The following is a 288,358-nucleotide window of genomic DNA, read 5'->3' on the forward strand; positions in this document are numbered from 1 at the left end:
GCCCACAGGGCATTCATCTTGTGCCATCAAGTAATCGTTTTGTTTGAAAAGGTAATTGAAAAAGTATTATTAGAATTTCATCAACCGCCCAGAACTCAGCTGACAATGATCCCATAAAAGCCAATCGTACCATATATCTGTCATTTAGTCGGAGCCGATTCTTGATTTTGGCGCCAGATCTAGAAAACAACCTTTCGCCTGTTATTGATGTCAACATCAGGTTCAGGGATCTTATGCGCAATCGGTTACAATTCATCCCCTCAGTAGCTGCTGCTAGTTCTGTCTCTATTAGCATTTGTACAAAAGTAAATCGTAGAAGGAGCAATTCAAATGTTTAAAAATCGATGTGTACTGAAAAACAAATCTACTAAAAGATCAAAAAGATCGAAAGCAAAAAAATCGATTTTCTCGAGCATAAAAGATCGATCCAAAAAATCGGAAATCGGAATGGAAAAGATCGATCTTCTAAGAATCGATCCGAGATCGCCCAATCCTAGTACAAATACAACGCCAGAGATTATGGGAATTGGCTTATTTTTTTTTTTATTTTTTTTTATAGAGACTTTGCCTAATGTGGCATTCGCCTCTGTATATTGATTAAATTTTGTGAGTTTACAGTAATTCATATATGATTGCACAGTTTGATGTCTTTTAAAAATTTCAGTACTTTTTTTTCATTCTGTTGTTGTTACTCAAGATATCCCTTATATTGTTTGGTAGTCCGTTTCGTCTCCTTTCAATAGCGTATTTACAGCAATCGTGTAGTATATGGTTCACAGTGATTGGTTTGCTACAGATGTCACACATCGCGGGAGGTTTCCTCTCGAACAGATACTTTTTGTTGAACCAAGTATGTCCCAGACGCAATCTGGTCAGGACTATTTGCTCTCGCCTAGTTTTTCTGTCTTTCCATCTCGTTATGGTACCTTTAATGAGTTTTTGACCTCTCGTATCTGCGTTGTTCCAGATAGATTGATGTTTTTGCCACAAAATCCTTCTACACCAGCTAACTACATCTCGTGCGAGAACCGAGGGACAAATCAACTCCGCATTTCGTCCTTCGCGAGCCATGTCATCCGCCTTTTCGTTCCCGTCGATTCCCTGGTGACCAGGAGCCCAGCATAGAAATTGACTTAAATTGGGATTTGTTTGCAATTGAATTCGTAAATAGTTTCATTCATTCACTAGTTCAATCAATAATTTAATCAATACCCACAAAAGATAGCTCTGCGCAGCGGTGATATCATACCCAATGAGGAACATCCGAGGTGGGATTATTGCTAATTGAAGAAATACAATTGATTACTAAGTCAACGGAAGTCCTACGTCAACCTTGCGGCTATATCATAGGTATAACCCATCCATAGTTTTTTTGTCAGAAATCGACATTTTATTATGGTTTTGGATACCAATAAAAATAGTTTTCTAGATTTTTCATTCGGAACTTGCTGCGAAATATTGATTTGTACGATAATATACTCTACGCAAAATATAAGCTAATTCTAACTGAATTTATTAGTGTCACACACGTTTAAACCCTGATTTTCGGTGTCCTTCGTTTTTCAAAAAATAAATGAAATTCGAATGAGCTAATATTTTGCATAGGGTATATTATCGAACAAATCAACATTTCGCAGCAAATTCCGAATGAAAAATCGAGATAACTATTTATATTGGCACGCAAAACCATAATATTCGTTTCGTATTCCGAAAAAAACGATGTCCCAGAGTATCGAGTCATAAAAATTTTCTCTCTCGGTAAACGTAATATAATTATGATTTGCACTTATTTATAAAACGGTTTTATCTAAGTTGAAACATTTGTATGTTTGTGACTTTGTAACATGTTTGTCTGTAGCGATGACCCACATTAATAGAAATTTAACCCCCTTCCTATTGACTGATTGATCTGAAATTTAGAACACATCTTTATCTCTGGTGTCATTATGAAACTGCGTATTCCATGATCCTGGAAATCCAAGATGGCGGCCGCTACAAAATAGCGGATTACCTATTTTCTCAGAACCCCATCAATATGTATATCAAATGAAAAGGATTGACTAGTAGAACACAGTTAAATGCAAATCCAAAATGGCCGCCACCACAAAAAGGTGCCATATACATTTTTTCCAAAAACCTCATCAATATGGGTACCAAAAGAAAGTTCTCGATTAGTAGAACATAGTAAATCATGAAAAATTCAATTCCAAGATGGCCGCAGTCCCCAAACAACTAATTACTTTTTAAATGGTTTCATTCAGCTTGACCTGTTTCTATGTATGTTTGAATGTTTGTAAGGTTGTCCCACATTAATAGTTGCCTGTTGACTGATTGATCTGAAATTTGGAAGACAGCTTTAATTCTACTGTCATTATAAAACTGCGTATCCCATGATCTTGAAAAATTCAATTTGGTCGTCGCTAAAAAATGGCTGAATGACTTGACTTGAAGAACACGATAAATTCAAAAAGGTCGCCGCCACTAAATGGTCGACTATGTATTTTTTTGCAATCCCCGCAATATCGGTATCAAATGAAATGATTTGACTAATAGAATACAGTACGAGGTATGGCTATTAACACATTAAGGACCGCACGTTTTGGGGCAAACTTGAACGCTTCATTTTTTCGGCTTCCACGAATGGGATCGTTTCCTTCGATGTGGATGAGACGAAAGCGAGTCATCGGTAGGCCTTGTTGGATTCTTGGCAAACCAAGGATTTAACCTTCAAGTGTAGAAAACACGGGTTATTTCGTGATCCATCCGTAACGGATGGAATGCGAAACACGAGAAATCTCGTGAGCGGTCCGCAATATGTTAAATAACGAGACTGTTTACGAAAATGGGGTTATATTCTACATCTTTCCATACGTTTTTTCCATTGTTCGAAGCAGTGCTGGAACTCTTCTTTTGTGATGGCGTTCAAAAGCCGCGTCGATTTTTCCTTCGCCTCCTCTACGGCCTGAAATCAGGTACCTTTCAACACGGATTTGATCTTGCTTCTGCGAGCAGTGCGTTATGGGCAGGTGCGTTGTTGTTCGTTTTTTCGTCACATATGATTTCCGACGCCGCGCACTACAAACCACGTTCCATTCAAACCACTGCTGCTCGCAAACTACTATAGTGACAAAAACGTGTTTTCGTACGTTTATAGCAGACACTTCAAGCTACCGAACGCACTATTCGTTTTTTTCCCCCACCCCTCTAGGGAACCCTCCAGACGCGCAGTCTCATTATTTAATAGCCATACCTCGTACATCATGAAAATATTCCGAAGAACAATAGGTAAGAAATAATCAATGGATTACCATTATCCACAGTTAGTTGTTTCATCATATATCCCATAATTTTAGTTAAGTCTCATCATTTCCCTAGATTAATGAAGAAACGGATGTGATAACTACTAAGTGCTACTTGTCTAATTATTTCCTAGCTTTTAGTACATTATACCGTTTAACTAAAAAGTTTTTTTGACGTGGGACTACGTCTAACCGGAATATATGGAGGGTAAAATGAAAACCTAAACACAGAACATGCAGAAAAAAATGAAAGATTTCGAATGCTTGTAGCTCGAACATTTCGTACTGGATAGGAGAGATGTTTGCATCACTTGATAGGGAATATTTCTACGCATCTATCGTAACTAACAAAATGTTGTTTTTCATTAGATACACAATTGAATAACTGTAAAATATTAGGCGTTATCTAAACGCCCTAACTGCATCGTTTTGATTGGCCCGATTTACGGTTTCCCTAACACAGCCATCAAAACCAAGCAGCCTTGGGGAAATCGGCATTGCAAATACATGAAAGTAGGGGGACTTTTGTTCTCATCGAAAAATGTTCCCTAACACAGACTTTAAAACCAAGCAGCGAAATCGGCATTGCAAACACACGAAAGAGCCTAGAGGCGAGTGAACTGAAAAGTTTAAACCCTCTTAAAGCCAAAAAGAAGAAAAAGAACACACGAAAGTAGGGGGAGCTTTTGTTCCCACCGAAATGTGTTCCCTAATAGAGATTTCTAAACCAAGGTGCCTGGAGAAATCGGTATTTCAAATTCATGCAAGTCGGGGGTATTTTTGTTCCGACTGGAATGTGTTTCCCTAACACAGACTTCAAATCCATGAAGCGTGGGGAAATCGGCGTTGCGAATTCATACAAATCGGGGGTATTTTTGTTCCGACTGGAATGTGTTTCCCTAACACAGACTTCAAAACCGAGGTTTCTGGGGAAATTGGCTCTGCAAATAAATGCAAACTGCGAGTACTTTTGTCCTCGCTTGCCTTTGTGCAGTGTGGAATATGTCTGTCCTAACATGATCTTCTAAACTTAGGAAGCTGGGAAAATCGTGCAGCCACTGAAGCGAATGAACTTCCCAGTTTCAAGCAAATTCGAGATTCGAGAAGTATGTACACTTTTGGGATGTAAACTTCAGAGGGAAATGTAAAATAAAATAATCGTTTGATAATTTTTTTTTTGTCTTTATTGGAAAGATTTTCAGTCTTAGGCTGGTTCATCAAACGTTTGATAATTCTTCCGTACATATATTTTGTTCTAGTCATCATACCAAACGTAAAAGGTCCGTCATTAAAGTTACTTGTAACGAAGAACACAATAAATGAATTGACTTTACACGGCATTTGTTCATTTTTTTCACTCACAGAGCAAATATATTGAACTCAATTGAATTTGGAAACTGTTTCATTCAATCAAGAATTTAATCAATACAAACGAATGATTGCTAAGCTAAGGTAGTTCCACGTGAACCTTGCGGTTATATCATAGATATAACCCACTCATTTTTTTACTTATTTTATTTTCTAGTTTTTAGTAAATTATTTGTATCATTAATATAATTCTCTACATTAAAACCATTAAAAAAAAATTTTTTTTGAATTTTTATTTCTTACCTAACTTTTTTCGGAATATTTCGATGATAAACTGTATTCTATCAGTCAAATCATTTCATTTGATACCAATATTGAGGAAAAAAAAATACAAAAATACATACACCGTGACCATTTTGTGGCGGTGACCTTTTCGAATTTATGTTGTTCATAATGTAGTGTATTTTCCAAGTCAAACCATTCAGCCAGAGATTACAATTAGAGGGATGTTCCAACTTTCAGATCAATCAGTCAATAGGAACGAGGTCAATTTTCTATCAATGTGGGACAATTTTACAAACACTCAAACATACGTACAAAAAGGGCAAGCTGAATGAAACCATTTAAAAGTAATTGTTTAATTGAGAATTGCGGTCATCTTGGATTAGATTTTTCATGATCTACTGTGTTCTACTAGTCAAGTCCTTTCATTTGATACCCATATTGGTGGGGTTGTGAAAAAAATATATATGGCGCCATCTTGTGGTGGCGACCATTTTGGATTTGCATTTTTCATAAATAACTGTATTCTACTAGGCAAGCCCTTTCATTTGATACCCATATTAATAGGGTTCTGATAACACGCAACTTACTCAGCTTGAACAAGGCAGATTTGAGTACATTACCCGGTCTATTGACCGGACACTATCCGAGCAGGTATCACCTTAAAAATATCGGAAAACTGGCAGATGATAACTGTCGTTTCTGCAATTCCGAAGCTGAGACTTCGGAACATTTACTGTGTCAATGCAGTACACTAATTCAGCGAAGACTGCGAATTCTTGGAAAGGGCATTCTTATGCCTAACGAGATTTGGTCTGCTGAACCAAAACAGGTAAGGAACTTCATAAAGGAAGTCATACCTTCGTGGGGGGATATGCAAAGTACTGGTGCGACTATCACTCACTTATTCCCTGAGTGATGGAACGAACTGACACTGCATACATAGCAAGCTGCAGTGCACTACAATAGATCAAACTAATGGTCGCAGTGGTACAATGCTCCTACAGAAGAAGAATGGAGTTCTGAGAAAATATGTAATCCGCCATTATGTAGTGGCCACCATCTTGGATTTGCATTTTTCATAAATAACTGTATTCTACTAGTCAAGCCCTTCCATTTGATACCCATATGAGCTATTCAATATGGAATTATTATACAAATTATTCAAATTTTCCGAAAATCATATATAAAATACTCCGGATAATCGAGTCCGACCTGTATTTGCAACCGGTCATAGTAGATACGCCTACTATGACCACTGCTTTGAAATGAACTGTGCTTCCGGATCCTAACTGCCTTTGCTCTTCTCAGTCAAATTAAATCTAATGATATGGAAAAAAGCCATCAACCTTCTGTTGATTTAACAGTTCTTCCCAATTTTAGCTGGTTGTGTGTAATCCAAGAAGTTAAGACATCGGGCATTATCATTGAAATCAACTCGATAAGAATTTTCATCGTTGGGCGTGGTACACGAATTCTTCTTATTCTTAAATGGCACTAACGTTTCCAGAGGAACTTCGCCGTCTCAACGTATTGTTACTGGCGCTATTTTTTAGTAGTACTCAGTTGAGATTTCTATGCCAAATAACACGCCTTGAATGTATTCTGAGTGGCAAGCTCTAGAATACGCGTGAGTCCGAGTCCGAGAAAATTTGTCTAACGAAAAATTTCCCCGACAAGAACGCGAGTCGAACCCTGAACCCCTGGCATGTTAGGTGTGACGCTAACCGCTCGGCCACGGGAGCACAATTGAACTTTGAACTTGTTGGTGATCCTGAATAGAACGATGGCGCCTTAATTTTACGTCCGTGTTCGGGAACACATTCCGATCACCACAAAAGCGAGCATTTATCCATTGGAGAATTTGAAAATTTTGAAGATCTAAAAACATTTTAGTAAAGTTGCATCCAAGTGAGTGACATATGATAATATAACACGGTCTTGAAGCTTTTGTGATAATTTTGACAAATGCGGAAACTGTGAATATTCTCTTCTGCTTAAATTTAGGTTTGTAAGTTTTGTCAGAAAGGCCGATATTATTGATATTGGGCCCTATCATAGAAATCGAATCGAGGATTCGATACAATCACTATCACTGTCACACCGAGTAAAATCTGGAATTATAGAAATCGAGGAAAACAGCTCGATTCGTTACTCTGCTCGAATGTCAGTGGCAGTAATGAAATATTTTGAAATGAGTTTGAAATGTTTCACAAAGCACTATAGAAAGGATGCCAGATCTTTTTTTGAGACATCGGCTATGAAAATTATAAATATCTATATTTCCAAAAGTGTTAATATGGTTGTGTTTTGGAGAAAACTGATATTCCCTTTACGAATAAAGCTTAATGGGTGTAATGCATGCATGGATGTGTAATAAAAACGACTTCATGGAACAATTTGCTGTACAAAAAATATAATTATTAGAAAATGAACTTTTTCATGTATTTTCACAACTGCAATCGATGGAATTCCGTAAGGAGTCACGCATGAATTCCACTTTTTTTAGCAAAACAATTTTTTTTTCATGTAATTTTCTTTTAGATTTCTCGTTGTAGCGGCGCCAATAGCTTTATTGTATTGAACCACCACCTGTGGCCCTAAATTCTCGCTTGTTGTGTGCTAGTGTTTTCTTTACCTTTCACCTCATGTCAATCCAAATCTGTAATTTAAAAAAAAAATCATTATTGTTTTGCAAGACATTTCAGCTTTAGCAAATGGTATAGAAAGTTTGGTATAGTATAGCAATAAAAAAGAAAATTACTGACAAAAGTAACACGTACTAATGTACGCTAGCAGGAATAAGCAATTTTTAGGTAGGGAATACGGTTGATAGTAATTCAAAGAATATGATAAAATTTACTTATGAAGTTATATGTATCGTAGAAGAAATACTTACTTTCTGCCATTCTGAACCAAGATTGGTGGTCTCAGTGTATCAATCTCCTCACTGAATTCCTCCCACTTTTCCTTAACAGGGATTCTATTTGAACTGCCTTCAAAAAAAAAAAAAAATCGAGCAATGTTTACATTCGCTTTCATTGGTTCAACGAGTCGTGCTGGTGGGGATTTGTCTGTCCACTCATTTTCAGCCACTGAAATATGCGGTGGAAGTAAATTCTGCATTGTAATTTACAACGTGATTAATATAAATAATGATGGATTGAACACTTACCTTGTATATTGTGTTGAAAATTGCATATATTTAAGCGTTTCTGAAATGTTTCCCAAGGGAAAGTATCAGGGACGCAAACCAAAACAAAATAATTCTCTGAAGATACACTGAGAGAAATAATTAGTAAATATAACGAATTTTTTGGTAAATACTACCAATCTATAGTCATTTTCGACCGTACTAATAAACACATATGTCAAGCAGAACCATGATTTGGAAGCCCAATATCGGCTACATTTTCTCGCCGAAAATGCACGTATCAGAATTATATCCTTATTATACCTCCGTATTGCCTTATGGGAACAATGAAAATGGTTAATACGCGCTTTTCTCACCAGTTTTCAGATATGACAATATCCAAGCTTACTAATGTTATCGAGTAAAATATACTAATCTCTGGTAGGGATGCGGGTTTGTTGACAATATATACAAAAAATTTGTACATTCTACTAATTTTGCATTACCAAATGTATTTGGTAGTTTTCGACCGAGGATTTTTCTAAGTGTATGCAAAAAGCGAACCAAACAACTCGAAAATTTCTGACACTTGCATCGATAGCCATCACTCGCTCGGTGCTATCGAATTGCTCGATTTGTATAATAGTAAAAAAGAGCTAACGAGCAAAATTCTTATCGCCTCGATTTCTATAATAGGGCCCATTGTTTCAATCAAGTTGAAATCGTCACCCTGTTGCAGTTGAAACACAAATTCAAAAAAGCTAAAAATCCTGCAGGAGATTCCAGCGTGTAGAAGTAACCGAGTCAAGATTTTTTCGTTTTTCTCATATAGCTGAGCAAATAATCGAGTGTTCGAGTGTACAGATCCTGTACGGTACAGATTACAGATTTTCGTCAAAAAGTACAGATTGGTACAGATTTTTCCGCGTGTGAAATTTCTCTCTTTTTTTGGTCAGTATTATTACTTGAAATCACTCATTACATTCACCTGAGAATAAATTTCATTACTTGAAAATAAATTCATAGTAAAAATTGCGCCCCGATGGCGTTAATACGTAAGTATTTGTAGTAAGTAAATGTAGACATAAAGTTAGTAAGCAAATATAAAATTTTGTAGTAAATAAATGAGTATTTTTTCATGCTTCATGATTTTCCTCTACGATGAAAATTTTCGTTGGTACAGATTTTTTGAAGAAAAAGTACAGATGAGAAAGATTTCTTCCCCTTCTGATACAGATAAAAATGTGGCAACACTGCTCATAACATATAGTAAAGACTGATGCGATCTAGGGCTCAGATTTTTTGGTACAAAATGTTGTCTGTGAAACACGCAGTGAATGGCCAGTACCTTACGTAGTATATATACCAGGTGAAACAATCATATGAAATGCACTTTCAGCCATATTGGAATTGCTGTCGGTATTGTTTACAAACAGTTGCCGGCAGCTCTCTACAAACTGCCACGACGCTTATTCGAACGATGCTTACTATGTTCTGCTTTCGCGAATTTATGTGAAAAAGAAGGGATGATTTTGTAGAATTTCATTCTCATCCAGTTCATCCACTACTCTCGCATGTGAAAATGCAATAATGGCGTATCCTAGCAATAACAAAACAAACAACCCCCGCTCCACAAACCGTAATCCCCTTCTTATTGAAGTGATGATGTTGCTTCACCTGTTATACATTTATACAAGCGCCTTGGTTGTAACCTGGAGTTTGCTGTAAAACCATGATGGTAAACTACTCGTACACTCAAACACATTATCTGTTCACTCAAACACGAACCTGTTCACGTTTTTTTACTTGCCGAATTTTTCATCTTGTACTTTTTGTACTTTTTTATTTTCATCTCGTCACGTTTTCGTCACGATGAGTGCATCGTCTTGTTGAGTTTTTAAAATGTACAGCAATAATATTTTCTACTAAGTTATTAGACATTCTAAGGGTTACCACATATACAGAATATTCTGTATTTTACAGATTTTTCGCCAAATTTCAGATACAGAATCTGTATACACAGAATTACAGATTTTCTGCAAAGATACAGAATTTGAAGATATTTTTTTTCAAATTAAAATCAAAATGTTCAATTAATTACAGTTATTTTTTTTCTGTCTACCTTCTTACTAATAAACATTGTTAATTTTTACCATTGATTCATGAAGCTATGTACCTTGATTTATAAAAATGCTAAACCATATGAAATGTCATCTCACTTCTCCATTCCTGCTAAGGATGTTTTTGGGGCACTTTTTGATAATAATTTGATAATCCACATTCATCAGCGTGTGTTGAGTGACTATTCTTGCTTCACAATGCCAACAAAACAAAGTTCTGAAATCGGTTGGCTTTCATAATGATGGACTCTATTTTGAAGGCAAAGAACTATGCATCGGCTCAAGGAGGAGCCTTTTTTATGATTTTTGTTGTTGTATTGATACGACTTAAGCAAACCATAAATAAGAACAATAAATTCAAATTGAAAATAAACCATTTCCATTTTTTCCGTTAGTTTTATGATACAGATTTATTCAGAAAATTTTAGAGGATCAAATGTGGCAACCCTGGTCATTCTCATAACAGGGTTGTTCACGTAACACAACTTATGGAGCACCTTGAAAATTTCAAATAAGAACTTGTGTTATAGGGGTCGAAATTCAGACCCCGTCGAACTCCAAAATCAATTTTCGTTTCTGTCGACCCCTGGAAAACCGAAATCGACCCCAGGGGGTCGATATCGTCCACTTTGAGAAACCCTGGTTTAGAAGCTGACGGGAACCTAAAAGTAAAATAGTTGAGGGCCTGTTGGTTTCTACTGCTGAGAAGCACGCTATCAGTTCTTCATTTTTTTCATCATTTAACGGACATTCGTGATGAGTTCAGACCTTGGTTGAATAAACTTATTCCTCTCGCGATCGATCCATATTACCCGCTCTACGCTTCATATATTACAAACCTGTCCATATTACCCCCTGGTATATGTCCATATTACCCGCATCGAAGAAAATGTTGTACTTTTCGGTCTGGTCCAATTTCAGAAAAAAAACAGGAAGTGGGTTATATCTGCGGTATAACCGCAAGGGTGACGTAGGACTATCGTTGATTTAATGACCATTTGTTTCAGATGCATTTGAATAAATTCTGAATGAATGAATACATAAATATTTGGGGGACTTCGAAAACGTTGGAAGCACAATATTCAACAAAAGAAGCAATCACACAAAAGTTGTATAATAGATAATACACTAGCTGACCCGGCAAACGTTGTTCTGCCATATAATGTATTATTTCTAGAGAATATTTTGGTTGGTAAAAATATCGAATATACTTCAAGAGAGTTTATATGATATCGTTCAGATCTGTCAAATTGATCTGAATGATGATTTTGATGAATTTTCCCTTTTTATTTTAAATATCCTTATATATAAAGATATGCATAGTCAATTTTTTCGAATTTTTTCAATCATCTCAAATATTTTCCAAAGTACTCTATCAGTCTAATTTAGGTGAAGACAAACTCATAAAATAAATGGACGACGTAGATCTGATCAGCCGTTCTCCCGTGATGATGAGTTATACGTACGTGGGGAAAACTCTCTTTTATATATAAAGATTGCCTGTATTGTGATATAATTTGTATTCCATTTCCAATAGACAAAATATCTGTTGCATCGAATTTTTGCGTTCGCTCATCCTTTCTCATAACACCCATTTCTCGTTTGAGAAATTGTTGAGTGAACATCGTTTGCCAGTGCACGTAGAGCGGGGATTCCTTCTTAAGGTTCATTGCACCTCTAATAAATTGCGAAAGACCTGGTCTTACGTTGATCGCACTTGATTGAAAAATCACAAAACCAAATTTATTTGGTCGCAGTGTTTTATGGATGGAAAACTTTAAAATAAACTCTTTCGCTTGAATGTATTTTTCGATTCCAAGGGGAACTAGCAGATTATTTTTCACCAACGATTACATCTTTCCGGAATCTTCTCGATGTTGAACAGCAACCAAATGAAAAGAATTCCGCGCGTGTATGTGTGTGTGTGTGTGTGTGGCGGTTGCTCCGATGCCTCAAGCGGAACCGTTTGTCGATGCTGATACTCTCTTGGTTGCCTTTTCAGTGGCATCACTCTCCTCCGGATGGATTCCCTTCTGGCCTAAGATGCACAAACAGGCTCTTGGTGACACCGTTCATCAGCGCTTTCATGATGAACGAAGTTAGCTTCACCACAACAGCGACAACATGCTCCAAACGCTGTTCAATTATAACTGAGTGGTTTTCCGAGCGGCGCTCGCTTATATACCGATTGGTGATTTCAATAGCCTGTTTTGAAAGCAATTTTGAGGCTATTGAAAAAGGGTTTTGGGTCAAAAAGTAACAAATATATAACGCATAGACATTTTATTTTTCGAATGAAGTGTTTATCATACCATTTCGTTCAGTCGTTTAAGAGCTATTAACGCTCAAAATCTCGGTCTCCGGCGTAACGCTTTCGTTTTCGAAACTTTTAAATCCCGGTATAGAAAAGAAAGACGTAGTCCTACGTCAAAACATGAAAAAATTCTTTTTCGTAAAAACAGTACATTGAATTGCAAGAAACTGCATCAAAGTTTTGGGAAACATGAGTTTCCAAAGGTATAATTGAAGTTCTCCTTAACGTGTCCATTTTACCCCCACCTCCCCTATATGTTTACTTCTTCTTATGATCGGAGGTTGTGATGAGACGACGCAACATCAAGATTGTACGATGTGCTGAGTAGAACTTGCTGTTCAAATGTTTCCAACGATTTATTGATCTCTTTCGCAAAATAGGGTCGAGTGTGATAATACTACAAAATTACTCAATAGTATCATTGTGTCCATTTCGCTGTGCCTATGGCTCTCAAGATTTTCTCTAAGAACCCATTAACGTAACGGGTAACGGGCTTACAGCCTATAATCCAATAATAATAATAATAATAAATAATAACCCATTCTTCGGGCTCTGTTCTGTATTTCCAGTCGAGCAGCTCGACTCAAGTCCAATAACCGCCAATCGAGTCTGGAATCGCTCATTGCAGAAGACGACTATCATTGAAATGTCTAACCATGCAATGTCTTCACCATGGCTCTATGGCCTATAAGAATCCTCATCAACTTCAGTGGGTTGGTTTTTGCTTTATCCGACTGATATTGAATCATAGAGACTTTAAACTCTGGGAGTTCATTCGTCTCTAGCCTTGAAAAGGGCCAATGTGGACAATGCCAATCCAAACTTCTTCCCCAACAACCTTGGCAAAGTAACTTCATTGTCGTGTTGAGCATCCGACGTTAACCGGAACTGGTTTATAGTTCCTCGTACCCCGTAGAAACGCTACCCCGTAGAAACGCGCCGTTCTTTGTAAGATGACGCCAGTAGTGTTTTATTTTATCCGAAAGGTCGCATAAAAAAGGCCAACATGAGGTTATGCATTTGTAAATCATTCACCATCATTACGATTGAGAGCTTTCATCGCATTCTTCTGTATTCACTTTTGACGTAGGATTACGTCTTTCGGGAACATATTGGGGTACGAATTGATAATCGAAAATCGAGCACATCGTGAAAATTGTCCAATTTCAAACACTTATTGCTCAGTCATTTCATGATGGATTGATGAAATTTTTGCGTAAATCGATTTCGGCAGTCCATAACAATTTTTTATATTGAAGAAAATAATATATGTCATGAAACTAACTATCGAACAATTGAAAAATCTCAACCCCTATCTTAACGGCAATACCCACTTCTGATTGGTCAAAATTGACGACATATGCGGCGGTTCCCTAATAGAGACATCAAAGCCATGCTGCCTGGGGGAAATCGACATTGCAAATATATGAAAGTAGGGAGAACTTTTGTTGCTACCGAAATGTATTCCCTAACAGAGACATCAAAACCAAGCTGCCTGGGGGGAATCGACATTGCAAATACATGGAAGTAGGGGGAAGTTTTGAAGTCTCACCAAGACCCTGTTTGATGGCAGCTGCCGATGAGGCTTTTGTGGATGTGGAAGAAGATGAGGTAGATGAGGAGGAGGAGAACGAGGAAGATGTGAGGGAAGACATGTGTTGCAGTCGTTGGGTCGAAGACGTCTTGGCCATTCGAGATGTGGTGGAGCTTGATGCTGACGATAGTTTGGAGCTTTTGCTGCTGCTTAGAAGCTGGAATGAGAGGATTGAAATGAAGGATTTAATTATCAGATTCAAAATTGAGAAAGGAATAAGATGAACGAAACAGATTTGGCATTGTTGCTTTTGTCTGGAACTCATGAATACTATTAAGACAAAAATACTAAATAAGCACAAATGAATTCTTTTATAGATCACTTATTCTACGTTCAAATCCAGCTCAAAGCCAAGACACAGTGTTATCCTGTATAGTGTGGTCAAATACTTATATTCAACTGTTCTTCGTCCATCTGAACGCTCTTCGGTTGCTTTTCTTCAAAAAAAAACTTCAAACAGTTTCATCGCTTGGTGTCAAAAAAAAACATGTTAACCCATAATAGGCCATGCGTTCAAAAATTCGAACAGCAAAATTGATAGTTTTTCATGGCTTTCGAAAACAACCATATAGTAAAATTTCTGCATCAAATGGTAGCTTAAAGGGCGAACACGAAATTATTGCGACACATTCAACAGGGCATAACTTTTTACCATTGGGTAAAAATCAACCAAATTTTGCACACTTTCTCATTGATGTATATTGTCTACATGCTGTCAAACTCGAAGTCGTGTTTTTCGATTCAATGAAAATGGAGATGAACCAACGCGAGTCGAGAGAACAAATTCTTTCCGAACACCTGGAATTTCCTGACCTGTCGCACCGGCAGTTGGGAAAAATGTTGAACATTCACCATTCAACCGTCTCCAGAGTGTTGAAGCGGTTCCAGGAGCGGTTGACGTTGGACCACGGCAAAGGAGCTGGAAGAAAACCGGGACCGGAGAATTAAAAGACGGAGGGAAAGGTGAAGCGGATGATTAAAGCAAATCCCAACGTCTCAAGCCGTGATTTGGCTAAAATGATCGGCATGTCGCAGAGCTACGTCCAGAATGCAAAGAAGAGAGCTGGACTACATACAGACAAGGTACAGAACTTCCTAAACAGCGATGAGTGACAACAATCGACGGCTTAAACTCGGGCACGGAAGCTCTACGAGAAGATGCTGACAAAATATGGCTGCTGTGTGATGGACGACGAAACGTATACAAAAGCCGATTTAAAGCAAATTCCGGGATTGGAGTTTTTCACCGGCAAGAGCAAGTTCGATGTGGACGACAAATTTAAGAAGAAGAAAATGTCGAAGTTCGCCTCCAAATATCTCGTTTGGCAGGCCATCTGCTCTTGCGGAGTGAGCCTTTCGTGACAAAGGGCACAGTCAATGGCGAGATCTACAAATCTGATTGCCTCGAGAAGCGCCTTTTGCCGTTCTTGCAGCAGCACGACGAATTTTTTTCCGCTATTTTGGCCAGATTTGGCATCATGCCATTATTCTAAAAGTGTCCTGGAGTGGTATAAGGCCAATTCTGTCCATTTTGTTCCAAAGGACATGAACCCGCCAAACTGTCCGGAGGAGCTGTACTGGGCAATAATGAAGCGGGAACTTCGGGAGAGCAAGAAGATAGTCAAAGACGAGAAGGACATGTTAAGAAAATGGAAAAAAACTGAGAAACTGGTACCGGATGACACTGTAAAGACTTTGATGGAGGGCATCAAGCGAAAATGCGTTCAATTTTACACTCAAGGCTCCATCGATTAACTTTTCTTTTGATTTTTGAAGTAAATATATGTATAAAACTACCCTAAAATTTTGGGTTGATTCTAAACATTATAAGAAAATTGGCATGACATTTTCGGTGTCGCAATAATTTCGTGTTCGCCCTTTAGTCTATTAGCTACCACTTACTATCAATTACATTCAATTTTGTGTAAATTTATTGGATAATAAATTCGGTTGAAAGCAAGTATGTGCGGAATGTACATAACCTAACATGACATTACAAAAAACAGAACCTAATAAAATGACCTATTCCAGTGTGACGTGACAACGGTTTGACTCACTAAAAACAGGTTTTTTCTCGTTTTCATGTATAAATCATACGATTCCCAAATGATAAACGATTTTATAGTGAAATTGAGAGAATTTCCTACAAGAATCTTCAGTTGGAGAATATTTTGCAGTTGAATTCGCTTGTTGCCAACCCAATAGTTTTGTGACGTGACAACACCTGTCTTTTTGCGGGTTCCGACTTTTGAACATTAATGAGGTATTTTCAGTTCCGTTCCAAAACATACAAATAAACTTTGTTCTATGATTTGTCAATGAAGGATGAACGTAGATTCCTGTATACCCAGTTTTTCGAAAAACTCGTAAGAACATGCATTTTGACGGCATGCATTTTGTGACGTGACAACGCGCTCTGTGCGAATAAACAGTCTCCACGAAGCGTTGTCACGTCACACAATCTATAAGTTGTATTTAATAATAATTTCACCGTATTGGAGCAAGCTATATACTATTTCTCATGTTTTTATTACTCTGAATACCTCTTACATTCCTCTGAGATCTCCCCTTCCCCTTCCAAAGGTCCATCCTATAGGGGAATGTGGTCCTAACGTGACCGGTGATCCTGAACCTACCCCTCTTTGTATCTCGGTACGTCCTATAGAATTTTCAATAGTATCAAATGAAAGGTGTTATAACGCTGACAATTTGATAGCGTGGTGACTTTTTTCTGGCTCTCTTCATTTTAGCGTTTTAGCGCCATTTTGCGTTTTCATTGCTTCAAAAACAGAGAAGAAATATTTCTGACCTGTATGCAAAATGAGTTCAATGTTCTTTTACCGAGACGTGTTCCCTAACAGAGACATCAAATCCAAGTTGACCAGGGGAAATCGACACTGCAAATTTATGCAAGTCGGGGGCATTTTTATATTGCAAGAAAGATGAGTGATACGATCAATTTTAGCAAATAAAATTTAAATTTGGAACGTTAATGTTGGTTGCTTCGTGAAATTTTAAATCAATGACCGATCGTGTATTGTGAAAAATTTAGCACAAGTGTAAATTTTCATAAATAAAAACCAATGTGTGTTCCCGCTCGAGAACAGGTCGTTTGGTTTAAAGTTTCTGTTTTCTGTTTCATTGTATTCATTTTCACCCAAGGAAAGTTTATAGAAAATTACCTTTTCCAATTCAATTATGTTTTCTTTATATTAAAGTAACATGTTTTTACTGAAGAGAAAAAATTATAATTGTGTTCGGTATTAGTAATAATGTTAGATTACGTTGGTGAGTTTTTTTTCTTTATTTCATCCATACATAACATAGGAGACTTCTCGTCTTGGATCACAGAGGGCGGTTTTCACCATATCTCGTTCCACTTTGGTATCTTTTATCTGATACGCACTATCCAACGACTGTCCTTCTGTCATCATCACTGGTGGAGTGAACAAACAATATTCAACAACCAAACAGAACGGCCCTTTACAGGGTTTACAGAGTTTTACGATGTAACTCTTCAAACATATCCAAAATCAACAGATCGCCTAACGGAATCCTACGTCAACTATGCGGTCGTGTCTCGGACACAACACTCCTGTGACTTTTTTATGAGTAATTCAGTCAAATGCAACAGGAACAAGCGAACCTCGACAAGTTATTCCGTATCGTTTGAGAGCTTTGGAAATATCACATACGAATAGAAACGGTGGTATGTTGGATGGCATTTGTCTGCATGCGAACGACTGCTCCAAAGGAAAATGATTACGGGATACATTATGACAATCCAAACCGAAACAAAATTTGGACGTTACTGCAGCTATCCATCCAACAACAACGGCCAAGCCACATATTCACGGTGTGAGGCTGATGTTGCGTAACTGGTGGGACCAACTTAACGTGGTATTGAGACAACTGTAGAGATCAGGTGAAACCATTCCAAGAGCTCACTATTGAACAAAACTAATGCGCTTGAGTCGAGTATTGAAGGAAAAACCGTCGCATTTCACGATTTTCGCTAATTTAGCTGCACTACACCACTCGACCACATGTAGATCAAGGTATTGGTTGAGCAACATTTCTGTATTCACGAAGAGTCCGAAAATTTGAAATCATGGTTCTTCAGGTGATGAATCCGTATGCTGCCAGACAGATCGGAATAGGTTGGCGGATTTGAATTTGCACATCTGATAGTACTACGAGTAGTAAGAAAATGCACATTTATCATCTCCTGTTTTCATTTGTTACCGTAATTTCCATCACTATTACACGTTTGCGTTGATTATTATTAATATTATTTCCCTACACAATCCAGCTTGAAACAATTAGCATAGCTGCAGGCAACTATAGTGCGGCAAATGAGGAAGTTCTGGCGAACAAATAGCTGCAAAAAGGTATGTAAACGATAAACAAATAACGCTATCGAAGTTGGAGGATTTCATGTGTGTCTAATTCGCTAATTCGACTACTGGCAACGGCGATAGTATTTAGTAATTAAATCACTAGCACCAACTGATTAAATTCTAAACGATAATGCAGGTCATTTATCGATTTGTATATATGAAAAACCCAATAACAATGCAATTAATGTTAATCAAAGCGTGTGAAAGCGTGGTAATATTTTAACCACCACCCTCATGAAGACAACATTGCAGAGCGCATTTAATTTCGGTTTTGTGATAAAGTTACGAATTGGCACTCGTGTACATATGACAACAATTGAAAATATTAATTCGCTGTAATACCAGATAACTGCATTTAGAATTAGACTTTAGTGGTGCGAGAATAAAGTTTGGAGAAGCAGAAAAAACAAAACATTGCAACCATCAAACAATAATTACCCTTAAGATTTAACGATAACGAATTGTAAGTATAGTAGAGTTTGAAAAAACAAAAAAAAAGAAACACCTTCAGCGGTTACCAAATTTAACACCTAACAAAATTAATATTTTTGTGGATTGCTCTATCCTATAGATTAACTGTTCATGATCTAACAATCAGTTGCGGAAAATTTGAACAAATCAGCATATTTGCATAACTTGCCAAGAAGATCTAGTGATTATTAACCAAAATTTGTAGCAGAAAAGGAGACTATGTAAACAGAAACTAGTTTTATCGTACGGTATGAATATAGCTTTTGAATGTGATAACCTGAACAGAAAGGTAAAAGTAGTAACAAGCTATCTTGAATACTAATCAAAAGCGCACTACCCTAACTCTAAACCCAAATCTGGTGTGAATACTGTAACCCTGGAATTCTGTAAACGTCGGTTGTTTTCTCCCTATTACTGTCGTTTACACAACGGAAAGTTCCAATGCACGTCTCAAGCTTCCTTTTTTTATTCTTTGGTTTCGATTCGCCCACTTAGGGGCAAGACCACACAGACCGCGACAGGATTTTGATGATAATAGTTGTTAATAGGTGACGAAAGTGAAATCCTCTGAACGCACGGTTTCAAACACAGCCAAAAAGCAATTGGAAACGAATTATTTCACAGCTTATACACACATTATACACAGATTGCGAGGAAGATTCAAACAAAAAATTAAAAAAAAAATTGAAACAGGTACCAATACCTAAGCAAGCACAACACAAAACTAGAATCCGCGAAATCGAAAACAAACCTGATAGAAAAAAAAACACAGTGAGGCACAGTTTGACGGAGTCACAAGTAAACCAAAAGGGAAACGTTTCACAGTGATATACAGCGTTAGAATTTTTCCCCATTTTGACTACGACCTTAGATGTGGTAGTCGGGATAGACCCATAATAATAACCCCCGAGTACTGTAGATAGCACCACCATGATAAGCCTTTGATGAAAATTTTAAATGTGTTACAAGAAACAAACAAAAAAAAAACAGTTATCAGAAATCAAGAGGAGAGACAAATTAACAATGTTTGGAACTTGGAAATTGAACCTATGTAAATTGGGGTATATATTATATATGTGAAAAAACCAGATCATTATATAACATTTCAAGAGAAAAGTGGTAGGAATAACATTTTGAGCGTACAGACAGAATGTATCATTTGGTGGGTGCTGGCTAGAAGGGATGAATATGTCACTAAAGCACCTTTAACACCTTCCGGTGCGAGTCTAACTCGTGATGCAGCTTTTGATCCACCCATGAAAATGTTGGTCATTTCTTAAACAAAATTATGTAATATTAACAATTAGCAACTAAATTCTCATTTCAAGGTATCAAAAATAAGTGAAAAAAAATGTTTTAAGTTAAACGGTTTAATTGTGATTAAACATAACAATGTACTAAAAGCCAGAAAATAATTAGGCAAGTAGCAGTTAGCAGTTATCACTCCTCTCCTTCATTAGTCTAGGGCATTGATAAGACTAAAATAAAATCGTGGGACATATGATGAAGTAGCTGATTGTGGATAATGGAAACCCAATGTGCCCCACGATTTTATTTTAGTCTTATCAATGCCCTAGACTAATGAAGTAGAGGAGTGATAACTGCTAAATGCTACTTGCCTAATTATTTTCTTGCTTTTAGTACATTATTATGTTTAATCACAATTAAACCGTTTAATTTAAAAAGTTTTTTTCACTTATTTCATTTTCTAGTTTTTAGTACATAATCTGTTTCATTAGAATATTTCTCTACATTAAAACTATTGTACTGTATTCTATCAGTCAAAAAATTTCATTTGATACCGATACTGAGTGGATTGCAGAAAATACATAGTGTGTTCTCCAAGTCAAGTTCGTTCGTTTGATACACATATCTCAATCAGCCTTTTTTTGAGATGATATGGAATCTGCTATTTTGTAGCGGCGGCCAAATTGGATTTTTCAAGATAAGCAGTTTTAAAATGACAGCAGAGATAAAGGTATTTTATAAATTCGGTCAGTTCCTATTGATCAAATTTCTATTAATGTGGGACAACCCTACAGACATACAAACATACATACTAACAGTTCAAGCTGAATAAAACCGTTTAATAAAGTAATTTGCTATTTTGTGATTGCGGTCATCTTGGATTTGGATTTCTCATGATCTACTGTGATCTACTATTCAAGCCCTTTCATTTGATACCCATATTAACGGGGTTTTGACATAATATGTAGTCCGCCATTTTGTAGTGGCAGCCATCTTGGATTTACATTTATCATAAATAACCGTATTCTACTAGTCAAGCCCTTTCATTTGATACCCATATTAATGAAGTTTTGAGAAAATATGTAGTCCGCTATTTTGTAGTGGCAGCCATCTTGGATTTGCATTTTTCTTAAATAACCGTATTCTACTAGTCAAGCCCTTTCATTTGATACCCATATTGATGGGATTTTGGAAAACCCATATTGATGAAGTTTTGAGAAAATATGTGATCCGCTATTTTGTAGCGGCCGCCATCTTGGATTTTCAAGATTATGAAATACACAGTTTTGAAATGACTACAGATATGAAGGTGTGTTCCAAATTTCAGATCAATCGGTCAACAGGAAGGGGGTCAAATTTCTATTAATGTGGGTCATCGCTACAGGCAAACATGTTACAAACATACAAACATACAAACATACAAACATACAAACATACAAACATACAAACATACAAACATACAAACATACAAACATACAAACATACAAACATACAAACATACAAACATACAAACATACAAACATACAAACATACAAACATACAAACATACAAACATACAAACATACAAACATACAAACATACAAACATACAAACATACAAACATACAAACATACAAACATACAAACATACAAACATACAAACATACAAACATACAAACATACAAACATACAAACATACAAACATACAAACATACAAACATACAAACATACAAACATACAAACATACAAACATACAAACATACAAACATACAAACATACAAACATACAAACAGATTACTGGGCAAGCTAAATAAAACCGTTTAAAAAACGGATACAAAAAAGGGAAATACGTATGGAAAACTATGTAATAGGAGTACCGGTAAGTTTCTTGGTTTTTTTTTTCAAAAATTAATGCTTTTTTCGGCAAAAATGGTTACAAATTTAAAATTCAAAGTATTGCCCATCACTAGTTATAACTTTTTCCCATTTTTCAGGCAATTCACGGATCCCTTTGCGGAAATAATCGGTCGGTTTGTCGGCAAACCACGAATCGATCCAATTTTTGACTTCATCAAAATTGGAGAAGTGCTGGTTAACCAGGCCATGTTGCATCGATCGAAAAAGGAAGTAATCGGACGGAGCAATGTCTGGAGAATACGGCGGGTAGAATAGGACCCCCCATCTAAGCCTTTCCAAGTATGTTTTGACCGGTTTCGCGACATGCAGCCGAGCATTGTTTTAATTCATACGGGACCCAATGTCCTATCTTTTGTATTATTCCCATTGCTTTTAAACGATCAGATATGGTTTGCTGAGCTACCCCAAGTGTATCTGCAAGTTCTTGTTGCGTTTGTAACGGATCTTGATCGAATGAAGCCTTCAATTCTTCATCTTCAAACTCCGAAAACTCCAGTCCGGAACGTTCTTCGGCTTCCAAGTTAAAATTACCACTTTTAAGCCGTGCAAACCACGTCTGACACGTTTGCTCAGTTGGAGCATGGTCACCATAAATTTCCACCAAAGTGCGACGACTTTCCGCAGCTTTTTTCTTCATATTGAAGTAATGAAGTAACACTCCCCGCAAAAACACTCTCGTTGGTACGAAATTCGACATATTCGTAGTGGAAAAAAAACTATGTTGTTTACGTTTCAACTTTTTGACATATACTGAAAAAGACGCGCAATGACAGTAGCTTTCCAACGAATGTTTGGAAATTTGATTCACTGGATTGATAATTAATTTACGCTATAAAACCGATGAAACTTACCGGTACACCTAATATAATACACACATCTCCTGTTGAGATGTCATTAATTTATATTCAGATTGTGATGTCTCGAATATTAAAATCTCATTCTCGGTAACCATCAAATGATATTAACTCTCGCCGAACATGCATATATACATAAACATTGTAGGTTCATTGTTGTATGAGATGAAAACACAACAGTTCGAGCAACTACAAAACAAAACAAAACAAACGATCGGAAACGTATAATCAGCAAATAATATTCTCTGTAAATGTCGCAATTGGTAGCATCGCACGGGAGAAAAAAAAATCTCATACCCAAGCAGTCAGTTTGGATTTCGTAAAGTGATTGTAACAAATAAAGGAACAATTGTTGTAATAAAGAGAAGATAAACAGAAACCGAATTCAGGAACAAGAGAAGAATGATTTAGAACCTATTGGCAAACAAGTAATGGATACTGCAAACAAACAAAAAATGACTTTTGTAAATATTTGTACATTTGTAGTGATTGTGAGAAAAATGACAAGCAAGAATTAAACGTCATTGTATAAATTGTACGCACAGGGTAGTACTGATTATTGTGAAATTCTCGTTGTTTCGGGGCAGTGGGAACGACTACCGTTTGGTCTCAATTTCCGAACACTTAAGCTAAGTTAGTTGGGCCATTACGAGCACCACGAGCTCGTAAACAGTGTCTCATTACTCAAAATGGTACTCTTGCGGGAAATTAATGTGGTTTTTGGATACAATAGAGTCTTTTCATTCATTTGTTCGCCATAAAATTGATTTACAAGTAGGGGAGAGGGGGGCACCTTCGGACACTTTTTTTTCCTTGATTTTTAATATTTTCTGTAAAAATAAAAAAAAATCCTGAATTCACCCTGGTTGTCATTTGGACATCAATGTATCATATGAGCGTGTTAAAGGTGTGCGTTGATGCGATTACGAATAGTCTATTCGAATCTTTGAAAATTACCTTTTTGTCCAAATGTGCCCCATGTGTGAGACAGTTTCGGACAACGAAAAAAAAATTTTTTTGTTTATCAGCAATTATTTACGTTTCCTCTTATTTCCAGCATATTCTGCATTTTTCTGTTTATCAGTATTTGACTGAAAGGAAACTGCTTGCTATGAGAGTCAGTAATAATTCGTGATTTTGCTTTCTTCCGTTTTCGAGTGGTGGTTTTCCGCGGTGAAGTTTTTGAAAAGGTTCAACATTTTCCGGGAACAAAGTTACCAAAGTAAAATCTATCTGTGCTGTAGACGCAATGTTTTGCAGCATTGTTGTATTACCCGATGAGTCAGTTGCTACCTCCGCTCCAGTAGGTGAAATCATTTGAGCAATAAAAATCCTTGTGGATAGCAACCTGTCATTCTGAATCCAGCTAGGATATTACTCAGATTGAAAGAAGCATTATAAGCCGATACAACTATACCTGAAAGGTCGTGTATAGAAATAGTTTTTCGAGGATGGTTGAGTAGCCAATCGATCTGGGAAACTGAGAGCTTTTGCTTGAAAGGGCCCATAACTGAAACATCCAGCGGTTGTAAGCGAATTGTGACATAAGGTGGAAAAGATACATGAATTGTGCAATTTTCTCGGCAATATTTAATTGTTTCCAAAGTGCAATGACTTTTTGATTGATTTTTGATTTTTTTAAATTGATTCGTTTACGTTGATTTTTGCTACCTTTTTGAAATGTTCCAGAACATTGAGAAATAGTTTTCCCGTTATGCAACCGTTAGTTGGGAAATTAGCAAAGACAATGGACCCAGTTGGACCACCTGTGAGCTAGAATCATGGAAACGTTCTATTCGAAACTAGTTCGACAGCTCTTTCCATCTCATCTTCGTTGATGCGGGTTTTAACGGTTTTCTTTTCGTAGTTTCGAACCATCATTAGGTCTGAGAATCAGACGAAATTGATGTTTGTTAGTAAGCAACAATCAGACACAAATTTTATGAAGTATTAAAAAGTGTCCGAATGTGCCCCACCACCATCCGAAGACTAATCATAATTTTATCCAATAAACAGACCTTTATTTCCCCGTTGTATGCACGTTTTTTCATTTCATATTAGTTACTAACTGAGGTGGTGTACTTAAATTTCTAAATCGTTCACAAAGGAATTAGGGAAATGCTTACAACTTCCAGCTCAAAAGTTTCGAAACGTGTATGAAAAAGGGCACTGTGTTGTTTTCGTAAGTAATAAACGATCAGGAGAAGTCAAACCATATGACAGTTGTTGGTGGAAGGGCTGTTAACTTACTTATATTTTTAATTTGGTTGAAAATTGTACCACTTAATTTTTACAAGCGTTGTCCGAAACTACCCCCCTTTCCCCTACACATTCATGGTGAAAAACCAAAAATACGTTTGATTACATTTGTCTCATTATTATCCCATTTTCAGCTAATCCCAGATCATCTACGCTCATATTCTATTCCGCCGATATTTTCGGCGGAATATGGGGGCATAGTTAGATCTGATAAAATGTTCTTTACTGACGGTTCATTCATAAACGGGTCAACTGGCTTCGGCATCTTCAATGAAAATTCCAGTGCCTCTTTCAAACTCAAAGATCCTTGTTCCGTGTATGTCGCTGAACTGGGTGCGATATATTACGCATTAGGGATCATTGGAACATTGCCCATCGACCACTATTTTATTTTTTCAGACAGTCTCAGTTCAATAGAGGCAATCCGCTCAATGAAAGTTGATAAACGCTCATCTTATTTCCTAACAAGAATAAGACAACTATTGAGTGTTTTGGTCGAAAAATTATTCAAGATTACCTTAGCATGGGTTCCCTCTCATTGCTCGATTCCGGGGAATGAGAAAGCGGACTCGCTAGCTAAGGTGGGCGCTTTAGAAGGCACACTTTTTGAAAGGCAAATTGCCTATAATGAATTTTTTCACATTCCTCGTCAGGACACACTCGTTAGTTGGCAGCGCATTTGGAGTGAAGATGAGTTCGGTCGTTGGTTACACACGATTATCCCTAAGGTCTCGACGAGTGCATGGTTCAAGGGATTGAATGTAGGTCGTGATTTCATTCGCGTGATATCTCGGCTTATGTCCAATCACTACAACCTAAACGCGCATCTCTATCGCATTGGGCTCGCAGCAAACAATCTTTGTGATTGTGGCGATGGCTACCACGACATCGAGCATGTTGTCTGGTCGTGTATCCGGTTCCATACTGCTCGCTCTCAGCTCTCTAGAGCACTGAGAGCAAAAGGCAGACAATCGGATATCCCCGTCCGGGATATCTTAGGTAGCCGTGATCCTGATCTTCTGCTTCATCTATACCTGTTCCTCAGAAACGCCGATGTCAACGTTTAATGATGTTTCATTCGTTGTGTCCCCGTTTCATATCCCTCCTATCCGATCGAGAAACTTTTACTTAGTCGCGGCAATACATACACACACTCTTTACAGATACACGGGCCGAAGGTTGTGCAGTCCACTGATGATTCAACAAGAGCCAAAGGTTGTACCGCTCATGACAACTCATCACGAGCTGATGATTGCGCCGGCTAGTGATCATTCTATCCTGGATTCCTCGAGTCGAGAAAGACGCACCACGCTAGATATGGGGTACAGACTAGGGGGGCGTTGCTGATTAATGGTCAGCTGCATCCCAATAGGAAGTATCCCGTGTCGGGCACACGTACAGAGCATTGGAGACAGCAACATCCCAATTACGAAAACACTTGTAATACTAACCTCGAGCCAACCACGAGTAATCGGTTACATATTACTAACATAGATAATAAGAAAAATTGTCAAAGTATTGGACTCCCGGCCCCGTGAGGCTAACGCCATATGAGCCTTGATAAAAATATATATTTTGGAAAAAAAAAAATATTTGTCTCAAATTCCAAACAGCAAAAATGCAACTTAAAAAAACATAACTGTTGAGCTACTAGACCGATTTAGAGGATCTAAATATCGAATTAAAGCCAACTAGTTATTCTTCTTCGGAAGAATATACTCGCAAAAAATGGATTTTGTGCTTCGAAACTTGATTCAAACCCCGAATTGGCTAACGCAAACATTCTACCGCTGGTTTTGACAATCGCTTTTTTGCAAATGCTTAGCATTATAAGTTATATGCAGTATCGATACCTGTAAACGATGATAAAATGAAGCCTACATCACAAAGAATGCCAGGGTTTTTATTATCCAACTAGCTGACCCGGCAAACTTCGTCCCGCCCAAAATTTGATTTTTGTTATCAATACCATCAAACATTCACGTATTTTACTAAGCGCAAGTTCATGGGTCCAATCGCAGAACTGTTCATTGATTGATCTTCTAATCAACCCTGTTGAATTTACCTTTTACTATAAAATGCCTAGTACATCTACCAAAACTCGTCATTATAATATCAGATTATTTTCAGACACAATTCTCGCTCAAGATTTTTCAACCACTTGCAAATAACATGTTTCTCCGTTACATGGAATAAATGTTTTGATACAGAAAATATGATAGAATAAAGACAACCCTAAATCGGACAATTCCTTCCTCGAGTTTTGCTCCTATCAACACATTCGGCAATCCATTTTTATTGGTATAGATGAAAAAAGAAGATAAAGATATTTCGTTCGCGCAAGCATCAAATGGACTAACAACGCTTGGTCGCTATGTAATTGTAGAACATATGGGAATTTAATTTTCCGAATTTTCCGTTTTTTAATCAGAGTTTTCCGAAAATTTTCAATTGTCATGTTTGATTGGAATATTTTTTATGCGTAAAATTTTAACCCTCTCCATTCCAGAGGAGAGAGGGTGTCATACCATCATAGAAACATTTCTCATACCCAAAAACCCTCACAACCCAAACCAAATCACAAATATTGTATAGGATATTCAATAAGAAATTTTGGCGGTTTAATTTAACCCCTATGTGGTTTAACATAGGATCTATAGTGAAAAACTTACTTTTTCGTTTATTTCACGCCATCCTCAAAAGCTTCGAGATAAAAATTTGAAAAAATACTGAATGTGCATCTAACTGCGGTGTATCAAGAAAAATAATCAAAAAAAAAATTCATCAAAAATTTTAGTACCATAAAAAATACTGAAATTTTGAAAAATTGTTTTTTGGGATTTAGAGATTTAGTACTACTCTAATTCATATTTAAATGTGTTTATACGGCTTTTCTAGATATGTGTGATTTTTTTCAGTGTTGCGCGGTACAAAAAACATTTTTTTTTAATATTTCTTAAGGGTCTGGCTGGGTACGGGAGTAAAAAGTGTCCCCGAACCAAATCACTAGCTGTATGGAAAATATTGTATAGGGTACTAAATAAAACACTTTGGCAGTAGTACCATATATTTTAGTCCTTATATGGTACACCATAGGATCTATGGTGAAAAATGCCCCTTTTTTTACGCCGTTCTCAATAGCTTTGAGACAAAAATAAGAAAAAAATACTGATAGTATATCTTACTAAGGTGTATCGATAAATATTTCAAACAATTTTTTCATTAAAAATTCTAATAATGAAAAAAATTTAAATACGCATCACAAAAAAAATTATATATTTTCTGGCATTTCGAAATTTTGAAAAAAAATATAACTTTGAGACCCAGGGTATTTTTCTTTCTACATGTGGCGTAATTTTTCCTGAATTTTTAAGAGCATTGCGAGACACTAAAATAATTTTCTTCATCGTCTGCATTATTATTTTATTTTCTTGAAATCAATTATTTCATTGTATTCGTGGTTTTCAATTGTAAGATAAAATAAAAAAAATTAAAATAATTCGGATTTTTTCAAGTGTTCTTCTCATTAATCCGAATGATCTTTCTACAAGCACTTTATTTTTTTCTCACAGAGCTCTATCGTACTGCTGACTCCTATGAATTTGGTAAACCATCTAAATCCAATGTAAAGATAATCCCATATATTTTAAGATACGAGAAAAACATCCTTGTACAGCGCAATGTTCTAAATATACAAAATTTAGACTAATGAAAAACTAAATTTAAAAAATATTTGAGCAGTAATGGGTCTCTAAATTCAAAATTAATTGAAAATGCCCAAAAGCCAAAAAAAAAATTTTTTTTCGCGCAATCCTCTTAAAAATTTAAGAAAAAAATACGCTACATGTGGAAAAAACAACACATACGAACGCATTTAAATAAAAATTAGAGTAAAATTGGATCTCATAGTTTTTTTTTCAAAATTTCGAAATGCCTTAAAATATATTTTTTTGTATCACAATAAACCCTCTAAAAATTCTGAAAAAAATCACATATACCTAAAATAGATGTACGAAGAAATTTGAACACATATTGAAGTACTGAATCTCAAAATAAAAAAAAAATCAAATTTAATTTGAAATTAAAATTAAAATTAATTTATATTTTTTTAGTACTTGATTTTTTGATGAAAAAAAATGTTTGAAAATATTGATCGATACACCTCAGTACGATGTACTTTCAGTATTCTTTTCCATATTTTTGTCGCAAAGCTATTGAGAATGGCGTAAAAAAAACGAGAAGATGCATTTTTCACCATAGATCCTATGGTGTACCATATAAGGACTCAAATATATGGCACTACTGCCAAAATGTTATATTTAATACAATATTTTCATTTGTATGACAGCCCATCCTCAGAGAGGAGGGAGAAGTGTCTAACCACCATAGAAACACACCCTAAAACCTCCACATGCCAAATGTGGTTCCATTTGATTGTTTTGTGAAATTTGTGTTTCATTTGTATGGGAGAACACACAATCACCCCCCCCCCCCCCCCCTTCTAAGGAGGCGGGAGGAGTGTCGAGCCACCATAGAAACGTTTATCGATCCCTTAAATCTCTATATGTTAAGTTTAATTCCATTTGTTTGATTAGTTCTCGAGTTGTCCAGTAGTGTCAAACCACCATAAAAACATTTATTGCACCCTAAAACCTCCATATGCCAAATTTAGGTCCATTTGCTTGTTAAGTTCGCGAGTAATGCAGCAATTTGTGTTTCATTTGTATGGAAACCTCCCCTAAGAGAGGAGGGAGGAGTATCTAACCACCAAAGAAATATTTATTGCCCCCTAAAACCTCCACATGCCAAATCTGGTTTCGTTTGTTTGATTAATTACCGAGTCATGCAGAAATTTGTGTTTCATTTGCGGGAAAATATCGATGTTTTGTGAAAAATAAAAAATGCCGTTTTTGTTTGTGATACTTGTCTCTTGTTACATGAAAATGGTTTCGGAAATAATCACTTTGATGACTCCGTCAGTAAAATTTTGAGTAATATCAATGAGCTGAAAGTTTGAGTTGACTTGGCCAACAACTTTGAGCTCAAAGTCAAAGAGGCAGTACGGACGGAAATTGGTAATCTATTGAAAAACAATATTGATATAAACGCAGATGCAGAGGAAACACCTCAGCGGTACAATCTGCGTTCAAATTCGAAAAAGCGCCGACGTGACGAGCCAGCAAATCAAAATGAAAATACAACTCCATTGAGTTTTACTGCGGTTTTGAAAGATGCTAGGAAAACAACAAATGAGAGTGAAGCTGATAAAAAAAACTAGTACAAAAAACAAAATTTTGACCAGGGAAAAATTTTTAATCATTAAGCCGAAAACAACGCAAGAGTCAGATGTTACAAGACAATTTTTGAAAGAAAATTTTAATCCCAAGGGATTAAATATAAATGGCCTGCGAAACGGAAAAAAAATGGCGCTGTTGTTGTCTCTGCTATGGATAGAAACTCAATAGAGTTATTGAAGGATAATTTTGAATAAAAATAATAGGAAGTTGTGGCCAAGATACGACCGCATTGTTGACGTAGAACTACGCTGTTAGTTTATATAAGTCGCTTGTTTATACCTTCGGATATTATTCTATAATGCTGTGAAATTTTCGAAACAACTGCTTAGTAGAATAATCTTTGAAATGGTTTTTCATTGTAGAATCAGTTGACGATAATTGATTGATGATTCATTCTTGCCCTCGCAAAACAATACATTAGCTGATCGTATGTCGCAATTTATTTCATGTCAATGCATTGAAAATTTACCTCGAACGTTATTCCGGTGGCCTTTTTCGCAATTTTTTTTTTTTTTATTTTTTATCTGTATTATAGTGACTTTCAACTCATTTGGCTGGTTCGTCACTTTTACTTCCATTTTTGGAAGAATGTCGGGAGTGAGAATTGACCTTTAGCGTGAGAGGCATGGATGTTATCACTACGCCAGATCGGCTCCACTTTTTCGCAATTGACATAGACTGAGCTACAGTCGATTATATACATGTTACACCAGCACCATTATTTCACATCTCATAACTACATCAATATATCTTTGGCACCGAATGGAAACAACAACAATGACAACACTTGCAAGTATCAAATATCATGCTACATGTTATTCAGTATTGCCTCAAAGCAATCGCACCTCTAGGCATCGTGCGTACAACGTAAACCAAGCGCCAAACAAGCGTTCGCCATAGTATGCATACAGAACCATACATTGGTGGCTTGAAACTACTAGGAATACAAATACTTCTCATCATTTTGCGCTATTCTCAAAAGAAACGCTTCTGTTAATATTACTGGCCTCAAAAAAAGTTGCATTACTTTCTCATGCTTGAGAAAAGCGCAGCTGTCACCCTTAGTGGAGGAATTTTTGCTACTGGTAAGCGAAACCTAATCACATACAAAGCTCCAGAACGACATTTACTTTCTTGTTGACTAAACAAGCGAAATAAACTCTTTTTGTTAATATCAACAACCTCGAAAACAGTAGCAATGCTTCATTATGATCAATATTAGCGCAAATGCAATCCTAGTTGAAGGCAGTTTTGCGACTGGCACGCGAACCTAAATAACTTATAACATTCCAGTAAGACATTCAAGATGCTTGGTATTCCCCAAATATTTTTTTGGAGCATAACCTTAACGCCTGCTTCGCCAAAACGTCAGTTTAATGCATTGATGCATTCTCAAAGGCACCATAGAAGCCGTTTACATTTTCGACCGACGCGCCGAAATCGCTTATTTTGCTGTTGTTCGATGCGGTGTCACACTCGCGAAGGCTCGGTTCAGTGCGAGCGCTTTTCACTACACCAACATCGCGTGCATCATTAGATGACGCTTGCTCGAAATTTCATTGCCCCTGGCAATGCGTTCGTTTTTTGCAGGGCTAGAGCCTGCCTCCCTCTCCTTCTTGCTCATCACACACTACGCGAAACGTCCAATTTATGACGCGTGAAGAAAAACACACGATACGAATAACGAATAACGAACAGAAAAAGCAAACGACGATATCCAAGTTGGATTACCACTGGTGGGGTCCAATCTTAGATCGAAGCGCAGCGAACCCAAGTGAACTGGATTGCTCAACAGTCCGATGCCGAATGAAAGTTTGCCTCAGTGAGATCCACTGTTTATACTCAAGGCAAATATTCCCCTTCATTCTTCTACTTTTCCTTTGTTCACGGCGACTATTTCTCCTTCGTTGGTCGTCGATGAGTTGCTCGTTATTGACAGCTCTGTTCGGGAAAGCACACAAATGGACAGAACAAATGTATGGGAAAATGGAAACGCCTAAAGTTTTCATGAATTTTAACCATTTACACACCAGGGGATTCTAATGTATAGCATATTAAACAAATCTTAGGGAATTTGCGATTCGTTTAGTATGTAAATCGCTAAAATCCGTTCGCGGCAAAAATAGTTATTAACGTTAACTTTATTTCATAAAAACGTGACCTGTTTTCTAATTTGGCACCCTTAATGAAAGACGTAGTTCTACGTCAAAAAAGTTGGGTCAGAACTACGAGGTTAAAATACCAGACTGAAACCGACCATTAAAATAATCGGGTTTAGCGAGGAATCAAATGAAAATTATTTCAAAATAACGTTGATGAATTAAAACCCTTTGTTGCATAAAAATAAGCATTTTCAAGTGAGAAAAATTTACAGTAACAACGCTATGAAATACAATAAATACAGTGCAATTATAGAAGTCGATGGCGAAACATATAATAAAATCAGTATTATGCGGTTTCGAAAAATGTCGGGTAGTTGATGGGTTGATGGTTTTTAGATGTTTCAAGTGCTGCGAATATGGCCATAAAATTGTCGATTGCAAATCAGAGCTTAGAGTATGCCCAAAATGCGGTAAAAATAATCAATCCAAAGATTGTAAATCCGAAGGAATTCAATGTTCCAATTGCACCAAAATTAAAAATGAGCGAAGATTAGACATAGATACAAAGCATTTTGCTTGGAGTACTAACTGTCCTATGTTCTTTCGTAACTACGAAAGGAAAAAGGGGCAGGTGGATTTCTCCATCTAGCCATCCAAGAAAGGAGCATATCGAAGATATAATATACTTTACCTGAATGTGGCAGGATTACGCACACATTTCGACGAAATTGAAATTTTGGTATCCAACAAAAAACCGAAAATACTAATATTGGTTGAAACACACTTGACGGTGTCAACCGATCTAAATGAATTCAATGTAACTGGGTATTCAATGGTAAATTGCTTGTCCAGGTCTGTACATACAGTGCGAGAAATTCCTATAAGCGCACATGTATATTTTGGCTGTAAGATTAACTAGATATATATTAGGCTGTCAAAAAAGTCCTGCGGTATTTCCGCGAGGTGTCGTTGTAAGCGCGTAGTTCTAGTTGTATTCATTGTATCGAGTCATACTATAGCTTGTTGGAAAGGTATTTTTGCGCGCTATAATATAGTCCTTGACAGTGTTTTGTTTGGTTAAGTCGTTCGTGAGTTATAGTGTCGCTAATATGGAGCAAAATAAAGAGAAAATCCGACATATTTTACAGTACTACTATGACAAAGGCATCAAATGCATCTCAAGGCAAAAATGCATCTCAAGCTGCCAATAAAATTTGTGCAGTTTATGGACCCGATACGATGGTTTCAATGTTTTCGTTTCTGGTGTAGAGGTCGTCGAAGATGTGCCACGCTCCAGAAGGCCTGTCGTCGAAAATTGCGACAAAATCGCTGAATTAGCCGAGAAAGACCGGCATAGTAGCAGCCGTAGCATCGGCCAAGAGCTGGGGATGAGTCATCAAACCGTTATTAACCATTTGAAGAAGCTTGGATCACAAAGAAGCTCGATGTATGGGTGCCACACATGTTGACGCAAAAAAACATCAAGCGGCTCAGACGGTGGCCAAGCCCTCATTAACGGCCAGGAAGGTTCTGCTGTGTGTTTGGTGGGATTGTCAAGGAATAATCTATTATGAGCTGCTTCCCTATGGCCAAACGCTCAATTCGGACCTGTACTGCCAACAACTGGACCGCTTGAAGGTAGCACTCATGAAGAAGAGGCCATCTTTGATAAACAGAGACCGCATTGTCTTCCATCAGGACAACGCCAGGCCACACACTTCTTTGGTGACGCGCCAGAAGCTCCGGGAGCTCGGATGGGAGGTTCTTTTGCATCCGCCGTATAGTCCGGACCTTGCACCAAGTGACTACCACCTGTTTTTGTCCATGGCGAACGAGCTAGGTAGTCAGAAGTTAGCCACAAAAGAGGCCTGTGAAAATTGGCTATCCGAGTTTTTTTTGCCAATAAGGAAGCGAGCTTCTATAACAGGGGTATTATGAAGTTGGCATCTCGTTGGGAACAAGTCATCGAACAAAACGGCGCATATTTGACTTAAAACAGATGATTGTAACTAATTTTATGAACAAATGAAAATTCAAAAAAAATACCGCAGGACTTTTTTGACTTTTTTGAATATAGGCTATTTCCAAAATATTTTCATGGGATTTAAATGACCTTCGAACATCAAGTTTATCTTGCCAAGAAAAGTCCCAATCCTATTCTCAACAGTTATTCAGAATGAGAAAAACGTGTTTTCAAGGTAGAAATTCTTATAAGCGCACATCAGACTTTATTCTCAAAGAACGATTTATACATGAAAATGACAGCATTCAATATTTGGTTGGTTTACCATTTTTCAGAATAGTTTCATAGACACGGTTTGGCATTGACTCAATCAGACTATCCAACATTTCATGTGGAATTTTATTCCACTCGTCCCTTACACATCTCTCCAACTCACGAACTGTTGCAAATTGCCGTCCACATCTGTAGACTCGCCTTGCCAGGATTCCCCAGAGATTCTCGATGGGATTGAGATCCGGGCTACGAGCTGGTCAGTCCATAACCTGAATGTTTCTTTCGGAAAACCATGACAATGATTTCTTGCTTACGTGAATGGCAGCAGGATAGGAAGATGAAGTTGTCGTCCATAATGTCTTCTGTAAATGGCACCAAAACAATGTCCAGTAGCTCTACTTAGTTGTCGGAGTTCATCCTTGTCGAAATAGTGGCGATAGGAGTCTTCCCTTTTCTTGAAAACGCAGCCCACACCATGAGACTTCTACCACCAAAAATCCTGCTCAACTTCACTTCGGGATTTTTTCGTAGATCATGCCAATAATACGCGCAGCAGTCGGGACCATCAAGATTGAACTTTTTCTCGTCGAAAAAGATCACTTCATCCCACTCTGCCTTCCAATCCATGTGCTGTTTAGCGAGATCCAATCTTGCATTAATGTGCCTTGGGGTGAGGTTTGGTTTCTTTGCCTTATTCGTGTAAACCAGATGTCCAGATCCTCGCAAATCCTCGTCGTTTGGATATGGGAAGGTCCAGTTCTTGCTTTTTTTCCGAAGCATTAAATTTTCCAGTCTCCCCAAGCTGAATGATGCGATTCCGGTCGCGGTTTGAAATTTTGCAGTTACCTTTATTCTTCCTTCTGATGCCATATTTTGGGCCCTTCTTGAAAAAATTCCGGACCACTGTTTCTCCTCTATCGATCCTCTTTGCTATCTCCCGGTTGCTTAAACCAAAATCCTTCAATTCGGTTATTAATCTCCGCTCAGTTTCGTCCAAGAACTTTCCTTTCCTTTTTTTTGCTTCAAATTCAATTGCGCTACTTCACTGCTTAGCTGATTGTGGTTAACTCGTTCTCACGTAACCTTACCAGGATGTGTTGAAAAATGGCCAAGATGTTTACATATTGGTGGGAAAATATTTAAAATGCCAGTTGCGCTTATGAGAATTTCGCACCATAATTTTAAAAATGTTTTAGTAAAAAAATATGTTGCACCAATGAAAGTTAGTACACATTTAGTCATTAGGAAATCACCACGTAAAAAAGGAATGGTTTTATCTACTATATATCTAGAATTTTCAGAAAACCCAGGTGCGCTTATAAGATTTTCCCTCACTGTACTGGAGGTGTATCTATGTACATTTCGAACCTTATAAAATTTAAAGAAATCTATAATGATACATACGGAAACAATTGGTCAGAGGATGCAAAATGGCTGGGATATACGCTGGCATATACCATTCGCTTAGTAGTAGCGATAACGACTTTTTAGAATTTCTGGAAGATTTGTGGCTGCAACGCATACAAATTCATGAACAAAAAAGAATAACCATTACTGATGATTTTAATATTGATTGGGCCGAACGTAGGAAATCTCATGAATTGAAGTCAATCACCCAAGCCGCTGGATTCAGACAGAGAATTAATGATCACACCAGAATAACAAGAACAACTTCGACGACTATTGATTTATATCAATGACATCGAACAGGTCTTAAATGACAGCGACATAAATTTGTTCGCTGACGACACAGCGATATTTGTTGTGGCAGATACATTGCAAGACTGTTACAGAAAAATGAATCTTGAACTACAAAACTTAGATGACTGGATAAAATGGAAAAAAATCAATATATATGAGGGGCTTAGAATGCAAGGGGTGTAAGTGACTTGATCGATCTCTTTATCAACTTTTTCATTAGTTAATAACTCAACTGCAAAATCGTTCCAATATTCAAGATTGTCAAATACAGCTGGGAATGAATTTGCAGCTAAGTTATGACCAAAAGATAGAGTCGATGTAGAGAAATCGATCAAATCATATACACCCCATTTCATTCTAAGCCCCTCATATATAAATTAAATATAAGTAAAATACATACAATACATGGTAGTATCGACACGCAGTCTTGATAGTGGCAGCTCAAGTATAAGTATAGATGGGCAACCTGTGGAGAGCGTATCATACATTTTGATTATTGTGCATCTGTGCTATTTCTTGCAAATAAGAGACAGATGCAAAGAATGCAAATGTTGCAAAACAAGGCTATGCGCCTGATATTGAGATGTGATCGACGAACTCCACGGAGATTCATGCTAGAATGCCTACAATGGATGTCAGTCAGTCAGCGTATTAAATATTGCACGCTCACGTTTATATACAAAATGACGAATAATATGTCGCCGAATTACCTACGAAATACTAGAATGTATGGAAGAGGCATGCATCGATATAAACAAGACAAGCAAGTGATCTCAGAATCATGAACTTCCGAATGTCGTGTACCCAAAACTTATTTTTTTTTATTAGGGATAACGACTGTAAATACCTTACCCAACGAGGCAAAGACAGCAACAAGCCTTCGAATGTTCCGTAGTATTTGTAAAGAGTTTTTGAAGCATGATTTAGATTTTTGACCTGGTGTATAATCAATGTTAGTATGTAAGATGACGAAGCTATGACGGATTAATTTTTTTTGTTTAACATTAGACTATGATGATGGTGGTATTTTATTTGTTTGAATTCTTGTAATTTTATTTTTTTAACAGATGATTGACGAGATCTTTCTGTGTGACAGATCTCATTGCAGATTCAGATTGAAGCGATTATACCCCAGTTTGAATGAAGGGCCTGAAGTATCGGCTGGAACTAGGCTTAGGTTTACTCAGCTGTCTGGTCTCGAAAACGATTAACCGTGATCGTTACGTAACAAAATTCTATTTTTATTCCTGAATAAATTCACGCGCCCTTAGCTTCGATTCTGAGACCAACGAGGTGAGGTGTGTTTCCTGAGCCAAGATGATAAAGTACGTGGTGTAATGGGCAGTAAGCAGGCACCGCTTAATGCATCTCGAATATTGCGTTTATCTACCGAATCATGATTTTGACATGGCTAGAAAACATAAGCTTATTCCGTCTGTTATCGCAGGATGCAAAATAAAGCTAGGGCACCTCGATCATGCTTAAGTTGTTCTATGCAGTGTTCCAATATACGTTGCACTTTGTTCAGGAAGGCACTGTTCTTCGAACGCATTTCCTCATGGGATCGATTTTCAAAATATGTGCGAGCCGCCTGAATTTGAGGTTATTCGCTACCGAAGAATAATCAAGCCAGTAACCATAATTAACGTGGATGGAGGACCAGATGAGAACCCTCATTTTAAAAAGGTCATAGATATTTTCGATCTATTATTTTAATCAATTGTATTTTAATGCAATATTAGTTGCTACAAATTCTCCAGCACGCAGTGCATTCAACTGAGTTGGATTGTCTCTCTTTTCCGGCAAGTTAAATACTTCCTCGTGATCATGAGGGATCCCACTTGGAAAAAAAACTCGAAACAAGGGACCCGGAATTGGAAATAAAACATTTTTAATATGCAGGGGAATCGTTAGTTGATTTGTGGAATAACCTAGCGATCGATGGACATCCCGTCAAAGCAGAATATAGGGGAAGGGTGGTAAAGACGGATACCTTAAGTAAACGTTGATTTTTTCGTGAACTTCACAAAAAATAAAATTTGTCTTTAAGGCAGAAATTTTGCAAAATGAATGTGTCCGAATTAAAAAAAAAAAAAAGATTGAGTCGGGAAAGACGGACACCTGGGGTGGGGAAGATGACCGCTCTCTGAAAATTCAAGTTTATGTACTTGATAAGTTTTGGTGGTCTTCAAATAGGCCTTAAAAATGATCGAACAAAAAGGCTAGACTGAAATCACCTAAAAGGCTTGCAATTTGTATCATTTTTCCATGTCCAAAATAGCTTCCGGCATTCGGAATGGAAAATTAGGATTACGTTTTAAAAACCGCTCTGCTGATGCGTCCATGATATCTGGTTGCACTTGCAAACGTAGTTAGTGGGCATCTGTTAAACAAAGAAGGAGGAAATAATCAATTTGTTTCAAAAACGAAATGTTCGTCTTTAGTCGGTGGAGTGTCCGTCTTACCCGACTTGATTAGTATTTTGTTTTCATAAATATTTCTGGAGTAAAAAGGATAAAACTTCACCGCTGATTCGATCAATTGGAAGAGAAGTGATGGTAAAACACTCATGTAGCGAACAATACCCCAAAAAAATACTCGATAACAATGAGAACCTTATCTTCTGCAGACGAAAATTTACATCGAGCTGCTCTCTGTAGATTATTTCTTGTTTTTATTAATAAATTTAACAGAGAGCCAGCTAAGTGTACACAGTTAGTGTCACAAGTATTGATACACTGTATTGTAAGATTGTATATCATTGAAATTCAAAATAAAAATGTAATTTATTAATAATACAGGGGTGTCCGTCTTTCCCGACTTTCCTCTACTAAGTCCGCAAACTCCCAAATCGACGAAGGGGAATTAGTACAATATCAAGTCGAGTTGTTTGCTCGTCACGTAAAAATATCCCAAGACCTTTTGCAGGTAGTGAAATGTAACGGCAGGAACTGCCGCATTGAACGAAGGAGTAGTTATTTTCGTGTAAATCAACATCAATTTCTACCAGTTCATGGTCTTCTCAGCTAAACGCCAGATGGTTTGAAAGCACCAATCCCAACAGATATGAGCATTAATTTTCCATCTCGGTTTGCTCGAAATTCTATGAACTTGTCGAAAGTTCTTCCGAAGTCACTGCTCGCATATAAAGAACTTTCGTCTAAATATTTGATTCCGACCTGGGCAGATGTCTGATTTTTTTACGTTAATATTCTCATTACTTAAAAAAACCAAAAAAATTCAAACTACTTTGACTTTGTGTACAGATTAGCGTGACGTAACATGAGGGGGAGGGGGGTTCATCTTGCGTTACATTTTGTTACATAGGGGGTGGGAGGGGGTCTAAAAACCTCAATTTTAGCGTTACGTAATTTGTGCACGACGCCTTAGTAGATCGTTCTCGGGAATCTAGTGAAGCGGAAAATTCCTTGTAAATTCATGGCTAATGCTGATATAGGCATTGGGTTCGATTCCCGATCGGTCAAGTGTCTTCCCGGATTGGAAATTCTCTTGACATGCCATGGAATATTTAGTGTTCAGATAATGCCCTTACTTGTTCTTTTGATAAACAATCTATGCCAGTGGAACGACCGGACCGTTTTTTTGTTTTTAACTTGCTTACTGGTTGATTTGATATTACAAAGAAACTCCTCCATATAATTATCCACAAGATAACTCGTCTAGCTCAAACCTATGTAGGGGAAAGAGGTGGGACCATCATCATTTATTTTATAATTTGTATGGCAGACCCCCCCCCCCCCCTTAGAGATGGGGGAGGAGTATCTAACCACCATAGAATCATTTGGTTTCATTTGCTTGATTAACTCTCGAGTAATGCAGAAATTTGTGTTTCATTTGTATGACAGCCACCCTTAGAGAGGGGGGAGGGGTCTCGAACTATCATAAGAACTTTCCCCGACCCCAAAAACTACTACATACCAATTTTCATGTCGATCGGTTCAATAGTTTCCGAGTCCATAAGAATCAGACAGACAGACAGAAATCCATTTTTATATATACATATAGAAGAAGATATGCATAGCCAGTTTTTTCGAATTTTTCTAATCATCTCAAATATTCTCCAAAGTACTCTATCATTCTAATTTGGGTGAAGACAAATTCACAAAATATATTTTGACGACGTAGATCTGATTAGCCGTTCACCCGTGATGATGAGTTATACGTACGTGGGAAAACTCTCTTTTAAGTATAAATGCTCTGTATGTTCATGAATGAAAATTTATCTAAAAAAATCAAGGATATTGATTGATAAGAGTTTGCAAAAAATAGAGTAGTACTGATCAATTATTTAGTAACCGATAATTATTTTTATTTTAGAGAATAATTTATCATTGGATATTTATTAGTATGGCCTATGATTTTCCTTTAATTAATCCTCCTATACTCGAGCATACGGTCACGCAGAGCGAGGATCAATAATTTTGTTCTGAGGAGGCTGAATTGAATAACTTTTAAAACTGAATGAAGTTGAAGAAAAAATATTTTCTGGATTTTCTCCATTTAATCATATCTTTTTTTTAACTTAAAACAAATACTGATAAAGGCCTAAAAATACACAATAGCAAAGTTACAGAGACGCGTAGAGTCTGTGACACCGTGCGCGAGTACACGAATTACGATTTTGCGCGCGAATACAGGAGGGTCAAAACTTTGTTTTATGGTATGATACTCCATTAATTTTTTAATGACTATTTGATACAGTCAACGTTGGTAGACCGCAGCCTAACATTTGAACAATTAGTCACTCGTAGTGCCCAAAAGTTTCTTTCATGGTCTGACGAGAGTAAGTTTGAGCTACTCGGATAAAACCGCCGCTAAAGGGTATGGAGAAAATCTGGATTATATTATTTGTTCCCTGAAATGTCCCACAGTCACAGTTACGACACGCTGCCACCCGAGGATAATTACGACCACGCAGAAAGACTTAAATATCTCTTCGGACACCTTCAACAGACGACTCACTCGTAGATGATAAATGTTTTGTTGTTTTTATTTTGTTTCACCATTGTATTTGATTTAAATAGTAGTGACGTTTAGTTTTAAGAAAATCATTAAGATCAAGTGTGAGTCAGATAGTTCAATGTAAATGAAATGAAATGTCTCTTTCTTATTGTGTCCACGTTATCGGCAAAGCAGATAAACTGGCTAGACTTGTTGAAAATCGTACCTCGCATATTGAAGCCCGCTTTCCGCAAAACACCTTCCGGTGCCACGTTGAAGAGTAAACAGGAGAGTTCATCGTCTGTGAGCATCAAACGATTCCGACAGGAATTAACTGTTAAACACATGCGAAAATCATTATTTCGAACATTTGAGCATTGTTTGGAACAATTGTACCGAAAAAATACAAAACAAAAGTTTTCTTTGGGCATGTGTCTTCAGAAAACACTGGTATGAAGTGACCTATCTAATAGCGAATTCGTTTTTAAAACCGAGTTAGTGCCAAACTGACTCTGTAATAAAAAAACGTTTCCAGTTTCACGAATGCGGTGGTTTGTTGGTGTGCCGGATATAGTCGGAATTGTTTATATTTGCGACGACAAATGTACAGTGTCGACGTCTGGTGGCGATATAAGTACTTGGGAGGTAAACTATTCTTTATCAGATCAGAAGGGCCAAGTGCATTGTAAAAATATAAAAGTTTGAATGAAAATTTTTACTTCATATTATTTGATTACCTAACACATGTAGTCCTGACACTCACCTAACCATTTGTCGATGCATTTCCTGTTTGTTCCACAAATAATTACTATTATTATATAAAATCATCATTAGACACAGTTTTCGTTCAATATGTTTCTGCGATATCGATAAAAAAACCTCTTATTTCATCACATAAAATAAATATTCGATACGTTAAAGTAAATTTTCATTCATAATTTTGATTTTGATAGCATGTTTATTCAATCTGAATATCCATCCTTATTTTCGCCTCCCAATGAAAGCACACGGAGCTTAATGCCGTCTACACGAATATACTCTTCAAAATCAGAATCCGAATTGGATTACGATTCCAATAACACAAAAGCAGCAGGTTTTCCATTTTCATAGTCTTTATTTTTGAATTTCCAAAACAATACTCGGAACTTGACAGTTCAGTATAGTTGTATTGGTGAACCCGAGTGCCAACCCGTGAAACTTCTCAGTGCGAAACTAGCAGCTTTCGGGGCGAACCTAGTGCGACACTAGGTTGAAACTGACTGAATAAAAAAACGTTTTGACAGCAGTTAATGTGGCACTGGGGTTGAAACTGAACAAAAACGAATTTGCTATAAATGAACCGATCTGGATGCACCTTGTGTATGTATAACCAATCGCAACCCAAATGAAAACCTCATTTATCACATTTATCACCCAGTAGGTCAATAAAGCGAATTAGCACAGTTTACAATCAAGAAACATATGTTTTACGAGCGCGGCCGGTCGGTGAATCGCAAAACATCAAAGTAGAAGCCATTTTACAGTAGCTTGCATATTGTTAGCTATCACAAGGAGAATCCAGCAACGGAATACCCCAAGTACACGTACTGCACCCTCTCTAACCGCGTAGTTAATTGGAGTTTCGAAGTTTACTACTGCCTTCAATCGCTGACAGCCGCTGGCATTTGCTGCTCGCATTTGCATTTAAATTGAAATCCACTTCATCAATTAAAACTGTTGAATTATGGCATCGAGTAAATAAACACTTGACACCTCGAAAAGCGACACGCCGAAGCCGAAGGAGGAGAGGGGACCTCAAAAAGTAGGGCAATTATCGAATTGAATATTTGAAGCCGAGTCGAGTAATTGTTTTGAAGTAAACCATCGGTTTACAGCAATTAAACCCAACAATTTCCCCGGTGTGGACACAAAACAAACAAAAAAACGTAAACAAAACGCACCAATTCATTGGGAGCGCATTTTCCAATTGACGGCGCCATCCGGTTGTATTTATGGCACAAGAAAAAGAAGCGCGAGTGAAAACTTCCGCTCCGTGTTTTTATAATAACATAAATAGTAAACAAAGACCGGTGTTTATTGGTCACAGTTCCTCGTTGATGTTGATCGATTTTGCGTTGCTGCCACATAAGAAAGTTTCCGGTAGAATTAAATACCCACCAAAAAAAAAACATGCGCTCGTATTTAGGTCAGGTTTTTGTTTTGAGTATACTTTGGGTGTAGGAAGTGAGTTTACAACAATTGCGAACCGTCGTTTAACATAAGAAAAAGTTCACGTATTCTGTTGTGACTACACACTACATACAATTGCTTGAAGAAAACCAAACCCAAGAAAAAACCGCCCTTGATTCTGCAGACCTTCCAATTAACTGATCAATCGGAATCACCTTAGGGTGTGATCTAAAATAACCTCGAAGTAATAATGAAGGGTAACCACAACCCATTAAAACCGCTACGACCGGATAAAGCACGTGACTAGACGAAGAATTGCTTGCGCTGAAAAACTTGATCGGCGTTAAGAAAAAAAAAAATAAACGAATTAGAATCGTGTGCCTCCCAGCTCGACGTGGAATAATTATATTACTTATTATGCTATTAGGAGAAGAGAACAAGAATGAGAAGAAAATAGACCAAAAACCATCGAACTACAACAGCAGTGGCATTCATCTGACACTTTGGTGCATGATCCGGAGCAGTCGAGGAGTAGGCAGATCGTTTCAAATGCAAGAACAGCACTGAGAGAAAATATCACAACATCTCCATAAATTCTCGAGGAGATCCCCCTCTGCTTAGTAATCAACGGCGTTAGTCGGAGCTAAACTTTGATTGTGTACTTAACCGCGTAATAAAATTAATTACTTAACTCGGTGTGCTTCGGATTGTAAATCAGAGATTGTGGTCTCAAATCCGAATAACGGCAGTGCGCCCAAGATGGCGCCCTATTTGACTTTAATGTTTGATGTGACATTTAGGCATGTGCACTAGTATACGCGTAACTTCGAAGTTACCGTTCGAACTTACGGGTGAGTCATAAGTAGTAAATGAAAACACGTTTGGTAAAAATGTTTGTTTTAATTTCAACTCTTTGTTGCATTTTCTCAAGTCCATACAATGTGCGCCTGAGGTGAAAAATCATTAGACAGATAGTGACCCTTTATCTTCAATCTTCCTCAAGATTCCCGGAACCCTCGCCATCATGGTCTGGACTAGGATTGGGCAATCTTTATGAAATGATCGATCTTGACGAATCGATTTTCTGAACGGCGTTGGGATCGATCCACTGATTAAATCGGAACCAGAGTATCGATCTATAAAAACCCAAAAGCATTTTTCCAATTTTTACTTATTATATATGAGTGTCGCCTTTTCTTTAAACAAGGAATAATTTTGATTTGTTTCTCAGCATATGAAGGCAACAAAAAAATATAAGGCAAGAAAAACAAATTTCTTGTCATTCACTTGTACCGTCATGGAATCATTTAAATTAACAAATTAATTGAAAATGTATTATTATTAATCAGCATTAATTCGACCAATGGTATCTGTCCATAGCTCGGCTGACTTTTAGCTGGATTTGATATTACCATCCAGTTCAGTGATCGCATGACCCAAGGGTTGCAGTACATCGAGCCCCTTAGCAAGCGATTCTAATGTTGACATCGTGTTTATGAAGTGGCTTTTGCTAAGATTAAAATCGATGTGCTATGTGAAAAACAAATTTACAAAAAGTTTCTCCAAGATCGAAAAAATCGAAAGAAAAAAAACGATCTTCTAAAGATCGCCTAATCCTAGTCTGGACATCTGATGATACGGAATTCGAGTTGTTGAGCTGTGGTTGCTTCCCAAACATTTTCGTACATCGACTGGGACAGTATGGTCCAATAAGACTCGACTGGCAGCGCCTTGGGTACGATTAGGAGATTGTGTTATGGACGGTCAACCAATCCAGAGTGGCCTTTGCGTAATGGCACGAAGCTAGGTCCGGCCAGAACTCAATATCTACATCCTTCTGGAACACTCTGTTCCGCGATCTTCATCGTAAACAAACAAAAATACACCTAACTCAAACAACGCCCACAAAGAGGAGAAAAAAACCGTACACAGCTGTTTGTCTCTCTCTAGCGACTGTGGCGTGACATGACATGAATTCAATCCCGCTATTTATGACCAACTCGTTAGCTTTCGCACTTTCGGACTTTTTTTTTTTTTATCTTCGCTTATTTTTCGTCGGCCTATTTCCGCCACTTTAGTGCCAATCACCGACATCAGGGAGGCGACTCCACCTGTTCCTACCTATCAGACTCAACAACTCATGAGCCGGGCCAACTTCTTTTACTTCCGCTCCGAAGGAAGACGTAACCAGAGATTTTTCGCCTCAGAAAATCCCAACGACGCCAGCTGGGATTGAACCCAGGCCGATCGGATTGTGAGGCTGTTACGCTAACCATACAACCACTGGCGCCGTCGCACTTTCGGACTTGATCGATACTTCTTGCTTTGGGGTTCGTTTTGGCTTTTTCTGCGTCTTATAGATTCGCAGATTCAAACATTCTTTTGATCGATGAACGTTTGTTTCCGATGTGTCAACCTTTTTGGTCACATTCGGTACTAAAGGGTGTGTCACATCAAATTGCATCACGGAAAAAACGCTGTAGAAATTTAATTTTTAGGAATTATATCTTCAGCTTTCGCTCATAATCAGATAAGAGTGTATAGATCACGTTGGCCATGCTTCAAATTTGGAAAAATGTCGTCGAAAGAAAAAGAGCGTCGTGAATTAATCCTGTGCACTCATTTCGAGAATCCGGAGTTGTCACATCGGGACATCGGTAAGATGCTGGGAATCGTCCAATCCACGGTAAACGATACTTCGAGAACCTAACCATCGACCGGAAGGTGAAGAACGGCAAAAATGGATGCTCCGTCAGTGAAAAAGATCACAAGCGCGTAGTTAAACAGTTTAGACGTGATCCGAGAAGTTCGGTCCGGGATGTCGCCAATAAGCTGAATTTGTCAAGTTCATTCGTCCAGCGGACCAAGCAGCGGGAGGGCCTGCGTACATACAAGGTTCAGAAGGCTCCTAACCGCGACGAAAGGCAAAACATGGAGGGGAAGACGCGAGCCCGGAAGCTGTACACCGAAATGCTGACGAAGCCGCATTGCCTGGTAATGGACGACGAAACCTACGTCAAAGCGGACTTTCGTCAGCTGCCGGGCCTGTTGTTCTTCTCCGCAGAGGACAAATTTAGCGTTCCGGAGGAGATTCGCAAGCAGAAACTATCCAAGTTTGCCAAAAAGTACATGGTGTGGCAAGCGATCTGCTCTTGCGGAAAGCGGAGCGCCCCCTTCGTGATAACCGGCACGGTAAACGGGCAGGTTTACCTTAAGGAGTGCCTACAGAAGCGCTTACTACCACTATTGAATCAGCACGAGGGCCCGACCATCTTCTGGCCGGATCTCGCTTCGTGCCACTAATCATAGGACGTGTTGGAGTGGTACGAAGCCAACGGGGTCACCTTCGTGCCAAAGGAAATGAACCCGCCCAACGCGCCGGAGCTTCGCCCAATAGAGAAATATTGGGCGATTATGAAGCAGGCCCTCCGGAAGAACCCAAAAGTTGTCAAATCGGAGGCGAACTTCAAGAGAAAATGGATTTCTGTTCAAAAAAAACTACAACCTGACGTTGTACAGAACCTTATGGACGGGGTAAAGAGGAAGGTGCGAGCATACGGGCTTGGGCTCGAAGTATGAATAAAAAGAAAATGCCAAAAGTTGTTTAATAGTTTTTTTACTTTCTAAAATTTTCAAAAGGATCGGTCTACTGGGCGAATTTCTACAGCGTTTTTTCCGTGATGCAATTTGATGTGACACACCCTTTATTATTTACAACCTTTCAGGGATTCAGCTGACGCGATATAAACAAAGTGTTGTTTACGTTGGCAGATGAAAGTCGATTGTTGTTGTCTACACAAAGAGTTTTCAACAAAATCAAAATGAGTTGAAAGAAAATCAGAATGCAAGTCCGAAATATTGTTGTTCAGGAACATTCGCAGCAGATTTCAAAATCATTCAGGGAAACCTATCGTTGGCAACCTGCTACCAGAACTGTGCGCCACAGATTAGCTGAGCATGGACTCAAGAGCAGATTCACAAAAAACGTCCGTTTATCAACAAGAAAAATTAACTGAAACGATTGGAATTTTTCCGGAAACATGTTAACAAACCCAAAGACTTTTGGAAAAAAAAAGTACTTTGCTTTTCAATCAGGAGCGGCGTGAAAGAGTGTGGCGGAAGGATGATGAAGGGTTGCAGGAACGTCATTTGAAGGCTACAGTCAAGCACGAAGGAGGCAATGTAATGGTGTGGGGATGCTTTTCCTGTGCTGGGCTTGGATTTCTTGAGGAAAAACTGGCCTAAGAAACAGATTCGTTTTTCAACAGGACAACGACCCGATGCACACTGCTAAGGAGACTAAAGCCTATTTCCGTTCACGCAAGTTAAAACTTCTTCAATGGCCACCACAAAGTCCTGATCTCAACCCGATTGAGAACCAGTGGACCATTCTCGACATAAAAGTGGTGAAAGATGGTGTCTCTAATAGGGACAATTATTTCACCACTCTCCAGAAGGCGTGGAACGAAATCGACCCTCAGCACCTTCATAGCTTAATCGATAGTTGCCCAAATGTCTTCAACAGGTCATTGAAGCTTTAAGAGGCCACACTAAAGATTGATGATTTTATTTTCATTTTTTTGCTTTTATTGTAAGATTTGTTATTTCTCGAAATCGAGCTTTTATACATGTTTTCTATTTTTATTTTGCGTGTCATTGAAATAAAATGTTTGGTTTAAGTTTTATGAATTGAAGCCAGCTAAATATAATGAAATTGCAATGTAAAATGTTATCATAAATGCTATAATAAGGGCTCATGAAATCGCTATTTTTACTTAACAAATTTGTTTTTTTTCAAACAAAATTGAGAAGATCGTTATCCCATGTTGCTTTTAATACAATGAAAACAACACTTTGTTTATATCGCTTCAATATCGATTGCTAACAATACCGCACAGCACTGACTGTCATAACATGAAAAAACAAGAGGTTACTCAAAGATTTTGAGTGACTTTAATATTTGATATTTTTGGGGGTGAGCTTTTTATTTGTCAACGCATGTTTGCACACATTACAGAAGTCAGGTAAGACAGTAAACGAAATCTAACAAAAATGACAAAACTTGTTAATTACTTGAAAGCGTAATAGTTAACAAAGAATTCTATAAATGACGGTCGTAGTTTTTGATAAAATAGTCCAGAAATTGAAAACATCTAAACATCCAGGGTGGGCTTTTTTATGCCTATCACTCAATGAGGTACATATCGAGGTGAAGCAGTAGGCGAAGTATAGAGTAATGCGGGGCAAAGGTGCGCACCTAACAATTGTCGTCCAATAGCTCTTGAAATAAAAGCAAATAAAATTCCGTTTGCTTACCAAATTGTAACTATATATATTACCTTCGATACGTAAAGGGTGTGTCACATCAAATTGCATCACGGAAAAAACGCTGTAGAAATTCGCCCAGTAGACCGATCCTTTTGAAAATTTTAGACAGTAAAATAAAAACTATTAAACAACTTTTGGCATTTTCTTTTTATTCATACTTCGAGCCCAAGCCCGTATGCTCGCACCTTCCTCTTTACCCCGTCCATAAGGTTCTGTAAAACGTCAGGTTGTAGTTTTTTTTTTTAACAGAAATCCATTTTCTCTTGAAGTCCGCCTCCGATTTGACAACTTTTGGGTTCTTCCGGAGGGCCTGCTTCATAATCGCCCAATATTTCTCTATTGGGCGAAGCTCCGGCGCGTTGGGCGGGTTCATTTCCTTTAGCACGAAGGTGACCCCGTTGGCTTCGTACCACTCCAACACGTCCTTTGAATAGTGGCACGAAGCGAGATCCGGCCAGAAGATGATCGGGCCCTCGTGCTGCTTCAATAGTGGTAGTAAGCGATTATGTAGGCACTCCTTAAGGTAAACCTGCCCGTTTACCGTGCCGGTCATCACGAAGGGGGCGCTCCGCTTTCCGCAAGAGCAGATCGCTTGCCACACCATGTACTTTTTGGCAAACTTGGATAGTTTCTGCTTGCGAATCTCCTCCGGAACGCTGAATTTGTCCTCTGCGGAGAAGAACAACAGGCCCGGCAGTTGACGAAAGTCCGCTTTGATGTAGGTTTCGTCGTCCATTACCAGGCAATGCGGCTTCGCCAGCATTTCGGTGTACAGCTTCCGGGCTCGCGTCTTCCCCACCATGTTTTGCCTTTCGTCGCGGTTAGGAGCCTTATGAACCTTGTATGTACGCAGGCCCTCCCGCTGCTTGGTCCGCTGGACGAATGAACTTGACAAATTCAGATTATTGGTGACATCCCGGACCGAACTTCTCGGATCACGTCTAAACTGCTTAACTACGCGTTTGTGATCTTTTTCACTGACGGAGCATCCATTTTTGCCGTTCTTCACCTTCCGGTCGATGGTTAGGTTCCCGAAGTATCGTTTTAGTACTCTGCTGACCGTGGATTGGACGATTCCCAGCATCTTACCGATGTTCCAATGTGACAACTCCGGGTTCTCGAAATGAGTGCACAGGATTAATTCACGACGCTCTTTTTCGTTCGACGACATTTTTCCAAATTTACGAAAAATTGACAGTGAAGCATGGCGAACGTGATCTATACACTCTTATCTGATTATAAGCGAAAGCTGAAGATATAATTCCTAAAAATTAAATTTCTACAGCGTTTTTTCCGTGGTGCAATTTGATGTGACACACCCTTTAGTACAAGCATTTCTCGAGTTGTGTTTTCAATTGGAAAAATACCTATTTTAATACAAAAAGACAAATGCGCTCCTTTGCCCCATAGTGGGGGCAATAGTGCGCACCGTACGGGGCAAAGGTACGCACTTATTGAATTGAGCTTGTGAGATAACTTATACCGAAAATAAATGGTTTATCATCAGTAGCATCATTACTAAAGAGTGTAGGCACCGTCCAGTAGGCAGTAGGGGGGTGTTCTATGGTTTTTATTGGTGGAGAAGAGTGGGTGTTGTGGTCGAACATACCAAGTGAAAATTTTCGAGAGGGAGGAGACTGACAATATTAGATATCCGAAAATGTCCAACATTTGAAACAGAATTTGTTTTTATTAACAAACTAGCTGACCCGGCGAACTTCATCCCACCCATAATTGATATATTGATATAAATCATTTCAAACACTCAAGTTCCCACAGAAATTATTTTTATGTACGTAATCTATGCTCGCGGTATATGATTTCTTTTTTGACATATAAACCTGATGCAGAATAAGACGCATCAATCCTGATACTGACTGTTTAAATCCGTTGCTCCGTTCTTGAGTTAAATCGTGATGAACGGACACCAAATTATTTTTATTTATATAGATCAAGTTTATAAATACATAGTTAACTTCACTTGATTTTTTTGAAACTCATTGTTGAAAAATAATAATATTTATTTGAAGTTCATTGTGAAAACATAAACATAAACGAAACATAACCGTTATTGAATTCAATGCATGGTGAAAGTAAAAACATTTTTCATTTGAAATTCACTTCGAATTATTTTTAAGCAATTGTTTATTTTTATTCCTCATCTTGGATTTCGGTTCTGAGGATTCCGATGCTGCCTTGGAGCACTGTTGATTCGTTGCGCTGTTGTGGGGTTCGAAGAGACAGGCGGTGGTTCCACATGAAGCTAGAAGCCCAATCTCTTCCTGCTAGTTTTTCAACTTTGTTGAATTCGTGCTGGAGGTTGTTGGCTCCCGAAAAATCGAACGCCATGCGTCGTAAATCTTTGAGAGTCATACCATAGAAAACTTTGTCCAGTGGCCTGCAGATCCTCAGACAGCTCACTCCCAAATACCTATCTGAACCGCACTAGGTGCTCGCTGACACATTCCAGCAGAAGTAGAAATGTCAATAAAAGAAGATTCAAATCATAAATAACTTTCTGATATGAGCCTCTTCCTAAGAGCTGATTAAGAAATTTGAGCATTTGAGCATTCCTGGAGTGCATTTCTTCAAATAAGTTTTCTTCTTGTGGGGCCCGTTAAAAATTTTGTTGAAAACATTTTATAATTTTTTTTCAGAGCAAAACGCTAGTGCGAGCTTTTACCCCACAACCACTGCGCACCTTTGCCCCTCAAGCATTTTTTGAACTAATCGAATTTTTAAAAAAAGCTCTTGAACTTTTTCACAAAAACGAATACGCACTATTATCTACTATAGAATGAAGGTTTCCTTGACAATGTAGTTTCGAACTTTCCAGTTTTCTTTGGTAAGTAATTCGTCATCTCCAAAACTGAAAAAATTAGATCAAAGCATCACAAAACTCTTTTTACCTCATAACTTTTTGCCACTTTCATGAAAAGTATTTTTTTTATATGTGTGAGCTGCTGGTGTAATAATGTACCAAACGGCATCACTGTTGTCGAAATTTTATGCTCATTTGCTTCAAAATGGCCAATGCGCACCTTTGCCCCGCATTACTCTACTTGTATTTGCATGCAAAATTTCGTGTCGTAATTATTTGCGTTTTCTGTGTTTTCTGACAATGTTCAAAATACTCACGTTTTCATGATGATTCGAGCCCAATATGGCATGAAATCTTGCAACGGTTTGTTTTCTAACAGATGCCAATTGTATTGTTACTTATTTCCATTATTTCCATTATACAGTCGTATTCTTAGTCTTGAAATGCTGCTTAACCCTCCTGTACTCGCGTGCAAAATCATAACACGTATACTCGCGCACGGTGTCACGGATCGAAAATTGAACTTCTCTGTAATGTTGACATTGTGTATATTTCAGACTTTATTGGCATTTATTTCAACGAGAGGATATGATTGAATGAAAAAACTCCAAAAAATATGTATTCTTCGTCTTTGTTAAGTTTTAATAGTCATCTAATGCAGCCTCCTCAAAATAGAGTTATTTTTGATACTCCAACACAAATAACGAATTTCGAATTTTTCACTGTTATTAATTAAAAGTAAGCAACTGAATATGATTCATGGCAGTATAAAGAGCTATAAAATAACATAAAAACGTATCAATCGATTGGGGTTTCATTAGAGTAAGAATCAGAACATAGCATAACTGAATGCTCGAAGCAAACATATTTTTTCACATTTTATGCAGTTGTTGCGTGTTTATCGGGTTTTTTTTATCGAAGAGAAGAATGTATAACAACCTTCTAGATAATTACCAGACGATAAAGGTTGTGGAAGTTTGCATATTTCTAATATTCTTTGTCTTTATATTACTAAGAATTAATGCCTTTTCTTAGATGAGGCATAACAAGTTTATAGTTTACTGTTTACAATTCTTTCACAAGTGTGTATATGTATGACCATTATATTTAGCGAATAACTATACGAAAGTCAAACATATGTTTTGCTTTTGAACGTATGAATCTAACGACGAATATATCGACGAATAGTTAATGTATGGATCCGTTCAATCCAGTTACAAAAGGGAATGAAATCAAATAAAAGTAGTCCTGTAATGATCTTATGCATTATATTCAATAAATATTCCACGCCACTAACATTATCCTATTCATTTCATTCAACAATATTCTAGAGTATGAAGAAAGGCACTTGAGAATCGTAAAGTCGTAGTGTTGATATTTTCTGAGAAATGAACGAATTATTCTCGGTCTGACAGACCAATGCGCTAGTATAGGAGTGTTAATTGAACACTATTTTCCCACATCACACACACCGACACTAATACCCATAGTAATATCTATATGGTACGGTAAAACTAACGAAACTTCGTTCGTTTCTATGGCCGTGGGGGAATGAAGATCTTGTACTGAAATACCACTTTTATTCGTCCTTTTCAACGCAATTTCACAAATGTCCACTACACACTGTCACATTATATTCATAATCAGCGGGAACTTCAATCAAATGTATGTTTTTCATTGATAAAACACATACTGAAAATAGCATTTTCACATGGATGTGGTAGGCAATCGAATATAAACACAACGACTGACGTGAGTTATGGCAGCGCATGCTATGTCGCTCGAAAAATCACCATCTTCATTACCTTTTTTCCAGGACATTGCCTATCACTGTAGGTTCGTACTATCAACGGCTATATGTTATAGAAGGTAGCAGCTAAACAGGGAACAGGACGTCTATGTCACATTTCATGTTTGTACGAAAATTGGAACAACTTGTATGTGATTTTCGTGATGGAGCATCTTCAAAACCAGGAAAACCCTTGACCTCAGATAAAGAGAATAAGGTTAATGGAAAACTCCATGTATTGTGGCACTGAGGAGTTTTAAAGGTTAATTCCGACCAGTGCAACACTCTTGTCCAAACTTAATAAGGCCGCAAAAACTAAACCATTCTTTGTACAGTTATCCCAAGCCACGGTTTACAATTCCAGTTCATCTTCCACATTTAGTAATGTCATCAATGCATGCATGGATCATGCATTACATGCATCCATAAAAGAACTCAATTCATCAAATTGTTCAACAAAAAAAAAACAAAAAAAAACTAACACTTCTGTCGTTCGGTTCATGTACACTCAATGAGGTACATATAGAGGTGGAGCAGTAGGCGAAGTATATCTGTGTTGGCAAGCAACATATCGTGTCGTAATTATTTGCATTCAGTATGGAATGTATATGGAAGATACGAAACAATGTTCAAAGTGCTCACGGTTGCATGATAATTTGAGCCAAAATTATTATGAAATAATTCAACTGGTTGTTTTTTAACAGATGGCAACGGTAAAATAATGAAAGTTAATTTGTTTCTAAGAACGTGGGGGAGTGGATATGGCACATGGAAATATCACTTTTATCCGTTTTTTCCGACGTGATTTCACAAATATTCACTCCACGCTATCACATTAGCCTTATATTCAGCGGGAACTGTACAAAAATGTACGTTTTTAATTCATAAATTACTTCCTGAAAATAGCACTTTTACATGGATGCGGTGGGCAAACAAAGATAAACACAACGACTGACGTCACTATTTGCTAAATAGTTATGGCAGCGCATGCTATGTCGCTCGAAACTCGACCATCTTCATTACCTTTTTTCCAGGACACTGATGTACACTCTAGAGTGGACTTCTTAGCGGCACCAATTACCGTAACAATACTTACAAACAACAATCCGATTCATTCATCCTGCGGAGCACCACTCGCGGAAACTAATTTATGCGGCCAACAAAAACACTGAAAGTACTTATGATCGAGCAAACGATGGCCTCATTGAAGTATTTGATCTCAGTGCTCGCGCGCAATACCGACTTAAGGAACATCTCGAAAATCAGCTTATCATCGGCACGGTTTCTAAAACTCGGCCCAAAGCTGGCAACCCACACGTTTGAAGCGCACCCTTTGGTTGTCACTCATTAGAAACATGTTTTACAGCTTATGGGCCGCGTCGTCAGTTCTCGTTGTTGCCACTGGCTGCTGTTAGGTATTACTTTTTTCGCCTCCACTGTTCATTCTGGGTGCTGTTAGTCGTTTGGTACATACGCGCGTTTGTTTATTTTCAATTTTTTTGATTTAGTCCGCGCGTTTGAATTGCATTCCGCTCGGAGCCGTTTTTATGAAAACACACGCGCCTCTCGCGCCCATCACCCGTCATTTGCCGGCGCTTTTGGCGAGGCCCCTCACAATTGTGCGATCGGCTGGAGCTGGATATGGTAGCAGTCTGGCTCGAGCGAGACTTCCAAACGGATCGTGGAAGAGACAGCGCGCGAAAAGTGATCCCGCAGACTGACGGATCGACACACGACGGATCGGACCGGACCGTATCGTGCGTATTGTACCGGCGGGGGCCCACCGTTGCGCGACCGGATTTTGGAATAAAATACCAATTTAATTGCCATCACGTGTGTCCGCCGTTTGTGTGCTCGCGTTTAACGATCGATTCGTGAGTATTTGGTGGAGTTTGCTGTTTGTGTTCAAATCGGCGTGAAAGTTTTGCATCTGTTTTATTGTTATATAGTGCAATAAATCCATTGGTACGAGCATAATCCATTTTAAATGAAAACCAAAAACGAATCGAGGAGGAAAAAATCTGACAAGTCACGTGTTCCGTGATCGCGAATGGAAAGAGCCGGAGAAGCATGATGAATTAGTGACGTTGTGAGCAAACTCTGTCTTCCCCATGTCGTGATTGAATTTTCCTGCGTAGTATCACATGATCGTTGATGAAAATGGATGTGACGGCGAACACAGGCTAAAGCATACCTTGAGCAAAGTAATTGCTTTATTTTCCATTTAAGATAGTGATCAGGCTCGTGCGTACAATTCTTCAGAGTGACAAAGTATTTATGGTGGAATTTTAAGCTAATCGAATACCTATTAGGTTGAAAAGCAAATTGCTAGTGGTTATGGTTGTGTTTCGTCGTGAAGTTATCTTCTTGTTATGCAGTAATTTTGTCATCACTGTCAATGTTCCTTACTCTGAAAAAAACTCATTTTACATTTCACGTTGAACGAACATTCGAATCATCGACAATTATATTCACGAATTTTCTGAAAGTTATGAAACTCCAACATACTTCAGCAAAACTTACCCAACTGATGCAAGACGATGTAACTGATGAACGAAATAAGCGTCATTCGATTCGGCGTAAAAGTGTTGCGGACGTTGTCACCTAACAAGATAGAGAATAGATTCAATCACTATCTGTGCTTTTGGTCGATGTCCTCACAATGGATTTCTCCTGTGATGTTTTAACTCGCCCACAATAAGTTGTGTCGGAAGACACCGGCAGTCTTGACCATCTTCCTGAAAGGTTCAATTTGGTACATAAACTGTCTAGGCTATCTGTTCATCGTACAGAACTCAAAGTTATTGTTCTGCAATAGTAGAGACGAGCATCATGATTCATTTCTGCTAATATATATGAATCGTTAGGCACACATTTTTTTGGATAATAATTATTATTATTATCCAGCTGTTATGCAATCTATCCCATTGAGTCGGCTCTGGTTCTTTATCTTCTCAATCTCTAGAATCAATTCGAGCCGAACCGAACTTTTGATATAAAGTGATAGTGATATAAAGCTTGAGTCATCCGAGATAGATCTATCTCGGAACCATGTTGATGGAATAAAAATGTTGAGTAGTCATTTATTGTAATTCAAAGGAAAAATAGCAAAAAATTATTCCGATTTGATGTTGATAAAATTTCGACGATGAACTTTTCTTCGGATGCCACTATATTTTTGATACTCTGTTGGCTAACCTGACCAGCCATTTTATTCCACGATCTCTTCATCTCTGTCGCATCCAGAGACACCTTTCCACTTCATCTTCGGTCTGATGATTGTCCAATGTTCCTCAATTGTGAGGATGATCGTTGACCATCCGCACCATCCGCACACACAAAATTCATTCTCAAAATTCGAGTTTTTATCCGATTATCACCAAATTTTCAGGGAGTAAAAATGAACAATTGAAGTAGTTTTGGCATCATTCATCTAATTTATTTCGCCTCTATATTTGAATGCGCGTACCTTGGCCTTATCCCCAGCCATAAGGCTCTGCATAACCTCAAAATCGACAGTTTATTGCATATTAACCCATGCTTTCTTCATTTATTCTACATTCTTCACCACCTTAAGTCGTTTTACAAGATGCCTATTCAAATTGGCCCAGTATTTTAACGTGTGACTTCGTCTAACCGGAATACATGGGGTGTAAAAAGAAAAGCTAAACACAGAACATGGAAGAAAAAATTAAAGCTTTCGAATGCTTATAACTCGCACATTTCTCAATAGATCGGAAAGATGATTGCATCAATTGATAGGAAATATTTCTACGCATCTATCACAATGAATAAACAACTGTGAAATGTTAAGCGTTATCTAAACGCCCTACCACGTTTTGATTGGTCCGATTTAAGGTTTCCCCAACACAGACCTCAAAATCAATGTACTTGGTGGAATCCGCTTTGCAAATACATGCAAGTGGGGGGGTTTCGTTCCTATCGAAGTACAAGGTCATTCAGATTAAACACTCACGCAAAAAAATGGAATAGCTCCTTATAAATTTTAATTTTTTTTTTTCGCTCCGTCGATGGTAACACTGCATTCCCCACTTCGGGACGATAATATTCGGCTACTGGTTTTTAGTGTCAAGATGTACAATTTACAAGAACGTGTATTTTAGTGAAATCGTATTACTCGAGTAACCGAAGCGATAATGAAACTTTGTCCTCCTATGGTAAGAATTCCAACATTTCTCGTCGTAAATTACATTCTCTGGGGGGTACCTGAAGGACCGTTGCTATGTTAATAAGCCACAGAATTTGGAGGAACTTAAAGAAGAAATAACTCGGATTTTCAACAGCATCGAAGTCGTAATGTTAGAGTTGTGCATGAAGAATTTTGTTCACCGTTTAAAAAAAAAAAGGGGTGCTTACATCGAAAACGTCCTAAAATAAGATCCCTTTTGTAGAAGTTATTAAAATTTCTTGCGTGAGCGTTTAATCTAAAAGACCCTGTACACATTTTTCTACATACATTGGTTCAACCGAGCATTTACATATCCCTGGAAACTCATAAAAATTGAATGGTTCTGAAGGTAAGAAACATATTGTGTATGAATTCGAAAAAATCGTAAATATGACAGATATTTACGATTTGTTCGAACTTGGACCAAATTCAGTTTCTAGAGATTATCCTTGTGCCTCGGTTTGGATCATTATTCAACTCTCTCAGTAGTTTCGTGTCCATGCGTTACATGCATTCAGCCATACAAAATCCAATACTGTTAACGTCATCCAATATCATACCGGTGGTTTGGGTGCGATTCCCGTTATGGCCGGGAGCTTTTTCGTTACAGTAATTTCTTCTAACTTACACTGTGGTCACATGTATTCTAGAGCTTGCACATCCAGAATACTTTCAAGGCGTATTATTGGACATAGGAAATCTCAACTAAGTATTGCTAATAAAAATGACGCGAGTAATATCTACGTTAAGAAGACGAAAGTTTCACTGAGAACGTGAGTGCCATCTAAGAAGGGTGTTTTATAGAGGTGTATAATTTAAAAAAGTATCACTTTTTTAATTTGTGCTGTTTTGGCAGCTGTCACTTGTTTTGTGTTTAGTTTGATTTGCCATTTCATCGTGAATGAAAACTCATCGGCTCTTCGTCCATTCTACTTTCGACTTAATATTTCATCAAAGCAATTAATTCGAAAAACTATGGATCGTGTGTGCACCACTTTCACTTTTTTGGCACATCTGATGATACGGGATTTGAGTTGTTGTGCTCTGGTGGTTCCCAGCTCTGTTCCGCGACCTTCATCGTAAACAAGCGAAAACACAATTAGCACGAACAACGCTTACAAATTAAGAAATTATAAGAAAATTCATAAAATCTCATGAACATGACGGTATAACACGACAAACATATTAAAAGAGATTATTTACTATAAAAAAGATTATAAATTAGAAATATTTTTTTTTAAATATCTCAAGAATGGTTGCATTTAGAAGGAGATTGATAATAACCTTTTTGTTTTAAATCACATCAGAATTCATAATTTGTGGCTAAGAATGATTGCTAACATACAAAAATTCGGAGTTTCGAAAATACCTAAAAATTCGATGTTCCACAAATTTCGTCAAAAATAGTTTTAAGATCTTGGGCTATTTTTTAAAATTTTCTACATGACTTCAATTTTATATGAAAAAATTGAAAAAAATATAAAAAAAAAATATTTTGTAAATAAAAAAAAGAGTACTAATTTTTCTTCTCAGTGTATATTTTTTCAAATTAAGCCAACAATGCTCTATAACTTTTTCTAACACACTATTTCGGTACGACTCATATTTTTTGAGATATAAATTATCTTATCCAAATCGATACGCCCTTTTCAAAAGTTACGCTTGAGTCAAAAAATGAACCATGATGATGTATTTGGAAAAGTTGTTGGAAATTATAAGCAAATTCATAAAATGTCATGAACATGACGGTATAATACGACGAACATATTAAAAGGGATTATTTACTCTAAAAAACACAATAAATTAAAAATATTTTTTTAAATATTTCGAGAATGACTACATTTAGAAGGAGATTGATAATATCCTTTTTTGTTTTAAATCACATCAGAATTCATAATTTGTGGCTAAAATGGTTGTTAACATACAAAAATTCGAAGTTTCGAAAATTCCTAAAAACTCGATGTTCAACAAAGTTCGTCAAATATAGTTTTACCATCTTGGGCCCATTTTTTAAATTTTGTACATGACTTCTATTTTGTATGAAAAAATTAAAAAAATTTAAAAAATATGTATTTTGGATATTGCAAATTGAATTTTTATTTTGTAAATAAAAAAGAGAGTACTATTTTTTCTCAGTGTACATTTTTTTCATATTCAACCATCAATACTCAATAACTTTTTCTAAGGCACTATTTCGGTACGACCCATAGTTTTTGAGATATAAATGATCAAAGATTTCTCTTACTAAAATCGATACGCCCTTTTCAAAAGTTACGCTTGAGTCAAAAAATTCCCAATTGCTGTGAAAAACTCATATTTCCTCTAACCCAAACGGAATACACACTTTCATTCGAATCAAAAATACTCATGTTTTGTCATTTGTCGATTTCATTTGGAATTACTCAATGGTAGCAATTAATGCGCATATAGGGCTTCCATTAATGCTTATTTTTATTAATGTTTACATGCATTAATAATGTTGATAAAGGGTGTGTCACATCAAATTGCATCACGGAAAAAAAGGCTGTAGAAATTCTCCCAGTAGACCGATCCTTTTGAAAATTTTAGACAGTAAAACAAAAACTATTAATCAACTTTTGGCATTTTCTTTTTATTCATACTTCGAGCCCAAGCCCGTATGCTCGCACCTTCCTCTTTACCCCGTCCATAAGGTTCTGTACAACGTCAGGTTGTAGTTTTTTTTGAACAGAAATCCATTTTCTCTTGAAGTCCGCCTCCGATTTGACAACTTTTGGGTTCTTCCGGAGGGCTGCCTCATAATCGCCCAATATTTCTCTATTGGGCGAAGCTCCGGCGCGTTGGGCGGGTTCATTCCCTTTGGCACTAAGGTGACCCCGTTGGCTTCGTACCACTCCAACACGTCCTTTGAATAGTGGCACGAAGCGAGATCCGGCCAGAAGATGGTCGGGCCCTCGTGCTGCTTCAATATTGGTAGTAAGCGCTTCTGTAGGCACTCCTTAAGGTAAACCTGCCCGTTTACCGTGCCGGTCATCACGAAGGGGGCGCTCCGCTTTCCGCAAGAGCAGATCGCTTGCCACACCATGTACTTTTTGGCCAACTTGGATAGTTTCTGCTTGCGAATCTCCTCCGGAACGCTGAATTTATCCTCTGCGGAGAAGAACAACAGGCCCGGCAGCTGTCGAAAGTCCGCTTTGACGTAGGTTTCGTCGTCCATTACCAGGCAATGCGGCTTCGTCAGCATTTCGGTATACAGCTTCCGGGCTCGCGTCTTCCCCACCATGTTTTGCCTTTCGTCGCGGTTAGGAGCCTTCTGAACCTTGTATGTACGCAGGCCCTCCCGCTGCTTGGTCCGCTGGACGAATGAACTTGACAAATTCAGATTATTGGCGACATCCCGGACCGAACTTCTCGGATCACGTCTAAACTGCTTAACTACGCGTTTGTGATCTTTTTCACTGACGGAGCATCCATTTTTGCCGTTCTTCACCTTCCGGTCGATGGTTAGGTTCCCGAAGTATCGTTTTAGTACTCTGCTGACCGTGGATTGGACGATTCCCAGCATCTTACCGATGTCCCAATGTGACAACTCCGGATTCTCGAAATGAGTGCACAGGATTAATTCACGACGCTCTTTTTCGTTCGACGAAATTTTTCCAAATTTACGAAAAATTGACAGTGAAGCATGGCCAACGTGATCTATACACTCATGTCTGATCATATGCGAAAGCTGAAGATATAATTCCTGAAAATTTAATTTCTACAGCGTTTTTTCCGTGATGCAATTTGATGTGACACACCCTTTATAAGGTCTATAAGCATCTAGAAAGCAGATATAATGCCATTTGGTATTAGAGATGCTGAATTAGTGCTGTAATAGAGCTATACGTTAAAGCTTATGGTTACCTGGGTTGTAAACTGGGTTGTTTTTTTACGAATTAAAACAGTAGTCAGGTAGTTACAATTACTGTTAAAGCACGTGAGAAAAATTGCAAAAAGCACCATCAACAACTTTTTTCTGAACCTGACAACCAATGTTGCAGCTCAGTTTTCTCGTTTCCAGCGGAACCGAATTGAACGCGACAAGTTTAATTTGAAAGAACCTTTTACAGTTTTATCGGAATCGGTCCACGGTTTCCGGAGTCTCGAAATACGAGAATACGACTATACTTTGAGGAGGATTAAATCAGTTTGTGACTCCTCAAATCCTTGAATTATCATTTTATTGACCGTAGTTAAAAAAGAGTGAATTTCGTTGTATTTTCGTGTATATTACCTTAGAAAATAATGAAAAAATAGATTAATCAAATTCACCACAAAGCTTTGGTTTTAAATTTTCCAATATAAAAATTCCAAACTAATGTTTAAGGAAATTTTACACCAAAAATGTAATAAAGTTTTATTACCTTAGCATCAGTGCTGGTTCAACCGCTCGGGCCACCACTGTATTGTTTCTAATTACATTCCACGTTTGTAAACAAGGCATACTGAAATACGCTGCTCAGCCAGACCATGTTTCATCGACCGGAACAAATGTTAATCAGAGGGAGCGATGTCTGGTGAATACGACGGGAAGTTTTTGACACCAATTGCAACATGGGCCGAGCATTGTCATGTTGCAGAATCTACTTGTGGGGTTTATCGGCGTATTGCGACCTCTTGTCCTTCAGGACTCGGCCCAAACGCATCAATTGTTGTCGGTATGTTCATGGTGGAACCATGAATATTCGGTTTTGCGGTTCATGTTGATGGCTGGCCGAGTTCGACCCAAGCTTTTTTACGCTCAGGATTGTCGTACCGTATCCACTTTTCGTCACCAGTAACGATTCGGTGCAGGGAACCTTTTGCTGAAGCAGGTGAAAAGGCGCCTTTCAATGTCTCTCGGCTTCAACTCATATGAGATCCAATGGCCTTGTTTTTGAATCATTCCGAGTTGCTTTAAACGATGTGGAATTGCTTGTTGTGTTACTCCCAACATTTCTGCAAATTCTTCTTGTGTCTGGTATGGATCTTCATCGAGTAACTTCTCCAATTCCTCATCTTCGATTTTTTTTGTTGGACCGGGGCGCTCCTCATCTTCGAGGTCAAAATAACCACTTTTGAATCGGTGAAACCAAACTCTGCATGTTAGATCCGACAGAGCATAATTGTCGTAACTTTCCACAAGAATTCGATGGGTCTCAGCTGCTGTGTTCTTTTGTTTGCAGTCATGCAAAAGAATTCCCCGCAAAAACGCAACTTTGTTGGGACGGAATTTTCCATTTTTGGAGTGTATAAATGTTGTTTTGACTTTATAATAAAGTTGTGTTCAGTGTTGTCCGATGTGTGTGTTTGAAATGGCAAACCTATTGAGTCAAACCATTGAAACTTATTTGTATTTCCAATATTCTATCGGTTCACATCTGTGAGATACAGTAGAATCCCGATTACTCGTGGAATAGTCTGCCAAGATCATCTCGATGAAAACTATATTTTAGCAATACACAAATCATTGAACTATTCATCTGTAAGGTCGTGTACACCAGTAGCCAAATGCCATGACCAAAACAAAAGAGCATAAGTCGGAATTCTACTGTATTGCAATGATTTCTTGCTGACGTCGATGATTGCATAGCTAAAACTTTTTTTTTCTAACAATATATGACCGGAAAATTTTACCAGAACAACAATCCTACGTATTCTTCAGAATAATACCTAGTTAAACTTCTGCCAATGAAAGCCTTTACGTAACAAAAATTATATGAGTTTGTGTCCAAGACACGACCACATTGTTGACGTAGAACTACGCTGTTACTTTGTTCAAGTCGCTTGTTAATAACTTCGGATATTATTTTAGAGTGCTGCGAAATAACTGTTTAGTAGAATAGTTTGGTCACCCTAAAATGTTTTTTTTTATTGTAGCATCAGTTAACGATAGTTGATTCTTGCCCTCGCAAAACAATACACAAGCAGATCGCAAGTCGCACTTTGTCAATGCATTGAAAATTTACCTCGAACGCTACTTCGGCGGCCTTTTTCGCAATTGACATACACTCGTTACAATTTTTTTGACGTAGGATTACGTCTTTCGGGAACATATTGGGGTACAAATTGAAAATCGAAAATCGAGCACATCGTGAAAATTGTCCAATTTCAAAAGCTCATTGCTCAGTCATTTCTTGATGGATTGATGAAATTTTTGCGTCAATAGATTTCGGCACTCCATAACAATTTTTTTGTTTTGAAGAAAATAATATATGTCATGAAACTATCGAACAATTAAAAAATCTCAGCCCCTATCCTAACGTAAATACCCACTTCTGATTGGTTGAAATTGACGACACATGCGGCGGGTCCCTAACAGAGACATCAAAACCAAGCTGCCTGGGGGAAATCGACTTTGAAAATACATGAAAATTGGGGGCAGTGATCTCCGATTTATGAAATTAATCGTTCATCAGCTAATCGAATACTTTTCAGCAATTTGATATTCGATACGATTAATCGCCCCAAATAATCGATTAATCGATTAATCGTCACACTGAGAGGAATAATTAGTTATACTAATATTTCTCATTTGCTAGAAAGCCATCTAGAATCAAAAAAGTGTTCATTCCGCCTAATAATCAATTATTATCATTTACGCTAAACTCGTAAACGAAGCTCAATTCGCGTTGACGGCATTGAGCTTCCTTTGACGAGGGAGCGTCAAAGATAATAATTGAAGTTCAGGATGGAACTGCAGCGGTCGTACGTTTTTTTCTCTGGATCGATTAATCGACGAAAATTATTCGTTCGCTTAAATCATTGGTTGCGCAGTATTCGTTCGATTAATAATCGATTTCTGTAAGAAGTATTCGATTAATCGATTAATCGAACGATTATCGGGAATCACTAGTAGAGGAAACTTTTGTTCCTACCACAATGTGTTCCTCAACAGAGACATCAGAACCAAATCATTATCAAAGAGTTTAACGATGTAATTCTTCAAACATATCTGAAATCAACAGATAGCCTAACGGAATCCTACGTCAACTAGGCGGTCGTGTCTCGGACACAACCCCTTTGTGACTTTTTTTTCTTCTTTATTTCGTCAAACTATAGTAGACAACAATTACATACATTACATTACAACTACAATATACTTAATGAATAATTTATAGCTATATTTATGAAAATCTATTATTAGAGGTATCATGTATTTTGTATTAATAATGAATTACGAAATGCAACGCAGCAAACATATATGACAAAACTGTAATTCACGAATACAATGATCTTTCAGTCAATGACTTTTTCAATAATTTCTTCGTCAATGTCACATCAATTACATTATTGTACTTATTGTACGCTCTCATCATTCTATTAAGTGGACCATTCATAGCATATAAAGTTCGAAATGAAGTTGGTTTGAACAAATTTCGTGCTCGAAAGGCTCGTGTTGGTGCATAAAAATTTAGATTTTCAAGTAAGTTTTCAGAACTAATCCTGTGTGAAACTAAGTCAATTAAACATGAAATTGTGGCATTTTCTCTGCGTTTCTCAAGTGTTTCAATATTTATTAACATACAGCGGGCTTCATATGGGGGAAGGGGATATGTTGTCCAGCCTAGCTCTCTCAGGGCGAATAATAAAAATTGTTTTTGTACTGATTCTATTCGATTGGAGTGCAGTTCTTGATAGGGTGCCCATACAACACTGCAATATTCTAAAATAGATCTTACAAAACTTATATACAATGTTTTTATTGTGTGTAGATCACTGAAATTGTAACTAAATCTTTTTATGAAACCGAGCATACTATTTGCTTTATTGATCATTGTATTGTAATGTTCGCCAAAAGTGAGTTTCGAATCAAGAATTATACCTAAATCTCTAATTTTGACGCCTAGAGAACATATGAAGTCATAAGTTTCATGCTTTCGAGTATACGATATAATATTACATTTTTTTACATTAATATCTAAAAGACTTTTCACGCACCATTCGAAGAAAACATCTACTTCTTGTTGAAAAATCACAAGATCACTATATTTGGTTACTTCCATGTACAATTTCATATCATCAGCATATATTAGAATGTTGAGGTTAGTTAATACTAGTGACACATCATTTACGAATATGATGAAAAGTAAAGGGCCTAAGTGAGAACCTTGTGGAACTCCGGATGTGACATTCACTGGACTAGAGATTTTTCCTCTAAAGCGAACAAACTGTGTTCTATTGGTGAGGTAAGATTCTACCCACTTCAAAAGAGTTCCAGTTACTCCCATACGTTGGAGCTTGAAAATAAGCATTGGAATATCTACTCTGTCGAAAGCCTCGCTGAAGTCTGTATAAAGAGTCTCGACAACGTTGCCTCTATCCATTACCGCAAGAGAATAGGATATAAATTCTAACAGATTTGTGGCAGTGGATCTTCCTTTAAAAAAACATGTTGATTCGGTGAAATATAATGTTTTAACTGATTGAACATTTTAGTATTGACAATTGTTTCAAATAATTTGGGAATACAAGATAATATGGCGATGCCACGATAGTTATTTATGTCAGAACGGTTACCAGATTTGAAAATGGGTAGTAAGAATGATTTCTTCCAGACAGAAGGAAAGATTGCGATTATTAGCGATAAATTGAAAAGCAAAGACAAAGGATGAACGAAAGCCGATGCCAACTTTTTCAACAACATCGGAGGGATACCATCCGGCCCCGGACCTTTAGATGAATCTAGATCCTCCAGTGCGATAAGAAGTTCGTTAGCGGTAATATTATCAATTGAGACCGAGTTTGCACATTCGGGTAAAAACGAAAAATAATCGTAATCTCGAACCACGTTATTTGTTGTGTAGTTACCTTGGAAAAAACGGGCGAATTGATTACTAATATCACTATCATTTGATGCAACGTATTCTCCAAATTTCATACTTGATGGGGAATTATTAAATTTCATCCTATCGCTGGCAAAATTGAGAAATTTTTTGGGATCGGATTTAATATTATTTTCTATCCTTGTAATATAGCTTTCATATTGTAGTGATATTTCCACATCAAGGTTTTTACAAATATCTTTGTATATGGTTAAATTATCCAAAGTTTCGCTTGATTTGTATCTTTTATGAGCTTTTTGTTTATTGTTTTTGAGATTTTTAATATCACGAGTGAACCATACTGGTGTTTTTGAATTTGTATTAAATTTTTTTCTTTCTTGTTGGAACATGTTCGCTTATGATTCTAAACAGATTATCATCAAAAATTTCAACAGCTTTATATATGTTCCTTTCATCTTTAAATATAAATGACCAATTTATATCATTAAGCTTACAATTAATTTGCTCGTAGTCTGCCTTTTTGAAATCAAAATTTATCTCAAAATCGCAATCGGTGGGGCGTGTACTTGTGATATCGATAAATAAAGAGTGTTCTATAGCGGTGTGGAATTTTTCATTTTTCCGAAGAGGACATACAGCTTTCGAAACATGGAAATCTTCTGTGCAATTAGTAATCAACAAGTCTAGAAATCGGCTACAGGCGATTATATAATATCATGCTAAAGAAAAAGTCTGAATATTTATTCGTCTCTTACGCTACCTCTCTTTTTGTTTGTATTTATTATCGCGACTGCATAAGTCGCACCACCAAACAATCGTCCAATCGTCCATAGCATCAAAATATTAAGTGATTGTTGCATCGCGACAGAGCCAATACGCACTGGAGCAGATAGAAATGGCGTTTCAGCGTAGCGAAGATGTGCTATTTGTACATACGGGATATGAAGCACGCACGTACGCACACAAAGCCATATATCGATGGCTCGAAGCAACTAAATAGACACACACTTATCTCCGCTTTACGCTCTTCTCAATAGAAGCCTTTTCTATTAATATTTCCGGTCTCGATTAGCTTAGCTGTGATCCTTGGTGGAGATAGTTTTGCAACTGTCATGCGAAGCCAAATCACACACACAAAATTCCTGAGCAATTATTTTCTTGGTGAGCAGATGATAGCCTAATTTGATGATTCTCCACACAATAGTGTAGCTCAGAACCAGAAGAATGGCGTCAGTTTTATGTAATGATTGCATTGCCAGAGACATCAGTGAGTAAGTAATTTGGTCGAGTCCACAGCTCAATCCGAAATGAAGACATGTGATGACGCAAAATAAGGAAGAACAAGCGATGTTCATTGCTTCGTATCTAGAACGATACTGAAAGTTTGCCTGTTCTGTTCTTTGTTTTAGCGAGGCTTTGAACATTTCAGTTCATTCGTCTCTACGCAAGTTCGCCTCAGCGAGATTCAATATTCATCCTCTAGGCAAATATATCCCTTCGTCCTTCTTCTTCTTCTTCTTCTTCTTCTTCTTTTTTTTGTTCAAGGAGACTTAAAATGCTCGCCGATAAGTTGCTCATTATTGTTGGCATGGGTAGGGAAGCTTACCAATTAGCAGAACAAATGAATGGGATAATGGAAATGCTTCTAGTTTTCATCAGTTTAAACCATTTACCAAGGGATTGTAATATATAGCATAAAAACAATTTTTAAGGAACTTCCGATTCGTTTGATATGTAAATTGCCAAAATTCGTTCGCGACAAAAATAATTATCAACGCTAACTTTATTTCATAAAAACGTGACCTGTTTTCTGATTTGGCACCCTTAATGAAAGACATAGTTCTACGTCAAAAATGAGGCCCAACTACGTCTTTCATTAAGGGTGCCAAATCAGAAAACAGGTCACGTTTTTATGAAATAAAGTTAACGTAGATAATTATTTTTGCCGCGAACGAGTTTAAGAGTTCGACGATCAAAATTACTATATCACTCACTGTATAAATAATAGATATGGAAAACTAGGAAGACATGTTGAAACTGACTCAAATGAAACTGTTCAAACAACACAAAATTAAAAAGCCACCTGGTACAAAGTCAACCCAAAGCACCGAATAGTTGACATCACTCGTCGCTGCTCTCGCAAGATCAAGATCAATGCCAACATCCGTGCCCCCAGGCGACGGTTGATTGAGAAAATACACTTAAATATTTAGTACTCCAAAGGGGCATGGTCCTCGTTTCGCTCACTCGAGAACAGCGAGAACAGGGCGATAAAATTGTGCATTCTATTTTTGGCTAAACAAAAAGATCGCACAAAATTCTCCACTTTCGGTGAACTGGCGAATTTCCGTCCTCCGGAAGGCGAGAAAAGCATAAATAAGAGGATCGACCAAATCAATACACATATGGGAAGCGAGAAGCGCTTGGAAGATGCTTGAAGCGTGTACACAATCGCCTTCAGAGTTCTCTTCGCCAAAACTCACCACTCCAGACTCTTGATTCTGGAAATGTGCCTGTAAACACAAAGCAAAAGTGATGAAATTTGAAGTAAACAGTGTATAAGAAAAAAAAAGCAACGCTCGTGAACAATGTCGGAATGCGATCTGCGCAATATTACGCCTGAGAAGATGTCCATCAAACAAAATGAAAATATTTCCCCTCAAGAGGTTGGGATTCCGCAACGAACAAGTATGAACGCGGCGGTGAAACGTGTGCCGCTGAAACTCTCAATACCGGGTGCGAAGTATCAGTTCCCGGAATCACACCAACCCAACACGGCACCGGTCCATCCCTTCATCGGAAGTAAATTGAACCAAACTCCCGAGTTCATCACCGGCAGTCCGTTATCCGCTGGTAGTCGGTTCGGAACGTTGTCTCAGAGGATGGGAGAGTTTGATCAGTTGGAGGATGGTTTCATGCTAGGATCTTCGCTGATTTCCGGTTTCGACAGCAATGGGTCTCTGCAGATTGGTAGCATGACAGCGAGCCCTGGTGAGTAACCCCTGTACTAATCGCTTTGATCGGAAACTGATATACATAAAATTCACTTCCACCTCCAGAACACTCTCCTCTGCTGGCGCAATTGATGGAAGCAACCGGTAGCTCGCCGGGGGGCATATCGAGCCAAGGCAGCGGAAGTACTTCCTCAATAACACGGCTAATGCGGCTCAGCCCAGCGCAACTGCACGGCTGCTATCAACATCTCGACGAGGTAAGTGACAATCATTAAATCACCGCGCAGCGGTTCGAATGCCCCGACAATGGTTCAATGAAGTCTATATTTTTCTGTAATATGCTCCCCAGTGCCGATCAATATTTAATTTACATCGACACCATTACGCAAACATTGCGAATCAGATTCAAGCTAAGCGCTGAAGCTAATTTGAATTTAATTGCTATTTACATAATTATTCAATTAGGGCTCGACTTAAAGTCTATGCAATTAAAAGGACCCTCAATCTTTGTACTATTCTCATCGAACACGGCTTGATTTGAATTGCTCATGTAAAATGTCTCGAGAGTTGCTCTCAATCCGATATGGTTCGCCATACAAGACGAACCGGCAAAAGGTATGAACGTGAAACCACAGCGGAGAGCAGTTGGTTTTGGCGGAAGGATAATTACATAAACGGATGCATTGAATAGCTATCGACGCTGAGAGACGCCGGAGCTGCCAATAATGTCTCAATATTGTAGGCTTGACAAGCGCTTCGATGAGCGCAGATACTGACTTTATTAGCGAACTTTTGCTAGTCTCCGATTCACCCGACTCGGAAGGGAGAAAGGGAAGGGGGAGGATGATGATTATAGGTAGGTTTAGTGTGTCAAGGTTTGCCGGCGAACAGAACCTGTTGATAGCGGTGGTGGCCCGGCATCGTGCGATGCTTCAAGGGAAATTAATGCACCGAGTTGCAAGCGAGTGACACTGAATGGGGTACTACTGACACACACAGTGATCGCCCACGCTCGGTGGTTACTTAGGGCAAACTTTGTGAATTAATGAAGTTCAAAGGATTTGAACTAGACATTGGGTAAAGCATTGTGCTGAGATCACTTACCAGTAGTCTTATGGGACGCGACGAAGATACAATGAGTCACACTATCGCTACGTGAGGTGAATGATAAACGACCTTACATAAATGATGTTCGTTAGTTTGATTTACTATTAATGAGTGCCCTCATTCACGATTATGCCGAATCTGAAGCTATAATCGTTCTCAATAAGCTCTGAGAAATTCAGAATGTGCGGTATCAAAAGACTGGAAATTATTAAATTTTTGTGGCTCATTTAGATGTTCTTGCTATTAATTTTAAAACTACACTTTCTGTACCAACATAAACTGGAATCGGTTCCATTGATGTCATCCATCTACTATTAATCGATTGAAGTAGCATCAATCTCTTATCAAACCCTAAAAACAGGATGTGGGTTATATCTATGGTATAACCGCAAGGTTGACGTAGGACTATCGTTGGTTTGGTGATCATTTGTTTGAAGTTGCATCTGAATCAATTCTCAATGGATGGATGACTGGAGATTTGAGGGGGGAGGGGTACCTAGAAAACGAGAGCGTTACGTTGGAGGCTCTGAACAAAATGACACTGAACAAAATGACATGATTATCGCTCCATACGAATAATAAAATGTCTATGAGTAATATGCCTTGAAAGCAAGTTATTGATAGAGTCGAATGAACTGAAGAAGTTTTAAGTCTCTATAATTCAAGACAACAAGAAATGATTGAAATCACAAAAATCTAATATTATGGATGGATGTTTCAAATTTCATCTCCGTCATGAATAATATGCGGATGATGCAAGACACAGCTAGCAAAGCTAGATTATCGTTCGCTTTGTGCGAACAACTTGTATGTAGCGAAGCCAAATATTCTACAAAAGAAGCAATCACGCAAAAGTGGTGCAAAATTTATTCTCAACTGTCTTATGTTTACCCTTTACATAATACATTGCTTGTCACTGATTCTCAAACTCTTTTAAACTATGTGATATCATTTGTTCACCATTTCCAATAGATTTCCAATTTCCAATAAAAGGGCTGCCGCATCCAATCAGTCTACATAAATTTTGCGTTAACTCATTCTTCCTTACAACTCCCACTTCCCGTTTGAGAAATTGTTCAGTAAACTTCATTTGCGGGTGAGCGTAGAACGGGAGTTGTCTTTCTTAAGATTTATATTTATTGTGCCCCACAAAAATTTCCGAAAGACGTGATCTTACGTAGATCGCACTTGATTGAAAAAAATACAAAACAAATGTATTTGTTCGCAGTAATATATTACAAACAGAAAACAAAATAAACTCTTTCGCTTCAAAGTAATTTAAAGCTCTAAAAAAAACTTCTGTGCAACGGTTTTCGATGGTTTAGTTAGTTTTTTCTTTGCTACAGCTGTACCGACAGTAGCAGGAACTTTCTTCCTATTGCTCACCTTCTTAACAGTAGTAACGCTTTGACGTAGGACAACGTTTTTTAATAAGGGTGCCAAATCAGAAAAAGGTCACGTTTTTATGACATAACGTTAATAACTATTTTTACCGCGAGCGGATTTTGACGATTTACATACCAAACGAATCGGAAGTTCCTATGCTATACATTAAAATCTCCTGGTGTGAAAATGGTTTAAATTGATAGAAACTAGAAGCATTATTATTTTCACATATATTTGTTCTGCTCATTTGTGACCAACCCGTGCCGTCAGTAACGAACGGCTTATCGACGAGCATTGATGAGAAAGATTTGCTAGAGTATAAATATTGTCGCGATGCAACAATCGTCAATTTTTTTAATGCTATGATGGACAACTGTTTGGTGGTGCAAATAATGCATCCGTGATAATATACACAAAGAGGGGAGATAGCGGAAGGGAAATATTTACGCGAGGGTATGGATAATGGATCTCTGCTGAGGTTAATATTCAGTCTTTTTCTATATTCGAAGCAGAGAACATCGCTTGTTTTCCGTCCTCATAAGGGCTTCGTTGGTGCCTTAGACGTTGCATCAATGCATCGAATTAAAGCTATGATGAAATAGGTGTTTAGGTTGTGTGTTTGCACTAGGTTTAGGTTGTACATAATTATTTGGGGAATCATCAAGCTAGACCATCATGAATGTCGTGCTGGAATATTATGAGTTATTAGATTATGTTATTATATTATGATGGTTCGTGTGCCAATCGCAAAACTACCTTCAACAAGGATAACATCTACGCTAATCTTGATCACAATGAAACAGTGTAACCCTTTTCGAGGTTATTAAGATTAACACAAATAGTTTATCTTGTTTATTTAGTCACCAAGAGCATAGATGTGGTTCTGGAATTTTGTATGTGATTTGGTTTCGCTTGCCAATAGCCCCACTTTTTTCGATGTCAGTGAGATTAACAGAAAGTGTTCCTTTTCAGAATAGCGCAAAATGGTGATAAGTGTTTATATATTTAGTCGTTTCTAGCTATCAATCTATGGCTCTGTGTACATTAGGGTGGCAGCGAAAATGGTCAAGTCAAATTTCAAAAACAGACCATGTACATTTTGTTTGTTGGCCCAAAAAATGACCAAAAAATTGGAAAATTCAAATTTTTTTTTTTTTTGATGCCAAATAACTTAAAAATGCATGAAACGTCGAGATCTGGTGTCATCTCGAAAAAATATTTTTGGCCGAAAATAGACTTTTTGGGACTTAGCCTGAGTGGCCAAAAAATCAAAACTTTGAGTGCTTTGAGGCACTCCTAAATCATGTCCGATTGGGCTGAAATTTTGCACAGGTAATTTTTTGGGCCAACAAACAAAATGTACATGGTCGGTTTTTGAAATTCGATGATGAAATTTTTTCCATACATTCATTGCCACACTAGTGTATATGCTAGTTGAACGCTTCTTCGGTGCTGGTTAGTTCACGTTTTACGAACGATGTCTACAGATGCGATATCACTGAGGCAATACTGAATAACACGTTGCATGATATTATTGCCACTGTTGTTGTTTTCATGCGGCGTCAAAGATAGATCGATGTTGTTATGAGATAGGAAATAATGGTGCTGGTGAAACAAATATATAATCGTCTGTAGCCGAGGGCAAGAATGAATCATAAATCTATTATCGTCAACTGATTCTACAAAAAAAAAACATTTATGGGCGACCAAACCATTCTCATTTCATTTCAGTCATTTCTAAGATTTTGCAGGATTATAAAATGATATCGGACTGATCAAGTCGCGATAGTTACTGAGCCGCAATTTATTACATTACAACCCAAAGAAGGCGTCAAAGATTCTTAACGTATGTTGTGCGTTGCACAATTTACACATAAAGTTCGAAATGTCACAGAAGATAGAGAAATTCATTGAAAAATTTGAAAACCCCCTTCCATTTTATTGGAAGCTTTCAACAAATCCAGCTTTCGATTTTTATATACATAACATATATAAAAATCTTAAATGTTTTCAAGATTGAATTTATTCAATTCTATATTTTATGCTCAATGATGAATATAATTGCATGTTATAAACACTCTTCAGAAAACAGACGCAGCGCTGCGCTTGAGTTTAATTTTCATCAGCGCACGCTTAAAGAAAACTCGTATTCTATCTTGGTGCGAAGAGCACAAAATTCATAAGCAATCTACAAAAAAATCTACAAGCCAAATAAAATACATGAATGTTATGTTTTTGCAACTAAGTGAATGCTGCACAAACATACGGTCCAATCCATTTCTGGATAGATAAACATATTTTTTCCATCAAATCAGTGGAGTGATGATTTTTTTACGGTAACTATCTAAATTTTAAGTGAGCTGTGTAGGTGAGCTAATAAAATAATGAGATTTTTATTTTTCGCTTTATGATCCACTATCGTTAGACACTAATAAAAAATTAAGCTATTTCTTTTTATAGATTGAAGCAGTGAGTCGGCACTCCAAAATCTGTTGCTTCCTATACTTTTCACGGAGGAGATATTCCTTCTTGAATCGGAATTTTTCCTCCTCCAGATGAAACTGCGTCCTTAAATATTCTGCGCATTCTGCTGAATCGGCAGTTATCTTGAAGCAGATAATACTCGATTGTATTATCTTGCATACAGACTGTTTCAATAGCTTCCCTTACCTAGGCGAGATCGTCATTTTTATTATTAATGATGCTCCTTTTCGCTTTTTAATTTCAAGTCGGTCCAAGCCTATAGTCATGAATTTACTTCCATACCTTCTGCTATTCCGGAGAATTTTTGATCGGTGGCACAGGACTGTTAGGCGCTGCAGTTGTATCCGCCCACACCGAAGAGAAAATAGGCTTTGAAGTTTTCGCTGCCTCATTAAATTTAAAACCCTTTGCCAAAGCAGAATTCTCCTCCATTCCCCCATACTAGCTCCTCGAATTGTTTCCGGTTCGTCAGGCGTAGTCTAAAATATGTCAAAATGTATATTGGTAAAAATTCGTACTTACTTTTTAACTTCCATTTTTCAAGTGAGTCGTTAGCAAATGAGGATACGACTTTAAATCTCAAAAATTGACTGCCACAATCAAGTCATTCGCCCCAGGGAATACAGTGAAAGTTCATCGGTGTTCATTCGAGACGTATTCTCCGTCACATCCACTTGCCATAATAGAGTAGCACGAGTGACTTGATTTGTCTTACGTCATTCGCGGCGTGTAACAAAAGGGAATATGACGAATCTTCATTAAGCTAAGATGTACCAGATATTGTGATTACATTTTGAGCGACAGATGTGACGCTTTGGTCAAACGTTTTGTCTTTCGAGAGATTTGTTTATGCTTCATTTCGCACAATTGAAAACCATACCAAGAACTGCAGGGAATTCTACATTCTAAGATCATCTTCAAGAAGAACTTTTTGATTTCTATGGCACAAATATTGGGTTTCGAAACCTTCGAACAAACCAATACTATTAATATCTATACCACAGCATAAGAAAACAAAAATTTAATATTTAATAATCAACACAAACTCGAACACAATATGCAATGCTACTCTTTCGCAACGGAAATAACGAAGTCAATGCACATACCATCGTACACTGTAGGGAACACCATGCACTGATAATTTGTCTCAATATTAGATAAGTGGAGAAAAAATCACCTCGCCTAATAACAGTGCGTTCGATCGTCGAGATAGGATCGTACCCTTCCTATAAAACACGAATTTATCACAAACTTAGCCACACACGTAGTCCCTGCGAGGTCTATTGCCGTCATTAATATTAACTAATGAATATTCATACTAATAAAACGGTTAACTATTTCGAGCCATTTCGGTTGGCCTTCCAGTTGGCCCATATGTATGTTGTTATATAATGGCCGTTCCCTGAAGATGATTTTGATGGATGCCCCGGATGATTAAAGGAGAAAATATCGCACAGGGTCAGAGAACAAGTTCGGTGTCGATACCGACAAAGTGGACCGGTTGATTTATTGGCAATATAGTTGACCGTAAGCAGTGGACAGTGGCCGTCGTTGAGATACAATGTGATTATTTTTCTTGTAATGTCTGCCTCTCAGCAATCGAAGATCGGTCATCGCCACCACCAGTCGGAGAACACAGTTTATTATGACAAAGTTGCAGCTGAATAAAAACAGGAAAGTATTTGCATTCAATCACGTTCTCACATTTAGCAGTAACCGCAGTAGCAGCTATGGAAATCCAGTAAAATATTAGTTTTATTTGCTAGAGTGGGCCATTCCCCGCTCCATTTTGTTATAACACAGTGAACAGATTTGTCAGATTGCCTCCAGTTCGTTTGGTAACATTTGGCCACTCCGGGCAATAAATATAACCGATGTTTCGGAAAAGAGTTTACGAGAATCGCCCACCTGCAAAATAATCGTGGCGGCGCACAGGGAAATAACCTCTTTTTATTGCCTTGCAAACAAAGTTCATTTGTGTTTAAAACATTTACGAACCGCAAGCGCGTGGAGCTACAGTATTGGGCGAAACATTTGCAACTGGTAACGAACAATAACAGAAAGCGTTATGGACAACAAAATAGTTTTACATAAGGGACTGTCTACATTAGGCCGAATACTCATATTTTTTCTGATATAGTTTAACTTCACAAACACTATTCTGAAAGTAACTGAAAAAGTGTGAGTGATAGAGTTATTTACATTGGTAAAGGGTGTGTCACATTAAATTGCATCACGGAAAAACGCTGTAGAAATTTAATTTTTAGGAATTATATCTTCTGCTTTCACTTATAATCAGATAAGAGTGTATAGATCACGTTGGCCATGCTTCACTGTCAATTTTTTGTAAATTTGGAAAAATGTCGTCGAACAAAAAAGAGCGTCGTGAATTAATCCTGTGCACTCATTTCGAGAATTCGGAGTTGTCACATCGGGACATCGGTAAGATGCTGGGAATCGTCCAATCCACGGTCAGCAGAGTACTAAAACGATACTTCGAGAACCTAACCATCGACCGGAAGGTGAAGAACGGCAAAAATGGATGCTCCGTCAGTGAAAAAGATCACAAGCGCGTAGTTAAGCAGTTTAGACGTGATCCGAGAAGTTCGGTCCGGGATGTCACCAATAAGCTGAATTTGTCAAGTTCATTCGTCCAGCGGACCAAGCAGCGGGAGGGCCTGCGTACATACAAGGTTCAGAAGGCTCCTAACCGCGACGAAAGGCCAAACATGGTGGGGAAGACGCGAGCCCGGAAGCTGTACACCGAAATGCTGACGAAGCCGCATTGCCTGGTAATGGACGACGAAACCTACGTCAAAGCGGACTTTCGTCAGCTGCCGGGCCTGTTGTTCTTCTCCGCAGAGGACAAATTCAGTGTTCCGGAGGAGATTCGCAAGCAGAAACTATCCAAGTTTGCCAAAAAGTACATGGTGTGGCAAGCGATCTGCTCTTGCGGAAAGCGGAGCGCCCTCTTCGTGATGACCGGCACGGTAAACGGGCAGGTTTACCTTAAGGAGTGCCTACAGAAGCGCTTACTACCACTATTGAAGCAGCACGAGGGCCCGACCATCTTCTGGCCGGATCTCGCTTCGTGCCACTATTCAAAGGACGTGTTGAAGTGGTACGAAACCAACGGGGTCACCTTCGTGCCAAAGGAAATGAACCCGCCCAACGCGCCGGAGCTTCGCCTAATAGAGAAATATTGGGCGATTATGAAGCAGGCCCTCCGGAAGAACCCAAAACTTGTCAAATCGGAGGCGGACTTCAAGAGAAAATGGATTTCTGTTCAAAAAAAAACTACAACCTGACGTTGTACAGAATCTTATGGACGGGGTAAAGAAGAAGGTGCGAGCATACGGGCTTGGGCTCGAAGTATGAATAAAAAGAAAATTCCAAAAGTTGTTTAATAGTTTTTATTTTACTGTCTAAAATTTTCAAAAGGATCGGTCTACTGGGCAAATTTCTACAGCGTTTTTTCCGTGATGCAATTTGATGTGACACACCCTTTAGTAGAGGATCATTCATTCATCATGAAATTTAAAAAAATACAGGGCGTCAGTTTGGCGTCAAAGAAGGAGTCATAGAACAGTTCGTGAGGATTTATTGTGTTAATCAAAACAATTATGCTCATTAAGATTTTCAGTAAAAATGACCAAGACCACTAATTTTGAACTTATTTAACGTATGCATTAAAACATTGCGGATGGCGATGAAAAAATACTACAAAAGATAATTCAATGGAACAACTTTTAAATCCTACTTTTATTAAGCCTTCCAAAAAATGCTTCGAAAGCCTTAATAGATGATCTGCAACAGCCATGGCTATGATTTCTCGTAATACCAGCTCTACGCCGAAGCAAGGAAGTTGGACATCGTGAGGCACTTTGTGTCCGTCGGATATAGTCCATCCGGTATTTACAACATCCTGTGTCGAATGGAATCTTGGTCCGGGGGGCCGGAGCAACTGACAAAACGATGGCCTGGCCAAAATGTACTTTTTATGCGGAAGCGTCACTTGAAGCCGACTTTGTGTGAGCAGAAGGCAATCACCTAGAAGATACGGCTGAAAGTAGGTAGCACGGGGTGAGTTGGACATACGGGGAGATTTGGACCACCCCTTTATCTCAAAAAGTACGGCTCAATTTGGATTTTTTATAATGTCATTTCCTTTTAATGTTGAACCGTTAGGTACACGTAAAAAAACTTTGGTAAAATTTGACAGGTGGAAGGAAACATTAGCATGGACACAGCAAGCACTTTGATTGTCAAAAAATGTGAGTTTTCCGATAGCGGTTTTAAGGTTTTTGGAGCTAATTAAACTTTTCGTGTATTGTGCAGTAAAGTTCTGTTCGCCTACAGAAGAGGAACAATTTGATGCAGCGAAACTGTAAGTTTGATAACAATAAATGAAATGAGTTGCATTTCAATTTTCGCATGTTATGTGGGGTGACATGGACACGTTTCTGTGAGGTGGATGGATCCTACAGGTTTAAGGCTTTTCTTTAGTCTAATTGATTCCAGATGCTGCTGAATTACAAAAAGAGGGTGGGCTGACAACGCTCGAAGAAGGAGGAGCTTGAAAGAGCAAAGCAGGCCATCAAGAACGGATTTTCTCTGACCAAACATCGAAAGTGTTTGAAAATGCTCGAACAACAGTGAGAAGATCCATACAGAATTCGAGATGGTCTCAATCCAATTTTTCTGGTCTGGAATTTGGCCAAGACACCTGGTATCGATCCCAGAACACTGTTACTGATTGTAACATTATCCCAAAATACTTTACATCAACATAAGTATCCAAATCACCCCACATCAAATTTCAATGTTCAAAAATAATTTCTTTTATTTTATTATATACTAGCTGACCCGGCAAACTTCGTCCCGTCCAAAATTTGTTTTTTCTTTATCAATTCCTTCAAACATTCACGTTTTCTTACTATGAGCAAGTTCATGGGTCCAATCGCAGAACTGTTCATTGATTGATCTTCTAATCGACCCCGTTGAATTTTGTATGAATTTGTATGAATTTTGTAGCTCCCCCTTAAAGGTGGGGGGAGGGTGGAGTGGCTAACCACCGTAAAAACATTTATTGCATCCGAAAACCTCCACATACCAAATTTGGTTTTATTTTATTGATTAATTCTCGAGTTATGCAGAAATTTTAGTTTCATTTGTATGACAACTCCCCCCTGCCCTTAGAGAGGGGGGTTGAGAGTCTAACAACCATAAAACAATTATTGCACCTGAAAACCTCCACATGCCAAATTTGGTTTTATTTTATTGATTAATTCTCGAGTTATGCAGAAATTTTAGTTTCATTTGTATGACAGCTCCCCCCCTGCCCTTAGAGAGGGGGGTGGAGAGTCTAACAACCATAAAAACATTTATTGCACCCGAAAACCTCCACATGCCAAATTTGGTTTTATTTTATTGATTAATTCTCGAGTTATGCAGAAATTTTAGTTTCATTTGTATGACAGCTCCCCCCCTGCCCTTAGAGAGGGGGGTGGAGAGTCTAACAACCATAAAAACATTTATTGCACCCGAAAACCTCCACATGCCAAATTTCGTTTCATTTGCTTGATTAATTCCCGAGTAATGTAGAAATTTGTGTTTAATGTGTAAGCCCCAGGGGGAGGGGTCTCAAACCATCACGAAAACCTTCCCCGGCCCCAAAAACCCCTACATACCAATTTTCATGTTGAACGGTTCAGTAGTTTCCGAGTCCATAAGATTCAGACAGACAGCCAGACAGAAATCCAATTTTTTAATTTGAAGCTTGATATAATGAATTTGTGTTAACACAAAAAGTTGAAGCGTAAACAACATAGTTTTTTGCCAATTCGAATATGTTGAATTTCGTACCAACGAGAATGCTTTTTCGGGGAGTGTTACTTCATTACTTCAATATGAAGAAAAAAGCTGCGGAAAGTCATCGCATTTTGGTGGAAGTTTATGCTGACCATGCCCCAACTGAGCCTAGTTTGACGTGGTTTGAACGGTTTAAAAGTGGTAATTTTGATTTGGAAGCCGGAGAACGTTCTGGAGAAGTTTGAAGATGACGAATTGGAGGCTTTACTCGATCAAGATCCGTCACAAACGCAACAAGAACTTGCAAATACACTTGGAGTAGCTCAGCAAACCATATCCGATCGTTTAAAAGCAATTGGAATGACCCGAAAGATAGGACATTGGTATGAATTGAAGCCACGAGACGTCGAACGCCGTTTTTTCACGTGTGAACAACTGCTCCAACGGCATTAAAGAAAGGGTTTTTCTTTGCATCGATTCGTTATTGGCGATGAAAAGTGGGTCCATTACAACAATCCTAAACGTCGGGCAACGTATGGATACCCCGGCCATGCATCGACATCGATGGCCGCGCGGAATATGAATATATCGAGCTGTCTATTTAGTGGGACCAGCTGGGTGTGGTGTACTAAGAGCTACTAAAACCGAATGAAACCATTACGTGGGACCTCTATCGACGACAATTGATGCGTTCGAGCCGTGCACTGATGGAAAAAACGGCCACAATACGAGCAAAGACACGATGAAGTTATTTTGCAGTACGACGATGCTCGGCTGCATGTCGCGAAACCGGTCAATACATATTTAGAAACGCTGAAATGGGAGGTTCTCCAGACATTCCTCCATCCAATTACTACCTTTTTCGTTCGATGCAACATGGCTTGGCTGACCAGCACTTCTCCAATTTTGATGAAGTGAAAAATTGGTTCGATTCGTGGTTAGCCGACAAACCGGCCGATTATTTCCGCAAAGGGATCCGTAAATTGCAGAAAGATGGGAAAAAAGTTGTGACTAGCTATGGGCAATACTTTGAATATTAAATTTGTAACCATTTTTGCAGAATAAAGCATTATTTTTTGAGAAAAAAAACGATGTAACTTACCGGTACTCCTATTATTTCAATATATTACTTAACCATAAACTTCTGAAAGTATCTGGCAATACTCCAAATTGTTTTGGGCTGCTCAAAATGTACGATATTAATTTTTTTTGCATAACCAAACGCACAATAAAGTTAATTTAAAAGGTAGTGTTTTTGAGGTTAACGGACCGGGTTTAAATGCTATCTCACTCTACGAATCGAGTATCTCATTTTATTCATCGCCGTCAAGTGGACTTCATTGCACATTGCAGTCACTAATACACCACCATTGAATATCGGCGCTATTCTATTATTTTCTTCAATTTTTTAAATAAGTAAATATGGATAAATGTCCATATGAACAACATTTTGTGGACGTGGGGTATAGTCAGTGTCAACGCTTGTCCACGGAGGGGGGGGGGAGTCTAAAATGGTGCTTCTTCTGACCACGTGGTATGTGGACAGCCCTGTAACAAAATTATATACTTCATTCGGCGGCCCAGGAGTCTAGATTCGTTCTACATTGATACCAATTCGAATCAATTGATTAAAATTTCAAATAAATTGATTCAAACAAAAAAATTATGAAAAACTTTAGATATTTTACATTTACATTACGGCGAATTATTATTGATATCGAGTTATGATCAATGACTATTTTACTCGAACTCGATGGAGTAGATCTAAAAAAAATATTTTCTAACAGTAAATACGATGTATCGCTTCTAGCCTGCTAGCATCGATTTGTTGTAGTCCAAGTTTAGTGAACGTTCGATTCCACCCGCTTTATTATATGATTTACCAAGATACATGCCACCACGTTTGTAAATCATATAATTATGAATATTTGTTCGATTTAATTCTTCAGTTATAAGTGTAATTGAACAATTGTTCCTGAAAAACCCTATAACATGGTTATTCGATGAAAGCTGTGCTTTTATTTTCCTGCAATTGAATTGGCGATCAACCGTTGAAGGATTGTGCATGACTGGTTACAAAAATTTTGTCCGATACTGCACACGGTATATAGTATATACAAACATTGAACCTAAATCAGAAAGGATTGAAAAAAGTTTTTTTTTTACAAAAAAAGAAAACTAAAACATTCATCGATGGACTTGTTGAATGAACTGAGTACACTGAAAATGTCCCTTTGATAATCCCGTTTGAATGACAAACCGAATTTGTTGTACAATTTGAATGAAAATCCTTTCAATACTACTCATTCAATCTGAGTACACAAATGAAATTCATTTTTTGGAATACTCAACTCGCACTTTAGAAAAAAAAGTGTAATAACACCATAAACAAAACTTCAATTGAAACAACACACACGCACATTCGCGTAAATTTCACGTACCTCCTTCATTTAAGCGGCCGTTACATCTCGGCGCGACTCTTTTGTGCAACCGGACCCCAACTGGCTGTTGACCAGCCAGACCACCACCGGCTGCTGGTTATTCGCATTTTCCTGAAACCCTTGGCTCCAGACGACGGCAAGACGCGGTACGTTGGGGAAGTGGCCGCGCACTACTCCTGCACCATTGAAACGCTCCAAGAAAGAAGAATGATATTCATAACAATTTGCAACGACCGCAGGTTTAGTCCCTGTTCGAGCCGCACTTGAGTAAGTTGCTTCGTGATCTCGGACGTTGTTTGGTGGCGAGAAATGAACCAGTTCTAGTGGATTCAAAGTGATAATTGGCAGCGGATCAATGTCGAGTAAACGCGGTTTGCGAAATGTAAGTGTGGCTGGTTAAATGAGAACAAGTTGCAAGTCAAAACGGCACGCGTTGGCCCCCGTTTTGAATCGTGAAAATAGTGAAAAATGATTGTACATATGTACCACAGAAACATGATGTTGGATGAAATGTGAACACCCAGTTCTATTTCGTGTTAGCCTCATTTAAGCAGTGACCAACAAGAAATAAATGTCAATGAATGATCGCTTTGTTCTTGTGTCGATGCATTTGTAATTTACTACTTCAAATATGGTGAGCGGTCGTTTGTCGGCCAGTAATAATAACGAGTTGTGTTCAAATGAGTTGTGTTTTTTAACATCAACTCTAACTATCGGGACCACAACCGAAGCAATGCTATAAAATCGTCTCGGTCTCGGCGATCTCGCATTCATAACATGGTGTAGTGAATTTAAGCAAGTGGAGGAGAAACGCAAAAAAATTCCCCGTGCAAACAGATAGATGGAGCTACTTGAAACCAACATGGAGAGCAACAACATACAAATAGCTCCAGCTCGTTACAGACTCAGAAGAGCATCAGAGGGTGTGACGCGGGAAGTGAGGAGACTTCCCCGAATGGTAAGCATTGCATTACCTTTAATATCAACAAATACAAACCATTGTTTACATGTGCGTAGATCTTCCTTTTTTTAAATTTAGTGTACGGATGTTCGTTATACATTTTTTGCTATATAATTTCTTGTTTATGATGTACATACCACATGTACATTACTTTCATACGTATTTCCGAAACCTATAAATTCATGAGAATAATGTTATTCGCTTAAATTTAACGTTTTTCCTACGTTCTGCTAATCAAACGAAAAAAGAACTCGGCTTGCATGTGTACCGTTATTGGTTGTCTACTAACAATTATTTGTCGACTTCAATTGAGATTTTCAACTTCTAAGCAGTAAACTTAAATGTCACATTTCATTGCTTTTCTCTGTGCCGATTGCTCCAAGTATATGTCGGTTAGAGATATTAATATTATGGAGCAAGTGCCGCACTTAGTCAAAATCATTCAGGCCGCAATATGTTACACTAAATTGAAACACGGTGATAAAGCTTCACCAAGCTTTTTTTTTCCAAGTCGCAAAATAGAAAATTTTGAGCTATTGATTACATTAGGTTAAGTATGTTGTAAGCTACATTCCACATTTATCAGATCTGGAAAATCACGCGTACAGCAGGAATAATTTATTGAAATTGTTTTGAACGCTTAATGAAACCCCCTCATAGCATCAAACTTCATACTCGTTTTTCCCAAAATCATAATAATGTCACATGGTCCGGTCTGACTTAACACCGACCAATTAAACCAGCACAGAACTTACCGTTTTGCTAACAATTTGTGTAACCGTTCATTTTTCAATCGATATATACCCACTACATATGAAGAGTTTTGACACCCTAAGCTTCATGACATTTTAGGTGAATCGGAAAGTGTGGACTAGCTGACCCGGCGAACTTCGTCCCACCCCAGGGTTACCACATTGAATTCTGTAAAATTTCCTGAAAAAATCTGTATATCTGTATTTTGAGCAAAAAATTCTGTATCGAAAAATTAAGGGAAAAAAATTAAAATAAATTAGCTCCAACCGATTTACAGACTTTGTTTTGTTGGTATTGTATAGCAAAAATATTCGTTCGACTCACGCTGATGAATGTTATCAAAAAGTGTCCTAAAAACGATCTTAGCAATGGATACAAAAAATTCACACTTTTTGTCATCCAACAGCTGGGACCATGTCATATCTGAGTCACTCAATTGTTGCTCCGTGAGATTCGTCTTGAGTAGCTCGCATTCGTTATTCAAGCCTTGTGTACGAGGGTCACTATTTATATTTCGGGAATAGGAACAAAAACAAATAGTTAAGCTGCGAACATATTTTTATTGTTTTTCAAAGTACTCGCCACGATGATCGATACACTTTTGCATGTTTGCCAATTTTCAAAGCATTTATTTCAATCGACACGAGCCTTTTTTTGAGCGATTGTCAAATTATGTGGGATCCAACGTGAACATAATTTTCGCACAACTAAGTGTTCATGTAAAATCGCATATATGCTGGTGGAACTAATGCTTAGGGATGCCTCAATCTCACAAAAGGTTACATGACGATCTTGCTTAATCATTTCGTGCACAGCATCGATGTTTTCTGGCACTACAGTCGATTTTGGACGACCTTCACGAAACTCGTCGGACAGCGAACTACGACCACGATTGAATTCACTATACCAGCGATACACAGTGGTTTTTGATGGAGCTTCATCGCCAAATGTCAAATTAAGTTGATTGACGCACTCTTGTTGTGATAATCCACGTCGAAAGTCGTAAAAAATCATCGCACGAAAATGTTCACGATTCAGTTCCATATTTTTGCCGAGACCAAACTTTCAACTAAATATAAAATAAACAAATAGCGTCCGTATGACAAAATGTTCTGAGTACGTATATCGTCAAAAATGTCAAACTTTACGATGGAACCGTCAGATGGACTCACATGGCATCAGTGTTGCCAATTCCCGAAATATAAATAGTGACCCTCGTATTACCTGCTTCAAAGAATTGAGGAAATTGATGCATCAAATCAAACAATAACATTCTTGTCTTATTATAAATTTCGCAAAATTTAAAACTTTCTTTTTAATTAGTCATGGAATCATGGTCAACCTTTCAATCAGTTTTTCAACCTTTTTTGCTCAATTCCCCCCTTTACGAAAATTATTCCCAGTGCTTCACCCCTATCAGTATTTTTTAAGAAAGTATGTAGCATATCAGTAAAGCAATGTAAGAATACAAACGGCTTTCAAGTTATATTCGCAACATATTTGATGTTATACTTATGATGTTATCTGATTACAAAAAAGGTATATTAAGCTTGGCAAGTCAGTATGGCACCTGCGCCTGAACGATTTCCGCCAAAATCGCAATTCTTGAGAACGTTGTCGAAAAGCACACCTCATGTCTTCGATACCCACTCTGTTACGGTGTTTTGTTCCCATCAGCAGCATTGTAGGAATTCACATAAGTTCTGCGCAAAAGACAACAACACTCGTAACGCTTATTCCGCATATCAGGATAAAACTCGATCATTTGTAGATCACTAGAAGAGAGATAGAAGGCACACTTTTTGAAAGGCAAATTGCTTATAATGAATTTTTCCACATTCCTCGTCAGTATACGCTCGTAAGTTGGCAGCGCATGTGGAGTGGTGATGAGTTCGGTCGTTGGTTACACACGATTATCCCTAAGGTCTCGACGAGTGCATGGTTCAAGGGATTGAATGTAGGTCGTGATTTCATTCGCGTGATATCTCGGCTTATGTCCAATCACTACAACCTAAACGCGCATCTCTATCGCATTGGGCTCGCAGCAAACAATCTTTGTGATTGTGGCGATGGCTACCACGACATCGAGCATGTTGTCTGGTCGTGTATCCGGTTCCATGCTGCTCGCTCTCAGCTCTCTAGAGCACTGAGAGCACAAGGCAGACAATCGGATATCCCCGTCCGGGATATCTTAGGTAGCCGTGATCCTGATCTTCTGCTTCATCTATACCTGTTCCTCAGAAACGCCGATGTCAACGTTTAATGATGTTTCCTTCGTTGTGTCCCCGTTTCATATCCCTCCTATCCGATCGATAAACTTTTACTTAGTCGCGGCAATACATACACACACTCTTTACAGATGCACGGGCCGAAGGTTGTGCAGTCCACTGATTATTCAACAAGAGCCAAAGGTTGTACCGCTCATGACAACTCTACACGAGCTGATGATTGCGCCGGCTAGTGACCATTCTATCCTGGATTCCTCGAGTCGAGAAAGACGCACCACGTTAGATATGGGGTACAGACTAGGGGGGCGTTGCTGATTAATGGTCAGCTGCATCCCAATAGGAAGTATCCCGTGTCGGGCACACGTACAGAGCATCGAAGACTGCGACATACCAATTATGAGAACACTTGTAATACTAACCTCGAGTCAACCGCGAGTAATCGGTTACATATTACTAACATAGTCTAAGCACACATTGTCAAAATATTGAACTCCCGGCCCCGTTAGGCTGACGCCATATGAGCCTTAATAAAATATATATTTTGGATAAAAAAAAAAAAAAAAAAATTGTAGATCGGTGAGTTTGTTCTGAAATTTATCCGAGACTTTCGTCACTGCGAGACAGAAAGCATTTCAAACCATGTCCAAATTTTTTTCTCTTGGATATGAGGAAAATATGTTTCAGGTTTAACTTGTTGTAAAAAGTCTTGAAAATGCTGTACAATTGCCTTTTATATGGTCTTCTGTAATGTTTCGTCGTCTGTTCCATCATCATTCACTAACGAAAGTCTTTCAAACATTGCGAAGTTGTTCAATTGAACAACTTTTTTTTCCAATTTCAGATTTGGAATCGCAAATTTTAGCGTATCCAATAAAGTTTTTGTTGCAATTTTTGCTAATCATTGTACGATTGGCAGATTGATTACGGTCCTACCTAACATGGAACGAAAAGAATTATTTTAGCTCTTCAAACCGCTTAAGATTTCGCTTAACAATTGCCCCCAACGAAAACCGTCTCGTTGCGTTGCGTTCAACATTTTTATAAGTCAAGTGATCTATGCATGCATGCACTATGCATGCACTGTATATACAGATTCTGTATCTTAAATTTGACGAAAAATCTGTAAAATACAGAATATTCTGTATATGTGGCAACCCTGTCCCACCCAAATTATTTTTTCTGATATGAATTCTTTCGAAAATTCACGTTTTCTTACCGAACGAACGTTCGTGGGTTCCATCGCAGAACTCTCCATTGATTGATCTTTACAATTTCTATTTACTTTAAATTTATTTCTACTTCTACCAAAACTCGGCATTATAATATAAATTTATTTTCAGACACAATTTTCGCTCAAGATTCTTGATCCATTTGCAAGTAACACGTTTCTTCGTTACATGGAATACGTGTTCGATAGTTCATTCATAATTTTTATTTCCCACCTTAGAATCATTTTTGCTTCACACTTACGGAACACGAAGCTTAATTCCGCAAACACGATCCGAATTGGTCATTGGACAATGTCATTGTGGAACATATGAGAATTCTTTTTTCTTCATCTATGGGCCGATACGAATACAACAAAAGAAAGACGGCTCAAATCGGACCATTCCTTTGTCGGGTTTTGCGCATAGCAACAAATTTGGCCTTCCATTTTAATTTATATACTAGCTGACCCGGCAAACTTTTTCCCGCCCAAAATTTATTTTTCGTTATCACATTCACGTTTTTTTACTTCCAATCGCAGAACTGTTCATTGATTGATTTTCTAATCTAACTTTTGAATTACCTTTTACTACTAAATTCCTAGTACTACTACTAAAACTCGTCATTATAATTTCATATCATTATTCCCGTTCAAGATTTTTCAACCTTGAAACAAGTGGTAACATGTTTCTCCGTTACATGGAATAAATGCTTGATACAGGAAATATGATAGAATAAAGACAGCCCTAAATCGGACAATTGCTTTCTCGAGTTTTTCTCTTATCAACACATTCGGTGATCTATTTTTATTTATATAGATTGAAGAAGATATAGGAGTGCGTTCAATCACATTAAAAAAAATTCAATTGTCATGTTTGGTTAGAATATGTTTGGTTGAAATATGTGTATTATTTTTACGGGACCCCCTCTCCATTTCAGAGGAGGGAGGGGTGTCATACCATCATAGAAACATTTCTCATATTCAAAAACCTTCACATCCCAATTTTTCATTTGATTAATTAGTTTTCGAGTTATGCAGAAATTTGTGTTTCATTTGTATGGTAGCCTCCCCTTCGGGGGAGGTAGGAGTGTCGAACCACCATAGAAACGTTTATCGATCCATAAACCTCTATATGCTAAGTTTAATTCCATTTCTTTGATTAGTTCTCGAGTTGTACAGCACCCTCCCCTCCTCCTCTTTAATGAGGAGAAAGGAATGTCAAACCACCATAAAAACATTTAGTGCTCCCTAAAACCTCCATATGCTAAGTTTGGTTCCATTTGCTTGATTAGTTCTCGAGTTATGCAGAAATTTATGTTTCATTTTATTGGTAGCCCCCTCCCAGAGAGGGAGGAGAAGTGTCGATTTACCATAGAAACGTTTTGTGCCTCCTAAAACCTACCTAATTTGGTTTTACTTGCTTGATTAATTCTCGAATAATGCAGAAATTTGTGTTTCATTAGCATGGCATTACCGAGAGCAAGCGCTTATTAGTTGGCTAAACTAATGGAGAGGTGATCGGAGGAGAATAGACAGCATTAATAAGTGGAGATCATTGCTGGTGATGATTGATTATTGTGTGGCCGTAGTTATTCTATAACAACACAAAGATGGTCAATTGAGAGCCCTGCGTGAACTCACGATCGATCGCTTAGTAAGCGAACGCACAACCAATGTGGCTACGAAGACCCCCATCAGAATTAGTTTGTAAGGGTATTTTCTAGACCTGGAAAAGTCTCTTGATGAACGTTTTTGCTCTTCATTCATCATTTGGGTGGACTCCTTGAATGTGCATGTTTTCATTCGAGGTAAAGGATGTCAATTGTTCTCATAATTAGTGCTTTACATTTATCTGCTGGTATTGTTTATCTTTTTCTGCCTCTTCCATTATAGTTATACTTTACAAATTGTACAGAGCAATCAAGACGAAATATTCAGAATTCTATAAGGTTGAAACAAAAGTTCGCTAAACTTGTTGTTTTTGCCTCATAGCATTTCCATGAATACATTTTGTCAGTGCCATGGCGTACTTGATTTCAGTCTTTCTATTTATCCGAAAAAATCAGAAGATTCTTGATCAGTAGGGATGTCGTAATGGTATGAACTTCGGACAAGCCATAAAAATATGTTTTATACAAAATGGCGGCCGTTTGAAATTAAAATAATTTTTCAGCACGTTTTTATAACATTTAATTTTTTTTTGAAATAGTAAAATAAAATAAGTTAATTTTTTATTGTTTGATGCGATAGGGAGATGTATAAAGATTGTATTTATATAAATTGATGGAAATAATTCGGTTCACTAGATCGTAAGATATCGCGTACGCCAGCTTGAAAAAAGTAGTTTCGAAAAAAGCGCGTTTGAAATTTTGAGTCAAGTTTATTTTATATTAGATACCGTATCACAAAAATTGTTATAAGTTGGTAAATAATAGGAATTTCAAAAAAAAAATCTTACGATAGGAACATTCTTGACATACACCCCCAATAGTAAGCTAATAAGTGAGAATAACTGTCGAGCGGAAAGGAAATATAATCTTGTTTTGACTTCAGTTTTGCTAATAGCTCTAAATAACCAATAACGATGGAAACCCCTACGATGAGGGTATTGGGTGGAAAGACCCAAGTACATGCTTTAACCTACCTACTATTCCGGAGTAGATTGACCCTATTTGTGGTGAATTGGAGATTCTGCTATTGGGGACAGTGTCCTTCCCTAGAAAAAAAATCAAAATAAACATTCCGAATAGAGGGATATCTTCAGGAGAACAGAAATAGTCTGAGAATAAAAATAAACGTATCTAAGGATTTGAAGGAAAATGAATACGAAAGAAACTTCTTTGACGAAAAATCCTCCGGCCCGAACGGGAATCGAACCCAAACCCTGGCATGATGATGTGTGACGCTAATCAACCGGCCACGGGAGAACAATTGGCATATCTATCATGTGTATTACATTCACGGTCCTTGGCCGAGTCCGTCTCTCAGTACCGACGGATTGGGGTCTAGATGAAATTCCGCTTCACCCCGTGGGATGTCTTCTCTCGCAAACAACTTTATATATTTTTCCGGAAAACCAATCGTATCAATCGTATAGAAATCAATGTTCAGAGCTATCCTTCATTCATCGTTCATGCATTGAGCGGGAAAATAGATGTATATTAGGGTGCCAATGAAAATGGTCATCTCTAATTTCAAAAAGTTACCCCATAAAAAATGTCAAAAAACCTCGAAAAACACCCTATGCCGAATATCAGCTCAATCGGACTTAAGGGAGAGTGGCGCAAAGCGGTCAAAGTTTGAGTTTTTTGAAAATCGGAAAATCACCCAATGAAGGAGTAAAGGAAATCGGGGTTTTCGAAAAAAAATGTTGATGCCAAATGTCTAAAAATTGCCCTGCTTTGCGCCACTCTCCCTTAAGTCCGATTGAGCTGATATTCTGCATAGGGTGTTTTTTCGAGGTGATGAACATTTTTATGAGGTAACTTTTTGAAATTTTAAGGTCGATTTTTTCCCATACATTCATTGGCACCCTAATGCATATATTCCAGCATTGACGTTGCCTGAAACGTTTATAAACACATTTGTCAAAATTACAAGGATGAAGTTAAGTCTCCTGGATTGGATAAATAAGCTCAATAAAAAATCTTACTATATCGACTGTAAATTTAAACGCAATCCTTCCCATCAGTGCTTCAGATTTTCCCCTCCGATTAACATCTTGTACAAACAATGTTTCTTGATTGCAGCTTCTTGAACACTCGCAATGAAACAAATGAATTCAGTATCGATGTTAACTGTAAGTGACACGGATTTATGAGAGTGACAAAGACCACCCCCATCAATAATCAATCAATATTCGATCATCTAATATCAATCGAATAAAATTTTGTAAAGCATTGTAAAGCAATGAACTTAGAAAAGAGAAAACACTATTCGAGGACCTGTGTCTTTTTTAACTTCACAGTGTACAAATCATTGCTGTTGACTTTGATTTCAACTAACAATAAGTTCAGGATTGTTTCAGCCATCAGCCAAAAATGAACACCTGAAAGTTCAGAAAAATTGGCATCCCTGTTGGAGATGATCTGGTCACTTGTCGATTGCAGCATGTATTACATGGGAATGAGGGCGCGCTCGATATTTGTGTGACAAGTAGTCCAAATCATAATTCTGAAACGGACCACGATAGGTAATTAAATGAGTTCAGGTTGGACCTACCAGCTGGTCATATTATCCGTTGATATGGAGTCCGAAACATTGTAGTTGGTCCAAGCTAGGGACGCTTATGACGTTCTGTGGCAGCCCAGAGTCTCACTGGAGACTCCAGGGCTTGTCGCCAAACATTAATTGCTTAAGAGGTTTAATAATTCCATCCGAAGATTGATACACTTCGGCCGATGTTTTCAGTCCTTTTTCGCAAAAATATATCTTGGCTACTAGTACCAACGATCAAATCACTGAAAATATATGCGGCATATACTTTTAACACATTGATTACGTACTTCTGTGTGATATGTAGAGGAAATTAAGAGACTTTCACTTTCAACCAACGAACATTGAAGTTTTTACAAGATATTACAGAATAACAAACCCAGCATTAACAAAACCGTTTTTGCGAATGATTATAATATTAAGCAAATATGCCATTAAGTACATCTCAAGCTAATGAATAACAAATGACTGTGACTAGCATTACCCCCAGGATACTTGTTCAATTTCATTTGGATACTTTCACTCTGAACTCTCAGCAACAGATATAATAAATCATAGTTTTATCGAGTTGAGTCTAGACGTGCTAAATTACTTCTTCGGTGCAAAAAGGGAGATGAAAAAAAATAATACACAACACCCCGTAATATGCATGGCGAGACATAATAGACACGTCTGGGGTCCCGTGTCCCAGCGGGTTCACTGATCTCTTTTCGCGCCAGAGTTCGTCCATATGATTGCCACCCATTCATCGAGCGTGGCGTAGAATTACAACTAAGCCACACCACCGTCGTTGTCCAAGCTTTAACCACGATCACCTTTCCGATGAGTTCGTGTCCATTAATACCATATGTCATTTGGTATGCCATTCGGGACAATCCCTTGTCGGCGGGCCGGTGTACCGTTTGGGATGACATGATTATCGTTAAACTGTTTTCCGAATTACCTTCTCGTCGAGGTTGTCACAATCTAGTTTCGATGATTTCGAACCATACGTTGTGTTTCAAATTTGATTGGGGCACTCAACTGACCGCCCTTCTCAGCCAGTCAGTAGGCCACTACAAGCTAAGCCGTAACAGCAGAACATCGTGATATGATGAAGCGGAAAAGTGAATAAACTCGTGGGGAATTCCAACCCAACGATGGAAGAGAAGTATGATGATGATGAATCATGCAATTCGCTGGCGGATGAAACGTGCGCATTTCACCGAGCGGCCAGAGTTTAATTTTTAAATGAATGACAAGATTTATTGTGCATGGTAGGTTTCCTTGGTGACAAATTTATGAATTCAAGCACTCGGTTTCCTTATTAATGATAATCGCAGCTCTTCTCGGGAGATGAAGACAGGTTCAACTGCTACGCGTAGAAACATTGGACTTGAAATGATTATTTGAGATTGGGAACCCATTATAGTTTCATAAAACACTTAAGTTATTCTTTTCTCGCCTTTGGCGAAGAAACCAAGAAAAGCACAGAAAATTACCCAATGTTTCGATTCCTCGGAACTGCAAATCACCACACAATAATCACTAAATGACTGTAAATAAACATAGAAAACGCCTCCACGCAAAACCGGGATTACTGGTTCGGGATGGCAGTTTATTACGAAAAAAAAAAGTAACCGTTCCTCGAGACGAGTATGGCGACAGGCGTCCTGCTGCTTCGAGTGACTCGACTGTGTTTCTATATAAAAAACACGTATAAATCATTTTGTGTGATTGTACTTGGCGCCAGCTTATGGGAACTGTTTGGTGTGATTTCATTACGAGGAAAACAGTAGATTGCAGTTGTAGGGAAACAAGCTCGAACGACACCTTCTCCGATAGAGTATGGATGCTGCGCAACTATTCCCTGTTTCTCCATTACATGTATGGTACACACTATAAGCAAGTTGGATCAGAACTGTGTACATCATACAGAAGGTGCTAAGTAACATCTAGCCGAGCCAGATGTACGTCGCGCGTCATGGAAAGTGCGCCAGGCCCAATGTCTTAAAATAGAACCTCTTCCTAGGAACGACGAACCGTTTGGTGAAAAATGGGACTATATAATACATTCAGCGAAATGTATCTAGACATATGGACTTTACCATTACGTCGAGTTCCTGTGGTACTTCCGAATGTCAACAAAGCGATTTGTGCTTCACAGAATGAGCATCATCGACCGCAGCTTGCGATATAGTTAAATCCATCATTTGTGATGAAAGAGAGGGCGTTGAACACAAAAAAAAAATACATGGATCTCTACTGAGTTTGGGATATATTGAGTTCTCTTTCTCAGCAATAGAGCAGCGGCCAACGGCCACATTAGTGATTTACATGCCATAACTGTTTTTACACTTATCTAAAAATAACTCAAATTTGCATAATTTCTCTGTAGTGCATCCGTTACATCCCGTCAATTACGTAGTTGTAAGTTTACTTGCTGTCGAAATGGAGACACGAACCCTTCAACCCGTGATTTTGCCGAATGGATTGATGTTTAACGAAGTTACGTTCAAAAAGTCAAGAAAAGAGCTAATTACGCAGGTTTACAAAAAAAAGTCAAACCTTGACACCATCAGCGTATTTGCGAGGCCGGCAGTTGCGATGTCATAAATGATGAAACTTAAGCCGAAGCTGACTTAAAACACATATATCAGATATATAGGTTCGAGTCAATGTCCTGGAAATAAGGTAATGAACATGGTCGAGTTTCGAGCGACATAGCATGCGCTGCCATAACTATTTCGCTAATAGTGACGTCAGTCGTTGTGTTTATCTTTGATTGCCCACCGCATCCATGTAAAAATGCTATTTTCAGGAAGTAATTTATCAATTACTTCCGTATATCATTTGTAGAGCTCCCGCTGAATATGAGGCTAATGTGATAGCGTGAAGTGAATATTTGTGAAATCACGTCGACAAAGACGGATAAAAGTGATATTTCCATGTGTCATTTTCACTCCTACACGTTCATAGAAAACAAACGAAGTTTCATTATTTTACCGTAATGAAGTTGATGTTTCGAAGGCTCTCAGTGTCGGTGTGTATGTTGTGAGATAATAATCGCCAATTAATCAAAATTTCACCGGAAATGTTATTGATTTCGAGCACTAAGCATACGACTGCTCTTTGGACCTTTTTACCACATGAATAATCGAAATAAGCCACGATATAATTGTCATCTGTTAAAAAACAACCAGTTGAATGATTTCATGAGAATTTTGGCTCAAATTATCATGCAACAGCAACCGAGTTGATAATAAAATGAAGGTAAAACATCAATCGGAACATCTGATTTGGCAGGCAATGTGTACGAGTGAAGAGCGAATCATATCCATCCACCGAACTGCCATAAGCAAATATATTTGTCATATCTTCAATTAGTCGAGTGTATTCGGAGCATTTGGCTTGGAAATCTCAACTTAAGTGATTCAAAAGGAAAACAACATATTAGCTACCCTATACCTGCCCATAATCTCAATAATATTATGCACTTTGACTACACCCAAACATTGAGAACATTTTTTGACATCCACAAACATTACATTCAATGAGCTTAAAAGAATTATACAACAAAATTTTCTCAAGCGAAAGGCGTGTTTGTGTATAATATATATTCCATAGCGATAGCGTCCTTTAAAGCATTTTGATGTTCAGATTAATTGATCTACCATTTCAACCACGACTTGGGCTAGCATAAAATTACACATTACATATAGAACCCAAGTAACCTTGCTTCCGTTAACATTAATGAGATATGTTAATGGTCACCCAAAGGATTTTTAGTTTTAAACAGCAGGAATTCTCAAACTATTTTGGGCAAGAGATCCCTTTTCCAGAAAGATGTGATACCTCAGACCGCTATAGCCATTTTTTTCAAAATTGTATCTCTAGTTTTTTAATTCATACAAAACAGTTACCAATTTCAAAACTTTGCGGTTGGTTAAGTGAGGAAACTTGACGTCATTTTCTCATTGAAATTCAACAAAATAAATACACATTCAGTAACTATCAAGGTAATCAAAAATATAAATACTTGCTCGACCAGTAGGAAATACTTAAAGATACCTTATTTTGATATTGACAAATTTGGTTTGAACAAGCCTTATGTAAAAAGTAAAATATCAAATAATAAGACCAAAAATTGAAGAGAAATAGCTTTTCAATACCATGCAATTTGATAATTTCATTACCAAAGTAATACTTGAGCAATGTTGTTTTGGTATTGAATGTGCTCATTTTAGTATTGGAATAATATTGTGGAGCCTAATCAATTACAGAATTCCAATACATAGATCACTGCATAAATTATTAAAAGGAGACGTCAGTTTGCCAGTTTTGCGTGTTCTGTTTCAGCTCCCATTCGTTGCAACGTTAAATGTTAACGAATGAAACAAACCACGCAAAAACGCCAAACCGAAGTTATTTCGATCTGCTCGAATGATATGATTAATTGAAGGTTTATTGCACCATGTTCTACATAAAAATATTTCACGGAGCTCCGAAGGAAATTCTATTCCTCAAACATTGGAAATTCTATTTCTCAAACATTTCTCAAACATCGATTGATGAAAATAACTCTGCGAACTATCGAGAAATGGCGGAGTTTAAATTGCAGTAGCCTCTCTCCTCTCTCATTGCCCGTACAAAGAACGCTTCATTTTACTCATATATCACGCATATGTCAACATGTTTGGGTTCTTCTATGTGTTGTGCTAGCTCACACGCAACTGTGGTTGCATTCCATTCCATTCCTTATTTGGTTTTAAACTTCTTCAGTTCATTCGCCTCTAGCCCTGAAAAGGGCCCTTGTGGGAAGAAACTCTACTACATACTCGTCCATCTTCTATCGATGCTCGATGCTCGACGGCAACGATGTTGCTCCGATGACCACCAAACGAGAAGTGATGTCAAATCGCGGATGGCTAATAATAAGCGCACCAAATAAGTTGAAAACAGGCAGAAACGAATGTATTAGTTGCTCGTTAATGAAGGTACAAAAAGTAAGCGCACAAATCGACAGAGCAAATCTATAGCAAAATGTTTTTATTAATTTAAACAGTTCAGGGATTTGGGAATTGTAATGTATAGCCTATCAAACAAATCTTAGAGAATTTCCTATTCGATTGGTATGCATCCTCAGAATTCGTTCGCTGTTAAAATAAGTTATAAACGTTATCTTTATTTCACAAAAACGTAACCTGTTTTCTGATTTGGCACCCTTCCTGAAAGACGTACGCGGATCGTTTGCATCCAAATCGTTTGCTACGAAAAGCATACTCAGGGCAGTGCAGAAAAAAGGGAAGTATTTGGAAGTAATAGAATACCTCCTTGATTCTAGTTTAGACATTTGAAACAAAAATCGATGTTTTTTGACGTAGGAATACGTCTTTCGGGAACATATTGGGGGTACAAACCATATTGGGGGGTTGTGAACCGTTTCAAACACTTATTGCTCTGTCATTTCAAGATGGATTGATGAGATCTCGGCAATCCATGACAATTTATTACATTGAAAAAAATATATGTGTCATGATAAAAACTATCAAAGTAAACCTAAAAATCTCAACCGTTAATCAAAAGTAAATACTTACCAAGACAAACATTTTGCATTGAAGAACTTGTCTTTATCTTATTTTCTTTATTTTCAAAGTGATTGATTTTTTTTTCGTACAAAAACTCGTGATTTCAAATTTAGATTACTCAAATACAAAAAATTACACAGTTTTAAAAATTTTACATTATGTAGAGTCAAATATGCCTAATAAACATTTTTAATGTTAGCCCCAGAAAGAACGACGAACAAATGAAAAGGTGTATTTTTTGGGGAAGAAATATCAATAACTTTGAGTAGAATTGCGATATTGACAAGTTCTGTATCGCAAAATGTTTGTCTTAGTAAAGTCTAAAATACTTAGAACAAAAGCGCTAAATCCATTGTATTGAAAAATAGGAACACACTTTGTTCTACAGAGTTGCTTAAAATAACAGGGATTACAACATTGTAGAAATATGTTTACCTCTATCTATAAAGATAAGAAAGTCTGATTTTTTATTCTACCTAAAACGATGGTTACCCTATTTTTGACAACATAAAAATGAGCGCTCATATGTCCGGCGGTTGTCGAGGAATGGTGAATTTTAAGAATATTAATAACGAGTTATCTCTTTACGGAACAATTTCACTTTTTTAGGCATAGTATTCGCTCCCCTGCTCTTGTAAGCCGCATCGAAAAAATAAAAAAAAGCTACAAACACTACATTTTTGCTTGTCACATTGTGACATATGAGATTTAATATGTCAGCAGCTTTGAGAGCCAACCATTGAAATCGTAGAACACATAGAAGAACCCAATATTTTTCTCATTTTCTTGAACAACCCCACGGATTATAAATATAACAATCAAGAAAATCTCTTTCTATCTCTACTTTAGGACAAAAATCTGTAATTTATTTCATCGTAGGATTACGTTTTTTGCGAGTTTTACGAATCATTAGGAATCGTTCATTCTGAGAGTATGCATAGTATTTTGTATTTCTGGTACAATTTGCGATGAAATGACTCTAATTTATTCCAAACTTTGATCGTTCGGTTAAAATAACGGCTGAACGTATCAATATGAAACATTCACAGATGTTTTGAGGATACACTAGGCTATGAAATTGCCTGCATACTACAATATTTGCAAAATTTTCGAATATTTTCTAAAAAACTAAAAACCCAGTTCGTTCCCCTTGCTTCGCCGTCTAAAAGGAACAAGTAACAATCACCTATTAATTTTGCTCGTGCAGAAAGTAAAAATGCCCTTTTCCGCGATTTCAGTGTTTTAGTGATAATCTAGACAGCGACAGTCGATCCCGATCCCGTAAGCGTGTTTTGGAGCTGAAACGAGTGCACATAATATAATTCCACATATTGCGAATATCCATTACAATAACCGGTCACACATTGTGAAACGTTTAGTATAAGTGTAAGTGTTCCACTATCTGGTAACAATTTTAGTGAAATTAGCTTCAAAGTTGTAATAAATTACTTAAATCTTCAAATATTAAAATCAATCGCCACAAATGTTTGTTCTTGCGTCATTCGGAAACGGATCGTTCGAAGTAAGCTGTCTATTTTGTTGTATTATTGTTCCAGTTCAAATTCTCGTTAACGCAGAGCCTCGAAGAGCAGATTACAACATATGTTATTCCACTTAGGCATCTTTTATCGGGATATGCATCATTCGACTTATCGCCATTCCTCTGCTATCATCGCTCGATTGTACCGCTGGTAGAGTGAACAAACAATACCTAACAATCAAACTAAGAGGACCTTTTCATGGCCACCAAATTATATCAAAGAGTTTCTTAATGGAACTTTTTAATCATATCCAAAATCAACATGCAACAAATGGCCTGACGGTATCCTACGTGAATTATGCGATCACGATAACCTTTCAGTAACTTTTTTTTCTAAATGGTTTATTTGATTACACTTATCACAGCTATGGGAGATGATACAGGGTGGGCCATTTAAAGTGGAAGGATTTGTTTTTGCAATAGCAAAGTAAATAAATGGAATTTTAAAATTTTTTTTTGAAATTCATTTATTTTGGTCCAAGGAGATTTGTTCTAACGACTTTTTGATTATGATATCTCGTAAATGACCGCCTCTGGCCTTGACCGCAAAATGTGCCCTTTTTTCGGCATTTTCCATCACTTTGCCCAATGATTCGGCCGATATGGCAGCAATTTCTTGTCGGATATTGTCTTTCAGCGCAGCCAGGGTCCTTGGTTTACCAGTGTATACCTTGGATTTTAAATATCCCCATAAAAAAAAGTCAGGAGGCGTCAAATCAGGTGATCTCGGTGGCCAGTTATAATCGCCGTTTTTCGATATTAATCTTCCGGGGAACATTTCGCGCAATAATTTGGTCGTGGCAGTCGCTGTATGGCATGTAGCGCCGCCCTGTTGGAACCAGTAATTGTCCAATTCATTTTCACGAACAAATGGCAATTAAAAATCGGCCTAACTCTTGCGAACGATGGCGACCTGATGTCGATGGAGTCTCTGCAACACTGGCTTGAACGGCATCAATATTCTCGTCGAAACGTCTTGGTCGTTGTCTGGACAGATGACTGGCATTACCAACACTACCAGACGATATAAATTTGGCATATAATCGACGTATAGTGTTGTCTCCAGGCGATGTTTTAACTTTATTTTTATTTTTCCACGCACGTTTAGTTAACACAATTGAGAAGTTATTTTGAATGTAGAGCTGAACAATTTCAGCGCGTTGTTTAGGTGTGTATTGTTCCATGGTTAAAATTGTACTGAAATGACGCTTCCAACGCGGTATGACATTTGTTAATCTGACATCTCTGTCAAAAGTTATGGGGTTGCCAGATAATATCTTGGTTAATAGAAAAGCTACGGGATTGCCCGATGAGTATTTGTCGACTTTTTTCATTAGAAATAAAATAGACTTTTTTGTACATGTAATGAACGCATAAAGATGAGATGTTCATCATTTTAGAGCTTAAACTCTAAAATTTTTAAATTTTAAAGTTTTGGAACATTTTGTGAACAAATATCTATCTTGGTGTGTATAGATATAGTGGACAAACATATCGGGATAAAATAAAAACAATTTCAAAGATTTTGTTGACTAACATATTTTTTTACCAATTATTCAATAGCAAATTCAATTATCCTAATCAACCAGCTTTCATTCGATTCCTGAAATGTACCTGGATGGTCTTTTAATATAGAGATATTGCTGTTTGAGTTAAAAATTTCAGTTTTCAGTTTCAGTTTGGAAACTCCAATAAATACTGTACAAGGATAAATTGTTTGCATCGTTTTCGAAATGTTTTCAAAAGTTTTTAAAACTAGAAAAAGAACGAAAAAAAGAAAAAAAAAGAAAAACGATGAGCATGAGAACAGAAAATAAAAGAAAACAAACCAAACAAGAAAAACAGAATAAAAATAAAAAAAAAATAAAAATGTAAAATAATTTTAATACAATAACGTTATAGTAAAATGATGAAAGCTTTGTTCGTCTTACATATTCGCTAAACTAGGTTTCATTCATTTTTGCGTAAAAGCCTGTACAACGTAGTCAAAGAAGGTGCCATCACTTTGCGGGAATACCCCGATCAAGCACCCACACAGTAACCATTCAAAATATGTTTCAGTCTCACCCTACATGAACAAAATAAAACCGATCAACCCATTTGCATTATTCATAATACGAAATATCAAAAGTGGAGCAGGTATTACAGTTGAATATCATTATACCCAGATCAACCACATCGAGCCCACCCCACATGGGAAATCCTCCGGTTTATTCATTCATAAAATATTTATCTTCACCGAAGGTACTTAAAATTGATTCACTCCGGTGTCGCGTGCATCCATCCACTTCTCGCCCGGTTACGTATTATACCGGCAAATGATAACAGTGACTAAACTCGAATTTCCGAGAACCCGTCGAAAAGCCGGGCAAAGTAAATTCCGCCGCAAAAGCGCCCAGAAATGGATGATTCAACGCAACACGTACACGGATCGCAGCACCGCGGGCAGAACGTGTCGGATGGCTGACTGGAGGATCATGGAAGAAAGTTGGAGCAAATAAATAAATTGGCTGCTCTCTGCGAATGACGCCTGCACTCGAAAAATGTGCTTGTGGTAGTACTGGAGAGCTCCAGTACCTTCTCGTGCACGTAACGGGTGAATTCATGTTGATAGAATTAGCTCAGCCGGTTGGGCATTAAGTTTGTTTGCAGAATGAATGTTTTTCGCACAATGACAATGGGTCACAAATAGATAATTGCGCGAAACGATAAAAGTAAAGTAAACATTCTCTAACTTTATGATGTGTTGTTTACTTTTTTGTGACCAGAGATAACGATGATAGATTTCGTTACTCAACCGCCGCGTTTCAAACCATTGAACGCCGCCAGAGAGTCAGTCGGAGAACTTCAGCATAATTGACGCTCCTACGCGCCAACCGGCTTCGGCTTGAAACACAACACGTGGGCGATTTGAGTCCCACACGCGAGCGCAGGAACATAAAACCGGTCAGCGTTTCCAAGATCGCGATCCCTCCGGTTCGGCGGGCAATGCAATGTAACCGCACCTTAACCTTCCGCATATGAGTATTTTCCGCGAGCCTCGGTTTTTTTCTGAATATTCATATGTTTCTGTGCCAATCCCACATCACACACCTTCCCTGGGTGAAGTAAAGCTATGACATTAGATGTGCCTTGACTACATACTAGTAGGAGCTCTCATAGCCAGTGTTGCCAAATTTTCTCCTGTACCGGAAGGGATAAAAATCCTAAAATATGTATCATCGAAAATTTTCGTTATAGAGAAAAGTCTGTCTAATTAGCATGCATTAGCAATCTCATTTATTTTCTACATGATATTACGATTACTTATCAACTTCATATTATATTTACTCAACACAAATACCACAATTGCTGTGAATGTACATTAAAATTTGCAAACCTCAAATCACTCGTCCGATTGATGATTCCTAAATTAAGATTGCGTATTATCTTCTTCTTCTATATAGGGGATGGGGATGGGATGGGGATGGAGCTAAAGAAGAGCAACTTTGAAATTCCTTTCTCGCTGATTGTCAGCCACAGCAGCACCTTCTTGGGGAACTTGATGTGAGAAACAAACTTTACTTCGTAGCTCACTTCCTTCGTGGGGAAGTAAAATACGAAATGCCCTGCCAGTCGTTGCCATTCAAGGTGGAATAGGTCTCGTCGTCCATCACCACCACCACGTCGCGATTCGCCGGGAAAATCGACTTGGCCAACTTATTCAGCCGTTGCCGCTGCGTCATTGCCTGCAGCTCCGAGACCAGTGGACGGGACTTCCGCTTCCTGACATGTATGTCCATGCTTGCCAGGTACTTCTTCACTGTTTGACCGGTTGCACCGACCTCCCGGCCAAGCACACGCCGGGATGTAGCCACTTTGCCCATCGAGGAGATCCGGAACCGGGCTTTCTTTCGATGCTCTGATTGTTGTTCAATAGTGCCAAGATGTTGTAGATGCCGGAACGGGCGTATAGGGGCGTCGTCCGAGAAATATGTTAAATAAAAAGATGTATGTATTTTAGTTTCTTGAAGTGCAAATCACATACATATATATATATATATATATATATATATATATATATATAGGTGTCGTTGTAAGCGCGTAGTTCTAGTTGTATTCATTGTATCGAGTCATACTATAGCTTGTTGGAAAGGTATTTTTGTGCGCTATAATATAGTCCTTGACAGTGTTTTGTTTGGTTGAGTCGTTCGTGAGTTATAAAGGGTGTGTCACATCAAATTGCATCACGGAAAAAACGCTGTAGAAATTTAATTTTTAGGAATTATATCTTCAACTTTCGCTTTAAAATCAGATAAGAGTGTATAGATCACGTTGGCCATGCTTCACTGTCAATTTTTCGTAAATTTGGAAAAATGTCGTCGAACGAAAAAGAGCGTCGTGAATTAATCCTGTGCACTCATTTCGAGAATCCGGAGTTGTCATATCGGGACATCGGTAAGATGCTGGGAATAGTCCAATCCACGGTCAGCAGAGTACTACAACGATACTTCGAGAACCTAACCATCGACCGGAAGGTGAAGAACGGCAAAAATGGATGCTCCGTCAGTGAAAAAGATCACAAGCGCGTAGTTGAGTAGTTTAGACGTAATCCGAGAAGTTCGGTCCGGGATGTCGCCAATAAGCTGAATTTGTCAAGTTCATTCGTCCAGCGGACCAAGCAGCGGGAGGGCCTGCGTACATACAAGGTTCAGAAGGCTCCTAACCGCGACGAAAGGCAAAACATGGTGGGGAAGACGCGAGCCCGGAAGCTGTACACCGAAATGCTGACGAAGCCGCATTGCCTGGTAATGGACGACGAAACCTACGTCAAAGCGGACTTTCGTCAGCTGTCGGGCCTGTTGTTCTTCTCCGCAGAGGACAAATTCAGCGTTCCGGAGGAGATTCGCAAGCAGAAACTATCCAAGTTTGCCAAAAAGTACATGGTGTGGCAAGCGATCTGCTCTTGCGGAAAGCGGGGCGCCCCCTTCGTGATGACCGGCACGGTACACGGGCAGGTTTACCTTAAGGAGTGCCTACAGAAGCGCTTACTACCACTATTGAAGCAGCACGAAGGCCCGACCATCTTCTGGCCGGATCTCGCTTCGTGCCACTATTCAAAGGACGTGTTGGAGTGGTACGAAGCCAACGGGGTCACCTTCGTGCCAAAGGAAATGAACCCGCCCAACGCGCCGGAGCTTCGCCCAATACAGAAATATTGAAGAACCCAAAAGTTGTCAAATCGGAGGCGGACTTCGAGAGAAAATGGATATCTGTTAAAAAAAACTACAACCTGACGTTGTACAGAACCTTATGGACGAGGTAAAGAGGAAGGTACGAGCATACGGGCTTGGGCTCGAAGTATGAATAAAAAGAAAATGCCAAAAGTTGTTTAATAGTTTTTATTTTACTGTCTAAAATTTTCAAAAGGATCGGTCTACTGAGCGAATTTCTACAGCGTTTTTTCCGTGATGCAATTTGATGTGACACACCCTTTAGTGTCGCAAATATGGAGCAAAATAAAGAGAAAATCCGACATATTTTACAGTACTACTATGACAAAGGCAAAAATGCATCTCAAGCTGCCAATAAAATTTGTGCAGTTTATGGACCCGATACAGTTTCCATTTCCACCGCACAACGGTGGTTTCAACGTTTTCGTTCTGGTGTAGAGGTCATCGAAGATGCGCCACGCTCCGGAAGGCCTGTCGTCGAAAATTGCGACAAAATCGCTGAATTAGCCGAGAAAGACCGGCATAGTAGCAACCGTAGCATCGGCCAAGATCTGGGGATAAGTCATCAAACCGTTATTAACCATTTGAAGAAGCTTGGATTCACAAAAAAGCTCGATGTATGGGTGCCACACACGTTGACGCAAAAAAACATCTTTGACCGTATCGACGCATGTGAATCGCTGCCGAATCGCAACAAAATCGACCCGTTTCTGCAGCGGATGGTGACTGGCGATGAAAAGTGGGTCACTTACGACAACGTGAAGCGCAAACGGTCGTGGTCGAAGCCCGCTGAAGCTGCTAAGACGGTGGCCAAGCCCTCATTAACGGCCAGGAAGGTTCTGCTGTGTGTTTGGTGGGATTGTCAAGGAATAATTTATTATGAGCTGCTTCCCTATGGCCAAACGCTCAATTCGGACCTGTACTGCCAACAACTGGACCGCTTGAAGGTAGCACTCATGAAGAAGAGGCCATCTTTGATAAACAGAGGTCGCATTGTCTTCCATCAGGACAACGACAGCCCACACACTTCTTTGGTGACGCGCCAGAAGCCCCGGGAGCTCGGATGGGAGGTTCTTTTGCATCCGCAGTATAGTCCGGACCTTGCACCAAGTGACTACCACCTGTTTTTGTCCATGGCGAACGAGCTAGGTAGTCAGAGTTAGCCACAAAAGAGGCCTGTGAAAATTGGCTATCCGAGTTTGTTGCCAATAAGGAAGCGAGCTTCTATAACAGGGGTATTATGAAGTTGGCATCTCGTTGGGAACTAGTCATCGAACGAAACGGCGCATATTTGACCTCAAACAGATGATTGTAACTAATTTTATGAACAAATGAAAATTCAAAAAAAATACCGCAGGACTTTTTTGACAGCCTAGTATATAATATATATAAATATATATATAAAGAATGGTAATGGTTTGGTCACGTGGTAGCTGCGACAGGTGTCCTGATTTTCAACTCCGACCAGATGGTATCCCCATGTAGAAAGCTCTTTCGCATGTCATTCATTTATTGCTAAACCTGGCTAAATCCGTTTAATGTCTCACATCAAATTGCATCACGGAAAAAAAGTTGATCGGCATGAGCCTAAGGGCACGGACGGGATCTTGGCGTAGAACTGTGATTGTGCATTTAAATTGAGTTTTTCATAGTTCAAAATCTGTATTTTTTTTTCTGTTTTGATACATCAAAACAGGGCATTAGCCCTGGAAAAACCGTTTCCTGTATGTACTTGTATCCTTTAAATGGGTTAGATGACATAACGTGGTAGCTCAAAATTTATGAATTTTTGTAAAAAGTCATTTTTGGAAAATGAGGAAAAAATTAATTTTTTGGACAACCCTAACATGGAAATGGTCACCCAAATAAAAAAATAAAAAAATTCGGGTCTAATGTTTTGCGATAAAGAACAAAATTACCACTTTTCACGACAATCTGAGAACCACTAAATCGGTTTGGCATGGAATGGCTGTATATAAAAATGGATTTCTGTCTGTCTGTCTGTCTGTCTGTCTATCTGTCTGTCTGTCTGTCTGATTCTTATGGACTCGGAAACTACTGAACCGATCTACGTAAAAATTTGTAGGTAGGAGTTTTTGGGGCCGCGGAAGGTTTTTACGATAGTTCGAGAACCCTCCCCCCTCTCTAAGGGGGGGATGCCATAACTCGAGGGTTTTAGGGTGCAATAAATGTTTTTATGTTGGATAGACACTCCTCCCCCCCTCTCTAAGGGGGGCTGCCATACAAATGAAACACAAACTTCTGAATAACTCTAGAACTAATCAAGCAAATGGAGCCAAATTTGGGATGTGAGAGTTTTTGTGTACGAGAAATGTTTCTATGATGATATGACACCCCTCCCTCATCTGGAATGGAGAGGGGGTCCCATAAAAATATTACACATATTTCAACTAAACATGACAATTGAAAATTTTCGAAAAACTCTGAAAAAAATGGAAAAATGGATTTTAATGCGTTAAAGGGCACCCCTATATCTTCTTCTATCTATAAATAATAAATTTTGGACGGGACGAAGTTTGCCGGGACAGTTTGCATACTACTGTATTATAAAATTGTAAGGGTTTGTGTCTAGTACACGACAGCATTTTCGACGTAGGACTACGGAATTATTTGATTCAATCCGCTCGTATATCACTTCGGATATTATTTTAGAATGCATCGAAATTTTTGAAATTTCATTTTTAGTTTTTCAGTTTTCTTTAGTGAAGTAAAATTTTTCATCCAAAATTTGAACAATTTAAAATAGCCTTCGGGCCTGGTAAACTAAAAGAGGATAATTTTAGGGATACAAATTATATACGATATCGCTACCAGACGTCGAGACTGTAGACCTGTCTTCGGATTATTCCACGTTTTTCTACATATGGTCGGTGTTCAGTTAGACTAAGTAACAAAATAAGAAAACATGAGCTAATAGTAGCAAACGATCGAGTGTTTCTAAACCTTCATTCTTCTTTTATCAGATTACACTTATGTTACAAATAGCTAGATGGGAAGACTTTTCCGTTAACACGTTCCGTGCCACGTGTACCAATAGTGTATAATACTAGAATAAATACTACTACTAAATAATACTAGGATAATTAGTTCAAAGACGCTTCCTGTGAGTTTTCAAATTTTCCCGTGTTAAACATTGAGCAATAATTCTCAAATACTTTTCTGCGAAACTAAAACCATTTGCACTTTCATATCATTATGAATGAACGACCTCCATTAGGGAAAATGATGCCAACCCGAACCTAATAACAGCAGAGTTCCCTCGAAATGAAAAATAGTTTTCTTCGAAATTTTTCCCTCATCCCATCACCCTCTCCCGCCGACGACCATCGCAACCAGTTTAAGCCGATCGCTTTTCCTTCTCACACTGCGTTCTATACGCGGACCTGTCCTGCATCTGTGGTTGTGTACCCATAACATGCCGATCACTGCCTGCCCCGACTGTAGACTGGGTCCGTGTCTCGAGTGCGGCTGATAACCACAGAGAGAACTCGTCGAGGGATCTTGATCACCGTCGTCCGTTCAGTCACTCAGCGACCGTCGACCGCAGTGGAAGCGCGCCACCCGTCGGGAAGCTACCCGAGCGAGATTCAATGCTTCAACGTGAAACGATTAAAGAACTCAAACCGCGCGTGCCAGAGTCTGTGCGTTGTGTGTTCAAACGAATAGATTAAAATCAACGAATAAAGTTCAATCGAAACATTAACTCTTTTATAACGACAGCTAATTTGCGTGATATCCGCGCGTAATGTAAACTCAGGGCGATCATTTCCGACGCAGCTCCACATGATTTACGCGAGTCAAGCCTCTAAGCTGAAAGTTGAATATTTCAAGTGAGTGATCGTTCGTGAGATTAAAATAAATTAGCGACAGGAGCAGAGAAGTTCCTACGTCACTTGCAGTGAGTGTTTTGGCATCAGTTCCAAGTGAACGCGAAGCGGGACTGTTGCGGAATTATGAATAGATTCGCTGCTTATGGACGTGTAATGATGTGTACGAGAGCAAAAGAGCAAAATGCGAAGAAAATCGTCGTTATTTGATTGTGAATTGTTGAATGTTTATGAAGATTGTGTTGCTCGACAGTAACTAAGTTGTGCCGTCGATGTGTCGAGCAGCTGCAAGCCCACGTTTACTGGCTTCAATTCACTTCACTCGATATGATGATTGGCAATAATGGAGTCTCTGATGGGAATCGCTTTCCCGAGTGCACTAATGTATTTCGATACCAATCATACCGGCCTTCCGTTCCGACCGATGGAACGGTCCTGTTGTGCGCGCGGCGCCTCTAAGGGAAAGGAATTTCTTTATCCCAGCTTTTGCAAGCCGAGTGCCACTTTACACTGAGCCATTTATTCTGAGGCGTGAAAAACCGGTTTTCCACTCGTTGTTATTTTTTTTAAATTTTGTTTTGTCACGATACGGCGGGTGAAATTTGAACTTTCAATAGTTCATCAAGTCGAGCCAAATTACCATAACGCGATAGAGACAGGGTGTAGCTGAGTAGCGTTGACACATTAATATTATCTATTGGGGTTCCCATTTCCATATTTGGGTATATACCGTATACAGTTCGGATAGAGTTTGTGTTGCGCAGAAATTGTGTTATACATAGGAGAGAAATAAACTACACATAAACATCTTTCATACACATTAATCTAACAAATGTGGGGAGCAAAATGTTCGATATCATTATTATCATACGAGGTGTATTCAAATGTCAGGTGATATTATATTTATGTGAAAAAATATTGCCAACTAATTTAATAATCAAAATTTCAATTGTCGCCTTAGGAGTAATCCCCCTCAGATAGAATATACTTGGGCCAACGATTTTTCCTAATCCACGTAGCACTTATCTTCTTCTTTTTGATATAGTCCTCAGCTCTGCCGTCTTTATTTGCTCAATCGTTGCACATCTATCCTTTCAAATGTTTCTGCAGTCTTAAAGTGTCCGTACACTGTTTGCCCGGAGATCAAATATTTGATATATTTTGACAGATAAAGTTTGATTTGATATTTTTACAAACACTAGTTTGTTTGTCACTCTTCAATTGTCAACAGTGGCAAACAATGTCAAACATCGAACATGGAAAAAAAATCGACTGAAATACTTAAGTTAACCTAATCATGTACCAACAGGTTCGAAGAACAGACCGAAAATATCTATGATATAACCGCAAGGTTGACGTGAGACTACTGTTGACTTAGTAATCATTTGTTTGTATCGATTAAATTATTGATCGAATGAAACAATTTTCGAATACAATTCAATTCGACATATTTGCTGTGTAAGTAAAAAATTTGAACAAACCCCATGTAATGTAAGGCACCTAGGTTTTGATGGCTGTGTTAGGGAACACATTTCGGTGGGAACAAAAATTCCCCCAACATGCATGCATTTGCAAAGCGGATTCCCCCAGGTACATTGATTTTGAAGACCGTGTTGGGGAAACCATAAATCAGATCAAATCAAAACAAGTCAGTTAGGGCGTTTAAATAACGCTTGACATTTCACAGTTATTCAATTGTTTATCTCATGAAAAATAACATTTCATTCATTGTGGTAGATGCGTAGAAATACCTACCAATTGATGCAAACATCTTTCCAATCTATTAAGAAATGTTCGAGTTATAAGCACTTGAAATCTTTCTTTTTTTCCTGCATGTGCTGTGTTCAGGTTTTCATTTCACCCCCATATACTCCGGTTAGACGAAGTCCCAAAATAATTTTGGCATCCAATAATTGAATATTTGCTTGTCGGGTTTTGTGTCGAATATATTTGGACAGTATACGTTGATCAAATTTCATCTGTCAAAAAGACTCGAATATTTGGCTTCGGTCAAACAGTGTATGAGCACCCTTAGGAACCGGAAACAATCTCAGGGACAGATCAGGTTAATATGTTCACTGGAACATGATCATGGTGTTGTATTATCGTGCCCCTTTTGAACTAAACCTGGAAAAAAGGCATAGCACTGGTCAACTACCAGGCCAGCAACCTCAGCAACTTCTTTCATAGAGATTCAACGATTTTCCAAAACAAATTTTCAATTCGGCCTTACAGTTAGGAACGTCATTAGCTTCACGGTCATCTTGAAAGAGCTTATGTCATTCATAAACATTTTGTTTTACTTAGAAGCAGGCTCACCGTATGCAACTGACGATTCTCACAGCAACGATGATTATAGTAATATTTTTTAACAGAACATTCTTTTCGCCTTTGTCAAAAAAATTCCGTTCAACCTCAACATATGAAGCACCCAGTTTTCTCGATTTTAAGTTATTTGCATGGCTTTTGGTTTTTTGGAAGATATCATTGAGTCACTTCAAGTGGTCATACCATTTTTTCTTGTTTCTGACACAAATCCCATTCGAGTAACACCTGTAATTCTGCATCAAATTCAGCGAGGGCATTTAAGAGCATTCGGTAACCCTACAAGCAGTTACCCGAAAGACATTCACCCGAAAATACCATTTACTCGACTGTAGCATTAAGTGTGAAGAGCGTAACATTCACTGGAATGTACAATTAAAAACATAAAAAATATTTCAAGAAAATTTATTTCTATGTTTCACTATATTCTTCAAAGATTTGAAGAATTGTTGCAGTTTCACTTTTAAATCAATGAAATTAAAATTTCTATATAATTGGTTGACTTTCACTTCCGATTATAAACTATCGATTTATTAGCATCACGTGGCCCATACACGTAAAGGAAAGCTGTAAATTTCAAACAGTCGTCATAAAATGCATAAAATTATATTTCGAAATCTATTAAACATACATCTTGAAAGACAGATAATACATAAAAAAAATATTTGAAAGATAAATTCGACCAAATTTTTCAGACATTATACTGGACTGAGTAATTTTCTTACACTTCAACATCCGATCAATAAAACAACACCTTCTATTGCTATATAATGAACATCAAAATGGTGTTGTTAGTTAGAGATCTTCAGTCTCTGGGATAGAAAGAGAGGCTTTACAATAACAAGTAGCAATTGAATTATAAAAAGACAAGAGTACAGTTTGTCTAAAACTTCAATAGTTTGAACTCAATCAATCGTAGATAGAGGGTCTTTCACATTAAACGCTCACGCAAAAAAATCGAATAGCTCCGTATAAAATTTGTTTTCGCTCCGTCGATGGTAACACTGCATTCCTCACTTTGGGACGATAATATTCGGCTACTCGTTCGGTCTGATCGGATGGTTTTTAGTGTCGAGATGTACAATTTACAAGAACGTGTATTTTTAGTGGAATCGTATTACTCGAGCAAACGAAGCCTTAATGAAAAACTTTGTCCTGTTATGGTAAGAATTTCAACATTTCTCGTCGTCGATTACTTCCTCTGGGGGTACGTGAAGGACCGCTGCTATGTTAATACGCCACACAATTTGGAGGAACTTAAAGAAGAAGTAACTCAGATTTTCAACAGCATCGAAGTCGTAATGTTAGAGTTGTGCATCAAGAATTTTTTTCACCGTTTAAAACGCGTTATCGAAAATGTCCTAAAATAAGCTTCATTTTCGTTTATTTTTAAATAAAAATCGGTTCACTTTTGTAGAAGTTATTCAAATTTGTTGCGTTAGCGTTTAATCTGAATAGAACAGTATTACACAGTGAGATTCCAGAACATTTACAAGAAAAACGGTTACTCGAATACCATTTATCCGAATAGAATATTTACCCGAATGTTAAATAATCCAGACTGAGGAAGAAATACATATTACAATTTTTGTTAATAGCTCTGATAATAAAATGGAAATAGTTGAACACCACGTAAAAGAGAAATTCATTTGTCAAAGGAGGAATAATTTTCTGAAATTAATGAATTTGGATATTCACATTTGGTAAATCCAACATGAATATTTAGACCGAAACAAATCAAAAAGGAAAAACTACTATAAAATATTACTTATTCTTCTAGTTATTTATGTTTCAATTTTTTTTTAATCAAAATTCTCTACTACATTTTCGATAACCCGTCGAATGTTGCATTCGAGCGAAAGTTACATTCGGGTATTTGTTACGTTACGTGTAAACGTGTTTCGGGTGAATGGTATCCGGGTGAATGTTAAACAATGCTGACAACGGCCTGACATTCAGAATCGATTCTGCACTTGGGCCGCTATGGGTGACATCAACGTTAAGAAAGATTGTTCACTGACTGGAGCAAGAATTTGTAATAAAAATGTTTTTTTTCTCCGATGCAGGCTTTAAACTACAAAGTTCATTGACCTATAGAGTAATAGAAATGGTGATTGCCTTCTTTTAGACCTACGAAAGTACCAATTGGGAAGTGCTTTCGAGCCCGAGTAGTTAGTGTCACACATTGTCAAGCCGGGGAATCGGGTTCGATTCGCAATCTGGTCGGGGGAATGTTCGTCAATGAAATTTCTTCCAACTTGCACTGAGGTCACGCGTATTCTAGAGCTTGCCACTCAGATTACATTCATGGCATGTAAGAAATAATAATAAGAAATCTTAACTAAGTTTTGCTAACGAAAATAACGCAAGTAATACCTATGTTGGGACTGGGAAAGTTCCCCTGGCAACGTTAGTGAAGTTCAAGAAGATTCAGTATCGCTATATTCAGTAGCACCTCCTTTCTCAGTGTCCGGGAGCAAGCATTGAAAAAAAAATTAAAAATGTCCTCAGGGATGTCTACTTTACTGTAGATTTTGTCCCAGGTTTGTCCGATGCTCCGTTCCTAAGTTACAAGCGAATTAGTGGACCCAAGTCTTTGCGTAAGGAGCGCGGATCCAAAATTTAAAACGCGTTTTCTCGAAACTATGGTTTGAAAACTGGTGGGAGTTCTACCTCCGGAATGGTTTATACGGTTCATAAATAATTTTTCCCAGACTCTCCACTAAATTTCATGTCATTATGGGATATTTTGATAAATAATATCTTAGTGAATTTTTTTGTCTCGATTTTTGATGTAAAAATGTATTTTTTACATAAAATGTCGCCATTTTGTCAAAAATATATATTTTGAAAAAAAAATCCTACGTACGATGAAATATATCCAAGATTACGTAAAAACATCATTGGTTGAAATCGGTCGACTAGAAAAACTTGCAGAACTCCCACCAGTTTACAAGGTTTTGGCTGCAAGGGTTGAACAAACCAGTTGCGGCTGTCCAGGGGACAGTCCAATTGACATCAATTTTTATTTGTTTGTTGAGTAATATATACCTAATAAAACTGTGATATCACAGAAATTTATTTTCTCGTTGAAAAAAATCGCGCAAATCGCAGACTTTTTATGTTGTTCATAGTGTACTACCCCCTTAAGGTATACAAAAACATCAGGACATCCTGCATTATCGATAGAAGATAACACGAAAATATTTTCTCAGCGTGGATTTTGTGCGTTTCTTAAATATCATATTATTAGGGAATCATCCAGCGTAGCTGTATCAATGCAAGAACGTCTTACCTCGAGCTCGTTGAAGGTGCAAAGTAAAGTCGAGGGCCAACGGTTGCTAAGCAACGGTTTATGCGGTGTCGGACTTTTACCCCGCCGTTATGTCGACACAGTTAACCGTACGCCTGCGGTGATTAATGTTTAGGACAACATATGTACATATCGGTTGGACTTTTATTGGGCATCGCACATCTTCCCTCTACTCACAAAAAAAAATGAGAACAGAAGCGAAACTTGTATATGTTGCTACAAGTGATCGTTTTCGTTTGTACAAAATGTTAGATGCAAAATATTTCTGAAAATAAAATTCTATGTTCGATTAAAGGATCCTCAATATATGGCGGCTCGATGTATTTCGCCCTGATTTTTTTTATCGGGTACCCACTTTTGTCATGTTGTTTTTGCACTGGGAGCGATACCGAAGAATGCTGCTGTCCATTCCCCTCTATGGAATAGATGCGAAATGGCATGCAAAAAGGGATGATCGGATGATAACAAAAAAAAATTGACGTTTCGACGAATAACCAAAGAATTTCAGAAGGTAAATAAACAACACAGAAGAATCATTAAGTGGAAGTTCATTCCTCAATGGCTGTTCTCGCATCAGTGTTGTGAAAATTACCGTTAGACGGGATAAACAGACACAATAACCCAATACCTCCCTATTCTAAGTACGACGAATTAAATCCGGCGTTTGTGTTTCCCAGTATAGACATAACTAGAGAAATATAAATTTATTTATTTTTGGTAGGAGTTCCGTAGTTCTAGTCGGTGTCTATTGAGTGAACGAAATCTTCTAAATACGCTGGAGCTTTTCTTTCACGAACTTCCCGCGAGGGTGATTCTGATTGCATTGGATGATTATCGAGAAGATTCTTGACCAGTGGTGCTTCAGGTTTTCGCCATTCTGAAACCATCCTGGTTTGAGAGGTGACGTTTTATTGCATGACCATTTTCGTCATTAAGCGTGAGGTTGCCGTTATTCTCCTCAATAACGAAATATTTTTCTGAAAAAAATCGTGATTCGCCCTTACCGCGTGTGTGCCGTTCAATAAATACCGTATCTCCGGGTTGCACTCGACTTTGTCGTGCACCCCGGCGGTTATCCTCGCGTATTTTTCCTTTCGTTATAGCTTCTCGATCTCTTTCGTTTAAAAGTTCGTCGTCGATGTGAACTTTTTCAAAATAGTGAAAGTCTCCGATTGAAAAGAATAACAGCTGAGATTTACGGATAGGATCATTGGCATTGCTGAGAGTGGCCGCTATTTCGAAGTTCTCGATATAGCGGTTCCACTCTTCCCACATCTTGTTAGCAGGTACCCCGCTTGGAAATGGTTTTATGTTGTCCAAGCGAATACTCAGTGCAGTGGTATTGGATGAGCTGTTTAGAGCAACGGAGCTACTCCAATTCTGATCGGTTTCCTTATGAACATTGGGTTTCGCTTGGAACATACCTAAAGCCTTTGTTAGATCAGCGAGGACATTTTCCACTCTTTGGAGACGTTCGCTCGTCTTTTGCTGCCGCCAGACTTAGCAGGGTTTTTGTTTGTGTCATCCGAATTTGCGTTGGGTTCGTCGATTTCGTCTCCAGAGTTTTCAAGTTCGGTCAATGGCATGTCGGGGTCATGTTTGACTCAGTGCTTCACACGTTTCTTTCGCTGCTGTCGTCGGAATCGTAATCTTTAGTTGCATTCTCCGGGAGCTCCGGCTGGTCTTGGTCACCTTCATTGTCGCTACTTGCTAGCTCGGAGCTGACGGGGCCTCGAACATACTTTCCTGGTGCTTCTATTTTTGTAAGAACTTCCTTTATCTGAAAAATTGTCATATGTATTCCAACACAATCGAAACATTAACTTTGAGTATATAGCGTGTTGTTCCTACTCAGATGAAACAGACGCCTATTTCGAAAAAACGACGAAAAATTTCTCATTCAAGTAACATTTTTAACCGTTTTCTTTTGTAATGACATTGAGATCAGACATTTTACTCTGCGGACACCCTGTTCCGCCATCCCGCTGCGGACATCCCGTTCCGCTATAACTCTACGGCCATTCTATTCCGAAAAATCACTGCGGACATCCCGTTCCGCTGAAACGCAGAGTTTCCTCGACTACAAGCAATTTATGAACATCTCGACATAATGCTGAAGTCACTTCTCTTAAATTTTCATTACAATGCGGACATCCCGTTCCGCCACAACTCTACGGATATCCCATTCCGTCAAATTTATGCGGACATCCCGTTCCGCTGTAATACAAAGGCCATTTTGACCTTTCTATCTTCCGCGGACATCTCGTTCCGCTACAACACTTTTACTTTTTTGTTGATAGGAAAAAAAATTACATAACCTCGATCTAATTTTTTAAACTATTTTTCGAGCGTCTGGCTGATTCCCCTTTTACAATGATTAATTTACTGAAACCTTGATAATAATTTATCAGGTTACAAGATTTTAGATGTTGCTGTATTAAGCAACTCCTGGCATGATCGCCATTGTGCGTTTCTTAAATATCATATTATTAGGGAATCATCCAGCGTAGCTGTATCAATGCAAGAACGTCTTACCTCGAGCTCGTTGAAGGTGCAAAGTAAAGTCGAGGGCCAACGGTTGCTAAGCAACGGTTTATGCGGTGTCGGACTTTTACCCCGCCGTTATGTCGACACAGTTAACCGTACGCCTGCGGTGATTAATGTTTAGGACAACATATGTACATATTGGTGGGACTTTTATTGGGCATCGCACAGATTTGCGGAAGGACCTTCCATGTACATGAAACGACTCTATGTTTTATATTACTTTGGATAGGATAGTCTAGTTCTTCCGTTGTTTTGGTTGTAAACATCACCAGACATGTTATTGCAATTCAAAGTACCTTTGGTTCATTCTTTATCCGATATCGAGCCAGCATTGCAATTTACCAACGTACATTTCCTTTACCATTCTTTCAATGTCTTTTCTGTTGGGCAAATTGTCGTCCCATCGTTGCTTTACCTGCTGTGTAAGTGCGTATGCATACTGTTATCTACAGCGTCTGTTTCCTTCCGGTAGAAGCTCATTTTTATTCCCTTCCTTTTGAGAGTTTTCGTCTTCACCTTCCACGCCAAATACGTACTGGCTGAATACAAATCGAACCCTATGCCATTAATTCAATTGGGAAGCCAAAGGAGATTCCATAATTGCTCTAGCCGAGTCGGCGTCGCATTTCTTAGACTTGTGCGCTTATATGGAACCTATCATTTCAGTGAAGCAAGTGAATAACTTATTGTGAAAGGAAAGTGTTCATAAAATCTGCGAATTATATAACCAATCAATCAGCAATAAACGATCGAAACCCTAGCGGCGATCGATCAATCAAAACTATCTCTCCTCGTGCCAGCCAGTGAAAGTGATCTACAAGTGTGAAAAGAAGAAAAAGAAAAAGTGCTCATACTATTATCACAACATGGTCATCAACCGATCGAGTCCATCCGTGGCCACCCTCAGGTCGCAGTTCCTGTTTCCACGGCGTGAGGTAAGTCACTGACCGCAAGCAATGAATGAATCACCGTAGGATGTTGTCAATGTGGCAAGAGCGCGTGATGCTGACAATCGGAGGGTCGTGCGTTCGAAAACGAGTCCCCGGGAAGACATTCGGAAGAAACATAGAAATCGTGCAAAAATCATCCCTTCTTGTTTTTCACATAATCAACATATAACCTACACAGAGATGTGGGGGCTTTTCTCTCACCATTGAATGATGAACAAGACTAATGCTTTCCTCAACTGTGGGACACTTGGTTGGGAATTCCTTAACTCTGAACGCGGATTTGGAAGCGCCCGGATTCCATGATTTTTCCATGTACTGACAGTGGTGAGAGAGCGAGAAGCTCCGATTTTTTTCTTTATTCGTTGTCTAAACGGAAAAAACATCCAGGTAGACACCCGTTTCAAATTCACACGGATGAGATCCGTGTGTCGGTAGAGCAGTCGGTAAACTCTCGGGCTCCCGATTGCGGTGACGGGAGTTCAATTCTTCTTCAGTGGGATTGTTGATGCTGCGCTCGATTTGCAATGTTTAAGACATTTCTGATGCGAAATGATGAACTCTTCATGTATGCAATAATGTTTCTATGATGATGAAAAAATAAATCACGCGTGAGGGGGATTGTCCCTCGGTGATTATCGCAAAATGTTATACTGAGACTGATATGTAGAAATAATTGCATATGTAAGAGATTCTTTTTTATTGCTTTTTGTATTCATGAATCCGTTTCACCTTTATAATCTTATAATAATTCATTGTGCAGGTACCGTCAACCGGGGGCAAATTGATCAAACGTACAACTGAAAGAAACATTAATTTTTGGAGGGATCATGTCACTATACTGGGAAAAAAAGTTATATGACATGTCCATTAATCATCTGAGAATTCTTTTCGTCAATCATTCCCAACGAATCGCTTATTAAATTGCATAAAAAATCCTATTTTTATGAACAGCACTTTCGTTTCCACTTTAAGCAAAATGAAGAAACATCTTTTCAACGCATCAAAACGATGTTGATAGACATAATACATAATACAGTTCGCTCTCAGCCAAAACTTTAAGAGTAATCAAACAGTTGCAATTACTATTAAAAGAAGTAAGAAAAATCAATTCTACATGAAAGTTTCACAAAAGACAACTTTGTATTCTTAACCAGACAACCTGAATTTCATTCGAAACAACTCTGCATCTAAAATTCGTTACTCTAACAGTACCGTTATATTAATCAGCTTCAGAAGTAACTATACCGTTTGTTTGCTTTCTCATCCTTTCTCATCCTCATCTGAGAAAATCTTTGTCTGTTGTTTCAACTAATATAAAATGCTTTATTTTCGTTCAAATGACTCGAACTTACATGAAGCGGTTGGGTGCAAAAACTGATCTCAACTATTCCGAAACAGAAGTTTCAACGGACCAATTCAAGCCTACATGACCACATTGACGCAACCTTGATATGTTCCGGATCAGGATTCCAAGAGAAGTAACCTCTTTATAACAAGAACTTAATTCCATCATTTGACACATCGAAGGTTAAGATTTTCCAAAACTAACAAATTGATTACCATTTCAAGGGTGTCCGGAAAAGTTTTCAGGCAGACGAAAAGACGTTTTGATAGCAGCTTTTACACAGCTTCAAAGCTGAAATATATTTGTTTTGGTTTAATGTTTTCTCGGTAAACTTATACACTCACATTGTCGTGTTCCTTTTTCGATATTGTACCCGAAATCTTACCGTCCGACTATCTGACTAATCTTATCTAGTTGAAATGATAATGACTGAACTGCTAACAGAAATGAAGTAGGCTTTAGCATAAATTGAATCTTCTTGATTGTTTTTCCCTTCGCACGAACTTTACTTTACTAGCTTTGGCAAAACCTTATATTAGATTACTGTGAAAAAAATCAATAAAATGAACATGCACAAATTTTCAAATCAAGTCGCACCCCGTTTTTAAACTGATCTGCTATTTATCACTTCTATAGAGTGGTAAGGAACATATCCAGCTCTCCTACGAGACTGCCCTGTGATTTCGTTACAAAGGGTTTTTTACCACATTAGGATATTCTGAATGAGCTCCGGATGACCTACAAATCAACCCTTAAACTACCCTTTAAATGACCGCGACCCTCAAAGAAATCATCATCATTGCTTCTGAATCGTTCAAAACACTTTGCACACATTCTTACCAATGGAGAAAATTCTTTGTCAGCTTTGACAATCTATACTTTTCTTTATAGAAAAATAATACACGAAAACTTTCTGCAAATGGCATTTTCAATGCCAGGAAATATTTGTTGTTCAGAGATCTTGACTGCCAGCGCAAAACGCAATTATGCTTTTGGAAACAGTGAGAACACAAAATCACGCAAGTGATATATAAAAGCGAATTTTTCCATACTCCAAAAGCATGCAAACCATATCCGAAGTTCACTCGCCGCCCATAACCAAGATCAGATGCATGAAACTAGATCAATATCTTGTTTCATGCAATGCTACCAATTGTATCTAAGTAATAAAGTTTTCCAAAAATTAATGACAGCAATATTTATTGAATTTACAAGGGATAGTCATTAGAGTGATGGGAATAGTACCATGTTTCAAAGTTCTTATACTCGCGCATATAGACTCACATACCGAAAATCAATAATTTTGTTTTGATGAGGCTGAAATGACTATTAAAACTAAATGAAGTTGAAGAAAAGAAAATTCCTGGAGTTTTTTTTTTCATTCAATTATATCCTTTTTTTCAATGAATAGAGGAAGGGCGGTAAAGACAGACGTAAAAGTTGTTTTTCTCGGGATTTTCTCAAAAAAAATATAGCTATCTCACCACGAGTCGATAGTGTAAGTCTCTTTTTTTAATAAAAATTGTTTTGAGGCAGAAATTTTGCAAAATTGATGTGTCTGGCATCTTTCAAAATTTAAGAAAGAGTCGGGAAAGATGGACGCCAGCTGGAAAATTATATTTTGAAACACAAGTTGATGTACTCAATAAGTCTTCGTAAAGGCCTTAAAAATGATTGAATAAAATGGCTTGACTTAAATCACCTAGAAGGGGTCTTGTAAGCTTTCTAATTTTTTCATGTCTAAAATAGTTTCAGGCATCCGGAATGACAGATTCGGAATGCATTTCAAAACCCGCTAAGCCATGTTTTTCCAGCCATCTGAGTTAGTTTATTGAACGAATGCTTCGGCCCGTTTTTTCGGCCAATTTTCTGACTTTCCGCCACGGACTTCCCATATAATCTTCTTTCTAGGTCGAGGAGATGTCGCAATCCCGAAGGCGAAGGGCGTAAATGAAGTTGTTATAAGATGAGATTTGAAATTGTGACTTGTTCCTGTTACTGACTGAAAAATGTCGGAAGTGGTCCTAGTCGAGGTGAAAAATTGGAATTGCTGGGGTGCAGTATGAGTGTTGTTCTTGTAATTTTGAAATTCAACGCAGCAACGCAGGGGTGTTCACCCTGCCCTAACAGATTTTACAGCCTCTTTCATCCGCTGGTTCGTCCATGTCTTTCTGTTGTTCTTGCAAACGTAATTAGTGGGTATCTATTGAAACAAAGGAGAAGATAATTAAATTGTTCTTCTTTTCGTTGTTCTTCTTAAATTGTTCCATCTTACCCGATTTGATTAGTATTTTTAACATCAATGTTTCTAGAGTAAACATGAAAAACTTACCGCTGATTCAATAAATTTAATGAAAAGTGTTGGTAAAATACTCACGTAACGAAAAATATAAAAAAAAACTTGTTAACAATAAAAACCTTATTTTCTACTGACGAAAATTTACATACAACTGTTATTTGCAGATCACTTTTATATTTTTATTTACAATTTTTACAAAAGACCAGCTATGTATACACAGTCAGTGTCAAATGTATTGATACACTATATTGCAGATTTGTACATAATTCAAAATTAAAATAAAAATGTGTTTCATGAATCATACATAAACACCGTGCGCGACTATACGAGTTATGATTTTGCGCGCAAGTACAGAAGTGTTAAACGAAGCCCCGTACGACGGTAATGAAACAAAATATGAAGCAAGAAGGGATCAGGTAAAACTGTTTTATCGACAATCTGCCATAAAAGTATAAAAATAACCGCGCAAGCGCACACATGTATCTTCTACGCTGAACGCGTTCAATTTCCATTTGCTATAAAATCTCGCACGCGAAACATTCTCCGCGTTCTCCGCAGCACAGTCCGCCATAACGGCCAACGCGCTGATATTACCAACACACCGCCGCTTTATGCCGGTTCCTCCGAACACACACACTCACCAGTGGCAAGAGAAAAACCAAAACAAACAACGTGCGGAAAGAAAACACAGAGAGCACATCGACATCGGTCGATTGACGGGACGACGAGACGACGGCGTGAACAGAAGCAGACGGTAATGTGCTTTTTTTTGGCGTAATTCGTGTTTTTGGCAGTGATTTCTTTGTTTGTTCCTCATCGATGAGTGTGACGTGCGCGCGGCAGCGCCAAATTGATTGTGAACTTGAATTACGACTCCCATTGATGACAAGTGTGTATTCGCATGAACCTTTTTTGACGCAACTGTGACAAGCGCGACGCACCCGATTCCTGTTGCGTGTGCGTGTGAATAGAGAATGTGTTTCAGTCTGAAACTGGCGCAAATTTTGCTACACACCCCTGGTAACACATGCCGACCGTGCATTGCAGTTCAAGTAATTTTAACATTTCGAAAACGAGTTTTGTCACTTATCTGTCCCCAACCCACATAAAATATCGTCGTGCCGCGGTGCCGTTGTTGCTGCTCCTTTGTTTGAAATACGTGTACACGAGGCGACCGTTCGTTCGTTTTTTTTTCTCTTCTTTTTATATTTATTTGCCATGCTATGTCTGTTCGCGGAAGAGTGGTGCGCGTGCAGACGCCGTGTCCTGACGCTTCTGGAAAGTGTACGAGAGGGTATGTTTGGCCAACTTGTGTAGCGTACTTTGACTCCGCCAATGGGCTGTTTTCATTCATAAATTTTGTCGCTTATTACGGGTGAGCGGCTGTGATTCAATTCATTGATGGACAAATGGCTTAATTCGGCTTACGAATTGGAAGCGAAGTAACTATAATTCAATATAAGGTAGCCACTTTGAAATCCAGTTTCAGCAAAAGAAGATGGAAGCGTCAATCGCTGCTTTATGATCACAATGAACTGCCTCTAGGATATTTTAGAAATAGTTTCACAATTTGTGTAACTTTCATAACATACTTTTGTGACAAATAATGGATCAACAAAACAAATAAGGTACACCGGGGCAAGTTAAAATTCGGGGTAAGTTAAAACGGAAATCATAACTTTTACTAGGAATGATTGATAGACGTGATAAAAATATATATAGTAAACATTATATTTCAACCTACCTTATGACAGCCATTACCAGAATATTGGAATGCTTTAACGTAATCCGCGCCTTTGTTTACTTTTACTTGTTCCGTGAAATCAAAAGAAACATTTTTGCGCGCTGGCTCAATCGGTCCGATTGAGTAGCGACGAGCTTCGTAGCGAATCTACGAAAGCGCGTTTTTCCAGGGCTATTTCGTATTAAAACGACTGAACGACCAACTGTTTCAAGCGCACCAAATACAGTTGCAACGCCATCTGAATTCCACACTTAAGAGGTTTTGGCAATACGTAAACACACAAAGGAAGGAAACAGGGATCCCTTCAAGCATGACCAACGGTGAAGTGGAAGCTGCCACCCTCGCTGATATTGCAGACTTGTTTCGCACACACTTCAGAAGCGTTTTCAGTAATGAACGAATCAGCAATCAAGACGTAGAAGCTGTATCTTGCAACGTATCTTCCTCGGCCTTCTCAAGTCGCCCATTTTGTATCAACAGAGAAATGATTATCTCAGCTGGGAATCAACTGAAGAGCTCAAAGGAGTCATGGCATTCCATCCTTGGTCCCCAAACGCAGCTTGCCCGCGCTAGCAACGCCTCTAGTCAGCGTTTTCAATCGCTCTCTGATATCTGGTGAATTCCCTGCCTGCTGGAAGGAATCTTTCGTTTTCCCGATGCACAAAAAGGGTAGCAAAACGAATGTATCTAACTACCGAGGAATAGCTTCATTAAGTGCTACCTCCAAGCTATTCGAGCTGATTATTCTCGAAAAACTGGCTCAAAACTTCGCTCACTGCATTTCAGAGGATCAACATGGCTTCATGCCCAAGCGTTCGACGGCTACTAATTTAGTAAAGTTTACTTCGTTCGTCATCCGCGAAGTTGAGCTAGGCCATCAAGTAGATGCCATCTATACGGATCTCTCCGCTGCGTTTGATAAAATGAATCACGATATTGCTTTGGCTAAATACGATCAATTAGGTGTTCATAACAATTTGCTTGCCTGGCTATCATCTTATCTGACTGGTCGAAGCATGTCTGTAAAAATTGGAGACTATGTTTCTTCTCCCTTCCCTGTGACATCCTCATATGAACGATGTCAACAGTGTACTAAAATGTCTTAAGTTGTCTTACTCTGATGACCTAAAACTGTATTCAGTGATACGGAAACCAAGTGATGCTAGATTCCTGCAAGATCAATTGGAAGCTTTCGCCGAGTGGTGCCAACTGAACCACATGGTACTCAATGTTTCGAAATGTTCCATAATATCATTCGGCAGACAACGTACATTTATTCATAATAATTATGTCCTATCGGCTACTACCTTGAAACGTGAATTAACTGTCAAGGATCTGGGAATACTCATCGATTCTAAGCTCACGTTCAAGGATCATGTCGCTTACGTGGTGTCAAAAGTTTCCTCTCGACTCGGTTTCATATTTCATTTCGCCAAATCATTCAAAAATGTATATTGTTTGAAAGCCTTGTATTGCTCATTAGTGCGGCCTATTCTGGAATACTCGGCTGTAGTGTGGTGTCCATACTACCAAAACGAGGCGAATCGCATCGAAGCTATTCAACGGAAGTTTGTTCGATTCGCTCTGAGGCATCTTCCGTGGAATGACAACGTTGATTTACCCAGTTACGAAAGCCGTTGTATGCTCATACATCTGGAACTATTGGAGGCGAGACGCAACATTGCGATGGCAAGCTTCATTGGTGATCTAATCCGGGGAAACATCGACTGCACTTCGCTGTTAAGCTGTCTACATATAAACACCCGCCGCTGGAATTTACGCTCACAGATGTGTTCAGATGTGTTCGACTTCAATGTTTCTCGTTATAAAAACAAATTTAGTTTCCGTAGTGTCTTAAATTAAGTTGTTTAGAGCGAGTAGAATTCGTTGTCATTGGGGTGAATATTTCACCTGTTGACTATAAATAAATAAATAAGTATAGGAGAACTGAGCAATCTTTTCTCGTATAGCTCTGAGCATTTAAACTCACCCCATGTTTTTTGAACCCTGGGGTAAGTTGAAACCAATGAAAATCGACTATCTTTAAACATTGCTGCAGATACCGGACGTTATTTGTCGGTAATTGAATGATGATAAATTGAAAAATAAGAATCATTAATATTTCGTTCCTCAGTATGTTTTACATAATTTATGAATACACAGACTTAATACAAGCCAAATTTGTTAATTTTTGGGTCGTTCAAATATTACGTAACGCAATTTGTTTTAATATTTCAGACTCCCTCTTCTCTACATAACATGTAACAAATGGTCATTTGCATATAAATATTTAGACTTATTTGGATTTATTTCTAAACAAGTTTTCACAAGGCATCCCCTACTTCCTTTTTGAGTGTATTACGTAATATTTGAATATTTGAATGATCCTGTAAACCTCATTAGGGGCCGTTTCGAGTGGCTCTGACATGGAAGCGTCTAAAATAGTATTCTTGATGTTATTGTGTCGTATATTAATTCCTAGTATGTAGTGTCCATTTTGTGTGTATTATACTACTCCCCCCACATCTCACGTGTACCAAAACCCTTTTTCCAAATGTTTATATGTAATTCCTCCAATTTAGCGTTTCATAAATCAGTTGTAGATCGTTCGAGAAACGAAACCGTACAATAAACTCATGATAGTTCCGCGTTTCAGCTTACCCCGTTCTACGGACAAGTTGAAACAATGAATATGAAAACTAAATATTTTCAAAATTGACATTTTTCGAAACATCCAGTGTGAATTCCTATTTTTTATCGAAAGTCATCTTTTATACCTTGTATATGCTACAAACAGATTTCAATTTAGTGATTTAGTAATTTTTTAAGATAACTTTCAAGTTGAACTTCGAAAAAATCATTTCAACTTGCCCCGATGTACCTTATTTAATTATCCATGAAAAACTTTTGAATTGTTCTAGCCAATTATGAATTTTCAGACCATTTTTTTTTTGTTTCCCGAAGTAGGGAAGATCCTGAAGGTTATAACATTTTTTTTTTATCCAAAATATATATTTTTATTAAGGCTCATATGGCGTCAGGCTGACGGGGCCGGGAGTTCAATATTTCGACAATGTTTGCCTTACAACTATGTTAATAATATGTAACCGATTACTCGCGGTTGGCTCGAGGTTAGTATTACAAGTGTTTTCGTAATTGTGATGTTGCAGTCTTCAATGCTCTGTACGTGTGCCCGACACGGGATACTTCCTATTGGGATGCGGCTGACCGTTAATCAGCAACGCCCTCCTAGTCTGTACCCCATATCTAGCGTGGTGCGTCTTTCTCGACTCGAGGAATCCAGGATAGAATGATCACTAGCCGGCGCAATCATCAGCTCGTGTAGAGTTGTCATGAGCAGTCTTCCGAAAAACACTTACACATGTCCACGCGATGTGAAAATTCCTTGTTGACGTAGGACTACGTCTAACCGGAAGATATAGGGGGTGAAATGGAAATCTAGGTACTGAACAAGTATGAAAAAATGCAAGATTTGGAACGCTTATAACTCGAGCATTTCTCAATAGATCGCAAAGGTTTTTGCATCAATTGATAGGAAATATATCTACGCATCTATAATAACGAATAACATTTCATTTTTCTTGAGATAAATAATTGAATAATTGTGAAATATCAAGCATTCTCAAAATTCACTATGTGCCCATTTTTGATTGGTCCATTTTGTGCTCCTCAAATCGTACCGACCAAAACGGGCAACCAGAGCAGCAGCGAAATAGAATGAAGCACGATTGGAAAGGAAAAAGAAAAAAAAAGAACGAAACATTGGTCGCAGTCTCACACATGCGTAATTCTCGAGCCAGCCAGTCAGCTTAAAAATCCCCGCTCCGCTGCCGTAACGATCATTCTCATTCAAACCGTACACCACATCGGTTCGCATCACAACACATCAACAAACCAACCCAAGCACCCATGTCTGGACATGGTAAAGGAGGAAAAGTGAAGGGAAAGGCAAAATCCCGCTCGAACCGTGTTGATATGGAGTTCCCCGCAAGGGTAGCTAGGACGAGTGCGTAAGTACCAGTGCACCAGTCCACCTAGCCGCCGTTATATAGTTTCGGCCGCCGAAGTGATCGAGTTGGCTGGTAAAGCTGCTCGCGACGATAAGAAAAACCGCATTCAGAACAGAACACATCAAGACAACAACAGGCAGTTGCAGCGAGTGGCGAGTGGCAAACGCAATCGCAAAACGGCAGCAGGTAGCAGAAGAAAAAAGTTTGTTCTTTTTACAATCTGCTTTGGTGGCAAATCCAGAACAAGGCGGCATCGAGGGCGTTCGAAATGGTTTTTTTTTCAAAACCACGAGTACTAAGTTTTCTAAATTGGAACCATTCCATAAAACAAGGCGCTTTTCAGGGCCATTAAACCTTCCAAAAAAGAGTTTAGGAAATAAAGTTCAATGCGTTCTAAAACATTATCCAAAATAATAATAAAACACAAATTGATGTTTTCATAATTTGTTTGCCAGGATCTGATGAGTATGTGAATTTGGCAGTAGTTCTGAGCTTATTGATAGTTGGGGACTTTCAAGATTATTGAATTTTCACCAACTCTTAAATTGTTTCCAGATTGAAAGTATAGTAATTTACAATTAGTTCGACATTTAGCTAATTGGACGGACATGTAATGCGACTTATTTAGTTGGACATTTTTGTAAACATAGAGATCCAAATTATGACCGCACATTGAAAGTCGACACTGTACCACTGTCATCGCAAATGTTCAATTACAGGTTCAAATCGCCTCCAATGCGACACTGAGTGGCGCTTCGGTACGTTTTTTTTTATCCCATTTATTTATTTATCAGGCTCATTAGCATTTTATCTGTAACATAGCCGGGTTTTTATCGTGTACATGTACATATGTTTATGTTTCTATAAATTGTAAATTACACAGTAGTTAGTAGTAGCCATTTGGGCGTTAAGTTTTCTGTTCCATTACATTATGGTGAATTACACAGTAGTAGCCATTTAGGCGTAAGGGTATTATTTCTGTTCTTCCATTGTTCAAGCGAACCGGACAGCGGAGACAGTTGATATTGATCATTGTTGGGTTATTTATAGAACAGCAGCCCGTTAAGTTAAGCAAGTCAAGGGAAAGGCAAAGTCTCACTCGAACCGTGCAGGTCTCCAGTTCTCTGTTGGTCGCATTCACTGATTGCTCCGCAAGGGTAACTAGGCCGAACGGATTGGTGCCGGAGCACCAGTATACCTAACAGCGATTATAGAGTTTCGGCCGTCGGAGTGCTCGAGTTGGCTTGCAAAGCTGCTCACGACAATCAGAAAACCCGCATCAAGAACAGAGCAGCTTCGGTTCGGCGCTCATCAAGGCAACAATTAGTTTCAGTGAGTGGCAAAGTGCTTCTCCGGCACGTCGCATTAAATGTAATTTACTGAACAATATGTCACAAGCTGGATAGGAAGAAATTTTCCAACTGTGAAAGCTGTGGAGAGTGGCAAACGTAATAGCTAAACAGGAAGGTTTAACCGAACAAGATGGGAATATCGAGTGATAACAAAAACACAACACCAAAGGTTCTTTTCAACCCTCAACATATTCATAAAGAGTAAACAGTAAACTAATCCATTTTTCAGGTAGATAGGCAGGTATTCACGTAGGAGAAGAAAATAAAACAATATATTTAAAATATATATTTAACAAAAGCTGTCCCCTTTGTATAGTCCTACGTCACTCCGGTTATGTCCCCGACATTACCCACCCGTCTTTTTTTTTTGTTTGAATTCGAACATGATTCTCGCTAGTGTTGAGTGTCTATCCCCAACACGAACAATGATACACAAACATAGACATGTGAAAACAAACACGATGTTAATAATTCAAGAACATCAAGTACAAACATATCACCCGATGTCGTAGTATTCATTCTTTCGTTTCGTTTCGTTTCTTTTCATACACGGAAAGAAATTATTCATCCCAAAACATTTCTTCGTAGAATACTTTTTCACAGAAACGAACTTGAAATTTAGTTCGCATTTCAAAATTGCACGAACTAAGAGGCTATAAGTTCATGCACCAAAATATATATATTTTATTAAGGCTCATATGGCGTCAGCCTAACGGGGCCGGGAGTTCAATATTTTGACAACGTTTGCTTACAACTATGTTAGTAATATGTAACCGATTACTCGCGGTTGGCTCGAGGTTAGTATTACAAGTGTTCTCATAATTGGGATGTTGCAGTCTTCAGTGCTCTGTACGTGTGCCCGACATGGGATACTTCCTATTGGGATGCAGCTGACCGTTAATCAGCAACGACCACCTAGTCTGCACCCCATATCTAACGTGGTGCGTCTTTTTCGACTTGAGGAATCCAGGATAGAATGATCACTAGCCGGCGCAATCATCAGCTCGTGATGAGTTGTCATGAGCGGTACAACCTTTGGCTCTTGTTGAATCATCAGTGGACTGCACAACCTTCGGCCCGTGTATCTGTAAAGAGTGTGTGTATGTATTGCCGCGACTAAGTAAAAGTTTACAGATCGTTCATGCACATTTTGCGAGTCTGATTAAATAATCCTTGGTTTCGTTCAAAGAAAACATTCTCTGAATAAAAAGAAGCTTTCTATTTTTTTTGCGTGCATGTTGGCAATTAAAGTCTAGGGAGCCGACTGCATAGCGGGCGACATCGTACAAATGCTGACCAAAAAAATAAATACCCAAAAATTAGTTTTAGATGCAATCTTCAGCGGCACACAGCAGAACCAGCAGAGAAATTTCAGAGGCTAAAACACACCATTAATTTCTCGATGTTATCACAAACTGAATGAAGGAAAAAACTAAAAGCTACACTTACACTGCACTACATATGCTATGTGTGCACGCGATTGCATCATCCTTTCTTCTCCTCTTATCCGCTCGTTTTATAGCTCGGGTCGCGATCGTCGCGAACAAGCAGTATTGGCCATTTGTATTCAAAGATCCAGCCAAAATTGTTGCTCCCGTGGTCGAGTGGTTAGCGTCACGCATAACATATCACTGCTGAATAATTCAATTTTAGTACTTGTTCAAATAGCTAATAATAGCGAATATTACATGAATTCAATATATAAATTGATGCGTGCACTAAATAATGATATCAAATGTGAAAAACTCTCATATCAATCGATGTTTATTTTGTTCATAACAGAAAAAGAGGTTTATTTTATTTGCCCAATATTTTTGATGAAGCACCCATTGTCATGAAAGGAAAGCATTTTTTCCATGTCAACATACCAACACACCACGCGTTGAGTGGTGGTGGTGTGGTGTCCGATTCGCTTCTTCTACTCTACGCACTGCCAGTGCTTGGGGTGAAAATGCAAGAGAAACTGTACACCATGTTCGAACATCATGTGAAACATTGGGATTAAACATCGTATGTCCAAACATACCACGAATACAAACATGTCACATTTTCTAACATAGGTACGAAAAAATCATGTTTGTACTCAAACACAAAACTGTGAACAGCAGCGTGGACATGTTTATTCCGGACGCAGTGTTTTTTGTGAAACATGGAAGACTGGTCATGAGCGGTACAACCTTTGGCTCTTGTTGAATCATAAGTGGACTGCACAACCTTCGGCCCGTGTATCTGTGAATAGTGTGTGTATGTATTGCCGCGACTAAGTAAAAGTTTATAGGTCGGATAGGAGGGATATGAAACAGGGACACAACGAAGGAAACATAATCAAACGTTGACATCGGCGTTTCTGAGAAACAGGTATAGATGAAGCATAAGATCGAATCACGGCTACCTAAGATATCTCGGACGGGGATATCCGATTGTCTGCCTTTTGCTCTCAGTGCTCTAGAGAGCTGAGAGCGATCAGCATGGAACCGGATACACGACCAGACAACATGCTCGATGTCGTGGTAGCCATCGCCACAATCACAAAGACTGTTTGCTGCGAGCCCAATGCGATAGAGATGCGCGTTTAGGTTGTAGTGATTGGACATAAGCCGAGAAATCACACGAATGAAATCACGACCTACATTCAATCCCTTAAACCAAGCACTCGTCGGTTTAAGGGATTGAATGGAGGTCGTGATTTCATTCGCGTGATATCTCGGTTATAACATTGGTCCACATGACTTGACCGTCAGACGACCAGATAACCAGACATTTGCGAAGTTTTGTTTCACAGGTTTGTCATTCATTTGTCGACTCGCTAGGTAATGGCATTCCCCAACTAACATCTCTCCATCAGTGTGACGTTTTTGGGATGGTTTTATTCAGCTCTATGCTTAATAAAACTATCCCATTCAGCTCGATCACACCAGCGCGATATGCATACTTTTCGGCGCAGTGATCCGTTCAGTGATAGCACTCCGACGGAGCACACTGCCGTAGTGAAAGGGTTAAAAATTTCTGAACTAATTGTCATCAAATCCTCTATTCAAGCCTTATTCAAGAAAATTAGGTGAAATTATTAGGTTATAGCCAATATTGTTCGTTAAATTCAGTTTAAAATCAATTCGAAAACGTTTATCCAACTCCATGGTGTGCTGGAAACGTCTATTCGACCATATTCTGGTTTGATGAGCTCTACTTAGACTGCGATATCGAAGAAGAAGATCGTTGTCTGACTGCATTATTTTCTTCTACCAAATTTCTATAAATAGAATTAATTTTTTAGCACATTCACAAACGCTTGTTGAAGTCTTTTACAGCTACTCGATCAAACTTGTTCGGATTCTGATAAATTTTCGAAAAAAAAATTAAATTTCCTAGATTCAAACTTACGACTTTTGCATCGATAATCCTCAATCAAACCAATAAGAACACTTAAAAATGTAATTCCAAGCAGTCGAACATGAGCTTGAAACACTGGCAGCAAACGCTCATTTTGGTAGTCCGTCATGTGTTGTACAAAAGCTGCTTTGCAGCTGAATAAACGTTTTCAAATCGTTGATGTTTAAGCTCAAAGTTTTGGTGAAAAATGGAATGTAGGAAATTATTTTGGTTTTCGTTAAAAATTATCACAAAATTTTATGGAGAGAAAATTCATTGAAAAAAAAAAATTTTTGGAAATTAAAATTCATTTTTATCGAAAACATATGCTTTTAAAATTCTGAAAAAAAAATGATATAAATAGCCCTTAAAATATCAAACAAGTTCTCCATACATCGGATTATGGGCACATTTACATGGAAAAAGTTTTTCGAACAACAACTTTTTCATTTTTTTTCTTTGAAAAAATACTATTAATGTTCAATTCGTAACATTTTTATGTATAAATTATCGCAATTTACATGCTCTGCTAACTTTTCTCTATTTAGAAACATGTCAAGAACATGTCATACGTGAGAATTTACACACAAAAATGTTACGAGCAAAACATATTTTTTTTCAGGAGTCTTCATACAAAACTGACTTATATTCCAAAAACTATAAAAGATAGAAAGTTAATGTCTTCGACAAAAGTTTATATTTTAACAAGATCTAAAACTTTGTCGAATACACTATATCGCTATCTTGACTTTGAACAAAATTAGGGTTAGTTGTATTTCTTTCAAAGAAAACATGAAAAAGCTGTTGTTCGAAAAACTTTTTCCCTGTAAAAATGCCCATCTTCCGATGTATGGACGAATTGTTGGAAATTATAAGGGCTATTCATATATATACTTTTGGGAATTTAAAAAAATACGTTTTTGATAAAAATCAATTTTAATTTTTAAAATAACTTTTTTGTCAGCGAAATTTTTTTCCAAAAAATTTTTGGCATTTTTTCGTGAAAATTTAAATAATTTGGAGTTTTGATTGTGAATACTTTCAAACATTCACGTTTTCTTACTAAGCGAACGTTCATGGGTCCGATCGTAGAACGCTTTATTGATCGATCTTCTAATTGACCCTTTACAATTTACTTTAATTATAAATTTTCTAGTTCATCTACCAAAACCCGTCATTATAATATAAATTATTTTCAAACACTCAAATCGGCTCAAATCGGACCATTGCTTCCTTGGATTTCACGCTTAACAACACATTTGGCCTTCCATTTTTATTTATATAGAAGATAGATAAATTGGAAATTTCTCTCAGTAAATCTGTATTTACCCCAACATTCAAACAATATTTGCCTTTTGAAATTGAAAATTAGCTAATATTGTTGTTTTTGAAATCTCGATTAACAAACAAAAAAATAATCAGACTTTTCAAAAACAATTACCTTGCGAATTTGCAGCCTTCTGTAAGGTTCAGATGGAGCATAAACGTACATAGTATAATGTTATTTAACATGTTTGTCGTCCGTCACGCCGTCCGTCAACTCTTACTTTGAGGAAAAAACGTCACAGGAGGGTTGTGTCCGAGGCACGACCGCATAGTTGACGTAGGATTCCGTTAGGCTATCCGTTGATATTGAATATGTTTGAAGAATTACATTGTAAAACTTTTCGATAATGATTTGGTGGCCCTGAAGAGGGCCGTTTTGTTTGTTTGTTCGATATTGTTTGTTCACTCAGTGTTTACCGATTGATGATGACATAAGGATGGTAAACAGTCGTTGGATGGTGTGTATCAGATAAAAGATACCGAAGTGGAACGAGATATGATGAAAACTGCCTTCTGTGATCCTAGACGAGATGCGTCCTATGTTATGTATGGATGAAATGAAGAAAAAAAAAACTCACCAATGTAATAGAAGATAATTACCAATACCGAACACAATTATCTATATATTTTCTTCTATAACTTTTACATTCTGAGTGTTTATTCAAACAAATGCAAATTTTAATTGGACTAACAGCACCTAATACTCTATGTAGAGCACATGGGAAATCATTTTTTTAAATATTTTTTCACTTTTTCAATTCTTCTTGCCGTACAAACTTTCCTTGGGTGAAAATGAATACAACAAAACAGACAGCTTAAACCAAACGACCCGTTCTCGAGTGGGAACACACCTTGGTTATTATTTATGAAAATTGAAATAAATCGTTTAATATATCAAGTCATTATCAACACAACTACTATCATATACAATTTTACACTTACACTTGTGCTAAAATTTTCACAATACACGATCGGTCATTGATATGAAATTTCACAAAGCAACCAACATTCAAGTATATTTTATTTGCTAGAATTAATCGTATCACTCACCTTACTTGCAATATAAAAATGCCCCCGACTTGCGTATATTTTCAATGCCGATTTCCCCTGGGCAACTTGGTTTTGATGTTTCTATTAAGGAACACATTTGGGTAGGAACAAAAGTTCCCCCTACTTTCATGTATTTGCAATGCCGATTTCTCCCAGGCAGCTTGGTTTTGATGTCTCTGATGGGGACCCGCCGTATGTGTCGTCAATTTCGACCAACCAGAAGTGGGTATTTCCGTTAGGATAGCGGTTGAGATTTTTCTATTGTTCAATAGTTAGTTTCATGACATATATTATTTACTTCAACATAAAAAATTGTTATGGAGTGTCGAAATCGATTGACGCAAAAATTTCATCAATGCATCATGAAATTACTGAGCAATAAGCGTTTGAAATTGGACAATTTTCACAATGTGCTCGATTTTCGATTTTCAATTTGTACCCCAATATGTTCCCGAAAGACGTAATCCTACGTCAAAAGACAATGTTTTTTCGATTTTTAGATCCACGTCAATCTTTTGTATTCCATCTAGCACAGCTTTTCTGAAACACCACGTATTGGTATAAAGCACTGAAGGAGAAATATTTTCAAAACAAAATGATGTCGAAACATTAAGAAACCGGCGAATAGAAGCGTTCAAACATGTCTTTGGGTTTCATCAAATACGGAACAGATTTTATCAATTTTATGGATATGAAATTGAAAATGTTTTGGTATTGTTAATACACTCCACTTACTGCATTGCGTTTCTTTTGGAAAATATAAGCTATTGACTGGGGTATATATAGGAACAAAATATTGACTTTTGACGTTTTGCAAATGAAAGAACCCAAAAATTTTGGTCACTTATTAGTGAGAATTATTATTCAGATCATTCTTATAGCACATATCATATCGTTACCAACTTCTAGTACAATTTTACGTGTAAAATGTATTCTTCATCAGCCATAAATATCACTTCTATACTATAGTATAAAAATAAATAACGAGGCAATAAAAAATCAGGAAACCTACTGTTTGTTTTTATGGTAGTATATTGACGCCACTGTATAATTAAAATCGATTTTTCGAAAAAGCTGTTTTTGTTTTAAATAAAAACAAGTAACTCAAACTCATCCCCAGATATATACAATAACTAACACATCTTGTATGTCGAAACAAACAAAAAGCCGAAGGAATTCGTGCTAAAATGAAATAACCAAATTATGACGTATATACACGATGTGACCTTCAATGTTTGATTAGTTTTTTTTTTTGGTTACTGTTTTATTAGTGACCTAAAATTTCCACGAATTATTATCGAGCGTTTGGATTTGCAAATAACCATCAATCATCGAAACACGGCAGTGCCAATTTAGATGCAGTCGAACACCTCTGTAGCTGGAACTGGACATGGAGTTGCGAAAGATGCGCTTCGCTCGCCCACAGAATACCCATTCTAGGTGGGAGGCTTCCAAACGCGCCATTCAGTCGCATGAGCTGCTGTCGAACGGTCTCCAGCGTCCCCAATCGTTGTTCCCCTCGCTGGGTGTTTTCGCACAACCGTTTGCGGCAGAACACTGAATCTCCCCCCGAGGCATACATGCTCATGTCGCACATCTACGTATATACCGCGTGCGAGGCACCATAGCAATTGCGCCACAACACAACCCATTGTGCTGCTGCTTCACACACAAACAACCAAGAAGTGGCGGCATATCTCTCTCACTCATTTGGTTCTGCATCGCGACGCTGAGTCGCTTAGTATTGCTCGAAGCGGCCAACAGGTACCGTCGTGTCGCAGCGCGGTTGAAGCCTCGAGTTTGCGTTTCGATTTGTTCCGTGTGACCCGCGGTTTGATAATCATCCGCGCGAAGCGATCCGTCAAAATTGCGCGTACAGCTTCCGTGTGTGTTCGTGCATGTGACTGTGTGTTGCGTTGTTTGCTCTTGCGACGTCGAATGCTGTCGCCAGGGGCAGCGAACGTGTCAAAGTGCTCCCATGACGTGAAACGACACGATTGAGTGCGTATATTGTGCGTTGAATTGTGTGAACGCGAGAAGGGCCAGGAGTCCCTCTGGCGACGACATCCAGTCTAGCCCCATATCGAGACGACGCGAAACAATGTTTTTATGTTTATCGATTCCATAATCACAGCTTCGCGTGAAATAGTACCCCAATTAAAGAAAACAAAAAGTATGTAGACTGAACATTTGTTTTCAATTATTTGTGTCCGGTCGGATGAAAAATACATCGAATTGAAGAGTGAAGCAAGTAAGAAACATTGCATTTTGAAAACAAAAAGTCGCAACGAAAACAAGTTGTTACTAGACGAACGTTCAACGCTGTTCAATCGGTGGGTGAATTGCGAAGGCGGCAGTGAGTACCCCGTGGCTGTTGTGGTGGGTCGTGAAATGGGAGAGACACGCTAATGATGTAGCTTTCAGTTCATTGGTAGCAGTGTGAGCAGAAGCAATGGCCAAGTTGGGGATGTTCGGATGTTTATTCTTTCGGATTTCTGTGATTAATTTACATTGTTACATACGCTGATTTATATGACTTAGGGCTCTGCCCCTAGGATGAGAGATGATATTACTGGTTCATTGCTTTATTTCGATAGTTGTGAAACTGTTGCCGCAACTCAGCAATAATTTTGCGAAAAAAGAGGGCTTCTGAAGGTCAACGAAAATTAAGTCATTAAAATAGATTAAGGAACTCAAGCGAAAGGAACGGTTTCATATGCAAATCCCCAAACCGGATATACGAAAAAGATATTAAAGGTCTCGGTCTCGTAATAAGTCGGGATTATCAGTCGGGTGACTGTCCGAGACAACCCACTCCTTGCGACTGTTCAAAAACAAATTATTTATACAAGAACACTTACCTCTTCACAAGGGTACTTATTGAATTAAGCCAAGATCACCAATGTTAAAACCGCACACATATGATAATGTTCCCTACAACTGGAATTCAATGATTAATGGTGAGGTTAATGTACCAAAAACTGTGATTCTACAAGGGGGGCATTTAGTAAAAAGTGAAAATTTTACTGTATTATCTTACTACGTGAAAGATGTCAAAAACCAAATGACATTGAAATATACAAAAACTGACTGATCTTTCATTCAAATTATCATTTATAACTCGTATGATGCAGTATATTGGTACCAAAAGGTTTTGGGAAATGTGTGGTCGTCACTTTCTCGAAAATAGTACAATATTCATATAAAATAAACATGTAAACATTCCCTTTTGATCGCCCGTCAAATTAATCTACGAGAAAAAAAATAAGATTAATGTTTAACACGTTGAGTGCCACGCAGTTTTATAGCGACTTTCCCGTCAGACCGCGCGCACCCGTATCGTGTACAGCAAATGCGAAGCGCAATATTGGCAAATTAGAATTTACTCGATGGAAATGTTTATTTAACACGTTGAGTGCCATGTGCCACCGAGCTTTCAGTTGAGGTCGTGACTGACACCGAGCTTTCCGTTCAAGTTGTATCAGTCACCGGTGACTGACAGTCTAGAATATGGTAATGAATGTAAAAATTGAATTTTTTCCCTTAAAACTTTAATGATTTTTATCAACATGTCATGTCAGTCATCAGTGACTGACATCGAGCTTTCCGTTCCGGTCGTGTCAATCATCGGTGACTGACATTTTTATTACACACTGGTGACTGACACGACCGGAACGGAAAGCTCGATGTCAGTCACTGATAATTGACATGGCACTCAACGTGTTAATAAAAATCATTAAAGTTTTCTGGAAAAAAATCTATTTTTACCTTTATTATAATATTTTGCACTGTCAGTCACCGGTGACTGAGACGGCACTCAACGTGTGAACTAAACTTTTTTACACATCAGAGCATTGTTCGTTCATAGTAATATTTCTAGAGCTAGAGCTACGCCTATGAAGCCTTAAGACGTAGGAGGGGGAAAGAAGAATGATAAAGTAGCAAGTAGGAAGGGAGTTCGAACTCGTGATGGTAATAAAACATACAGTCTGGAGATAAACAAGCTGATTACAGACAACACCGTAAATATTATGATGCACAACTTCATAGTATCTATGAACTGACTCTGTTACTTTTCTGTAGCGTTTATTATTAACACATTGAGCCCAGCGTCGGTCCCTAGGGGCCGACGTTGAGCTTTTTGATAGGAAACTGCTGACTGACTGGGACTGACAGTTATAAAATAATGAAATATAAATATATACGATTTGTTTTCGGATGTTTTACAACATAGAAATAAAATTGTCTTTTTCATGATTTACAGTAGTTTTATAACATATTTTTATGGATTCACATGTTTTAAAGGATTATAAAATCCACCTTCTATTGGTGTCAATGCGGCCCTCATTTTAGCTATCTAATGACTAATCACTAAATGATTATTTGGTACGTATTCAGATCTTCTCTGGATTATAACCCTTGCAAATATTGTAAACATCATGCTTGCATACAATTAGTATCAGATGTACATAGCTAAACCATGTAATTAACGACCAAGAAAGGGCAATATTCTGAAGAAAGCCTAAATTATGAATGGATTAATATGATGACAGTAAACTCAAGCAATGAGAAATACAACATCTGCTTTCATCATCTGGTTTGTTTCATTCAAAAATGGACAAACCATGATAATAATTTCTCTTTGAAAATGTGGAAGCACAATAACTAAACTGTCCGATATGTCAACAAGCATTTATCTAAGTCACATTAACATATCTTATCGTATCTTATCATATTAAGGCTATGCCGCTAGGTTGCCTTTGGCGCTGTTGGAAACATTAAAAGCCTATCCCATCTCGCTGCATACAAGTGAGATTGATCGTATAACGTGACTGTAATCATAGTTCTTGCAGTGATAAAAAAAAGTCTTAAAAACAAACTTGTGAATACTTTCATTTCAAAATTATTTATATCATATTTCATATAAAAGATAATAGTAGTTTTTCATTTCTTGAAATAGCGAATATGTTAACAAACCACACCAAGAGATTTTTGACGTAGAACTACGTCTTTCGAGAAGCGTGCGAAATCATAAAAGAGGTCACGTTTTTATGAAATAAAGTTAACGTTAATAACTATTTTCACTGTGAACGATTTCTTATGATTTGTATACCAATCGAATCGGAAATTCTCTAGGATTTGTTTGATATGCTATATATTACAATTTGATAATCTCTAAACGGTTTAAATTCATGAAAACTGGAAGAGTTTCCTTTTTCCCATACATTTGTTCTGCCGATTTATGTGCTAACCCTACCCGTATTTCGAATGCTTATAACTCGAACATTTCTTAACAGATCGGAAAGATATTTGCATTAATTGATAGGAAATATTTCTACGCGTCTATCACAATTAATAAAATGTTATTTTTCATGTGATGAACAAATGAATAACTGTAAAATTTTAAGCGTTATCTAAACGCCCTAACTGCCAAGGGTTGATTGGTCTGATTTACGGTTTCCCCAACACAGACTTCAAAATCGATGTACCTGTGGAAATCCGCTTTGCAAATATACACTCAAGTCGGGTGTATTTTTGTTCCCACCGAGCTGTGTTTCCCTAACACGAACTTCAAAATCAATGTGCCTGGGGGGATCCGCTTTGTCAAACATGCTAGTCGGGTTTTTTTTCCACTGAGCTGTGTTTCCCTAACACGGACTGCAAAATTAATGTGCCTGCGGGAATCTGGTTTGCAAATACATGCAAATCTGGGGTATTTTTTGGTGTTGAGTACTTTTGTACTCGCTTGTCGTGCAGACCGGAATATGTTTCCCTAAAACGTACTTTTGAACTGAGAAGCCTGGGAAAATCGTCATTTCAGATACTAGAGGTGAATGAAATTTCGCAGTTCGAGAACTACGTAAACATGAGATGTGCAATAATTTCAGATTGAAATGTAAAATAACATGATCGTTTGACAATTCTTCCGTTCACATATTTTGCCAGTCCTAGACATCATATCAAACGTGAAGGGCGTTCATCAAATTTATTTGTAACGAAGAACATAATCTATTACAAAAATTTCGATGCATTCTAAAATAATATTCGAAGTGGTAAACAAGTGGATTGCATAATATAATTGCGTAGTTCTACGTCGAAAATATGCGATCGTGTACTAGATACAACCCCTTAAATTTTTTTTTCTTTTTTTGTCAATATCAAAACTAGATTTAACCCACCGGGGTTTCAGGATCAAATTCCCATATTACAGTTAATTCCAACACCAAACAATTAACTCACAGCCGATTGTTAATCCGGTTTTACCACCATTAAATCAATGTATGTCAATCTTAAAAAAACAAAGCTGACATTGTGTAATTAAGCACAGAACGAATGTATGAGAAAATGGGAATGTTTCTAATTTCCGTCAGGACTACGAGTATTAAAAGTATTAACAAACACAACACAAAGTGAAAAACAAGTTAAAACAGGATAATCATTGAAACTTTAACAAATAACCATTAGAAAAGTGGGCAAAATACATAATCTAGTAAAATGGTTGGAAAATGATTGAAAACACCCCTGAAAATGTATCGTGTTGTAAAAACATACACAAAGGATGTTTACAAAAATGCCCAATTAAAGGATCAATTAGCCAATTAACTAGATCTCCAGTTAGAGTCGAATCCCTGTATAATGCATAACGGACTAGAAAATTGTAATATAATGCAATACGAAAATTCCAGATGCCTGATTAAAATATGATGTTTGACAAAGTTGTTGGAAAATCAATTAACTATTTAGGAAAAATAACATAACATGCCCTTTCGAAAAATCTCACCCAAAAATTTAATACAATATTAAAAACTATTATATCTCAAAACGCAAAACGAAACCAATATTATTGACACAGAAAAAAACGATTGACTCGAAGTTAAACGAAGAAAAATGCCTCCTTAAAAACCCCCAAAGGACAAATGAAGATTTGCCATGATTCGGTAAGATGCCGCTACACACAAAAGGTTTTTCAGGGGTATCTCGACAATACGGATTTCATCGACAAGAACCTAAATCCATTAATTGGACAAATGTGAAGCGGAGGCTTCGGGAGACTGGCAAAACAGCATGAAACACTGCAGGAAAGACCAAATTTTGGGACAAACTTGCCATAGAGGTTGATACACAAAAAAGTGCACAGTTATATCAGAAATGAAAAAATATGTTCATGATATTTTATGAAAAAATATGTTCATGACATGTTGATACGTGCCGCGATTTTTTTATACGCGGCACATATCAACATTTCCTCTCTCTAGACCTGTTGGTAATAAATAAACAAACAAGAAATAGACAAAAATTGTTTTCGACAAAGTTTTACATATGATAGAGCGCTCATTTTCATATTATCGAAAAAATAACTTTCTTATTTTTATAGATAGAGATAAACATAGTTCGGCAATATTGTAGTCCCAATTATTTCAAACAACTTTATAGAACAAAGCTTTTTTCTATCTTTTGATATAATCGATTCAGCGCTCTTTTCCTAAGTTGCATTAGGGTGACCATGAAGAAGCGGTTTTTTTTGCTCTAACTTTTATATTTAGAATTCTACATCAAAACTGTCTTCGTAAGACTTTTAGAGCTTATCAAGACCAACGATGCAGAACTTGTCAATATCATAATCCTACTCAAAGTTATTGATGGTTTTTTACCCAAAAACTCATGATTTCAATTTTAATTTACTCAAACACGAAAAATCACACTTCATGTAGAGTGAACTAGCTCAGAACGCAACTTAGAAAAAAAGTGCTATATCAGTTATTTCAAGAGATAGAAAAATATTTTGTTCAACAAAGTTGCTTAAAATAACTGGGGCTACAACATTGTCGAACTATGTTTACTCCTATAAGAAAGTTATATTTTTTATTTCATCGACATTTTTGTCATCCTACTTTTGATAACATAAAAATGCGCGCTCTGTAATATGTAACAACTTTGTCGAAGACAGTTTTTGTCTAGAGAATAACTGTCGAGCTCTAAATGCTAATTTCCACTAAAATGCACCTCCTGGACCATTGTGCAATGGTACGGAAAATAAATATAAAAAACAAGTATAAAAGCCCGAGATCGAAAAATTCTAATCACACAATAGCATTGAAAGCATCAATATTTAGCGTGGCTTCCAGAAGCTTCGACCAGGTTCTAGAGGTCGATTTCGTTCCACGCCTTCTGGAGAGCCGTGAAATATGTGTCCCTAAATGACACCATCTTTCACTACTTTGTTGTCGAGAATGGCCCACAGGTTCTCAATTGGGTTGATATCAAGACATTGTGGTAGCCATTCGAGGGGTTTTATTTTGCGTGAACGCAAATAGGCTTTGGTCTACTTAGCAGTATGCTTCGGGTCGTTGTGCTGTTGGAAAACGGAGCTGTTTCGTAGGCCAGTTTTTCGAAGCGATTCCTTCAGGTTGTCCTTAAGGATGTCAATGTAGACATCTGCTGTCATGATTCCGAGAATTCGCGTGAATTCTTTGTGAAATGAGCTGCAAATAATCCTGAACTCCAAGATTTCGGACTTGCATGCTGATTTTCTTTCCTCCCATCTTGATTTTTGCGGAAAACTATTTGTGTAAACAACAACAATCAACTTTTATGTGCCAACGTAAACAACATTTTGTTTATATCGCGTTGCTGAATCACTGAAAGGATGTAAATAGCTAAGACAAGACGTGACAACTGGCTTCTCACTCTTCTTTTTGCATTTTCGTCGACCAAGCGCTAGACAACAGGGAAGCGAAATGTGAAGGTTGCCAAATGTTATAAAATTTCGGAAGATTATTTTCCCATGAAAAACATGTGTTCTTGATATCATGTATTTTCTGAGCTGCACCACTTTTTTTGTATTAATTTTTCAACCGAATGTCACACATTTTAAACAATTAGTATTTTCCTGTTATTTTGGTATGCAAAAAAATTAAATGTGGAGAGATAATATGAGAGATGCATATGTTGAAATACATGAATTAAATTCATAGTTTTTTTTCGAAATTTCGACACGCCATTGAAATTCGTTTTACGAGTTAAAGAAAATGATGGGGTTTCAGGTAGAATGGACACTTTTCAAATAGAAATTATGAATTAAAATTAACTTCTCCGTATCAAATTAGTGTTCAATGTGAATGGAAAACTTTGCTTTCTTCATTTGGTAAAATAATCTCATACAAAAATTGTATCTGAAGATAATTTTATATTATAATGATAAGTTTTAGTGAGAATATCGGAAAGTGTATATAAAATAGGTCAAGTTAGGGTAAGAAAGACGTGCTTCAAGTAAATAAATAACCCAAAGTAAAAATTTTCATTCAGATTTTAGCAATTTAAAAGTGCCTTCGGGCCGAGTAGTAAGACTTGTTAGAAGCTTATTTCTATCCAGATGTCGACACCGCATCGTTGTCATCGCAGATACACTTCATTTCGTTTTCACCATGAAGTGTATACGGGAATAAGGCCTTATAATTCAACTTTGATATCGTTCAAATACTAACAGTACTGAAATATTGATAAAATAATACATTCCCAAATTATAACGGCGTTTATTCAGGTTTTTTTGTTGGTATGTATGAATTACTCAGGTTCCAACATGATTCAAATATGTTTTCTGTCTTCTTATTTAATCCTAATTGCTAACTGATTTATGGTTGGAAAATAATTTAATGCTCTTCTCTGCTAGTCCGCTGCTATTATGCTATGCTAGATGGCAAGAGAATCACAAAAAGATGTAGGGTGGAAATACCGATGCAATGTTTCCCTCTCTTCGGGAACTGAACACCGGACTTAATAGAAACGAAAATATACAAAGAATCCATAATAGAAATTTTCGCTAAATTGAAATGTGAATGCAACTATTATTCAGTTTTGAATATATTTGGCAACACTGTGACAATGTTGGAAATCCCATTTTTGTATATTTATCTTTGTCAATTATTTTCCTCTTCAACCAATCAGAAGCCGAGTTGCAAGTGGTCCGAGTTTGACAGAAAAAGTGGTCCGGAATCGACCCCCTATTGTCATGTCTCGTCTCAAGTAAATAGTATCGCACAGCCCTAGCTGTCATAACATGTGGAAACGAGGGGTTACTCAAAGGTTTTGAATGATTTTAATATTATTTTCGGGAGTGGGCTTTTATTTTTGTTATCGCATATTTGCACACTTTATAGAAGTCATGTAAGGAAGTAAACAACATCTAACAAAAATGGCGATTACTTGAAAGAGTAATAGTTAATATACGATCCAATGAAATTACGTTAGTAGATTTTGATGAAATGGTCCATAAATTGAGAAAAGTTTCTAAATATGCAAGGTGGGCTTCCACAACTCAGCGAAACAATTCTGATTGACGATTTCTTCGTACTAGTTTACTGATAAGATATTGATAAGAGCTTTACCCACCATAGTTATCTTACGCTAGATAAGAATTCTTATAAATTATAAGAATTATTATTCACACGAATTCAGTAAACTACGTCAACTCACGGTTTCTGTTTACAATTGAAGTGTTATTGAATTAACGAAAGATCTCGCAATGCGACTGGTATTGAATTAGAATTAAACGTGGTTGTGTTCCAAAATAGATGTCACATATAAAAATGCAATAGTCATGATTTCAGTAAACCAATTACACCATAATGGAACATTTTACCACGGATGAACAAAAACGACACCTTTCAGACATAGCATTCGAATGCTAATTAACAGCTACTATTATAGGGCACATCCGGCAAAATAACTCATGGCTACGAAATTTGTCTCTCCCATTTACACGACTTCACGCATGTGATAAAAGTGTGGTAATATTTAACATAATCCCTTTTCAATGTAGTTTTGTATAATTGGTGTTGTGTTGTTCCAGCGAAGGAAGGCTAGTGAAAACTGTGTTTTGTGTTGAAAAGTGTGTTAATCGACAAGGGCGGAACGAGCTGCAAATTGAATGGAAGAGTAAGAAATAACAATTTCCAAACTTCCCCTAAACAGCCTAACCGTGGCACAAACAATACTAGCACGTCAAGAGCACCTCATCATCCTACTAGTGAGTGAAAATATTTAAATTAACTTGTCATTGGAAGAGAAACAATCTGGTTAAGCAAATCTCACGTTGCGTGCCTCGAAGAATGCGAAGGAGTTCACTGAAGAACGCGCGGAAGGACTTTTTTAAATCGGTTTGTGCAACTTATTACTTTGTTTGCTAGGAACAATTCGCTTTTACTGTACAGCCGGCGGCCAGTTTGTGTGTTCCGTGTCAGAAACGTCCAATGGTTTGTGACTTGAGCCCAAGCTATCGTTGGTGGTTCGAAAGAAGATGGAAACAAGATAGACAAAAACCACTGCCAATTAATCCTTCATTTGTACTAACGTTGTTCAATCGTTGATTATTTTCATTTGTGCGCTGTGTTTTGTGTGCTCCATTGTGTGTTCCGTTTGTCGTCACACAGCAACTTGAAACGACCTTGTACTAGCGCCACATCTTCATCATTACCATCCGATTACAATTCAAGTAAAAATCCATGTTCACTCGCAATAAAATACCTAGCGGATGCTTCTCTCATTAGGTTTGCAAGGACGATTGCTTTTCTAATCCGTCTGTTTCACAAAGAACTGGTGCTCGATACTAATTACCATCAATTAAACACTGTTTTACACCGTCTATATATATAAAAATGGATTTCTGTCTGTCTGTCTGTCTGCCATACAGCTGCCATACAAATGAAGGATATTTCTGCATAGTTTGAAAACAAATCAATCAAATGGAGCCAAATTTGTCATGCGAATGTTTTAGGGGACACGAAACGTTTCCATGGTGTATAGACACTCCTCCCCTCTTTCTGAGGGGGGCTGCCATACAAATGAAACTCAAATTTCTGCATTACTCGAGAATTAATCAAGCAAATCGGAACCAAATTTTGCATGTGGAGGTTTTAGGATGCAATAAATGTTTTTACGATGGTTAGACACTCCACCCCCTCTCTAAGGGGGAGCTGCCATACAAATGAAACTCAAATTTCTGCATTACTCCAGAATTAATCAAGCTTCTTCTTCTTGGATGGCGTTAACGTTCCCTGTGGAACTTTTGCCGTCTCAACGTATGCATTAACTAGCGTCATTTGTTAATACTTAGTTGAGATTTCTTAAGCCAAATAACACGCCTTGAATGTATTCCGAGGGGCAAATTCGTGAATACGCGTGACCACAGTACAAGTCAAAGGAAATTTCTTTGACGAAAAATCCCCCGGCCAGAACGGGAATCGAACCCGAACACCCGGCATGACAATGTGAGACGCTAACCACTCGGCCACGGGTGCACTATTATCAAGCTAATGGAACCAAATTTTGCATGTGGAGGTTTTAGGGTGCAATAAATGATTCTATGGTGGTTAGATACTCCTCCCCTCTCTTAGGCGGGCTGCCATACAAATGAAACACAAATTTCTACATAACTCGAGAATTAGTCAAGCAAATGAAACCAAATTTGACATGCGGAGGTTTTAGGGTGCAATAAATGTTTTTGCGGTGGTTAGACACTCCACCCTCCTCTCTAAGGGGGAGCTTCCATCAGCGGCGTAGTGAGGGTAGATAGCGCCCCTGGCAAAATATGAAAATGGCACCCAAAAAGTGTTTTCGATTTTTTCACTAGTTTTGAGATTGTGATATTTTGTGAAAACTTCTCACCTATACCAATGTTCACTTTGAGCAGTTTATTCGTATTTAGAAGGCTAGAAATATCATATCAGCTTCGTTTATTCTCTAGTCAAATTTTTGCCTTGCGTGCTTCAGCTGAAGCAAAGTGATTCACTATTGCATCTTAACACATTGCGGACCGCTCACGAGTTTTCTAGTGTTTCGCGTTCCGTCTGTTGTGAATGGATCACGAAATAACCCGTGTTTTCTACACTTGATGGTTAAATCCTTGGTTTGCCATGAATCTAACAAGACCTTCCGATGGCTCGCCTTCGTCTCATCCACACCGAAGGAAACGATCTCATTCGTGGAATCCAAACAAATGAAGCTGTTCAAGTTTTCCCCAAAACGTGCGGTCCTTAATGTGTTAATCAAGGTCTTAGCGAATGTCGAACGAATGAATTACCAAGTCATTGAGTCGGGCTTGGTTAATTTTAAAACGCAGATATTGTTCAATCAATTCAAGTTTGCTGTAACAGCGTTCGCACGATGCCACTGTAACTGGAAGAGTCAGAGAATTCGTAGCGCCGTCTCGTTGTTAGAATAAAATGCTTCGAGAGAATATCTGAGAATAATGTTTTTTGTCAGCAAACGCGGCACCTATCGTGCGGATAGCTTTGCCTCCCACTCTTCTGAAATGCCTACGGCTTCAGCTAACTCGCGTAACTTCACTTTATGATCGTTCAAAACGAGTCGATGCACTTGTTCTACGATTTCAGGATTCGTAGCCTCTTTTGGCCTTCCAGAGCAAGGTGCATCCTTGGTGCTAGCACGGCCAATTTTAAATTCACTAAACCAACGATAAACTGTTGTTCGCGAAGGAGCAGCAGTATATCCGCTATAGACAGATTCCATGCCAACTCGTCTTAGGAGTTGGCAGCACCATCTCAGATAGCATTTTCATTTTTCATCTCAAATAGCAGAAATTATTTTTTCTCAAAAACGTTTTTTTTAAACTCGCAAAAAAATATGTGAATAGCACTTACAATTTCCAACAAATCATCCATACATTAGATGATTGGCACTTTAACAGGGAAAAACTTTCACTTTTTCAACTTTTGGTTTTTGTTTTCTTTGAAAAAGTTACTACCAATCCTAATTTTGTTTAAATTTAAGATAGCGGTTTGGCGTACTTTACAAAGTTTTAGATCTTATTGAAATATGAACTTTCGTCGAAGGCATTGACTTTCTATCTTTAATAGTTTTTGGAATACATGACATTTTTTATGGAGACTTCTTCAAAAATAATGTTTGACTCATAACATTGTTGTGCGTAAATTCTCGCGTTTTTCATGTTATTGGCATGTTTCTGCATAAAAAAAATATCACATAACATATAAATCGCGCTAATTTATACAAATATAATAATAGTACAGGTAAACTTCGATATAACGTACATTTCACTTTCAAAATTGTACGTTGTATCGAATTGTACGTTATATCGAAGCATAATAAAGTACTCACAAACGTAGTCTATAATACATTATTGTGTTGCTGTTTTAGTAAAGTCAATGAATAACTTCAATCAGAAGACGAAGCCAGCCTTTCTCATGATGTTTCCCTTCGTACTGTTGATTAATGCATGATTCATTTAGAATCCGGAATTACAAAACCAGCTGTATTTCGGGATTGATTGAAGGTACAAAACTTGTTTTAGCATCACAATACAGATAATTCATTGTTTTATCAGAAAAAAAATATTGGAATTTTTTTCCCTCTACACTTTGGAAATGTGTACGTTATATCGAGTGACGTTATATCGAGGGTACGTTATAACGAGGGTACGTTATATCGAAGTTTCCCTGTAATAGTAATTTTTCAAAGAAAACATGAAAAAGTTGTTATTGTGATTCGTCAAGTTGTAAGGATAGCAACCGAAAATCATCAATACTTTCTATCAGCATCTCTTCCAAGTTTTTACTTTTAGCTTCCGTTCAACGTATAATTTTGTTTTTTTACTAAAGCAGTTATTTCAGATTCATTGTTGAAATTTTAAAACAATAAATCTCCTGATCCAATACTCCTTTCACCGTCTTCAAAAGGCTTCTAATGTTTCAATAAAATTTCATCACCTTCAAATGATGCAATTGTGGCTGTATTCGACATCAAATTCGAACTCGAGAAAACTCGAGAATACAAACTCTACAAAACATTCATTTGGAGCCAACGATACTTCCTTTTTCATTTAATATTTTTCGGGAACGACTCCTGTTGTACATGACGGATTTTAGTAACGTGTAAATATCAGACAGGCGGGCGATTAGGAAATGTTACGCGGGCGGCCAGTCGCCCGCGGTCTACGCTTTGGCCACTCTTGCGCTATAACTTCTCCAAGCTGTTCCAACTGTATGCATAGTATGCGTTCTTATAATGCAGCTTAACACGTTCGTCGCCCAACGCGACGTTTTTGAGTTTCTTGCAGAGCCCAACTTGCGATTAGGGGGTCTCCGTAGCCACAATGGTTGCGCGTTCGCTTAGTAAGCGATCGATCGTGAGTTCAAAACTCAGGGCCCTCATTTTGACCATCTTTGTGTTGTTACAGATTAGCTACGTCCACGCAACAATCATCAGCGATGGAGATCGATCCACGGTCGAAATAAGATCGATTCATCCATACAACTACTCTGCTCTGCAAGACACATCGGGCTGCTGTTCTATAAATAACTCAACAATGATCAATCAACTGTCTCCGCTGTCCGGTGGTCTAGCTGGATAATGGAAGAACAGAAAGAATACTCTTACGCCTAAATGGCTACTGTGTGAATGTACCATATGTAATGGTATAGAAGGAATACTGGCGAATGGCAACTGTGTTTAATGTGCTAATTATAGATATGATAACCATGTGACATGTACACGATTAAAATTCGGCTCTGTTACAGCAAAAATGCTAATGAGCCTCAAATAAATAAATGGGATAAAAAAAAAACTTGCGATTAAATTATTAAATGAAGATCAAGCTTAGTTTGTAGATAACTTTTACATGATCTAGCAATGTTTATTTCCAATTGAAGCCGAATTGATGATAATAACACATGCCAATGTCATATTATAGGGGTTTCGCAAAAAACTGCAGTACAAACCATCCGTACTATAAATTAATAAAAAGTATAGTATCAACAGTATAATATTATAGTTATGATTTTATTATTTTTCTTCATATGCTATAGTTACAGGAGCCTATTCTATCAAATACCTTCTAAAAATCCTACTTAATTCGAGCGAGAAAAGTGTCACCCATATCTGGGTGAAGGGGGGTCGAAAGTGTTAAAGGGAGACCCTGGTCTGAGAAGGCGAGAAAAAATCGATTTTTGTGCATTTTTGGGTAGCTTATGCCCTCAGAAATGTTGTCCTAAAAGGATTGTTCGATAGTACATTTCGTTGGAAAGTTACAGCCAAAAGTATGTGGTCATCTCAAGGAATATACTGTTCTGAATCATATTTCGGACGCTTAAGACATATGATGCAGAAAACAGATCTAAACTTTATGCACAGATATTATTTGGTTGATACTTTTATAAATTAGTTCAATATGCTTTTAAGCTTTCTACTTTGGTACCTATTTGATTGAAAACACAAAAAAAACCATCGAATAAAATACTTTTCAAATGAAGCGAATAAGAATCAAGCTTCGGACAGTATTTATAAAAAAAATAAAATTTCGGACAGGTTGAATTCGAATTTCGGACACTTTATTTTGTCATTTTTTGAACGAAAATAACATTACACTTGATTATATTTTATAGTCAACTGCGAAAAACTTACCAACCAATCACAGTAAACTGTTAACGATGATGAGAACTGATGAAACATGAGAGAAATTCAAATATTAATGAACGGGTAAATTCTACGTGCTCACGCTAAGCAAACGTCAAACACAAACGATAATGAGTAGTGTTGGCAAATTTTTGCCGATTATGTTATAATTCAAATGTATTTTTTTTTTATTAATTCGTTTATTTTTACAGGCTCAGTTTAATTCAAATGTAGTTCTCATATGAAATGATAGTGAAACCAAGGGATTACTCTAAAGAAGCAATTGTGATATTAATTTTATAGTTATATCATCAGTGTATTAAGTATTTCAAGATATTAGAACAAAGTGTCCGAAATATGATTCAGAACGGTAGTATTGATGTACGAATTTTTAAACGCGTTTTTCCCGAAACCATATTTTTTCCAGTTGGTGGTATCAATATCTCAGGATCTACTCGACCGATTTGGCTGATATTATTTTTCAGCATGTAAGAATGCATTATCAAAAACGTATTTTGATATCCCATTTTTTCGATTTTTGATGAGCTTTCAAACAGCGTTTTACATTGAAAATATTCACTTTTAATAAAAATGCCCACCATATTGTAATTTTTTCGAATTTCCAAAAATCCCTATGTGGCGCTTTAGGTTTTAAAATATTCATTGGAATTCGTTCTGCGACACCCCGTTGCTTCAGAACCGATACCACCTGCAAGGTACCGATTTTCAAAACGCATCCGCGCAGCTTTCAAAGGCGCAATAATTATTATTTGTGCACTAAAAAATGGTAAATGCATCTTGAAATTTACCTTAAAAATAACCAGAATATTTCAATTTATTCCTAACATCCGAGAAAATCAATTCAATTCACGATCATTCATTATTTTTCGACCTTCCAGACAGGGCAATAACTATTAAGCAATAACTGTAAAACTACGCAATTGGGTGTTTCAATTTTGCGAAAACCAGAGAGAGGTATTGATTTCATGTACGGACAGAAGTAACTACTCTTTTTTTTAACTACTAGTAAATTAACTTGTAACTACTCTTGATGGATGTTTTTCTACTCAATTGAAAGATGAAATGTAATACGGGGAAAAATGCAATTGAAAATTATTGGAAAATTGGCGTCCCAAAGGGACAGCGCCCCCGGCAAATGCCGGGTTTGCCGCCCGCACACTACGCTACTGGCTGCAATACAAAATTCAACGGGGTCGATTAGAAGATCAATAAATGAACAGTTCTGCGATTGGACCCGTGAACTTGCTCATAGTAAGAAAACGTGAATGTTTGAAGGTATTGTTAACAAAAAACAAATTTTGGGCGGGACGAAGTTTGCTAGTGCATAATGAAGAAGATGTAGATGCTTTTCCATTTTATATCACAATTTTACTATCACAATAAAACCGCATAGGGTTCATAACAAACATTTTCGTCAATGAATTGGCTCAGGTTTCAAATGATCTCCTCTCGACAGGCCTGTTGTAAAATCATGGGCATTGTATATTGGGATACCCCAGCCTCCATATCCTGCCTGGTTGCGTGGTCACATTTCAATCTTAACATCTCAGAACGATCACACCACCAATAACTTCGCCCAGCGAGATAGAACAATCACAGATTATATTCCAGTTAACGTCGCAGTCACGTAGCAATATTTTTATGACTAATGATCAGTAATTCTCGAGCTAAGTGTAAACATGGGACATCGCGCTCAAGCTGAAACACTTCCCGTGGTTATCGCGTTGACAGCCAATCCTTCAAAGAATTCAAAGAAATAGAAGTTTGAAAAAACTGCATCCATTAAGTGGATGACACAATTTTAATTGTAGAGTCCCTTCCACAGTGGCATCATCATCATCATCCACTCTATCCCGGGGCGTTCCCGACCACGACCGCGATTGATATTTATGGCAGTGATAAATTCACACATGGTCGGCTGTCGCGCGGTGATCCAGTTAATGGGTGTGACTTTTATTCAAATTTCAATTCATTGAGCTGACGACGAGGTTAGCATTTCCTGGCGAGTCTAATTGGTTAGTTATTACTGAGAGTTTTACGGCCCTGTGCTCGTGTTCGTGTCTGGAAGGTTACCTAGCATCGACCAAACGCCGGACACGAAATGTGTGATGTTGTTTTTTTTTTCTCACTGTTTAAAATACATGGAATTGCTAATTACTGTGTGTGTAAATAAAGGAGACTACCACCCCAGGGAGCTTTGGTCGTAGCGGTGAATGCCAATCCTCCGCTTATCTTTATCAGCGGACATGTCCACGACTGACATGTTTTGAGTGCTTGTCACCATATCAAAACTAGAGGGAAATCTAATCTAGTAAATTGTATATGTTTCACTGTGATTCGAAATGCTAACCACAACAAACAACGCAGAGTTATGCAATTATTGTTCACCAGGAAGGTAACAGAAAAATCTATGAAAATTAGTTAATTATGTAGAAGTGTGATGATGATTGAGCAAAATGAAGTTGCTTACCAGGCAAGGAGAGTCACCTTAAAATGTGTTGTTATCAAAAAAAAATGTACGAGTCGGTTGTACAATTCCGACTGTTAAGGTTTCTGATACGATAAAAGATTTAATTATAAATCTCCTAAGCGTATTTGTTCTTGTTAGTCGAGCGTTGAGAAATCTGTCGTAATGTATGCGATTATACGAGCTGATAACATTTATCCAGGGGAAATAAAGGAAACCACCACTCGTACCTCAAATGGAGATCATATTTGAAAGAATATCATTCTCACATTTGAAGGAGTGGGTTTGTTAAATCAATATTTATGTTTGTTTATGTGTTTTTATTTAAAACTAGCCAACCCGGCGAACTTTGTCTCATCTGAAATTTATTTTTGACGTAGGATTACGTCTATCGAGAACATTGGAAATACAAATTGAAAAACAGAAGAACATTCGCATCATGAACATTGACAAATTTTGAGCGCTTATTGTTCAGTCATTTCCTGATTTATTTACCAAATTTTTTTTAAAACGATTTGAATACTCCCTAACAATCTATTAAAATGAATTAAATTACGTACTAACTATCGAACAATTAAAAAATGTCAAACATTATCCAAATAAAAATCCCAATTTGTTTTTTAGTGTCTTCAGTGCGTTTGCACTCTATAATAGGACTACGGGACTGTACAATGAATAATGCCATTTGGATGGTTTACTGCTGCGCTGAATCCCACGCCCTTCCCCGGTTTTGCTACCTAAAAGGAGCAAGTAACATAGTGGCGATCAGTTGTATACATGCAACAAGTATAAAAGCCGTTTTCCGCGCTTTCAGTGTTTGAGTTTTATCATTGACAGCGAGTAGTACATGTTAATACAGGGCGGACTCGAATATATACAATCTCGGATTTATTTTCACTGCATATAATCGAATCCTGTATATAATCGAGTCAAAACAAATTTTTTATTCATTTTATATGAATGTATTTTTCGTTTTTTGAATATAGAAGAAGAATTTAATTTTCGTTTCATTATTACTTGAAATTATGACGGCGATATTTTCATTTGGGAACGAATATTTCGATTTGAGCAGTCTATTTTTTATGTTATTTGTCCAATTGAAACTGACGTTGACGCATTTTGCTTCGTTCTCCGTTGGTTAGAAGTAAAAATGACAATGGAGAAACTATTCCTCCAACCTCTATACATACACCCAAAATTAATTTTTAGCACATGTTTTGTCATCCCGATTTATTACGATAAATGAGCCTAAAAATAACAGAAAATGTCATGACTCTCAAATACTGGTAAGAATTTGTATAATATACTAACTGACCAGGCAAACTTCGTCCCGCCCAAAATTTGTTTTTTGTTATCAATACCTTCAAACATTCACGTTTTCTTACTAAGCGCAATGTTCATGAGTCCAATCGCAGAACTGTTCATTGATTGATCTTCTAATCGACCCCGTTGAGTTAAGCTTTTACTTAAAAATTCCTAGTACTTCTACCAAAACTCATCAGATTATTTTCAGACACAATTCTCGTTCAAGACTTTTCAACCACTTGCAAATAACATGTATCTCCGTTACATGGAATAAATGTTTGATACATAAAATATGATAGAATTAGGACAGACCCCTCCCTTCTTCTCCCCTTAGAGAGAGGGGAGGAGTGTCTATTCACCATAGGAACGTTTCGTGTCTCCTAAAATCTTCACATGCCAAATTTGGCTCCATTTGCTTGATTAGTTTTCGAGTTATGCAGAAATTTGTTTTTCATTTGTATGACAGTCCACCCTAAGAGGGGGGAGGAGTGTCGAACCACCTTAGAAATGTTTCTTCCCCATAAAACCTCCACATGCCAAATTTAGTTCCGTTTGCTTGATTAGTTCTTGAATTGAGTGGAAATGTATGCTTCATTTGTATGGCAACAAAAAACATTTTAAAAAAAACATTTATTGCACCCTTAAACCTTCACATGCCAAATTTTGTTTCGTTTGCTTGATTAATTCTTGAGTAATGCAGAAATTTATGTTTCATTTGTATGGCAGCCCCCCCCCCCTTAGAGAGGGGGGAGGGGTCTCAAACTATCATGAAAACCTTCCTCGCCCCCAAAAACCCCTACATACCAATTTTCATGTTGATTGGTTCAGTAATTTCCGGGTCCATAAGAATAAGACAGACAAACAGACAGACAGACAGACAGAAATCCATTTTTATATATATACAGGGTTTTCCATTTCGGGCTACCGAAAGTATACATCCCTGCGCTGACAACCGTTTGACATAGCTGTCAACCAAAGCATCATATCGTTAGTTGAATGTCTGCCATTTTACAATATGGATCGTTTTAGCATCGCACAACGTGTTAATTTTGTTAAATTATACTATAAAAATGATGAAAAACCGGCAAATGTTTTTCGAGCATTACGGACGGATTTTGGTCGTCATGGACGGCCTACAGAGCACACAATCGCTAATGTAGTGCGTAAATTCGAACAAACTGGATCCGTAGCGGATATTGTCAGACCTGTGCATCATCGTAATGTGCGTTCGGCCGAAAATATTGCTGCTGTTGCTGCCAGTGTGGAGGATGACCCGAATGTTTCGATTCCACGGTGTGCTCAGCAATTGGGCTTGTCAAACACATCATTGTGGCGAATTTTGCATTTGGACTTGCACCTACATCCATATAAAGTCCAACTGGTACAAAAATTAGAGCGTGGTGACCATGGAATGCGTCGGGCATACGTCGATTGGGTGAACGAACAACAGCAGCAAAATGCTGAATTTTCGCATCAAATTTTTTTCAGCGATGAGGCACATTTCGAGCTCGGTGGCTATGTGAACACCCAAAATTTCCGTATATGGGGCTCAGAAAATCCACACGTGATTGTTGAGAGGCCATTGCATCCACCAAAAGTCACTGTTTGGTGCGCATTATGGTCTGGTGGAGTCATCGGGCCGTATTTCTTTGAAAATGAGGACGGCGAGACGGTAACTGTGAATAGTAAGCGCTATGGCCGCATGTTAACCGTTTTTTTTTGCCACAAATTGAAGATATGGATGCGGATGACATGTGGTTTCAGCAGGACATGGCCATATTGCGAACGAAATTTGAGGGACGCATAATTTCGCGTTTTGGTGATCCAATGATCTGGACGGCCAGATCATGCGATTTGAACCCGCTAGACTTTTTTTGTGGGGTTATGCGAAAGACCGTGTCTATGCCAACTCTCCGCAAACTCTTGAACATTTGAAAGACAACATTCGTGAAGTTATGACTGAGATACCGTCCCATATGTGCCGAAAAGTCATCGAAAAACACCTGTTCCGGATCAAGGTGTGCGAGGAAGCCCTAGGTGGACATTTGAATGATGTTGTATTTCACACATAATGGCATAAACCAAACTTTAATTTGAAATAAAAGTTTCATCGAAATTAGAATTCTAAGTGTGTTTTATTTCAATTTACTTTCGGAATTTAAAGTTGGATAGTTGGTAGATAGATATGGTGTAGCAAGATAACATCAATAGGAGCGAGCGAAACAAGAGACACAAAAGCTTTTTGCATACTTTGCCACATACACGGTCCAGATCGAGATGGATATAGGCATAGGCTCGGCATAGTTATAGTCAACTGAGGATATTCAGCTGACTATCTAACTGTCTAAATCCGTATTCATTCGGAAATGACTTTGTGCTTCTTCACGCAGTTTCTCCGCCAAATCGACTACACAGTCAGTCGAGCGTTTAGTCACTTTCTCCCTCTGCTTCGACTTCCTCATTTTATTCCTCCCAATCAAATTGTCTTCATTGCATTTAGAAGTGACTTCCCCCAAAACGAAACGTTTCAACCTCTCTCCCATGTATCATGTATGCATGCATCGACGTTTGAGTTCAACGTGGTTTGACAAACGCTACAGGTGAGCTAGATTTTTTGTATCGTACACGAAAATTATTCACACGTATAAAATAGCGTGTAGTGTGTGAGCGCTATTTTTGATCCTTTTTGTATAGACGTAAAAAATAAGACACGCGTACGCAACGCGGGTAACAATTTCGGTCCTAGGGGGGTATGGGGGTGTGGATTGAAGTCAGTTGAATGAATAGGCAGATTTGTATTAATTAGTCGCGTCAGTTCGCGGATAAAAACGCACAAATGATCTCACAAACAGATATTCACGTCAAGTTTAAACACTTTTCCCGAAAATGAATGACAACAACTTGCGCGATTGAAATTGTCCGATTCGAATTTTCTTCATTAAAAGGCGTAAGAAGAATAAGGAGCTACGATGTCCAAAAGTGTGTTCGTCAAAGATGGGTAATGTCGGGGACATACACGGAGAGACGTAGGACTACACCAAAGGTGTCAGAAATATAAATATTGTTTTATTTTCATATTTTTCAAAACTTCCAAATTAACCTCAAATCAGCCTCAACATTAACATGTTGATTTGGTATCTAGAGCGACCCTGCAACACTGAACTTATTTAATATCAAATTAGCTTTTCAGTATGATTTCACCAAAACTACATTTCAAATGCTCTCAAAAACATCATTCCCAAATAAATAATCCTTAAATTTGTGTATGCACCACCTTTCGTTAAACGGTAACGCAAGTCCGGACTGAACCGGTTACGTTTTGGCGGCGTAGTGATAGCAACCACAGCGTGACCAAATTTCACCTTTTGTTTTCAATCGAAGAAAACAGTTCTCGCCTCTGGAAAATGCCTTCCTCGCGTCCAGCTTGACTTTTAACTTGGAAACAATGAACGAATTCGCGAAATTTGAATGTACGATTAGAAACAGTCACAAGTGAGTCCAAAACACCCATAAATTCACACGAGATTTTTTTTATCCCATTTGTTTATTTTATTTAGGCTCATTAGCGTTTTAGCTGTAACAGAGCCGGATTTTAATCGTGTACAAGTTACATGTTTTAACCGTATCTATAAATTGTACATTACACAGTAGCCATTTTCAGCCGTAAGAGTATTTCTTCTGTACCACTGCATATGATACAATACACGGTAGCCATTTAGGCGTAAGAGTATTCCGGGACGTTATGATTGAACGTGTATGAGAATTTTTCGTTGATTCATTGAATCAGAGCAGAAAGCGCATTTTCATCCAACTCTTGCTACGAAAAATAAATAAATGCTTCTGATGGCTGTGATTGAATAGTCAGGCGAGGAAATTCAAGGCGAATTCCTCACCTTATGTCAGTATATTCTTTGATGATAGGAATTGATTTATGTTCGTTGATACAGATTGTGATTTGAATGAAGACGATAATCGAATTAATAAAAACAATTAATAAAAATTTTTGTGGTATCGACCCCCTGGGGTCTATCTGTCTTTATTATTAACAAAAAAGTCTGTATCGAAAAACTAACGGAAAAAAATGGAAAGGTTTATTTTAACTTTGAATTTATTATTCTTATTTATGGTTTGCTTATGTCGTATCAATACAACAAAATAAATCATAACAAAAGTTTTCTCATAATCATTTTATTGAACTTTGCTTTTCCTAAATTTTCCGGCAATTTCATCCTTGACGCTCCTCCATGAGTCGATACATAGTTCTTTGCTTTCAAAATAGAGTCCATCATTGTGGAAGCCAACCGATTTCAGAACGTTGTTTTGTTGGCATTGTGAAGCGAGAATATCCACTCCACATACTCTGATGAATGTGGAATTATGAAGTAGTGCCCCAAGAACATCCTCAGCAGGAATGGATGAGTGAGGCGACACTTCATATGGTTCAACATTTTTATAAATCAAGGTACATAGCTTCATGATACAACGATAAAAAGACAAAGTTTATTAGTAAGACGGTAGACAAAGAAAATGAATTTAACATTTAAATTTGAATTTGAAAAACTATCTTTAAATTCTGTATCTTTGCAGAAAATCTGAATACAGATTCTGTATCTGAAATTTGGTGAAAAATCTGTAAAATACAGATCTGTATATGCGGCAAACCTGAGAATGACTAATATCTTTGGAGAAAATATTATTGCTGTACATTTGAAAAACTCAACAAGATCATGAGTGTGCACAAGATGAAAATAAAAAAGTTCATAAAATAGAAGATGAAAAAGTCGACAAGTAAAAAAAAGTGAACAGGTTCGTGCAAGATAATGTGTTTGAGCGTATGAGTCCTTCAGGCATGTTTAATATTTCTCTGTATTTTAAACATATATGCGATCATCATCAAATTCATGTCCAAACATGCTCCTAATATAGCATCACTATCACTAGAATGAAGTGATTGAAAAATAATTAACAAAATGCTTACTCATCTATGTGATGGCGTAACAAAAAATTTTTTAAATTATTTCAGGAAACTTGAGATGGGCCGCGAAGAGGGAAAAATGTTATTCAATTTCGATAATTATATCTTTGCATTCAGGATACCGGAAAATGAACCAGCTCCAAACCTCACAACCCCAGCAAGCTCACAGTTGATTCATTCAGTTTCATTCATTCTCTTTTTCGTTCTGCTCTGCATTCACGGAATTTGAACAAAAGGAAATATCCCTAGTTTTGTCATTCATTGATATATACCGTTTCATTCAATATCAACATCGTTCTTGGACACTGACAAAACGGTAAAATTTACGAGGAAGGTAAGCAAGTACAGAAAATTCTTAATAGTGACAACAAATGAGGATAGCGCTGAGGGGTGTGAAGAAATCGACAGTGTAAGCCGAGGAAGAGGCGTTTTTAAATTATTCAAGCAAACAAGTTTTCCTTCTCAACTAAAATGGTTAATTTCACATAGTGAATACGAATATGAATTCCAATTGTTGGAAATGCTTCAAAAGACTCCAATTCCGAAGTAAAAAAGTACCGTTTTGACTCAAATTCCGAACACTTAATTTTAAAAATTAAAATTACCGAGCATCAATGTTGTTTTGATACTTATAAATGTTGTTATACGGAAATAGAAAATGGTGTTCATGACACGACCGCATTGCGAATAATTCGAACTTTTTTTCGCAGACAGGTCAAACTGTGCTATTAGAATGGCGGATGAAATTAACGAAGTTCGCTAGTCGGTTCGATTTTGCAGAATGCTTCCTCGCCGTTTGTAATCCTTAGAAATTTTTGAGAATGTGCCTGCAGATCATGTTGACAAAAGATGTTGACATTTCCGCTTAAACCACCGATTTGCGATGCCATTCCGGAGTTATTTAATTAATTTTCAATTAATCACACTTTTATCGGGATATTGAAAATGAACAGTCACAATATTCCTGACAATTCACTGGCAATGAATAAATGTGAATGAAGTCTCATGATTCGATCTTTTAAGAAAGCTCAGATAGAACAGAATGAATATGAATGAACACATATGTAAATTTGTTTGACGTCGAATAAATGACAGTAGTGTCGAAAAACGAAATGAACGCGTTACGCTGATATAAATATATTTCCAATATTTCTTAACCAGTTCAATATTTCCAAGCCCTGATGAAGACTGATACCAGAGGAGAATCGATCGATTTTTTTACCGAAAAAGCTATTCCGTGGAAGAACATTCATACTGATGTTGCTCCATCAATGGTTGGTCGTCATCGGGGTTTTACAGCCCACTCAAAGTTACAACTGTGTACGGCACTGGCCATTCACTGCGTGATTCACAGACAGCATTTATTAGCAAAAAATCTGAGCCCTAGATCGCATCAATCTTTACTATATGTTATGAGTGCTACCAAAAACCTTCGAAGCATTTCTTTGAACACTCGATTTTTTGCTCAGCTATATGAGAAAAACGACGAAATCTTTACTCGGTTACTTCTACACGCTGGAGTTCGCTGACTACCAAGAGACTACAAAACCTTCAAAACAAAATTAAAGCAGAAGGGGAATATTCACAGTTTCCGCATTTGTCAAAATTATCACAAAGGCTTCAAGACTTGGACGCATAACACAAGGATTTTACTAAAATGTTTTTAGATCTTCAAAAGTTTCGAATTCCTCAATGGATAATAAATCAGTACTATATCACATCCATGGAACAAGCCAAGGTGATAATGCAACAAAAGTTGATTATCATCAGCACAGATGAGGCAGCAGTACAACCAAGGTTGTCATATGTTATGTCATAGTTATAACGAAACATTGAAAAACAGTATCCTGCGATATGAGACATTGCTGAAAATATCTTCTCGTTTTTCCATCATCATACTTTGTCGAAAAGGGCTTCATTATGGTTACAAACAACGCGAAACCGAAGGAACCATTCAAGTACATAAGTTTAAAGGAGCAGAATTCTTAACTAAACATATAAATTATATCTATATATATATATATGAACAATTTTCCTTAATTCTATTGTTAATAAGGTAGAAACCAATGTTTTTATAGTCTGTGAGTAATTTGTCTTAATAATTATTTATTACACTTGATATTTACTAAATTTTATCTCTATTTATTTTGTTGAATATGATGAGAAATTATTTTTTTCTGTATTATAGTGACTTTCAGCACTTTTGGCTGGTTTGTCACATTACTTCCATTTTTTGGAAGAATGTCGGGTGTGTGAATTGAACTCGTGACCTTGTGCGTGAAAAAATAATGTCGAGTTTAACCAATACTTTGAAAATATTAATTTGTTTGAGGTTTAACTTCTGAATCAGTAGCTATGACGCAAAATTGAGCTGTGATCCTGAGTCGAAAAAGGCACGTGGCCATACAAAATCATGTATTTCAATCATTTTGAGTGGTTTTATTTAGTAGTATTGATGGAGAGAACATCCAGCTCGCACTCTCATAAACCTAAAGATGACTCAATGCTTTGTTCTTCCTTTCTTTGTTTTTAAGAGGCTTTAAACTTTGCAGTTCATTCGCCTCTAATCAATGCTTTGAAATGCTACAACATCATCTCTGCATAATCACCTCTGCAACATTACCTAATATTGCCCAAGCGATCAACGATCAACTACGTAACGCTAAAATCTGAAACTCAGTATGTGTCATTTTGTTGTGCGTGTAAAATCAGTTATGTTTCGGGAATAGTAATGAATTTCTATACAAGTTATTTGAGTATTTGTTATTGTTATGATTTAAAGTGTTTTCATCCAAATGCAATTCACTTTTTACCTCGAATTAACAGCGACTGGAAAGCGTATTCTAGCTCATTATGATAAATAGCGTTCTAGGCTTCGGTTAGAGCAGTGTGAATGGCATCAATTTCGTCAAAACTGTCCTTTAAATTTCGATTTATTTCTTAGAAAAAGAGAAAAGACGCGATTTCAGGCCAAAAATTGACAAACGATCAGTGACTTGTGACTCGAGACATAATCGTGTAGTATCATAACTTTTTGAATTGTAATATTCGAGTTGAATACGGTGGGTTCTGGCCATCAAATGCATTAAAACTCCAAGATAATATTCTCCAGTAACCGTTTGATCTGGATGGACAATCTGCTGATACATAATTTTATTACTATCGAAAACAGAGTCCCGGAACTTATTTGACACACTGTTTAACACGTGTCGAGAAATATTTGGGTGGTATATCCTCTTTCAGGCAAAGCCCAGAAGCATTCGTTTGCCAATCGTTATCTATGTAAATCACTTGTGAGAAGAAGCGTCGTTGATAAACATCGATAACGACATTCGTAAATCATGGATTGCGGCACGATAGCAATCAAACCAACATGACAGGAGCTATATGATTCCTGCTGCAGTCTACGCACGATTCAGATTTCATTTTCACGAAACAAGGTGCGCCAAGAAGTGTAGACACTGACATAGCAGAAACCATCAGCAATTGACGTCAAATACACTAGTAAACACATTCGCTTGGTATAAAGCCTGTGAGAAACAAAACTGAAAAACAAACATTCGAGTGTTAATTATCGTCAACGAGAACTAACACCAGCGAATTTCGAAACAAGTTCTTGTTCCAAAAAACGCTTGTATTTATTCTTCATTTATGACATTATTAGCAAATTCTTCTGAGAAAGCAAAAATCTTCCTGTTCCTTTGTCATCATTTCATCCGATTCGTTTTTCTGTGTTACCTGTTGCTCTCAACTGTTCTGTTTTTAGTGTGCAACATTAAACTAATCGCACGCTCCTCGTTTCAACGAAGTTTCGGTGCAGCGCGCGTTTTCCAGTATTGCATTTAAATTAACCACCTTCCACCCTGTTCTGATAAATTATATAAATTGATTTTAAGCACGTACATTCATCAAGCGCAACCATTCTGTCCCCTCCTTTTACAGATGTCCGACCTCGCCGAAACGGGCAACACAACGATCGGGCCGCCTACGCCTCCAACGCGTTCCAGCCAGAATCTGTTCAACACCTCCAATGCATCGTCGGCAGCGGCAGTGGCAGCCACCAGTGCGAATGCGACGTCCACAATGGCATCCACAACAGCACAGGAGGTAAGTTTCCAGAAAAGGTCTCCCACAAGTGGATGCTGCGCATCCGCTCGTTTTTTTGTTGTGTGGATTTGACTGATTTTTTAAGAGGATCCAATAGAATATGATCGTGCCCAAATATAGCGGATAATTTATAGCCCCGTAAAAGTAACATTTAATACGAAACACACGAAGCTACACGAGAAGAAGTTTATTTGTTTCTTTCGCCATGCCACCGGCGACGGCGTTCTGGAACACAGCAGATAGTTACTTTGACCAGGACACGAGTAGATTCCGCGAATGTGACCCAATTAACGGAACATGCCATTCGATGCCGATAACAGCGTCACACTGAGATGCTCCGAAGCATGCCCGAAATCAATGACTCAGTTGAAATGCGAACGAAGAAGGCAAAAAATTGAAACCGCCCATGACGGCGTCAAGTCGAAGGTCACACATTCTTCTCGTGGAGATGAGTTGATAAAAAATGTTGTTTATAAATAAAACGCAGCGGAATTCGCTGTAGACAGTGGCTTTGTTTTTGCGCCATCTGTTGATATCGATGGCGTTCTCCGCATCACTGTTTCCCAAATGACTAATGCCCGTGCTACGAGGCGAGGACAGTGGCTCATGTCTATATTGCAGATATAACCGAATGCCGGTGGGAAACATTGTGTAATAATTACGACATGCTCAGCTCACTTCAACACGTGGTTCATGAACTCGCCGCCGCTGCCGAGTAATTGGGGCGGAAAAAGGAGCACGGCGTTTCTTGGAACGTGGCAACCAAGCGATGAGTTCTCGCAAGCTTAATTTATATTTTTGTTGGGATTCTGCCACTTCACTTATTTCACGGCGAAACACAATGACCGGTGTAGGTGAATATTTTCAATACATATTCAATGTGTTGAAAAGAGTAAAATTCGCGATGCATAATTAAATCTTGACGTAGCGTACATGAAGCTTGTTGCTTATACTGATCTATTTTGATTTAATAGCAGGGATATGTCTACAATGTGACTTGCGAGATCGAGCCTGGTTAAAAACAAGCTATGAAAATGGTTGGGGAGATAATGTTAGAAAGTGTCTTAAATGAGTTATAATTTATTCCTAGTATTATTATGACTGTCTCTGTAATGAATGTTTATCGTTATGTTATATTTATACTTGTATTTTTTTGAAGTAATTTGTTTTAGACGTAACCTGTAACATTTTTTTGTGGGGAGATTTTATCAGGAGGCCATTCTGAGCGTAGATATCTCTTTGTCCGCTGAGGTAAAATGCGTGACAAACAGTTCATTTGAAAGATAAACCTGGTGATGTTTGTTACTTAATTACCCAAAAGTTTGTTTCAACAGCTCAAAAATTGATTCCAAAGCATAATAATAAAATCACAAAAATATGTGAATATGGGCACCTGCTCAGTCATGATTGTTCAATGGGCCAATTTTGCTCGCCCTGGCCAATCCCACTTCTATTTTGCTACCGTATTGAACGAACGTGAAAAAATTTCATCCCCGAATGTGTTCGCAGAATATGTACGAAAGAAGCAAAGAACAGAGCTTGCACTTACCAGCAATCATTCGAAATATTCATTCATTGAGAATTGATTCGGATGCAATTCAAACAAATGCTTACTGAGTCGAAGGTAATTTGGAAGAATGTCGGGAGTGAGAATTGAACTCGTGACCTTTATCGTGAGAGGTATTGGAGTTACCACTACGTCAATTTCTCTCTTGAAGAATGAGCCAGTAATGATTTAAATTTAAAACAGGACTGCCAATACACAAACTGGTATCGATTACGACAGATGAAGTATCTTGTATGAAGACATGGTGAAGACAAAATTGATGATAATATTCAATCAATTTTATCCTTTTTGTTATAAATTACCAATGCATTATCCATCAGGATATACTGCGCTCAAATTTATCAACATCGGATGAAATGATAAGTTTTTCATTCAAAACAGTCAACTCTAGACGTAGAAACGGTTTACAGAGACCCAGATTCAGAGCATTACTAGAGAATTGTGAATCAGATATCGGAGAATTATTATTACTCACCGAGGTTAGATGGCTGAACCGTGTCAAATTTCATCAAAATTAGCTGGATCTTTTACCAGAAAATAAAAGAATTCATGACAACTGTCAGTAAATCCTTAATTGAATGATTATAAGTGGGTGCATGATCTACCTTTCATTGTGGCATCAAGCTAAATGTATTAAATTTGAAATGTCAAAGAGTAACAAAACTGAAAAAACTGAAACGGTTAGCGACGTAAATGTATTCAAGGGGAAACTCATACTCTTAGAAGTACAGTACAGAAGTACAATGGTGGAATAAACATAGAATTAACATCAATTCAATTAAAAAACTAATGGATATGTTTTAAAAATCAAAGCTTCATCTGACAGTGCTTATTGTAAATTATTTTGCGAAAAATGTATCCATATGTACATTTTTTATACCTGTTTTTAGATGCACTTATCTTTCCAAAAAATTGTAAGGGGTTGTATCTAGGATACGACCGCATATTTTAGACGTAGAACTACGCAATTATATTATGCAATCCACTTGTTTACCACTTCGAATATTATTTTAGAATGCATAGAAATTTTTGTAATAAATTATGTTCTTCGTTACAAATACAGGTCGGACTCGATTACATATAGTCGAACTTTTTTTTTCAACAATTATTTTCAAATCCTATACATAATCGAATCTCAAGAAAACAATTTTTTCATTAATGTATGAATGTCAAACATTAATAGAAAAATAGCTTTTTTGTGATTCGATTATGTATTGGATTCGAAAATTAACGTTGAAAGTGAAATTGCGATTCTATATAATCGAGTCCGACCTATAAATTTGATGAACGTCCTTTTACGTTTGATATGCTGCCTGGGACTACCAAAATATGTGAACGGAAACATTGTCAAACGATCATTGTATTTTACATTTCCTCTGAAATTATTGCACATCTCATGTTTACGTAGTTTTCGAACCGCGAAAGTTCATGCATCTCTAGTATCTGAAATGACGATTTTCCCAGGCTTTTCAGTTTAAAGGTACGTTTTAGGGAAATATATTCCGGTCTGCACAACGACAAGCGAGTACAAAAGTACTCAACACCAAAAAATACCCCCGACTTGCATGTATTTGCAAAGCGGATTCCCCCAGGCACATCGATTTTGAAGTCCGTGTTAGGGAAACACAGCTCGGTGGGAACAAAAATACCCCCGACTTGCATGTATATTTGCAAAGCGGATTTCCACAGGTACATCGATTTTGAAGCTCTGTTGGGGAAACCGTAAATCGGGCCAATCAATCCTTGGCAGTTAGGGCGTTTAAATAACGCTTGACATTTTACAGCTATTCAATTGTTCATCTCATGAAAAAATAACATTTTATTAATTGTGATAGACGCGTAGAAATATTTCCTATCAATTGATGCAAACATCTTTCAAACATCTGTTAATAAATGTTCGAGTTATAAGCATTCGAAATATGGGTAGGGTTAGCACACAAATCGGCAGAACAAATGTATGGGAAAAAAGGAAGTTCTTCTAGTTTTCATGAATTTAGAGATTAGCGAATTGTAATGTTTAGCATATCAAACAAATCTTAGAGAATTTCCGATTCGATTGGTATGCAAGCCATGAGAATTCGTTCACAGTGAAAATAGTTATCAACGTTAACTTTATTTCATAAAAACGTGACCTGTTTTCTGATTTGGCACCCTTCTTGAAAGACGTAGTTCTACGTCAAAAAAAAAATATTTTTTTGACATATGAACATTTGACAATTTGCTTGCGAATAACTTTTTAGTACATGAACAAAAATATGAAAACTCTTCCGAAAATATATAATTCAACGTCATGTTTCCAGCGCTTCATCAGGTACAGAAAAACATTTTGGATAATATGTATATTTATTAAAAATTACTACCGAAAATTTCGACCGTAATAATCGTCCCAGCCGGCAGACTGTGCATAGTTCAGTGACCCAATTTGATTCTACATTCTCGCTGTTGGATGTTGCCGAGCCAGCGAGAAGCCGCCTGGCACGAAGCAACGGAAATATAGCAGCCGCAAGAGAATCCATCAGAATCCATCCTATGGGAAAAGGCGTTCTCAAGAATTGGACAATTGTTTTTCTCATTTTTTTTTTTAATTTTTTTGATATCATGTTCTATTGTTAGAATCAAAACATATTATTTAGGACCCCCAGTCCATCGATATAACAGGTTAAGCCCAGAATATAACGCTTCAAAGTTGGTGGGTTTTGGGACTGTCCACCAGGGATGCCAGGTTCGAAGACATGTCTTCATTTTGAAGACATTTGACTTACTGTGAAGACATTTGATTTTGTGAAGACATTTTGAAGACATTATAAAATATGTGAAGACATTTCAGTATGATAGCGTATGTCAATTTTTGAGAGATATTATTTTCAGAAATTTCTAAAGATCGTCAAAAGAAGTAGGGCTTTTGTATCAGTGTCATTCGATCGCTTTTTCATCAGTGTCACTTGTTTACTTTTGTTCTTAGTAATCAACAGAGACTTTTGCCTTGCGTTTTTTAGTGTTCAAGTAGCAATAATCACACCTCGGATAAACCTCAATGGTTATGATATCGCCACTGCGCAAAGCTAGTCTCGGGTTCATTCACTCGCTTTTTTCAAAGCAGAGAATCCACAAGTATATAGAATTAATTCAACAACGAGGGACCTCTAATGTATCTAGAAGACATTAGCTCATTTGTACTAGAAAATTTGAATGATTGTCACATTGTATTTTTATTAATTTGGGCCTATATTATTCAATAGATTAACCTAGATCTTTCAAACGACTTCTTCACAAAACGAAGGTTTTTCGGTTATACACCGTTTCAAAAGACAGTTTTATGGATATGGTTTGAGCTGCAACCAAAACTTCAAAGCTGAAATAAACAAATTGAGTTATCACAGTTCCGTTTTTGTGAAAAAACCCGGGGCGATATTCACTCAGTCAACGGTATATCAGGCTAATTATCATTTCTAAGCTCATGAAATTTAGTTCGCAGTTGTGAAATATATTCTATGTTCCCATTTATTGAAATAAACTTCAAAACCTCAAGGCAAATTTAGTGAAATGCGCTATCTAACAATGGCAATTAATATAAACATTGAATAAGCTATCATACTTTGTCCAAATGAAAGCTATGAATTTCAGTTTTTTCGATATGACTGTGAAGACATTTGTAGACATTTGAAGACATTCTTACGTCCCTGCTGTCCACATAACACGTGGACAACCTTAGGGGGGGTAGGGGGCAAGAATATGTCCACGTTTGTCCACGGAGAGGAGGAGGGGGTACAGACTTAATCCACGTGGACAGGAAGAACAAATATATCTTTTAAATACAATCACCTATACATTCAAAATTAAATAAAATCTGTTACATTTTTAAGAATTTCAAAACTCTCCGTATTAATCAATAAACGATTTGAGCCGCCTGAGAGTGCAGCCCAGTCAAACGTTCATATTTTTTTCTCATATCATTGAACTTTTTCGGTGGAATCTATATTCTAAAAATACCTTATGTAAACTTCCTTTGATCGAACTTTCTTAGTTGCGGAGTATGCATATACGCCCATAACCCAAAACTATAAAAATTAAACGATTCCAAGGAATTCAGATTGAGATTTCATGATATGCTTAAATGGTTTTTCATGAGATATAACTTTCTATACATGTTGTTCTATATCGAGAATAGTTAGTCTTAGGATAATAATGTATGTATATTTTTTCATACAGAATTGCGTGTAGAATGAATACAGTTGTAAAATATTCAAATTAATGGAATCAAGTATATTTTGAGAGTAACGACGAAACTTAAACCTTTGTGTTTTTATGGATTTTTACTAATTTTCCAAAAGTGCATGATATTGTTCTTATCAACCGAATTGAAGCTACCATTTTGTCTCAAATTCCGAAAATCTGATTTTTGACTCAAATTCCGATCACTTCATTGTAATAACTGAATTAATTGAACATCAATGTTATTTTGATACCTATAAATGTTGTTATACAGAAAGGTTTACCCTAAAGAATATCGTTGTTTTCATTATTCAATTACTTATAACATTGATGTTCAGTAAATTTAATTTCAAAATTAAGTGTCTGTTCGGAATATAAGTCAAAACGGTACAGCGTTCCGAAATCACTTAAAAATTTCGACCCTTTACTCCTCAATCTTTTGTTAAATCTATGGATATCATGCTTCCTACTTACCTTTTCTTTCCTTGAAATTATTTTTTATTCATAAAAAATTGTTCTGTTCGTTTGTGTGCGCTCGAAAAGTTCGGTACTGGTGGGGCTCATATTATGACAAAATATACAACACACTTCAAGGATTGTTTTTGCTACTGCCAGCACCTCAGGAAGCCTTATGTTTTCCAGATGGAATAAGCACACTTCTGAAATAAATCTGTGAACGTAAGTGTACTTTCTAGTATTGAATATGTGCTATTTAGCAACATATTTTTTGAAAGTGTTTAATAAATACGTGAACCAAAACTGAATCTGATAATGATTTTAAATCCATTTATTTTCATTCGATTGGCATCACTCAAAATCAATATTTGCATTTATGTGGTTAAAATTCAGATGCGGATTGTTCAACTGTATTTTGCACGTTTCCGTGTAGGGAAACCAGATAGACTTTATATCTTCGCAGATAATACAAAAACAAAGTTTTTCAAGTATCTAAAATTCAACTCATACGAAACATATGCTTTGTTTTGCTAATCGTTTCTCTGCCATAAAACCTCAATGTGTCACATCAGAGCGTGACAGGGTATAGCTAATAAAATTTGGAACAAATAAACTTGAATAGAATTAAAACATAATTTATCTTCTTCTTCTTCAATGGCACTAACGTTCCTAGAGGAACTTCGCCGTCTCAACGTAGTATTACTTGCGTCATTTTTATTAGTACTTAGTTAAGATTTCTATTCCAAATAACACGCCTTGAATGCATTCTTTTTTTTTTTTTTTTTATTAATCCGTTTATTTTTACAGGCTCAGTTACATAAGTTTAAAGGAGCCAAACTCTTAACTATATTTCAACTAGCATATATCAACATGTTGTTTCCTTAATTCTATGGTTAATGAAATAGGAAACCGATTACTCGCGGTCGACTCGAGTTTAGAAGGGTGACACATTTTCATTAGGAAAAGGATGGGATGTAAGGAGATGTGTGTTTACACTCGCACTCACATTCACATTCACATTCTCATTCACACTGACACTTCACACTCAATTCTTAAAACTATCCTTACATCTAATATGTATTTACAATTTAACTTATTCTAATGTTAGTAGGAAGGGAACCGATAGCTCGCGAAGGACGAAAAGGAGGGGAAAAGGATGTATAAACAATCACACTCGAAGATCGATAGCTTTAAGGAAAACATATATTTGGGACATGTAATCAAGGTCTAACCGAGCCAACACATCTCTCACCGGCACATTGGACTGCTTTCCTCCAGCCCGAAGGGAGTTTTCTAAATTCGATCTGGCGACAAGATACAACTCGCACGACCAAACAACGTGTTCGATATCGTGGTAACCATGGCCACAACCGCAGAGATTGCTGTCGGCAAGATTAAAACGAAAAAGCAGCGCGTCTAACGAACAGTGATTGGACATGAGTCGGGAGAAGGTGCGAATAAAGTCCCGACTCAATTCCAGACTTTTGAACCACGGATTGAGGCTAACCTTAGGGATAATTGAGTGGAGCCACCGGCCCAATTCATCTTCGTTCCATTTGCGTTGCCAGTTAACGATGGTATTTTTACGAACTAAAGAATAAAATTCATTAAAGGCGATTTGACGCTGATAAATTTCGCCTTCAATTGCACCTACCTTTGCTAATGAGTCAGCCCTCTCATTACCCGGAATTGAGCAATGTGAAGGGACCCAGACAAAGGTAATGACATAACAGCGTCTGGATAAAGCACTCAAAATTTCTCGTATTCTCTCAAGGAAGTACGGCGAGTGCTTTTCCGGCCTCACTGAACGGATAGCTTCGACAGAGCTAAGACTATCCGTTACAATGTGATAGTGTTCAACAGGTCGTGAGGCGACGCTGTCCAGCGCCCAGTGTATTGCTGCCAATTCAGCAATATACACTGAGCAAGGATACTGAAGACTGTGTGAGGTGCTAAAAAATTTGTTGAACACTCCAAATCCTGTGGACTCATTCATAGAGGACCCATCAGTAAAGTACATATTATCACAATTGACACGCCCATACTTTGCTTCGAAAATCGTAGGAACGATCCCCGATCGATGATAATCTGGAATTCCATGGATATCCTGCATCATGGACAGATCAAAATGCACAGAGGAATTGATGTAGTCAGGAAAACAAACACGGTTGGGAATATACGAAGAAGGATCAACCTGCATGGAGACGAATTCATGATATGAGCTCATGAATCCAGAATGAAAATTTAGCTCGATCAGCTGCTCAAAATTTCCGATCACCAATGGGTTCATAACCTTACACCGAATGAAGAACCGAAGAGATAATAAATTGAAGCGATCTTTTAGTGGGAGTACGCCTGCCAAAACCTCGAGACTCATGGTATGCGTTGAGGGCATACATCCCAACGCAATACGGAGACAAAGATACTGAATTCGCTCGAGTTTAATGAGGTGTGTTTTGGCAGCTGATTGAAAACAGAAACTGCCATAGTCCATCACTGAGAGAATAGTTGTTCGATACAACATTAGAAGATCTTCGGGATGGGCTCCCCACCAGGTGCCGGTAATTGTACGGAGAAAGTTTATTCTTTGTTGGCATTTTTTACTCAGATACCTAATATGGGCCCCCCAAGTACATTTGGAGTCGAACCAGACCCCAAGATACTTGAAAGACATAGCATGAGTGATCGGTTTACCCAAAAGTTGAAGCTTTGGTTTTGCTGGTCTATGCTTCCTAGAAAAAACCACCATCTCTGTTTTCTCCGTGGAGAATTCGATCCCTAGCCCAATGGTCCAGGTTGAAAAATTGTTCAAAGTATCTTGTAAGGGTCCTTGCAGTTCGGATTCGTTTGATCCTACGACAGACACCACTCCATCATCTGCAAGTTGTCTTAGGTTGCAATTTTGTGTAAGGCAATTGTCGATGTCGCTTACATAGAAGTTGTACAAAAGGGGGCTTAAACATGAGCCCTGGGGGAGTCCCATGTAGGAGACCCGACATACTGTCGAATCCCCGTGAGAAAAATTCAAATGTTTCTCACAAAGCAAGTTATATAACATATTATTCAATAGAGGCGGCAGACCCCGAGAGTGTAATTTGTCTGACAGGATCTCTATTGAAACAGAATCAAAGGCCCCCTTTATGTCCAAGAATACTGAAGCCATTTGTTTTTTTTCGGCGTAAGCCAATTGAATTTCTGAAGAAAGCAACGCAAGACAATCATTCGTCCCCTTGCCCCTGCGGAACCCATATTGTGTATCTGAGAGTAGGCCATTCGTTTCAACCCATCGATCAAGGCGAAACAAGATCATTTTCTCCAACAATTTCCGTATACAAGACAGCATTGCTATTGGGCGGTACGAATTGAAGTCGGACGCGGGTTTTCCGGGTTTTTGAATAGCTATAACTCGTACTTGTCTCCAATCATCTGGAACAATATTATGCTCCAGAAACCGATTGAATAAGTTCAACAAGCGATGTTTCGCCACATCAGGGAGGTTTTTCAGCAAGTTGAACTTAATCCTATCCGATCCCGGAGCAGAATTGTTACATGAAAGGAGAGCAAGAGAGAATTCTACCATCGAAAACTCGGAATCAAGATCGCACCTATCTTGTGGTATATCTCGAACAAATTTTTGCACAGGAGCTGAATCAGGACAAACCTTTCGTGCAAAATTAAAGATCCATCGATGTGAATATTCCTCGCTTTCATTGGATGAAGAGCGATTTCTCATGTTTCGAGCCACTTTCCATAATTTTTTCATTGACGTTTCTCGTGACAAACCTCCCACGAAATTTCGCCAATAAGCACGTTTTTTCCCTTTGATCAAATTTTTGAACTGATTCTCAAGGGCTAAATACGTTTGAAAATTTTCAGGAGTACCACGTTTCCGAAAAGCTTTAAATGCATTCGATTTTTCTACATAAAGCTTGGAACATTGGCTATCCCACCATAGATTGGGAGGCCTTCGGAAAATGGTGGAACCTGGATTGGGTTTCGTTTGAGCGCGAACTGCGCTGTCATAGATCAAACGAGAAAGGAAGTTATACTCCTCCAATGGAGGTAAACCATCTCTGGAATTGATGGCTAGAGTAATCGCGTCCGCATATTTTTTCCAGTCAATGTGTCTTGTGAGGTCATATGCCATGTTTATAGATTCAGAAGAATTCGACCCAATGGTGATGGAAATTTTGATTGGCAAGTGATCACTACCGTTGGGGTCCTGGATTACATCCCACTTGCAATCTAACGATAGTGAATTCGAGCAAAGCGAGAGGTCAAGAGCACTTGGGTTAGCAGGAGGTTTAGGTACACGTGTTGTTTCCCCAGTGTTCAAAATGGTCATATTGAAGCTGTTACAAAGGTCATATATCAACAATGAACGATTGTCGTCGTACTGTTCCCCCCAGGCAGTTCCGTGAGAGTTGAAGTCTCCCAAGATCAATCGTGGCTCAGGAAGGAGTGAGCACATGTCAACAAGTTGCTTGCGGCTAACCGCAGCTCTCGGAGGCCAATACAAGCTGACAATACAGAGGTCTTTGCCTCTGATGTTTGCATGACAAGCAACAGCTTCAATCCCTCCAATAGGTGGAAGGTCAATTCGAAAAAATGAGTGGCACTTATTGATCCCCAATAGCACCCCTCCGTATCTGTCATCACGGTCCAAGCGTACAATATTGAAATCATGGAAAGAGAGATCATCTCGCGAAGAAAGCCAAGTTTCGGACAGAGCAAAAACATCACAATTGAACTTATGAATTAAAAATTTGAATGTATCCAATTTAGGGATAAGACTACGACAATTCCACTGTAAAACAGTGATATCTCCGACCTCTCTATTTGAATTAGACATCAAGAGAGATAATCATTGCAAGGAGGGGCCATGTTTGCATCAATTGTTGCAAAATTGTCTTTAATACTGGAAGCATTGAAATGACAATGGTTCTGATGGAGTCGGAAACGTTAAAACACTTGAAGATTTGATCCAAAAGGTCAGACAACTTTATAAATCCCGATTGGGAAGTTGAGCTGGACGGAAAAATAGGGACAGTTGGGGTTTTTGATGTCCCCTCGAGTGCTGGGTCGTTCGAAGGTGAACTATTCCCACGGAAGCCAGGAGGAACCTGATTTTGCTTGTCCGCTGCACTCGTTTTTTTAGGCAAGCTAACAGGGGATATCACCGGAGGGACTTGTGATTGAATTTTGGGAGTGGTCACATTTTTGCGCCGGGGATTCCCTTGGGAAATAAACGGTGTACCCCCGTGAGCTGTGTCCGCTTCCATTTCGTCAACTGGCAACGTGGAAAAGATATTGTGTGAGGAGATTGGATGTTGTTGTTGTTGGGCCTGTGGAGAAGCGCCCTTTAAAATTTCCGCAAAAGTGCGTTTCGAGCGTTCCTTTAAAGAGCGCTTCTGTTTCTCCCAGCGACTCTTGTAATTTTCACAAGCTGAGCTCATGTGGGGTCCCCCCGCAATATGGACACTTATGCTCAGTCGCACTGCAGGATTTGCCCACATGTTGCTCTCCGCAAGTGGCACAGCGCTCCTTGTTGGCGCAGTAGTCTGCTGTGTGACCAACTGACTTGCATTTGTTGCAAGTCATGGGCTTTGGCACGAAGAGACGCAGCGGAAGCCTCAATTTGTCCACCATAACGTAGTCAGGGAGGGCGGAACCAGCAAAAGTTACTCGAAACGAGTCGGACGGCGTGAATTTTGTTTTTCCCTCTTCCTGGGACACTTTTCCTAATTGATGGCAGTCCAAAATTTTAACTTTCGTCAAAGGGAGCTTTTTAAATCTGCCATCTCCCTCTTTTATTAATGCGCTCGTCAGACCCGTTTCTGTGATCACCCCCGAAATTTCTACGTTATGGCAGGGCACATAGACGCGATATTCTAGTACGAACCTATTGTCGACAACAATCTCGTTAGCTTGCTTCCGATCAGCCACGACAACACGCAGTTTGTTCGGTCGAACCTTTCTAATTTCGACCACGGAGGAATAATTTTTTGTCAGATCTTTCATGATCTGAATGACGTTGAGCGATTTCCCGTTGGGTTTTGGCCGGAAGAAAACAACCCATGGGCCAGATCCAGATGCATCTTCTGGATAGACCTTGACACGCGGAGAGGGGACAATTGCGGGGGAGGACGAGGTCGATTGTTGAGCGGGAGCGGGAACAGTTGGGCTGGGAGGCAAGTTCGGGAGATAATCGGAAGCGGGAGCGGGAGATTGAGGGGGCGAAGTGGAAAAGTTTGCCAATTTTCTTGAAGGGGGCTTGTTGAGGTTGATTAACTCTTCCTCTGAAAAGACATCGTCTGAGGGGGGAACGCGTTTAAGCGACTTCCCAGTAGTTAGTGAGGAGGAAACATCAGATTCAATGTCCATATCAAGAGGATCGCACTCTGCCATTATGGCAGATATACAATTATACTTTTTCTTTTTTTTTTTAAATCCTTAACCTAATATATATATAAACTAAAATACTTGAAGCGCACGGTGCGGATGATTTGTAACGGTGCTCCAATCGAACCACGTGATGATCGCTTGGCACAACAGCAATGGTGTATCGCACCACAATACGATGACGAGGAACGGCACACGCTCACAGCGCCCGCAGTGGAGGACTTCTCCCTCCCGCTGGTTGTGATTACTTATCACTTCACTCTCGCAATAAAGAAAACACCGTTAGAGCGACACAATCACTTCAGCGAAACCGATAACGGTATTGTTCCAACACAATAACGGACACGAACAACTTTGCGTCCGGCGGCTTCGGACTGCGCGAGCTGACTGAATGCATTCTGAGTGGCAAGCTCTAGAATACGCGTGATCACAGTGCAAGTCGGAGGAAATTTCTTTGACGAAAAATTCCCCCGACCAGAACGGGAATCGAACCCGAACACCCGGCATGTTAGTTATGACGCTAACCACTCGGCCACGGGTGCACGAAAAAAAAACATAACATAACATAATTTATGCGCATTTCAGTTATTTCATCAATTAGTCTAGTAAAAAAAGGAAAAAAGTCCACGTGGACAACAGGGGGAGGGGTATAAAAATGTCCACGCTTGTCCACGGAGGGGGAGGGGGGAGTTTAAAATCGCACTTTTTCTGGCCACGTGGTATGTGGACAGCCCCTTATGGGATTTCTCAAACAAACGACTATTTGAAACTCCAAATAAAGTGGGTTCGTGGAACTCACTTGTTCTGAAATTTTGATAGTCAATGTAGGTACCCTCAATGATTCAAAAAAATTCTGCCAAAAAGTTAATCTGGATGAAAGTGGCGTTTATGAGGTTTCTCGAATAAACGATTCCATTTCATCCTTAAACTGTATGTATTCAACTACAACCAGAATAAATTCGAACTTATAAAATTTGAATATCCGTGTTTTATTTTTAAAAAAAAGTTGGCGAGTCATTAATGAAAGACCCATTACAACTGAATTTCTATATTATACGTTTTATGGTTTTCCAAAGGGACTGGAAACACTCAGACGATAGAGATGATTTAGATCTGTCATGAGCTTTATAATGTTACTAGCTGTCCCGGCAAGCGTTGTTCTGCTATATAAATTATTTCAAGTGAATATATTGTGGCTGTTAAATAAAACATAACTAATGTATTGTAAGTGTGTTTCAATGTTTTACCGACCTACAGAATTTATCGAATGTGATCGATAAAAAAAACGATAAATGAAACGATTTAAACAGAAGTTTGTACTTGATTCAATTTATTTCATCATCGTAACTGACATTTTTGATTTCTTGAAAGTGCAAATAGAAAAATGAATTAAAGAAAATCAATACTCATTTTGTTCCACTGCTGTCTCGTTAGTGGAAAATATGGCATGTCATTTTCAAGATGGACGGCTAAATTTTTAACTGCTGGGTCCCATGAATTGAAAAACCAACGATACGCCAGACAAAGTCAGTGGAGCTGATATACCGGCCTATTTGGAACCCTATTTTTTGTCGTTTTCATTCAATCGAGGAATATTCACATCGGTATTCTGTTGATAAATTGACAATAAACAGCCATATTGCATCCTTTATTCATGGACTTGCAAATATATTAATTACTCTTCACCAATCTACAGAATTAAACATTAATATGAATATTGAATGTTTAGCTCAGTTGACGCGAATATGGTACTTATTTCAAATAAAATACTTTTTTTGTGCATAGAATGAACGCATGAAGACATCATTTTAGAGTATTCGCTCTCAAGCGTTGGAATATTTTAAGAACCAACTCTTCTTGGTTTGTGTACATGTAGTGAATAAAAATATCAAGAAGAAAAAAAATCGATTTCTTTCGGCTTTTTTGAAGATTTTGTGAACTAATATTGTTTTTTCCCACCAAATGTTTTTTTTTCAGTCTTGTCGAAGCTTTATCATCTGTTTTCTATTCTAAATGGGCAAAAATGAGAGAATATATAATTGATAAAATAATTGAAAATTTGAGAATATTCAGGTTCTCTTTATTAGTTCATTTTATTGTAATCGAATGGGATCAACCTTTGTTTACCTTCAAGAAATAACTCGAATTTGGGAATACCCGCTCAAGACTGGATGACACCCTTGCTCCCCTTAGCGTACTCTCAGGTTCAAATGTATCAACTCTATCTATTAATAAAAGTTTAACTCCAAGTGAAAGCACCCTGCGGGAATCCCAGGTGATTCACCACCAATAGTATTTCTAGAATTTCTAAATCCATAACTGAATCAGCCATTTGCTCAATTGGCTGAAATCAGTCGCGAGATGGTGTCGTTCGATCGCTGGCCGTGAAATCATCTCGGCGCGCTGCTCTAGAATCGTCCCATCGGACGAAAATCCACTTACAGACAGACACAGCGATGGCGATATTTGTTTGGTAGGGTGATGTGACTGCGGTATAAAATTTGCCGTGACAGACAGGGACAACTAGCGGTTTATTTCGCCACCGTAACGTGTCAGGATCAAGCCATATGTTCAGCAGTACTTGTACAACGACCGAACGACCAACACCTCGCGAAACAAGCCGTTGCTTTCATCGAAGAAAAGGAAATATATTTTCCGACGAACGAATTTTCATAAGGTGAATCGAATGTGAACACAGAACACAGAAAAAACAGTCAATCTCGCAAAAGTGACCGAACATTCGAAACAAAAATCAAACTGTTTCGCAACACGTTCAACGAAACGCCGACTCGGTTCTCGGAAGTAAGCCGCTTACGATTCCGGGTTAAGTGCTGGTGCCGTAGATAGATCTCCGAGAAACGAGAAAATAAAAATATCACGAAAAAGGTAAAAGCTAGGTGCGCAGATCACTGTTGTTTACGAGGTTTCTGTTGATGTGCGAAATAAAGTGCAAAAATAATTACTAGTTGTGTATTGGTATGCGAGATGTGTTGCGTAAAGGCGATTTCCACCCACCCAACTTATTTGCATACATCAGAATAACACTGCAAAAATATGAAATGTAGAGCGCTTCTACATGCGCTGACTCTCGTTGAGAAATAAAATTCAACTAGATTCAATCATGTAGCCCTAACTATTATCTAACATGAAGATTCACCCAACAGTTGAGCCGCTGCCAAAGAGCGTTGTTGTTAGTCCTCAGGTATGTCACCAGGTAATTTGATGATAAATCAATTTCGTTTCCACGAGCTGATGTTGCATGTCACTCGGGGCACCTGTGGACCGTGATATTCACGACTCGAACCGAGTACCTACATGTTTGTAAGATCAAAAACAAACCCATCTGTTTACCCCCGAGAGGTATCTCTATTGGTACCGTAATTAATCCATCAAATGAGTCGCTTGTTTTGTCACTCAAGCCGATCAGCAACGGCAATGGCCGCTCTCTGTTTACGTTTCGTTGCTCTCCCCAAGCTTGGTAGCCACCCCCGGTGATATAAATAGCAGATTAAACTAAACAAGATTAAACGCGAAAGTCCGAAGTTAAATATGTCTGCACCTGTGAATCATTACCATTCGGCGTGTTGTGGTTTTTTTTTTTTGCTGAATACTAATGAGATGCGAACAGTTTCAGATGTTTCATTCGCCATCTCTCTCTCGTTCTCGCGGAACACAAGCAAAACGTGTCCGATACGACGTCAACGCGTTCCACGCGGTCAGATTCCATCGTGGTTTTAGAGATGTGCGCGAAAAAGTATGCGAAATATTCGCTATTCGCTGCACGTTACCATGCTGCTCCACATTATCATTATGTCATGGAACAGCTTGGTGGTCTCAAAACGACTACAGCCTATAAAACTGAAGCATGTTTTCACTTCATTATTATGTTTTGTAGAGCAACGTCCCGAAATTGTAAGGAAGAGGGCCTGTTCGTAAGTGGAGGACACAACGTGCCACTGCGAAAGTTGTACACATTATTCATGACTTTCTGTCTGTCAGCATGATGGCAACTTCTATTTTCCTTTAAAAAAAAATAATGGGTGGTAATATATCTATGATAAACGCAAGGTTGACGTGGGGCTACCGTTGGGTTATTTATCCTTTGCTCAATTATATACAGTTTGGATATTTTTTTATATTTCAAATATGACTTATTGTAACCTAAGTTGTATATGTAACCTTTCAACTTTAAGGTGAAACTAATTGGCTATTACATGTACAGTGGGGTAGAAATCGTGGTTTAAGAAAGATAGAAGTCGGGTGTCAAAGAACAAATTGTAGAGCGGTTAGAGAGCTTCAATTTGATTGATAGAAACAATCTAGTTTGATATAAATTTTTATGATAAAATTAATAATAACACATTAAAAATTATTCACTTTTAAGTTTTTCACTTCCAAAAGGTTATTAAAAGCCACTACTATATCATGTACCAATTTTTCTCATCCTTCAAATGAAAGCATCAAAATTGTCTTCCTTAGCGTACTTTTTAATGTAGAGCTAGTTTCAGGCAACAGAGTCCGGAGCAAAAAAAAAGTTCTATAACTCTGTCATTGTTGAAATTCGAACATTTGCGTAGAACGATTTTTTTATCAAATATGATCGTCTATTACCTCCTGAGAGAAACTGGATAATTTTTTTTTTCATGTGAGAAAGGTGTTTTCTGACTTTAAGGGGATGAATGAAAAATCAAATTCCTTATTTGTATTCAAAAAACGAAAAATACATGCAAAAAAAACGAATAAATGGTCTGAGTCTAGGGGCACGGGCGGAAGTTTGACGTAGGACTGTGATCGTTCAGAGCACTTGGTTATTTCAAATGTAATTCTTTTCATTGTTCAGAAATCTGTTAGTTTAACCCTCTACCGCCCATGTTTTTTAATTATCTAAAAAACCTACTCCACTTTTATCTCGAATTTCCGACTTTCAACATAAAATACTCCTAGCAGAAGGCTGCCAGCATAAAAACAATGTGTATGTGTGATAGGTGAATATTCTGAAGACGTTCTAGTGGAGGTGAACATTGAAAATAATGTCTGAATAATTTGAAAAGATAATCCGCGAAGCCCGTCTAAAGGCGGGCTTGAGCTGTAGAGGGTTAACTCTTTCGGAACTCTAAATAGTAGCCCTGAAAAGGGCCGTTTGTTGTATATACTCATAACCTTCAAACGGTTTGTAACGAACAAAGAAAGACAATAAGCTTCTGGCAGGAAGTTCAACGGTTTAACTGAAACTGATTAATGAATATCAGTGGGACACATAACAGGGTGGAATGGTAGATGAAGTATATGTGAATGGGTAAACAAAAAATTATACAAAAAAAATGATTACATTGAATATGGAATTTATGAGGAAGAAACGAAAAAACAAGGTGAAAATACTCACGATTTCGTGATATTTTGAGGTAAAATACACATGAAATCATGAAGTTGCTTTATTTTTAATGAATAGCTATGGTATTGTGATTTCTTTCAATTGTTTCATTCTTATTATTAGGCATCGAGAGCAGTAGCTTTTTCGGTGAAATAATGTTCGTTTGCAGACAATCACAAACAAGTCGTATTGTTTCTACTGCTCAATCAATCATAGAAGGAATTGAGTCATTGAGAATTATGAATATGAGTCATGAAGATCATTAATATTTCATTTCGTTTCATTTTTGTGATGCGATGTAATGCCGATCTCAATAAGTCCTCCCATGATAATCGCTGTCTCCACATAATTAATGAACGATCACTGTATGGGTGACACTTTTATCGTTGCTTTGATGAATCTTGCATGAAGTTTGAATGATGCATGAAATCTTGCATCTGATTACTTTAACATCTTGCTGATTTGTTGGATAGAACGAAGTATTGCACGCAATTTTTTGTTACATATAACATTCATGGGAACGAAATTGGACTTTGATTTTTCAGGAAATTTGCTCTTGCTGCTTTAAATTGGGAGTTCTTAAAACAAAAATGGCTTTTTTATTTTATGCGCTCAAAAAATCAGGCATGTTGCTAGAAATCGGAACAAGTTACCACATAAGGCTAGAAGTGATGATTTATTGTGAAAGAAGAGGAAAAACTTCGTTCGATAACTCGCAAGTAGATCGGATAGGTTTTCGAAACGATCCAACAAAGGTGTTTTTTTCCACATCGAATCAGACTGTGTTTTTTTTCATCGGTTGCGCTTGCGAGTAGAGCGAAGCTCAAAGTGGTGCGCGACCGAGACGCAGAGGATACAATTCATACAGATTCATCACACACGCCACACAGCAGCGGCAAGTATAAGTTTATTTTTCTTTTGTCCTCCTATCATTCCTTCTACCATCTGTGCTCGATTTACACCATTGTTCATCTGTGTGTTTACCAAATCGGCAAACGTTGGCATTAGGGGTGTCTATTTTTTCTTGGTTACATTACCGTTGAAATTTTATTGGAACTTTTTTTCATTTTAGAATTTTATATAAATAAAATAAATTAATATAAATATTATCCGCAGCATAACCTTATAATATTTTTTTTTTACTTATTCATGTTGATAATTATTATTTTCTGTTCATATCGAACAGTTGGCCGATTTTTTTTAATATGGCTGAGGGCGGAAAGGACCCCCCGTTGACGCAATTGAATATTTCTGATACCGAACCTCCTCCTGAAGAGCAGGAGGATGAAGCAGAAATTGAGGTAGAAAATTCTGTTTACGAAGTTGATAGTTCCGAAGATGAGGAAATCGACGAGAAACAGGATTTTCGTCCTAAAGAATACCCTGAAGGCTCCAAAGGCCCATTCATTGTGTACTTTAGACGAAAATCCAAACCTCTCAATGTCATTCGCATCTCGAAGGAACTAACTCAACATTTTTCTGACGTTACCGAAATTACACGGATGGGGCCAGACAAACTACGAGTTGTCGTCTCAAGCAGGACCCAAGCGAACAAAATAACGCGCTGCGACCTCTTTGCGATTGAGTATCGTGTATACGTACCCTGTTGCAACGTCGAAATAGACGGCGTAATAACCGAAAAGGGTTTGACCCGAAAAGAGATAATTGGTGGTGTCGGTCGCTTCAAGAACTCCACACTAAAAACTGTGAAGATTCTTGCATGCGATCGACTGAAATCTGTGTCACATAAAAATGACAAAAGAATTCTCAATCGGACAAACTCTTTTCGTGTGACTTTTGAGGGTTCCGCCCTTCCAAACTACGTTGCAATAGGTGCACTTCGTTTACCTGTTCGATTGTTTGTACCCCGGGTAATGAAATGCAACAAATGTATGCAACTCGGTCACACGGCCGCCTATTGTTGCAATAAAAAACGTTGCGCAGATTGTGGAGAGAGCCATGATGAGAATCCTTGCGCGAAAGAGCACAAGTGTCTTCATTGCGGCGGGACTCCTCATGATATTATTCAATGCCCGGTGTACAAACAACGAGGGGAAAAACTCAAGCGTTCCTTAAAGGAACGTTCCAAGCGGACTTTTGCAGAAATGCTTAAGAGTTCCGTGCCAACGACACAGGACAATCCCTACTCCATTCTGCAGAACGACGAGCCTGTTGCTGACGCTCCCAATGCCGGATGTTCCGGTACATCGCAGGGTGCCATCAGGAAAAGAAAAATTACTTCTTTTCCATCACTCCCCAGAAAGAATACCGAAACTTCCCAAGTTGGAATGAAGCCTCGAACTGAACGTGCTGAGAATAGGCCGAAGCAAGTACCTCCCGGTTTACGTGGTCATGCTACCAACCAGGGGTCCTCAGCACTTCCCGGAACAACAACGAACACGTCTGTTCCATTTTCGCGGTCGAAGCAACAGCCACTACCTGGCCTGCTTGCGCTTTCAGACCTTGTGGATAACATTTTAAATGCTTTAAATATAAATGATCCTCTTAAAAGCATAGTATTATGTTTGCTTCCGGTTGTGAGAACATTTTTGAAAGAAAAATGTGGCTTTTTAGCAGCGTTCATTTCCCTCGATGCCTAATTCAGCACAAGAGGTCAAGGATTTGACCACTGTCATACAGTGGAATTGCAGAAGCATCATCCCTAAACTAGACCAATTTAAATTTTTAGTTCACAGTTCTAACTGTGATGTATTTTCTCTCTGTGAAACATGGCTTTGTTCAGCCGACGAGCTGAATTTTCACGATTTCAACATTATTCGCCTAGATCGTAACGACTCGTTTGGTGGCGTACTATTGGGGATCAAAAAACGGCACTTCTTCTATAGAGTCACTATCCCATCGATTACAGGCATTGAAGTTGTCGCTTGCCAGATACAAATCAATGGCAAAGAACTCTGCATTGCTTCGATATATATTCCTCCCAGGACTACGGTAGGCCGCCATCAGTTAATCTTAGGTGACTTCAACTCCCATGGAACAGCATGGGGGTCACTCTACGATGACAACCGTGCCACGTTGATTTATGATCTGTGCGACAACTTCAACATGACAGTTTTAAATACTGGGGAAGCAACTAGGATAGCCAACCCTCCTGCACGGGCAAGCATGCTAGACATATCTCTCTGCTCTTCTTCATTATCCCTGGATTGCACATGGATTGTAATCCAAGATCCCCACGGTAGTGATCACCTACCAATAATTTTATCGATCGCCAATGAATCAAAATCTAGTGAGTCAGTCGATATTGCGTATGACCTCACGAAGAATATTGACTGGAGAAAATTTGCAGAATTAATATCTGAAGCAATCATTTCGATGCATGAACTTCCTCCCCTTGAAGAGTATAATTTTATATCAAGTTTGATTTACGATAGCGCACTTCAAGTTCAAAAGAAACGTGTACCGGCTACCACTTTCCGACGTCGTCCTCCATCACTTTGGTGGGACAAGGAATGTTCAAAGGTATACCTTGAAAAATCATCCGCTTTCAAAAAATTCAGGAAAACTGGATTAGTGGAATGGTTTCGAAAGTACCAAGCTCTAGAAGCCAAACTTAAAGGTCTGATTAAAGCAAAAAAGCGTGGATATTGGCGGAAATTCGTCAATGGTTTGTCAAGGGAGACCGCTATGAGTACTCTTTGGAATACGGCTAGGAGGATGCGTGGCTGGAACCATACCAATGAAAGCGAGGAATACTCTGACCGTTGGATTTTCAAATTTGCAAGGAAGGTTTGTCCCGATTCTGTTCCTGCACAAAGCGTCGTACGCGATATTCCGCTCCAATGCGATTATGAGAATTTTTCGATGGTAGAATTCTCAATTGCCCTCCTCTCATGTAACAATTCAGCTCCGGGGTCGGACAAGATTAAATTCAACTTGTTGAAAAATCTTCCCGACTTGGCAAAACAGCGTTTGCTGAACTTGTTCAACAAGTTTCTGGAGCTGAATATTGTCCCGCATGACTGGAGACAAGTGAGAGTGATAGCCATACGAAAACCCAACAAGCCGGCTTGCGATCACAACTCGTATAGGCCGATTGTAATGTTATCCTGTATTCGCAAATTGTTAGAGAAAATTATTCTACTTCGTTTAGACAAGTGGGTCGAAACGAACAATTTGCTGTCAAATACGCAGTTTGGCTTCCGCCGAGGTAAAGGGACGAATGATTGTCTCGCGCTGCTATCTTCTGAAATCCAAATCGCATTTGCTCGCAAAGAACAAATGGCTTCCGTTTTTCTCGATATCAAAGGGGCATTTGATTCAGTTTCCATGGAAATTCTCTCAGAGAAACTTCATAATCGTGGACTTTCACCAATTCTGAATAATTTCCTGTACAATTTACTCTCAGAAAAGCACATGTTTTTCAATCATGGCAGCTTGAAATCTTCTCGTTACAGTTTTATGGGCCTCCCACAAGGCTCCTGCCTAAGCCCCCTCTTGTACAGTTTTTACGTCAATGATATAGATGATTGTCTAACTAGAGATTGCTCGTTGAGACAACTTGCAGACGATGGAGTTATTTCCATCACGGGTACTAATCCCGCCGTTCTGCAAAATTCCTTGCAAGATACCCTGAACAACCTGTTCACGTGGGCCCTCAAGCTGGGTATCGAATTCTCTACGGAGAAAACTGAAATGGTCGTTTTTTCTAGGAAGCACGAACCCTCCCAATTCCAGCTTCACCTATCCGGCAAAACGATCCAACACTCTATGTTTTTCAAATACCTGGGTGTATATTTTGATTCTAAGTGTACCTGGGGGAGACACATTGCGTATTTAAAACAGAAATGCCAGCAAAGAATCAATTTTCTCCAAACAATTACCGGAACATGGTGGGGTGCCCATCCAGGAGACCTCATTCAGTTGTACAAAACAACGATATTGTCAGTGTTAGAATATGGCAGTTTTTGCTTCCGATCAGCTGCCAGGATTCATATTCTCAAGCTGGAGAGAATACAATATCGTTGCTTGCGTATAGCCATGGGGTGTTTGCATTCGACACATACGATGAGTCTCGAAGTTTTGGCAGGAGTACCCCCGCTTACTCTTCGGTTCACAGAATTATCCTACAGATTTCTCATCCGTTGCAAGATCATGAATCCATTGGTGATTGATAACTTCGAAAATCTACTCCAGCTGACTCCTCAGTCAAGTTTTATGTCTTTATTTTGCAATTCCTCTGTTATTTTTGATCTGTCCATGCGACAAAAAATCCATGGAATACCAGATCACCTACGCTCCAATGTTATTCCGTCGATATTTTCGGAAAAATATGGGAAAGTTGGATCTGATAAAATGTTCTTTACTGACGGTTCATACATAAACGGGTCCACTGGCTTCGGCATCTTCAATGAAAATTCCAGTGCCTCTTTCAAACTCAAAGATCCTTGTTCCGTGTATGTCGCAGAAATGGGTGCGATATACTATGCTCTAGGGATCATTGAAACACTGCCCATCGACCATTATTTTATTTTTTCAGACAGTCTCAGCTCAATAGAGGCAATCCGCTCAATGAAAGTTGATAAACGCTCATCTTATTTCCTAACAAGAATAAGACAACTTTTGAGTGTTTTGGTCGAAAAATTATTCAAGATTACCTTAGCATGGGTTCCCTCTCATTGCTCGATTCCGGGGAATGAGAAAGCGGACTCGCTAGCTAAGGTGGGCGCTTTAGAAGACACACTTTTTGAAAGGCAAATTGCTTATAATGAATTTGTCCACATTCCTCGTCAGTATACGCTCGTAAGTTGGCAGCGCATGTGGAGTGGTGATGAGTTCGGTCGTTGGTTACACACGATTATCCCTAAGGTCTCGACGAGTGCATGGTTCAAGGGATTGAATGTAGGTCGTGTTTTCATTCGCATGATATCTCGGCTTATGTCCAATCACTACAACCTAAACGCGCATCTCTATCGAATTGGGCTCGCAGCAAACAATCTTTGTGATTGTGGCGATGGCTACCACGACATCGAGCATATTGTCTGGTCGTGTATCCGGTTCCATGCTGCTCGCTCTCAGCTCTCTAGAGCACTGAGAGCACAAGGCAGACAATCGGATATCCCCGTCCGGGATATCTTAGGTAGCCGGGATCCTGATCTTCTGCTTCATCTATACCTGTTCCTCAGAAACGCCGATGTCAACGTTTAATGATGTTTCCTTCGTTGTGTCCCCGTTTCATATCCCTCCTAGCGATCGATAAACTTTTACTTAGTCGCGGCAATACATACACACACTCTTTACAGATGCACGGGCCAAAGGTTGTGCAGTCCACTGAACATTCAACAAGAGCCAAAGGTTGTACCGCTCATGACAACTCTACACGAACTGCGCCGGCTAGTGATCATTCTATCCTGGATTCCTCGAGTCGAGAAAGACGCACCACGCTAGATATGGGGTACAGACTAGGGAGCGTTGCTGATTAATGGTCAGCTGCATCCCAATAGGAAGTAGCCCGTGTCGGGCACACGTATAGAGCATCGAAGATTGCAACATACCAATTATGAGAACACTTGTAATACTAACCTCGAGCCAACCGCGAGTAATCGGTCACATATTACTAACATAGTTGTAAGACAAAATATGTCAAAATATTGGACTCCCGGCCCCGTCAGGCTAACGCCACATGTGCCTTAATAAAAAATATATTTTGGGAAAAAAAAAAAAAAAAAAAAAGAGGAAAAATAAAATCGTTAGTGGCAATATAGTTGCCACTACCCGTAAAGGGTTAAAGCTCTATGAACGATAGACAGCGGGTGACAATAACGGCAGGGGACAAAACGGCGGGGAACAATATTTCACTTGAGGAAAAGTCACTTGCTGGAAATTCACTTGACATAAATCACAACAATATAAGTTTGTTAAATGTAAGTCACTAGTGAGAAATTTCGGAAAAATTTTAAAACTGTCACTATCTACGCCCACTGTGCGTCCTAATCTAGACGTTACCAAGGTGAAGAAAAAAATTCTCCTACTTACCAAAGAACAAGCGGAGTCCCTCCTGAAAAACGCCACCCAACGGCAGGGGACAGCGGAGAAAAAAAGACCTCAGGCAGTGGCAAGGCACCACCACGTATTAGTTAAGTTTCGGGAAAAGCAGCAGAAAGGCCAGGGGAAGTGGCCACCACCGTTACCGCCGACAGCAAAACCACAAGCGGCCGCTACAGCGGTTGGAAGTCAGCGAAGTGAAAAATCCTTTTTTTTTCATTTCCTATTTTGATATCGGCTGAAGAATAAAAACTGACGCCAGCAAGCGCGTAAACACTTGATGCTGAAAAACTCGCACAAACTGTTGCTGGAAAACGAAAATTGCATTTAGGATCGTTTGTAAGCTTGGAAAAAAGATTGCATTCGGTAATGGCGGGAATGTATTTTCTATAAACTCTCTCGAAAACGCTAAACGCGAAAACGAAAAACCTTTCGTTTTGATGTCCAAAGCGCTACGATGGTGGTTTTTCTTATTGTTACCGAAACTTTTTAATAAAGAGTGATTTATGAAATTTCTTTGCATTTATAAATAAAAAAAAATATTAATAAAGCAAATTAAATAAAATGAATGCGTAGTCCTACGTCCTAAGCGGTCGTGTCGTAGATGCAATCCCCCTATAATTTTTTTGCAATTTTCAATATTTTCGTACCATTGCATTGTAAGCTGCACTCTACAAATAAACGGCGCCCAGAGATGCCTAATTTTTCAAATGTCTAAAAACGACACGCCCGTTTAAAAACAAAAAACTTTGAAGTAGCTTCGTTTTTCCGTTACAAATCGAAAAATCGCCAAGCAGAACATTGGCCGTAACCTGCGTTTTTGTTCCCGTAGAAGTTCCAATAATTTTTTTCCTACATCACAATGTGTGTTCTAAAGTAATACTGTATTATTGCATTTGACCCATTCCATGAGGTTATGCACCAGAGAACCAGATTTCAAATCTAGTTTTAGGAGAAAATTGAAAACGTTATTTGAATAAGCACTAGTTATATCATAATTTTTTTGTAACGAATTTAATTTTTATGCACCAACCTTTGAGAGAGACGAATTTAAAAAACTACATAATTATATTTAAAGTATTTTAGGTTTTCACTATTTTTATGTTTCTTGAGATATCTCCGCACATGCTTAACCAAACTTCAGTGTCTATGTACCATTGAGTGGGTGATTCAATGCTTGTTTGAAGAGCCGTGAGTAGCACTACGTTTCATTTTGTAATTTATAAGAAACAAGCATTTGAAAAACAGGTATTTTGAAGCAAAAACAAAAATAGAGCATTTTTTTAGTTTATCAGATGAACATAGGTTCAAACATTTTTATACTTAGGTTTCTCTGAACAAACAATCAACAACCCACAAAATTTGATTGAGATCGGTCCACAAATAGAGGAGTATCAACTGTCTCCAGAAGTTGTTGTCACGTCACGTAAAGTATACAATCCATTCCAGTGTGATGTAGCAACATTTTGACTTACTACAAAAACTTTTGTTTGTGTTTTCATGAATAAAGCACACAAAATTAAACGATGTTATAGTAAAATTGAGAAAATTTCCAACAAGAATCATCAGTTGATGAATGTTTTATAGTTAGATTGACTTGTTGTCAGTCAGATACTTTTGTGACGTGGCAACACCTGACTTTTTGCTATTTCAGACTGTTGGACATTGATAATTAATTTAATTAATTACAGTTCCGTTTCAAAACATATAAATTATCTTTCTCCTATGTTTTATCAACAATATATGAACGTAGATTCCATAATATAATATCTAATTCTTATTTCAACTTCCGGTTTGCTGATGGTAGTATTGAATGCTAAAAAAATATGGAAACCCCATACGATATGGGCTTACCAGCGGAAGTCGAATATCGCATTAAGATGCCATTTTGGAATCGATGATGGTGATTTCCGGTTCGTTAAAAACGGATTAAAAGACCGGGAATGGCATAAAGTCCCACAATACGATCGTGAATGGTAATGTTGCCATATATCCATGGGTGCGCGAAGAGGAATAAAAAAAATAATAATGTTTGATAGTGAGAGACAGGATTTAAGCGAGAGGGAGATAATGTATGAGTGGGAAGAACTTAGCCTTAGAGCGACGTAAGTGGAGTTATACAAAGAAAGTGCACACGCAAACATCAACGATCAAAGTCATCGTCAAAATCAAAGTCATCTTCAACACGAAAACATAAACGCTCTTGCACAGGTATGTGCGCGGATGCATACAAAGTTTCTGATAGCAAAATCAAATGCGTTCCCATGTAGTGAGCGCCACTCGATGAATCAGGATTGTGCTAGCCATTGATGGAACGTGTTAAACAATCACGATATAAAAACTGGAGTTCGGTTGAGGACTACCCCGACTTTTCCCAAATAAAGACATACCGTGTATTACAGGTAACTGGTAGATTCAATTTATATAGCTTATTTTGATGAACATACTATAAGCATTTACAATTGCCTTGTTTCGCAATATTTCACAATCTGAAAGAACATTGAACTCATTTTGCATACAGGTCAGAAATATTTCTTCTCTGTTTTTGAAGCAATGAAAACGCAAAATGGCGCTAAAACGCTAAAATGAAGAGAGCCAGAAAAAAGTCACCACGCTATCAAATTGTCAGCGTTATAACACCTTTCATTTGATACTATTGAAAATTCTATATATACCGAGATACAAAGAGGGGTAGGTTCAGGATCACCGGTCACGTTAGGACCACATTCCCCTATAGGATGGACCTTTGGAAGGGGAAGGGGAGATCTCAGAGGAATGTAAGAGGTATTCAGAGTAATAAAAACATGAGAAATAGTATATAGCATGCTCCAATACGGTGAAATTATTATTAAATACAACTTATAGATTGTGTGACGTGACAACGCTTCGTGGAGACTGTTTATTCGCACAGAGCGCGTTGTCACGTCACAAAATGCATGCCGTCAAAATGCATGTTCTTACGAGTTTTTCGAAAAACTGGGTATACAGGAATCTACGTTCATCCTTCATTGACAAATCATAGAACAAAGTTTATTTGTATGTTTTGGAACGGAACTGAAAATACCTCATTAATGTTCAAAAGTCGGAACCCGCAAAAAGACAGGTGTTGTCACGTCACAAAACTATTGGGTTGGCAACAAGCGAATTCAACTGCAAAATATTCTCCAACTGAAGATTCTTGTAGGAAATTTTCTCAATTTCACTATAAAATCGTTTATCATTTGGGAATCGTATGATTTATACATGAAAACGAGAAAAAACCTGTTTTTAGTGAGTCAAACCGTTGTCACGTCACACTGGAATAGGTCATTTTATTAGGTTCTGTTTTTTGTAATGTCATGTTAGGTTATGTACATTCCGCACATACTTGCTTTCAACCGAATTTATTATCCAATAAATTTACACAAAATTGAATGAAATTGATAGTAAGTGGTAGCTAATAGACTAAAGGGCGAACACGAAATTATTGCGACACCGAAAATGTCATGCCAATTTTCTTATAATGTTTAGAATCAACCCAAAATTTTAGGGTAGTTTTATACATATATTTACTTCAAAAATCAAAAGAAAAGTTAATCGATGGAGCCTTGAGTGTAAAATTGAACGCATTTTCGCTTGATGCCCTCCATCAAAGTCTTTACAGTGTCATCCGGTACCAGTTTCTCAGTTTTTTTCCATTTTCTTAACATGTCCTTCTCGTCTTTGACTGTCTTCTTGCTCTCCCGAAGTTCCCGCTTCATTATTGCCCAGTACTGCTCCACCGGGCGCAGCTCCGGACAGTTTGGCGGGTTCATGTTCTTTGGAACAAAATGGACAGAATTGGCCTCATACCACTTCAGGACACTTTTAGAATAGTGGCATGATGCCAAATCTGGCCAAAAAAGTGGAGCTTCGTCGTGCTGCTGCAAGAACGGCAAAAGGCGCTTCTCGAGGCACTCAGATTTGTAGATCTCGCCATTGACTGTACCCTTTGTCACGAAAGGCTCACACCTCAGTCCGCAAGAGCAGATGGCCTGCCAAACGAGATATTTGGAGGCCAACTTCGACATTTTCTTCTTCTTAAATTTGTCGTCCACATCGAACTTGCTCTTGCCGGTGAAAAACTCCAACCCCGGAATTTGCTTTAAATCGGCTTTTGTATACGTTTCGTCGTCCATCACACAGCAGCCATATTTTGTCAGCATCTTCTCGTAGAGCTTCCGTGCCCGAGTTTAAGCCGTCGATTGTTGTCGCTCATCGCTGTTTAGGAAGTTCTGTACCTTGTCTGTATGTAGTCCAGCTCTCTTCTTTGCATTCTGGACGTAGCTCTGCGACATGCCGATCATTTTAGCCAAATCACGGCTTGAGACGTTGGGATTTGCTTTAATCATCCGCTTCACCTTTCCCTCCATCTTTTAATTCTCCGGTCCCGGTTTTCTTCCAGCTCCTTTGCCGTGGTCCAACGTCAACCGCTCCTGGAACCGCTTCAACACTCTGGAGACGGTTGAATGGTGAATGTTCAACATTTTTCCCAACTGCCGGTGCGACAGGTCAGGAAATTCCAGGTGTTTGGAAAGAATTTGTTCTCTCGACTCGCGTTGGTTCACCTCCATTTTCATTGAATCGAAAAACACGACTTCGAGTTTGACAGCATGTAGACAATACACATCAATGAGAAAGTGTGCAAAATTTGGTTGATTTTTACCCAATGGTAAAAAGTTATGCCCTGTTGAATGTGTCGCAATAATTTCGTGTTCGCCCTTTAAGCTACCATTTGATGCAGAAATTTTACTATATGGTTGTTTTCGAAAGCCATGAAAAACTATCAATTTTGCTGTTCGAATTTTTGAACGCATGGCCTATTATGGGTTAACATGTTTTTTTTTTGACACCAAGCGATGAAACTGTTTGAAGTTTTTTTTTTGAAGAAAAGCAACCGAAGAGCGTTCAGATGGACGAAGAACAGTTGAATATAAGTATTTGACCACACTATACAGGATAATACTGTGTCTTGGCTTTGAGCTGGATTTGAACGTAGAATAAGTGATCTATAAAAGAATTCATTTGTGCTTATTTAGTATTTTTGTCTTAATAGTATTCATGAGTTCCAGATAAAAGCAACAATGCCAAATCTGTTTCGTTCATCTTATTCCTTTCTCAATTTTGAATCTGATAATTAAATCCTTCATTTCAATCCTCTCATTCCAGCTTCTAAGCAGCAGCAAAAGCTCCAAACTATCGTCAGCATCAAGCTCCACCACATCTCGAATGGCCAAGACGTCTTCGACCCAACGACTGCAACACATGTCTTCCCTCACATCTTCCTCGTCCTCCTCCTCCTCATCTACCTCATCTTCTTCCACATCCACAAAAGCCTCATCGGCAGCTGCCATCAAACAGGGTCTTGGTGAGATGCAGAACTCGATGGCCGAGATGAAAAACATGATGGGCCACAGCAGTGCATCCCAGATTTCCACATCGTCCTCGTCCACAATGTCCTCCTCGTCGTCACAGTCGAGTCAACTGAAGAAGGTTGCTCTCGCCAACAGCTCATCCAATTTGAGTGAACTCCAGAAAAGGTTAGCTGTTCAACAGATCCGCATCAATTCAATACTAATTACCATATATTGAATATGCATCTTTCCAGACTGCGATCTTCCATGGATAGTTTGGACGAACCCGCACCCGAGTACCAAGTGACCCACCCAGACTCCGATAGTGAGTCGATGGTCATGATGAAACCACCGAATGGGGTGGTGCAGAACAGTCATCTGATGAACGGTTCCGTCGATACGGTAAAGTTCGAGCAGAAAAAGATGACTTCCGAGTCGAAAACAAAAGTGGTTACGGACAATTTCAGCAGCGAACAAGCCACTGTGAACTCGGCACAAATGAAGAAACTACAGGCCGGCGATGTTCAGTACCAGGAGGAGGCCGCTCTGGCAGCGATGAGCAACAAGATGGAAGTTGATGGTGTGAAGACGGAGGAGAAAGGCGCTCTGCTGAAGGTAAGCTAATTCAACAATGATTACTCAGGGTATTCAAACGGTTTTAAAAGAATGATTTGAACAGTTTTCAGCATCGCTTGCAAGATAAATGCGATGCACATTTTTTTACATCGCGCCAACATATCCTCCCGATGACTCACAGTCTTTTGGACGCGGCTATGTTGGAATTTGACTCACGTGTTTCTCTGCCTGTCTGTTCTGCGTCTGTACGCTTCACTCCAGTCGGATGACTCACTCTTGTTTACACCTGTTGGGGCTTCACGCTCTGGTAGACGAGAGAAGATTCCGTTCTGGGGAACCTGATGCCGCATCTTTTAGCGAAATTCCCATGGAAAGTGAAATTGCACAAAACGATTCACTACAAGCGGAATGTGAACCATGGTCTGAGGATGATGGTAGATATGTCCTGATCCTGCGCACTTGCGCTTAGTTCACAGCACGGACGTATCGGGGAAATCCTTTAAAAGAAGTGCTCCAGTTGGAGCTAGAGCGCTGTGGTGTGAATAGTACTTCGTGGCAGACTTTCGGTTGCCTGAAAATTCCAATACCAAAAAGTTGATTGATTTTGGAAGCACACCAACAATGTTTACCACATTTCTGAAAATTCTTTAGTGAAGTGTAGAATACATGTGCTTTGCCGTAAATGAATGACACAGCCTCTGTGAAGTTATAAGTTGTATCATGTTCTCTGGACGTTATGTAATTCGTGCAGTAGTGAATTCTTCCATCACCAATAAAGCAGCATTCCGGATTGGAACAAATTTCCGATATTCTTCAAGGTCACATTCAACACCGTCTTCAAATTTTGTGTTGGATGGAAAAAGAGGCAGTACAAGTTCATCCTTCCCAAGAATGGATGCGGTATGTTTGATTCGTCCGAACATTATTTTGTTATATATGACTGTTAAAAGTAGCTAGGTTTTGTGTGCTACTAGGAAATAATAATCTAGGATACCTTTCCATCATGAAATTTTTCGTTCGGGATGTTTTATCGACGCAGAAATTTCTCCAATGTCTGTGGGAGGGTATTATCAAATATCTGCACCTTTATTGTCAAAAACAAATCAGGCAATGAATATACTGAGCAAATACAGGACATAATTGTGATTAACCACGGATAACATTCGTTCGTTCATTCGTTTTTTTTTTTCACATCGAGTTTATTGTGCTTTTTGTCATTTGGTGCGCTTGCAAGCGGGGTGAATACACTGCGTTTCACAACTATAGAACCATTATTTTTTTCAGAGTTTTCAGAGATATGTTAGAGGTCGATTGAATTTAAGTATATAGTATAGGATATAATAACTATCTTCATTTATAAGACTGGTCATTTGAATTTTATTGTTATGTCCAGGCGCGAAATATTCAAAAAACTAAAATTCCAGTGTTTCATAACTATAGAACCAGATGGAAAACGCTCACTCCAATCGTTATTTTTTGAATCACTAAAAAGAAACGTGTACCTGCTACCACTTTCCGACGTCGTCCTCCATCACTTTCATGGTACAAAGAGTCTTCAACTGTATAAAAATTATCCGCTTTCAAACAATTCAGGAAAACTGGATTAGTGGAATGGACTGAAACTGCGTGGATATTGGCGCCAGTTAGTGAATGGTTTGTCAAGGGAAACTACTATGAACACTCTTTGGAATACGGCTAGGAGAATACATGGAACCTGGTACCATAAAAATGAAAACGAGGAATACTCTGACCGTTGGATTTTCAAGTTTGCAAGGAAGGTTTCCCGCGGTTCCGTCCCTGCGCAGAAGTTCGTACGTGACATACCGCTTCAAAACGGTTATGAGAAATTTTCGATGGAAGGATTCTCAATTGTCCTCCTTTCGTGTAACATTTCAGCTCCGGAGTCGGACAAAATCCAGTTCAATTTTCCGACTCTGCGAAATTGCTTGTTGAACAAATTTCGGGAACTGAATTTTGTTCCGCATGACTGGAGGCAAGTGAGAGTGATAGCCATACGAAAACCCAACAAGCCGGCCTGCAATCACAATTCGTATAGGTCGATTGCAATGTTATCCTGTATTCGTAAATTATTGGAGAACCGCGTTTGGACAAGTGGGTCAAAACGAAAAATTTGCTGTCAAATACTCAGTTTGGTTTCCGCAGAGGCAAAATGATTGTCTCGCGCTGCTATCTTCTAAAACCGAAATGGTCGTTTCATCTAGAATGCACGAACCAGGCAGATTCGATTCGAAAACGATCAGTCACTTTATGTTTCTCAGATACCTTGGAGTTTTTGACTCTAAATGTACCTGGGGAATACATATTACGTATCAGTAAGAAAAATCAATTCTCTCCAAACAATAACCGGAACATGCTTGGGGTGCTCATCCAGGAAGCCTCATTATGCTGTACAAAACAACGCTATTATTAGTGTTAAAATGTGATAGTTTTTGCTTCCGGTTAGCTATCAGGATTAATATTCTCAAGCTGGAGCGGAAACAATATCGCTTTTTATGTATAGCCGAGGGGTGTTTGTATTCGAAACATACAATGAGCCTCGAAGACTTGGCAGGAGTACCCCCCCCCCCACGCTTACTCTTTTAATCTATTGAATTTTATAGTTATGTCATCAATGCATTAAGCATTCAAGATATTAGAACAAAGTGTCCGAAATATGATTTTTTTTCCAAAATATATATTTTTATCAACGCTCATATGGCGTTAGCCATATGATGTTGTCCGAAATATGATTCAGAACGGTATATGGTACAGCCAAATAAGATTAATACGAACGAGCGAACACGAGACTCGGTGCAAATAAGCACACATTACTTTGCCACATATGTACACGGCTCAGACCGATATGAGTATAGATCTCCTTTATGCTCTCCTTTTTACTCTTAGAAAACACTTTCCAACTTCATTTTGTGATGAGGTGTAATATTATCACGCATTCACGCAACGGCATCATTAGCTATGTGGATAGTGTGGTCGTGTAAAAAAGCCTAGCATTCCAGCCGGCCTTGGTTTGATCCCCGTTGACATTGTTTGGACTTTTTTTTGGGTGCAATCCCAAAAAAGATGACGCAGGATTACGTTTTCTGAGACATGTGAGAAGTACTGAAAATTGTCCAAATTGGAGTGCTTTTTGTATAGACATTTCACGATGAATTCTTTTTTGTGCCAATCGATTTGGACATCCCTACCAATTTATTTTAATATAGTTATATAATTCCAAATAATTAACATGTTAAAATAGCGTTGAAAAAAACCTCTAATTCCCTATGTATTTGTTTAAACCGTTTCTCTAATGTGTAAACGGCAAATTTATAGTCTTCCTTCGCACATCTCGAAGTGAGCATAAGGGATTATTCCGATTCTAGGCATATTGAAGCTCAAATCATTGAAAATGCCGAATTCGCAAGATGGTATTTCATTTTATTGTGTACCAGATTTATATGGCGCAATTTAAACAAGTAGCAACTTCGTAAACTTCGATCACACCTCAATGTAGCATTGTATTTTACTCTACGTAGACACAATCAAAATCGTCGAACCAACAATAACTATGCCATTTACTGATACTAGTTAGAACTATGCTCCAAAAGTAGACTTTTTAATTTAATACAGATATAAACACAGATTTTCTGAGAAAAAAATTAGATAAAAAGATTTGTTCAGACCAAAAACACAGATTTTATTCAACTTGAGCCGATGATTGTGTCGGCCAACGAACATTCTACCCTGGATTCATCGAGTCAAGAGAAACGCATCACGCTAGATATGGGGTACAGACTAGGGGGCGTTGCTGATTAATGGTCAGCTGCATCCTAATAATTGTAATAATAACCTCGAGTCAACCGCGAATAATCGGCCACAAATTACTAACAAAGTTGTAAGGCCACAATTTTCGAAATATTAAACTCTCGTCCCCGTTAGGCAAACTCCAAATGAGCCTTAATGAAAATATATACAGGGAAACTTCGATATAACGTACATTTCTCTTTCAAAATTGTACGGTATATCGAAGCATAATAAAGAACTCAGAAACATAGCTCATATTACTTTATTGTGATGCTATTCGGGTAGACTTAGTAAGTAATGATGAAAAAATCCAACTAGAAGATGAAGTCAATCTTTCTCATGATGTTTCTCTTCATACTGTTGATTGAGGATAAATAGATAAAAACTTGCTTGCTTGTTAAAAAAAACTACTTTGTCAAACTTCATACTTCAATCAGACATCTGGATTTTGAGTTATGATTTTTTAAAAAGAAAGGATCAATGATTACGAATACGCCCTTTTAACAAATCATTCTTAACGTAAATTGGCCATATGATAATCAAAATTGTGATTTTGGGTAGTTTCCATCACGTGTACCAGGTTCAACGAAATCGAAGAGGATCGGGTCAAAATTTGTTAATTTTCGGTCGATTTGGCATTTTCTTTTTGATTTTTTTCCATGGTAATTTAAAAAATAGTGTAGGTGTTATAGTTTTTAAATTAGAAAGTTTTGTAAAAAATTAAGAAAAAAACTGGGCCTTTTCAAAAAACAGTCTGATATTTTTTTGAGATTTCAATTGTACAAAGTTTCTTAAACGACCATTGTATTTACGCCCACAACGTTTCACGGCAATCTGAGATGGTGCTGCGAACTCCTAAGACGAGTTGGCATGAAATTCGTCCATTGAAAATACAGTGTCGGACAATAGAATAGGACCACAGCTCAATCCAGAACAGAAAGTGACAAAACTTTGAGAAAAAAAATTCCATTTAAGTGCATCAAGCCATTTTCAAATTGTAAATTCCATTCTTCGAAGAAATTAAAATCATCCGTAGTTAAACCAATTGTCCTTTATTTAAAAATGCGTTTTAAGCATACTTACTGACTAAAATAACGCGACATAAAATAGGACCGCTTTAGAATTCATGGTAAAAAAAATTAAAAAAAAAGGAAATTCATACCGTGATCGATTTGCAGGGTTAGTACTTGGTGGTATAACCCTTATTACGCATCACTTCTCGCACCCGGTTCGGCATCGACTCCACCAGCTTTTGGCACGTTCTCAGCGGGATAGCGTACCACACCGCCTGGATTCTCTCCCACAGCTGCTGCTTGTTTTTTTTTATTTTTCGGTGTACACCTTACGTTTAACTATTTCCCATAGGTTCTCTATGGGATTGAGATCAGGGGACTGTGCTGGCCACTCCATAACGTCTACCTTATTATCCTGGAACCACTTTTTAACCGTTTTAGCGGTATGTTTGGGGTCGTTGTCCTGCTGGAACTGCCACTTTAGGGGCATCTCCCACTCGGCGTGTGGCCGCATTACTTCCCGAAGTATCTGGGCGTAGAGATGCTGGTCCATAATCCGGTCGATCCAGTACAAGGGACCCACCCCGTACCAAGAAAAGCACCCCCACACCATGATGTTACCTCCTCCATGTTTGAATGTTTTATTTGTATACTGGGGCATATACGCACAGCCGAGTGGGCGATGGACCCAACTCTTTCCGTCCGAGCCGATGAGGTTCACTTTGGTCTCATCCGACCACAGCACATTTCTCCATAGTTTCTCCTTTACCGGGTCCATCAAGTTTTGTCACTTTCTGTTTTGGATTGAGCTGTGGTCCTATTCTATTGTCCGACACTGTATGTACGTTTTATCGAGGTAAAATGTACGTTACATCGAGTGACGTTATATTGAGGGTACGTTATATCGAAGTTCCCTTGTATTTTGAAAAAAAATACGGATAACAATGCATGAGGGTGTAGCAAGAGAGGGTACGAAACATTTTACGCAACTCTTTTGAACGTCTGTATATTCAAGATTCCACTTTGAACGAGCACTCAATATACTCATCATCGATTGATGCTTCATCGTCGGGTTATAATTAACCGGGCATTTCAAACTCTCGGAATAAACCTCCTCCCAAAATAGTAATCATGTCCTTGCCATGCATTTCAGTGTCAGTCGGATCAAAACAAACGGTTAATTGACTAAACCACCGTTGCCCGTTTCAGTACCAATCTTGTAGACCAACAGAGCAAGTAAAAAGTGCTGCACCTGTTACCTATTATCCCGTTCACGAATATTAGCAGGTGATTTATTTTGGTTTTGATTCGGATCTTTGTTTGTAAAAAAAACAGCGTAAAGATGTTTATCGCAAACGTCGAGGTTCAAGAATCGTTCATGTACATCTACAAGGAAAAATTTCACGAATGAGAAGGAAGCAAAGAAAAACTGAACGACGAAGAACCCAAGCTTTGCGTGCTCTTGTGATTCCAAATTGTCGGAAAAGAAAACTCCGTGTGTGACGTCAATTGCTCGAGTGGACTTTGATATATGCGAGTAGATAACAGCTACAACTATAAACTTATATTGTTTATGGTTTAGCTAGGCCTCGATTTTTCTCGTTGTCTTATTCACTGGCGGAATATAATTCGTGATGAAATTAGTATACATCAGTCCAAAATCATCCACGTTACACAGCCTCAACAATTCGATATAAACGAACCAGTGCCCAAACATTCAAATAATGTTTCCTGTCGCCTTCCGGCAGCCAAATGTCCACGAAACTAACCAAGACATCAACGGCATCACGTTTTGCCCCGACTTGGTGTGGGTACCAAAGCCGCTGGTGCAGTGTTGTCCACTGGCGGCTCTCATTCGTGCGCGATCGTGACGCTACGAAGGGTAATTTCTCACGAGAAACACGCCTCGCCTGGGCACGAGGCCAAAAAGTGTTCCGAGCACAAATACACGCACGAACCAAAACACTGGCTTTCGAGTAGAAAGCTGTAACCGCGTGCGGTCGCCAGCCGATCTGCCCAGTTTCGATTGAACCAGATCTTCCGACGCGTGTGAATCGCAATAGCCACTGACCTGACGTACTTTAACATCGTAACACCCGCGGTTCAAATGACGCGTTGCATTCGATTGTGTAGGAAAAAAAACCGGATGCATTTTCCATATTAAGTAATGCTAGTGAATTAGTGTTAATTACAATGCACATGGAAGAATCAGTTGTTTACACAGTGTCAGAACAAATGTGAACTCACGAGCAAACCTCAAGTTAACGCAGTAGTGCAAATATACTGTCGAGTGTCACTCGAGAGACGCAAGACGTAACGGATTACACAATAGTGCCGGCATCATGTGCAGCCAAGCACCGTGGCCTGTCCGAAAAGGCATATTCCGCTCGACCGGTCAATCGGATTTTGTTCCTACTAGAACACCAAGTCCAATCGTTGAATTTCCTCTTTCGCCGCCACCACCGCAAACTCCCACCGCTAATAGCCCCACGCATCACAGAAACGGTATTACTTTACACGTGCACAGTCCCACCGGCAGTCCACGTGTAACTATTGTGGATAGTCCTCTGCCCGGTCCACCAAATGAACGATCCTCGGTTGAAGTACCGGTCGAAAAAATTAAGGTAAGGAACCGAGTGTGGCTTCAATGCATCGAATTGCACTTTCGCAACGAATCTGGGAGGATGGAAAAGGTTTTATATGCGCACTGTACCAAAATAGTCATTGTTCTGTCGAGAATTAAATTTAAAAATAAAACATGATCAAGAGGCGCAAGGTACGCAACGGCTTATTATTTATAGCGATTTTTAGAGCGAAGGAAAAATGCTTTCACAGGCAGTGGCCACCACAACCAGCAACAACAAATGCGCGTCACGAGGGCACAATTCGAAATATTCAACCGGGGGTTCCATGTTTTTACGCGAATAATAAAGAAGTCAGTAACTTCTAATTTGAAACAGAAGAGCAAAAAAAACGAACACCACGCGCTCGATGAATTGTTTACATACAGACGTATTTATAATAACATCCAATTATAACTGGCGAAAACCAACACCCGAACCTCAGCCACCGGATCGAGAATCTGTGCAAAGGGGAGCTAGGGAAATCACGTTTGACAGCAACAACACATCAAACGGCGGTACGCGGGTGCGGGCGTCAATATTTGGAGGCGTCGGGGGTTGGAGCCAATGCCTGGTTAGCTCCAATCTGATTTAATTTTAGGAACACTCGAATTCTTGGAAGCTCAGGAGTTTATTCTTCTTCCCGCTGGGCATGGCGATTGTGCGGGTTGTGTTTAATTCCGTCATTCCAGCCGTTGCCGGTTGATGGAAATATTTTCAGTTCTGCTGTGTATCAATGAAGAATCTTATAACATCAGAATATCCGTTTCGCATGTTTACCTTGGCACGGCATCCAAATTAGGCCGATCAAGTGATTCTTGAATTGTTACGCCATGCTTGAAAAAAATTTTGCATGTCATATTTCAGAGAGGAAGGGACGAGGTAATGTTTATGTTTTAGCATCAAATGGTTCGGTTTAAACCAACTTTGTGCAATCAATGCATAACCTAACTTAACCTAGCAAATAACAACATTCTAATAAAATATGAAAATATGTAAACTTTTTTACAGTATTACTTTGATAAATGAACATTCCTTGTGATGTAGGGGAAAAAATCATTCAATTGAACCTCCTTTAGAAAAAAAATGCAGGTTTTGGTCAATTTTAGATATTTTCAATTTTACATCCTGAGAGGATATATCGTGTATGGTGTTAACCAAAGTTGCCACACGTACAGATTTATCTGGAAAGGTACAATTTTTTTCGTTATTTTTGGTACAGATTCTGTCTTACATTTGAACGAATCAACATGAAGGTACATGACGGCTTTTACACCGCAGTATCGCTTGGTGTTGCATTTACAGCATTTACAATGCAATGATTGATCAATTTCATAAGGCCGGAATTTTTTACAAGGAGTGTCTAAAAGGATCTTTTTTAAGGATATTTATCGCAGTTTTTTCGTGGAACTGATCAAGCAAATGAGAAACAGAATCGATTTTGATGATCCGATGCTCAGACCTGCGACAATGGTAAATCCTCGAAACTTTGCCAATTCGACAAGCATTACCGTTGTATTAGAAGCTTTTCGAGGATTCTACAAAGGGAATATACAGGGTCTTTCAGATGAAACGTTCACGCAACAAATTTTAATAACTTTGACAAAAGTGAGCCGATTTATTATTTAAAAAAAAAACAAAAAAAAACTTATTTTCGATAAAGCGTTTTAAACGGTGAACAAAATTCTATATGTACAACTCTAAGTTCCTTCAAATTTTGTGGCTTATTAACATAACAACGGTCCTTCGCGTACCCCTATAGTAAATAGTAGACGACGAGAAATGTTGAAATTTTTACCATAAGAGGACAAAGTTTCATTAAGGCTTCGGTTGCTCGAGTAATACGATTTTACTAAAAATACACGTTCTTGTAAATTGTACATCTTGACACTAAAAACCATCCGATCAGACTGAACGAGTAGCCGAATATTATAGTCCCGAAGTAAGGAATTCAGTGTTACCATCGACGGAGCGAAAAAAAATTTAAAGGAGTTACTCGATTTTTTTGCGTGAGCGTTTAATCTGAAAGACCCTGTACAAACATACTGCGAACAAAAATTCACTTCAATTAGCAAATATACGGCATTCATAAATGCATTAATTTTACGTTCCGGGACGAACAAAGCCCGGGGAAATGAAAGTCTCTAAGGGTGCGCATACACTGTTTGACCGAAGCCAAATATTTGACTCTTTTTGACAGATAAAATTTGGTCAACGTGTACTGATCAAATATATTCTACACAAAACACGACAAGCAAATATTCAATTATTGGATGTCTAAAATATTTTTTCAGTTTGTTCTTCGAACCTGTCGGTACATGGTTAGGTTACCTTGAATATTTCAGCGGATTTTTTCCATGTTCGGTGTTTGAAATTGTTTACCACTGTTGAAAATTGAAGAGTGGCAAACAAAATAGTGTTTGTACAAATATCAAATCAAGCCTTATCTGTCAAAAAATATCAAATATTTGACCTCCGGGCAAACAGTGTACGGCCACCTTAAGTATTAAAAGAATGCATTAAAAGAAGAAGTAGAAGGCTGTGCCAAACGTGTCAAAACTATATTACAAAACATAACTTTTTTTAAATTCGGAAGACACAAAAAAGTGATACGAATACCTCGCCGAGATAAAAATCTAAGAAATAAGAACAAACCGGTACTATTGACGAAGTTTTTGATAGATACAAGGGTAACACGGGGTAAGTTGGACATACGGTGTGATTTGGACCACCCCTCGACAAGTACGGCTCAACTTAAATTTTTTATATTGTCATCTCCTTCTATTGTTGAACCATACGTACCTAACGTAAAAAAAACTTTGGTAAAATTTAACAAGTGGAGGGAAACGGTAGCATGAACACATCAAGCACTTTGATTGTCGGAAAATGTGAGTTTTTCCATTGTGGTTTTAAGGTTTTTTTTCCGCTGATTAAACAAACTTTTCGTGTATTGTGCAGTCAAGTTTTGTTTGCCTAAAGAAGAGGAACAATTTGATGCAGCGAAACAGTAAGTTTGATAACAATGAATGAAACTAATTGCAATTTAATTTTTGCATGTTGTGTGGGGTAACATGGACGCGTTTCTGTGGAGTAAATTGGTCCTACAGGTTTGAAGCTTTTCTTTGGTCTGATTAATTCCAGATACCGCTGAATTACAAAAAAAGGATGGGCAGATAACGTCGGAAGAAGTAGGAGCTTCAAAGAGCAACGCAGGCCATCAAGGACGAATTTTCTTTAACCAAGAATCGAAAGTGTTTGAAAATGCTCGAACAACAGTGAAAATATCTGTTACCACGATCAAGTCCTTTTTCGGATGTGGGAATCAGTGCCTACGATTTTTGGGATAAGTTCCAGAAATGATGAGCCTTTATTGCTCCACCAGTTAACCGATAAACGAAACGATAATTCGGTGTGATGCGTAGAAGGTTTAATTGATTCTATTGCTAGATTCTGTCTATCTTCTAAGTAAAGAGAGCAAGTGAACCAAAATGATACGATAGTGGTCCGATGCTGCGACAAAATTCCCTAATTCACGTTAGGCGTGAACAAGATCCATGCAGAATTCGAAATGGTCTCAATGCAATTCCTCTGGTCAGGAATCTGGCCATGACACCTGTTATCGATCCCAGAACATCGTTACTGATTGTAATATTATCTTGTATTACTTTACATAAACATAAGTATGTTTTTTTTTTTTTGATGAAACACACACTGGACCAAATTATCCCACAGACGGTCCAAATCACCCCGCATCAAATTTTAATGTCAAAAAATGATCTCTCTTATTTTATGATCCACCAAATTGAAGCTTGATATAATGATTGAACATTATTGATTGAGAGAAAACAAGTGTAGCTGAGTATACAATATGATTTCTTTTTATTTAGACCGTATTGGTTTGGAAATATCAGGCGATTTGCTTAGGGGGTCCAAGTTCCCCCCATTTCCCCAACATACAAAAGGTGATGGGAACAAATTGAAAATTGAATCTAGGCGCAATTATCATTTTGACTGTTTCCAAAAATTGGAGAAATGTCCACATGTACAAAATGGAGAGGGGTATAAGAATTTTCTGTCGACGTGGTGTGTGGACAGTCCCTGAGATGTTGGCATTTTCGGAACACAACCAGTAAGATTATCAGAAACATCGTATTTTGGGTGGTCTATTTACACCGTACTCGATCGTTATCTTTTCTTTGTGCACTTTGGACTTCAGGAAGTGTCTGAGAGTTTTAGTTTGCTTCAACAACTCCCCATAATGTCTCTAATTGATCGTGTCATGGTTCCACCTTTCACATCAGCTTACAATTCGTACCAAACATGGAACATATCTGTTCTGCAGAAGCAGAGAAAACAAACCTTAATACATTACAAATTGTTTCAAAACTTCTAAACAGCATAACCTCTATCATCCAGCTGCTTCACATCTTTCGAGGGGTTTGTAGTGAGTCACTTTGGGATTGCAGTATACTTTTTACGGATAATTTTCATTTAAGAAAAGTCAGGCCAAATTAAGTGTTTGTCAGGATATCAGGGAGCGTCCCAAAAAAGCTTGGGAAATCCTGAAAAACCAGAATGATTGGCATCTCTGCTGACAACAAAGCCCAATGCATTTCCATGTAGTGGCGAAGATACTTAATAGAAAGTCACATTCGTTACAATATTCTATCGCGCTGAACAAGCTTTAAATGCATTGCATCTGGCGTAGGAACATTATGAGCTGGGCTGCAATTTGTGGACTATTGAGGCCAAATATCATAATAGAAACAGAGGAAACTTCATGGACGCATAGGCAACATGATAAATTAGCTGGTACCCTACTATAAGTAGGTTCTGAATCCGATTTTTAAGAATAGCTGCTACAAGTCGATCGCGAGAACATTTCGCATATTTACCAATCGTTCTGATATTGTGGTTTGCGATTAAAAGAGGAGAGAAGAGCAAACAAGGGCATCTGTATTATTTCAGTAGTGAACTGAGCATTTGGAATAGTTCCACATTCTCTCATGTGGTCTTTGAAGGAGCTGCAAGCTTATTTTATTCATCGTCCGTGTTGCTTGGGAAGAGTTCTCCAAACATCTCTGTCACGTCATCATTCAATAACGATTCGGAATGCAGTAGTATCAATCTACGAGGGCAGTCCAATAAGTACTTAAAATTTTGGAAAAGTGGCGATGTATTTCTCAACATAGTTTCCTTTTAGCTCGATACACTTGACCCAGCGATGCTCCAACTTCTTTAATCCTTCTGAAAATACGTTTTCTCGAGGTCTGCAAAGCAGGCATCCGTGGCGGCGATACCTCCTCATTCGACTCAAATCGCTGCCCGGCGAGTGACTTTTTCAAGTTTGGAAAAAAAGTCGCCCCGGGCCAAATCTGGAGAATACGGTGGATGAGGCAGCAGTTCGTAGTGCAATTCGACCAATTTGGCCGTGGCGACGGCGGAATTTCTATTTTTTCCATTTTTCTAAAATCCGCGGACAAGCCCGCTTCCACAAACGGTCAAAACAAAACTACGAGTCCGATTCGGCTGAAATTTCGACAGTAGCCGTTTACGTAGGCTGACCAAATAGTTCAGGGATAAAAACGGGACACGTAAGCCATAAAAAAATTATAGTGTAATATTGACATAGGACTACGTCTGACAGGACTTCATAGGAGTTAGTATTAAGAATGTATTCGTCTACATATTGACGAAAAAAATGAAAATATAAACACTGAACATGTAGGAAAAAATTAAAGATTTTTGAGATAAACAATTGAACAAAAAAAATGAATGAATTTTCTAGTATTATCCAAAGGCGCAAAGTGCCACGCTTTGATCGGTTCCATTTGTGCGAACAAAAGAAGCATCCAGAGTAACAGCGGAATATAATTTGAATACAAGCGAAACATTGAATCGTAAGCCCCTTCTCTTGCCAGTCAAATAAACAAAAATTGGCAGCAGTGTTGCCACACGTACATATTTATCTGGAAAGGTACAGATTTTTTCGTAATTTTCGATACGGATTCTGTACGTTACAGAGTACAGATGAAATTTCTTATATTTGAACAAAGCTACATCTAGAAGAGTGCATCGGCAAAATAAGGACACAAATTTGGACATAAGGTAGTTTGTTTGGCGCTTTTCAGGTCCACCAAACCTTTCATAAATGAGTTGTTAAAATTGAATTGAATACAATAATTCGATGCATTCTAAAGTGATATCCGAAATAATAATAAAAAAGTAAACTGATTTTGATTTGCAGGGGGAGAGCTTCTATGGTTTTGTGAGTGTTTTTGGGCTTGTTGAATTTTTTTCGAATTTGTGTCGAAAACAATGGTTAGAAATGGCGTCGTTGGAGATGTAGTTCTGGTACAGAAAAACTACTCGGATATGCGATAAGTTATTTCAACTGACAGCCCTTGGTGTAGTCCTACGTCTTTCCGGTAATGTCCCCGACATTACCCACTCGTTTTTTTTAAATTTTAATCAAGAATAAAACCAAATAAACAAACATCTACAACGCTCTACAGCGAAAGAATATTTAGATGATGAAACGACTTATATTATGATTTTTGGAAAATTCATCATAAAATTTGTCACATTCCAGATCAAAGTTCTGTTGGACAATTATCATACCATTAATAGTTTCAACATTGAGTCTTAGCTTTTCCGTTATCCCCATTGTAGAAATTGTAGATCTTCGTTATCATCGTAGGAAAAAAATCCTTCCAACTGGTGGGTAGTATTAGGGAAACACAAATTATCATCAATGAGCTTAATAAATTCATGATACCCTAGAAATTTGTTTTCCACTTCAGAAAATATTTGCACCCAATGATTTACAACTGACACGGATTCTTTATTTATCGTTTTCATATTTCGATTATATCTTATATTATATTATACCTTCAATCATTGTCACTCATAAACCATTTGTTATATTGTGTTTCTCCTAGACCAGTCTTCCGTTTTTCAATGTACTCCAACGCAGGGTCGTAAAAATTTTCCACAGTTTTAATAAATTCAACCAACTAAACAGAAAGATAAACAGAAAGATAAACCATCAAAAAATGCTAAGAATCCTTGAAATAGAAAGTTCAAGTGAGAGCAATAGCGTGTTACCATGCTCAAACAATTTATCTCAATGTTCATCAACAAAATCTCAAAAACTCATCAATTGTTCTCCATGAACAAACAAATGGTAGGAAAGCTATTTCTCTGCGAATACACTGAGAAAAATGTTAATCCAAGGTCCAATCAGAAGGTCATTCGAAGAAAGATATTGAAAAAAATGACAAGGAATATGTTTATCGCTGTATCCAAAATACGGTACAGGTTGATAAAAAGACGAGAAAATCAAAAATGGTCGAAAAACGGTACTGTCCCACTAAAACGGTACGTTTGGTCAGCCTACGTTTACGAGAATGTGCTACACGATTAGTAATCTCTCTTGCAGTACTGACACCATCGGGCGATGAGGCTAAGTACTTATCGGACCGCCCTCGTACATGTACCATCAGTTTATCACTTCACAGAACAGCTTTCATGATAGGATCAAACTTTGCATGAAATGAATCGTATCCTGTTATATGCCATTTGCTCAATGTTCGCGTATTGATCATCGTAAAATTAAACATTGGTTTAAAAGAAGATAACCAACCCAATTTAAACAATTGAAGAGCCCATATACCCATTCCAAAGAATTAAGATAAGATTAAAATCTTATCATTAATTACATATTCTTGAAACATTTCATTTTGCCTTATGTCCGAACAGTTAGTGGAAAAAACGTCGCGAGAACAAAGATGAAAGACAATTCAAAACCAGAAAAACGAATTTCGGTAGGGGAAATCAGAGTAAAACCGACACCCCCTGATTTTTCCAGTTAGAAGCAATTTTTTGCTTCTTTCCGATGTCCCCTGTACACACTCTCAATTGTTTACGTTCCGATCGAAAACTTTATTTTCAAATTTCGAAATTTCGAGTCCATTCGGGATTAAACCGACACCTTCAGTCCGGATAAAACCGACAACTGGTTTGTGTTCCACTAGCAAAAAAATGCGTTCTTGCTTTTTGTAGGTGCCTTGTGTTTATATTTGGAAGTCAAAACGATAGAGCTGGACTGATTAACCCTTTGCGGTCGTATGAAATTTGGGCATGGATGTCGTACTGGTCGGAATCATTTTCCCTTGAAAAAGCAGTGATATATGCAGAATTATGAAAAAAAATTTTTTTTAATATTTTTGTGATGTCATTTTAGTGTGATGTTTTTATATAAAAATTATATTTTATAATTCATCTTCTTGTGAAATCTTTCTAAAAGTCTCCAAAAATAAATCATACGAAGCATAATGAATACATAATTTTATTTTTATTATCCGTTGGATATGAGACACTTATGCAAACAATTAGTCTGCTCTTTAAAAACAACTTGCTCAGTAGTTACTGAAATAATGATTCCTGCGTATTCGGATTGATCAGAACTTTTCACTTTAGATGAACCAAGATTTTGTCGCTTGAGACACTTATGCAATTATTTAAATAACATGAGACATTTATGCGAACAGTAGTTCTGCCACTTATGAACATTTTTTTTTTCATCATAACAAAGTGTTAAAATGACTAAATTTTGCTGTAACGATTTTGTCCCACATTCCTATGCATTCAACGCAGTGTGCGTTGTCTTGTGTTGGTGACTACTTTGTTTGATACTGAGCACCGTTATCTATTACTTATAGGAGTACCGTATTGATTCGTGAACAGGTTCACTAGACAACTTCACTTTATGCTTAACAAATGCATAAATTGATACTTGGTTGAGTAAAATATGAGATTGGCATGGTTTCTTGCTGTGGTGGCTGAGAGCAGACAAACGACCAGAACGGTAAAAAAGGAATGGTGGCTGAGAGCAGACAAACGGAGAGTTAACAGCCGAAACCAACGTTGAACAGGGCATGTCAACAAAATAGCCTGGGCAGAGCTTCAACGCTCATCGGCACATCTTCCGTGGATGCTCACCCAAGCTGGGATCAAAACTCTCGTCTTTACTCCGGACTAGGAGTAGGAATTTGTCCATCACCTGCTTTTTGTAACAAGTTTATATTCGTTTCTCTAGAGGTGTCTGTTGTAACCCGACAGGGTGTCGATCAGCACATTCATTTATTTCACCTTGAAACATCAATGTTTGTATTGTACTGAAATTCAAGTTATACTCGAAAAATAATTAACCGATACTGTAGAATGGTTCATGAATCGCTGAAGAAAGGTTTTGTAACGATTTGAAGTAGGAGAAACATGGGAGGTCTTGGAAATATGTGGAAACCCTTAGGGTGTCGGTTTTACCCTGATTTCCCCTACTTTCCAATTCACCTTACGACCTTGACATTGACATGGCACCAGCGCGTTTGCTGAGTCGGCACAACTTTCACCCAAAAGCTGAATTACAATGCAACTGAGCTGCTGGGCTTCATGTTTATTGATAACAGAGGCACCCCAGTGGAGCACAATGACAATCGTATCTATACCATATATACACTTTATCGTTACACGTCGTAGTTTGCACATAATATCTCGTCATACTTTTCAAACGTTTGTTTTTCTACTTCTTCTTTCTATTCTCACACATTTCGCTGTGAAGTAGCCACTAAGCTAATATTTGTCGTCTGTTTTATCATTCTAGGAAGCTCGCTCGATGAAGATGGGTGATTTCCAACAGGCAGAAGCAAACAATATAGCAGCGCACAGTGTGAAGGTGCAAAGTGATCATTTCAGGTTGATTTTCATGATTCATATTGATGTGAATCGAACGACTCACGTGTTTTCTCCGCTATTTTCAGTGCGGAGAAGAAAGCCATCACACAGGCACAGCAACGCCAGACGGTATCATCGACGGGAATCTTCAACCAGGAAAAGCACGTTTCCTCGGCCACGCAATCCAAGTTCACCTCCCACAGCACGGTCACGTCATCCTCGCAGATGAGCACACATTCGACCTCGATGAACGGCACCACCATCAGTTTGGGCGAGGATTTCCCATCGTTCGACGATCTGGAGCGGCTTGGCAGCAATCCAGCGGAGATTGAGAATGCTATCCACAAGTACTCGAATCACTTCACGACTTACGTTGAAAATTTACAAACAGTGGAACAGATAAAGAAGGCACCAAATTTGCTGAATGTGATGAACGAAATAATACGACGAGCCTGGGCTGTACCAACTCATGGCCATGAATTGGGAGCTAGCCTGTGCGACACATTACGAACCACGGGAGGGCTAGATATTCTGATGAAGAACTGCATTGACAACGATTCGGATGTGCAATTTTCTTCGGCGAGATTGCTGGAGCAGTGTTTGACCACAGAAAATCGAATGCACGTTGTTAAGAACGGACTTGATAAGGTGGTTAACGTGGCGTGTGTTTGCACAAGAAATAACGCTACGGACCATTCACGGGTTGGTACAGGAATCCTGGAGCATCTGTTCAAGCACAGTGAAGATACATGTTCGAACGTGATTCGATTGGGAGGTTTGGATGCGGTGCTGTTCGAGTGTAGAAAGAACGACGTAGAAACGCTGAGACATTGTGCTGGAGCTTTGGCCAATCTGTCACTGTATGGTGGGGCAGAAAACCAGGAAGCGATGATAAACCGCAAGGTGCCATCCTGGTTGTTCCCTCTAGCCTTTCATCACGACGAAAATATTAAATATTACGCCTGCCTCGCGATAGTTGTGTTGGTAGCAAACAAAGAGATAGAAGCGGAAGTAATCAAATCTGGTACGCTCAACCTTGTGGAACCATTTGTAACGTCCCACAATCCGTCCGAGTTTGCCAAGTCAAATTTGGCCCACGCGCACGGCCAGAGCAAACACTGGTTGCAAAGACTTGTACCAGTATTAAGTTCAAAACGAGAAGAAGCTAGAAATTTAGCCGCATTCCACTTCTGCATGGAGGCTGGCATCAAGAAAGAGCAAGGCAACACAAATATATTCAAAGAAATAGGAGCTATCGAGCCGCTCATCCGGGTTGCCAGCTCACCGAACGCAATCGCATCGAAGTTTGCCGCCCAGGCATTGCGACTGATCGGCGAAGAGGTACCACACAAACTGTCCCAGCAAGTGCCTTTGTGGTCCACCGAAGACGTCCGGGAATGGGTTAAACAGATCGGTTTCGTAGAGTACGAACACAACTTCTTCGATTCCAAGGTAGACGGAGATTTGCTTCTGCAGCTAACGGAGGATAACCTCCTGGTCGACATCGGGATGGGCAATGGAATCAGAAGAAAGCGCTTCGAGCGCGAGCTTCAAAATTTGAAGAAGATGGCCGATTATAGCTCACGAGATCCCGACAATTTGCATATGTTTCTGTATAAGATTGCTCCCGAGTATACGATCTACACGTACTCTATGCTCAACGCAGGCGTTGATCTGGAGTCACTCCGAAGCTTGGACGACGATCAACTGGTGGCAGAGTGTAACATCAGAAACTCCATCCACAGGGCGAGAATTTTGAATGCGATCAAGAGCAATGAAACGATTTCATCGCTGACGTCGGAAAAAAGTACGGAGAAAAATCTGGATGTTTTCGTAAGCTACCGAAGAAGCAACGGATCCCAGCTGGCAAGTTTGCTGAAGGTCCACCTGGAGCTGCGCGGTTTCTCGGTCTTCATCGACGTGGAGCGGCTCGAGGCGGGCAAGTTTGATAACAACCTGTTGCAGAGTATCCGACACGCCAAGCATTTTCTGCTGGTGCTTACACAGGACGCTTTGGAGCGATGTGTCGATGATGCGGAGGGCAAGGACTGGGTGCATCGGGTGAGTCTCGATTTTTTTTCGGTTTTGAGCATTTTACAAAATTCTTTACTCAATGATAATGGATACTTCATTCAATGGATACTGATTGATTGAAATGGTTAATTTGAATTGCTTACAAGATAAAAGCAATGGCAATTATTATATTAGACTGTCAAAAAAGTCCTGCGGTATTTTTTTTGAATTTTCATTTGTTCATAAAATTAGTTACAATCATCTGTTTTAAGTCAAATATGCGCCGTTTTGTTCGATGACTTGTTCCCAACGAGATGCCAACTTCATAATACCCCTGTTATAGAAGCTCGCTTCCTTATTGGCAAAAAACTCGGATAGCCAATTTTCACAGGCCTCTTTTGTGGCTAACTTCTGACTACCTAGCTCGTTCGCCATGGACAAAAACAGGTGGTAGTCACTTGGTGCAAGGTCCGAACTATACGGCGGATGCAAAAGAACCTCCCATCCGAGCTCCCGGAGCTTCTGGCGCGTCACCAAAGAAGTGTGTGGCCTGGCGTTGTCCTGATGGAAGACAATGCGGCCTCTGTTTATCAAAGATGGCCTCTTCTTCATGAGTGCTACCTTCAAGCGGTCCAGTTGTTGGCAGTACAGGTCCGAATTGAGCGTTTGGCCATAGGGAAGCAGCTCATAATAGATTATTCCTTGACAATCCCACCAAACACACAGCAGAACCTTCCTGGCCGTTAATGAGGGCTTGGCCACCGTCTGAGCCGCTTCAGAGGGTTTCTACCACGACCGTTTGCGCTTCACGTTGTCGTAAGTGACCCACTTTTCATCGCCAGTCACCATCCGCTTCAGAAACGGGTCGATTTTGTTGCGATTCAGCAGCGATTCACATGCGTCGATACGGTCAAAGATGTTTTTTTGCGTCAACGTGTGTGGCACCCATACATCGAGCTTCTTTGTGATCCAAGCTTCTTCAAATGGTTAATAACGGTTTGATGACTTATCCCCAGCTCTTGGCCGATGCTACGGCTGCTACTATGCCGGTCTTTCTCGGCTAATTCAGCGATTTTGTCGCAATTTTTGACAACAGGCCTTCCGGAGCGTGGCGCAACTTCGACGACCTCTATACCAGAACTAAAACGTTGAAACCATCGTCCATCGGTCCATAAACTGCACAAATTTTATTGGCAGCTTGAGATGCATTTTTGCCTTTGTCATAGTAGTACTGTAAAATATGTCGGATTTTCTCTTTATTTTGCTCCATATTTGCAACACTATAACTCACGAACGACTTAACCAAACAAAAGCGCCTTTCCAACAAGCTATAGTATGACTCGATACAATGAATACAACTAGAACTACGCGCTTACAACGACACCTCGCGGAAATACCGCAGGACTTTTTTGACAGCCTAATATTTTCACCACCAAAATTTAATACATATTGAGTACCTCCTTCAAGCCACAACAATCGTGGAGTTGCACGGTCAATGATTGGTGTTAGAAAATTCTCTGAATATATTCCCTCGAACATCTTCAATATTTAAGGGCGTCCTCCATGACCGTCTACACAGCAATTTAATAGTCCCGGATTATAAATTTACTCATTTCGAGTGCCCATTTAATCCATCGCCTAATACAGCTATACTTAAACCAACAGTCCAAGGGCCATATGTGACAAGGCGACCTCTTCCGGTTGATCCATCTGGGGTTACTTGAGGAGCTGAGTATTTCAAGGTTTTAGGGTGCAATAATTTTTTCTATGGTGATTAGACACTCGCTTAGGTTGGGGGGGGGGGTTGTTGCTGCCATACAAATGAAACACAAATTTCTGCATAACTCGAGAACTGATCAAGCAAATGGAGCCAAATTTGGGATGTGAGGGTTTTTGGGTACGAGAAATGTTTCTTCCTCTGGAAAACAGAAAATCTCATAAAAATAATGCACATATTTCAATCAAACATATTCCGACCAAACATGACAATTGAAATTTTTTGGAAAGCTCTGAAGGAAAATGGGAAAATTCGAAAAATTCTATTCGCATGTGTTCTACAATTACATACTGACAAGCGTTGTTAGTCCATTTGATATTTGCGGTAACGAAATTGATCTTCCTGCACTGGCGGGTATAAGCACAGTTGAAAAAAAAAATTAAACATGATAACCGCGTCACTTTTTTTCAGACTGTTATATGGAGATTGGTTGTGTATGATCGAGTCACACGAACGAATTGTTGAAGTTAGTCCATTTGAGTCCAAAAAAATCGTTGAATTTATATGTTATCAAAAAGATAACGGTGATGTGGAAATAAATATGAAATCACCTCGGACCGCACTGTGTCTAGCACGAGAAGCATGCTACATGTATTGGTAATGGCACAAATTTCATAAATTGCTCCCGCGAGAACAAGAATGAATCAAAAATCACCCATCTTCAACCACTTCTAAAAAATCATACAAACGCTTCCTTTCATTACTACCAAAACTTTCGACTCTAGAGTTAATTCAAAAAAATCGATGCATTCTAAAATAATATCCGAAGTAATCAAAAGTTTTATATATATATAAAACCTGTACTGCCAACAACTGGACCGCTTGAAGGTAGCACTCATGAAGAAGAGGCCATCTTTGATAAACAGAGGCCGCATTGTCTTCCATCAGGACAACGCCAGGCCACACACTTCTTTGGTGACGCGCCAGAAGCTCCGGGAGCTCGGATGGGAGGTTCTTTTGCATCCGCCGTATAGTTCGGACCTTGCACCAAGTGACTACCACCTGTTTTTGTCCATGGCGAACGAGCTAGGTAGTCAGAAGTTAGCCACAAAAGAGGCCTGTGAAAATTGGCTATCCGAGTTTTTTGCCAATAAGGAAGCGAGCTTCTATAACATGGGTATTATGAAGTTGGCATCTCGTTGGGAACAAGTCATCGAACAAAACGGCGCATATTTGACTTAAAACAGATGATTGTAACTAATTTTATGAACAAATGAAAATTCAAAAAAAATACCGCAGGACTTTTTTGACAGTCTAATATAATAATTGCCATGCAATACCACTTTTAAAAAATCATACAAACGCTTCCTTTCATTACTACCAAAACTTTCGACTCTAGAGTTAATTCAAAAAAATCGATGCATTCTAAAATAATATCCGAAGTAATCAAAAGTTTTATATATATATATATATATATATATATATATATATATATATATATACATTTTTTTTTTGCTGGAAGAGAGCTTCTGTGAATTGAGCTCTCTGATTTTTTCGAATTTATTGGTGTAATGATGATGATGTTTTGAATTATGAAGAATTTCTCAGATTCTCAAACTTTTGCGGTAACCTCATAACGACAGACAAATAGTTACAATTTTACGGATGAAACGCCTCTTTATAAAAAAAATGATGGGACATTTTTCTAACAAGAATATAGAGAAGAATCCAATAAAGGATCCTCAAAAAATGTAGGTAGCGATAGAGATTACACCCAAACTAGCGTTGGGAAAAAAATCTCATCTTCGGCACATAAAATGCTTTATCGTGCGCTGAATTGAACAAATAAAAGCATCTTTTCAAGAGTTTGAAAATGTTTGTATACATGGTTGCAGGCTTCTCTTACTCACAGACTAAACATCAGCTTGGAAAAAAAGTCTAAAAGACGCCGGGCAGGGATCGAACCAAAGCCGGCTGGAATGCAAGGTTGTTTCACACGACTACGCTATCCACATCGCCACTGGTGCTGTTGTACAAATTCGTGAGAATATTACAACACATTATAAAATGAAGTTGGATCTTGAAAGTATCCATGGAAAGTGTTTACTAAGGCGGCTCGCACACCGGAGCAATAAGCGACTAGCAAGCAGCAATACGCAATATGCAACAGGCAACATCACTACAATAGATCAAACTAATGGTTGCAGTGGTACAATGCTCCTACAGAAGAAGAACAGGCAACATAGTTTGCTATACTTTGCACACCAAAGCAATCAAAACGCCTGATATTATGTAAACAATCTGCTTAATGAACGAAACTTGCCAAATTATGGACAATAAGTTGCTTTCCAACCGACGCGTCGTATTGCTTGCGATATATGTTGCTCTACAAAGGCGACAGCTATATCGTATTACGTCGGTGTGCAAGATCAACAAAAATGTAATGGAAGAACCCATTGGCGATAATATTGCTTATTGCATTTTGCTAATTGCTAGCTGCTTATTGCTCCAGTGTGCGAGTCGCCTAAGAGTAAAAAGGAGAGCATGAACGACTGGTCAATGGCAGTAACATCTCAGATTGCAGTGAAACGTTGTACATTGATCATTTAAGCATATTTGCATACTTGAGATCTTCAAAAAAGGAGAATGGCCTGAGCCAAGGAGCAAGTTTGACGTAGGACGTAGTTGAACGTAGGTTTTATTGTTCGGACCAATTTTTTTAATGTAATTTTTATCATTGTTCAGAAATATGTTATGTTAACTCTTGTGAAACTCCAAATGATGCCCCTCATGTACTCATAGCCGTCAAACGAGTTATAACGAACAAAAATCAAAATTAGCTTCTGGCAGGAGGTTTACCTGTCAAACTTAAAATGATTAATAAGATCAGTGTAACACATAACAGGGTGGAACGGTAGACGAAATATATATGAATCGGCGAACAAAAATAAATGTCGTCATTGATTACATTGAATATGAATTTAAAGGGAAAGAAAACAAAGAAATGTTGAACACTCTTACGATTATAAATCTGCTTTATTTTTAATGGATAGCGATGGTATTTTGATTTCATTCCATTGTCTTATTCTTATTATTAGTTTTATTCTAAGTCATCTGGAGTAGTAGCTTTTTCGGTGAAATAATGTTCATTGCATACTATATTTCACATCACACACACACTGACACAATATACCTTTTGGTATCGCGGAAGTAATGATTTTCTATGGAATTGCAGCCATCTTACTAACCCACTTCACCATCTACATCACCCTTATTTCTACACATTGACTGGATGTCTAATTTATTAAAATTTGCCGTCTATTGGTATATATTATAAAATATACCGTAAGAACGATTCTGCATAATATGCATTTGAAATCTCTTATTTTTTCGTTACATTTTTCGTAGGGTGATCCCCCTATATAGAAATCACAGACGTAGTCCTACGTCAAAAGAACTGGACTGCTTTTCAAAAAAGGCCAACAATTTTTTCTTTATTTTTTACAAAAAATTATAACTCAAGAACTATAATATCTACAAAATGTTGGTTAAAGAATGAAATATAGACTCCTAAGACGAGTTGGCATGAAATCCGTCAATAGGATAACTCTACCTAAGGAGTTCAGACGGAAGGTGTAGGTTCCGAATTTGTGCTGATCACGCTTGAGGTTAGCATGCAAACTTATCCTCTCTAGAGCCACCAAATGTGGCTGCCAAAATGGAAATGTGGCTGAATTCACAGCGCGAAGGAAGAATTGTTCATATTTCCTAGAGAGAGGTAAGTAGTTCCTTGGACCGATTATTTGAGTTTTCATTACTTTCTTAGGCTTTAAAACCCCAATTTGGAAAACTAAACTAAATACTCGGTTTTTAAAAAAAAGGTATTTGGAAAGCCTCAGTGCTGCCATCTGATCGCTAGTAGGATGACTAATAAACATGAATGACTAAATGGTGACTTTTTCCGATCGATCAAATAATTTCCGCGACTTCAAGCATTGTTTCCGGGTTAAAATAAACGTCAAGATGCAGCGCAATTCAAGCCAGATGTGAAGAGGATATGAGAGTTTCGTTCTTCGGTGGAAAATTGAAAGTGAAAAAATAAATGGATAATCCTTATCTCTCAACCACTCTAGATTGTAATGTAACCAAAACCATTTCGACGACTATGACTTATTCGATGAACTGCGATATCGATCATGTAATAAAAACACCAATCATGATTTTGCACAAGGAGAACTGCTTATTTCACTGTATACTATGAGTGACATAGAGCATTTTATTTTACCCGAGAATTTTACTAAAGAGTTTCACACGAAAACAAGGCTAAAACCATACTCTGAACGGATCAAACGATGAAGTAAGAGTAACTTGCTTCATAATAACATTTACGGAATCACAACTATTTGCCAATACCATTCCGTTTGTAGTCCGTCTTTGCGTCTCCGAGAAAAAATACTTGAAAACTTCGCGCAGCCCATGAAATCTACAACGGGGATGGACTATGCTAGGGAATGGTATATATTTAAACCTCTCCTCAGTGTCGTTAATCACTTGTTCATATTGTTAAGAGATATTGAGACAAATTGCTCAAGCTGTTCATTTACTAGTATTGTAAACATTTCGAAGAAGTTCAATTCTAAACACTCGATCTTTACAATGATTGTACTAATCGAAACTCTATTTCTAGGAAATTGTTGCGGCTCTTAATTCGGACTGCAACATCATCCCGATCATCGACAACTTCCAATGGCCCGAACCTGAACGGCTGCCAGAGGATATGCGCGGTGTATGTCACTTCAATGGTGTCCGATGGATTCACGACTACCAGGATGCGTGTGTGGACAAATTAGAAAGGTCAGTCAAAAGCCTTTTTCAGCTATGTTAACCATATCCCCATCCGTTAATCCTTTTTGGTGGCACATTTGAGAGCCTCATTCCATTTTTTTGTTTCTCGTTGCATTATGGTAAAGCATTGCTGAACAGGTTTATACCTAATTTGATGAAAAATAATCGCACGGAGCATGCAAGAAATTTTGTTTTATTTGTACGAAAACACGCCCTTACCAGTGCACACCTCAGTTAGGCTTTTTCGTTTGATTTAAGGTCTCCCCACGAATTGTGCCAACTGCCTGATTGTAAGTAATCATTTCCGAACAAGTAACCCTCGCAGTGCAGACCGTTTTTTAAGTAAAGAAAATCTTCCGCATTCTCTCCCTCGCCCACAGGTACATACGGAATACCGCTTACCGAAACGGTCGCTCAAGCGCATCGTCGCAAAGATCGAGCCATTAAAAACAAATGCTTGAATCTCTTCTCAAAGACAATGCAAAAGCGCAAAACGTGAAAACTGCCAATGTGTGTTTGTGCTACCAATACCGCTACCACTACCAGTCTCCTACCGCTAACAAACTACTCATCACTAGTACTGCCGCCAGCTCTCGTCAAAATCAAAAGAACTGTACTCATCCCTATGTGTTTAGTTTAAAACAAAAAGTGTGCGCGTGAATCAAAAGCACCTCACAAGATCACTGTAGTGTTTGGTGTTTGGTCTGTAACTGTAAACCTAATCAAATCAGGGCTTACTCGCCCTCGCAAGACGAGCGCGCCCTCCGTTGGACCAACGATGAGCCCCACCGCAGTAGGCGTGATGAGTTCCCATGGGTGCACATGAGCACATGAGAGGCGAGTGTCTTTTGTTTTTTGGCACACCTAGCATTATAATTCATAGCTGCTTCGAGGGATTCATTCGAATATCGCTCAAAACCGCCACTTTGCGTGAATGAGTACGCTTTATTTTTTCTTCGTTTGGGTTTTGTTGCTAATAGCAGAGATATGTTATGTTTAAAAAAAGTGCATTAGGCTTAATTAATTGGTTGTATTTCGCACAAAAATAAATTTCGCAACTCATTCATTGTTAAGGAATCTACGACATTTGTCGGAAAACAGTGGCAGTCGTTGTAGTTCTATGTTCCTTTTCCAGTACTCTCGGGTTTGAGTTCACATCTTCGAGAAATCGCATGATAGTCAATGACTCGTTTCTATTCGAAAATGATAAAAAGGCTAAAAGCGAGAGAATGAGTAGTTCCATTTATTCGCGCATGTGCTGCACGTCCCGAGAGAATGATAAACAGTCAACTCGTGCGGAATTATTACATACGCGCGAATTTTCACTGATGTAGATGTATTTTGATATTTTGTATTTCATGTTCTTTTCAACATTTGGATAACTGATTTCATTACGCCTTCTCTCTTTATGAACTCATTTTCCTCCTTCAATGAGACTAACGTTACTAGAGGAACGACGCCGCCCTAGTATTAGTTGATGTTCTTGATCTCTGAAGGAATCTAAAAAATCATTCATAATTGGTTCTCATTTCAATTCTTCAAAACTTTCAAAGAAATTCTCCGGCATTAAATCCGGTAAATCCAAGTATAGACTTATTTGAAGAGACTTGTGTCAGATCAAACAATACACGACAATAGACAGGGTCCAACATTTTCGAAGACAAAACATGAAAATTGACTCTTCGCTTCGCTTCGAGTAGGACTACTTCGACATTCGCCGTCAACATGACTTGAATTGACTAGAAATGAATTGACGAACGTTAAGAGCGAGGATGACTGATCAACTATTCTAACAAATGGTTATTCTAATTGACGTAACGAATGAATACAAATTTGCCTCTTCATTCAACCTGACTTCAATCCACCACTACTACCTCACCCTTACCTGAATCTCGTTGCCCGCGTACACAATCTTATTTTAACATCCACATAAAGTGAACGAAAACTTGATTTCTGTTGTGAAAAAGCAGTTACACCATTGTTTACCCACCATGAACTCATACATCGACACATGTGAGAGAGAGAGAGAGAGAGAGAGAAAGTAACTAGAATACCTGGTATCGCCTCTGTGATACACAAACTCTCTCCAATACAAAGAAGCTAATTTCAAAAACGCTGTGAAACTGTCATATTGAAATAATTTTTTACTTTCTTTCTTTATCCACCATTACATGAAAAAGGAGGTGTGGGGGGGGGGCAATAAAAATACCTTTTATTATATTTACGTTGAAAGGGAGAAACGAATTCAGTCTGGAGGGAGTCACTTAAAGGGCCTGGCCGGGTAAGAGAGTAAAAAGTGCCCCCAAACCAAATCACCAGCTGTATGGCAAATATTGTAAAGGATATTAAATAAGAAATTTTGGCATTGTTTCGAACCCCTATGTGGTGGATCTATAGAGAAAAACGTACTTTTTCGTTTATTTCACGCCATCCTCAAAAGCATCGAGATAAAAATTTGAGAAAAATACTGTGATTTAGAGATTCAGTACTACTCTAATTCATATTTAAAATTTTTTTTCATAATTATTTTTTTTTATTGATTTAGAGATTCAGTACTACTCTGATTCATATTTAAATGTGTTCATACGGCTTTTCTATATATGATGTGATTTTCAGATTTTTTTCAGTGTTGCGAGATACCAAATTTTTTTTTATATTTCCAAAGCGGCAATTCCAAATGAAATCGTCCTAAAAATGCAGATTTTTAAAACTTGTATTTTTGATTCGAATGAAAGTGTGTATTCCGTTTGGGTTGGAGGAAATATGAGTTTTTCGCAGCTATTGGGAATTTTTTGACTCAAGCGTAACTTTTGAAAAGGGCGTATCGATTTTAGTAAGAGAAATGTTTGATAATTTATATCTCAAAAACTATGAGTCGTACCGAATAGTGTCTTAGAAAGAGTTATAGAGTATTGATGGTTGAATATGAAAAAAATATACACTGAGAAAAAAAATTAGTACTCTTTTTTTTATTTACAAAATAAAAATTCAATTTGCAATATCCAAAATACATATTTTTTTATTTTTTTTTTATTTTTTCATACAAAATAGAAGTCATGTAGAAAATTCAAAAAATGGGCCCAAGACTATTTGTGACGAACTTTGTGGAACATCGAATTTTTAGGAATTTTCGAAACTTCGAGTTTTTGTATGTTAGCATTCATTTTTAATCACAAATTATGAATCCTGATGTTATCTAAATGCAACCATTCTCGAGATATTTAAAAAAAAATCTATTTTTTTTATAATAAATAATCCTTTTTAATATGTTTTCGTGTTATACCGTCGTGTTCATGAAATTTTATGAATTTGCTTATAATTTCCAACAACTTTTCCGAATACATCATTATGGTTCATTTTTTGAGTCAAGTGTAACTTTTGAAAAGGTAGTATCGATTTTAGTAAGAGAAATCTTTGATAATTTATATCTCAAAAAATATGAGTCGTACCGAAATGGTGTGTTAGAAAGAGTTATAGATTATTGTTGGCTTAATTTGAAAAAAATATACACTGAGACTCTTTACTCTTTTTTTTATTTACAAAATAAAATTTTAATTTGCGATATCAAAAAATATATATTTTTTTATATTTTTTTCAATTTTTTCATATAAAATAGAAGTCATGTAGAAAATTTAAAAAATGGGCCCAAGATGGTAAAACTATTTGTGACGAAATTTGTGGAACATCGAATTTTTAGGAATTTTCTAAACTTCGAATTTGTGTATGTTAGCAATCATTTTCAGCCATATATTATGAATCCTGATGTGATTTAAAACAAAAACAGTTTATTATCAATCTCCTTCTAAATGTAGCCATTCTTGAGATATTAAATAAATTTATTGCCTTTTTAATAGTAAATAAAATATGTTAAATATGTTTGTCGTGTTATACCATCATGTTCATGGGATTTTATGAATTCGCTTATAATTTCCAACAACTTTTCCAAATACATCGTTATGGTAAAGACATATGCTTAGAAGTTACGTTACGAAACATTCGAAGACATGTGGGTTAATACAAAATGTAGCGAAACTAAAAAATCTTTTTTATCTCAATACAAACTTCAATCAATCAAAAAAATTGTTGGAAATTATAAGAAAATTCATAAAATATCATGAACATGACGGTATAACACGACAAACATATTAAAAGAGATTATTTACTATAAAAAAGATTATAAATTAGAAAAATATTTTTTTAAATATCTCGAAAATTGTTGCATTTAGAAGGAGATTGATAATAACCTTTTTTATTTAAAATCACATCAGAATTTTTTTTTTATATAAACCCGTTTTTCTGTATGTTTTTTTTCACAAAATTGAACTCGGACACAAAGTGAACTAAAATTTTGTTTAGAATCCTTCCCAAACTCCACGCTATTTACTAATACAAACGCGAGGACCTTTATAGCATACCTGATAACTGTCTAAGTTCTTTGGTTTGACTTCACGGTGGGTAGACAATAAACTGTCCATTAATGTTTTTTGCATCAGAAATCAAGTTTTCGTTTCACTTTTTATGCACGTAAAAATAAGATTATGTATGCGGGCAACAAGATTCCTGTCATGGAAATAGAAGTGTGGATTGAAGTTAGGTTGAGAGAAGACACAGATTTGTATTCATTTTCTAGTTAATTCAAATCATGTTGACGACGAATGCCGAAGTAGTCCTAGTCGAAGCGAAGCTACTGAGAGGAGAGTCGATTTTCATTTTCCATGTTCGAAGATTTCGGACCCTGTCTAATATATCAGCAATTTAATGAAAAAAAAATCTACCGGGGAAAATTGCGTGAATTTTGCTCTAATATTCTGTTTTTATTCCTTTCCGAAAAATTTTAGACTCATTTTTTTTTGTTTCACCATTATGGACAATCATTCCGAACTAGGGTGGCCTGGAAAATCGGCTTATTTATCAATATTATTTTTTTTTACTTTTGTACAACTTCAACGGTTTAAGATTTTTTGAGTGCAAATAAAAGGTGTTTTATTATTTTTCAAAAAAGAATAAGATTGCACCTCAAAACTTTGAGGTGCAATCTTATTGAATTTCAAAATCTGTATAAAAATCTAACAAACAGTGAATTATTAATTAAAAATGCCACTCATATTTTAACAATTGATTACCTGATTTTTTTGTATGCTGCAATCATGATATCTGTATCTCCTTTTATTTCTCAGCTACTAATCAGTGATACAATACAAACTTATTTCTTGAAAAGTCACATCAATTAGCACATTGAATTTGTACGCGGTTGATACGTGCTGCGTAAAAAAACCGCGTAAATCCCGAAATTCGCGTAAAAAAAACCGTGTAAATTCCGAAAACCGCGTAAAAAAATCGTAAATTCCAAAAACCGCGTGAAAAAGCCGCGTAGAATAAAACCGCGCATAAAAAAACCGTTTTAAAAGCGACTTCAGTGTATATTCTTTAAATGTTACGTTAGCCATTCCATGACGAACCGATATAATGATTCCCCGAAAATTGCTAGTTTTGTTCCTTTTCGTAAAATATTAGACCCGATTTTTTATTTTTGCATTAGGACACCCATTTCCGTTTCAGGGTGGTCCGGAAAATCTCTTTCTCCAAAAATAACTTTTTTCATCAATTTATAACTTTTGAACTATTGGACCGATTCAGATGATCGACAAAGCAAATTAAATCTAGTTAGCTAGTGAAAAAATAATACACTTGCAAAAATTGGATTTTGTTTTCGCAATTATTGATTGTATTTGATTTTTGTAGTTTACAGCTCTATATTTTTTTATATATTTTTACCTGATGTAAGATACATGTTTTTCATTGTTATTCCTGTTCTTATTCTCTACCAATTATTATAACAATTCCTATTCTCAAAAAAAAACAAGTACAATCAAACATCACTACCAAGACTCATAATTACTACGAAAACAAAATTCTTTTTTTTTTTTGCAAGTGTAATATTTGATTCCAGTCTCTACGTATAACATGATAGCCGAGGATTAGAAATTATAATGAGTATTGATAATGTAATCATGTTACAGGCGCATGATACTTTAGTCGCATAGGAACAAGGAAGATTGGAAACGTGTTTACTTTGAAAAATTGTAACTCGTAAAGAACCTTTTTAAAACTTCAGCGTTCAAAAAAAGACATGAAAAAATAGCGCTCCTTGTCTCTAAACCATGTAAACCTAAAAAAATAAACTATAAAAAAAATAAAAATAAAAAACACATTACATAATCACGAGAACGTAATCAAATTTTTGTTTTTCCAAGAGTGATATTTTTTCAAAGAAGTTTGGGTAATTGGCTTTGATGTTTTATGTTTATCATCTGAATTGGTCCAGTAGTTCAAAAGTTATGATTGTTTTAAAAAGTAATTTTGAGAAAAAAATACGGATAAAATTGATTATTTGCACCACCCTAAAATGAAAATGGATACCGTCATGGAAAAATAAGAAAACCGGTCTAATATTTTGCGAAATGTAACAAAACTACCAATTTTCACGAATGTCTGATATCGGTTCGACATGGAATAACTAAAGTGTTGCTCTATTTGAAAAAAACCGTACGTCTCCATAATGGCCGTCTCAATATATTGAATCAATGGAGACGGGAAAATATGGGAAATATGTTCTCTAGTTCTGATCTACATTCGTTCTAATCAAATCATTTGTTTTTGAATAAAGATTCGTTCTAGTGAACGGTTTTCCGCTAAATGTCGTAGAATCAAGTTTGCGTTGTTTATAAATTACGAGAGTTGAGTCCCTGTGTTTTGACCAACTAATAAATTCATTTTTACACGGTGATCTACATATTTTATTGCATTTCTTCGATCACAAACTAATAGACATTACAATGTTTTGATAGTTACTAGCTTGAGAAACTTGATTCAATCACACTTATCTCAAACTACCATCTCTTTTCGCCCCTCGCAAAAAACAGGTTCATGCGTGCCGAGACAAACACCCGCGGCAGCTCGACAGACCATTTCCGGAATCTGCTGAACCGTCCGGCCGGTGATTCGACGCCCACCACGCCAACAATCTACCAGCGCATGCACAGCAACGATTCCGGCAAGAGCAGCGACAAAGAGACCCGGTACTACGAATGACTAGATAACCCTTCGGTTGGCTCCACCGGTGGTACAACGCAGCCCCCAAACGGTGGGTCCAACAGTTCGCTAAACCATCCTCGGTATTACTCCGGTTTAGCGAATCGCTACCGTAAATCGTCTAGCCCCGGCCGTCAATGGCTCAGCGGAGCTGCTGGAAACCATTCGACGCTGGGGAAGGCATCCCGATTTCCGAACGCGAAGCTGGGCACGGGACCGTCACCGCCTCATCACCCCATTGGCGCCAGCAGCAATCTGATGAAGAACCTTAGAAATTCAGAAATGCGCCGAAGTTCGACAGCCGGTTTGAACGCCGCATCGCAACGACCCCCGTTACCACCAAAGATCGAAACACGTTGCCACAGCTACGATGGACTGCTGGAAGACGATAAAAAACGAGCCACTGAAGGGCAGGAACAATTGGACGGTGACAACGCCGTCCCCGATTCGGTCGAAAGCACACCCGATCCTGGCAATTCAACCGAGGAATCGATGAAAACAAAAAACCGAAGGTCGCGCAGTATGGACGATCTGTTCGACGACAAACGAGATTTGGCCAATTTTCTCGAGAACACCCAAAGCATGGAGAATCTGCTGTCCGATGCCGCCCCCGAGGAACCAGAATCACCCATTAAACCGATAGCAAATATTTGCCTGAACCGCAAATTCGTGGAGAGCCCCGAAATTGCGACGGACAGCTCCAACCGAAGCGCAGATACCGCTTCGCCGGAATCGTATTGCGAACAGCCATGCGCAAACGAAACCATTACAGTGGACAGCACTCCGCGTGCATCCGCTGAAACCGACGACGATGTTCTGTCGACGAATTCTTCACTGAACTCGTTCGCCTCATCAAGTGATGCCACCACCGGGAGCAAGAAAACTAGTAATAGCCCTTTCATCAACAAATATGTGAAAAAGGTAAAATCACTGATGAAAAAGTGAGTACGATGTTGAACATTCGCGTTGAAGAAAAGATACTGAAAATTGTGATCATGTAACTACTTTTAAAGAAGATTTTATATCTGAAAGTGATAGCAAAGTATAATGCTTCTTGAAATTTTGGTTAGAAATCTGTTATAGTACCTGTGCGAGATTGCGTTGAACCGTGTAACTAAGCATAAGTTTTTATTTTTTCCCGCTTGTTATAGTAAGAACCGTACAAGGATCCCTTGGTTACACGTAATGCAACTGACAAATTTCGATGACGCGCGTCAGCTGGATAAAGTGCGATTCACATACAACATACACGTCACGTTCACGTCCCGTCACGTCACGATACGTCAATGATTCTACCATGCAATTCTCATGAAAACATTCACATACACCAGCAACGTAACGACCCGTCAGCATACGTTCAACGAAAACGACCGGCAGGGTTTGTAGAAAAGAATAATTGACGGAGACGGACGGCTCGTTTGGTTTTTGTCTGGGCTTTGTGTCTCGGCTTTTGTTTTGATTTGGTTGTACAGTAATTTACATCTACATCGACATTAGGCTAATTGAACAGATCTGTGATGCAACACGTTTAATTAGACATTTTTACCTCTAGTTGGACATTTTTGTAAACATTGAGTTCGAGACCCAAATTATGGCCCCACATTGAAAGTCGCCACCAGTCGCAAATGTCCAATTACTGGTCAAAACCGACTCCAATGCGACACTGAGTGGTGCCTCAGCATATCGCTTTATAAGCAACTTACTGTACTTTTCATCCCAACATATCTCTTAGCTCCAAATTTCGGAGTGAAAATCATTCGCGACTAGTTGAAAGAATTATTCTATTTATTATTATTGTTGCATGAGGGTCGGACTACGGGGTTTAAGCATTTAAATAATTGAATTCAATGATTCTCATTGAATTTTTCAAAATTTAGAACTGATTCTAGGCATGCTGATTTGAAAGAGGACATTGCAATTTAAAATTGTTGTAGGTGGCGACACCATGAACAAAATTAAATAAATCATTCGTTTGGCATTTGACGGGACGGTGCTGGTGGAAGCATTGACTGCATGTGTGAATTGGTGGGAACGTTGACGGAACGTAGACGTTCTTCTCCGTAACGTGCTATGTGAATCGCACATAAAGCAGAACTAATTTGAATGTGATTGCTCCGCGCTTGTCGCGGGCCATAATAATGAGTAAAATATATTATTTAAAGACGCGGTTTTATCTTTAACCTTAGGAAGTCTTAGCATAGTGATACAGAAGATATTGAAACGTATTGAAGCGTTGGTCATATTTCTGATACTATTTATACATCATTTCCTAACCGATATAGAATAAGCAGTGCTTAGGTGTAATTCGATGTAAATTTCCTTACTATATGCTAAGCAGACGAATGTGAATTGTCACAATTGTTTGAATCGTCCCTACATCTATACCGAATATGTTCAATGATCACAAACTGCAATTGCTATATATTATTGGATTGATAAAGAAATCTGACACAAAACAGAAAGCAATGCTTTTGAAGTAATTATATCACAGCTCCCATTTCATGAGTCATATGAGTCATTTGGCTTGTACCCCGTCTAGGTCGAGTGGTGTCTTCATCATAGAAAAAAAAACAGTAATAAAATTGACGCGAATAACGCTACGTTCGGAAAGAGAAGTTCTATACTTTCTCAGCACCTGAGACGAGACATGACAATAGGGGGCCGATTCCGGACCACCTCTTCTGTCAAACTCGGACCACTTGCAACTCGGCTTCTGATTGGTAAATGCGGAAAATAATTGACAAAGATAAATATACAAAACTGGGATTTCAAACATTGTCACAGTGTTGCCAAATATATTCAAAATTGAAAATTAGTGGCATTCACATTTCATTTTAGCGAAAATTTTTATTATGGATTCTTTGTATGTTCTCGTTTCTATTACGTCCGGTGGTCAGTTCCTGAAGAGAGGGAAACATTGCATCGGAATTTCCACCATACATCTTTTTGTGATTCTCTTGCCATCTAGCAAAGCATAATAGCAGCGGCCTAGCAGAGATGATCATTCAATTATTTTCCAACCGTGAAGCAGTTAGCAATAAAATGAGGATCAAACAACAAATAACAACCAAGGTAGCAGAAAAAGTATTTAAAATCATGTTGGAACCTGAATAAAGCATACATACCAACAAAAAAAACCTGAATAAACGCTATGTTATATTTTGGAAATGTATTATTTTATCAATATTTCATAACTGTTAGTGTTTGAACGATATCAAAGTTCAATTATAAAGCTTATAAAGTATACACTACACGGTGAAAACGAAATGAATTGTATCATCTGGATACGAAATTAGTTTTTAACAAGTCTAACTACTCGGGCCGAACGAAGGCACTTTTAAATTGTTAAAATCTGAATGAAAATTTTTACTTGGCGTTATTTATTTACTTGAAGCACGTCTTTCTTACCCTAACTTGAGCTATTTTCTATACACTTTCCGATATCCGCATTAAAACTTATCATTATAATATAAAATTATCTTCAGATACAATTTTTGTACGAGATTATTTTACCAAATGAAGAAAGTAAAAATTTTCATTCACATTGAACACTAATTTGATACGGAAAAGTTAATTTTTATTCATAATTTCTATTTGAAAATGTTCAATTCCACCTGAAGACTCATCATTGCTTTAATTCGTGAAACGAAATTTAATGGCTTGTCGTTCATTTTGATTTCATCGTGAAGTGTAAACGGTAAAGCCCATAATCTCTTGATAAATAAAATGAACTATGAATTTGATTCATGTATTTCAACACATACTCCAACTATCAAATCTACGTTTTCTATTTAATTTTTCACATTTAATTTTTTTGCATACCAAAATAACAGGAAAGTACTTATTGTTTGAAATATGTGACATTCGGTTGGACAATTAATACAAAAAAATTGTGCAGCTCAGAAAATACATGATACGAAGAACACATGTTTTTCATGGGAAAATAATCTTCCGAAATTTTATAACATTTGGCAACCTTCACATCTCGCTTTACTGTTATCTAGCACTTGGTCGACGAAAATGCAAAAATTGTGCAGCTCAGAAAATAAGATAAGAAGAGTAAGAAGCCAGTTGTCACGTCTTGTCTTAGCTCAGCACCAAGACGGGTCTATGGTACTAGGTGAGGCCGTTTCGTCACTAAGTTGGTTACGGGAGCGGTACATGAAAACAGTACGGAAGAAAACAGAAGGGGAATTATTTCCTTGAAGCGTGAAAGAGACAGACTGATCACGAGCGAGCTTGGGCACAAGCGTATTGTGTTTTGTTTACAAACAAAACACAGTAGACTTCCAAGATGGCTGAAGAGTGCTTTTAGCAAGTTGGCCCACCTTAGGATATACTTCTACGCGCCTTGCGCAGCACCAAAATGATCACCTGAATGGCACACAGACAGAAGAACAAGACAGGATCGAAAAGGACAATTCACGAACAACAACGACGTCGTTCCACGTTCTACTTTTATACGGCTACTAGCTGACCCTGCAAACTTCGTCTCGCCCAAAATGATTTTTTGTTATTCAAGTATTCGCGTTTTTCTACTGAGCAAACGTCCATGGGCTCAATCGCAGAACTGTTCATTGATTAATGTTCACCCTTTACCCTTTACCCTTTACTTTTTTACTATAAATTTCCTAGTACTTGTACCACAACACATCATTATAATATCAAATTATTTTCAGACAAAATTCTCGTTCAAGATTTATTAAATAACATGTGTCTTCCTTACATGGAATACATTTCACCACTTTTGGCTGGTTCGTCACTTTACTTCCATTTTCGGAAAAATGTCGGGAGTGAGAATTGAACTCGTGACCTTAAGCGTGAGAGGTACGGATGTTACTACTACGCCAAATCGGCTCTGTTTGATACAGAAAATATAATAAAATGATGAGTTCTACCCTTACCCCTTTGTTTGATTAGCTCTTCAGTTATGCAGTAATTTCTGTTTCATTCGTCTGCTAGACAACACCCCCCCCCTTTGAGAGAGAGGATGTATGGCAAACCACCATAGAAACATGTCGTGCCTCCTTGAACGGTCCACATTACAAATTTCATTTGCTTTATTAGTTCTCGAGTTATGCAGAAATTTGTGCTTCATTTGTATGAAAGCAGACTCCCCCCTCCCCTCTCCTTAGAGAAGGGGAGAACTGTCGTACCTCAATAAAAACATTTCTTGCCCCCTAGAACCTCCACATGCAAAATTTGGTTCCATTTGCTTGATTAGTTCTCGAGTTATGCAGAAATTTGTGTTTCATTTGTCACCCAAGAGGGGAGTAAAGGAAATCTATCTCTCGAAAAAATATTTTTTGTCAAAAATCGACACTCTGGGACTTTTCGGAATACGAGACGAAACATATAGTTTTGGGTGCCAATAAAAATAGTTATCTTGATTTTTCATTTGGAACATGCTGCGAAATGTTGATTTGCTCGATAATATACCTTTTGCTAAACATTAACTCATTCGAACTTCATTTACTAGTGTCGCAGACGTTTAAATTTGAGTTTTTTTGAAAGCCGGAAAATCGCCGGAAATTGGGGTTTTCTAAATTTGTTTTTGGTGCGAAATGCCTTAAAATTGCTCAGCCATTCCATGCCAAACCGATATAGTGGTTCTCAGAATTTCGTAAAAAGTGGTAGTTTTGTTCTTTATCGCAAAACATTAGACCCGTATTTTTTTTATTTTTTTAGTCGGGTGACCATTTTAGGGTTGTCCAAAAAATCAACTTTTTCCTCTTTTGACGTAGAACTACGTCTTTCATTAAGGGTGCCAAATCAGAAAACAGTTAACGTTTTTATGAAATAAAGTTAACGTTAATAACTATTTTTGCCGTGAACGGATTCTGGCGATTTACATACCAAACAAATCCCTAAGATTTGTTTGATATGCTATACACTACAATCCCATAGTCTGTATATGGTTTAAATTGATGAAAATTGGAAGCATTCACATCTCCTCATACATTTGTTCTGTCCATTTGTGTGCTTTCCCGAACAGAGCTGTCAATAACGAGCAACTTATCGGCGAGCAACGATGGGGAAATCGTAAAATGTAAAATCTCCGTGAATAAAGGAAAAGAAGAAGTACGAAGGGGAATATTTGTCTAGAGTATAAACAGTGGATCTCGCTGAGGTAAACTTCATAATTCATGAGGACACCGACTAGACAACACCGTTGCTAAGCGAGCTGAACGGCGAGGAATCGAATGATTTTCTCAAGGCAATGGGAGTGGAGGAGTAATATGAAGAAAGAGTAAAGTTTTCCAAGGGCCTTTTTGAAGGCTAGAGACGAATGAACTGAAGAAGTTTAAAGTCTCTTCAATTCAACAAGGAAAGGAAGGAAAGGCAAACTTCCAGTATCGTTCTAGATACGAAACAATGAACATCGCTTGTTCTTCCTTGTTTTGCGCCATCACATATCATCGTTTCGGATTGAGCTGTGGACGCGACCTAATTACTGACTCACTGATGTCTCTAACATTGCAATCATTGTATCAAACTTGAGCCATTGCATTAAGGTTCTAAGCTACACAATTGTGTGGGGAATCATCAAGCTATGCTATCGTCAGCTCAACAAGAAAATAAATGTTCTAAAATTTTGTAAGTGATTTGGTTTCGCATGACGATAGGAAAACTTTCTCCACTAAGGATGAAAGCTGCGTCTATCTCGAGCACAAGAATGACTTATCAAACAATTGTCGTCAAATGATTCTACAATAAAAAAAAACATTTCAGGGCGACCAAACTGGTAAAATGGTTATTTCAAAATTTTCGTAGCATTATAAAATAATATCCGCAGTTATAAACAAGCGACTTGAATTAAACTACAGCGTAGTTCTACGTCAACAATGCGGTCGTGTCTTGAACACAACCTCCTATATTTTTTTCCAAAAATGACTTTTGACGTGGGACTACGTCTAACCGGAATATATGGAGGGTAAAATGAAAACCTAAACACAGAACATGCAGGAAAAAATGAAAGATTTCGAATGCTTATAGCTCGAACATTTCGTACTGGATAGGAGAGATGTTTGCATCACTTGATAGGGAATATTTCTATGCATCTATTGCAACTAACAAAATGTTGTTTTTCATTAGATAAACAATTGAATAACTGTAAAATATTAGGCGTTATCTAAACGCCCTAACTGCATTGTTTTGATTGGCCCGATTTACGGTTTCCCTAACACAGCCATCAAAACCAAGCAGCCTTGGGGAAATTGGCATTGCAAATACATGAAAGTAGGGGGACTTTTGTTCTCATCGAAAAATGTTCCCTAACACAGACTTTAAAACCAAGCAGCGAAATCGGCATTGCAAACACACGAAAGAGCCTAGAGGCGAGTGAACTGAAAAGTTTAAAGCCAAAAAGAAGAAAAAGAACACACGAAAGTAGGGGGACCTTTTGTTCCCACCGAAATGTGTTCCCTAATAGAGATTTCTAAACCAAGGTGCCTGGAGAAATCGGTATTTCAAATTCATGCAAGTCGGGGGTATTTTTTTCCGACTGGAATGTGTTTCCCTAACACAGACTTCAAATCCATGAAGCGTGGGGAAATCGGCATTGCGAATTCTATACTTTTGTCCTCGCTTGCCTTTGTGCAGAGTGGAATATGTCTGTCCTAACATGATCTTCTAAACTTAGGAACCTGGGAAAATCGTGCAGCCACTAGAAGCGAATGAACTTCCCAGTTTCAAGCAAATTCGAGATTCGAGAAGTATGTACACTTTTGGGATGTAAACTTCAGAGGGAAATGTAAAATAAAATAATCGTTTGATAATTTTTTTTGTCTTTATTGGAAAGATTTTCAGCCTTAGGCTGGTTCATCAAACGTTTGATAATTCTTCCGTACATATATTTTGTTCTAGTCATCATACCAAACGTAAAAGGTCCGTCATTAAATTTACTTGTAACGAAGAACAATCAATCACAATAAATGAATTGACTTTACACGGCATTTGTTAATTTTTTTCACTCACAGAGCAAATATATTGAACTCAATTGAATTTGGAAACTGTTTCATTCAATCAAGAATTTAATCAATACAAACGAATGATTGCTAAGCTAAGGTAGTTCCACGTGAACCTTGCGGTTATATCATAGATATAACCCATTAATTTTTTTTCAAAAATTCATAACTTTTGAACTACTGGACCGATTCAGATGATCGATATATATAGTTAAAGCCAATCGTCTGAGCTCTGTACTCGTTATTATTGATTGTATTTTATTGTTTTCATAGTCTCGGGACCAAAGGCGCTATATTTTTTTATATGTTTTTCTGAAAAGCTGAGGATTTTTTACATAACATATGTCGAAACCGTTTTTCTTCGTTTTTGAGTTATGATTTTTCAAAGTTACCCGATGGTCCAAAAAATCATTTTCCCCTTTTTCCCCAAAAATGACTTTTGTCAAAAATTTATTACTTTTGAACTACTGCACCGATTCAGATGACCGGCATGTCAAATTAAAGCCTGCTAGCTAGCCTTTTTTGAAAAAATAACGCACTTGCCAATTAATTGAATCACAGTCACATACACCCAGTCTAGTAACATAGCAATATTGAACGAAAACTGAAAACATGTTAACTTTGAAAAATTATAAAACGAAAAATAACACCTCTCTGGTATTTGGATATATTATGTAAAAGAAACCATCAGCTTTCAGGAAAAATTATAAAAAAATATGGCGCCCTTGGTCCCGAAACGATGTGTCGATCATCTGAATCGGTCTAGTAGATCAAAAGTTATGATTTTTTGTAGTGGAAAAAATGATTTTTTGGACCATCGGTTAACTTTGAAAAATCATAACTCCAAAACGAAAAAGAACGCCCCTAGATTCGAGATATGTTATGTGAAAAATACTCAGCTTTCCAGAAAAAAATATAAAAAATATAGCGCCTTTGGTCCCGAGACCATGAAAACTATAAATAACCAAAACCTGGAATTTTCGCAAGCGTAGCATTTTTCCAAGAATGCCTAGCTAATTACCTTTAGTTTTCACAAGTTATGAATCTTTGAAAAATGTCATTTTAGGAGAAAAAAAAGAGGAAAAAGTCGATATTTCGGATCAGCCTAAAATGAAAATGGGCACCCTAACAAAAAAATAAAAAAAATACGGGTCTAATGTTTTGCGATAAAGAAAAAAAACTACCACTTTTCACGAAAATCTAAGAACCACTATATCGGTTTGCCATGGAATGGCTGTGCTATTATAAATTTCTATTTTAGGGTGGTCCGAAAAATTGAAGCTAACTTTCTTTGAAAAGTATCACACGTGTAGGAAGACTGGATTCTAGTCGCATAGGTCTAGTCTAATCACGAAGACATAGAATATGTTAAATTTGAAAAATCATATCTCAAAACCGAAGAAAATAGCACTTCTGATATCGAGATATATTATGTAGAAAATCCTCAGGCTTCTATAAAAAATATGAAAAATAAATATACAAAACACAACAAATTCACGATCAATCGCACCCACCATGATCTCGTAAATAACGATAATGTAAAAATCCTTGTCTCATGTCAGCCTCGACACGGATACAGTCAGATAAGGCTCAGTTGTGTTGAATTCTCCACGCGAAAGCCTCATACTGTGTCGCCATGAGATGGACTATTTTTTCCGGAACTCCCTTGCCTCTCAAAACGCTACAGAAATGTAGTCACATGTCACTTTACACAGTACTTTTCTGAACAAACATACCAGCATTATCCCGAGCCAATTGTCGCATACAGCCTAGGATTGAGCGATCTTTAGAAAAAGATCGATCTTGATGAGTCAATTTTCTAAACGGCGCAGGGATTGATTCACTGATTAAATCGATTCCAAAGAATCGATCTTTGAAAAATCGTATGCATTTTTTCCAATTTATTTACTTGTTCTATATAAGTGTTGTCTTTTCTTTAACCCTTTCACGTACAACATCGAGTCTCACTCGATTTGAAATGATTGTGCCAAAACGTACAACATCGAGTCTCTCTCGTGGTGCGCTTGCAACGCAGGAGGCACAGAGACGCTCAGCAGAGAAGTAAAATTACTCGATCGTGATCCATCGAAGCGTTTGCATTTGGTCCGCTCTTTCGAAAATTAAATCGTACGGGAAGGAGTTAACTCTAGGTTTACGTTTCTTATACACCTATCTATACGACTCGCGTCGTAGGAAGAAAAAAGAATATAGACATTAATATATATTTACCTCGATTAACGCACAAAAGTGTAATATAAGGAGTATATAAGTATATAAATGCAGCCGATTTTTGTAATTTTCCTTATAAAATTCGAAATGCGTCAAAATGACGCGTAAACCTAGTGTTGAACATGGAATAAACATTTAACATTTCTATTCAAAGATATTTCATTTTGATTTTCAAAATGAAGGTAGCAGAAAAAACTTGATAGCACAGAGAAAATGTATATCCCAGGGCATTAATCTTGAACCGTCATGGAATTATTTAATTGAATAAATTAATTGAAAGTTTTTATTAGGAAATCAATAACTGATATTCATTCAGAACTCCGTTGACAATAATCCCGTTGAATCCAATCGTGTGAAATTAACAAAACTGCTTCTCCTAAGTTTACGACGACTAATTTTACAACCTTGAAGGAAATCCAAGGTTAATGAAATTTGTCAAGTTGTTTTTGGTGAGATTAAAATCAATGTTCACTGTAAAACAAATTTACAAATTTAATCCTATTGCTTTGGCTATTTGAACTGATGTGCGTTTGGCTCCTTTGGCTATGATGGATTTCATACGTAAGATTGGTGGTTCAATCTCCTGCAATGATGGCGTCTTCGTGCTGACGTATTTAATAAATAAATCAAGTTTTTTTAACTCCCGTAACCAAGTCACGGTGTAACTTGTTATAAGGAAATAAGGCGCCGTGCCCAAATTACGTAACGCTGAAAATCCGGATTTTGCCCCCGTTTCAAATACACAGTAAATAACGCAACATCACTCGCTCCAACCAGACCCCCCCCCCCTCCCCCTTCTCTAGCTACGTAATTTGTGCAGGACGCCTAACCATCGTTATAAATAATATTAAGTCTTTCACATATTTATTCTTGCCTGTGTCCCGTGCAGTCTTCTACAGCATGAATTGGATTACTCGGAACCCGGTGAAAATTGTAGAGAAAACAGTGAATAGACATTGACTCTGCCACTCGCATCATAAGGATTGGTACTTTCGGGTCTGGCTGAGACTTATATACGTAAGATATTTCAGCTGCTGTTGGTAGAGGATCACTTGACCTGTGATAAACAAGTGTACAAACTTGCAATAAATTCAATGGAAAATACTCACGTTCCAACGAAAATTCTATAATCGGGCACCATGGGTTCACTCTTCTTAAATGTAGTTCCGTCGCTAGGAAATAAATCAAACAAAAGTTTGAATCTACATGTGTCCAGATTTATCAGATCTGCCCCGTCATCCAACGTACTCTGTATCACATCGAATTTTCCGAAAATTTTCTTGAATTTGTTAACTTTTGATCTACATCCAAAATGGCCATTAAAGAAACAGTCATATTTCATCCTTTTCGGTTCGATGGGTTCCATCTGAGATGAAGCCTTTCGCTTCCCAGAACCATTAGCACATAATTCTTTGGGATATTCTTGTGATTTGATTATTGCGCTAGAATTTTGCATTGACATCCGTACTTTATCGTACAGTTCAATGTCTGTAACATTTGTCGGGTCGATAGATCGATTCGGTTTTCCCAACATTTCACCTAAAATGCTCCAAACATATAATGTTTCCCTGTCTAATGGCTCTTTCCTCTTCGTGGTTTGTTCCGCTTGGTATTTACGATCTGCGTCGTATTTCAACAGATGAAACCCCGACCTCATCAGTGTACTGTACACTTGATATTCTTCTAAGCTAAGAGATTCGGAATACCCAAGGAATAAAGTATACGCTTGTTCTATCGATACGACCACCGAATTCCAATACACTATCAATCTGTTCTGAAAACAACAAAACAATTGGTGTGAGATAAGTCTAATCAAATTGTTCCAATTTCGTTTCATACCATTTCCATCAAGTGCAGAGCCTCATATCCGTCTACATAATAGATTTGATCCTCCAAATATCCGAATAGGTTCCATTTGCCAACGAGTTGTGTTATCCTCATGCGTTTCCTATCGTTCTCCCAGTCACCCATTGAGTAGGCTTTTGATTTACCAACACGCTGTTGGGTGAGGATTTTGCGAAACTCATCTAAAGGGACAAAGCTCGTTTATTATATCAATTATTGAAAAATTCGAGCACCTTTCAGTTGTTGAATAGATTCAGAATGTTGTAATTCTTCCTCGGGATGAACCAGGCGAGGTACACATGTGCTCATGTCGTAATTCCCCATATGATGTTCCAGCATATCCCGGCCACTAGAAAGTTGGGTGTTGATAAGAATGGCATAAAACTTACAAAGAACGAGAGTAGTCTCACTTCAGCAGCGCTGCAGAACATCGAATTGTTGAATTCAGAGATTTCTCCATATTTACACTATTCTAATAAACCGTTTATCTCTAGTTTTACTGCATTAATCGCATGAATATAAATATCCGATTCATAATAACAACACATTCCATTAGGCGCGTTTAGTAGCAGTGTCTTGACGGTCTTGACATTTCAGCTCTTGAAGAGTTTTCTCGAGGGGTTCAACAATCGATAATTGCGTTTCAAATCCGCAAATTGAATACAGTAATTTACATTTAACGCTACATTTAGCTAATTGGACAGATCTGTAATGCGACACGTTTAATTGGACATTTTCATCTCTAATTGGACTTTTTGTAAACATCGAGTTCGGGGCCCAAATTATGGTCCCACATTGAAAGTCGTCACCAGACGTCGAGACTGAACCACTCTCATCGCCAATGTTTAATAACAGGTCAAATTCCCCAACAAACATCCAGAAAACTATCGAGAGTAAATTCCACTGGCACACCAACCGGGGCTCCGTTTTGCAACACTCCGTTGCTTTGGATGTCCAGCGAAACATTTTCCGTTCGCGAAAACAAATTTCCACTGACCGGCCAATATTAGCAGTCCGAATCGAGATCCCGTTTCCAGGGACCAACATTTGTATACACCTGCCGTGTGGCGCACAATCCCGGAACAACGACGGAAGCTGCTTGAGGCGTTAGGAGATTTGGAGGACCCAAAAATCATCTTGGGGTATGTCTCCGCCCAGATAGTTTCTGAGCAAAGTTCCGAAGTAGAGTAGACTGGCTACCCGATGTAGAAGTGATGAGATATGATCGAATATAATCAAGACGCTTGATGTATACTGATCGACGGATTTATTGTGACTGACTCTGTTCTGAACATTTCTTGCCCTATTTATACCATTGGTCCCATAGTCATTTGAATAGCGCAATTGTTGTATGGGTTGCGTCTAGAATATTCGCCATAAACAATTACACTTTGTATAGCGGGTTCGTTTCCATCCGTTCCAATCTTTTGACAATTTGTTTGTTATTGTTTTGTATGTTGTGATTGTTTGTTTTGTGTTGTCGTTCACCGCTAGCGGTAAGTACTCTGTGTTGTACAATTATATGCAATCAATAATTATCCTTTCAGGTGATTGTTCTGGACATAAAGGTAAGTGACAATAAATATACTACTATATAACTGCGCTAATTATTCTCGTTTTCCAGATGTGGACTCAGGATGAGTGTTTCTAGTGTGTTTAGTGTGTTTAGTATTAAGTATTTTATAGCTTTTTTTATGTGTTGAATAAAGTTTTTATGAATGAAAGAAAATGTGTGTTGTTTTTAATTTGTCTGCCTGTCTGGGCCGTAACATTCCGCCCACCAAAATTGGGATCAATTTTCTCGGTTTTGATTGTTGTTTTGGTCTTAGGTTGATGAGTTCTCGTAACCGGTTAAATGTTCGCTTTGATGTTCGTCCGATGTTCGCTAATGAAGTATTTTGGTATCTTCGATGTTCGTTGTTGGCCGCCCACCATGCAAAAGTGTGCTTGTTTCGTCCGCCCACCGTGAAGAACTGATGAGCTTGAGTTGATTCGAGGCGTTGCAAATTGATTCGAGGTTTCGTGTGCTGCGTAGACTTACATGGCCTTCATGTGTGCTCGTATCGTCAATTTGAGTGGCGTTCGATGCGATGCAATTGGTTTGCGTTGATTTGTAGAGCGTTAAATTTTGTTCCGTTGCTTCCCATTGCGATGTGTTCTGTCCGCCTGGATCGAACGCCAACGTCGTAGACGATGTTGGCCTCTCTTTTGCGGCAGCTAGGCAGAATGCCGAAGGCTTGATGTCCTGCTGTGAGTAAGCTGATGTGTACGATACGTGGTCTAGATGAAGAGCTAAGCGATATAGCTTGTCCATCGCTGCCTTTGTATGCATTGGAGATTTCGTAGGGTGAAAATTGCTGTCGTGTTGGTAGGATGAGCGACTTCGCTGGTCCATCGCTGCAGCCGTTGACTTGATTGGATTGGTGGATGATAGCTTGTATTGCTCGGCAACCACAATGTATGCAGGATCAGAAACTTTACTATACAATGTGAGTCGGCCTGCATACCATTGAGTGGTCGTTGTTGAGGTTGTCGTAACTGTCACCTGATCAGAGTCGCCGTAAGGATCTGTAGTCGATTGTGCGTCGTCTCGATGGGAGGCTAAGCGATTTCGCTCGTCCGTCGCTGCCTCTACCGATGCGCTTTGAATAGATAAAGCGGATTGCGAGTTACTTTGATGATTCAAAATTTGACACGATTTAGTTGATGATATGATTCGCGGAGTTAGATCTGCTTGTGTTGAGTCACCCGCCGGTGATGAAGAAAAGATTGTACTGTCGCTGGGATAGGCAATGCGATGTCGCTCGTCGATCGCAGCCTCCGTAGACTTGTACAGTCTCTCCATTTCACGCTTATTTTTCACTAACTCGAAGGAGAAGATATCGCCGCCACGTTGCTCAAGAAGTTCATCGAAGATGATGAAGTAGTCTCCCCATGCTTCAACCAGACTTTCTTGTTCAGCGTTGAGGTAATCGCAGCTGGTTGAATCGTGATCCGGTGTGTTGACTCTCGTAGCGATGTTCTGCAAACGTCTGACCGCAGCGAATAGTCTGATGCGGAGTCGATCCATGTTTCGACTGCGGTTCGTTCGTCAGGATCACGAAGTCATCCTGTCTACAGCGCCAATGTCTCCGCCCAGATAGTTTCTGAGCAAAGTTCCGAAGTAGAGTAGACTGGCTACCCGATGTAGAAGTGATGAGATATGATCGAATATAATCAAGACGCTTGATGTATACTGATCGACGGATTTATTGTGACTGACTCTGTTCTGAACATTTCTTGCCCTATTTATACCATTGGTCCCATAGTCATTTGAATAGCGCAATTGTTGTATGGGTTGCGTCTAGAATATTCGCCATAAACAATTACACTTTGTATAGCGGGTTCGTTTCCATCCGTTCCAATCTTTTGACAATTTGTTTGTTATTGTTTTGTATGTTGTGATTGTTTGTTTTGTGTTTTCGTTCACCGCTAGCGGTAAGTACTCTGTGTTGTACAATTATATGCAATCAATAATTATCCTTTCAGGTGATTGTTCTGGACATAAAGGTAAGTGACAATAAATATACTACTATATAACTGCGCTAATTATTCTCGTTTTCCAGATGTGGACTCAGGATGAGTGTTTCTAGTGTGTTTAGTGTTGCAATATGTATGCACCCCTCGTAACTATCGTTTAGTAGTGTGTGTGCGCTAGCATGAATAGAGCAGTAGAGTGCGATAGAAGAACAAGGAGAGCCCGCCATCAGTTTGATATGTACGTTTGAAGAGTAAAGACAAGATAATAAATACGTTATAATAAATCATCGAGTATTCTTTACGAAATACAATATGGTGTCAGAAGCAATCGCGTGCTTCTAATATTTCCGGCGTCAATAAGTATATCGCGGAAAATAGCGTTTCTTTTTCGATCGGATCGTCTGAAAGTCGCGTGTGAACGAATTGAGTTTCATCGGCGGCCATTTTGAATCGACGAAAAAATTTTCACAGGAGTACAGTTATCTTTCCAGTTTCCTCATCAATATGGATTCGGAACAATTTCGGCTGTTTATGGAACAGCAATCGAAGATTTTTGCACAGATGATGACCACTGTGTCACAGCGGTCTTCGCAGGAGCAGCCAGTCCAGCCAGCGGCACTCAGTGTACCCGTACCTCAACCATCACCCCTATCGTTGGAAGGTGATATGTCCGAAAATTTCGATTTTTTTGAACGGAATTGGAGAAATTATGAAAGTGCCATAGGAATGGATAAGTGGCAAGCTGTAAACAACGCGAGAAAAGTGAGTGTATTACTATCCGTTATCGGCGAGCAGGCCAGGAAAAAATATTTCAACTTTGAGCTAAACGAGCAGCAGCTAGCAGATCCGGAAGCGGCATTAGCGGCTATTAAAGCCAAAGTTATAGTGAAAAGAAACATTATAATCGACCGTTTCGATTTTTTCACTGCTTCTCAACTATCCAATGAGTTGATAGATGACTTTAAAGCACGACTTCGAATACTTGCAAAGGTGGCAAAGTTAGGAGAACTAGAGAATGAGCTCATTGCATACAAGGTTGTGACAGCTAACAAGTGGCCACAACTTAGAACGAAGATGCTGACTATCGCAGAAATTACATTAGATAAGGCTATTGATCTGTGTCGCGCAGAAGAAATAGCTGCCAGACGATCTCTGGAGTTAGGAAGTTTTCCTACGAATTCGGAGGTTAATAAAGTATTCAAGTCCAAAGGACAATCTAAGCAGCACGTTGCAAGTTTTGCGGCGATTATCACGAATTTGTCAAGGGAGCCTGCCCAGCACTCGGTAAACGCTGTAATCGCTGTAAGAAGAGAAACCATTTCGAGAAAGCGTGCAAGTTGAAAAACCAAAAGTCAAGACGTGTGAAGCAGGTAAAGGAAGGGGAAAAGTCTTCGGACGAGACGTCGCCAGAAAGTGAGTCTGAATCAGAAGAATCTGAAGAAGAGTACGAGATTGGGAAAATATTTGATAATTCCAACACTGGCGGAAGTGTCTTAGCGGAGCTGAATTTGAAATTCGGTACAAAGTGGAAATCAGTTCTTTGCGAGGTCGACACGGGAGCCAATACTAGTCTGATTGGTCATGAATGCCTAGTGAAGCTTTCTGGTGCGCGAGATCCACAGCTACAACCATCCAAATTTCGCTTGCAGAGTTTCGGCGGCAATCCCATAGAAGTGTTGGGTCAAGTTAAAGTGCCCTGTCGTCGGTTTAACAGAAAATTTGTTCTTGTTTTGCAAGTGGTAAACGTTGATCATCGGCCGTTGCTATCGGCAAATGCTTCCAGAGAGCTTGGACTCATCAAGTTTTGCAACTCGGTTTCCTTTGAAGGTTCAAACATTCCTGTTATCACATCACAACATAGCACAACATCACAACACGTAAATCGACTAAAAGTTCTCCAGGTAAAGGCTCAGCAAATAGTTGACAATCATAAAAATTTGTTCGAAGGCTATGGAAAGTTTACGGGTGTTGTAGCGTTGGAGATCGACGCCAACATCACGCCAACAATCCAACCACCTCGTCGTGTACCCATAGCGAAACGAAGTCAGCTAAAAATAGAGCTAGAGAATCTAGAGAAGAGCGGTATCATCGTCAAAGAAACAGCTCACACTGACTGGGTAAGCGTGGAAACACACTAGACGGCTCTCCCGCGCGATTCTCGCAATGACAAGTCGCAGCAGGAGCTCGATGAAAAACACATTCAGCGGCTTTCGACGGCTTCACTAGCGGCCATTATCATATTTTTATAGACGGATGCAAGACGAGTCTATGGTACAAGGTACAACTGTTTGGACAGTAAGCGGATTAGAGGGGAGGTATATAAAGACAGAATGGTGGAAAACGGAAGAGGGATGTTTACCTGAGCGAGAGGGAGAAAGAAGTTGATCGCACACGTCTGAAATATTGCATTTCTCGATAATTTGGGTAGTATTCGAGAATCCGCAGCTACATGACCGCAGAGTGATTTTCACGTATTGGCTCACCGATAGTACATTAACTATTACCTTGCTTCATGTGCACCGCATAAACACTAATACTATCACAAAACCGTTGCGGCGCATCATCTCCATCGAGCCACCGCAGAGAATGAGGAACCTTACAACAGTGACTTTAGAACCGGCCGTACCCGCTCCGCCTTGTGTGTTTTATCTCATTCACATTCCATTATCGAGGCCCCGCGGCGGTCTGTCATTGCAAAATCCGCGCGGGGAAGCCGTCCAGTGTGTTCTTACGCTAAGTAACATTGTAATAGTCCAACGCGGAGACCCTGGTTCAGGTGTTCGAATATGTTTAGACCCAATCGTTCTGAATAAGGCATTAAAGAGACCAAATTTACAATTTGTCACTCTCGACGAGATCCTACCGGAGCTGGGGAAAGCTAAAGTTTTCACCACCGTTGATGCGAAAAAGGGTTTCTGGCACGTGGTCCTTGATGAACCCAGCAGCAAATTAACCACTTTTTGGACGCCATTCGGTCGCTATCGATGGACCCGTCTTCCATTTGGTGTAGCTCCAGCACCAGAAATTTTCCAACTTAAACTGCAGGAAGTAATCCAGGACCTTAAGGGTGTTGAGTGTATTGCGGACGACATCCTTGTGTATGGTATGGGTGATACCATGGAAGAAGCCCTACAGAATCACAACGACTGCTTGGAGAAACTGTAGTGCCGACTCGATCAACATAACGTTAAACTCAATCGATCGAAGCTGAAACTGTGTGAAAGGTCAGTGAAATTTTATGGTCACGTGCTAACCGATCAAGGATTGCAAGCTGACGAATCTAAGATAGCATCGATCCGGGAATTCCCGCGGCCAATAAACCGCAAGGAAGTACACAGATTTGTGGGAATGGTTACTTATCTTGGACGATTTATAAGAAACCTCAGTGCCAACTTGTTGAACCTCCGAAAGTTGATTTCTGAATCGGTCCCATGGAAATGGACAGCTGTTGAAGAGAAAGAATTTAATAAGGTGAAGACATTGGTATCTGATATAAAGTCATTACGCTATTACGATATGAATCAACCACTTACCATCGAGTGCGATGCTAGTAGTATAGGATTGGGAGTTGCCGTGTTCCAGAACAACGGAGTTATCGGATACGCATCAAGAACACTGACAGCCACCGAGAAAAATTATGCACAGATAGAGAAGGAACTCCTCGCTATTCTTTTTGCTTGTGTTAGATTTGATCAGTTGGTGGTCGGGAATCCAAGAACAACTATCCGAACAGATCACAAACCTCTCCTAAACGTGTTTCAAAAGCCACTTTTGTCGGCACCTCGGCGTCTACAGCATATGCTACTTAATCTACAACGGTACAACTTATCCCTTGAATATGTAACTGGGAAAGAAAATGTGATCGCTGATGCACTCTCACGTGCACCAATACGAGATATCCAGCCTAACGATAACTATACGAAACAGAGTATTTTCAAGGTGTTCAATGAAATCCAAAATGTAAAACTGAGTAATTTCCTTAAGGTATCAAGTGCGAGACTAGACGAAATCATTCGCGAAACTGAGAAGGACGAATCGATTCAACTTATCATCCAATACATACAGCACGGTTGGCCGAGAAGTGCTGACTGCGTTCCAGATGGTGCAAAAATCTATTTCGGTTACAGAAATGAACTATCAACCCAGGATGGCTTGGTATTTCGCAACGACCGTATCTTGATTCCATATGTTTTGAGAAAGAAATTAATAGAAAGCTGTCATGCCAGCCATAATGGGATCTTGGCTACGTTGAGATTGGCCCGAGCGAACATCTTTTGGCCGGGAATGTCCGCTCATATACAGGAAGTCGTTAAAAACTGTGTCATCTGTGCAAAGTTTGCCCCGTCTCAACAGAATCCTCCCATGCAGAGCCACCAAATACCTGTCCATCCTTTCCAGTTGGTCTCCATGGATGTTTTCTTCTGTGAGCTTCAAGGTGCAAAGCGAAAGTTTCTGATAACGGTGGATCATTATTCGGACTACTTTGAAGTAAACCAATTAAAGGATTTGAGTCCAGAGTCTGTCATCATCGAGTGCAAGCAGAATTTCGCAAGATTTGGAGTACCTCAACGAGTTGTCACTGACAATGGAACCAACTTTGTGAATAAGAAAATGACCAAGTTCGCTTCTGATTGGGATTTTGAGTTGGTTACATCTGCTCCACACCATCAACAGGCCAACGGGAAAGCAGAGTCTGCGGTGAAAATAGCTAAGTATTTAATGAAAAAGGCCGATGAAAGCGGTTCTGATTTTTGGTATACGCTACTCCATTGGCGTAACATACCAAATAATATTGGATCCAGTCCGGCAGCACGACTTTTGTCGCGTACAACACGATGCGGTGTGCCAACCGCTGCAACGAAACTGCTTCCAAAGGTAGAGGAGGATATTCCCGCTAAAATTGAAGCAAACCGTAAGCGAACCAAACTGCATTATGACAAGAAATCACGCAACTTACCAGAGCTTCAAATTGGATCACCAGTCTACGTACAACTCAATCCAGAAGCCTCAAAAGTTTGGACGAAAGGAACTATATCGAGCCAACTCAACGATCGTTCGTACCTGGTACACGCTAATGGATCAGACTATCGTCGTTCACTGGTTCATCTGAAGCCGCGCAAGGAAACCGTTACGTTGCCATGTCGCTATTTGCCATATAATCCTGACCGTTCGACGACACAACATTATCCTCTCCAACCGATGGTACAATCTGCAAATCAGGAATCTCATGCTGGTTCATTGAATCAAACTGAAGTTGAAATTATAAATGAGCCAACTGAACATCTTACCGGAACAACTGCTCTACTGTCATCTTCAAACCAACCGTATTCTGAACCAGGAGAAACAACAACAAAAGCCACAGCTACGTCTCCTGGGTCGAACCATAAGGGTACTCGACCAATTACACCGTCGCAGAATAACCGTCAACCAATTACACCGTCGCAGAATAACCGTCCAAAAAGAGAAATTCGTATACCAGAAAAGTTTAAAGATTTTCGCTTGCAGTTCTGATAAACATTAGATTAGGAAAGGGAGGATGTTGCAATATGTATGCACCCCTCGAAACTATCGTTTAGTAGTGTGTGTGCGCTAGCATGAATAGAGCAGTAGAGTGCGATAGAAGAACAAGGAGAGCCCGCCATCAGTTTGATATGTACGTTTGAAGAGTAAAGACAAGATAATAAATACATTATAATAAATCATCGAGTATTCTTTACGAAATACAATATCTAGTGTGTTTAGTGTGTTTAGTATTAAGTATTTTATAGCTTTTTTTATGTGTTGAATAAAGTTTTTATGAATGAAAGAAAATGTGTGTTGTTTTTAATTTGTCTGCCTGTCTGGGCCGTAACAGGGTACTTCAATGCTCATCACCACAACTGGAGAATGCAAACACCAGACAGTGCGGTCTGGTCCAAACGTCCATGGGTACAAGTAATCAAGAAGTACATATTGCTCGATACTGCACTCATGTGGGTTCCCCGGACACAGCGGCATCGCAGGCAATGAAGCGGCCGATCGATTTGCCCAAATCGTTCATACCGGACCGTTTTTCACTCGGAAGGTGCCGCTTGACGACGTGAAGTTGTGGATCACCAACCACATACAAAGGGAAATTCCTCAGAAAAGTCGAGGGCTCGATTACCAGGTTCGATTACGTAAAAATAATGAGAGAACAACGAATCCTGTTCAGACTGAGGACCCTTCACTGGTACACGATGAAGGAGAATAAGAACATTTTGGCATCTCTAACGGTACGACTTCCAAGCAAGCTATTTTATTGAATTATTTTTTGAATGTGTTTTTATAATTGTTTAATGTTTGTACCATTTGAAAGCAATTTTTTACCTTGTGACAATGTTCACGACCGTCGATGAAGAGGCGAACCAAAAGGTGGTTGAAGGTTTTCCAAATAACAGAAAAAGGGAACTTCGAAGCTTGATTTTCCGTTCGTGCAAAGTGTATTAAAAAAAATGAAGACTGAAAGTGAATGCCTGGTCATGTTTAGTGTCATCGTCAATAGAATCGACAACGTCAACTACAGCATTCTTCTGGATCATTATACTGGACACCGGGCTGTGCTTAGGTCCCAGATTGGCCAATTGAATCCATTCCATAGAACATCCAGTATCCGAGATGAATGAAATATAGCAAGCAGATCATAGCAATACTGATTCTGACCTCATCGGAACATTCCTGACTAATTTCCAGCAGAAACCTAAACCATCGTTGTGTTCAACTCCGAACCTTGCGATCCGCTTTTTATTGATGATCGACCGAAGAAGCTCGATGAATACATATGAGGGGCTCAGAATGCAAGGGGTGTAAGTGACTTGATCGATTTCTCTTCATCAACTTTTTCTTTAGTTAATAACTCAACTGCAAAAACGTTCCAATTTAAGTTTGCTTCTTCTTCTTCAATGGCACTAACGTTCCTAGAGGAACTTTGCCGTCTCAACGTAGTATTACTTGCGTCATTTTTATTAGTACTTAGTTGAGATTTCTATGCCAAATAACACGCCTTGAATGCATTCTGAATGGCAAGCTCTAGAATACGCGTGATCACAGTGCAAGTCGGAGGAAATTTCTTTGACGAAAAATTCTCCCGACCAGAACGGGAATCGAACCCGAACACCCGGCATGTTAGTTATGACGCTAACCACTCGGCCACGGGAGCACATTTAAGTTTGCTATACAATCCGATAGATGAGGTTCTGACCTATCGTCCACATTGTCAAATACAGCTGGGAATGTATTTGCAGTTAAGTTATGACCAAAAGAGAGAGTCGATGTAGAGAAATCGATCAAATCACTTACACCCCTTTTATTCTAAGCCCCTCATATGTTAATAGCTAAAAGAGGAAATTCAAACCAAGGCTGCGATCGATGAAAGCGCTCAGGAAAGCGTCGAAATAACGTACAGTAATCCAACAGCAACTCAATCAGCACCTCTCTACCGCAATCGTCACCACAATCACTTGACCATTGCAGTCCATCCTCTCCGCAGCGCAAATCTATCAAAATTGTGAAAATGGAACAAACCGTTCTGATTAAACCTATCGTAAAACAAACAGCCGAAGTGACGAAACGCGACGTGTGCGATAAGCTTGATCCAATCGCATTTTCCGTAAAAGAATTATATCTAAGGGAATCTGGAGAAATAGCCATCAGGTGTGAAAGTCAGGATTTAGCTGCAGAGCTTGCTGCGACTGCTACTAGCCAATTATCGGAAAAATACATAATCAGTATTCAGAAACCACTAAGGCCGAGATTCAAAATCGTCGGTTTTTCGAAAGTTATGGACGAAGAAACTTGCTTGCTTGCTTCTCTGAGGAAACAAAATCAAGTTGCGAATCGTTAGAACTAAGAGTAATTTGCATCACACGCAACGAAAAACGAAAACTAAATCAGATGTCTGCAATAATCGAAACAAATGCGCAGCGATTCGATGTTTTGATAAAGCAACAGAAAGTCATCCTTGGCTGGGAGCGGTGTAGGATAAGAGAGGCGACCGATGTTATGCGCTGCTTTAACTGCTCAGAGTACGGACATAAAGCTGATCCTTGTAAAAAGCCTGCGTGCTGCCCCAAGTGCTCAGGCAATCATAAAATCGAAAATTGTGAGGCGATTTTTGAAAAATGCGTTAATTGCCAACTTGTGAATTCAAAACAACAATCGTCCAGGGATGAGCTACTCGATGTCACTCATTCATCATGGAGCAGTGAATGTCCCATTTATCTAAAGCATCTAAAAAAAGCGAGACAACAAATTGATTTCTCAATTTAGCAATCAAACATCAATCACTTCGATGGACTATACGCGTGTTCTTCCTCTAACCAGCCGGATGTACTGGCTCGCTCAGCATCGAACAGTTTATCATCGTTGGACATCTCAAACCAGCTAACAGAACTGGCTGGTTCAGGTAATGCTACTTCAAATATATGTCCTGCCGAAGCATCTGTGGATACTGCACCTCTCCTAAGTTGTATCAAACCATAACAGGTGAGGTTGACATCCGTCTCCGATAATGGTTCCTCTAAAACAGCAGGAGCAGCATCAATTCCCGAGCAGGATAGTAATCCACTCCGCGCAACACACTCCAGTAAGCTTGAAATCTATTACCAGAACGTGTGAGGTTTGCGTACAAAAATGGAGAATTTTTTCTCGCAATCTGCGAATCACATTACGACATAATTGTGCTTACCGAAACTTGGCTCGACGAGAAGATATTCTCTTCTCAGCTTTTCGGTAATTCCTATAATGTGTACAGGAATGATCGTAACCATCTCAATAGCACGAAAATTCGCGGAGGAGGAGTGCTAATTGCCGTTTCAGTCTCACTAAACTGTTTTCTGGATAGAACTCAAGTTATTCATTCACTCGAGCATCTGTGGGTTACCCTAAAGTTGTCCGATTCAAACATAAGCATTGGTGTATTGTATCTACCACCAGATCGTAAGAATGACCTGATCAGTATGAATGACCATATCGATTCTATCAGAGCCATTTTCTCCAATCTCAGAGTGCATGATCACGCACTCCTATTCGGGGACTATAATCAGTCGGGATTAGTATGGAACTCAACCAGTCCCGATTATCTTACTGTGAATGTTTTGGAATCGCATATTTTTTCTGCGTGTACTGTGCTGCTCGACGGTTTTAATTTGAATAATTTGAGACAAATCAACAAAATTCACAATAGATTAGGACGTCTTCTCGATCTAGTGTTGATTACGGACTCATTGATTGGACAGTGCAAACTATCTGAAGCCATCGAGCCGCTTACCCTCAATGACTCTAGTCATCCAGCCCTTTGAGTAGAGATTGAAGTGCTAATTCCTCCTATATTTGAAGAACTGCACTCAAACACTGTCGAACTAAACTACCATAGAGCTAACTATGTAGCGTTGAATGAAGTTTTTCATCAAACAGATTGGACGTTTCTTGAACTATCAGCGAATGTGGACGATGCCGTCAGTCATTTCTCACAGTCGGTAAACGAAGCGTTGGCGGAACATGTTCCTGTTCGAAGACCTACTCCCAAACCGCCATGGGGGAATGCTCATCTACGACACCTAAAACGTATCATATCAAGAACTCTTCGTTGGTATAGAAAAACCCGGTGTCCTTTTCGTAAGCAGGCATTCGTTTGCGCCAGCAACAGCTATCGCCTTTACAATCGGTATCTGTACAAACGATATTCTCTCCGCACACAAGACTACCTTCGAAGAAATCCTAGCAGTTCTGGAATTTCGTGAACTCTAAACGCAAAGAAAACGGACTCCCTGCTGAAATGTTCCTAGATCATGATGTCGCTTCCTCCTCTTCTGAAAAATGCAGGCTTTTTGCCACCCACTTCAAGAGTGTATTTAACAGTTTTATCGCCTCCGCTGAACAAGCCGCAGCTGCATGTAGAAACACCACTATCAACGCATTTGAATTGAGAAATGTTGTTATCAACCAACAACAGGTTGAACGCGCCATCTCTAAAATGAAATTCTCATCAACTAGTCCGGATGGGATTCCGGCCTGCGTTTTAAAACATTGCTTGAGCTCACTGATTCGTCCTTTAACGCTACTCTTCAATATGTCCCTTCGTGAAGGTAAATTTCCTTCCAATTGGAAATTGTCGGTTATGTTCCCTGTTTATAAAAAAGGAAATAAGCAAAACATTGAAAACTATCGAGGTATTACATCGTTATGTGCATGCTCCAAAGTATTTGAGATTATCGTCAATGAAGTATTGTTTGTAAGTTGTAAAAATTACATAACAGCTGATCAACACGGCTTTTACCCCAAGCGATCTGCCTCGACAAATCTAGTGCAGTTTACATCATTCTGCTTGCGTAATCTAGATGCCGGATCACAAGTTGACGTGATATACACTGATCTCAAAGCAGCTCTCGATAGAGTCGATCATAAGATACTGCTTATAAAACTGGACAAGCTAGGAGTTTCGAATGACCTCATTAGATGGTTTAAATCATATCTCACGGATCGAAAACTATGTGTGCGAATTGGATCTGAGTCATCTGAATTTTTCACCAACATATCAGGTGTCCCGCAGGGGAGCAATCTAGGACCTCTTCTATTTTCTATTTTCATCAACGAGTTATCGAAACTACTGCCACCGGGATGTCGCCTTTTCTACGCGGATGATGTCAAAATATACACAGCCATAAATCACATCCAAGATTGCTACACTCTACAACAATGGATCAATGAATTCGAAGAGTGATGCACAAATAATTTATTGACGATCAGTATCCATAAATGCAACGCAATATCGTTTCATCGAAAATTGAACCCAATCATCCACAATTACAGTATTTCTAACGAGCCTCTAGTGCGCGTTGATCAAATACGCGACTTGGGGATCATCCTTGACACAGGGTTGACTTTTCGCCCCCATTATGACAGCATAATTGCAAAAGCTAACCGACAACTAGGATTTATATTTAAAGCATTTAAAGTATCCAACGAATTCCGTGATCCACAACTTTACTGTGTACTGGTGCGCTCCATTCTGGAATCAAATGCAATTGTGTGGTGCCCGTATCAGTTAAACTGGATAAGTAGATTCGAACCAATACAAAAAAAAATCATTATATATGCGCTCCGTAGTCTTCCATGGCGAGACCCGTTGAATTTACCACCGTATGAAGAGCGATGTAGGCTCCTCGGGCTTGACACGTTGGAACGCAGGAGATATGTTGCCCAAGTTATGTTTGTCGCAAAAATACTTTTGGGCGATATTGACTCAGCGGAAATATTGACACAACTAAATATATATGCACCTATTAGAGCCCTTCGACAGCGGGACTTCCTGTTACTAGACGGTCGTCGTTCAGCATATGGTCAATACGACCCCATTCGATTTAAGGCGACAAGATTCAACGAAGTCTATCAGATGTTCGATTTTAACTCTTCTGCAGCATTCAATCGAAACCTATTAAATGGATAACACCCAACATTGGAATACTGAAGAACCACCACGATCAGCAGCTTCACTGTATACATTTTATTATTTATGACTCTAATTTTATTATTATGATTTATGAGAATGTTTGTTTTTATGTTTTTTCTCTGTACTATGTGCTTAGTTATTGTTAATATTTTGTAGTAGGAATTATGAAAAGATATGAGGTTTTTATGCCCTTTTGTGTAAAACATCCAACAACTCAAAAGGGCTTTTCCTCATCTTATCGGTACATGTGATATCATTAAGGCAACTAGCCAGATGAGAAATAAATATATAAATAAATGACGAAGCAGCCTTGGAGGATTGAGTTGCAAGGTTAAATAAACAGAACTTTAACTTTCCTGTAATTTAGTAATTGAATGCAGGTCGGCACTTCATTCCCATGATATCCAGGACAATGTCTTATCATTTCTAGTTTAATTTACATCTGTTTCGTGTTGGGATGGTTGATAGTAATAATTTAGTTTGTGTTAATGTCTGTCACTACATCGAGCATGTGGTCTGGTCATGTACGAATTTTTATTTTGTCAAGGCTCCATTGCTTAAGCCCCCTCTTGTACAGTTTTCACGTCAATGATATGGATGATTGTCTAACTAAAGACTGCACGCTGAGACAACTTGCAGATGATGGAGTTATTTCCATCACGGGTAATAATCCCGTCGTTCTGCAAAATTCGTTGCAAGATACATTGAACAATCTGTTCACGTGGGCTCTCAAGCTGGATATCGAATTCTCTACCGAGAAAACCGAAAATTTTCTAGGAAGCATGAACCCGCCCAATTCCAGCTTCACCTATCCGGCAAAACGACCCAACACTCTATGTTTTTCAAATACCTGGGTGTATATTTTGATTCTAAGTGTACCTGGGGAAACACATTGCGTATTTGAAACAGAAATGCCAGCAAAGAATCTATTTTCTCCAAACAATAACAATAACACAATAACACCATGGTGGGGTGCCCATCCAGGAGACCTCATTCAGTTGTACAAAACAACGATATTATCAGTGTTGGAATATGGCAGTTTTTGCTTCCGATCAGCTGCCAGGATTCATATTCTCAAGCTGGAGAGAATACAATATCGTTGCTTGCGTATAGCAATGGGGTGTTTGTATTCGACACCTATGATGAGTCTCGAAGTCTTGGCAGGAGTACCCCCACTTACTCTTCGGTTCACTGAATCATCCTACAGATTTCTCATCCGTTGCAAGATCATGAATCCATTGGTGATTGATAACTTCGAAAATCTACTCCAACTGACTCTTCAGTCAAGTTTTATGCCTTTATACCATGAGTACCTTATCCACGACGTGCACCCTTCACCAGGCATCTCCAACCAAGTTTGCTTCCCATACTTTTGCAATTCCTCTGTCATTTTTGATCTGTCCATGCGAGAAAAAACCCATAGAATCCCAGATCATCTTCAATCCAATGCTATTCCGTCGATATTTTCGGAAAAATATGGGAAAGTTAAATCTGATAAAATGTTCTTTACTGACGGTTCATTCATAAACGGGTCCACTGGCTTCGGCATCTTCAATGAAAACTCCAGTGCCTTTTTCAAACATAAAGATCCATGTTCCGTGTATGTCGCTGAACTGGGTGCGATGTACTACGCACTAGGGATCATTGAAACATTGCCCATCGACCATTATTTTATTTTTTCAGACAGTCTCATCTCGATAGAGGCAAACCGCTCAATGAAAGTTGATAAACGCTCATCTTATTTCCTAACAAGAATAAGACATCTATTGAGTCTTTTGGTCGAAAAATTATACAAGATTACCTTAGCATGGGTTCCCTCTCATTGCTCGATTCCGGGGAATGAGAAATCGAATGAGCCTTAATAAAAATATATATTTTGGTTAAAAAAAACAAGGCCCAATTATCCGCATCACTTAGGGCACCAGGAACACAATCTGGCTTATCGGTTAAAACTTCTTTGTTTTTTGTCTCTGTATTATAGTGACTTTCAACACTTTTTGGCTGGTTCGGTAACTTCACTTTCGTTTTGGGAGGATGTCAGGAGTAAAAATTGAACTCGTGAACCATCAGCGTGAGAGGTATGGATGTTACTACAACGCCAGATTCTCCACAACTTCTTTATTATACGTTATGTTTTCATTTGTTACATCTGAAATTTTAGTAATCTAATTGAATCTTTGAACGAGAGCTGATAGTTTCACCTGGAACGGCTCCTAAACTATCGGATACTGGACTTAGTTGAGTCATCCATCAATCATACCCAAAGTGCTACCAAAAACTATCAATTTTAATAATATAATTCCATCAATAAGATGGTAACAAGTTTAATAGTTAAATCGAAAGACATTTCGAATTAGCTAAAATTACTAGGGTTGCAAGGGATCTGGAATTTAGCGTAGAGAACCACCATAAAGAGATGGAGATGGATTCGCAACAAGCGTCGCAGAAAACCACTATTTACGTAGCGTATTTAAGTTGACGTCACTTAGCCGAAAGCAGCCAAATGTAAATAATCACGTCTGCTATGCTGCAATTCATTTTTTATCAATGCGAAGAACCCAAGCCACAATACCGGAAACAATGAACCAATGCGCTTATGGCTGACCTTCAACCCATACAATTAATTCAATACGCTCAGAAACAGTAATGGCAGCATTTATTTCCATCTATTTCTTGTTTGTTTTTTCTTTCTATTGCCTTTGTGCACGGTTGAATGCTATCTTGTGTAATAAATTTTCGACGAACGAGAAAAAAAAATCAATGTTGATCGGAAATTTCGGACAACTTGCCCATTTGAAAAACAAAATTTATGTTTGATTCCTTAAATCTACTCTTTATTCATTTTTGTTTATTAAAAGTTGTTCACAACGAAGTTGTTCGCTATTTGCAGTTAATTTAATCAATTTTTATTTTTTTTGCGTGTTCTTCAACTTTCACTGTTATTTACAAGTCATAGTGTAGCAAATTATTTTTTTCATTCCGGCGACGAGAATGGAACTGCGTTTAGCTGAAGGAAAATACATCTGATGACTTTGTTTTGTAATCGTACGAGGCACAAACAAAATGAAAATATTTTATCATGAAAATGCTATTTTGGTGCTGATGATTTTACTAGAGATGTGTTATCCACCAGAACTTCAATGCTGAACCAGTACACCAGGAAACACATTCTCGATTGAATGGGGGGTAAGGGAAGGAGCGACTAATGTTCAAACAGAGCGGATACGCACAGCTGAAGAGTACGATGCGTCAGTTTATGAAACCGGAATCTCCTGCACCTTCTGCGTTATATTCTCTACCTCCTTCTTGGAGGCCTCCTCAAAGTTTTCAGTCAACTCTGGAACATCGTCATCATCCTCTGCCACTGCGGCACTAGCCAACTTCTTAAGTTGGTTGAGTCCTTCCGGTCCCAGCTGGGAGATGATACTTGGCAACATGTCCGTAATTTGCTTAGTCTCGCTGTGTCCAGTGATGGCGAATGTATTGGTGGCGAGCGAAGCCTGTGTTTTCGGATTGTTGAAATGGATAACCGTGCCGTCATTTTTAATCATATTAACTTCCTCAATTCCAGGAATGGTATTCACGCCAAGTTTTTTCAGCGACAGCTGCAACTTCTTGTCGTCGACGGCGGAGTTTGTGTGCACAATCTTCTTCTTGCGGCGAGGCATTCCCTTGCCACCAATACGAACCTCCGCCTGCAATTTCTTCAATTTTTCAGCATTCATTGTGATTGGGGGATGATTTTCACTGCAATCGTACAAGGAAAATGACAATTATTAGCACAATTCTTCACTTTTCACCGGACCGAATGGTAACGCACATGTGAAAATTCTGACAAATTTCTATCAAAGAGATCGAATTTGCTAGAGTGCGCTACAAGCACCGATCAGGGTTCGTTATACGAGTATTTTCATTTATACCAAACTGAAGTTAGCTGCGATACATGCTAGGTGGCAAATTTCATTCGAACTGATGATGCCAGAGATTTTATTGTGTACGCTGAGAGCAAAATTTAGTATATATGACCAATTTTTTGGTAAATATTACCTCTCTAGTCATTTTGTACCCTACTAATCATTGGTACATCCTACGAAAAAAAATTTGTAGACACAAATGTCAAACAAAACTATGGTTTGTAAGTCCAATGTTGGCTCAATTTCGGCTTTAGTAATGGCTAATTTGTTGGCCCTCCATTGGTTCAATAAAATTTTTAATTTAAAATATTTTTATTTCTATTAATATTCTTAATCCTTTCCTATTTTTTATAAAATACTGAAAAGTTTTTCCTGCATGCTTTTAGTGAGCGAGTTGGGTATCACAGTACTCAAAAGTGTGATTTTTCGGACACTTGCCAAATTTTGCTGGATCGCAAATTGCATCGATTCGTTCTCATCTTCGAAGATGATTTGACTCCGGAAATCGACACTGCGTCATACGTACTCAAACGGGACATCGAAACAGTAAACCTCGATAATGCATGACGTACGCTCTTCGCTTTCTTTGATGTGGCTCACACTGGTCACGGGTGTCTCTTATTCGAATACGCTGCCAAATATGATAACCGCCTTCAACACATGGAACAGCGGTATTTCTATAAAATAGAACGAATTGCGTAACATAGTGCCAAATATTTTAAAAATAATTGAGCATTTACCTATTTTTACTGGAAATCCCCAATGGAAGCTGCATAGTGAAAAAAGGGTGGGTTGTATCTATGATATAACCGTAAGGTTGACGTGGGACTACCTTAGCTTAGTAATCATTTGTTTGTATTGATTAAATTTTTGATTAAATGAAACAATTTCCGAATTCAATTGAATTCAATATATTTGCGTTGTGAGTAAAAAAAATTGAACAAATGCCTTGTCTCTAGTGTCTGCACGATTTTACCAGGTACCTAAGTTTAGAAGACCGTTTTAGGGAAACGCACTCTAGTCTGCACAAAGGCAAGCGAGTACAAATGTACTCGTAGTTTGCATGTATTTGCAATGCCAGTTTCCCCAGACACTTTGGTTTAGAAGTCTTTATAGGTAAACAGATTTCAGTCGGAACAAAAATACTCCCGATCTGCATGAATTTGCAATCCCAATTTCCCTAGATACCTTGGTTCTGAAGCTTGTGTTAAGGAAACATATTTTAGTCGGAACAAAAATGCCCCGACTTGCATGTATTTGCAATGCTAATTCCCCCTCGCTCCAAGGATTTGTAGTCTGTGTTAGGGAAACACATTTCAGCCGGAACAAAAATGCCCCCGACTTGCATGAATTTGCAATGCCAACTTCCCCACGATCCTTGGATTTGAAGTCTGTGTTAGGGAAACACATTTTGGTGGGAACAAAAGCTCCCCCTACTTTCGTGTATTTGCAATTAGTGATCCCCGATAATCGTTCGATTAATCGATTAATCGACTACTTCCTAAAGAAATCGATTATAAATCGAACGAATACTGCGCAACCAATAATCGAAGCGAACGAATAATTTACGTCGATTAATCGATCCAAACCCACAAAAAAAAAACGCAGTTTTATCCTGAAATTCAATCATTGTCTTTGGTGCTCCCCTAGGTTCGTAAACGAAATTCAATGCGGTCAATACGAATTGAGCTTCTTTTGTGAGTTTGGGGGAGCGCAAAAGATGATAATTGATTTTCAGACGGAATGAACACTTTTTTGATTCCAGATGGCTTTCTAGCAAATGAGAAATATTAGTCTAACTAATTATTTCTCTCAGTGTGACGATTAATCGATTAATCGATTATTTGGGGGGATTAATCGTATCGAATAGCAAACTGCTGAAAAGTATTCGATTAGCTGATGAACGATTAATTTCAAAAATCAGGCATCACTTTTTGCAATGTCGATTTCTCCAACGCTACTTGGTTTTGAAGTCTGTGTTAGGGAACCCCCTATTTTCGGGTATTTGCAATTCCGATTTCCCCAAGGCTGCTTGGTTTTGATGTCTGTGTTGGGGAAACCGCAAAGCGGGCCAATCGAAACGAGGCAATTAAGGTGTTTAGATAACGCTTAACATTTTACAGTTATTCAATTATTTATCTAATGAAAAATAACATTTTGTTAATTGCAATAGATGCGTAGAAATATTTCCTATCAATTGATGCAAACATCTTTCCGATCCAGTAGAAAATGTTCGAGTTATAAGCATTCGAAATCTTGCATTTTTTCCTGCATGTTCAGTGTTTATGTTTTCATTTTATCCCCCATATATTCCGGTTAGACGTAGTCCCACGTCAAAATCATTCAGTTCAGTCACATGCGGATTGATCATTGTGGATCAAAATTGGTAAAATTTGATAAGAAATTCTCCACTCAGCCACATGTTAGCTTAGAACCGCTGCACATTAGATGTGATTATTTTCGATTTTCCAATACCTCATCCCTAAAGTTCGTTGTCAGAAAAATACTTCTTCACGGTGGAATCTGTCATGGGCAATACCCTCGAAGAGATCGCAGTTTTTTCCAGTGGACTGTTGCTTTCCGATCCTATGCTGATGTTGTTGTCCGAGGGGAACATGATAGTAGGGGCAGTTGACTTTGTTTGGCGCTAGGCTTTTTTTTCTGCCGTGTCGACGATGGATTTGGATCTCGTTCATCAGCTAGTGGAGTTTTTACTGCAGACAGTATATGGAATAACACCGACAATCTGCGCTGGGACTGCTACTTCCATCCGAGTCGATGTTGTCCGAATCGGTAGCTGTTGATTGCTCAATGTAAAACGGTTGTTGTTGGGTTCCTCGCTGCTGACGGCACGATTAGCCCAACTGATATCCATCGTTTCCTGGAACAACGAATCGATCAAGAGGCGATCCATTGCTGCTGTTGGTTGCGATCTGTGGATAATAGAATAAAGGGAAAAATCAAACAATAATCGGATCATCAATAAATTGTGCACGGCGACATCCGCCGTTTTTGACCTCTGATGTATCTGAACACTTACGGCTGCGTGAAACCGTTGCTATGGATTTCTACGATATTAAGCTGAAAAAGGAAAATATTTAAATAAAATGAATAATAATACAACCAAATGTTTACCTCCGAACCGCTTCGCTTCCATTAGAGAAATGGCGATTGCATACACACAGTTGCCAGAAATGAAAATAATCAAGGTTACACATGCTATGAAGTAAAATGTACGAATCATTGGTAGGGGTGAACATTGCATCTGACATCAGTTTAACAAAGTTTTTGTAATATTTACAAAAAAATTGTACATTTTACAAATGTTTCGACTACTAAAGATTTGGTAGCTGCATTTACTAAAGTTTTTCTCCAGTGTACCCTTCGAGTTTCACCCATTGAAAATATGTTATTACCCAGGGTATTTAAAAAGCGTTGAATCGTATGATCTCCGCGACCACTTTAGTAAAATTATCCTTTCAGTGACCGATTAATTTCCTCTGGCCTATAGAGCACACCAAAAGAACGATGGTGTTTGTACATGATAGCTTTCAACATGTTCATTAATTATTCGGTTTTAGGCGGCTCGCACACCGGAGCAATGAGCAACTAGCAACTGTCAACATGCAATAAGCAATATTATCACCAATGGATTTTTCCATTTAATCTTTGTTGATCTCGCACACCGACGCAATACGATATCGCTGTCGCCTTTACAGAGCAACACATGTCGCTAGCAACACGGCGTGTCGGTTGAATAGCAACTTATCGCTCATATTTTGACAAGTTTCGTACATTAAGGCGATTGTTTGCATAATGTCAGGGGTTTTTATTGCTCTGGTATGCGAAGAACAACAAAATATGTTTCCTGTTGCATATTGTGTACTGCAGTTTGCTAGTTGCTTATTGCTGCGGTGTGCGAGCCGCCTTATAGCAAAACATGGCCATTGCACTGGAGGAAAACACTAGTAAATGCAGCTACCAAATATTTAGTAGTTGAAACATTGGTAAAATGTACGCATTTTTTGTACATATTACCAAAACTTTGTAAAACGGATGTCTTATGCAATATACAGTAGAACCCCGAGAATTCGCGGAATAATCTGGCTAGCTTACCGAGAATAACAAAAATCGTAGATAACACAATAAAAAACTAAAAATAAGTTCCAAACACGAAAAAAAAGATATTTCAGCATCAAAACTACGTTTTATCAATATAGAAATCATTAAACTATCCATCTATAAGGTCGTGTACACCAGTGGCCAGATAATGTGAAAGTAATGAGCAAAACAAAAATGCACGAGCCTATCACTCACTGACGAATTCCAGAAAACCCTTAAGATTTACTATGAAACTCGCTGTCGCGAATAATCCACATCGCGGATCATCCACTCGCGGATAATCAGGGTTCCACTGCACATCCCTACTAAAGATTCGTACATTTTACTTCATAGCATATGTAACCTTGATTGTTATATGATGCGTACTGCACAGTCGTTATTCCTCTTGAGGAAGCAAAGCTATTCGGAGGTAAGTTTTTTTTGGTTTTTATTAGATTCAAATATATGTTACTTTTGTTTCTCTTCGGCGAGAACAAATTCTCGACCCCAAATATATCGAAAACTTGTTTTCGCTGCAGGAAAACAAAAGTTTAATTCGTTGTATTGAAATCTCAATACACCGAATCTTATAACAATAAACTTCAACACAATCCTTTCCCCTTTTAAATTGCACTGTTGACTGATGGAATATCCAAGAAGAAATCTCAGGTAATCACATATATTTTATCACAAACTCATATTTATAACTAACCATAATCATACATCAGGAAACGGGAGAGCAAATAATGCGGATGAAATGTACTGCAATCTGGTCCCATCAACTGCCAACTAATCAGTTGTTCCGGTCCCTTAAAGATGAAAATGTGCAGCAGAAAAAGGAGCAAAACCTTGAAAACCCTCACAGGGTTTGAAACAATTTGATTCGGTCGAGGCTGCGATCAAATCTGTCTATTTGCACGAGCAATGTTTGGATGTAGAATGTAGAATGTAGGAAAGTACTGTGTAAAGGATAATGTATAATTGAACACAGCTTTATAAATAAAAATTAATTGTTACAAATAAAAAACAACATTTTCATTGAAATGGCTCCAATGGTGGGCCAACATGCCCAACATCCTACAAAAATAATGCCTACCAATTTTTTTTTGTAGGATGTACCAATGATTAGTACGGTAGAAAATGACTAGCGAATTGGTAACATTTACGAAAAAAATTGTCATAAATACTAAATTTTCCTCTTAATGTGGACAAGTCTTTTTTCTTGAACAGTTAATAATTTTATAATTTTTTTTTCAAATAAAGAAGAGAAGTAATAGTCTTCATTGATACATTTACTTCAGTTATAGGGGAAGTGAGTGGTTGTGGTTGGAAGTTAGAAAATCGAACCTTTTTTTGGCCTGGGGATAAAATGGTCACCTGGTGGGGGCATAGTGGTCACTCGCATATATCATGCTAAATGGGAGTGATTTATGCTTTTTTGTCCAAATTTGTTCAAGTCACAATTAAAGTAGTAAGTACATGTAGTAAGGAACACTTAACGTTCTGAAGCAATGAAGTTTTCCAACCCGTACAGAGATTCGATTGAATGAATTTGCATCCATATCAAAATTTTCATTGAAAACTCAAGAATTGCTAAACATATTCTTTTACAGTTCACGGTGAAATAATATTCAAAATGCCTTAGGGCATTCGAACTACTCGAAGTACTCAAATTTTATCAAGTAATAATTTTCATTCATATTTTAACAATTTAAAACAGCCTTTGGACCTGCTAATCTAATACTTATGACAGACATACAGCGGTACTTGCGTTGTACTTCGAAAATTGTATGTCTGTCACCATGTACAGCGCTAGAACCATGCAAGCAACTCGGTACAATCGCTGTACCTGTACCGACCTATTTTACCGCTGTACATGGCTACAGTTGTACTGTGCGCAGCGCCATAGACGGTTAGTGGTGGGTAGCATGAACAAAACGAATCAAAACATTTGGTATACATTCATTTCATTGACTTTCTCTTGAGTTAATAACTTAGATTGGAAACATATTTGTTGTGTTCGATAGTTTAGACGCTAAATAAAAACCTTTTTCATTGAAATATTGGTGAAAATACAATGCAATAAATTCAAACTTCTGATTGTCAGTCTGACATGCGGTACAATGTATAACCAAAGTATGTGTGTCATGCTATCGTGGTACCTGTACAACGCTGTACACGTACAGCGCTAGTACAGTTGTATGTCTGTCCATGGTATAACAGAGTAAATAACGTCACAAAAACGATAGTCTTCACCAGGTGTCGACACATTACTTTCATAATGTGAATTAAAAAAATATTCGACGAGCCTTGCCGGCAAATTTTAGATACACAAATACACTGAGAGGGATAATGAGTAAATATACCTTTATTTTTGGTAAATGCTACCAATTCCCAAGTCGTTGTTCGCCGTGATTAAGTGCACTTTAAAGTGCGATTCACATACAACATCCACGTCACGTTCACGTTCCGTCACGTTGCGTCAATTATTCTTCCATGGAATTCCTATTGAAGCATTCACATACACCAGCAACGGCAAGTCGAAGTTCCCGTTGCCGGTGTATGTGAATGTTTGCATAAGAACTGCTTGGAAGAATAATTGACGCTACGTGACGTGACGGAACGTGAACGTGACATGGATGTTGTATGTGAATCGCACTTAAGTGCGCCACACATACAACGTCCCGTCACCTTGAAGTCTACACTGAAAACAATTCTGCAACAAAATTGAATTCCTCATGAAAGTCAGGACAAAGTCTAAATTGTGAAAAATAATTCAGGACACCCCAAATAGATCTCAAAATCAGGACATGTCCTGCAAAATCAGAATAGATGTTAACCCTATATATGCGGTTCAAGCTTGTATGCAGGCTCCTCGAGTGGTGTGCGATGTCACCGTAAAGTCAAATTAATCGAATGAAATGTCAAAAATTTTCGCATGGGAATCATATGGTTGCATTTACATACAGCAGCAACGGCAACTTCGACGTCTGCAAAATTAGTCCAAGAGAATAATTGACGGAACGGTGACGGGACGTTGTATGTGTAGCGCAGTTAATTCGTCCGGCAAAAAATGACTAGTAGAGTAAGTTACCTCTAATCCGACATACCGAGGCACCACTCAGTATCACATTAGAGTCGGTTGTAATTGGACATTCGCGATGACAGTGGTACAGTGTCGACGTCTGGTAGACGATCTGGAATTGCATGGACTTCAAGATGCATGGACGAATAAAAAACGACAGAGGAAAGCAAAAGTACTGGAATCAAACTTGGTTCGAGATGCCTAGTGAAGGGTGCACTTCGTGGGTAATGTGCTTATGATATTGAGACATAAAACTTGTCTGAAGAGTCAGTTGGAGTATGTTTTCGAAGTTGTAAATCACCAATGGATTCATGATCTGACAACAGATGAGAAATCTGTAGGAAGATTCTGAGATCCGATGAGTAACTCCTTCTAAGACTTCGAGGTTCATCGCATGTGTCGAATGCAAACACCCCATGGCTATACGTAAGCAGTTATATTGTATCGTTTTTAGCTTGAGAATATAAATCCTGGCATCTAGTCGGAAGCAAGAACTACCAAAATATTTTTTTTATCTCGCAGAATGTTAAATATGAATTTTGTTTGAAAAATTATTCAGAAACTTAGAAGAGAAAAAGGACAAAAAACTATCTATTTGCATTTTCCGTGTACGTCTCTCTGTTGACATATGTCTCGACACATCAAAGAAAATCGAATGGATTCTTCGTGATCGACGAGCTCAGTGTGCATTTCTACGTGAAAATTGTAATCACTACGTTTTCTATTGTTTTTCTTTTTTGTGTTTCGGATAATATAGGATTTTTCAACGCCATTTTTTACGTATTGTCACAAAGCAAAATTATTGTTTTGAACATTCAAAGGTAATATTCATTCAGCCCCAAAAAAGTCTAGATTTTTCAAAGGCAGTTTCCACTTTATCGAACGACGTCATCATTGGTCAAAGTTGCAGCCAGAGTATTGTTATCGAAAAAGATAATATTTCTCAAGATGATAATCGATATAAACGGATTTAATTTTGAACACAAAATACATATGGTAAATATATAGTATTTTTTTTAAAATTTGTAGCATCGACCATGGACGCCGAAAAATCCTGTAGCAGCTCATTTGAAGACCTTTCCAATATAAACGAACAGGAGCGAGCTGAAATGAATCAAGCCAACAAAAATGATGAACATATGGACATCCTGGGCAATAAAACACTTTTGAAAAAAGTGCTTAGGGAAGGACCAGGATCTCGACCGGAAAGCCGCTACATTGCTGTTGTCAACTATACCGGAAGATTGGATGATGGTACCGTTGTTGAGGAGGAGCGAAATTTGGTGGTGCAGATCGACGATGTCGAAGTGGTTCAAGGGCTCGATATGGCACTCAAACTGATGAACGTTGGTGAGCAGGCGGAAGTGATTGTGAATTCACGGTTCGGCTACGGTACACTGGGGTTAAAAAACGAAGAACATCCGGAACGAAGTATTCCACCGAATGCGACAATCACCTATACCGTTGAGCTAGTGTCTGCCAAGGAGGAAAGCGATTTGGAGAGTAAATCGTACGCTCAAAGAAAGGACATTGGGAACAAGAAACGGCTAAGGGGTAACTTTTGGATGAATCGACAGGAGCATAACTTAGCTATTCAGAGCTACCGTCGAGCTTTGGAGTACTTGGACGAGAGCGAAGGTGGTATCACTAGCCCTGCAGCCAGTGAAGTGTCAGAGGTGAGTAGAAAAAAAAAACAATCACTTTCTTTGTTGAGATAAACATAAGTATTTACAGGAACCGAATGCAGATCTTCAGGAACTTCTAGAGGGTCGGATGAAGGTGTACAATAATCTGGCTTTGGCACAATATAGGATTGCTGCCTACGATGCTGCCCTCAAATCGGTTAATTATGTTTTGCAATGTCAGCCGGATAATGCGAAGGCATTGTATCGAAAAGGAAAGGTAATTCATATATTTTTTTCTCTTATGTAGCAAAACTACATGAAAATAACATAGATTTTAGATGCCCGAGGTGAGACCAAAGAAGCAATTACATGCATGCAAAGTGCAGCCACTATCGACAAGGAAGACAAACTCATAGAATTGGTATGGGCAACATTGTTTATTTATGAGATCATATTAAGCACAAGTAACGTGTTTTATGTTATAGGAACTGGCAAAACTATTCATCAAGTCGAAAAAGGAAGATCGCGATGAGAGAAACTTATATCAGAGAATGCTTGGTCGTGCGCAATCATTAGAACAAAAATCCAAAACTCCCCCTGCTTCACCGAGCAACGAAACATCGAAGGTAAAGGTATGAACTTAACATGCCTCTCCGTGTACATGATTTCGGGGTGTTTTACGAGATATTAATTTCCAACCGTTTCGTTTACTAACTTAGATAATGCCACACATATGAAATTGCATAATGGTTGACGTGTTTCGTAAAACGCCTCGTTTCTCCGATGAGATGGGTATATGAGAATGGAGAAGAAACTTGGTTTTGTCTTTCACGGAATCGTCACCATCGCAAACTCGATATCTCGCCATCTCACTGTCCAATCCGCGAAAAAAATTCCATCTGTGCAGTCATAATTATTGTGGTGTAAATTGATTTGTTTCCTTTTCTCTTCCTCTTTCTTTCGACACTGACCCCGCTCTGCAATGCGCTTTGTCCCGTTGGGTTTGATTTAGCTATCCTCTCTCTTTCAGTACAAGCTTTGGGGCTACCTGATGGGGTCGATTTTGATCGGTGTCGCCGGTGTGGCCATTTATCGGTACAATAATAGGTACTTTTAGACAGCACCCCGAGATAACGCGTTGTTAATCACAGCTAGCAGCTAGAGCGCTTTGAAGAGATTTTATGGATCAAAAAATAAATTAAAACAAACAAAATCGATGACTAGGATTTCAGCTTTTGTATAAATTCGCCAGTATACATTTAATAAAATTTCTCAGAGCTTTTTGTACACACGGTATGAGCCTAGGGAACATTCTTCCATTAATCTGTTTGACTTCTGGAAAGCAACAATCGGAGCTTTTTCGTTCAAACGTATTATACCATATTTGTAAAACAGTGCTGAATGAGTAATGTGAAACAGTGAAGTATCTGGAAGGATGAAAAGAATTTTAGAACACGCCGAGCCCAATCATATTTTTTTACCATCCATTATCGAATCCACAACGATAGATCATAACACGGAGTAATATCGTGGATTGTAGGTCTGTCCGTGTGAATAAAATAGGTGTTTTCGTCAGATTTTATCCCTTATCAGTCCTACACAGAATATTTCTTTTTCTGAAAACGGTAATTTGTCATTCCAGCAGATCGAGGTGTAGTGATAGAGGTGTGTGTAAAATGTTTTTCAATAAAATACACGAAAGTCAAATATATTGAGTGTCCACAGTTACTTCGAAAGAAAACCTCATTGATGAAACACACCAGATAACGCACTTTGCGGACTATTTCGTTCACATTTAGTTTTTTTACTCTATCTCCGTATCCACCAAAATGGGCATATATGACGAAAGTCACAAAACTAAATCAAGTGAGTTACTCGTAGCATCCTGCCACTGAAGCCACCTTTGAAGTAATTTATGAACGAATGTGGCTTCATTCAAAAGAGATTTCTGTACTATTACCTCGGTTGACTTGTAGGAAGACCAATTTTCGATCATTTTTTGTACCAATGGATGTCTTAGATCAGTGAGAGCGTGTTGAAAGTGTGTTGAATGTTGTCTTCTATGGTGTCAATTGTATACAGCCTATCGGCGTAGGCCAGCGTCTTCCTATAACCCCACCAAATATTATCCTATCATGTCTGATATTGAAGGCCAATTCACCTTAGACCATCACGCGAAATTATTTGTTCGTTGAACATTTCTCTCTATAAATCCATTGTGACACGTGCGATGTAGTTCAGTTAGCGCTCAACTTCCGAGCTGATCAGTCGACGTTTTTAGACAAGCAGATTTCGGAAGTCGTTCACGGACTACTAAATACGTTTTTTTTATCGGTTATTCTTCTAACGTTATCCGCGACGTGACACCTCGCGATGCCGCGCCGCGAAAATACGTTTCGCGTTGACTATTCGCAGTTTCCGAAGTTACTCTCCCATGAAGAGATCCATAAGTTCATTGGGAAGGAGCTTGGTCTTACGAGAGAAAATGTTCTCCAACTCCAGCCCAGCAGACGACTTGGATGTACCTTCGTTAAGGTCAACGACTTCCAACTTGCCGAGAAGATAGTGCAACAGCACGACAACAAACACGATTTCGTATTTGATGGAAAGACCTACAAGATACGAATTACGATGGAGGACGGTTCGGTAGAAGTCAAGTTGCTTGAGCTACCCGAGAGCGTCACAAACGACCAGATTACCGATTTTCTCGCAGAATACGGCGAAGTCATTAGCATTCGTGACCTACTGTGGGACGACAGATTCAGCGAATTTGGTGGTGTAAAAACCGGAGTTCGTGTTGCTCGAATGATAGTCACCAAGAATATTCCCTCTCTCGTTACAATCCAGGGCGAAGAAACTGCGTTGAGGTACAAAGGACAACGACAAACTTGCCTACACTGCCATGAGTTTGTACACATAGGCATTCCATGTGTACAAAACAAGAAACTGCTGGTACAGAAGCTCGCAGCAGATCAATCGTACGCTAGCGTAACGAAAAGTAAACCGTCCGAACCCTTACAGAACAAACAAACGAATCCAAGTAAACCGACAAAAGGTCCGCGTACAATCGGACTTAACGATATTGCGGGTCAACACCCAAGTCTCTTTGGAGTAAGTGAGATGCAAACTCCAGTACCCAACAAGAAACACACGATGCCACCCCCCGCAACACCTGCGACAATGAAACCCTCCACATCACAAGCTGTAATCCAGCTCTCGCCGATTTCTGTTCCGAACGCGATCACATCGCATCGCAGGCCTGATGGCAATGAAACCGATTGCTCACAAACCTCCCAGACCTCGAATAACAGCCGACGCTAACCGGTGTTTTCTTTCCCGATAAATATAGTGATACGGATAAGGCACCAAACGGGAAATTAAAAAGAGTGGCTTCAGCATAGACTGCAAGTATACCAGTGTGAATCACTGTCAGTGAGAACAAGCACCGAACTGCCAAGTGCACAATCACAGCGGTGCCTGCGATCATCCGATCGAGCAGCATCCGTTATCGTATTAATCTCAATCGTAATAATTATTATTGTTATTTTTTTTTTATCCAAAATATATATTTTATTAAGGCTCATATGGCGTCAGCCTAACGGGGCCGGGAGTTCAATATTTTGACAATGTTTGCTTAGACTATATTAGTAATATGTAACCGATTACTCGCGGTTGACTCGAGGTTAGTATTACAAGTGTTCTCATAATTGGTATGTCGCAGTCTTCGATGCTCTGTACGGGTGCCCGACACGGGATACTTCCTATTGGGATGCAGCTGACCATTAATCGGCAACGCCCCCCTAGTCTGTACCCCATATCTAGCGTGGTGCGTCTTTCTCGACTCGAGGAATCCAGGATAGAATGGTCACTAGCCGGCGCAATCATCAGCTCGTGTAGAGTCGTCATGAGCGGTTCTTTGGCTCTTGTTGAATAATCAGTGGACTGCACAACCTTCGGCCCGTGCATCTGTGTGTATGTATTGCCGCGACTAAGTAAAAGTTTATCGATCGGATAGGAGGGATATGAAACGGGGACACAACGAAGGAAACATCATTAAACGTTGACATCGGCGTTTCTGAGGAACAGGTATAGATGAAGCAGAAGATCAGGATCACGGCTACCTAAGATATCCCGGACGGGGATATCCGATTGTCTGCCTTGTGGTCTCAGTGCTCTAGAGAGCTGAGAGCGAGCAGCATGGAACCGGATACACGACCAGACAACATGCTCGATGTCGTGGTAGCCAATGCGATAGAGATGCGCGTTTAGGTTGTAGTGATTGGACATAAGCCGAGATATCACGCGAATGAAATCACGACCTACATTCAATCCCTTGAAGCATGCCCTCGTCGAGACCTTAGGGATAATCGTGTGTAACCAGCGACCGAACTCATCTTCACTCCACATGCGCTGCCAACTTACGAGCGTATACTGATGAGAAATGTGGAAAAATTCATTATAAGCAATTTGGCTTTCAAAAAGTGTGCCTTCTAAAGCGCCCACCTTAGCTAGCGAGTCCGCTTTCTCATTCCCCGGAATCGAGCAATGAGAGGGAACCCATGCTAAGGTAATCTTGAATAATTTTTCGACCAAAACACGCAATAGTTGTCTTATTCTTGTTAGGAAATAAGATGAGCGTTTATCAACTTTCATTGAGCGGATTGCCTCTATTGAGCTGAGACTGTCTGAAAAAATAAAATAGTGGTCGATGGGCAATGTTTCAATGATCCCTAATGCGTAATATATCGCACCCAGTTCAGCGACATACACGGAGTTTGAAAAAGGCACTGGAATTTTCATTGAAGATGCCGAAGCCAGTGGACCCGTTTATGAATGAACCGTCAGTAAAGAACATTTTATCAGATCTAACTTTCCCATATTCTGCCGAAAATATCGGCGGAATAGAATCGGAGCGTAGGTGATCTGGGATTACATGGATTTTTTGTCGCATGGACAGACCAAAAATGACAGAGGAATTGCAGAAGTATGGGAAGCAAGCTTGGTTGGAGATGCCTGGTGAAGGGTGCACGTCGTGTGTAAGGTACTCATGGTATAAAGACATAAAACTTGACTGAGGAGTCAGTTGGAGTAGATTTTCAAAGTTATCAATTACCAATGGATTCATGATCTTGCAACGGATGAGAAATCTGTAGGATAATTCTGTGAACCGAAGAGTAAGCGGGGGTACTCCTGCCAAAACTTCGAGACTCATCGTATGTGTCGAATGCAAACACCCCATGGCTATACGCAAGCAACGATATTGCATTCTCTCCAGCTTCAGAATATGAATCCTGGCAGCTGATCGGAAGCAAAAACTGCCATATTCTAACACTGATAATATCGTTGTTTTGTACAACTGAATGAGGTCTCCTGGATGGGCACCCCACCATGTTCCGGTAATTGTTTGGAGAAAATTGATTCTTTGCTGGCATTTCTGTTTCAAATACGCAATGTGTCCCCCCAGGTACACTTAGAATCAAAATATACACCCAGGTATTTGAAAAACATAGAGTGTTGGATCGTTTTGCCGGATAGGTGAAGTTGGAATTGGGCGGGTTCGTGCTTCCTAGAAAAAACGACCATTTCAGTTTTCTCCGTAGAGAATTCGATACCCAGCTTGAGGGCCCACGTGAACAGATTGTTCAGGGTATCTTGCAACGACTTTTGCAGAACGACGGGATTAGTACCAGTGATGGAAATAACTCCATCGTCTGCAAGTTGTCTCAGCGTGCAGTCTCTAGTTAGACAATCATCCATATCATTGACGTAAAAACTGTACAAGAGGGGGCTTAGGCTGGAGCCTTGTGGTAGACCCATAAAACTGTAACGAGAAGATTTCGAGCTGCCATGAGAGAAAATCATGTGCTTTTCTGACAGTAAATTGTACAGGAAATTGTTAAGAATTGGTGAAAGTCCACGATTATGAAGCTTTTCTGAGAGAATTTCCATGGAAACTGAATATTATTGTTATTGTTATTGATTTTTTTATTAGGTTCTTCTTGTTCTTAGATGGCACTAACGTTCCCAGTGGAACTTTTGCCTTCTCAACGTGGGTATTACTTGCGTCATATTTATTAGTATTATCAAGTTGAGATTTCTATGCCGAAAACACGCCTTGAATGTATTTTGGAGTGGCAAGCTCTAGAATACGAGTCATCACAGTGCTAGTCGGAAGAAATATCTTTGACGAAAAATCCCACGGCATGATAGGGGTAGTAGGGGCAAATTGGTCATGGGAGGCAAAGTGGTCACCTGCTTGTTTGGTACTATAACTATTGACTATAGATGCCGTATTGATAGTCACCTTATGTTTGAAGAATTTAATGACTTTTGAGTCACCCTGTACTTCAATAGAGCTATCGTATGTCAAAATATAAATAAAAACAGAAATTGCTCTCTCGATAGCTATTAGGCCGTAGTTCTGTGCGCATGGTATCTATAGAATTTCTCGTGATATTTAGTTTATACAATCTGATATATTGGACAAATCATCAGTTTGGACGACTATTCACATATTCCGGGAGAGGTGAACAGATATTTTGTTTAATCTCAGCGATTAATTAGCATAAAAATTGCTTTAATGTTTAGGGGTTTGAAGAGGATCCTTTTATGGCTTTGACCCTGGATAAATATGCCACTTCAACTAAACCAAGCCTCATTATGCGAAACGTTTATGTGTTTCTTACTACGTTGTATGCATGAGAAAATATAAATCGAGACTCTAGGTGAAAAGATCTATTTTTCACCTTTTTTTTTCTAATGATGAAAAGTGTACTGTTTTGATTTTTTTATAGCAAAAGCCGTTTGCTATCTTGATCAACAATGAGTTGAACTATAATATTCTTCGAGAAACGGGAATTGAAGAGGTATATGTACGTTGGAAATGGGCTTATTCCTTAGGGTGACAACTATGCCCTCACTTCCCCAAATATGGAACGCTAACCGCTCGGCCACGGGAACACACTTTTTATTAGGTTACAGGAATCATTTCAAATTATTGTATTTACCAGCCACATAAATGATGGTAGAAGATGGGGGGTCTTTTAATATGGAGATCTCTTACGATGGCTTCTTTCGGTCGCTCAAAAAGGTTCCGGGAAGTGGCGTTAGAAGATTTATTATCCGAAGAAGTATTAACCCGTCCTCAAATGCCTCCCTCTAAAAAATCCGTAAACCTCTCCACTCATCCACCCAAACCCACCCGTTTCAACTAAATCTTCGATCTCGCATTCCTGATCCCCCGCATTCCGATCATTCCGAAACAAGCTAGTAAGATTGTTGTCGACAAGCGGTTTATATTAGAACATCGCGTGTACATTCCTTCCCATAACGTAATTGCAGAAACGACGAGTGAGTTAATAAAAAAGGGAGATAGCAGATTTCAAAAACTCCCTTTGATGCAAGTTGAAATTTTGGACTGCCATCAACTAGGAAAAGTTTCCCAGGAAGAGGAAAAAACTAAATTCACTCCGTCCGACTCGTTTCGAATTACTTTTGCTGGTTCAGCCCTCCCTGGCTACGTTCTGGTGGACAAATTGAGGCTACCGGTGCGACATTTCGTGCCAAGGCCCATGACTTGCAACAAATGCAAATCAATTGGGAATCCCCGGCGCAAAAAGTGGCCACTCTCAAAGTTCAAGGGGACGTCCCTATGGTGATATCCCTTGTTAGCTTGCCTAAAAAATGGAATACAGCGGTTCAGGTTCCCTCTGACGTTCGTGGAAATAATCCAACTTCGAACGACCCAGCACTCAAGGTACCGTCGATGGGGGTGAGAATAGGTCATGGGGGTAAGATTGGGTCAAAAAGGGAGAAAAACTTGAATGAATTATTAAACAATAACGCTGTAATCAATATACATTGGAAGTAGTGAAAATGAACTCATGCAACACATAATTTCTGCTTCGTGGTTCCAACTGCAGAAAATCACGTTGGGGTAATAGTCTTTCAGGCACTTACATGTTCTGTTGAGCCAGCAGTGGTGGGCAGTCAATGTCTTCTGCAAATGTTTCCCCAGCAAATGTAGCTTGAGCGATCATGCGTCTAACTTCAGTGGTTGAATATTCAACCGACGACAACGCTCCTGGTAGGGTGGCAGGTTCCGCGGATCGCGTCAACGAAGAAATCGGAGGGCGTATCTGACGAACTTCTTCTGAATAGCTACAATACGGATGATCCATCTGGCGTGATAGGGGCACCATACTACAAGGTTTGATTCCAATATTGATCGGACAAGTGAACAGTACAGGAATCGGAGACACAGGGGGTCATGAAATTCGTAGGCAATATTGGATATAAAGCTCAGATGGCGATTGGCTCTGGCAACAATATCGTGATAGTGATTCCGAAAAGAAAGTCCGCTATCCTGGATAACTCCGAGATCCTTGAGGTGTTATACTCGCTCAAGATGACAACCAGAAAAGATGTAGTCATGGATGATCGGTTCATTTTTGCGGTGATAGGAGATCACGTAACATTTTTCGACACTGAGACTCAGCATGTTTCTGGAACACCAATCTGCAAAGGTACACACAAAAGTTTGCAGATCCTGGCAGTCTGAATGGAATTTTACTGATTTGAATATTCTTGCATCGTCAGCAAAATAAGAAACGGAGAATTTCGTGGTTCACTGAATCGAAAGCAGCTTTCAAATCCATGTATGCAGCATCAACTTGACATCCTGAATCCATACTTCGCGAACAAAACGATGTGAACTGCACCATGTTCGTGGATACCGTGTGTGTGTCGATATAGTATTTGTTTGTGCACCGGAAACATATAAGAAGATTTCCAACGTGTGGGAAATTCGCTTTGCTGTATCGAAAGATTGATTATCGTTGTTAACGGAGAGCAAAGAATATTTGCACAAAGCTTCAAGACTGCTGAGGGTATTCCGTCGGGCCCAGCGGCATACGAAAGCGTTAATTTACGCATAGCGGTCTTCATCGTCCAGGTGCACCCGTGGCCGAGTGGTTAGCGTCTCACATTATCCTGCCGGGTGTTCGGGTTCGATTCCCGTTCTGGCCGAAGGATTTTTCGTCAAAGAAATTTCCTTCGACTTGCACTGTGGTCACGCGTATTCTAGAGCTTGCCCCTCAGAATACATTCAAGGCGTGTTATTTGGCTTAAGAAATCTCAACTAAGTATTAATAAATGACGCTAATTAATTCATAGGTTGAGACGGCAAAAGTTCCACAGGGAACGTTAACGCCATTCAAGAAGAAGGTCCTCATCGTCTCTTCTGTAATGTGAGGAATGTCGAAGTTGATTTTATCACGAGGCAACCCACTTGTAGCTTCTGCAACTTGCATAGCAGAGGTTGAGGAATTGTTAAAAACTCGTTTAAAATAACGTGCAAACAAATTGCATTTCTCAGGATCATTATTAGTCTTGCTATTTCCAGCAAACATCAGTCCAGCATCTTTTCGTTTGGTATTCACAAATGACCAGAACCCACGAGGGTTGATGCGTAGATTCGCTTTCGTTCATTTTACATACCGATTATAGAGAAAACGATTATATCGACGGTAACAACGACTGGCCAAATTGAACTGTCGTTTGAAGTAATATGACGCAACACGGTTATCAAAATTGGAAAGATCTTGCCTAATTGCTGGGAAATTCCGTCATATTCCATGATTTACGAAATCTAGACGATATCGTGGTGAAATTGACTGTGAATAAATGTTTCTTTTTCTAATCATTTATTATACACCCTCAAAATGACATATACCTTTGCTTTGTTATTAATTGTTAATGTATTGATCAGAGATCGAAATGCTCGCCGATTTGAGACGAAAAACATCCATTTTCACCTACAGGGAAAAATAGCTGAGAATATAGGAGGCGAGAGAATGTTATACGCTCACTCCGATTCTCGCGAGAAACGCAAAGCCGATTTTTATTTTTCGGTGAGTTATGATTGCCGAAAAATGGTTTCGTTTTCAGTGACTCCTTGATGCCGATAATGGTTTTTCACTTCTTCAGTACAGCTGAAAACATGCGGCAATATTGGGTTTCGTCGTGAAATGAACATGAGATGGATTAATATCTGTACAATTCAGACGCTGTCCAAATGCAGATCATTTGGACGCTGCTCTAACAGACTAATGTTTGTAAAGTTAGCTTTGATTTTTCGCTCCATATTTTCAGTACCAAATGCGAGACGAAAAAGCATTCTCGTTGAACTTCCTAGATAGAGATTTTCCACATCTCTTTCTCTCTGAAAAAGAATTTTCGGTGAAAAGGAAGAGACGAAAATATCAACAATATACGGTTCATCGAAAACTAGATTGATGACTGAATATTTATCGCGCAGCCGAGCGAGAATTTCGATCTCTGGTATTGATTATCAAATGGAATCACATAATGCATAACATGTTTAGTACGTTATATAAGGAAAACGAAAAAGAAGTTTTACGCTATGGATCAATATTTACGTTAGTCTTTGTGCTCTGTTTTACTGTTATATGAAGCGGAATAATTCATCATTTGCTCTCTCTCTTCTCAACCGTCCAACAATCCCTCAGTCCGTCCCACGGCGTCATTAATCTCGGCTGATCTGAATATCAGATATTCCTTTCCACTCCTCGTTCAAATGCACTTTGCATCCGAGATCACGAAGTGCAGACCTGACATCCTGATTGATTTTTGGATGATCCGCGATGGCTTGATTCAGCACATCCTCTGCACCTTGACTGATAAACGTGTCGCATTGATCCCTGCATCGTGAGACCATGTTACGGATAGCCCAGGCACCATTACGTTGGACATGTTGGTTTTTAGGGTGAATCTTCATCGTTTGAATAATCGTATCGGATATACCCGATTCGAACAATGCGGCACTATTTTCCTGTACCCTCAAGGCAAGTGTGGCAACGCACAATAAGGCATAGCGCGCAAATGATTCCTTGTCTTTGTGGCGATTCAGCGCCGACTCAAGCAGTGGTGCCGCTCCTCCCTGAATGATGTGCAATTTTACCGAATCATTCCCTGCGAGAGCCTTCAGCAGCTTGGTGGCTTCCCTAAGAAGTCTGACGTTCTCTGGGAACTCGACCATTGCATCCATGATAAATTTAAGACCACCTGCTTCCTCTACAACCTGGCAGTACTCGTTACGAACGGTTAGGGCTCCAATGGTTAGTAGTATATCACAAATGAGAGCCTGATTGGTTTTGAATTCTGGATGTAGAAATGAAATGATGAAAAGAAGTATAGAAGATTTAAATTTAAAATCATACTGAATAAAAGTTGCGTTACGTCAGTCAAATGCACAGACAACATTCGTGCGTGTTCATGTGCCAAACCAAACTCCACCCGAATGTCATCGTCCAATATAAGGTATCTGAATAAAGCACAAACGTTTTTTACAATTTCCGCATTGTCGCTGCCGAGAAGTATGTTGCATTCGTTCACGAATCTAGACTTATTCATGATGAGGCGTCGATTCATCTCGTGTCGGATACATGCTTTCTGAAACCATCGGAGCGCGTCACATGTGGTTTTAGGTTCTTTTTCAGCTAAGAATCTGAAATTAAAATTTCGATTACAAATTTGAAAACAAAAATATTTCTGTACTACTTTGTAACTATCTCGAGTGATCTATCATCGAACACATCAGGTTGACTGTTTATAATGGAATTAGCTGCCATAAAAAGTTTATCTTGGATTTCCTTATCCAAATCACATTCTTCGTGCAGGGTTTTGACGACATATTCGTAGGCACCAAGTTGAGCCGCCAACACACGGTGAGGTACACTCTAGACAAACAAAGAAAAAAAAACTTTCTCATTGCTTTACATTACTCAAACCTAAGGAACTTGTTTTACGCTACCAATTCGCTCTCGGCAATCACGACATCCAGATGTTTACATATCGCCCCTTTATCCGCATCTAGCTGTGGCTTTCCTTTTGTTTTCAAATAGTCAACGCTTTCATTCAGCAAAGGGGTCCCTGTCACGGGATCAACATTCAAATCCTTGATGATGTTGCCCAAATTGATACCCTGGGATTCAAATTGTTTCACACTCTCCTCGCGTGCTTCCTCGAGCGACATGCCGAACTCGACCATGTTTTCTTTCACGACACTGTCGAATGTTTCCTGAGATATTTTAGTGACCATTTTTTCGATTCGTATAAAAAATTGATACTGTCTGGTAACGTTATAAGCCTAGAGACGTATATGAATGGGTCGCGAGTGCAGTAATACCAGAAATAGAAAACACCTTTCTTGTCTCTGCCAAGGCGCGTAGAAGTATATCCTAAGGTGGGCCAACTTGCTAAAACCACTCTTCAGCCATCTTGGAAGTCTACTGTGTTTTGTTTGTAAACAAAACACAATACGCTATTGCCGAAGCTCGCTCGTGATCAGTCTGTCTCTTTCACGCTACAAGCAAATAATTCCCCTTCTACTTTCTTCCGTGCTGTTTTCATATACCGCTCCCCTAACCAACTTAGTGACGAAACGGCCTCACCTAGTACCATAGACCCGTCTTGGACCCGTCTTGGTATCAGCGATGCAGTTGTGTAAAGTGGCACTGAGTGCCATTTGCGGTGTCGATATAGAAGATTGACGGCGCAGTACCTTCCAAAATCACCAAGGTTACCAGCAAACTGACTTGCAAATGATTTTCTTTAATTTTGAAATTAAAATTTCATGGAAATTTATTATTGAATAACATTTAGAGATGGTTCTGCGAAAATTTACCATTAAACTTTTAGGAAATTTAACTGTAATAATTTAATCATCAACTTACCAATATACAATATTTGACTTCTCCCTCGTTTGATGACTGTCGGAAGTATGATCCAAGGAAAGTGAAGTGGAAGGTAAAACGTAATGTCAGAATTGCTGTTCGGATGTATCCCGTAAGTTTGAACTTATTTACATAGATGGTATCCCAACAACACTAAACATTAACTACAGTTTCGCCGGCACGGTTGATTGTCGTTATGAACCAGCACAAAAAAACAAAGCTGCTAATTATGCGCCAGTGGCGGTACCACGATCAAAGCACTCCCTGAATCACATTAGCCGAGCCAGCTGGCGGAAGCATATGCATAAAGGTTACTAGGTTACTATTTTTCGACATGATTTCAATTATCCAGACAGCTTCGACGAGGTACCTTATAGCCATTGGCACAAAGAGTTCTAAACTAAGCCTCAAAAAGTAAATCTTTATAACAAATCGTCACTCAATAATGAACCTACTGCATTTCGTGTAGCGCCTTATCCACGCTGGCTCTCCTTTCACGACTTTCTTCGTGCATTTCACGTTCATTTGTTTCATTCTTAACACTGAATTTTTCACTGTTTTTTCACCGTTGTTTTAGAGAGAATTGAAACATTAATTTAATCGAGCAGCTCAGGTTGAGATGGAAGGTTAACATCGAATCGCCTCGAAAAGTACTAATGAAATGAATGTAATGTAAAAAAGTGTAGCTTTTTTGGATAACCCTCCTGAAGCGGTTTTTGTTCTCAAAAAAAGACTCACAATCATCGCCTTTTCGAAAATATCTGATGGAATTGTTGGTATCCAGTTTCGTTTTCATGTGTCGTGTTTATATTGCACGAAAACGACTTCTAGCCGTCCATGCGTTTGATAAAATGGGCGATTATTTCGGATAACATACCCCTTTTGATTTCTCTTTTTTCGTTAGACCTTCCGAAACAAATTATTTTGGTGAATTGAAACGCTTGGAATATTTGCGAGCGTTCTTTCGCATGCGAAATGAAGCGATTGAAAGATGAAACTAGATAGTTTCAATGGTCAACAAAAGCTTCTGAATTCCAAATTGAAAGGAAACGACAGCATAAATAAACGAAATGAAAAAATACTAAAATCGATGTTTCAGTATGCGTTTATATCGAATATATATAAGATTTCCACTTCATCAGGATAAATTGAAATTAATTAATTGAAAATGGCTCTGGTTACGGAACAAGTAAAACAAGCTCTGTTTCCAGAACTCTTATGAACATTTCCTTCCGAGTAGTGCATCAAACTATCTTTCATCACTCAGTCCAACAATTCGCGTAAAGTTAACGTATCCGATTCGAGAATGGCTAGTTCGAATAACGATAGCTGAAATACCCAGGAAACAGAACATGCATCAACAACTGTTTTAACATGTCTTTCGTATTGTGTTGTGTTTGGTGATATGTTCAATTACAAGTCACAATCACCTTTAGGCCTTGTTCTCAATGCAGCGGGGCGTCAACGTGGCTGGAGCGGGTCGTGTTTACTTCTCGCTATTTTGATTCACCTTCATTGCACCGTGCCAGCGGCGTGTCTTCAGCGTGTTTTATGAAAATTGTCAATGTGTGTGTGTGTGAGAAAGAATGACATTAGGTTTTGATTTGAAACATTCCAGCATCGTTTAACGTATCCGGATCAAAACCTCGATGATGAAAAACGTAATTCCAATTAGTGTTCGAGCCAAGCAAGAAGCGTGTCAGATCATGCTTTCGGCGTCCTCGCTCTATATTAGCGAATGTCCTATGGGATAATTACATCTTCCAGATTCCTTCCATGAAATATTAATTCATGTATTGTACGTCTGCCACGTCAGAATGAAACAAAACAACAACAAACTAATTTGATTTTTTCTATTTCTATCAGATATTAACACACAACAATTTTTGTAATGTATTGCTAGTTTTGGATCGTTCAACACACACAGATTGCCGCTCAAACATATATACGTTATCAAATATATATTCTACGTAATTCAGAATTATATTAATTTTCGAGTGGTGAAACGCTATAACCCTTAATTCTTAAGGGAGACCGGTCTGGAAGGTAGAAAGAATCGATTTTTCTTGCATTTTTGGGAAGCTTATGCGCTCAGAAATGTTGTCCTAAAATGATTTTTCCATATTGGATTCCGTTGGAAAGTTACAGCCAAAAGTGTGAGGTGACCTCAAGGAATATAGTATTGCTGTAGAATTCTGAAACGCGTTTTTCTCTAAATCATGCTGATAACGATTTCTCAGAATCTACTCGACCGATATGGTTGAACAGCGTAATAACCATTATTCATGCAATTAAAAAAATGGAAAATACATGTTCAAATATACCTTAAATAATAGTCAAAACCCCGAACACTTCACTCTATTCCTAACATCCGAAAAAAAACACGAAAATTCATTATTTTTTGACTTTCCAGACAGGGTTCCCTCCCTTAAATCATGCTAAATATTGTCCGGAAAAAATCCCACCCGATTCTAAGGAGGAAATCAAAAGCATTGTTTTTATAGACATACATTTATTCGATTATAAATGCACCGTTTTGTTCCACATTTTTTCAGCAACCTCCACGCAACTTGAGCATTCCATCCTCTCAGAACTTCTTTGTTTTCTCGTAAAAAAAAGTGGGCAAAGCGCTTTTCGTGCTATACAGTGAGTTCAAGTTCTTACAGGAATCTTAACAGTTCATAATCTGAATATGCAATATCTGGTGAGTAAGGCGAGTGGAGTACTTGTTGGAATTCATCGAGACTAGCTGCTTGTTAAAAGTTCATAATACAGATTTTCTTCCAGTCTCACCAGACCCATATCATGACTTCTTCCAGGTAAAAACCTGCTTCGCTATAAATATATATATTTGAAATTAGCACAATGTTGCATTCTATAATCTAACCGAGTCAAATCTTATCGGGTTTGTAAATGTTGCAACTTTGGATCACGGAATATGGGTTAATACGAAGTCTATACATAGTAGTGCCCCAATAGAAGGGTACTTCAAAAATTATCAGATATCAATAAAGAAAAACAAAAACAACAACAGATCTCTTGGGAGTTCTCGAAAAATAGAAACGAAGAAGTTTTGCCATTAAGAGCGGAAACTGAATCGCAACCCGCACTTAAAGTCGTGATCTTTAATACTACGAACATTCCAAAATTCTCCGTGTCTTTGGGTGTCTTTATTCGGACGGAGTTCAATAAACTTCGGACGATTGGAATAAACTGATCGATTCCAATACATGTGCGTTTCTTTCATAACATACATTTCATACATTTTACATTTCAGAATATAAATTTCAGGGAAGAAGTTCAGCCTTATGAAAAAATATTGACCGAGCAGCACTCTCAGACAACTCAGTCTTTTTGTTGATGAATACAGAGTATAGCTAAATAAAACTAGTAAATACAGAGCAGAGATATCATTAGAAGGGAAATTTATTTGCTTAAAATAAAAACAATGAAGAGAGGAAAATCAATAAACAGTTGACCGAATAAAAACTGTATGTTTTCTCGATTTTACTTGCCGTTCGAATTTTTCCCACAATGCTAGTTGCCACATTCTTTCATACAGTTCGCGTTAGCTTTCATGATACGGCTTCTTTCTTGATTCTTTATTTTATTATAAATTATGTCACTACTACATACAAACATATGCATGAGAGAAGCGGAGAAGGACAAATATCGCCGGCGTGAAGTGTTTTCAGTTGCACGCCAGCATCACGCCAAAACCTCGCTCACGGCACGTCGGCTTGGTGTGAACACATCGATAAGAACACACACACACAATCATAAGCGTCACACGCCCCATCCAAGCCACGCTGACGCCCCGCTGCGATGAGAACAGGGCCTTAATGCAACACTGAGTGGTGCCCAGGGATGCCAGGTTTGAAGACATGTCTTTTTTTTTAAAGACATTTGACTTACTGTGAAGACATTTGATTTTGTGAAGAAATTTTGAACACATTATGAAATATTTGAAGACATTTAATTTTTGGTCTTCATACATATTGTTTCTAGAAGACATGAGCTCATTTGCGCTCGAGAATTCGAATGATTGTGACATTGTATTTCTATTATTTTGGGCCTATATTATACAATAGATTAACCTAGATCTTTCAAACGATCACTTCACAAATCGAAGGTATTCTGGTTACATACCGTCTCACCAATTAGTTTTATGGAAATGGTTTGAATTACAATAAAAAGCTCAAAGCTTAAATAAACTAATTGAGTTCCGTTTTCGTGGAATAACTGGGGCTATATTCACTCAGTGAACGGTTCATCAAGCCAATTATCATTTCTAAACTCATAAAATTCAGTTCGCAGTTGCGCAATATATCCTTTGTTCAAATTTATTGAAATAAATTTAAAAACCTCAAGGTAAGTTTAATAACAAGCGCTATATAACCCCAATTAGAATAAACATCGAAAAAGCTATCAAACTTTGTTCAAAAGTAAGTTATGAATTTTAGTTTCCTCCGTTATGATGATGAAGACATTCGAAGACATTTTTCGTACCATGGCAAGACATTTGAAAAAATCACCTGGCATCCCTGGTGGTGCCTCGGTATGTCCAATTAGAAGCAAATCACTGCGCATGGCTTCGACGCGAACGCTGAGCGATTGGTTAACCACACTTTTTCGTGTACGAATACCTGTTTTGCCGACTCCGTTCATTGAGTGACCGAGTGACTGAGTTTGTTTATCGAAATATGTCACCACACAACGATTGGGTTCTGTAACAAACACAAAACTTCACATCTGAAAACAGTTCTCAGCAATCGTGGGTAATTTTCGCAATTCTTGTGCAATTTGAGACACATTCATTATATCCATTTTTCCTTTAAAGATTGAACGAGTGTAAGCATTGGATGTATACATTAGGCAATCTAAATAAGCAGCACAAGATTGTTACATAACCTCTGGTTCTTGAAAGCCGACAAACACCGAAATAATGCTGAGTCAACTTATATATCGTCGTTTTCCGGCCTTACGTCGGGGCTTATCTACGGTACCCAAAATAAATCCAGCGGTGCTGTCTAATGCCAATGCTGCTGATAGATACAAACCTGGAGGTCGATACCACGGTTTTCTATGCACTCGGTCACAGTATATCCAGGACTTCAACATGGTTGCGTACATGTTCCAGCACGAGCGAACCGGCCTCGAGTATTTGCACATCGATCGTAACGATTCGAACAATGTTTTCTCTATCAACTTCCGCACGACGCCCTTCGATTCGACCGGTTTGCCGCACATTCTAGAGCACAACGTTCTGTGCGGATCGGAACGATTTCCTGTGCGTGATCCATTCTTCAAGATGTTGAACAGGAGCCTGGCAACATTTATGAACGCGATGACGGGTCCCGATTATACCCTGTATCCGTTCTCGTCCACCAACGAGGTGGATTACAGGAATCTTCAATCGATTTATCTGGATGCGGTGCTCCGACCGAATCTGAAGTACTTGGACTTTTTGCAGGAGGGCTGGCGCTTGGAGCATTCTGATTTGCGGGATGAAGCCTCGAAGCTGGTCTTCAAAGGGGTCGTGTATAACGAAATGAAGGGAGCTTTCTCGGAAAACTCCGCAGTGTTTGGCCAGAAGTTTTTCAATACGATACTGCCGGATCACACATACGGCTACGTTTCGGGCGGGGATCCGCTCGAGATTCCGAAACTCACGCACGAAGATTTGGTGAGCTTCCATAGGAAATACTATCATCCGAGCAATGCCAGAATCTACAGCTATGGAAATTTTAACTTGGATAAAACTATGCAATACGTTAATGAGCACTATTTGAACGATTTCGATCGGATCGACTCGAGGTGAGTTCATAGTGGAATGTGACTCAGCACAAGTAAACACAGTTTGGTTTAATTCTTTCAGCTATAGCACTATTCCGCCACAGAAGCGTTGGAAGGTCGCGCAGAAAAGCCACATACAATGTCGATATGATAACATGGGAGCACCTTTGGAGCGGCAGAATCAAATTGCCATCGGTTATTTGATGTCGAATATAACCGATGTATATGAATCCTTCCTGATGCATATTTTGAGCGAACTATTAGTGAAAGGACCAAACTCGTATTTCTACAAAAGTCTCATCGAGCCTAACCTATCGGGAGGATACAATCAGCTGACCGGATTCGATCCCAACATTAGGGATACGATGTTTGTGGTGGGTTTACAGGACATTCCAGCAGAAGATTTCAAGAGAGTGCAGAATATTTTTGCTCAGACTATTGACGAAGTTGTCGAGAAGGGGTTCGAGAAAGAGCACCTCGAGTCTGTACTTCATCATATTGAACTTCAGATGAGGCATCAGTCTACCAAGTTTGGACTCGGATTGCTGTTCAATTTGACACCACTGTGGAACCACAATGGGGATTTGATTAGATCGATGAACGTCAGTGCGTTGATCCAAGAACTGAGGGAGAATATGGCACGTGACCCAAGGTATCTGCAGAAGAAGGTCGAATACTACTTCCGCAATAACAAGCATCGATTGACAATGACCATGTCTCCAGACGAGCAATACGACGGGAAATTCAATGATAGTGAAATGAAAGTTCTGAATGAGAAAATCACGAATCTTACGGTTGATGATCGGAAGCGAATATTTGAGGAAGGTTTGCAATTATCTAAGGCACAGAAAGCGACACCAAACATTGACATATTGCCATGTTTGAAGCTTGACGAGATTCAAAAATCGACGGAAAAGAATGACATTACAACGCAGCTAATCAAGAATGTTCCAACGCTTACTTGTCGAGTGGACACCAATGGGGTTGCTTATTTTCGTGGAATTTTGGACGCTGGCGTACTCTCCGAAGACCAAAAACTGCTGATCCCACTGTTTAACACCACAATCAATCAGTTTGGAACGAAGCAGATGAACTATCGTGATTTTGATCAGCTGATTAACTCCAAAACGGCTGGTATTCACTTCAGCACTCATCTGGTGGAGGATGTCGAAGACAACGGGCGATATGAGTTTGGCGTTCTGTTCGGATCGTATGCCTTGAATCAGAATGTTCCGGCGATGTTTGATATCTTCAAACAAATTTTCACCGAGATCGAGCTTACAGACGTTGGAAGGTTTGAAATGCTGTTGGAAAACTATATGTCCGAGCTGTCGGTGGGAATTGCGCAGTCCGGCCACTTGTACGCCATGCAAAACGCCAACGGTTTGGTTACCGAGTCGGGACGGCTCAAAGAGCAGCTTATGGGTATCGAACATATTGCCCTTATGAAGAAACTCTCACAAAGCAACACTCCAGAGCAAATACTTCAGAAACTAGCCTCTATGTCGGAAACCCTTTTCGGCAAATCGAGTCTACGATGTGCTTTGAATTATGACAAGGCATCTGAATCGGAAATTTTATCGCAATATAAACAGTTCATCGGTAGCATTCCAGCGAGAAAGTCAAACGAGGCTTTATATACGTCGCAACGCTTGGCAACTGCTTGTCGCCATACCGTGATGAACATCCCGGTGAATTACTGCGCCAAGGCGATCGTAACTGTTCCGTACGCGCATTCTGATTATGCCCCACTTAAAGTGCTAGCCAAGTATCTTTCCTCGAAGTATCTGTTGCCGGTGGTCCGTGAGCAGAACGGTGCATATGGAGCCGGCGCAAAAATCACCACCGATGGGTTGTTCAATTTCTTCAGCTATCGGGATCCTAACACGCGGATAACTTTGAATGTATTCGACGATGCCCACCAATGGACAGTAGATAATCTGGCCAAGATGGACGATCAAGCACTGTTCGAGGCGAAGCTGGGAGTGCTGCAGCAGCTGGATGTTCCCATTGCACCCATCGATCGTGGAATGGACCTATTCCGGCACGGCATTAGTGAGGAACGGTTCAACAAGCATAGAGAGGAAGTACTTTCTGTGGACAGGGAACAGCTGCAGAGGGTAAACGAGAAATATCTGAAGCCTGGCGCGGTGGATATTGTTGGCAGGAGTGTGCTCGGTGCGAAGACTGACAGTTTGAAGCGGGATGGTGAAGAATGGAATATATTTACGCTGTAAGCGAAAACGAAACATATGTGAATTGTTTGATTACTGTTAGGGATGTTGTAAATAAACGTAATACGCTTAAGCATGTCTTTCTACTGCATAATTAGACGGAGCTGGATCTCTTGACTGTAAATGACGAAAAGTGATTTTCGCTTGCGCGTGGCTGTGCTTTCAGCTGCATTTCGGAACGTTATACGTTAAAAATGCGAGCAGATGATACGCGGTGCGAATTTTTCGCGACAGACTTCTATAGTAAATCTTCATTTATAATCATCATTTTATAATGAGGTGTAATATTGTCACGCATTTACGCATTGTTTGGACTTTTTTTTTGTACAATCCCAAGCTAACGTTCACTCTGAGGCCGATTACACATTATCCGGTTTCTGCCGGACCGGTTTCAAAAAGCACCGCTGGGTTTGGAAGAAAAAACCGGACAGCCTCGCACTACACAAAACCGCACACCATTCATCTTGGTTACATATGGTTCAACAACGGTTCCTAAATGACGGCACAAAAAGCATGATTTATTTCACACGCTCTGTTGCCAAATATTTTTTCAACAGTCTCAGAAACAAGATTAGATAAAAGTGTACAATTTGATGATTCAAAAATTAAAAATATTTGGTAACAAGCTAGGGGCACTATCTATTTATTGTTGGATACTGTTTGCGGATCAAAAATAAAAAAGGTCTGCTTGATCTGAGCTAGAGATGGGCAAACCGTTCATGAACTGTTCAAAAGAACTCGTTCACCAAAAAGAGTGAACGATCGGTCGTTCTTTTTTACTGGGCAACAATTCA

The 288,358-nt window shown here is 38.6% G+C and overlaps 10 protein-coding genes and 2 pseudogenes across 26 annotated transcripts in view; 8 read left to right on the forward strand and 4 right to left on the reverse strand.

The window, feature by feature from the left end:
* LOC129771026 (serine/threonine-protein kinase NLK) overlaps positions 1–21,701 on the forward strand; it is a 303,571-nt gene extending 281,870 nt beyond the window's left edge. For all 5 annotated transcript variants that reach the window (XR_008742259.1, XM_055774268.1, XM_055774271.1 and 2 more), the window contains one exon: positions 1–21,701. This exon is cut by the window's left edge and continues 9,682 nt beyond it. The gene's annotated coding sequence lies outside the window, so the exon portion shown is untranslated.
* On the forward strand, positions 1,224–1,391 carry LOC129772278 (U4 spliceosomal RNA; annotated as a pseudogene).
* A 47,383-nt stretch (positions 21,702–69,084) lies between the features above and the next one.
* Positions 69,085–227,037, forward strand: LOC129771426 (NAD(+) hydrolase sarm1). Of its 7 annotated transcripts, XM_055775050.1 has the most exons (10): positions 69,085–69,548; positions 69,617–69,768; positions 163,062–163,226; positions 193,427–193,797; positions 193,866–194,226; positions 211,290–211,381; positions 211,447–213,421; positions 219,778–219,944; positions 220,194–220,225; positions 220,316–220,771. In XM_055775050.1, the coding sequence occupies exons 1-10, from the start codon at positions 69,146–69,148 to the stop codon at positions 220,432–220,434; spliced, it is 3,837 nt and encodes a 1,278-aa protein (XP_055631025.1). In that variant the 5' UTR covers positions 69,085–69,145; the 3' UTR covers positions 220,435–220,771. The 7 variants fall into 7 exon arrangements, with proteins under 7 accessions (XP_055631025.1, XP_055631026.1, XP_055631024.1 ...); XM_055775051.1 differs by lacking the exon at positions 220,194–220,225 and having other exon boundaries at positions 69,089–69,548; XM_055775049.1 differs by lacking the exons at positions 220,194–220,225; positions 220,316–220,771 and adding an exon at positions 226,859–227,037 and having other exon boundaries at positions 69,100–69,548.
* Positions 102,605–239,644, reverse strand: LOC129771428 (tRNA-splicing endonuclease subunit Sen54). 2 transcript variants are annotated; one of them, XM_055775056.1, is made up of 6 exons: positions 239,479–239,644; positions 239,302–239,417; positions 239,063–239,250; positions 238,333–238,997; positions 238,098–238,280; positions 102,605–103,112 (listed from the first exon to the last, which is right to left on the reverse strand). In XM_055775056.1, exons 1-6 carry the CDS (start codon positions 239,526–239,528, stop codon positions 102,911–102,913), a joined length of 1,404 nt encoding a protein of 467 aa, XP_055631031.1. In that variant the 5' UTR covers positions 239,529–239,644; the 3' UTR covers positions 102,605–102,910. The 2 variants fall into 2 exon arrangements, with proteins under 2 accessions (XP_055631031.1, XP_055631032.1); XM_055775057.1 differs by lacking the exon at positions 102,605–103,112 and adding an exon at positions 235,818–237,167.
* Positions 167,636–167,857, reverse strand: LOC129772086 (U4 spliceosomal RNA; annotated as a pseudogene).
* Positions 227,275–229,489, forward strand: LOC129771429 (uncharacterized). Its single transcript, XM_055775059.1, has one exon. It carries the CDS (start codon positions 227,286–227,288, stop codon positions 227,970–227,972), a length of 687 nt encoding a protein of 228 aa, XP_055631034.1. The 5' UTR covers positions 227,275–227,285; the 3' UTR covers positions 227,973–229,489.
* A 3,447-nt stretch (positions 239,645–243,091) lies between the features above and the next one.
* LOC129767070 (uncharacterized) lies at positions 243,092–245,752 on the forward strand. Its single transcript, XM_055767688.1, has 3 exons — positions 243,092–243,871; positions 243,940–244,704; positions 245,411–245,752. The coding sequence occupies exons 1-3, from the start codon at positions 243,092–243,094 to the stop codon at positions 245,750–245,752; spliced, it is 1,887 nt and encodes a 628-aa protein (XP_055623663.1).
* A 351-nt stretch (positions 245,753–246,103) lies between these two features.
* LOC129767071 (uncharacterized protein K02A2.6-like) lies at positions 246,104–248,098 on the forward strand. Its single transcript, XM_055767689.1, has one exon. The coding sequence runs from the start codon at positions 246,104–246,106 to the stop codon at positions 248,096–248,098; it is 1,995 nt and encodes a 664-aa protein (XP_055623664.1).
* Positions 248,099–256,860: 8,762 nt separating this feature from the next.
* On the reverse strand, positions 256,861–257,967 carry LOC129767843 (transcription factor BTF3 homolog 4-like). The gene is made up of 2 exons (XM_055769083.1): positions 257,875–257,967; positions 256,861–257,801 (listed from the first exon to the last, which is right to left on the reverse strand). Exon 2 carries the CDS (start codon positions 257,777–257,779, stop codon positions 257,309–257,311), a length of 471 nt encoding a protein of 156 aa, XP_055625058.1. The 5' UTR covers positions 257,780–257,801; positions 257,875–257,967; the 3' UTR covers positions 256,861–257,308.
* Positions 257,968–265,782: 7,815 nt separating this feature from the next.
* On the forward strand, positions 265,783–268,488 carry LOC129767024 (peptidyl-prolyl cis-trans isomerase FKBP8). 5 transcript variants are annotated; one of them, XM_055767627.1, is made up of 6 exons: positions 265,783–265,975; positions 266,184–266,830; positions 266,889–267,056; positions 267,111–267,200; positions 267,265–267,411; positions 267,792–268,488. In XM_055767627.1, the coding sequence occupies exons 2-6, from the start codon at positions 266,192–266,194 to the stop codon at positions 267,894–267,896; spliced, it is 1,149 nt and encodes a 382-aa protein (XP_055623602.1). In that variant the 5' UTR covers positions 265,783–265,975; positions 266,184–266,191; the 3' UTR covers positions 267,897–268,488. The 5 variants fall into 5 exon arrangements, with proteins under 5 accessions (XP_055623602.1, XP_055623606.1, XP_055623603.1 ...); XM_055767631.1 differs by having other exon boundaries at positions 267,810–268,488; XM_055767628.1 differs by having other exon boundaries at positions 267,265–267,405.
* Positions 266,919–279,193, reverse strand: LOC129767023 (armadillo repeat-containing protein 6 homolog). 2 transcript variants are annotated; one of them, XR_008741484.1, is made up of 5 exons: positions 278,613–279,193; positions 278,360–278,538; positions 278,020–278,306; positions 277,219–277,960; positions 266,919–268,395 (listed from the first exon to the last, which is right to left on the reverse strand). XR_008741484.1 is itself a non-coding variant. In XM_055767626.1 (4 exons), the coding sequence occupies exons 1-4, from the start codon at positions 278,898–278,900 to the stop codon at positions 277,326–277,328; spliced, it is 1,389 nt and encodes a 462-aa protein (XP_055623601.1). In that variant the 5' UTR covers positions 278,901–279,192; the 3' UTR covers positions 276,467–277,325. The 2 variants fall into 2 exon arrangements, 1 of the variants encoding a protein (XP_055623601.1); XM_055767626.1 differs by lacking the exon at positions 266,919–268,395 and having other exon boundaries at positions 276,467–277,960; positions 278,613–279,192.
* Positions 279,194–284,192: 4,999 nt separating this feature from the next.
* Positions 284,193–287,637, forward strand: LOC129765344 (presequence protease, mitochondrial). Its single transcript, XM_055765536.1, has 3 exons — positions 284,193–284,312; positions 284,375–285,351; positions 285,413–287,637. The coding sequence occupies exons 2-3, from the start codon at positions 284,480–284,482 to the stop codon at positions 287,565–287,567; spliced, it is 3,027 nt and encodes a 1,008-aa protein (XP_055621511.1). The 5' UTR covers positions 284,193–284,312; positions 284,375–284,479; the 3' UTR covers positions 287,568–287,637.
* The last annotated feature ends 721 nt before the right edge of the window (positions 287,638–288,358 follow it).

Source organism: Toxorhynchites rutilus, chromosome 2, assembly GCF_029784135.1.
Source record: "Toxorhynchites rutilus septentrionalis strain SRP chromosome 2, ASM2978413v1, whole genome shotgun sequence".
NCBI classification, from domain to species: Eukaryota; Metazoa; Arthropoda; class Insecta; order Diptera; family Culicidae; genus Toxorhynchites; species Toxorhynchites rutilus.

Coding starts and splice junctions, on each gene's coding strand:
- LOC129771426 (XM_055775049.1), top strand. CDS start 69,146: ATGTCGGAATGCGATCTGCGCAATATTACGCCTGAGAAGATGTCCATC. Junction 69,549..69,616: donor TAGCATGACAGCGAGCCCTG/GTGAGTAACCCC, acceptor TTCCACCTCCAG/AACACTCTCCTCTGCTGGCG. Junction 219,945..226,858: donor TGTGTGGACAAATTAGAAAG/GTCAGTCAAAAG, acceptor CGCAAAAAACAG/GTTCATGCGTGCCGAGACAA.
- LOC129771429 (XM_055775059.1), top strand. CDS start 227,286: ATGAAGAACCTTAGAAATTCAGAAATGCGCCGAAGTTCGACAGCCGGT.
- LOC129771428 (XM_055775056.1), bottom strand. CDS start 239,528: ATGGAGAAATCTCTGAATTCAACAATTCGATGTTCTGCAGCGCTGCTG. Junction 238,998..239,062: donor CTCTGCACTTGATGGAAATG/GTATGAAACGAA, acceptor TGTTGTTTTCAG/AACAGATTGATAGTGTATTG. Junction 238,281..238,332: donor TATAGAATTTTCGTTGGAAC/GTGAGTATTTTC, acceptor TGTTTATCACAG/GTCAAGTGATCCTCTACCAA.
- LOC129767070 (XM_055767688.1), top strand. CDS start 243,092: ATGGATTCGGAACAATTTCGGCTGTTTATGGAACAGCAATCGAAGATT. Junction 243,872..243,939: donor GGGAGCCTGCCCAGCACTCG/GTAAACGCTGTA, acceptor AAAAACCAAAAG/TCAAGACGTGTGAAGCAGGT. Junction 244,705..245,410: donor AAACAGCTCACACTGACTGG/GTAAGCGTGGAA, acceptor AAGGCATTAAAG/AGACCAAATTTACAATTTGT.
- LOC129767071 (XM_055767689.1), top strand. CDS start 246,104: ATGAATCAACCACTTACCATCGAGTGCGATGCTAGTAGTATAGGATTG.
- LOC129767843 (XM_055769083.1), bottom strand. CDS start 257,779: ATGAATGCTGAAAAATTGAAGAAATTGCAGGCGGAGGTTCGTATTGGT.
- LOC129767024 (XM_055767627.1), top strand. CDS start 266,192: ATGGACGCCGAAAAATCCTGTAGCAGCTCATTTGAAGACCTTTCCAAT. Junction 267,057..267,110: donor CATTGTATCGAAAAGGAAAG/GTAATTCATATA, acceptor AAAATAACATAG/ATTTTAGATGCCCGAGGTGA. Junction 267,412..267,791: donor ACGAAACATCGAAGGTAAAG/GTATGAACTTAA, acceptor GGTTTGATTTAG/CTATCCTCTCTCTTTCAGTA.
- LOC129767023 (XM_055767626.1), bottom strand. CDS start 278,900: ATGGTCACTAAAATATCTCAGGAAACATTCGACAGTGTCGTGAAAGAA. Junction 278,307..278,359: donor TCACTCGAGATAGTTACAAA/GTAGTACAGAAA, acceptor TTTTAATTTCAG/ATTCTTAGCTGAAAAAGAAC. Junction 277,961..278,019: donor CGTAACGCAACTTTTATTCA/GTATGATTTTAA, acceptor TTCTACATCCAG/AATTCAAAACCAATCAGGCT.
- LOC129765344 (XM_055765536.1), top strand. CDS start 284,480: ATGCTGAGTCAACTTATATATCGTCGTTTTCCGGCCTTACGTCGGGGC. Junction 285,352..285,412: donor TTCGATCGGATCGACTCGAG/GTGAGTTCATAG, acceptor TAATTCTTTCAG/CTATAGCACTATTCCGCCAC.